Source organism: Erythrolamprus reginae, chromosome 1 (genome assembly GCF_031021105.1).
Source record: "Erythrolamprus reginae isolate rEryReg1 chromosome 1, rEryReg1.hap1, whole genome shotgun sequence".
In the NCBI taxonomy this organism is placed as follows: domain Eukaryota; kingdom Metazoa; phylum Chordata; class Lepidosauria; order Squamata; family Dipsadidae; genus Erythrolamprus; species Erythrolamprus reginae.
In genome coordinates this window covers 261,096,424-261,384,781 of record NC_091950.1, presented here as the reverse complement: position 1 = coordinate 261,384,781, position 288,358 = coordinate 261,096,424, and the positions used below count along the sequence as shown (strand labels likewise).

Sequence of the window (288,358 nt, the reverse complement as noted above, 5' to 3'; positions counted from 1 at the left end):
TAATTTCCATCAGAGGACATTTAATTCCACATCTGCTAAACAGACAATTGCACATATAACTTGTGCATAGAAGCTTCATTATTTGTTTATCCTGGTGTGCAGTACCTATTGCTTGAGCTTTGAAGAGGAAGGCTCCAGTTATCCTATGAGCATTTCAGAGTCATCTGGGAATTCATTGCTTCTCACCATGATCTGCATTAATGCCTTGTTCTGGGCATAAGTGAGAAGAATTGCCATAAGGTTGCATTGAAATAATGTTTAGTATTTTTTTTTATTTTTGATAATATACATTTTTATATTAGAAATCACTTTGTGAGGGCATGACTTCGAAACTGTTCTTTAAAAAAAACGTTCCATTATTTTATAAATACATTAATAATGTTTGAAAACTTGTTCTATCAAAATAAAAGGAATCAGGATTTCAACCTGATGGTGGAGCATGAATCTTCAATACGTGGAACAAATAAGTCTACGGAGAGGGGCGGCATACAAATCTAATTAATAATAATAATAATAATAATAATAATAATAATAATAATTTCTCTAAAACCATTTAAGGAGTCAGGAGTCATCTTATAAAGTTCTATCAACTTTTGTCTTGCAGTAAAGTCAACCCAAAACAGATTGTTTTGGAATGTAAAATATTAAAAATAGTAATCTATCTTATTCATCTACCTGTCCTGCGATAGTTTCCCCATTCTTTCTGTTCTGCCTGGGTCACTCCAGAAGCTATGACCAACCCAAAAAGATAAGCCAGACACACCGGTGCAATGCAAATGCAGTTTATAAAGTTCAAGAGAAACAAAACTAATAGAAAATGTTCTTACAAAGCAGGAAAACACTGGAACTCCAAATATATCCACGAAGGCAATAGTCCATGCAGCAATACAGGATTCTTGCTGCCAAGACGAGACTGTAGATAGCAGACATACACCTCCCACGGGTCTTCCAAACTGCTGGGCCACAAGCCAGGAACAGAGACGCCGAGAAACAAGACAGGATAACGCAACTCCAAACTGATAACACTCCACATGGCTTCAAGGGCCTACCTTATATACTCTTTCCCTGTTAATGAGGACCACACCCAAGCCCAGCTGTTCCTAATTCACTGCTGATAGTATTTCTTCAATTGCTCCTTCCTTTGATCTGAACGTCTCTGTCGCATGTCAATGACAGATTGAGCTTCATCCCCTAGTGACTCCAAGCTACTGGCTGGGGAGAGCCCCTCCCCGGGGCTCTCATGCTGTTCTTCCTCGTCACCTTCCTGACTATATTCTCCCCCGTCCGACTGTTCAGCCCCCTCCTCTTCGCTTTCATCCTCCTCTGGGCATGAAGCCAGCAAAGACGCAGCTGGACCCTGATCGGCCTCAGGCTGAACCATAACACTTTTCAGCGTAAAAAATATACTCTGAAATATACTGGGCCAAAGGAATTTTGAAAGTCATTGTTCAAAAAGAGAGTAATAAGAATTTCCATTCCTCAACTAAAAGGAACATATATAAAGTCTTTGTATATTCAGTGGTTCCCAACCAGTTTTTGGCCATGCCCCACCTAAGCATCTCTAAAATCTTGAGGCCTCCTCACCCACCCTCATGACCTATAATTCTTATTATTCATGTGGAGGAAGCCTAAAAGGCCATTAACTAGGTTTAAATAAAGTTCCAATTGCCTCCATTAAAAATGAAATTGCCCCTAGTGATGGGCGAACCGAACCCGCACAATTCGGGTCCGTACTGAATTTTGCAGTGTTCGGTATGCCGAACACGAACACAAAGTTTTTTCAAACTTCGCTGCAAGCAAAGGGCAGTCCTTTCATGTAAAAATAAACATGTTTATTTTTACGTGAAAAGACCGCCCTTTGCTTGCAGCGCCACTGTGGTGTCCTTTTTCGTAAAAATAACAATGTTTGTTTTTACGTGAAGACCTCCCTTTGAAGGAGCTGGGGAATCCCTCCCATGAAGAGATTCTGGGGGTGGAGCTTCGACCTCACCAGCAGGTTGCTAATGATGCCAAGGTGATCACTTCCTGGATTCCATGGAATCCAGGAAGTGATCACCTTGGCGTCCTTAGCAACCTGCCAGTGACGTCAAAGCTCTGCCACGGAATCTCTTCGTGGGAGGGATTCCCCATTCGGGTTCGAGTTCGGGTTTGTTTCGGGTTCGGTCGAATTTTGCGTAAAGTTCGTCCGAACTTGCCGAACCCGAACACCATTGGGTTCGCCCATCACTAATTGCCCCCTCTGTGGGGCATGGGCCCCACGGTGAGAACCAGGGATATATAGAGATATACAGTGATCCCTCGATTTTCGCGATCTCATTTTTCGCTAAACGCTATATCGCGATTTTTCCACCCGATGACGTCACTCTCTTCCTTCCTTTCTCATCTTTCTTTCTCTCTCTCTTTCTCTATCTTGCTTCTTCCTCTCTCACACTCTCTTCCTCCCTCTCTCATCTCTTTCTTTCCTTCTCTCTCTTTCTCTATCTCTCCCCCTCTTGCTGGCGGGCGGCGGGCGGGCGGGTGAGTGGGGGCATCAGCGAGGAGCCGGGGTTTCCCCTTTGCGTGGGCGGCGGGGAAACCCCGATCTTCGTCTGCTCGCTGCTGCTGCAGCAGCAGCGAGCAGACGAAGATCCGGGTTTCCCCGCCGCCCACGCAAAGGGGAAAGCCCGATTTGGCTCCTCGCTGCTGCCGCCGAGCAAATCAGCTGCTGGGCGGCTGCAGCAGCAGCGAGCAAATGAAGATCCGGGTTTCCCCGCCACCCACGCAAAGGGGAAAGCCTGATTCGGCTTCTCGCTGCTGCCGCCGAGCAGATCAGTTGCTGGGCGGCCGCAGCAGCAGCGAGCAGACGAAGATCCGGGTTTCCCCACCGCCCACGCAAAGGGGAAAGCCCGATTCGGCTCCTCGCTGCTGCCGCCAAGCAGATCAGCTGCTGGGCGGCTGCAGCAGCAGCGAGCAGATGAAGATCCGGGTTTCCCCGCCGCCCACGCAAAGGGGAAAGCCCGATTCGGCTCCTCGCTGCTGCCGCCGAGCAGATCAGCTGCTGGGCGGCCGCAGCAGCAGTGAGCAGAAAAAGATCCGGGTTTCCCCGCCGCCCACGCAAACTCCACCATCTGCGCATGCGCGTCCATGGAAAAAGGGTGCGCATGCGCAGATGGTGTTTTTACTTCCGCAACCCTACATCGCGAAAAATCGATTATCGCGAGGGGTCTTGGAACGGAACCCTCGCGATAATCGAGGGATCACTGTATGTATATATAAATAAAGTCTTTGTTTATAAAGTCTTCTTTCACCTACCTTTGAATCTCTGGAAATCCATTGCTGTTGTTTTAAACTTTAATCAGAGACAATAATTTTGTAGTTAAAAACTAAGCAAAGAATGTGATCTCAAGGATATTAGCAGGTGGGTAAATGCACATCTACAGTCATTATATTGTATTATTTTGTTGATGATATCACTATTTTAATAATCAAAATCCTTTTAGAAATGAGAACTTGGCTTCAATCAGTAACTTCATTCCCCTGGCATAATTACAAAGTTCACATGGACTATGATAATTATGAGCCAACAGCTGCTATCTAAAAGGCTGACAGACTACAAGAATTAATCAAATGTTCTACTGTCTAAACTATTGAGCAAAATTGCCATGATACCTTTCCCATTAATTTGGGGCAAATCACCCACAATACCTATTACAATTAGCTTTGTTTCATTGCTAAATTAGATACAAAGAAGGCTTCTGCTGGTCAATATTGCCAGCAAAGAACAATGCTACCATTACATTGGCTTTTCCTAAAACTAAATAAAATTTTGAGGGGGCATCAACGGATGTGACCTATAAGTCTGTCTTATTTAAAATCAATCATTCTGTAATATTTGCAATTTAACCTTTACCAGCATGAGAAAGCGTTTTTTTCTGTCTATGTCTATTTGAAATTTGCTATCCAGTAAGATTAAATCAAACCAAGGTTTCAAGAAAACATATATATGAAATGCAACTGGACATAGTCTTTAGTTACAATTGCTAGATTTTGATTCATCGAATTAACATTATCAGCACCTGTGCCAGATTGTGCTTATCATTGTTCTCCTTCTCCTTCTTCTCATCCTTTTCTTCCACACTTGTTGGTGGGTGGAAGCAATGGCAATAGCACTTAGACTTATATACCGCTCCACAGTGCTTTACAGCCCTAAGCGGTTTACAGAGTCAGCATATTGCCTCCAACAACCTGGGACCGCAAGTGGCAGAACATAAGCCCTAACAAGGTGCTAATGATGTTCCTAGCTCTTAACGGCTTGCAAGCTCTTTCATTGTTACTCTCCGCAAAGAATGTTTTCTTAAAGCCCTAACCAGGGAATAAAACAATGTGCTGAAGCTGACCAAAAAACTAAGGTGTGTCTTATACTCTGAAAAATACAGTACATGCATTTATTTTTAAAACATGGGAAAGGCCCAATGCTGCCACATAACCGAGTCAACTACTATTCAGAAATTGAAGGAGTTAAGGAGAATGTAAATGATAGAAGTTATTTGTCCAGATTGTTATAGACAGTCAACATAAATATTTCAACTCCTTTTAAATAGATGATGCATCATCGTTGAATAAGCTGAGGCACACGTTTCATTTAACAATAATTTTCTTGAAACCAGACCATTGAAAAAAGAAATACAGAAGGGAACTTTTAAAATTTGTTCAAAGGAAGAAAGTTTGGAACACAGTCCAAGTTGTAGAGTCTTAATACAATTTGCCTGTGGATTCATATGAAAGGTGTTCTATAAATCTCTAGACAATGCCAACCATGGTATCTGTAGCCCATTTAATAGAATTATAGAACATATTATCCTGAGTTAAATTCATAGACCAAAATTCTAAATGTAACTATAGATCATAGTTACATTCATAGACCCCAAAAATAATACATTTAGCTAATAAATTTAATAAACACATACAGGGACTCCAAACAACCAAAACTGATCATTTTTATACTGAACAGCAGCCCTCTATATTATATGCCTGTTCTGAAACTGGAGGAGGTTTCTAAAAGAATCCAGAACAAAATTAACAAAACAAAAATAAAACAAAAAGCAAATGCAGACCAGTGCTCAGGTTTGCTCTTTAAGAAATCAAAAACTGGTATATATAACCTAAGGCTTACATTAATTATCAACAGTTAATGTCACTGCTAAGTTAATAATAAATTGCCAAACTTCCTTTCATTCACAAATTTGTAATGCTAGCACAGACATATGTTCTCACATAAATGCACCTCTACAGACACACCGCTGAAGCTGATGACTTTAGGCATGTACAAATCCCATTATTTCAGTTAGAGTGACAAGTAATGCCTTTGAACTTCATGCCTTGAGGTTCCTTGGTGGGGAAAGATGGCCTAAGTACCTAAGTACCTTTTATATCACATTTTGCAGAAACAAGATTTTTTTTTCTACATGCGCCAAGCTAGTAGAGATTAATGCTGCCATTGTGATGAGATCAGAGCTCAAAGCACTGTGTAAGTCAATACAGATGTGCTAACATGATCCAGGCCCTTTCTGTTAACTATCTTCCCCTGGACATAATCTGTTTATTTAGGTCTGCTATAATTTTTATTATTATTTTAAGATACACAACTTCCTGAATAAATTACATTTAAGGATGCCTCAAGATGAAGCATCTCTCTTATTATGCATGCCCTTTGAGGAAATTGTATTAGTCTGGAGCCATACATGTTATAGATACATTTAGTTCAACAGCACAAGTCTGTCCTCTTGTGGCCAAAAGCAGATAAAGCAAGCTTCATCTAGGAAACAACTAGGCTGAAAAATTAGGTAGTTATGCTACAAGATTGTTTCAACATAATACTAGACCTTTGTTCAGAAATAGCCAAAGTTATAGGTCATAAATAGAGGACTTCTGTACCTTTTAAATAATAGGTGCTTAAACTTATTTAAGGCAGGCAATTGCCAATGGGAAGTGAAGTGATGTTCAGGAGAACACATACAAACAAAAATAGAGCAACATACAGTACTAGTATTAAAGAATAAAATCACATTTGTACAATATACCCCTTAGGGTTTTCTTATGGTAATTCATATTGACAGGTTAGCTATTATGGTTATATACCTTATACATTCTCCTATTTATAATTTTTTTCCGCCTTAATAGTATCTTTCCCTAAATAAGTTACCTAGGTCAAGGGTAGGCAAAGTTGGCTGTTCTATGACTTGTGGACTTCAATCATGCTAGCTCAGGAATTCTGGAAGTTGAAGTCCACATGTCCTAGAAGAGCCAACTTTGCCTACCCCTGACCTAGTACAAATATCATCTCCAATTATACACTTATATACCAAATCTATTAATAAATCAACTATTAACATCCTTATATATATTGTTAATTTGTTATTATTCTCTAATTTTTACCTTCATTCTATCCATTCATAAAACACATTCCAAATTTCATATTTTTTTGTTTTCTTTTGTATGTATTGCATGTAATATATGTAAAATTTTGTATTGTTTTTAATGTATACAATTTAATATATATATATTTTTTAAAAAGTGATGTTCAGGAGAAATTCATCAGTTTCTTTCCTTATCTTGAGAATGGTCATAATAAAATTTGCCAAGAACTGAAAGAATCCTCACAACCCAAGGCCACAGAATAATGGATTTAAGTTACATTTATAGAACAAACTTTGCAATGTTAAGGCTAATTCAACCGCCAAACTAATTACCAAGTGAGATTGGGAGAAGTCCCCCTTTTCTGGATGTTTTCAAGCAAAAAGTAAAGCATTTGATATGTTTTAATCTGGATTTATGCGTTCAACAAGGAGTTGAAGTTTGATGGCTTGAGTTTGCCAGCCAATATTTGACCATTTTTACAGTGCCAAACATATTCTACACCCGAATTTTCAAACAAATGACACTTGGGGTTTTTGTTTTTGTTTATTTTGTTTGTTTGGTGAATATGACAGGATCCCAGTGCTATGCCCCGGCCAACTTCACAGGACCTGGCAGGATTCTGGGACTTGTTACAACTCTCAATTGAAGACGTCAGTATGAAGTTTGATGAACTGCATCAGATGAAACTGAATGAATGGAAAATAATAGAATCACCCGAAAAAAAGGTAAGCACAATCTAGTTGCTTGTGGTGCACTTCTTTGACTAAAGCCTGAAATTATTTTTCTTGTTAAATCATTACTGGACAACGTTCTCCTGAAATGCAGGAAACATAGCAAGTACCATGGCAGGTATTTCTTGGCATGTTGGCATACATAATACCATAGTTAAGTCCTTCCTTCCTTCCTTCCTTCTCTAGAATGTACATGCTACTGAGACCAAAGCTTAAAGCAGCTTACAAAATAATTTTTAAAACCATATGAAAATACAACTATCAAAAACAATAGAGACAAACATGCCCTTTCAACTTAGTTGTCAAACTGTCAGTCAGAATTCAGACAAATAAACATAGAAACATAGAAACATAGAAGTCTGACGGCAGAAAAAGACCTCCTGGTCCATCTAGTCTGCCCTTATACTATTTCCTGTATTTTATCTTACAATGGATATACGTTTATCCCAGGCATGTTTAAATTCAGTTACTGTGGATTTATCTACCACGTCTGCTGGAAGTTTGTTCCAAGGATCTACTACTCTTTCAGTAAAATAATATTATCTCATGTTGCTTTTGATCTTTCCCCCAACTAACTTCAGATTGTGTCCCCTTGTTCTTGTGTTCACTTTCCTATTAAAAACACTTCCCTCCTGGACCTTATTTAACCCTTTAATATACAGTGTTCCCTCGATTTTCGCGGGTTCGAACTTCGCGGATAGCCTATACCACGGTTTTTCAAAAAATATTAATTAAAAAATACTTCGTGGTTTTTTCCTATACCACGTTTTTTCCATCTGATGATGTCATATGTCATCACCAAACTAATAATTTTTGCAAATAAATAAAAAAACATTATTCTTAATAAATAATTATGTTTATAAATATCAGGATCACTATTCAATGGTGAGTACCGGTAATAATGGTGAGTAAATGGTTGTCAAGGGAATGGGAAATGGTAATTTAGGGGTTTAAAGTGTTAAGGGATGGCTTGTGATATTGTCCATAGCCAAAAATTGTGTATTTACTTCCGCTTCTCTACTTCGCGGAAATTCGACTTTCGCGGGCGGTCTTGGAATGCATCCCCCGTGGAAATTGAGGGAACACTGTATTTAAATGTTTCGATCATGTCCCCCCTTTTCCTTCTGTCCTCCAGACTATACAGATTGAGTTCATTAAGTCTTTCCTGATACGTTTTATGCTTAAGACCTTCCACCATTCTTGTAGCCCGTCTTTGGACCCGTTCAATTTTGTCAATATCTTTTTGTAGGTGAGGTCTCCAGAACTGAACACAGTATTCCAAATGTGGTCTCACCAGCATTCTATATAGCGGGATCATAATCTCCCTCTTCCTGCTTGTTATACCTCTAGCTATGCAGCCAAGCATCCTACTTGCTTGAATAAAATTCAGAGTCCTTTTTATAAAAGTTCAAAAGTGAATTTATCAAAGTCAGAACTAGAAGTATTGAAAGAAAAGAAAAGTCCGAGAATATGGCATGATACAGACGTATATCAAACCCCTTTTTCCAACCCCCCTTGGGACCGTGCCCAATCCCCATTGTCCTTAATCATCAGGTGGGACATCTGGGCCCTCACGTCACTCTCCTCCTGGTACCTAGGAAAACGAAACCTATATCTCCTCCTGTGCACTTCCCACCGACACCCATTATCTCTAACCCACCCCGTTACTATTGACAACCAAGCGAAAGAATGCAGCAGTCTAAGCGAAGGTTGACATTAGTATTTCAAGGAACAACTTTAACAACAAAACCCACAGGCAGGTTCTTCTTATGGCTTAACTATTTCCCAAGGTAAATTAATCCCAATTTTCTGGCACTGAGATAAGACTTCACCTCAGCTCCTGTTTAGCCCAGGAACAACATATACTACTATCATCTGTATACTGATGATACTTGACCTTTTGACAGAGGATGACCTTACACAACAGCTTACCATAGATATGAAATAATTTTCAACTTTGGCCCACCATGTAATAGAGAGGTCTATTACAGGTCTCTTCCCTTCTTCTACTATTGACTGAAACGTCTCTTTCAAAAAGCACACTCAAATGACTGCACAATAATGAACCCAACTCCAAATCCCCAGATGTGGCCCTGTAAGATAACATAATTGGCAATATCAAAAGTTCCAGCTAGTGAGAGTTAGAACTAGTTCCAGCTAGGTCAGATCAGCTGTAGTCCTACTGACCCGTGGTTGCCTCTGGTTGCCCAAAGGAGTGATCAGTGATAATTGTGCTGAGGATTACTAGTTTGATTGGCAGTTTGATTCTCATTGGTTCACAGTTGACTCAGCCTTTCATCTTCTGAGGTTGGTAAACTAATGAGCCAGATTATTGGGAACAATATGCTGACTCTGTAAACTGCTTAGAGAGGGCTGTAAAGTACTGTGAAGTTGTATATAATAGTATATAAGTATACAGTAGTACCTCTAGATACGAGCTGCTCCACATGCGAGTATTCCAAGTTACGAGCCATGACGGGAGCGAAATTTCTGTTCCAGACCCGAGCTCAAATTCGGGACACGAGCCAAGCTTCCACTAGGTGGCGCAAGAATCCTTGCTTCTGGTTATCTCCACGGGGAAAAACAAAGTCTAAAGCCATTTGTTCCAGATACGAGCTGATCGACATACGAGCTCTGTTCTGGAACAAATTAAACTCGTATCTAGAGGTACTACTGTATAAGTGCTACTGCAATTGGATAGAATAATTGGATTTTCTGAGACTGAGATTAAAAATGTAATGTGAAAATTATGTACTGTACTAAGAATTAACCATATGATTGGTAAAATTACCAATTATGACCTGAAATCCCACAAAACTGCAAACGTTTCATGAGTTCTTATATTGTCATCTTGATTTCATGTTAAGATGCATATTTTGCAGAACCATCTCATAAGATCTTAGCTAATTCTTTATTGGCCAAGTGATTGGACCCACAAGGAATATGTCTTTGGTGCATATGCTCTCAGTGTTCATAAAAGAAAAATTACATTGATCAAGAATCATAAGGTACAAATAAGCAATCAGGAAACAATCAAAATTAATATAAATTGTAAAGATGCAAGCAACAGGTTACAGTCATATAGTCATAAGTGGGAGAAGATGGATGATAGGAACAATGAGAAGAATAATAGTAATAGTAATGCAGCCTTAGCAGATAGCTTGTCAGTGGTGAGGGAATTGTTTATTTAGCAAAGTGATGGCATTTGGGAAAAACTCCTCTTGGTGTGCAGTGCTCTATAGCATTGTTTTGAGGGTAGAAGTTGAATCAATTTATGTCCAGAATGCGAGGGGTCAATAAATATTTTCACCACTCTTTTTTTTGACTCATGCAGTATACATGTCCTCAGTGGAAAGCAGGTTGGCAATAATTGTTTTTTCTGAAGTTCTGATTATCCTCTGAAGTCAGTGTCTGTCTTGTTGGGTTGCAGAACCAAACTAGACAGTTATAAAAGTGCAGATGACAGACTCAATAATTCCTCTGTGGAATTGTATCAGCAGCTGCTTGGGCAGTTTGAGCTTCCTGAGTTGGCGCAGAAAGAACATTTTTTGTTGTGCTTTTTTGATGACATTTTTTATGTTAGGTGACTGTTTTATGTCTTGATAGAATCTAGAAATTTGAAGGTCTCTACTGTTGATACTGTGTTGTCTAGTATTGTGAGAGTTTGTAGGATGGGAGGGTTTCTCCTAAAGTCTACCACCATTTCTACGGTTTTGAGTGTGTTCAGTTTCAGATTTTCCGGTCACACCACAAGGCTAGTTGTTCAACCTCACATCTGTATGTGGTTTCATCGTTATCTCGAATGAGACCAATCACTGTTGTATCATCTGCAAACTTCAGTAGTTTAACAGATGGATTGTTTGAGATGCAGTCATTGGTATGTTTGATGACTTTGCAACATTTTGACCATTATTGTAATTTAATTTGAAGAACTGTCAGCTCTTCATTAGTTTAAGTTAAAGCAATCTCCCTATACTAAACAAAATGGCAGCACCCGTTTGCCTAGCTACCCAGCTTGAGGCAGAAGGACGACCCAAGAAGGAGAGCATGAGAAACATGAAGCAAATTGTCACCCCAGCGAGTGACAGTGGTAAGGTTGTAAGTCGAGGACTTAACAGTTCACTTGAACGATGATGATCGTTCAAGCCACTCTCACCTGGTCACCTGGTCACAAGCCACTCCTACCCAGTCACATGACCATTAAGCCACACCCACAAAGTAAGCCACACCCACAGTGTGGCAGTAAAAATCTTGGCTGCCCATTACTGGAGGAGATTAATAAAATTCTTTTCTGGACTTTAATTACTACCATCAATTAATTAATGTCCATTAATACCTAAGACATATGTGTATTTGGAACAGAGATAAGAGAACACACTTGATTGTTGCAAATAAGGGAGAGAATGCTCCAACCCGTAGGGCAATAAAGACCATGATGATATCAAAATTATGAAACAGAGATCATGACAGGTCTCATCATTGCACATAAATAAATACACGAGGGGCAGAACTTGTGTGGCATTGCACATTTTTGTCCCTCATCCTTATGAACCCAGCTAACATTTGTCAGTGGCTACCATGCTTGGGACAGTCTCTACTGTTATGGATGCCTCAAAGGGAGGCACCTACAGCTTCCAGGGAAAGTCCCTGAATGAGGCCTGTACTGTACCTTCTTTAGCCTCCCTTCCTTCCATGGCTTCATTGCTTTTTTTTCTTCTCTCCTGCATCTTAGGAAGAGAGAAAGGTTCCTCCGCCTGTACCAAAGAAGCCCCCTAAAGGAAAATTCCCCATCACACGAGAGAAGTCTTTGGATCTGCCCGACAGACAGCGTCAAGAAGCTCGAAGACGTCTCATGGCTGCTAAGCGGGCAGCCTCTTTCCGGCAAAGCTCCACTACGGAGCGTGCAGACAGCATTGAGATCTATATTCCAGAAGCCCAAACGAGGCTTTAAAAGACCCAGATGCTGCATCGTTGCTTCCTCTTTTTTAAACAAACGAAGGAACCAAGCAAGTGCTTGTACAGCTGGTCTCCTCTTCCTTGCTCTATTTTTCCCTCCCTGTTTCCACCACCCCTTTCCTGCCCTGTTGTTGTCTCCTTTGTGCCAGATGCACAACAGAATGCTGTTTATGTCCTCAGAGTTTGCTGAGCCCATTGCAAGAATCCCTGCTCTTTTCTTTTTTGTATTATTGGGATCGGACTACACCAGTCAGCTCCAACGCATAGGGCTTGTTGAGACCTTACTTATAAAAATTATATTCTCAGAGGACAACAGGAAACACCTCTTGAGATGGAACCCAGCTTACTTTTTTGGTTATTTATATTTTTATAAATGATGCGATAACTAGGAATAAGAAAAAAAAACAACCACAAACTTTGAATTGGGTGCATCTCTCCATTCACCAGAGGCATTAGCTAATTCAAGTAGAAGGTGCTACAAATGTAAAGTGCAAGAAAAGAAGGAATCCATTTCTCCCTTCCCTTCCCTTCCCTTCCCTTCCAGCTTCAGTTTCTTTGCCTTGAACCCAATTAGATTTTCTGCCCACGTGTTCGGCAATTTTGCTTCTCTTAGTTCCTGTAAACTCACACCAAGTCTCTCCTCACCTCTCACACTGAGTTTTTGGAGATGAACATAAACAGCCAGCCATGAAAACTCCAACATTCATCCAGAACAGAGAAGCAAAGGAATCATTTCCAATTGGGAAAAATCTGCCCCTGAAAGAAAGTGTCCTCCTGCGACGCCTATCCAGAAATCTGAAGGAAACATGCAAAGGAACTGGAAGAAAGAAAGAGGAACAAAGGAAAGCCTTAAGAATTTTGATCATCTGTAGCAAGATGTGAAAGCTCTATTTACTCTTTGAGAACATTCATTACATTTTAAAGAGTTCTTTTATGTTGTACTTCTTTCATTTGTGAACACTTTTTTTTTAATTTCAAAAGCGATGCTACGCGTAAAATTTGAAGTTTCAAAATGCTAAATCAATTGAGTTTCCAGGGTATCCTTTCAAACAAAAAACAAAACACAAAAAAAGTTTGCTTGTTTAAAATACCAGTTGTGATGTTGTAACCAGTTTAAGAAATATGAATGTGAGTGGTAAGTATATCTCAGTTTCAATGGTAATCTTAAGGTAAAAAAAAAAGGTGAACTGTGTTTTACATTTGTATTTTTTTTCCAGAATTCTTTTTTCCTATGCAGTATGAATTAAAGATAAGAAAAAGTTTCTTGATTGTTTCAGACATAAAGAACATGTTTTAAAAGACATGTGGCTTTTAACAGTAGAATGTAAGAAAGATAGCATGTTTTAAGTTCTTGATCAACATCACAGCAAAAGTTAGAAATTACACAGAAGTTTAACAAATTCTGCGAATAATGTATTATTGTTTTTGCCTTCTCAAAGGCTGTGATCCAAGTTTTTGAATCTTTTCAGGTGAAGATACAAGAAAATAAAACATATCCTGCCACTATTGAAATAAGAATTCTGAGTCATACAAAATATTAGAACAGAGTCAAGTTTCTGTTTTCAGTTTGTTGAAAAAAAATGTATTTAGCCATAGACAGAACTGCTATTTAAACTAGCCTACAGCACTTTGATTCTTCACCTTGATGAGCACTTTAAATATGTACTTTGCGAGCCCTTCAGCTTGTCACATGACTGAAAAATGCTAGACATTTTAACAGCAATCTCCAACCAGGTGCCCTCCATAGATGTTGAACTACATCTCCCATCATGCTAGTTTGCATGAACAATAGCAATGTTATATAAGAATTGTACAAACGATGGGGAAGTCTAGTCCTAAAGTATCTCAAGAGCACATGTTGGAGATTGCTGTTGGAGGATGTAAAGATGACATTAGGATTTCCATCCATCATCCCCCTTTCTTCCAATATATTTTGTTAAGCATGCATTCTGTTTTAGGACAAAGCTGATATAAGCATGTTTAGCTTCAAGATATGAATCTTTAGAATTGAATGTTTGAGAAGGAGGGAACACTGTAAATTGAGCCTGATCTCTTATGTAGAATTTACCAAATAGCCTTAAATTGCATTTGGAAGCAAAGAAAGAGAAAAAAATCCATGAGGAATGTAGGAAAGAAAGAAAGAAAGAAAGAAAGAAAGAAAGAAAGAAAGAAGACAACAACAATGATAATAATAACAATGAAATATTAATATTCCTGAACTATTAGTCTGTGATGATTAAGATATTCCCATCCACAGAGTATTCAAAGAATTTCTGCACTTGGAAATAAATTGATTTTGGAATAGTGTATAATATTAATGCTGCTTATAGTTTTGTTTTAAATGCAAGAATATCTGCAGGGATATGGCATCTTTAAAGATAACTTTATTTCAAATGGAGCTGTTAATTAGAAATAACTACATGGAAATATATGAATAAAATATGCATTTCTTTGAGACAGCAGATTTGAAATATATCTTTCTCTCCTTCTGCTACATCCCTATTATGCTGCTATGTTTTTATTTCATTTTATTTTATAAATATTGCCAAATCACATGTGTTTTTCTTCCTTCCCTTATGTAGATAAGAGACTGATGGTGATAAAATGATCTGCATTTGATTCGTAACCATAGCATACCCAGAGACAAAAAAAAGTTCCTAGCTATGAAATAGAAAGTTTAGAACAGCTAACCATATTTGCACATCAATGCCCTCCAATATTATTTGCACAAAACTTTCATTAAATTTTGAACTGTTTTTCCCGGAGCTGTAATTAGTGATTGCACAGTTAGGTGCTTCTGTATTTAATATTCGGTTTCTGCTACTTGCAACGTATGTTAGTGTACCAGCAATGACAACAACAAATATATGTATATGCTAATTAAAAAAGCATATATAAACCCCACAGCTCCAGCAAATATACTTTTTTTTTAAAAAAAAGGGGTGTATATCCAATTCACATACAATTAATATGATATATAGTTTCATCCTTTCCCTTAGAATTTAAAAGAGGTTCCCAAAGGAAAAAATCACTTCTGGGACAAAGAAAGTGTTATTTTAAATAGTCTGAAGTTCTTTTCTTTTTTTCTTTTTACATAAAATCATTTTTTTAAAAGCATATTCTCATTGAAAAGGAAGGCAAAATATACAAAGGGTAAATTTGGCTCTTTTGAAAGTTAAATTGTATGTTGCTCACATAGTGATGGGAATATGTTGAAGGAATGTCTTTGCCACTGTATGTCCTCGTTTGTTCCACTTCTGTTCCAAAGAAAAATCTTTAAAATGTAAACCAGATGCCTTCTGTCCATTCCAATGAAATGTTACCTGTTCACAAGTTGAGTTTTTAAGTGCAATATATTTAATCTCTTTTATATAGGAAAGATTAAAACAATAATGGCAAATAATAAGCCATGCTTCTTATGTATTATATTTTTAATTTGGGAGAGGGAGATAAAAATTAGTGTTTCTATTATGTGTGTCACAAGTCATTCAGCTCTGTCTCGAATGAATGTGAAAAGTAATATATTTGAGAATGACTTGCAGTGCTTTTGATTTAAAGATTCTTTCAACAGTATAAGATACAACTGTATATTGCAGGACCATTGAAAATTAATCACTTCCATTTCAAATATGACTATATTCCTGTTTCAAGACATAGCAAAGTTAAAGAGTTTGGGAAATGAAATGCTCTAATTCTAATAATAATAGACAAAACAATATTAAAACTTACAAAATAGTGTCTCACATGCGTACAGTATCTGTTTAGAAGTAAGGTCCATTAAATGCAGATGGTTTATTCTCAAGCCATGTGGGCATGGAATTGCAACCTGGTTTTGTTTTGTTTTGTTTTAATAAAAATGTACATGTAATTACTAGAATCGTGTACATTGCTTAAGAACATTGTCCTTCATATATTTATTCATAAAAAAGCACTATATTTCATGGCATTTACTTCCAAACTGTTTTCTAATCCTAAATCCATATTCAAGGTAGTGAGCCCTAATGAATTCTGTAAGCCTTAATAATAATTTTAGAGCATGATGACAAACAGCAGTCCTTATGCTGGCATATCTCGAATAACCTCATTAAAGATATTGCATCTTGTTTTCAAGTAAACATGCAAAGAATTAGCTTGAATGGAACAAAGGTCTAAATGAAAGTGGAAACTATTATGGACTTCCTTTTCCAGGAGTCCGAAGTATGGTTTATATCACTCGTCTTCCATTTTATGTCAGCCATTTATTATCACCTTTATTAATGTTCTTTATGAATTACATCCCATCATTTAAAACATCATTAGAGCCAATGATAACAAGATATTTTGTATGTGCATTGTGATTTTACTACATAATTAATCCGAAAGGACTTTCTTGGAATAATATGCAAGGATGAAAATATCATTGTGGGTGAAACCAAAATGGTATTTGGTAGCTTTTAGCTCATTATCAACAAACTAATTTTTCTCTTACTTTTTTTACTTACAGCACATAATATGTTGAATTCAGAAAAAAAAATGTTTTAATATAAAACATTCCTCAAAAACATTTTGAAAGGCAGGAATTTGCTGTTTTGTTATTATACACGAGTCACACACAAGCACTTAAGATTGGTTGTCATCAAATGCATTCCAGAAGCCATGCATCTATTCAAAGATTTCCCTCTTCTACAAATGTCAAGGAGCCTTCAAAGTGGGCATGACAGCAGTTTAGCCTAGAGCTCTGCTTCTCTGCAGGGGTTCCCCCTTAATGCTAACTAGGGTGGACCCTGCTGGGCTTCCAGGCCCAAACATGGTCAGTTTTACATTGTCATCAGCTAAAAATCCCGAAGGCCTGAAAATATGTTCCTTTCTTAGAAACAAACTGACACATGCTTACGGATGTTATTCTGACACAATTCTTCCCCTGCCAGAGCTCTCCTTCCTGCAGAATTGTTAATCCCTGCACAAATGGGTATTGACAGTGGATTTTCAAAACAAGTTGAGATAAGATCTTCCCCTTTTAGAAAATAATGGTATCTTTCCTTAATCTTTCCTTAATTTGTTAGTTTTAACAAATAATTTAATCTGGGCTGTAAAGGTGCAGATTACCACTAAATCCTTACTTGGCTGCCCTTGGATACAGGCAGCCAGTGGCCAAGCAAGCAGTAGGAAATATAGCTGTCTTTGGCAATTGTTTCCTGTACTATTAGGGCTTGCTAGTCAGCCCCCCCCCCCCCCGCCTCTGTTACATCCTTCTGGCTCATTTTCATCAGAAGATTAGTTAGGCAAAATGGGCCACTTGGTTGGATAAAGAGATTTCAATGACGTAACCAACCATGTAGGTTTAACATTCTAGAAGGCAAAATATTGTTGGTATTTCCCCAACAACAGCCTTTCCTCCTGATCCAGTTAAGATGCTAGAGTAGTGATGGTGAACCTTTTTTCCCTCATGTGTCAAAAGAGCGTGCACATGTATGATTGCAAATGCGCGAGTGCCCACACCTATAATTCAATGCCTGGGGAGGGTGAAAACAGCTACCCCTGCCCTCTTGAAGCCAGAAACGGCCTGTTTCCCAAATTCCGGTGGGCCTAGTAGGCTTGTGTTTCTCCCTCCCCAGGCTCTAAAGGCTTGGAGAAGGGAAGGTAAAAACACCCTCTCCATCCCATCGGAGGCTCTCCGGAAGCCAAAAATGCTCTCCCAGGGCCTCTTTGAGCCCAAAATCAGCTGGCTGGCACACACATGCATATTGGAGCTGGGCTAGGGCAAAGGCTCGCATGTCAGCAGATATCACTCCGTGTGCCACCTGTGGCACCCGTGCCATAGGTTCGCCATCACTGTGCTAGAGGAATAGGACTTTTGTGACTTCCATGTCTCTAAAAATTGTCCTGTACCAGTTTTGCATCTGCACAACTGCAACTGGAGCCTCTTAGCACTTAGGAGTTATAGCATCATGCAGTTTCTCTGTTTAATTAGCAGGGCCTCATGTCCTCTGCTAAAGTTTGTATCATTTATATATTAATTCCATTTCTTACATTCTGAATAAAATATGGAGTTCTGAAATGTTGATCACATTTTGCTTGCATCTTCCTGGCCCTGAATATTTATATAAAATTAAGTTCTAAACTATAGAATGGAAGCATGGGGAGGGGGACCTAATTAAGGGGAAAAGTATTGCACGGACAAAAGCCACAAAGACAAACATAGCTCCTTTTTGCTTTAATTTCTGCATCCTTTTTCTAATCATGTCTTTTTTTAAGATGGCTGGTACAATAGATGTCAGAGTAATATAAAAGCTGGAAAGCTTTTCATAATCAAATGGCTTCATACTGAGTATGAGATTTAAAAAAATAGAAATCAGCCAAGACTAGCTATGAATCTATCACAGCCAATTTTTTTTCCTTCTAGTCAAACTATAATCACAACAGGGCTGGTCTGAATATAAATTTGGATCTATAAAAACAGCTCTTTTTTTAACTGAGCATCTTCCCTGTTCTGCAAAATGTACTCAATGCTTAATGACAAATGTGGATGAAGTCCTTTTTTGAAATTTTCTATTCTCTGTCCTATCCATCTTTCTGCCCTTTCCCAATTATCTGTGAGACATACATTCATATCTGCAAATTAATTTACCACCGAGCTTTGGTTATCTATCACCCTTTCACTTTTAAAGGGCTCAAGATATATGCATTATCTAGTCTGTTATATATGCATTTATTACTTTTTTAAAAAAATGTATCACAGTGGATTGCTTTAAAAAGAACTCTCTAAAATCCATGCAAATATTACTACACTGGAAGTGTTCTTTCCTATAAAGCAAAAAGTCACTATTATAGCACAGCTGCTTCTGTGCAGGAATAAACAGGTTCACTTAGTGAGTGATGTGCCAAAATATCCAGGGTGGCTTGGCAATCAAATCAAATGAAATTCCTCTTATAGAATTTCAAGGAAACAGGAAAATAGTTATTTAATTTATTGTTAAAGATATATTTTACATATATATATATACATGTGTGTGTGTGTGTGTGTGTATATATACATACATACATACATATACATATACACACACATATATACATATACATACACACACATGCATACACAAACACACTAATTCTTGTTAACAATGGGGATAAACTGAGTGCCAAATATTTGTCATCTGTATAAATCTATACTACCAGAGAAACTATTTGATGTAATTCTATTTTCCCATGCTTTTACAGTTTTTTTGAGTAGTTCTGTTTGGTAGCATGCAGGATATCTATACAGAATATATAGTGCAATGTTTCATTACAATAATTTCTCGCTTCTTGGTAATATCTCGTTTAACAACAACAAAAAGTTGTTTATTTGAAACTTCTTTGCCAATAGTTTTATTCCTGTTTTTTTTCCCATTATCTTTTCTCTGCCTTTGGCTAATTGTAAAAAGAAGAAGAAGAAAAAAACAACAGATGTGCTTCACTATTTCCCTTTTCTCCCATGGCTCTTTTATGAAGCTGCCTCTTTTAATTGGTTCCTGTATTGTTTATGATCATATTCTGTAAATAATTCTGCAAATAAATTTTTTGACATAACTGGCTTTTCCCATTATTAACATAGCTTGAGGTCATTGAGAAGACATCCAAATCAGAAAGTCATAAGGGGTAGAGATATCCTACTGAGGCACCAGATCACCATTAGACGGCAGTTCACAGGTAGTTCTAGTGAAGGGCTACCAAAATTTATACAACTACACTGTGGGCGTGGCTTATACAGGATGTCCTGCATTTTCTTTCAACATATTTCAGTGCAAATTGGTCCCCCCTCCCCTGTCCAGGCAGCAGCCCGCCACTGGGTAGTTCTCGCCAATCACACTTGCTAAAGAATACAATAAGAGGAAACATCATATAACCAGGCCTGATCTATTTCATTATTTATTTTTATCTTGCCTTATTTACTCTTATAAACAACATCAAGTTGTTGAATATATCTAGTACTCTTCTCCCACCCCGTTATCCCCACAAAACAATCCTGTGGGGTGGGCTGGGTTGAGAAAGAGTGACTGCCCCAAACTCACACATGCCTAAGGTGAGACTAGAACTCATAGATTTATGATATCAGTTCCACTGGGGGTATTAAGCAAAACACCACTGTTCATGAATTATTATTATTACTGTTGTTGCTGTTATTGTTATTGTTGTTGTTGTTGTTGTTGTTATTATTATTATTATTATTATTTATTAGATTTGTATGCCGCCCCTCTCCAAACACCCGGAGCAGCTCATAACAGTACAAAAGGCAGCATCACATGATTATGATTTCCTGTTGGCTTTCTCATTGACTGCTTGTTGGAAGCTGGCTACGGGGGTCACAAAATGTAATCACTTGACCACAAGACACTGCAGCTGTCATAAATGCACACCTGGTTGCCAAGTGTAATTATGTGATCCAGGGGCGGGTTCCACTTGCCTTCCACTCGCAATGTTTCTCACATGTACGTGTCCCTTCCGGCAATTTCACTTCCGCACATGCTCAGAAGGTGGCTCCAGGCCGAAACAAAGCTGAGGAGCTGCTCAGTTGTGCTTTTAATGAAGAAATAAAGGTCGGTATTCATCTGCAGGTGAGTGGGTGGGCGGGCTTTTCTCACAGTAGAGGACGAGGAGAAGCCATAAAAACAACAAAAATTGCCAAAAGTTACAAAAAAAGAGATGGTGGTGCACGGACCAGCACAGACAGAAATAGATCTGTGATGCCAAAATTACATCACAAATGAGTTGCTAACGGTTCAGGCGATCTGGTCCAAACCAGGAGGAACCCACCCGGGATGTGATCATGAAGCGGCTACAGCTTTGAAGAAATGTTGTTAAGTCTCCTTTTTTCAGTTTCATCAAAACTTCAAACAGCTGTTGAATGAGCAGTCAATAAGCAAAGGCGACGTGAAATTGCCCTCTAGTGGTTATCTAGATTTTCATTGCCCAGATATGGTAGTCCGAGGAAACCCTGAGATACATAATTGCTTATCCAACAAAGCTAAAATCTATGTGGATTGTTATGTACAAGTAGTCCTCAATTTACAACAGTTCGTTTAGTAACCATTCAAAGTCACAACGGCACTGGAAAAAGTGACTTATGACCATTTTTCACACTTATGTCTGCTGCAGCACCTCTGCAGTTGTCATTCGGATGCTTGGCAACTGGTCCATAGTTATGACGGTTGCCATGTTCTGGGGTTATGTGATCACCTTTTGTGAGTTTTCTGACAAGCAAAGTCAATGGGGAAGTCCAATTCACTTAATGACCATGTTACTAACTTAACACCTGCAGTGGTTCACTTAACAAATTTTAAGCTGGAAAGTCTTAAAATGGGGCAAAACTCACTTAACAAATTTCTCACTTGGCAATATAAATTTTAGGCTCAATTATAGTCATAAGTCAAGGATATGTACCTGTACATGTATAAACTTTTGTTTGATTTACTTGTGCTTTCTGGGTTAAAAAAGACTGCTTTTACACTGGAAAATTTCCTGTAAACTAAAACTTCCTGATCTTTCTGTAACTTAAATTTAGGCTTCCTCAACTTTTGGGGCAATATTGCAAGGACTCAAAAAGCAGCTGTCAAGAGAGCTGGACATTCACAAAATGGCCACACAAGCAGTTAACCAAGAAGTGATTTTATGTAACTTTATTTGCTCAATCTCTTGAGCATCCCTAGCTCATTTCCTAGCTCATTTTCCTTTTGACAAAGTAGGACAGGACAAAGTATTTGTATTCTTGTTAAGATGCTGGAGCCTATGATTTAATATGATTGCAGATGATTTTTATAGTATAATTACATGGGAGATACAAGCATTTTATTTTTATGGTAACAGACTAAAAAACAGTTTGCAAAAGGAATTTCTGAGAAGACACACTGCTTTTCATTAGATAAGCGATGCAAGCTTTTGAAACAATTTAATATATTTATTACGTGTGCAAAGATGAATTTTGGTCACATGACCATGGGGAGGTTGCAATATTTTTCAGTGCCCTTGCAACTTTGAAAAGTCACTAAACAAATATAAGTCAAGACATAGCTGTATAACCCTACCAAAAAGAACCATCAAAGAAATTGGCGATACCTAAATGCAATTTCATTCAGTGTAGCAACAATATCTCATTAGAGCAGGGCACAAACCACTTGTATGTGTACCATGCAAAGAGCACAATCAGGCCATTTAACACACATTTTAACACAAATAGGAAACAAAGCAGAATTAGTCGCCACCATATAACACTACTAACAGTTCATCAGTTGTATGAAAAATAAATTACAATCACTCTTTTAGTAATATTTGTTCAAGATAGAGCCAAGGATTAATAGATAGATAAATAAGTAAAAAATTTTGAATCCTCTTGTAGGGGTGGTGGGGGTGACGGGGGGGGTGTTGTTAGGTGACGGGCACATGCACTGTGCACTGTTATATGTTTTATGTAAACCTATAAAACCAATAAAAATTATTTTTAAAAAAATCAGTTGTATTTGGGAAAATACAGAGAAAATTAACTGTGCAGCAGCCCACATCGGCAGACACTGCTGGAAACGGTTTCCATAGTAGCTGAATATATGTAGGGCGGGAGATGTACAGTAGCTGCTTCAACAGTTTGAAAAGAGATTCTTCACAAATGCTCCTGCACATTCACAACCCTTCTGGTGGACTGGAACACTCTTATTGTGCATACACAAATGGAGGTACGTGATTTATACAACTTGTGTGTCAAAGATGAGGGAGGGAGTCAGGACATCTGTAGTCCATTAATTATGGACATTTTTCTTTGGTCAATGGCCACGTTCATTACTATTGTTATATTTGAGGAGCACAGTATGCATTTGAGCGAAACAAGTGCCTCACCCAAACACATTTCCTGGTTTATAGTTTAGAACTGGAATGGAAGAAGGAGCTGTTCCCCATCCCCCCAGTTAAACAGCTTAAAAATCTGGAAACTTTACCCTATTAAATTGGAGAGCTGACCCACCTCTGCCAACTACCCCAAAGTTGCCAACCTTGCCATGAGATAACCTCAGGTGCACTTAGCTGCTCCTTCCAGCCTTTTAAACTCAGTGGTACATGACAAACTTTTATGGCAGCTCATTTTAGAGCAGCTTTTAGGGCTTGCTCACCTTTGCTTGCTTGCCCACCTGTCACTCAGCTCTTGCCTGTGGCTCCTAGTAGCTGCAGCATGCGCAGCAACCAACAGCTTTGACAGGTTGGCCAAACCAGGTTGAGAGTAGCCATTGGGTCATTGACCTTCAGTGAAATAGGGATGTGTCTATCCCAAGCATGTGAAGACAGACTACATTCTACCACAGTAAAGAAGGTAGGAAGGGGAAGAAAATTGCATTGGTTATATGATGTACTTTTAGTTTTGAAGCATTTTTGGTTAAACTTTTAAGGTTTGGGGTTGTTGTTTTATAAAATAAGGTTCTTGTTTGAATAGCCTTTACCCTTCAGTCAACACAACCAAACCGGTCATTCAGTTACAAATTATTGTGGTTGGCTCTGGCCCAGCTCCTGCCCCAGGGAATGTGGAGGTGGATGCAGGGGAAACTTCAACATGTCATAGGCCTGTGTTATTGCCGACAGAGTCAGTTCAAAGTTTAGTTTCCTTAGACGAAGAAGAGGGTGGGAGTGACTTGGAAGAGGGGGTGCTTGGCACACAGCCCAGGCAGTCAATCTCCATTATCTTTCATTGATTCGGATGAAGACGTCTTGGACCCACACAAGCACAGAATTATGCGTAGAAGAGACCAAGTAAGGACATATTACAGGAGATAAGAGAGGCCACCTGTATTTGGGTGGGGCTCCAGTAATTAGGGCTGCTGCTGTAAATAGCAGCATGTGGGTTTGGCCGTTGTGGAAGAGTATCTGATCGCAGTTCTTCAGGAATCCTGTGTTGCTGTTTTCTGGACTTTGTTTGTTGATTTTTCACGCCTTTGAAACCAAAGCAGAGCAACGTGTGTGTGTGTCTCACTTCGTTGGAAGAAGAAGCAGTGTGAAGTTTCTTCACAGTACTTAATGGCTGCTTAAGGGAAATTGTACAGACTAGCCGTTTATTTGGGGACAAGTGCTCTTTGCAGTACAAACAGAGTGCCTAGTTTATTTTGAATTTTGTGATAAAGAACATTGTTTTGAATTTTCAAACATGTGTGTGTCTGAAATTTGTCTGAAATTTTCGGGAGGCTCCTACCAGAGAGCCCGGCAGAACACAAATTTTCTAACATTGAGTTATTTCTGAATAGACCCAGGGCATTCCCTTTCTCTAATTCAGCACCATGGAGAGCCCTGCTTGGCTTGAAAAACAGCAGTTGTTCTGGACCGTTCTTGGGGGGGAAATACAGTCTGGTCTTATTACTTCCCCTCTCTCTACCTTTGATGGGTACAATCAGTGGTTATATACAAGGCTGTAGGTTAACAGCTGATCAGAACAAAATACGTCAAGCAATTTCTCACACAACTGCATTGGTGCCCTTCTTTAATTGGCAAACTTTAGTTTAGATCCATGCTGGTGAACCTATGGCATGGGTGCCATAGCTGGCATGCAGAGCCCTCTCTGAGGACATATGAGCCATCATCCAGCTTAGCTCCATTGCACATGTGCATGCCCCTCCCACTTGCCAGCAGATTTTTGGGATGCATAGAGGGCCAGGGGTCATAGAAATGTGTGTGCATGCGCAGGGGGTACCTTTACATGGTAAAGCCTTGACTTGCCATTGCCCTGCTTATCTATGGTTTAGTGTTTGTTGATCGAAAGTGGTGATCTCTTTAGGGAAAGGCTTTTTTATTTGGTCAAAGAGACCTCAGGAAGGAGGATCAAGGAAAGAGACACCATTACATCTGGTGTTTTCCATTACACTTTAATGTATGTCTAAAGCCTATTTGAGTTTGTTTGAGTCTGGTTCTGTCTGTGTTGGTCCGTGCACACTGCCATCTTTTTTTTTTTGAATTTTCAATGATTTTTTGGGGTGTTTGGATGCTTCTCCTGATCCTTTGCTTTGAAACAAGCCCTCCCTCCTGCACCCAGATTAATACCAATCTTTATTTATTTGCCGAAGCACAAAAGGTGCTCAGAAATCATCTTCTGAGCAGGTATGGAAGTGAATTTACATGAGGGGGATGCACGAGCAGAGCGAGTACGCATGCACAAAATATCACGATGCAAACCGGTGGTGAAGGTAAGTGGAATCTACCCCTGCACATCTCCCTAACTGGCCCAAACAAACCCCAAGAACAATAGTCATTTTTATCTAACTCAGTCTCATGAAGTTGCCTTTGTCTTTTCATCCTCAGACCAGTTGGTCTCCCCCAGTAATGGGCTGCTGCCCCCATGGGGGGGGGGCAGACACAGTGGGGGTAATAAGTATATGCACTATTTATTTAATACTTAATAGTTTTTTATTGTCCTTCCTTCTCTAGTACATTAGTATATCCTCAATTATTTTTTAAATATGAAATAATTAAATGGTATGTTTTTACCCATAAATTTAATCATTATCTAGAAATGAACTTTTATAGCAATTTTTAAAAATTGAGCTAATTGTGTAATCTGTTATCATACCGAACCTTGTGGGTTCAGTACAAAACCTTAAAATGTTACTGTGCTTCTCCATATATAATGCTATCATTTGTCCTTTTTGTGGCTATTCAAATAATGAGACTTAATCAACTGAAAAAGAGTCCAAGCAACTACAGTATATGAAAACTTATCTTGGTCGGTAAGCCACTCTCACCCAGTCAGATGACTTTTAAGCCACCCCAGTCACATGATTGTCAAGCCACTCCCACCTGATCACATGGCTGGCAAGCCACTCCTACCCATCCCATGACCATCAAGCCACGCCCACAAAATAAACCACACCAAGAGTGTGGCAGTAAAAATTTTGGCAGTCCATCACTGATCTCCCCATTTCAAAGTAATGTTTCTTCCTGATAACATTTGAGACATGGACATGATGCAGCAAACTTCACCTGCCCAATTTCTTTAAAGTGTCGCAACCATTCCTCCTTCTCCTCCTGCTATATTTATTATATAATAGGGAATATTATGAACACAGATATCTACCTTAGCAAATCCTCCCCTCCTTTTTTCTATATACGGTAAGGCAATTCAGGTAATTCCCATGGGAAATAAACAGGCTTTCCTACTGAAATTTCTTTGGTAATGCATATTTTAGCTTTGAGGCCATTTCAGAGGGCAAAACAGCTGAGTAACAAGAAAACACCATCAAACAAGAAGCGCTACTAGGACCCAAAAGGATATCAATACAATTGTTGATTGCATAATAATTAAAATGATATTTATATCATTAGAAAGTAAGCTGTGCTTGTAGTGTCTGTGTGTTTTCCAATTTGTAGCCATCTGCAGAGAGAAAGATGTGATTAATCAGCTTTTTGCCTGGAAGCCAAGCTTCAAAAAAGCAGACTCCAACCTCAAGTGTAAAGCAGCTACCACCAGAGGGAGCTCCTGAAATACAGATGGATTTTCAATTTGCTTGCTTTTCTGAAAGATCATAAAAGGTTAGGATAGTAAAATCTAGTAAATACAAAGCAGGTTATGCTGGGCAGGAGCAGCGGTGGGCTACAAGCTGGAATGCTAAATTGCGCTTGCCTCCATGGCTTGTAAGTTCTTGCGGGACCAGCATGATTTTGCTGCTGCACCTGTGAAGGTAGCAAAATTGCGCACGGAGCTGCAGGTAAAACCTTGCCAAAACACGGGCGCAATTTTGCTACCTCCACGGGTGCAGCAGCAAAATAGCACTGGTCCCACAAGAACTTACGAGCCATGGCGGTGAGCATAATTTAACGTTCCGGCTCTTAGCCCACCGCTGGGCAGGAGACACACAGACCCACAGTAGGAAAGTCTACACAGGAGTCCCCAAACCTGGCAACTTTAAGAATGGTGGACTTCAACACCCAGAATTCTCTAGCAGAGAATAGCTGGCTGGAGAATTCTGGGCATTGAAGTCCACAAGTCTAAAAGTTGCCAAGTTTGAAGACCTCTGCTATGTTTGTTGATTCAGAAAAAGCTTCCAACATAGCCACTAGATGTGAATAGAATTGTGGAATGCGGTCTATTCGTGTGGTTGAAAGAGTTGCTAAATGTGTAAATAACAGCATATAATTGAAGTAAATGATTGGTGAGGAGAGGCGACAGGATGTTTCTCAAACATTTCAACTCTGTGCAAGAAGAAATAAAGCATGTCCTTATGCCTGCTCATTGTATTTATGGCTGGATATTTGTGGTGGTGTTGTGGTGTTTCGATTGTGGACATGAATATGCATTTACAGATAGTTCTTGCTTAATAATGGTAATTAGGGCTGTAATTTCCATCATTAAGCAATGTGGTAACATATAACATATGATGTCACATTACCAGGTCACTTATCAACAGCCCTTCCAGTAGTCCCCAGTTACCATTGGTGGTGGAAGCTAGCAGGGAAGATCTCAAATGGCAATTATATGACCACAGGACAACTGATGACTGGCATTTCAAGAACCAATTGTACAGACCATTTCTTCAGTGTCATTGGAAGTTTGAATGACCACTTATAGTCATTAAATGAGGAATACCTGTTTTTTGGTGTAACACGATGCTGTGGTGTAGACTGTGAACCTGAATGATTCCACCAAACATTAGGCAGATTGCATGATGCGATGAAAAAGGGAAATGAATCCAAGACTAAGATAGAGTGAACGATTTGTAGTTATATATAAATGTCAGGCTAATAATTAAATGGCTTATTTATTTATTTATTTATTTATTTATTTATTTATTTATTTATTTATTTCCTTGTTATTTATTAGACTTATCTGCCATCTATCTCACCTCTGGTGGCTTACAAACATTAAAAGCCAATAAAACATTGCAACCAATAATATTCATATATCCCCTTAGAACAGTGGTTCTCATCTCAACCTGGGGGTCGGGACCCCTTTGGGAGTCAAACGACCATTTCACAGGGGTTGCCTAAGACCATGGGAAAAGACAAATTTCCCATGGTGTTAGGAACTAAAGCTTCTATTCTGCCACATTGGAACATATTTTTACAATCCGACCAATCAGGTGTTTATAGTGGGGGTGTCCCTCTGACCTTCCTGCCAATCAGCTTAAAGCTCTGTTGGTAGAATTGGCACTAGACTTATGGTTGGGGGTCACCAGAACATGAGGAACTGTATGAAGGGGTTACGGCATTAGAAAGGTTGAGACCCACTGCTTTAGAATGTTTGCTAAAGAGGGGGAAATGGATGGAGAAATTTTTAGACTTACAAATACTAGCAGAAAGATAGCAGTAAAAGGTCTGCAGTGATGAATGAATGCTGAACACCATGAAAATTAGTTTGGAATAACATTCTTCATTTACCAAGATGCCTCCTGTTGACTCCTCACTAGTGTTGGGCGAACCAAACTTGCAAAGTTCGGGCTCGTGCCAAACTGCAGTGTTCGGCATGCCGAAGCCGAACCCAAACTTTTTTAAAACACCGCCAAATGCCACCGCCCGGGAGGAGAGTGGGGAATCCCACCTCCTTTTGCTTGCGGCGCTGCGGCACGAGTCTACGGAGAGGGGTGGCATACAAATCTAATTAAAAATAATAATAATAATAATAATAATAATAATAATAATAATAATAATAATAATAATTTTTACAGAAAAGGATGCCACAGTGGCTTACTGCTGTTTGGGTTCGGGTTCAGCGAACTCACCCGAACTTCATGGCAAAGTTCGGGTGAGTTCGCCGAACCCAAACTTCGTTGGGTTTGCCCAACACTACTCCTGACGACTACCTGGGTCAGCTCCTTCAATTTTCTTGGTAAGACTTTGGAAGTGATTTGCTGTTGCCTACTTCCTATGGCTGAATCAGAGTGACTAGCTCAAGATCACCCAGCTGCCTTGGATGGGATTGAAACTCAGGGACTTTCAGATATGAGCCTGAGAGTTCAGCATCTCAGGAGAAGCATGAAAGTAAGTTGAATGCATTGGGGATGACTCATTTCAGACCTTGGGTGAGTTCCTCCCTGTTCAGACCGGTTTCCCTGAACTGGTAGCATCCCTCTGGTGATGTCAAGATGATGTCACCAACCCGGTTCGGTTGGTACTCATATGTGGGCACTGCCATCTCTCTTTTTTTAATAGTACTATTTTAAAAATATTTTTTATTCTTCTGAGCATGAGTAGAAGCCGAGTTTCCAGCACTGTGCATGTGGTCACCATCTTGGTTTTGGCCTTTTTTTCCCGCCACTGTGCATGTGCACATGAGCAAGGCGCAGCCAGGTGATGTGGGAGAAAGCCAACCAATAGGTGTTCTGTGCACAGTCCTTAGAGCGAACCCACCAACTCAAAAATCCATTACTTTATGATAACATCAAACTCTTTATTGAGAAAAGTATACATAACAAAAAGCAGATTTTAAATGGCAAGGAAAAAGGAGTTATTTTTCTCTTTGGAGCTAAACATAAACAACATCCAGGAAAGGCACCAAATTCGGCCTAATTAGCATTCTTTAGATAACAAGTCTATTTATCGTTTAAGCATATGAATTTACTTACCAAAGTCCTGGGCAACAAGCATCCAGCAGAGAATGTCTTTTATTGAAGCAGAAATCATGGTTTTAAAGCCTTGTCTCACATCTTTTCCATTGAACAACATTGAAATCCTAAATTTCCCAAAATCCTTTGCCATTAAACTGCCTGGAAGTGACATCACACCCCAAAGATGCTAAGGCTGTATACTAATATATTTTACTATGCAAATCCTCTCACCTTCTCAACAATCTCCTATAGTGAGGGTCTATCTACTGACTTTCCACTCTAATGTCTTCCTCATCCTCTGATTGGGACCACTCCATTGTCATGTCAGCCCCCTCTAGTGGTTCCTCAGGTTTACTCAGGTCACTTTCTCTCTCACTCTTGCTCTCTGCTTCAGCTGGCATCCCCCCTGGCCCAGGGTATCCAGAGTGGCCTAGCTCATCCTCCTCAGAATTTGACATGACCTGAGGTGGACTCACAACAGTAGCAAGGTAAGTTAGAACCTATCCCTGCTTCAGACGTAAGTATAGTCAAACAAGAGTAGAGAATGAATAGGCAAGGAATAAATACTGACTGAAGAAAAAAGTGATAGCTGAAAGGGTCATGTGTAGAGAATAAAAATCAAATTGTAAAGCAAGTAGAATATATGGAGGAAGTGTATGTAAATCGTGAGAAAGGGGAAAACCAAAAAAGTGATAAGTAGGCATTGATGAAAAAGAGGGAAGGAGAGGGGGACAGAAGAGAAGGAGGGGAGGGAGGGAGCGAGAAAACCAACAACAAAAGGCACAATCAACCTAATCATGGATAAAAACAAGAACAGTTTGTAAGCATACAAAGATAAGAGAGATGTGGGGAAATATATTGTTATAAATTAGTTTGGCTACATTTTGTTTATTTTCTTACAATTTCTTACCCTGTTCAGTATTGTGCATCATTTGGTTACTTGCAAAAGGAATCATATGACGGCTGTGCATATATTATGCAGAGCTTTTCCAGAGAGCTTCTTACTTTTTCCCTAATCGGAAATTACACCTGGTTTATTTATAAGAGAATATGAATCTTTACAATCCCACTCATTTGAAAACTTTCCCAAGTCTTAGTCATGATATATTCTGGATTAAAAAAAAAATCTAAATTCTTATATTTTTGGAGATATTGGAGAAGGAATGAGTCTATTAAAACCACATCTAATTTTAAATAATTTAAATTGCTCTTGGAGATTAATCCCACCTTTCCCCCTACTTCATTTAATGTATTTTTAGCACTTTATTTCTTTGAATTTTCATTCTATTGTGAGAAGTAATCAGTCCCAGATGGACATTAGGAACAGTGGATGCCATTATGAGTTTTATATGCCATCAGTCATGTCAAAAGAATGCCAGCCAAGGCTACTTAAAGTTCTTGTTGTACATCAAGTATACAAGATTTCATTGTGTTTTGGAGACAGATACAAATACTACAGATTGTTTATTGTTCTTGGAGAAACTTCAAGAGCTGCTTTTAGATTTTTGCTGAGACATTTGTCAGATTTTTAATTATCAATATAATTTATAGTCACAAGCATAGTAAAGAAGGTACGACATTCTGTGCTCAATTATTCTACAAATGTGAGAAATTATCAAAACAAACATTGAATTGTGTACACACATGGTTAAGCCACAATCACAATCAGCAAACTAATTAATCCAATGTTTGACAAGGAGAGTAGCAAAAGGGGATGAAATTAATCCTTATTAAGTAGAGATAATTGCTATTGTAGTGAATCAACACAATTAGTCATTTCATTAACAACAAAAAAAGTAAGCAACAGACCTATAGATAGTGTTATTACAGCAAGTTGCAGGTAGTTCTCGACTTACAAACAGTTTGTTTAGCGATGGTTCCAAGTTACAATTCTACTGAAAAAACAACAACTGCAGTACAGTGGTACCTCTACCTAAGAACGGCTCTACTTACGAACTTTTCTAGATAAGAACCGGGTGTTCAAGATTTTTTTGCCTCTTCTCAAGAACCATTTTCTACTTACAAACCCGAGCCTCTGAAACTGTAACCGGAAAAGGCAGGGAGAAGCCTCCTTGGAGTCTCTCTAGGAATCTCCTAGGAGGAAACAAGGCCAGAAAGGCAGAGAGAAGCCTCTGTGGGGCCTCTCTAGGAATCTCCTGGGAGGAAACAGAGCCGGAAAAGGTGGAGAGAAGCCTCTGTGGGGCCTCTCTAGGAATCTCCTGGAAAGAAACAGGGCCTCCACCCTCTCTGTGGTTTTCACAATCGCATACATTATTTACTTTTACATTGATTCCTATGGGAAAAATTGTTTCTTTTTACAAACTTTTCTACTTAAGAACCTGGTTGCAGAACAAATTAAGTTTGTAAGTAGAGGTACCACTGTATTTCATTTCACTGTGGCAAAAGAGGTCATAAAATGGGGCAAAATTCACTTAACAAATGTCTCACTTAATAACAGAAATTTTAGGTCTCAACTGTGATTGTAAATCAAGGACTACCTGTATAGAAGCCTCTAACCTCTAGAAGGATGTTTGCAGTATCATTTCTGCTGTGGAATTATTCTAATAAGAAAAAAGATTAAACAAATGTGAAATTCCACCCAGAATCAAATCCTCCTCTCATTTTCTTTTTTTCTTTTTTTTTGCTTTGTTGAAATTATTTTCACCCCTCTGCCCTATAATGCCAACAGTCACATCAGTGACTCCAAAATCAGCCTTTTTCAAGAGGAGAATCCAGAAGCAGTTCTAAGCATTCTATTTGGGATCCCATCCTGTTGTCCATAGACAATGATTCATAAATCATTCCCTATGGACAAGCTGGTTTGGCTAGAAAATCTTCCATTTCTGTTACCATAATAAATTCTTTGTTTTCTTGTTAACCAGGATGGTTTAAATTGGGTGGGTTTGGTATCATCACTACATCAAAGCGGAAAACAAACAAAATGTGTTTAGGGAATAATTAACACATGGATATGTTTGTTATTTGGAAAGATGAAGTATTTTAAAAAAAATGAAATATGCTTCCTTTTGGTTTCTAATGTTTATTCCCAACTGAATAAACACTCAATGCCTTCTCCTTCAAAGGCATTGGCATCACTCACAGCTCAGTCTAAGGAATTTCTTAATACTGGAAAATCATGTTATTTAGACATCCTCCTTGGTTATAACTCTTCTACCCCGCTTTGGCTTCTAAGAAGAATGACTGGCTGAATCCTTTTTTCTTTTCTTTTTTGCAGCAGAGCTTCTACCATGCTTTGAAACTCTGGTTTGACTAAAACCCTTCATCGAACCTTCAAGGAGGTCTGATTTTTGGCATTGTAAGCTGCACATTGCAAGTAACAGAAAGAGAACAATAAACATATGTTATGAGCAATGTTCCCTCTATTTTTTTCCCGGTGTGGGCGGAAAAGTATAGTGTCTGAGCGGCAGTCCCCTTGGGACTGGGCAGCATAGAAGTATAAATAAATAAACAAACAAATAAATAAATAAATAAATAAATCCCTTCTTTTTTATTAAAAGAAATTAATAATAAAACAAAACCAAACTCTATTACTATTAAAACTAAAACAACCAGCAAATCCAAAAACATAACTATTAGTAAAAACAGGTGAGGGCTGGGTTTTTTTTCTCTGTTATTATTTAAATGCTTTTACCATATGCTTTAAATCAAGAGTCACTTCTCTCTCTGTTTCTCTCTCTTTCCTGTCATTCTCTGCCTCAATCATTTTCTCATTTCTCTTTTTTCTCCCCTTTTTTCTATCATTTCTCTCTCCCTCTCTCTTCCTTCCACTCCTCTCTCTTTCTTGCTTTCTTCCTCTCTCTCACTCTCTTTCTTCTCTCTCCTCTCTCACTCTTTCTTTCTTGCTCTCTCTCACTCTCTCTCTTCCTTCCTATCTTCTCTCTCTCTCTTTCTCTGTCTCTCTCTTCCTTTCTTTCCTTCTCTCTTCCTCCCACTTTTTCTCTTTCTCTCTCTCTTTTCCTTCCTTCCCCTCTTCCCCTCTCTCTCCCTCTCTTTCTCCCTCTCTCCCTTTATATTTATCTCTTCCTCCCTTTCTCTCTCCCTCTTGTTCACTTTTCTCTCCCTTCTTTCCCTCCCTCCCTCCTTCTTTCCTCTCCTCTTTCCCTCCCTCTCTTTCCTTTCTTTCTCTCCACAAGGCTCAAGCCAGCTGCCCGGGAAAGCCAGGAAGGTCCTCCTGCCCCCCCCCATGCTGAAAACACAATGGAGGTCTGCCGCCACCAGCTTGAGCCTCCCGTTGCCCGATCCGCCCCTTCTCCTCCTCTTCCAAGAAAAGCGTGGAGGCTGCCTGCTTGAGCCTCCCGACGCCGCTTCGCCTTGCCTGTCTCCATTGTGTTTTCGGGGGGGAGTGGCAAGAAAGACCTGTGCCGGCCAGGAAAGCCGACTTTCCGGCAAAGCAGCGCGCTTTTCAAATGCGCTGCTTTCCTGCAACTCTTTCCTGGGGGGGGAGGCCACTCCCCCCCCCAGGAAAGAGGTGCAGGAAAGCAGTGTGTTTAAAAGGCGCGCTGCTTTCCTGGAAAGCCGGCTTTCCTGGCCGGCACAGGGCTTTCCCGCTGCTCCCCCCCGAAAACACAATGGAGACAGGCAGGGCAAAGTGGCATCGGGAGGCTCAAGCAGGCAGCCTCCACGCTTTTCTTGGAAGAGGAGAAGAGGGGGCGGATCAGGCGGGCGGGGGCAGCACCAAGAGGTCAGCGGCATGAGGGGGCGGGAGGCACAATGGGGAGGCAGGGGCGGCCACGGCTCCCTTTCCTTCTACTGCCGGCGCCTCTCCGCCCCCGCCCCCCATGGGCTGGCAGGGGGATGGGGAGCACGCGCCCATGGAAAAGGGTGCGTGGGGGATATTTTGGGGCGAGCGCGTGCTCACGTGCGCAGCTTACAGGGAACGGTGGTTGTGAGTTGTTGTGGTTGGCTCACAGCCAAGCCCTCTAGCAACAGTCTTTGAGCCTGATGAACTGGGGCTATCTGGGCACAGTCGGCTTGTGTGGCTGTCGGAGGACTCAGACAGCGAGTTGGAGGAGGAGGGAGAGTCTGGGTGTGAGATGCCTACAGAGGCTATAGAACCTCCAACTGGGATTTGCAGCCCCCGACTGGGGTTTTGCCACAGTCTGAGAAGTAGGAAGAGGAGATAAGGGACCCAATCCTGAATGTTTGGGTGAGAAGAATGCAGGGGCAGCAGGAGCAGTTAAGAAAGCTCAGAAGAGGAAGTGAGCTCAGCTGTTCATAGTCTGCATTCCCAGAGAATATATAAGGTGGAGGAGTTGGAAGGTGCTCTTTGCCAGAAGCCAACGTTCGTGTTTCTGGAGAAGAGCCTGTGAAGAATGTTTTATGCCTTACAAACCTGGATACAGTACTGGACATTCATAAGGTTAATAATATTGTGAGAAGACTTTTTGCTGAGAAGCAAGTCTGAATGACTTTATCTTATCAAGTTGGCCTCACGCCTGGATTTTGACAGGGGAAAATTTTAACTGTTTTTATTGTTGTTGTATTTATTCCGATTGTTAGCCGCTCAAAGTCCTTTTGGAGTGAGCGGCATATAAATACAATAAATAAATTTATTTCCTGCATGGAAGCAAAGAACCCGGCAATTTTTGCTGCTGGAAGGACATGCACAGCAGCTGGAATCTCACTGCGGCGCCTAGAGTGGGAACTGGCAAAAGTGGCCTGCCCAAGCTCTGGCCATGCACCTGTTCTCTTGCGCCACAGGAGAGAGATGCCTGCGGTGCAGGAGAGCACAGAGCAGGCTGCATTACCAGAGTTTGGGGCCACCCGGCCTGCTCCCCATGTCATGCTCTCAGCACCCCCTCGGCACCACAGTCACGCTGTGGGAGCAACTATATTAGAGTTTGTTGCAAAATCACAACCAGAAGCACACAGATATGGGTGACTGACTGACTGACCGACTGACTTATTTGTTTGTTTGTTTGTTTGTTCCATTTGTATGCTGCCCAACTCCCTAGGACTCTGGGCAGCTGATTCAGCTGGATTTATAAACTTTTTTATAAACATAGAAACAGATGAATTAACAATACCATTAGCAGAGCTGTTTTTCAAGCAGTTACAGACAGCAGAGAACGGTTAGTTTCATTTCAGCAGAGTTCAGAGTGAGAGAGTACAGAGTGGACAAAGCCATGCCCAGCCTTAACCTTAACCTTAAGCTTTCAGTTTCAATTCTCTGCACAGACTCAGATATATTTAGCTCCCATTGGATGACTTAGTTGCTATGCCCATTGATTGGCTGATCTTATTATCATTTGCTCTCCCAGTTCATGTATATCTTAACAGCATCCTGCATCTAAGAGGGTTTTCAGTGATTGGCCATTTACTGCTACAGATACCAGTTGTAGCTTATTGGTAGATCTACGAATTGGTTCAAGGCTTCTCAAGATCCTTCCTCTACTTTAACCTGTATGTCACTGCCGGTAGGTCTCAGCATGGAATTCAAATTGTTGGTGATGTATATAGTCAGCAGCCTTCAGAGGTGAAAAACTGCTCAAAGCTTCCAGGCTTCCACAGACAGAGAAGGAGTCACCCAATCTTCTGGCCAGTAGCACTCAGCAGCCACTATTTCAAACATTGTTAAATAAGAATCAGTTTGGTCTCACAAACAGGCTAGAAGTCAGGAGTCTGGGAGTTCTAGTGCTGCCTCAGGCAGGAGAACTGGCTGGGTGACTTTGGGCCAGTCACTCTCTTTCAGCCCAACCTGACGAGACGCGATCCCCGCTGGACGGGGGTCTCGACAACCCTGTGATGGTTCACTTTACGAGGCCCGATCCTGAAACCATTACTAGTGCTTACCAATGAAACACGGAGTCAATGGTCTGGGTAAAGTGACAAAGCTTTATTGTTTACAGGTGTGCTTTTTATACCCTTCATATGCAAATGAAGGGGTTTCAGCTAGTAATTTTCTATTGGCTAAATACAAGTCTAATTTCTCCTAATATACGTTTCTTATAGGCTACAAATATAAGGTTTTTCAAATCTATAGGCTAATAATAAAACTTTTGAATACGCAACTTATCATAGGCTATTTCTATATGCAAAAACAAGGCTTCTGAGCACCTAACTGTTTATTGGCTATTTCTATTAAGCTTCTAATAGGTTATAAAAGGTATCATCTACAGCTTATGATAGGCTACTAAATTCTCACTTTATGCACCTATCGGTAGCTGAGTTGCCAGCCAATCACACTGCCAGTGTCTTATCTCGTGCCAGGAGTGCTGTTGAGGGTTTTTTCTTACTGTGTGAAAAGTTCATGGCCATTGTATGACTCACTGTCTCTGGGCAAATCTTCACCATGCTTTTTCAGATAACTGTCTCTGCGTATATCCTAAAGCATAGCTAATATTTGGCTTACACAATCCCTACACCAACCCACCTCACAAAGTGGTTGTTGGGAAAATACAGAGGAGAAAGGAATACTGTCTGTGTTTGCTGCCTAGAGTTATTTATAAACATAATAAGGATGGGGTGTAATTAAATAAATATCCTCATTCTCCCCCATCTTCGCCAACTTTATTTCTATGGGAGATTGCAGAATAGAAGGAGGAGTCAAGAAAAAGGCATCCTGCCTTCTGAGCTCCAAAATAGTCACTCTCTGCTCCTAATACGTTTGCTCATAAAAGATCTTTTCCTCTTTGACGTATCTTTCCCTTTCCAGTTGACCTTGGGGTGCTTCCTCCCATTGACACTGTGCTGCGTCATCCAGAGCTTGCTGTCCGTTTATCTTGACTTGCAGAATAGCTGTGACGGAATCTACTTCACCCGTAGCCTGCTCTGTAAGTAGGGCTGATTCATTTCAAAGTGGAACTTGGGTTGCTTCATCAATGGAGTCATCTTCCTGATGGTGGTGATTTAACTGCTGAGAATCTTTACAGCAGTGGTTCTCAACCTTTCTAATGCCGTGACCCCTTAATACAGTTCATGTTGTGGTGACCCCCAACCATAAGTCTAGTGCCAATTCTCCCAACAGAGCTTTAAGCTGATTGGCAGGAAGGTCAGAGGAATATCCCCACTGTAAACGTCTGATTGGTCGGATTGTAAAAATATGTTCCAATGCACCAGAATAGAGGCGTTAGTCCCTAACATCATGGGAAATTTGTCTTTTCCCATGGTCTAAGGTGACCTCTATGAAATGGTCATTTGACTCCCAAAGGGGTCCTGACCCCCAGGTTGAGAACCACTCTTCTAAAAGGATATATGAGTATTATTTGTTGCAATATTTTATTGGCTTTTAATGTTTGTAAGCCACGAGAGATGAGATAGATGGCAAATAAGTCTAATAAGTAACAAGGAAATAAATAAATAAATAAGCTAGGTTATTTAACTAGGTTGAGAACCACTGCTGTAGAAAAAGTGCAGAGAAGAGATGATCTGATCTCTTTATGCAAATCTTTGAGTATATCATTTCGGCGCAGAATGAAGACAAAACCAGCTCTGGGGAATTCCCAGGTAATTCAGTATAATTAAAATATAGAGTGCTCCCTCTCCCCCCACCCATTCGTGTAAGTTACATTGTCCAGTTAGGTGTCCAGGTGTTGTTGTGGAAAGATATGAGCATTGGTTGAAATGTCCTTGAGACCATTTCTTGTTATCATCTGGAATACACATTCCAATCTCTCCCTCCCTTTCCCCTGGTCTTTTGGCAAGCTGCAAAGCAGTGGGGGAAAAATGAAAATAGCCTGAATACACTTTGAAGCTTGACAGCAACTGGCTGCTGTTGAACCAACTTTGGGTGAGCTTGACTTTTAGGACATAGCTCTGCTGTATCTAATACACAAATTTTTACTTTAACACACTGAGGAATTCTCTCTGGTATGGAAATTCTCTTTGTTTGTCCCAAAGGTGGTTTTTCAAAAGACAACTGGACTTTGTTTTCCTTCCAAGGAGTTTATTAAGTTCTGATTCTTTGTTGTTCTTTCTGGTATCTGCCATCTTCTCCACCTTCCACACCTGCAGAACAGCCCTTAAACTAAACTATTATTTTGCCTGCAGGCACTTACACTCAGGAGTTGTAGCTTACTCATGAGGAAGTTGGAGTTTCTTTTTGCCACGCGCCTCCACTGTAACTAAGACAGCCACAATCAACTGAAGCCACAATTGTTGGACAAACATCCAAAAGAGGGGATTCTTGTTCTACCCCATTTGCAACTATATTTATCATCAAGCCACAAGGAAATGCTAGATTATGTACACATCGGTTGGTTACAAATCCATTATAAAAAGACAAAATTTTAAATAGAAGTGACTCGCTAACTTGTAGTCGCTAAATGTGAAACCACAGCTTCAGCTGCCTCTTGTTGCCCTGCCCAACTTCCTCTTGAAGCCTAACCACAAATACAATATTGAAAATATTTTTAAGTGCCTAATTGCTTCTAGTGCTCACTAAATATTTACTGCTCTCTGCTAAAACATGTATTAATAGTCTAAAGGTTTAAATTCTTCCCTACCTATCTAAGAACACTTTGATTTCAGTATCACTAAGTGACCAGGTTCACACTGTGTTAAGCCACGGCTGACTTACCATATTTTTTGGAGTATAAGACACACTGGAGTATAAGACGCAGTTCAGTTTTGGGGGAGGAAAATAGGGAAGGAAATATAATAATAATAATAATAATAATAATAATAATAATAATAATAATAATAATTTATTAAATTTGTATGCCGCCCCTCTCCGAAGATTCGGGGTGGCTCACAACAATAATAAAAACAATATTACAGTGAAACAAATCTAATATTTAAAAAAGCATATAAAACCCTATCATATTTAAAACCAAACAACATATACATACCAAACATAAAATATAAAAAAGCCTGGGGGAAGGTGTCTCAACTCCCCCATGCCTGGCGATATAGGTCGGTCTTGAGTAGTTTACAAAAGACAAGGAGGGTGGGGGCTGCCACAGAGAAGGCTCTTCCCCTGGGGCCTTCCAAACGACATTGCTTAGCTCTAATCTCCGGGGAGAGTTGGTTCCAGAGGGCTGGGGCTTCCACAGAGAAGGCTCTTTCCCTGGGGCCTTCCAAACGACATTGTTTAGTCGACGGGACTCAGAGAAGGCCAACTCTGTGGGACCTTATCAGTCGCTGGGATTCATGCGGTAGCAGGCGGTTCCGGAGGTACTCTGGTCCAATGCCATGTAGGGCTTTAAAGGTCATAACCAACACTTTGAATTGTGACTGGGTCTACCTACCAGGTATTCATCTGGCTAGCGTCCTTAATCTGATCAGCTTTAGCACATTATTTTATCCTCTGGTTAGGGCTGAGAAAAAACTGTTTTGGAGGGAATAGCAATGAAAAGAAGCCTGCAAAGACATATGGCTGAAAAAACCCCTTCTTTAAAGGGAGTAGGAATGAAAAAACCCTGCAAACCAGGAAGATTGTTAGCACCTTATTAGGGGTGGGGGGGGGGGAAGCTTCAAAAAAGCTATATTTATAGTATAAGACACACCCAAATTTTCAGCCTTTTTTGGGGGGGGGGGTATGATTTATTCTCCGAAAAATACAGTAATTGTGGTCTGGCAGATAAATTACCTTCAGCTACATTCATGTACATTCTACTTTGTCCACAGATTATAGTTTAGCATGATGCAGGACCCCAGTCACTCAAACTTAGAAATTGTGGAGATTTCCTAACCTGGTGGTTCTCAATATTTCCAATGCCGCGATCCCTTAATACTGTTGCTCATGTTGTGGTGATATTCCACCATAAGTCTAGCACCAATTCTCCCAACAGAGCTTTAAGCTGATTGGCAGTAAGGTCAGAGGGACGCCCCCCACTGTAAACGCCTGATTGGTTGCATTGTAAAAATATATTCCAAGGCGCCAGAATAGAAGCTTTAGTTCCTAACACCATGGGAAATTTGTCTTTTTCCATAGTCTTAGGCAACCCCCTGTGAAATGGCCATTCAACTCCCAAAGGTGTCCTGACTGCCAGGTTGAGAACCACTGCCCTAGCCAGCGCATGGACAAAGACTAAGATTTCCCAATCTCAGCAACTTCAAGACCCTTGGACTTCAACTCCTAGAAATTCCCATGCTGGCTGAAAAATCCTAGGAGTTGATGTCCAGGGATTTGAAGTTTCCAAGATTGGGAATCCTGTCCTTTAAAAAAACTGCTTCACAAAGCTCCCTTGCTTCTAAGAATGAAGGTGAGTGGTCCATTGCCTTTTATAGCATTTACAAAATTTGGAAGAGGTTTCGGTGGCTACTCTTCTGGCTATCCCAAATGCTGGAAGAAAAAACTGCAAGAGCACATGGAGAGCTCCACTGAGGCAAACTGGGTCACCTTTTCCCCCTACACAAGCACACTGCTCTTCCTGCACCGCATGAAGTGCTTCAAGGTGACACATCAGAGCACTTTGCTTAGGCCCAATAAACACGGCAGAATCCAGACTTAAAGAAATTTCTCCCTAAACCCAATCCCCAATATTTTTGCAGAATGCCATCATATATGTCCCATCCTGGAATCCAGGGGAAGGGAAGAAAGAGACAAGACAGCCGAAACTGACCCGCACAATACAAACTCCTCCAGCAGTTGGTCCACAGAACCAACATCTTGAGTGAGGTTGTATTGACGGAGAAAATAACTAGCCCAACTTTACCCAACTTCACCCAGGGAGCTTTTATTACATTAATAAATAATGCATTGCAAAAGACTACTCCCTTTCTTTCTTTCTTTCTTTCTTTCTTTCTTTCTTTCTTTCTCTCTCTCTCTTCCCCTCCCTCCCTCCCTCCCTTCATCCCTCTCTCCCTCCCTTCACCTTAACAATAACAAAAAAGACTATGGATTGTTAGCAAATACTTTCTGCAGACTCACTTTAGTGAGCCATTTTAACCATTCATTCATTCCTCGTTCATTCATTCATTCATTCATTCATTCATTCATTCACTCTCCAGCCTTTATTATTTTTATAAGTAACTCAAGTCACCAAAGTTATCCAACACTCCCTTCTCCTCCTATTTTTCCTGCAATAACAACCCTCTGATGTGGGTTGGGCTGAGAGATGACCCAACGTCACCCATTCAGCTTTCATGGCTTAGGGCAGTACTAGAACTCCCAGTCTCGTGGTTTCTACCGGATTCCTTTAAAAAATGAACACCAATCCTCACCTAATTACACCCGAAAACAAACCAATATTAATGCATCTTCTGAAATATTGCTGCTATATGACAATATCAGGTTGTCTGATATATGATCATATCAGGCTGTCTTGTCTCTCTCTTCCCTTCCCCTGGATTCCAGGATGGGACATATAAGGTGGCATTCTGCAAAAATATTGGGGAATGGGGTTAGGAAGAAATCTCTTTAAGATGCATGCAGTTATGTTTATGGTTAGTTGTGATTTCTGGAGTTGTCTGGTGCACAGGTATTGTAGACAACCTGATTTACTATGCTATGCTATGCAATGGCAAGCACAAGAGTAACATAGCATTGCTTTTCACTCCAAGTTGGGGACTTTGTGACCACTGAACCTTTGAAGAATTGGGGCCACCAATTCCCAACCCTTGGAGTTGATAGTATCAAAGACTATTGTCAGAATGACAATTTGGGATTCCAACTCAAGCTGCGGTTATGCAAGAATAAAGATCAGATGCAGAAAGTTGGGAGGAAATAATATTTACTTCTTAAAGCAAACGTTTTCCTTTAGGGACAGCCTGTACAGAAATGTGGGTAAAGCATTTTTATTTTTTATTTATTTATTCTTTGTTCAATACACAATACATATTGAAGAGAATAGACGTTGAGTAATATATATAAAGATAATATGTAAAATAGAAGAGAAAATATATGAGAGGAAGAAAATATATATGATATATGAGAGAAAGGAAAGACAATTGGACAGGGGACGAAAGGCAGGCTAGTGCACTTATGTATGCCCCTTACTGGCCTCTTAGGAACTTGGAGAGGTCAATTGTGGATAGTCTAAGGGAGAAATGTTGGGGGTTGGGGGTTGACACTATTGAGTCCGGTAATGAGTTCCACACTTTGACAACTCGATTGTTAAAGTCATATTTTTTACAGTCAAGTTTAGAGCGGTTAATATTAAGTTTGAATCTGTTGCGAGCTCTTGTGTTGTTGTGGTTGAAGCTGAAGTAGTCGTTGACCAGAAGGACGTTGCAGCATATGATCTTGTGGGCAATACTTAAATTGTGTTTTAGGCGCTGAAGTTCTAAGCTTTCAAGACCCAGGATAGTTAGTCTATTTTCATAGGGTATTCTGTTTCGAGTAGAGGAGTAAAGGGCTCTTCTGGTGAAATATCTTTGGACGTTTTCGAGGGTGTTGATGTCCGAGATGTGGTATGGGTTCCAGACAGATGAGCTGTATTCGAGAATGGGTCTGGCATAAGTTTTGTAGCATCTACATGCTAATTCTAGGGTGAATCCTGAAGGTCACGTATGTATGTGTGTATAGGTATGTTTATTCTCATGAATGCACAGTTCCTCTTGGAGGCCTAATTTAATTAATTCTGTTTGTGTTTCCAGACCTTATCCTTTGATATGCAGATTACCTCCGCGTAACTTATTTGGGGGTTTGAGAAAGTTTGATAATTTTAGCTGATCTGCTTAGTTTCAGTTTGACTGTGAGTTGTCTAGTGGAGACACTGGTTCTCACACCATTGTGTATCCTGCTAATATTTTAAGGGAAGATGAAAACAGCACAGGTAGTCCTCAACTTATGTCCACATTTGAACCCAAAATTTCTGTTGTTAAGTGAGATATTTGTTAAGTGAGTTTTGCCCCATTTTACAATCTTTCTTGCACCAATTGTTAAGTGACTCACTGCAATTGAGAAGTTAGTACCACAGTTGTTAAGTGAATGTGGCTACCCCATTGACTTTGCTTGTTAGAAGCCTGCAAAAGGTGATCACATGACCCATAGGACACTACAAAGGTCATAAATATGAACCGGTTGTCAAGCATATGAGTTTTGATCGCATGAACATGGAACTGCTACAAAGGTCGTAAGTGGGAAAAATCATCATACATCTTTTTCAGTTCCATTGTAACTTTGAACAGCCACTAAATGAATTGTTGTAAATCAAAGATTATAAATATATAACTAAATAATGCAATATATATGTATACAAAACTTTTCATGCTATCAAAATAAGTAGAAGAGCAACACTTCTCCTAAGTCGGTGAGAAGGATCAGAGCAATTTCTATCTCATGACTGGAAGTGAAGCCTGACTAAAGGATCCAGATTGTCTGATCCTTCCATTTGCTGCTGCAGGCTCACTACCTCCTCAACCACTTTCCCTGGAAAAGATAAGTTAAAGACTGGGCTACAATTATCCAATAGCTTGCTGAAATTTTAAAGATTGTTGTTAGTACAGGGTACATGGTTGTTAGGGATTGCCATTGTAAACTGCATATTGTACACTTGTACCAAACTTGTACTTAAAGAGTTAATGTGCACTGAAAGGGTTAACTTGTACTTGAAGAGTTAATATTCAAGGCTGTTTCGTCACTTCCTCATTGAAGCTATAAAAGCTCATTATTTTGCTCCGTCACTTCCTTTACTTTTGCCTGAGAGATGGGGGAGTCGTGTTTAAGCTTCGCGCTTGTATAAGCTTTGTGCTTTTATCTATATTGTATAAGTTTCGTGCTTATTATCTATATTGTATTTTGCTTTGTGCTAATCTTGTAATTGCTCAGTGCGTATTATTCTGTATTTTGCTTCGTGCTTATTCTAGATTGTTTATATTTTGTTTACATGTAAATAATACTTATTTAACTAAGTCTGTGTCTTGGCTTTATCACACATCCACGCTCTGTTAAAATTCTCTGCTCGGTATTGTCGAAGGTTATATAGCCTAGCTAACCGAGACAAGCCAACAATTGTTTTATGCGATACATTAAGTCAGTGTTTTTCAACCAGTGTGCCGTGGCACACTAGTGTGCCGCGAGACATGGTCAGGTGTGCCGCGAAGAAGGAAGCTCAGGTTCCAATCTCGCAACTTTTTGCTGAGAGAGAAAGAGTGAGAGAGAGAGAAAGAAAGCAAGAGAGAGAGAAAGCAAGAGAGACAAAGAAAAGAGAAAGAGAAAGAAAGAGTGAGAGAGAGAGAGAAAGCAAGAAAGAGAGAAAGAGAGAGAGAGAGAAAAGGAGAGGAAGGGAGAGAGAGAGAGAAATGAGCAAAAAAGGGAGGAAAAAAGAAATGAGAAAATGATTGAGACAGAGAATGAGAGGAAAGAGAGAGAAACAAAAGAGAGAGAGAAGTGACTCTTGATTTAAGCATATGATAAAAAGCACCCAAAGAATAAGAGAGAGAAAAAACCCAGCCCTCACCTGTTTTTGTAAATGGTTCAAGAGTGTGTATACACACACACACACACACACACACAAGGGGGGAGGAGACAGGGATGGAAAAAGAGAGGAGAGTGTCTTAGGGTGTCATTTTGTGTCATTTTGGTTGGTGGTGTGCCCCAGGATTTTGTAAATGTAAAAAATGTGCCGTGGCTCAAAAATGGTTGAAAATCACTGCATTAAGTGTCACACATTAACGATTGTTTTATGCCATCACATGAAGTGTTAATACCATTTTGTAAGGCCTTGGTAAGGCCACACTCAGAATACTGCATTCAGTTTTGGTCGCCACGATGCAAAAAGGATATTAAGACTCTAGAGAAAGTGCAGAGAAGAGCGACAAGGATGATTAGAGGACTGGAGGCTAAAATGTATGAAGAATGATTGCATGGATAGTTTACTAAAAAGAAGGACCGGGGAGGCATGATAATAGTGTTCCAATATCTCAGGGGTTGCCACAAAGAAGAAGAAGAAGTCAACCTATTCTCCAAAGCACCTGAGAGTAGAACAAGAAGCAATGTGTGAAAACTAAACAAGGAGAGAAGCAACTTAGAACTAAGGAGGAATTTCCTGACAGTCAGATCAGTGGAACAGCTTGCATCCAGAGGTTGTGAATGCCCCAACACTGAACATTTTTAAGTAGATGTTGGATAACCATCTGTCTGAAGTAGTATAGGGTTTCCTGCCTAAGTAGGGGGTTGGACTAGAAGACCTCCAAGGTCCCTTCCAACTCTATTGTTGTTGATATTGCTATTGTTGTTGTTGTTGTTATTGTTGTTGTTGTTGTTGTTGTTGTTATTATTATTATTATTTTAACAAATTTCATTCAATTGAAAATCCAGATTATCCTCCCAATGTTTTGAGTCTTTCAAGAGAATTTAGTAAAGTAGCTTTGAAAACATTGGTAAAAAATATTGTGTACTAAATGAATTAGATATACATTAGATTTGATATGAGCTAAACATATTACAGTTAATGACTGGGCTGACTAAAAATTAGGTCAATACTTATTTCTACATCTTTTGTTTTTATAAAATCATGACAGATATACAGTACTATGGTTGAATATTAGGCAAAGGTAATAGACTACATAATTACATGCAAACGTACAATATATAAGATGTAATGTAATGTTACTACTTATACACATCAAGAGGATTTAAATGAAAATGAAAACATTGTCAAAGTATATATACTACCAGCAAAACCAGATCCCTAAACACGTTTGCCAAGTTTTCATTTTATGAGTTAAGATGAGTAGATTAGGTCACTTTCACATTATACCCAGAAGTGTGGATTGTGAAACATCATAGCTAGAAAGCTTCTAATTATGATGTTGTTAGAAATTGCATGGATTCTTACGTACGGTATATGAGCTGGTTGCACTAGTGGTAATTCATTGTGTACCAAGATTTCTGATTGGATATTATAATTGTAACAGCGGTGATTTGATCAGGGCGTGGAACAGGGAACAGCATGCTTTAATTTGGCAAGTAAGCTGAAGACATATTCTAAAAGTTCCTACAGACCATGACAACTGGAGACATGTCTTCTTTAAAAAAAAATGTGGTGGTGTTCTTGCCGTCTCTCAATCCTAAAGATTAACAAAGTACAGTGATACCTCTACTTAAGAACTTAATTCGTTCCATGACGAGGTCCTTAAGTAGAATAGTTCTTAAGTAGAAGCAATTTTTCCCATAGGAATCAATGTAAAAGCAAATAATGCGTGCAAACCCATTAGGAAAGAAATAAAAGCTTGGAATTTGGGTGGGATGAGGAGGAAGAAGAAGGGGAGGAGGAGGAGCTGCTGAAGGAAGAAGGGGAGGTGAGGGGAATAAAAAAAATCCAAAACATTAAGGCTTAAAAAAAAAAAAGAGGGACTGAGGTGGCTAGGAGGAGCATGCGCTTCCCATACACCCGGCATGAGGCAGCCTTCCATACACTGCGCCAGAGAGAGAAACCCAGGCGGGCAGGAAGGGGGAACTTTTGACTGAAATGCGGCTGCTGCTACCTGCTGCCTCTTCCTAAAGGGCTCCCCTCTCCTCTTGCTCACTTGCTTTGTAGCCGGTGCCTTTTCTTCACTGTGGTGACTCCTCGGTTTGGCTGAAGCCGAGTTGATCTAGCCAGGGTGAAGCATCCCCTTTTGCCTTTCTGTGCCCAGATGCTCCGGGAGGCAACCTCGCGCCAGGTGTATGGGAGGCAGCATGAGGGAGTCACCACAGCGAAGTGGTTTATTCCCTCTCCAAGTGCCCAGAGAAAGGAAAATGCTCCGTTCGCTCTGGCTGCCAAAGCCTCCTTAAGCGCCACCAAAAGGTTCCTCTGGCAGCCCAGAAAAGCCTGAGATGGCCGGGATTAAAGGGGGAATCACAGGAAACTGGCTGGGCCTTCGTGCTGTTCTCATATTTCCTGGGAAATTTTTCTGGGCTCAGGTTCTTAAGTAGAAAATGGTTCTTAAGTAGAGGCAAAAAAATCTTGAACACCCAGTTCTTATCTAGAAAAGTTCTTAAGTACAGGTGTTCTTAAGTGCCACATGAACCTTTCTAGATAGGAAACGTGTGTTCAAGATTTTTTTGCCTCTTCTCAAGAACCATTTTCCACTTACAAACCTGAGCCTCCGAAACTGTAACTGAAAAAGGTGGGGCAAAGCCTCCATAGAGCCTCTCTAGGAATCTCCTGGGTGGAAACAGGGCTGGAAAAGGCAGGGAGAAGCCTCTGTGGGGCCTCTCTAAGAATCTTTTGGGAGGAAACAGGGCCGGAAAAGGCAGGGAAAATCCTCCGTTGGGCCTCTCTAGGAATCTCCTGGGAAGAAACAGGGCCGGAAAAGGTGGGGAGAAGCCTCCATGGGGCCTCTTTAAGTTAGCTGCAGTGATTCACTTAACAACCGTGGCAAGAAAGGTAATAAAATGGGGCAATCATCTGTTTTGCTTAAAAATGTTGGGCTCAATGATGGTTGTAAATTGAGGACTACCTGTCACTTTGTAACTTGTTGCTGTGGTGAATGATGCATAAAACTCTTTAGAAAAATAGCTATATAGGGACCAGAATTTCAGTTTTTCAGACATTTCAGACACCGGTGTTTTCCCCTTATTTGTATAAGAACTAATATGAAAATAGTGTAGTACTAAAAATGTTTATTTTTAAGAAAAAAAACATTTTACAAATGCATGAGTTGTTTTTATCGGCAAAAATTTGAAGGAATTCTTGCTTATAATATCCAACTCTGGACTGTGTTTATGAACAATTGTGGTCGAGGAATAATTCAAATTGCCTGAGTGGAGTCAATGAATCACTTGTTAGGAATTTTATCCATGCTTCTCCTTGACAAAATCTTTTTGCTGAATAAACTTAGTACCACCCAAACCTTGGGGAAAGGAAAGTTGATAAATATTTAGAAACATTGTGATTCTGGCTTTAGGGATGTTGAAAATTCTGACTCCTGATTATTGATTTTCTGGATAGGGTTCAGGAGTCCCCAGGTCAACAACATCTGGAATGGACTTTATGATTTTATGCTCCTTTGAGACCATTCCATCTTGACCGTTCCTGGTACATTTGTGAAGTTTTTCCATCATCCTTTATTAATCAATTGTTTTTTGAAAATAAACACAGTGAAGAAATGATACCAAAAAACCCCCACACAGTTTTTAAAGGACAATGAGAAACATTTTTGTAAATAACCAAGACTGTGGCAGATTTCTTGCGCAATAAAAGCCTCATTTGTAGGCATCCATGGAAATAGAAACTGTTTATTAAGAGAATATTTTCAGACTAAAAATTTCCAGTATCTGTGGAATCACTGTGGCAATGAATCAAGCACACAAATAAACATTATTATTTCCATAGAGACAGTGAGGTGACCACTAGTATGGAAATTCCTCATCAACTAAATCACAAACTCTTTGGACAAAGTCTTGCCTCCAAAATAAACTTTCTACAACATTCTCTAACTTCAGATTGCCCTACCCCAATGGCAATTTTCGGGAATTGTGTACTAACATAGGCTTAGAGAAGCATTATAAATATAATTAAATTGTTAACTGATCTCAGAAAATTGACAACTATTTCTAGACCAAGGTGGAGTGAGAGAGAGAAAGAAAGGGGGAGAGATAGAGGGAGAAAGAGAAAGAGGGGGGAGAAAGAGAGAGAGAGAGAAAGAAAGGGGGAGAGAAAGAAAGGGGGGAGAGAGAAAGCAACAGAGAGAGAGCAACAGACAGAACAACAGACAGAGCGAGAGAGAGAGAAAAAGAGGGAGAGAGAAAGAGAAAATAGAGAGAGAGTGAGAAAGAGAGAGAGAGAAAGAGGGGGAGAGAGAAAGAGAGAGAAATAAAGCAAGAGAGAGAAAGCAAGAGAGAGAGAGAAAGAAAGCAAGAGAGAGAGAAAGTGTGTGTGTGAGAGAGAAAGAAAGCAAGAGAGAAAAAGAATGAGTGAGAGAGAGAAAGCAAGAGAGAAAGAGATAGCAAGAGAGAGAGAGAGAGCAAGAGAGAGAGAGGGAGAGAGAAAGAGAGCAAGCAAGAGAGAGAGAAAGCAAGAGAGATAGCAAGAGAGAGATAGCAAGAGAAAGAGAGAGACAGAGAGAAAGAGAAAGAAAGCAAGAGAGAGAGAGAAAGCAAGAAAGAGAAAGAAAGCAAGAAAGAAAAAGAAAGCAAGAGAGAGAGAGAGAAAAGGAGATGAAGGGAGAGAGAGAGAGAGAAAGAAATGGGAGAAAAAAGGGGAGAAAAAAGATAAATGAGAAAATGATTGAGGCAGGTAATGAGAGGAAAGAGAAAGAAAAAGAGAGAGAGAAGTGACTCTTGGTTTAAACTTAAATCATATGATAAAAAGCACCCAAAGAATAAGAGAGAAAAAAAACCCCAGCCCTCACCTGTTTTTGGAAAGAATAAGAGAGAAAACACCCCAGCCCTCACCTGTTTTTGGAAATGGTTCAAGAGTTTTTGTGATTAATCACTATGTTTAAATTATGTTGGATTTGTAGCAATGCGAATAGATAATGCAAATCAGGTACAGTATTTACATTTTGAATCATAATTGTAGCAAAATTACAGTTTTGAAATAGCCACCAAAATAATTTTTTTGGATTGTGGTGACCACAACATGGGGAACTGTATTGCGGGGTCACGGCATTAGAAAAGTTGAGAACCACTGATCTAAATCAATATTTCCTAACTTTTGGTTACCCAGGTGAGACAGATTACAGGTAGTCCTCAACTTGTGATCACAATTGGCACCAGAAGTTCCATTGCTAAGCAAGGCGGTTAAGTGAGTTGTGTCCAATTTTACAACCTATTTTGCCAGAGTTATTAAGCAAATCATTATTGTTTAGTGAATTCAGCTTCTCTCATTCACTTTGTTGGAAGCCAGCTGTGAAGGTCACAAATAGTGATCTCATGTTTCCAGAATGCTGTAACCGTCATAAATACATACTGGTTGCCAAACAATGTGATTGAGGGATATTGCAACACTTTAAATTGGGAGGAGTGGTTACAAGAGGTCACTTTTTACAGTGCAGGAGAGCTGAAAACAATAACTCAGCATATGATTGTCAGTTAAGGATAGCCTTTATTAACTTTCTGAATTCTCAATCATTTTCGCCCAGCACATAACTATTATTTTTATTGTTATGTTAGTATCCTACAGTTTCACCAAGAATGTTTGGACACATAGATATCTGATAAGTTAAACTACTGCATTGCATTTTGTAAATGCCTTAGCAAGTCTGATTACTAAATATTGTTTAAATAAGAAATATTTTTACTCAAGGCATCCCTAAATCTGAACAAAAGAACATCACAAGAAGACAAAGTATGTATTATGGGTTTCTTGGTGCTTTCTGAGCTTGATTGTTTCCTTGTTGACTTTTCATTACTAAACTAGGTAACAGCATAAGTTCTAGAAGGAATGAAATTTGCTCTCTGTTTATATACAAGTGGCTTGCCCCATCATTGTTGGTTGGAATGGTCTTGATGGTTCCTTGATTAGGCTGTTGTTGAGTGTTGAATGATTTGCTGATTCATGTAGCTCTGCTTTGCACAGAAGAATCTTACTGAATTATATAAGCAAAGCCTCAAAATATGGCCCGAAGTAATATTCTACATCATTTGGAGATATATAGTAACAATTCAGCATAATGTAAAATATAAACTTAGATGATATTAATAAAAGAATAATTTGAATATTAATATTATTAATATTAATATTATTATTATTATTAATAAAAGAATAATTTGAATATGTTACAATGGTTAAAATGCACAACTCAGCAGAGAATCATAATAATAAAGATTTTCTATGTGTCACATAGTTGTTTACAATATGCAGCATATAAGCTAATAAATTATTCCTTTCTTCTTCCCAAAAAAAGGAAAAAAGAAACAGAGAAGAAAACTACATCTAATCTAGTTAAGATTAAATTAACATATCACACTTAAACCTCAAACAATTAGTTCAGATCACTCAGTGTTACACTCTAAACCACTACTGACAAACCATAAAATTTGATTTCCCATGACACATGAATTAAAATGGTGACAAAACTAAACTGGTTGACATGTGGTAAAATTTTGTCTTCCAACTTGGGTGACCCAATATTAAAACCGAGGGACAAACTTGAATAAGAAGTTTATGTTTGCCATTGGTTTACTTATCAACAACTGAAAGAAAGATTTAAATTGAATAAAAAGTGCTATGGATTTGACTTTGTTAAAAAATGAATTCAAAATTTTATTACTAGAAACAATGAACATATTATTGCTAAGATCTATAAAATGTTACTGAAATTGAATTTGGAAAATGAACACGTAAAACATTTTATGATTCAGTGGGCAAGGAATTTTGGATATAATGTAATGTTTGAACAGCGGGAAAACATGTGGATGAAATATTTAAAATTTACATTAAATTATAATCTAAAAGAAATTTTCTATAAGATGATGTATTGTTGGTATTTAGCACCAGATAAGTTATCTAAGATGTATAATGTTGGAAGGTAAAAGTAAAGAAGGGATTTTTTAAAAATAATCTATGGTGGACATGTAATAAAGCAGAAAGAAATTTGGAGTATGATTTTATTTTAATACCAAAATTTTTGAAAATGGAGAAGATGAAACCAGATCTTTTCCTGTTGGGTCTTCAATCGTGATGCTTCACTTAAGGACTATACCACTTAACAACAAGTCTTTATTATGGGTCATAAGCTGAGAAACTGACTGTAGTAAAAGCAGAGGGAAAGATGACGGACAGAACTGAAATGCATAGTATGAAATTAAGTAGAGAACAAGAGATAGAATGTGTGTGAGGTCTACACTCTCTTTTACAACACTAGATCATGACTTTGGAATTCATATGGATATTTCACTTTCACCTATCAAAGATGCTTAAGCAAGGTTTTTTCATTATGTCACAACTATCTAGGCTTGCCTAACACAACCCATAATAGCTAGATATGCCTAATATGTGAAACAAAATTGAACAGATGATATCAAGGTTCAGGGTTATACTGGACATTCAGGAGCCATGGGAGAAATACGTCTCCTATCATAATTGTAATATGGCACAGATTGTTCTCATGTCACCCATAAAATGATATATTGGGTGATTTCATCCACACCTATTGGAAAGATCATTAACTTCCTGACAACACCTGGAAAAACAGCTGTAAAAAAGTCACACAAGTTTCTGAACAGACCCTCCGGAACATCTTGAGGTCCTGATGTTAACATCCCACCAATAACAGCTTTGGATCTGGTTTATTCATAGCTGAATATTTGCCAATGTGTGGCTTAACAACACCCATGCCAAATGGTCAATGTCCTACTCCGTCAGAAATATATTTCATCTCTGGCACATTGCATCACATTCCTGTGATCCCAGAACTGAGCAACATGATACTGCCCCACATTAGAAGATAAAAAGCTCTCGCTCAGCTAAGGTCAATCATGCTAAACAACAAAGCCTTCCATATTCATCAGAATAATACACAGTCCATCACAAGATTGAAATCCCATAGGGCAGCATGAGAAGCAGCAGTTCCCTTAGTGTTCGCCTCTACCCAGTTTAACCCTCAAGAATGCCTGGAGAGAGGAATAGTCCAAGGTACTTTCTTGCAGTCTTACCATTAAAGTGGTGAAAGTAATCACTCTGCCAAACCACTTGGTTTCAATCTGTTTTGCTCTGTCTGGACAAAACTGCGCAGAATTAGATGTGATATTGGAAGAAGTGCTTCTACTTTGTATCAATGGAGCTGGAAAGATTCCTCTTGCAGTGGTGCTGATACATAAAATATTAAGCATATTCTCTGGTTCCTTAGAAAAACTGCATGAAGCAACAGCAGAGGTGATTGCCTGGACTAGACTTAGTCTAGAACTTAGTTATGCTGTACCCTTATAGAAATTTTGTATATAATTATATGGATTGTGTGTATATGCTTACTTCTCTTTATCATATTCTCAACATATACTAAGTAATAATTCACCCCATAAATAAAACTAATAATTTTATTGGGATTAAGATTATATGAGTTTAACATTAATGTTGATCATTTTGATAAGTATAATATTATATATTTAATAAAGCAATGACAGGACAGTGTATTGCATTTATTTAAGAATAGAATAGAATAGAATTCCTTATTGGTAAAGTGTGATTAGACACATGGAATTTGTCTTGGTGCATATGCTCTCAGTGTACATAAAAGAAAAGATACATTTTGTGATCACCAGAGGTTGTGAACCAAATGGTATGGGGTCAGTTGTAGGAGGCTTGGCTGTTGTTGGTGTGTCTGAGATGGGGATTGTAGAGATAGGTGGCTGTAGTTTCCTTTCAAATGTGCAGTAAAACACATTCAGGTCACCTGCCAGTTGCTGATTTCCGTCAAGCTGGAAAGGAAATTTGCCATAACCAGTGATATTTTTGGTTCATTTGTTGAGAACTGATTCTTCAGCTTTTCAGAGTAGCTTCTTTTTGCTGCTTTGATCTCCCTTGTTAGTACATTTCTGGCCTGATTGTACAGCATTCTATCAGCTTTACTATAGCTTCTTCTTTGGAACAACGTAAATGCCTTCAGTTTAGCTGTGAACCAAGGTTTGTTGTTGCTGTGTATTTGCAAGTTCCTGGTCGGTACACACATAGGACTTCCTCTGCGTTTGTAAAGACAGGTGGGAGTGAGGTTACAGAGAGTTGCTCCTTAAAGAAATGTTCCTTAATTCTTAGCAGATGGTCTTTTGAGTATGAAATCTGTGGAGAATCACAGAGAATAATAGAAAATAAAGTCTAACAAGTCTGGCTGGTCAGAAGATTAATAGTTGCCTGCCACACCTATTCATCTCTGCCCCCTGGCTTTGATCCTCAGAGTTAGGGTGGGGCCTCACTAGCAGCAGTGGCTCTTCCTTCCCCAGGTTCGGCCCATGGCTTTCCACTGCTCTCCCCTTCTCTGCCTTACGCGCAGCCACGCCTCTGGCACTGGACCCAGATGTTCCTCTTCTTTTTCTTCAACCATTTCCAGACCTGGGACGGTTGACTCTCCATCTGAGGATTGATGGATGGCTCAGGCTCCACCTCTCTCTCTCTCCCTCTCTCTCTCTCCCTCCCTCTCCCCCCCCCTCTCTCTGCCAGCTCCATTCCCTCTTCCATCTCAGAGCTCTGCCCTGATACTGACCTTGACTCCCACATCTCATCCTCCTGATTTGGCTGCTGGAGGGGCCAGCGGCTGACAGGCCACAGCATACCGTAGTTGCTAAGCAACTGGTTGTAAATTGAGGACTGACTATATTGTAGATTTCTAGACACTGCAAAGAATATAGACACACTGTAGCATACCATGTTGACAAAGATACCAGAAGCTCAATATGCTGGTATCAACTCATGCTCCTAATTTGCTACATGATCAATAGGTGTGAATGTGCTTGATAGAAATTTCAGCTCTGACTACTTCTAGCACATTAAAATTCTGAAAATGAAATGTGAAATGTAAAAATGTGAGATTCACACTACTCCAAGTTCTTTCTCTTCCAAGAGGACCTGGCTGCAATTTGAGAACCTGATTTAATTCATACAGATATTGCTCAATGTAACACATTCTGCAAACAGTGATTTGTTTTGGGAAGAGTTCATCAGGTTCTCTCGAGTTACCACAATGGATGATCTGTTAATTAAAAAGTGAGGGACAAAATGTGAAAAGTATATGGTTACATAAACCATTGAGATGTTCCTACCATATTATGCAATTTCTGAATTAAATCTGAGTAGTCTTCTGAAGGGTGGAGGACAAACCTTATCGTGTGATAATCTAAAGCTCCTGCTGTTTTCAGGCTGAGAATGATCCTATCTTAGTACATGAGCTTTACCTAATTATTTGGCAATTATGAGGCATGGTGTACATGAATAGATACTTCAATAACAATGAATAGACCTAGATCATGACCTGTGTTTCAAAGGTGACACACCAACATTCTCCAACATCGACTATTCTTGAAAATTGAAGTTCTTGTCAATTTTCACATGCTGCAAGAGAATGGAATGTGCTCTTGCGTAGCGTCCAAGCCCTCTGAAAATTTAGTTTGTCGTACTCATATTTCATTTTTTAAATTTATTGACATTTCTTTGTATAATACATAGAATCACACACGATTGGACTGTATTTTTTAAAAATAAATATGTAAAGAATTGCTCCTCTTTTGGGTGGAAGTGACACGCCAGCTGAATCAAGTTAAGATTTTCCAAATTTTTGATACACCAAGCCCAAACGATTTACCATCACTATCCTAGATACAGTACTTTAACTTTAAGTGTGAATCAGGCTCAGCCCTTTAGCATTTGCACTACATATTATAGTGTATGACTTATAGCTATCTTGTTTCAGAGAATAAGAGCAACTTTTTCCAATGTTGGGGGGGGGGGAACCACACATTTTCCCAGTTAATATTTACACGTTTATACATGTAAATTTATAATTAAATTTTGCCTAGAGAATTTGTGAGTAAAGAGATTAGGATAAAACTACTATTGACATCTGATATAAATAGTTGCAACTACTTTTTTTTAACTGAATTATTATTAAGTTGCTGTTTCCTATCACACTTAGATCCTAAATATTTTGAAATAATCTCAGATGGCCTTTTAAATAATGCATTCTTTAAATAAATGTGTAGTGTTTTTCACACATATAATCAAGAGAGAATGCAATAAACAACATGTCAATTTTTTTTTATAATAGGTGGGTTTTTAAAAAAATTTTGGTAGAATTTAGATTACAACATGGTTTATAACATTAAGAGAGTATATTCTTTATGTGATATTTCAACCAAAGCAAATATTAGTATCTGCTACAACAGAATCACAGATACTAGCAGCAGAACCATAGTCATAACCAAGTAAGGCACTGATCTCACTAATTCTTATTATCGGTGGTGGTTTGCTGCCAGTTCGGACTGGTTCATTAGAACTGGTAGTGGAAACCGGCAGTAATGACCAGTGATCCATGCTCCCAAACCAGTCCTCTGCTCCCCGTGGCTTGCAAAAAGCGACTGCGCATGCACAAAGGGTCATTTCTGGATGTTTTACATGACATGATGGGGATCAGCAAGTGAGCAAAGAGTGAAAGTGTGCACAAAACATGCACTTTCATCACGATGCGAACCTGTAGGGAAGGTAAGTGAAACTCACCCTTGCTTATTATATACAATGGTACCTCTATCTAAGAACGCCTCTACTTACGAACTTTTCTAGATAAGTACTGGGTGTTCAATATTTTTTTTTGCCTCTTCTCAAGAACCATTTTCTACTTACAAACCTGAGCGTCTGAAACTGTAACAGAAAAAGGCAGGGCGAAGCCTCCATGTGGCCTCTCTAGGAATCTCCTGTGAGGAAACAGGGCCGGAAAACATGGGGAGAAGCCTCCATGGGGCCTCTCTAGGAATCTCCTGTGAGGAAACAGGGCCGGAAAACATGGGGAGAAGCCTCCATGGGGCCTCTCTAGGAATCTCCTGTGAGGAAACAGGGCCGGAAAACATGGGGAGAAGCCTCCATGGGGCCTCTCTAGGAATCTCCTGGGAGGAAACAGGGCCGGAAAACATGGGGAGAAGCCTCCATGGGGCCTCTCTAGGAATCTCCTGTGAGGAAACAGGGCCGGAAAAGGCAGGGAGAAGCCTCCGTGGGGCCTCTCTAGGAATCTCCTGTGAGGAAACAGAGCCTCTACCCTCCCTGTGGTTTCCCCAATTTCACACATTATTTGCTTTTACATTGATTCCTATGGGGAAAATTGCTGCTTCTTACAAAATTTTCTATTTAAGAACCTGATCATGGAATGAATTAAGTTCATAAGTAGAGATACCACTGTACAGATAAGTACATTTTAGGGTATACATTCAGATGAATCAATCTGTTTCATTTTGAGTCAGCAACATTGTGCAAAACACTGAAAAGGAATATGAAATAGCAAACCAAAGAAATGAAAGGCAGACCCGAGATTAATTATAGGAGACATTGCTAAATACAATTCCCCAAACTTGTGGGATACTCAATTTTGTATTCATTCCATAGTTGCTCTAATAGCAATAGGGGTAGCATATACATTTAATAAATATAAATGCATAAAATTCATCATTTATTTCTTTTTGTTTTTATTTATTTGTATCCCACCTTTATAATTTTAACAACCTACTCAAGGTGGTGAACACACCTAATCTTTTCCTCTTCCTATTTTCCCCACAACAACAAACCAGTGAGGTAGGTTGGGTTGAAATAGAGTGACTGGTTCAAGGTCTCCCAGCAGGTTTTCATGGGTAAGATGGGACTTGAACTCATGGTCTTCCAGTTTCTAGCCTGGTGCCTTGATTAGACCAAATTGGTTCTCTACCATATACATTTCTTAGATATCCCATTCCTATTGCATCCAATTGCTGTTTCTACTAATATTCCCAAATTGGGCAAGCATGCTGTCCTCTACTTGTTCCATTTGTTTTTCCTTTCCATATCTAGATGACTTCCAATAGTTTGTTCTATTCTTCTTCAATACATCACTTTCCATACACCTGATGTTATCGTTTTGTATATCATTCAAGTTCTCAGCCCACATCATCCATTGGAAAGAAATGTATATTCACATCCACAACCAATTCATATTTCATTTAAAAAAAAAAATATTTATTGAATTTTTCAGATCAAAAATATATACATCACAATAACCAATTCATATTTCTATCATTCTCACAAATATTTCTTACCAGACAATCCATGACCTATTGGGTCATCCTTTCAGATATATTTCCTTAACCTAAAAAAAAAACCCAACCCAAACAGAATGACGACAGGCTGGCAAAGGAGAAGTGAGAGTAAAAGTGACTTCCAACTTCATCATTTCCTGGGTTAAGAAATTTCAAATACTGACCTCAATTCCAAACCAGCCAATCACAATTTGCCCTTTGAGCCTTGCTGTCAACTAGTTGAATGCAAGGGCCGGAGCAAGGAAGGAAAGAGGGTGAGGATATATCTTTTCCATCTTCTCTTACATCAGTGATTCTCAACCTGGGATACACAAACCCTTGGGGGCCCCACAATGTTGTTACAGGGGGACTGTGAAAGCTTGAAGAAATTATATGCTTTAAATCTTGAAATTACTCTTGGGAGATGTGTGGCTATGCTCCGTAGCCACAAAAGGTATTTAAAGGGGGTCCATGGTGAAGAAACGGTTGAGAACCACTGCCTGACACCTAGAAAGTGGTTTTCTAAAAAGTGTAGTTGGAAGGTGTGGTGGTGCTGAAGCTTTGCCACAACTTGATCCAATTTCAATCCCATGGGAGTAATAAAGACAAGATTATGTCTGCCTTCTTTAAATTCATCCATTTGAAATATATTGATTCAAAACTGAATGTACCAAGATGCATTTTTTGGCCTAACTGGGGATTACAAACAACACTTGGGAGTTTCAGTAGTATATATTGGTATATACTTTGGTTGTTGTACACAATTATACAATATTTAAATCTACTGAACAAGCAAGGGGACATTACAGACATTTGCCCTATCACATAAGTATGAAAAATGGTCAACAGTGGCATTGCAACTTTGAAAGGTCACTATATGATACAGTCATAATTTGAAGACTACCTGTACTGCTTCCCAATTTGATGGCAATCCTTGACTTACGACCATCATTGCCAGCCTTCACCGATGTTGTATGTTCGTACCTAAGATGTGGGGGGGGGGGGGGCCCACAAGCAGCAGCTGAACTGCAGGATCAGGTGTGGGGTAGCGAGAGAGAATACTAGTTTATTTTATAATTTTCTTCATCTGAAAGGGCGGGCTGTTTTATCTCCCCATCCTCAAAGTTCCCATTTTCGTCCGTGAATCTTGATATCAAGATAAGCCAATTGAGGTTCCTATGGAAGACTTCGAGGGAGACAATGATGGAGACTTAAGGACCCAAAGGAAATTCCTTAGTAGTACCTCTCTTTTTTTTCCTTTCTGGGGTATTTATATTACTCTGGCTTTGATTTGCCTCCCCTTTATATTTAACAACAATAAACAAAGGCTGCATCTAAACAGTTAGAATAGCACTTCAGGAGAACTTAAGATGCCAGATTCCCACCCAGTGGCAAGAAAGATTGAAAATGGGTGAAAGCTCAGTGAACTGCTGTCTCACTTTGCAATGGAGATTTGATGTTCAATGGTGGACATACAGTAAGTCGAGGGGTACCATTACTCTTCCCTTACTTGTGTGTCAATCACTGGTAATCTGGCAGGCCTTTGCTCTTAAATTCTCAATCTGGCCCATGTCCACTATCTCTCTCTCTCCCCCTTGCTCTTCCCTTCTTATGGGGTAGCCCAAGGAAAAGGGCTCCTGGCCAAAATCCCAAGATAGCCAAAACCAAAGGATTAAGAAAGCTTTATACATTTTCCCTAAAGGAGAAGGTGGCACAATAAGAAATATCATCTAATAAACATTCTAGTAATAATTCTACAATTCGTTCTGTTGGTCTCTAGCTGTTCCTATTCCTAAGCCTTGGCTAATGAATGGCCCAGGAGTTATTGGTACAATGAAATTAAATGCCATCTTCAATGTTACATTATAACTATAAAAAATAGTTATAGAATAAATACTGTTTCTTTTCTCTTAATCACCTGTAATTGCTTGTAACTATTCTGGGTAGTTAGAAAGCTGATAAAAGTAACAAAGAGTTAGGCAACTTGCAGACCTCAGCTAAAAGTTAGGAATAGAGATGGCCTGCAGCAAATAAAATGTATATTAGATAACTCCTGGGCCATTCATTAGCCAAGGCTTAGGAATAGGGACTAAACTAAACTAAACAAATCGAAGGAACTCCACAGCCCAACTACAAACATTGTAAAGATAGCTGCTGCAAACAACTGCACATGGAAGATTGAAAAGGCTGGTGGCTTTGGTTGGTTAAGATCCTAATTATAACACTGGCAGGCATAGCCATTGTTCTCTTAATCACCTGTTGTACATTATAATGCCTTCTACTTTGCCTTTCCACCTGTAAGCAAACTACAGGGTCTCCCAGTACATGGATTGTGTTGTTGGGTGAATCTTGCAAAATTAATTCATTTTCAGAATCGCGGGGGGGGGGGGGGGGGGAGGGGAGAGAATGGTGGGTTGTTTGCTACAGTAAAGCAAATCATGGCACACAATTTAAAGTAAATCAGTAAGCCTGTAATTGTGGAATCTGTCTGGCAAAACTGCTTATTCACAAGAAATGTGCAAAGCTTGTTAACTATTTTGGGTAATTAGAAAGCTGATAAAAGTTATAAAGTTAGACAACTTGCAGCCAAAAGTTGAGATGGCCTGCAGCAAATAAAACGTGTATTAGGTAACTCTTGGGGCATTCATTAGAAATAGGGACAGCTAAAGACCGATAGAACAAATTTATTTATGTATTTATGCTTATATGCTGCCCTACTCCCAGAGGATTCTGGGCGGCTCACAGCCATTAGTAAAATATTTATTAGGTAATATTTCTTATTATCTCGCCTTGTCCTTTAGTGACAGTGTAGTGTAGTTGTATGGTATTGTTTTGTTTTGTTTATTTTTGTGTCTTTTTTGTTGTTTTTAAATGTAAATAACTTAATACTTTTTTAAAAAAAAATACAAATAAATGTAAAAAAAAAGTACAAATCTGCACGTGTCTGGCGCCCTTCATTGGCCTCGGCGCCAGGATCAGACAGGAATTCGGGACAACAATAAAACCACCCTCATTTCCCCTCAGAAATTCCCCTCACGGCGTTTCCTCTTTCCCTCCCCGCTCCGAGAGACCAAATGGTTTGCCCCACCCTAATCCGCCAGACTGGCGAAGGAAAAAAAAGGGTGGCGAGAGCTGACGCGAGGCCCAGTGCACGAGCACGCAACGCCTGCTAAGGCGGCCTCAACCGAAAGCGTCGATTTGGACCCGGCTGACCGCGAGGAGGGAGGAAGGGGGGGGGGGGGTTAAGCGCGTGACAGGAAGACGACGTTTTTTTTAAAAAAACAAACAAACCAACAACCCCAAACCAAACCAAAACTTCTACAGAGAGATAAAACAGAAGTCAGACGCAGGGCAGTTGCAGAAGAGGAAGGGAAGCCGACGAGGCCTTGGCGTCTTGGTAAGAGCACCGCTTCTAAATAGAGCCGTGAGAAGAGAAAGAGGAAAAAACGCGGCTTCCTTTTTGGCGAGCTGCAAGGTGTGTGTTCCTCTGCCTCTCTCGCTGTGGCAATTTCTGACCATGGAGACGGGGAGGAGGTTTCTGGATTTATTTTACATTATTTTAATTCGGGTTGTTGAACGTTATATGTCCTATGATCTGAAGGTGCTTCTGAAACGAATAAAGAAGGCTGTGGCAATCCATTTAAGTGTGTGCGTGTGTGAGGAGGGAGTTAAGTACAAAAGCAACTCTCCTCGGTTGCCAGCGTTTATTTTAAGGGTGAAGCTGGGACACGAGACGTAGTTCATAAACCCCGGTTTCCGTTTGCCACCCGCCCATGGACAAAGGCAGCTTGTTGCTCTCGGATGGTGGGTTTTCTTTTGTTTGTTTTACAGTTTCGGAAGACACTTTTTTAAACCAGAAGTAAAACTAATTGGGATTCCTTTTTAAAGAGCAGGAGACTTGAGGGAGAGGAGATCTGAAGGAAGCACATGTCGACTTACAACAGTTCATTTAGCGACCAAAGTTACAACAGTGACCTATGACCGTTTTTTGTGCAGATGTTTGGGTGGTTCAGGGTGGGGAATTTGAGGTGGGTGGGGCTTTTTAATATGTGTGTTGGGACTAGTCTCTGGGTGTCTTGTGACTTTCGTTGTCAAGTACAATTTTGTTGTATTGACAATGACAATAAAGTATACTGCTCAAAATAAATAAATAAATAAAGGGAACACTCAAATAACACATCCTAGATCTGAATGAATGAAATATTCTCATTGAATATTTCATTTGAACAACTATTCCATTTGCACAACAGCATGTGGAATTGACTGTCAATCAGGGTTGCTTCCTAAGTGGACAGTTTGATTTCACAGAAGTTTGATTTACTTGGAGTTATATTCTGTTGTTTAAGTGTTCCATTTATTTTTTGCAGCAGTGTATTATTATTTTTTCACACTTACAACCCTTGCAGCATCCCTGTGGTCTTGTGATCAAAATTTGAACCCTTGGCACAGTAGACTCCTATATATGACAGTTACAGTATATCAAGCTCATGTGGTTACCTTTTGTGACCTGACAAGAAAAGTCAACGGGGAGCTAGATTCCCTTAACAACCGTGTTACTAACTCAACAACTGTAGTGATTCGCTTAACAACTGTGGCAAGGAAGGTCATAAAGTAGAGCAAAATTCACTTCGCAAATGTTTCACTTGGCAATGGAAATGTTGAGTTAATTATGGTTGTATGTCAAGGAATACTTGTAACTGGAAATATAATTTTCAGGATACAGTACTGTTCCCGTCCCTTTGTTTCTTCAGAGTTGTTAGGGCAGCCACTCTTCCATAAAAACAGTTTTTCCTATTGGTTTTAAGTATTTAATGAGGGTGTCACAAAACTTTACTTATATTAAATCTGTTGCTAGGCAAGAATTAATCTGGAGAAGCCTTGGGCATTTGGGATGGCTTAGTTGTCTTCATTACCCAGAAAGATATTCTTAAGCATTGAGATGTACAGAGAAAGGACTCAGGAAGACAGGATTTTGGAAGACTCATCAGAAGAATACCTTATATGAAATTACTGACAATATATGGTGACCATCTAGTGACAATGGCTTTACTTACCTTTTTGCATTTCCAAGTTAAAAAGATCAGGCTGCAGAAATTTATTTTAAAAATATCTTAAGGTAGGACGGATAATGTTGAACTAAGTGTTGCTTCTGTCCTGTGTTGGAGTCATCCTCAGACACATGGAATTGGGAATTCAATTCTGAATTAGGCTTACCTGATTTTTGTGTAAACGCAGGACAGTCTGTCAATTGAGTGCCTGTCAACTCTAGGGGGAAAAATGTAATTCTGTCTTTGGTAATCAAACAACTACAAGCATTACTGTAGAAAGCCATCACAGAGAGAATTATGTAGTACTGTTTTAAAAATAAAGTCAGAAGTTAGGAAAAATTGCAAAAAGTATCTGGTAGGATATTAGCAAGTACGGCATATTTTTTTATGGTTGTATGTCTGTGTGCATTTATTTCCAGTTAAGTGTTAATTATTGTGATCCAGATCTGAATCATAGTGTATACTTATAATGTATAATGGCTAGGAATGAAATATGCATCTGGAACTTAGCACTTACTTAAATCCGTCTGCAGGCATAATGGAAGAAAGCTTGAAAACATCCCTTCCCTGCTAATTACTAGGCAGTCATGTGTGCATCTGTGAAATTCGCTGCAAAATACAGCAGTTACATATTATTAGGGTCTTAGTATTCCCTAAGTATGTGCAACTTCATTTTCCTAACATTGTGCATTACAACCCAGGAAGGGTAAAAACACAGTGAAAGAAGCCATAGTTGGCTATAACCACTGATTATGTTTTTATTTAGCTCATAACTCTGTCCCTGTTTACTTATGGTTTAGTTAACCATATTTATCTGAATTGACCTGAGTATTCAGAGTCACACAACATATCAAATCGTATACTGATTACATTGACTGAATTTAAATAATATATTGTCACAAATTAGTCAACCATAATTTGTCTAAGCTGTTCTGCAGTGCCATTTTATAAGTTCAGTCCTTGTGGGGGGCACCAGATCAAGGAAGGCAACGCTAGGTATTCTGTCACCCAGCTATTCCCCATTCCATCTTTAGGTTTCTCCTCAGAAAGCACTTTTCATAATTAGGTGTGTGCAACTCTAATATTTTTTAAAAAACATAACTAAATAAGTTCATTACATACAAACTTAGATAAACAAAAAGTATATATTTAAACATTTAATTGTCATCACAAAGACATGACTTGTTTATATAGGTCAGGGTTTGGATTCAGAACCACACTAATATGGCCAGTGGTAGATACTAAGAAGCAATGTGTGATTCTTTATCTCAGTGTTAATTGCAGAAGGACAGTATGTGCAAGAAACCCAAGCAACTTTTGCACTGCTACTAATAATGCATAGTTGAATTCTCATTTGATGTTTACTTAATCAGTTTGTTGAAATAATTATTATTGGGCTACACAAATTCTAAGCCATTTTGATTATACTGTACAAAAAGCTTTACCCAAACTGAAGAACTTCTTAGTGCAGTGTGTAAACTGAGTCTGTATGACTTCTTGGAACTAGGTATGTGAAATGTATGTATTTCTATACTATATACAGCATTTTTTCTTTTCTTTTTCTACAGGTGACAATGAGAATTTGGTTGCTGCTCACTGCATGGGCAAAAGTTCAAGATTTTTAAGTGGACCTGACAGGTGGATGCTCCCCAAACCACTTCAACCTAAGTAGAAGACATGAATCTTCAAAATGATGAGGCAACATCTAGATCCATATTTGCCTGGAATTATTTTCTGTGGGAAGTTCGTTTGGCACTAGTGGCCATTGGCTTCTTTCTCTACTTGGGAATATTTTGGTTTTCACACTTTTTGTCTTCATGGTTGAGTATAACTTACCGTTCATTGCCAGCGAAGGAGAAAGTCTTTTGGAATCTGGCTGCTACACGAGGCGTTTTCGGTATTCAGAGTTGTGTATCTGGCTTCTGGGCTTTACTTTTAGATCCAGTTTTTCAAGCTGACAAGGTTTATTCCCAGCAGGACTGGAGTTGGTTCAATTGCCTCATAGCCTCTGGCTTCTTTTTGCTGGAAAATGTAGCCGTTCACGTCTCTAATTTTGTCTTTAAAACATTTGATTTATTTGTAGTTGTTCACCATTTTCTTGCCTTTGGTGGTTTTTTGGGTCTCATAATCAACATAAAATCTGGACATTACATACCTTTGATGGGAATGCTACTTGAGATGAGTACACCTTTCACTTGCATGTCTTGGATGCTTTTAAAGGTGAGAAAGCAGTGAGCAAAGAAGAGCTATGGTTGCTACATAAAATTACATACCGTATCTTGTCTGGACTAGTCCCCAATGGAAGTCCATATCGCAAAACAGGCTAGAATTGCAGCAAGTCTGAGAGCGTGGTGACAGCTTGTTTCAAGTAATGAGGCATTTTATTCTGCTAGTTCAGGCTACAACTCTCACTCTTCAATTTTTTCTTGCTGACTCTTCTATGTAGAATTTAATCCTCCATCTCTTCTCTGTTATTATATCCATTTCCATTCAGGTCTCTGAGTGATCAGACTATGTCTGAATACATAGTTTCTTGGAGGTCCTCACTGCTAGTGTTCTTCATCTACTAACAGATATAACTATTACAGAATAGTGTCATAATAAATGCACACTTGAAAATATTAGCTTATTCTAGAACATTAAGTTCTAGATATAGTCTTCGGAGAGTGGCAGCATACAAATCTAATAAATAATAAAATAATAATATGTGGTAGAGCAACAGCTAGGAGTAACCCCTGATTGAATAAATCATTTTTAATAGGTTATGTACCTTGAGATAATCCAGATGAAATATTAAATCTATTAATTCAGTACTTTGTTTATTACATTTACTACTTCAAATTTAAATTTAACTTTAAATGCTACTTTGGATTTAACTTAGGAGTGTGTTTTAGAATACAAATGCATCCAAAACACTTGTTTTGGAAAAATGTTATAGAATCAATAAATCTGGTTAGGGGTAAACAACTTTCTGTACTGGAAGAGTGATGAAGCATTTGAGACACAAAATAATGCTGGTGGAAATTAGCCATGTAGTTGTCAATTCCATTCATGATCCTATCTCGGGAGTGGGGGGGGGGGGGTATGAGAGCTCTGTCTTTTCCTTTGTACGACTAGCTAATAAGAATGTTGAGTTACATGATTTATAATCTGATCTAAAACAATACATGTTGATAATTAGTGTGCATTCCAATGAAGAACTCAAGTTGTATTAAGAATTTCAATCTAGGATAGGTTGGTACATGGGGGAGACCCACCACACCAATGGAAGACTGCTGTTATCTGTGTGTTTTAAGTAGTTAAATAAGATGTGATTCTATATGAAATACATATAGTGTCCTGTTTCACAATATTTATTTATTTATATTTCCATGCAGCCCATTTCCCTAGGGACTCATATTGTGAACTACGTACGTAATTTGATTTTTTTCTCCTGTGACATGGCACCATAGGTTAAAACTACTACTTCTGCGGGTTGCTTGTTGACTGCCCTGCAATACCACCAGTCCAAGAAAATAATTATCTTGAACTTGGTTTTGAGAATGTTTACTTCTTGCAACTACATTCTGATATCAACAAAAAATCATAACTTTTGAGGAAGTTATGTAAAATTTTGTATGTGAGGTCATGACATAATCATCTTCTTTCTCTAAGACCTTAAGAGGAAGTTAACTGTATGTGTCATTAGGATAGATAAAGGAAAAGATAGCGAATGGAATCTGTGTAAACTTTTACTACCTTCATTTGGAGGTGGCAGACAAAGCAGTAAGAAGGGGAGATTTGTATATGTAACTGTTCAGAAGCTGTCCCTTAAAACTGCCTTAAAGAACTTCTTTGTCAGACCATGGTGTCTCCAAACAGATATGGGATTACTTTCAAAATTTTAAGGAACAATTAAATTCATAGGAACAACTGAGCAATTTAAATACTGTGGGTTATTATGCTTCCATATGAGTGTCAACTTCAAGTAGGTATTGTTTGCTTAGATTTTGCTAGGAGGCTTCTGGCCATCTGTTTATGTTTAGGTGAAATATCAATCAGCAGTTTTGGAACCTGGCTCAAAATTCCAATGTTTCCCTTGAGATACTACTGGAATTGAACATACTGTACTGGTATAGTTAACCGAGTTCACATAAACATGATTTATATTGCTAAGTAATGTCCTCAGTAAGTACAAGCAGGGAGAGATTATAAATTTTCAGATTTCTCCTGCCTTAGGATTCAACCTATTCTCTAGAGATATTGGGATGGATGGGAGAAGTTTATATCAGAATACTGAAGTCTCCAATTTAATATTACCTTTGTTAGAGTACTTAGAACACCATAAAGTTGTTTTAGTAAGATGGATTTAGAATACTAAAGGACAAATTCATGTATATGCTGCCTTTATTATTTTTATGAATAGAGCAAACACTTTTCTCTTATTTTCTTTGCAACCACTACCCCATGATTTGGGCTTAAAGAGTGTGTGATTGGCCCAAGGTCACCCAGCTGGCTTTCATGGCTAAGGCAGGACTAGAACTCACAGTCTCCTGCTTTCTAACATATTGCCTTAACTACTAGATTAAACTGGCTCTTTCTTCTCAATTGAATTCTACTTTCTAGTAATACAGCCTGAGATAATATTGTAGGAAACATCCTTCTTTTTATTTAAATTAAAAGGTAGACAGTACTATTTAATACGGATTTGACACACTCCATATATGAAATATAGATCTGTTGTTAAATAAGTCTGTTTTTGGAGCAGTCTTCTAAGATTTATGTGTTGGGACATTTTCTCCTGCATTTCCAGTTCTGTAACTGATGTAGGGCATGGATTATAAAGTTGCTGTCTTGGCATATGCAAAAGGTTATTTTTCCTTTGAGTGATCATTTTCAGTCATAAGATAAAAAGGCATGAATTTGCTCAATTTGGAAGAATGTACTGGTAATTTTACTTCCTAATAGTTTTTCTTGCTGACATTCCATTTTGTCCTCCAAAAGGTCATCCAGATGTTTAATCAAATTCTTACTTACAAGCTAGTTATGTTTCTTATTGCCTGCTTCTTTCATAACTTTCAACAAATTTGGAAGTAGTAAGGTTCTATAATGCTTTAACTTTGCTAATATGGTTCTTGTTTCATGTGAAATATGAGATATGTTTGGTTTTTTAACTTGGGTTTCTTTTTTTCTTTTTCTCTAGGCTGGCTGGGCTAATACTTTCATTTGGAAGGCAAGCCAATGGATAATGATCCACATGTTTCATTGTCGCATGATGCTTACCTACCATATGTGGTGGGTGTGTCTTTCCAATTGGAATGCTGTGATGGAAAATCTGGGACTCTTATACTTTACTGTTTTATTAACAGGATTGAGTGCTGTTACCTTCATACTTAATCCCTACTGGGCATACAAAAAGACTCTTCAACTTTCTTCTCCCGTTGACTGGAATTTTAGTGATAGAACAATGAAAAATGGCTCATCAGTGAAAATAAATGGAGAAACATTCCAGAAGAAGGAGCTCTGAAACTGATTTGGATTTCTACGGGTAACTGTAAAATTTGGTCAGAAATAAATAAGGGCGACAGCTGGGAATATGAAGCTGTACCAACCAAGGGATCTAAATTACTAGTTTCTAGTAATGTTATCTAATTATTAACCTCATTTAATAAGTGTTGCAAGCATGTCCTAAATGTCGGGCATTCTTAGTTACATGTGGGAATGGCCTATAAATCAGCAAAGTGTAGGAAACAGCCTTGTCTGTCAGTCTTTAGAATCTGCATTGCTGCTTCCAGGACTTGCTATTTTGAACATGTCAGCTGTAGGACAGATTACAGTCTAGAAAGGATTCTAGGTCTTGTCTCAAAGAATCTCCAGTACAGAGGTTGCTTTCCCATTGTATTAATCTAAAATTGCACTTATTGTATTCCTTTTCATGTATATGCGAATCATTTTCTATGTAAAGTTTGCTATCTTATCTAATATATGCCAAATGCCAATCCAGTTTAATATCCGATATTAATATTACATTTTTCCCTAGAAAAGCATCCAAATATTTAACACCAATGCTAGAAGATTGTGAAATGTAGTTTAATTTCAAGAGTAATTGAACATTGAAAATATGGTCATAACTTGGGTTTAACATTTTTAAAAATGTTTCTCTTTGACATGCAATATTCTATAGGGGACAGTGGAAAGGTCTATATACCGTAAAGATTATTTCCAACATGTAACAAATTCAAATTTTGATATGGCATTTCAGGAAAGCTGCTGTTTTGCAGTTTTATTAAGAGAGATAATAAAGGTGGTTGAGCTTCCAACTTTCTGCATCCCCATGTTTTAGACAGAACATTTATAAAATTCTATTAAGTTCTGTTAATCCCAGGCTCTAAAATTCAAAATCAATTTACTGTATAAATCTTAAAAATTTTCTCAAGCTAAGCATTTTAAAAGAAGCAATTTATAAATTATTCTACTGTTTAATTACTGTGTAAGGAGTACTGAAACTACCATAATCCTTAACCTAATGTACTGTATTTCAATGGAAAGTTGTTGAACACTGCCATCTAATGGCAGTTGTGACCCATCCTATTTTAAACAAGCATGCTATAAAATTATCTGGAATATACAACTACCGGTACTATAAAAGATAATGCATTGGGTTTGGTATATATTCTTTTACTATAGGTAATATAGAATGCATGAGAATCTGAGATTAATGTTATACTCAAGATCAATATGGAAATATGTAAACGAAAGACTTTGAAATATGTCTTTCTCTTCCCATGCTAGTAAAATTAGTAAAAGGCAAGTGATAAGACTGCACAAAATGTTAAAGTCTGAAGTTTTTTCCAATTTCTATTTTTCCCTGTTTAGGAAACAGTATTATAGTTGTGAAAGTTAGGCATACAAGAAGTATTAAACATTTGCTCTTAGTCATTATTTGGAAAGAATAACTGTTCAGAGAGGCAAACTTTTGCATAATCTTTGCTTGAATCTCTGTTGTTAATTTATCAATCAAACCTTAAGGGCCAACATAATAATCTAAGTTAAGGTAGTATATTAAATCATCTTCAATACTCTTTATTCTTGATATTTGAGTTATGCCATATTTCTAGCTAAAATATTATTGGTAATGATGCAACTAATGTAACTTAAATTTTCTGAATAGTAGCACAATGAGATGAAAAATTGAAAATCTGCATTCTGAAGATGATGTTGGCCATGTTTCTTTCAAAAACAGACCCCTAAAAAAGCTAAATACCATTAATATTGATGGGGTTGGGATCAAAATCCAATCAGGGACATTTTAGAATGATTAGAATCTTCTCATTGATACATCATTTCTGTAGGATAACAACCTGCCCATAGTTATTTTCTGTGAAAAATCACAGAATAATTGTATCTAATTGAATTTTCCTGGGGGCCGAGGCAAAATGACTGCTCTTCCCAATTATAATCATAGCATTTATCTAATGAATGAAGTATAAATATTTGTTTGCAATCCCTCAAAGTGATAGTAATACACTTTTGATATTAAAATTGCAATTTATTTTGTGACACTGGATCTCTAGATAGCAGAGGTTTATTAGTTGGTTTGTTTTTAATAGCAAAGTAATTGCATTTTGCACAACAAAAACTTTTTATTTGCACTTTGCAAAAATGGAAGCAATCAAATGGTAGATTGTCTATTGGCCACTGAAAAAGTTGCATACATGTAATATATATTATTTTTCTATGTTTCTGTTGGTGACAAATTGCACAATGTATGGGATTATGTCTAATGCTTGATCTATTAGGAGTAGTTAGTAAATAGTTTCAGATATATTTAATGTTTAACCCATAGCTTAGTTACATGTGCAATAGCCATTGGTTTTTTTTTAATGAGTTTCATTTTTATAGTTCACTTGCTAATATATAAGCTTTGGACCCTTGAGGTTTTATTTAACTCAATTGCCTACAATAATTCAGAGCGCAGTCTATATTTTCCCCCTGACCAAATCTGTACTGTGATTTAGATGAGAATGCTGCTGCTAATGATTAGATTTCTGCTACAATGGTTCTTTGCTGCTTATAGCAAAGAATAAGTAGGTCCAAATAATAGAAATGGGAATTTTGCTGGGACAGTTGGTCAAATTTGCAACAAAAATAAATACTCTTTTCTCTGTAAAGAGTATTTTTTTAAAAAGTAGAATTGATGGGATACAGCACCCTTTTCAAAAAATGTAGACTAGTAGAGTAGAGTATCTTTTTTTAAGAATAGTAGGTATTAGGCATTTGCAGTAGTAATAACAAAAGCACATGTTTAGATAGAATTTTATTTTTTATTCAAACGTGAGAGCTAAACTAGATGTATATGAGAAATTTGGTTGTTTGCTATGCTTTTTTCTTAATTGCAAGCTAGTTTAGGTTATTTGCATTTTGTAAATATTTCTTAGCAGCTCCAAGTTCTTTTTCATGCAAGTGATCTTCAAAATATGTTTCAGTTTGAAGAAAAATCATCATATGCACTTTGTAATGAAGAAAAGTAGTAGTAGTAGGGAAGAGAAGGAGAAGTACCTTTCTCTTTTCCTTCTTGCCCTATGAGATACTACAAAATGTGGTTTATGACTTTCCTACTTAAAAAATACTGATAAAGTTATTTATACTCTTTGCTATTTGAGTTGTCATGCTTTTATTCTCCACTACACCTGCAGTTAACAATCAAAAATTATGTGTTTCATATTGATTACCACCCCCAGTTATGTATCATGTGCAAATGGAAGATAGCTACTTCCTAAAAATAAGAACTTTATTTTTAAAGTATTTTATGCAGCAAATATATTTGCTATATTTTTTCCTTGCTCCTCCATAATTGAGTGTGATAATAAATGTATTGCTTTCTTTCCGTTTTAAAATTGATTATTTAATAAGCTTTACAATTTTTTTGCTTGCAGTTAAAATAATGGATAGTGAAATGTACTTTATCAGTAAAAAAACCTTTTTAGCATTTTTAGTTTACCGGTAATAATTTTTTCCTAATATAGTATATTAAAATCTATCTAGTCTATCTAGTTTCATTTCCTGTCAATCACAGCAGCCACTCAAATACTTCTAGATATCTATATGTGGAATAAAAAATAGGCATGGACTTCTTTGTGGTGCTACTTGAAGCTGTTGATTGGGTAATCCACTATTCCCAAATTACTGTAATAACTGTGAAATTTGGAAATTAAGTGTATCTGGAGGACACCATGATGGGAAAGTCTATATTCAATCTATAACAGTGTTCAGTACTGCCTAAATCAGTACTTAGCCATTAATAGTCTTGTTCTCTGTGATTTTAGAAATGCCTAAGCCAGTAGCAACTTTTTATAGTTTTTATAAAAAGTTGCTACTGGCTTAGTTTTATAGTTTTATAGTTTTCTTTTTATAAGAAACTACTGTATACTCTTTTTTTGTCTAATTTGAACTAGTTCCAGATGATTTCATATTACCTGAAGTCTAGGGAGCTGTTTGTTGTTTATTGTGCTTAATAAAAATCATATCTCCATTTAGTCTCTCCCTTTTTTGGTAAATTATAGAGTACAATATTTTTGCCCAATTGGTGGAAAGGAAAAACTAGAATCAATGTCATGTAATCTTCAAGTTCTACATCTTTTCTGGAATGGTATCATGCCATCCGAATTGCATCCTTCATTTCAAATGTGGTTTACTATATATTTACATCAAGATGTTAGTTGTTCAGTTTAATCTTGTTCACAATTATACAAGGAAGAAATTGTCTCATTGTTGAATGTTGTTTCTGTTTCATTATAATATATGTATCACTAACATTTTCCAAATCTACCAGTTTACTTATTCTGTGATGTGTTTATGATAGCCTTACTAACTTGCTGTGGTCTGACCTCTCTGGCCTCTTGAGTTGGTCAACTCAAGAGGCCAGAGAACAAACTGAATTTCCACATTGGACTGTTTGGGGACTACAAGCAGTAAAGTTTCCAGTTCACCATAGAAAGAGCTACAGTTCTTTTTAACTGTTTCTTTTGGCAGCTATCAAATTAAAACCATTTTTTGGGGATTTAATTGGCGCATAATAAGGATATGGCATGCAAGAATAGGATATTAAAGTGGGTGGATTGCAACCCATTTGGGGAAGGGGCTCAGACCTCGGCTGGGCAGAGAAGGTCTCCAGGTGAATCTTGCAGGTTCAAGGTGCTGGACAAAATTTGTCCCTGATCCTCCAGCGGTAAGCAAGCCTACAATCTTGGATGATCAGAGGGGGTTGCTCCAGCAACCAAAAGTGATTTTGATGGGGCCCAAGAGGATGTGGCATCTTTTCATCCTTCTGAGTCCGTTGTTGTTGTTGTTGTTGTTATTGTTGTTGTTGTTGTTGTTATTATTATTATTATTATTATTATTATTATTATTATTATTATTATTATTATTTAGACTGGGTGTAGCATGTCCTTGGACAACCCAAATCTAACCCTCTCTGACAAGGACATTTGGGATGTTCTGCCCCACACTGAGATTTCAGGAGCTCCGACTTCCCAGATGTGGCGAACCTTATTCCAATGGCCACTGGGATTGCTGCCCCATTGACAGTAGATCTAACATCTATTCCTATGTGTGTACAATGTTTCTTGTGGGACATCCTTATTTAGTCATCGTCCAGGTGTTACAAGATGTTCAGGTAACCATCAGTGAATTTGGAGAAAAGCCACATGTCCCCCTCAAATAGACTGACCCATTTGGGAGCCATTGTTGATTCTCTGGAGTGCATGGTGTGTATCTCCAGGAATGCACAGTATTTCTGAACTCTCAGCATATTCTGGGCCAAAATAGTATTCCCCAAAGCTGCCATCTCATTGCTCCCGAGATTGCGGGTTGTGAGTCCCTCCTGGTAAAGTTGGATTTAGGGGTTCAAGTGGGCTTGTTACTTATGTACCTGCCTCCCTGCTGCGTATCAACAGCCCTGCCTGCGCTGCTCGAGGAGGTGGCCAGGTTGGTGGTGGAGTTCCTCGGACTCATTGTCTTGGGGGACTTTAATTTACTGTCACTCAGCGAGTCCTCCGGGTTAGCACAGGAGTTCATGGCCACCATGACAGCCATGGACCTGACTCAAGTAGTACAGGGTCCAACTCACGAGGGGACACACACACCCGACATGGTATTTCTCTCGGAGAAATTGAATAATCTGAGATTAAGGGGTTTATATGTCTTGCCTTTGTCATGGTCAGACCATTTTCTACTACGGCTTGACTACCTGGCTCCAATCCTCCCCTGCAGGGAGGCGGAACTGATTAGGTGGTTCCGCCCCAGACGCCTGATGGACCCAGAGGGCTTTCAGAGGGCGCTTGGGGTTTTACCAAATTCACTCGTCTGCAGCTCGGCAGAGTCTCTTGCCGTGGCCTGGAATAGGGCTGCGACAGAGGCTCTTGACCGAAATGCAGAGTTGTGACCTCTCTGTGGCACCAGACCCTGGAGAGCGCCTTGGTTCACCAAGGAACTCCGGGAGTTGAATCGCCAGAAGAGACGTCTAGAGAACCATATTAAGACTTACAAAGTGGCGTTCAAGGCGGCAAGATGTGCGTATCATGCCGCCTTGATTGCATCAACGGAATCGTGCCCGGCCGCTCTGTTTAGGATGACCTGTTCCCTTCTTAACCAGGGGGGAATTGGGGAGCCCTTGCAGAGCAGTGCCAAGGAGTTCAATACATTTTTCGCTGATAAAACCACTCGGATCCGGACAGACCTTGACTCTGATTGGATAGCAGTGTTGGCTGACAACAAGTCAGTCGAGATGACTGGGGCCTGTCCTTGTCCATCTGTCTAGGAGGAGTTTGACTTGGTGACACCTTATGAAGTGGAGAAGGCCATTGGAGCTGTGAGTTCCGCCACCTGCTTACTGGATCCATGTCCTTCTTGGTTGGTTTTGGCCAGCTGAGAGGTGACACGGAGCTGGGTCCAGGAGATTGTCAATGCTTCCTTGGGGGGGGGGGGTCCTTCCCAGCTCTCTACAAGGAGGCACATGTGCAGCCACTCCTCAAGAAGTCTTCCCTGGACCCAGCCATGCTTAATAACTATCATCCAGTCTCCAACCTTCCCTTTTGGGGGAAGGTTGTCGACAAGGTGGTGTCACTACAGCTACAGCAGTCCTTGGAAGAAGCCAATTATCTAGGCCCTCAACAGTCTGGATTCAGGCCCAGCTACAGCATGGAAACTGCTTTGGATGCACTGATGGATCTCTGGTGGGCCCAGGATAGGGGCTTGTCCTCTGTCCTGGTGCTTCTTGACCTCTCAGCGGCTTTCGATACTATCGACCATGGTATCCTTCTGCGCCGGCTGGAGGGGTTGGGGGGGTAGGAGGCACTGTTTTGCAGTGGTTCTCCTCCTACCTCTCTGGTCTGTCACAGTCGGTGTTAGTGGGGGGGCAGAGGTCAACCTCTAGGTTTCTCCCTTTGGGGTGCTTCAAGGGTTGGTCCTCTCCCCCCGCTATTTAATATCTACGTGAAACCGCTGGGTGAGATCATGCAAGGGCATGGGGTGAGGTATCATCAGTATGCTGATGATACCCAGTTATACATCTCCACCCCATGTCTATGGCGCTATTTGGACAGGGAGTCATTGCTCACAGTCGCTCACGCCCTCATCACTTCGAGGTTCAACTACTGCAACGCTCTCTACATGGGGCTACCTTTGAAAAGTGTTTGGAAACTCCAGATCGTGCAAAATGCGGCCACGAGAACTATTGTGGGGCTACCTAGATTCGGTCTCTCCAACAATCCGTGGCCTGCATTGGCTGCAGATTAGTTTCTGGTCACAATTCAAAGTGTTGGTAATGACCTATAAAGCCCTACATGGCATCGGAGCAGAATACCTCCGGAACCGTCTTCTGCCGCACGAATCCCAGCGACTGATAAGGTCCCACAGAGTTGGCCTTTTCCGGGTCCCGTCAACTAAACAATGTTGTCTGGTGGGCCCCAGGGAAAGAGCCTTCTCTGTGGCGGCCCTGGCCCTCTGAAATCAACTCCCCCCAGAGATTAGAACTGCCTCCACCCTCCTTGCCTTTTGTAAATTGCTTAAGACCCACCTATGTCGCCAGGCATGGGGAATTGAAATCCCCCCGGGCTTATATAGTTTATGGTACGCTTGTGTTGTATGGTTTTAATGATGGGTTTTAGTTGCTTTTAAGTATTAGATTTGTTATATTGTTATTGTTGTTGTGAGCTGCCCCGAGCCTACGGAGAGGGACGGCATACAAATCTAATAAATAATAATAATAATAATAATAATAATAATAATAATAATTATTATTATTATTATTATCCATACCACCCCTTGGGCTCACCTGCACTCCAGAGACCTGAAATGGTTTTCTTGCCCTTTCGTAGGTTGGGACATAGCACATTGGCTTCCAGGGTCATTGTTTCATCTGCCGTCTGACACTCGTTCCATTGGTGGACCTCACCCGCCATCGCGAAAGGTTGCTGCTTTCTAGAGCCCTGCAAAGTTACCATCACCACCAATTCCAGCATGTATGGTGGGGGGTGGTATATACAGTCAGTCATAGCTCAGAGCACTTGGTCTGCATCAGATGCACAACTTAACATCAACAAGCTGGAGCTATATTCAGTTCAAAATGGGGGCTACTTTGCACACCCTGGTGGTGACTGATAATGTGTTTCAAAGGCTCATATAAATCAGCAAGGGGGCACTATGTCCTGCCATTTCAAGAATGAGGCCAGATCCCTGGGGCTGTGGGCAGAACGTAACCTGTTACTTTTGGTGGAGCACATCTCTGGGATGGCCAATGTGGATTGGCTCAGCTGCACCACTATAGACCAGGCGGAGTGGAATTTTCATCTTTCCCTCTTCCAAGCCCTGATGAGTCACTTTGGTCTTCCCATCATGGACCTCTTCGCCACCCCTAAGAATGCCAAGCCAGGTATTTTACTCAATACCAGACCCAGGGTTCAGAAGGAGGGGATACCCTCCACTGTGATTGGACAATCGGCCTACTATTTGCATTCCCTCATCTGCATCTCCTCCCCAAAGTAATCCGGAAAATTTTGGAGGAGAGGGCTGAGGTGTTGCTCCTTGGTCCCATTGGTCCAGGAGAGCCTGGTTCACAGACCTCAAAGCTTTCTCAGTCTTCCAGCCATGGAGGATCCCGCCACTGCCAAAGGTCAGATCCTGGATCCATGGTGATACCAACTGACTGCCCAGTGCTTTAGTGGGATTCTCTAAAGGTGTTGTCAGATCCTGGAGGACGTCATACGGACTCTTCTGGCCTCTAGAAGGCCGCCCACAAAAGATTTAGTAGGTCACTTGGAAAGTCACCTGCTACTGATGCTCGCAGGTGGGGTACTCCCCTATTGATTTATCCATCACTAACATATTCAAATATGCTTCGACATCAGGTGACATCTTCTGTTTTGTCCTGCAGTTCTCTGGACTTCTTGTCTCACCATTCCCTGTTACACAGGTTCTTGAAAGGGGCTGTAAATTTGTGTCTTCCCATCATCCATCAGTACCCAACATGGGGCCTCTCAAAGGTTCTCCTGTCATTGATGGATGGCCCTTGAAGACAACTTCACTTTGCCACCTTACCTGTAAGGTGGCATTCCTAGTGGCAGTCACTTCCACCCAGAGGATTTCTGAACTTGTCACCTTGTCTGTTGGGCAGAATCTCTGTATATTTCATCCTGATTGGGTAATCCTTCATATGGACCCCATGTTTGTGCCAAAAATAAACTCTTATTTTAACAGAAACCAGGAACTTGTCCTTCCCAATTTTTGCCCAAACCCTTTGCACTCTTTAGAGAGGCAGTGGGATAAACTTGTTTGGAGGGCGCTAAAGATCTATCTCAAGCACACTTCCACCTTGCGCAGAACAGAGGCATTGTTTGTCTCCTTTCAATCCACTTCCTTGGGACAAAAGGCATCCTCCTCCATCATAAGGTGCTGACTATGCAGCATAATTGCAAATGCCATGACCCACCAAGGTGATGGCATGCTCAATCCATAGTACTGCAACAATGTTTGCGTGGTCCACTCAAGCATCCATTGAGGAGGTCTGCCAGGTGGCGACTTGGGCCTCACCAGCTCTCTTCATCCACCACTACAAAATAGACGTTTTTGCATCGGCAGGGGCAGCGTTTGGTCACAGGGTTCTCTAATGCATGGTGCTACAGACTAGGGAAGCCAGCCAGACATAGTCCTCCTAACAGACAGACTGTTTTGGTATGTCCCATTCTTGGAGGTTAGTTCTATACACTATGGAGAAGAGGCGTTGTTCTTACCTGATACGTCTCTTCTCATAGGGTGGAGCTAGCCTCCAATCCCACCCAAAGTTAGTCTGGTATGGACTTTGGGACATCAAATTGTTATCTTCTCATTTGTTTGGACTTTGGAGTCTCATCATTTGTCAAAGAGGGTGAATTGTGGCAGGAGGACAAAGATATCAGTTTCTCAGACTCAGTCTTCATTGGCTGAAGGGACGGTGTCATCACATTCTTGGAGGTTAGCTCCACCCTATGAGAAGAGGTGTATCAGCTAAGACCAACACCCCTTTTGAGTGGAAGTGGAAGAACTTAAGCTGAAGTTGAAGCCCTGGTGTTGCTGTTCAGGGTGGATATGTGTGAGGAGGAAGATAGGATAGGGAAATGTTTATCTCTTATTCAGGATCTGTGTGTGACATGCCAGCAAAGTCAGGTTAGACATTTTCTGAACATTTATTTATTTATTTATTGGATTTGTATGCCGCCCCTCTCCAGAGACTCGGGGCGGCTAACAGCGACAATAAAACAGTGTACAATAGTAATTTGGTATTGATGATTAAAAATCAATTAATATAAAAACCAAACATACATACATACATACCTCACCAAGCACAAAAAGTTCTCCTTTGTTGATCTAATACTATGCCAACTCTGTCAGACCTACTGAGATGGACAAAACAGATCAGGGAGAGGTAGAAACATAGAAGATTGACAGCAGAAAAAGACCTCATGGTCCATCTAGTCTGCCCTTATACTATTTCCTGTATTTTATCTTAGGATGGATATATGTTTATCCCAGGCATGTTTAAATTCAGTTACTGTGGATTTACCAACCACGTCTGTAAGTGATGGTTCTGTAAATAATCTGGTCCCACAACATTAAAGGTTCTATAGGTGATAACATTTTTTTTAATTGAACATGATGGCCTACAAGGAGTCAAGCACCTTGCCAAGCTATGATGGAGGGTAAATTGAGCTATAAACAATTGCTTACATCACCCAAATATTCAGTTTCTGAATAATATTTAAGGGCAGCTACATTGCAGCAGTCTACTTTGAGGGGACCAAGATGTGACTCAGCAATGCTCCCAAACAAAGAAAAGGGTGCAGTTGGTGCACAAATGGACTTGTGCAAAAATACTCCTGGTCCTGTTTGCCAACTGGAGTTGTGAGTACAAGATACCCCTTCCTCCATGGTTTGTTGTACCCTGGTCCTGTCAGGTGCAGTACAATTGAAGTTTTCATCTAGGAGGGCCTAGAAGACAAAGCAATTCTGTCTTGTTAGGGTTAAGTTGAAAACTATTTTTCACTTAGATCCTTCTACAGAAAAAGTACTCCAAAAATATAACTGGGTCAGCCTGGGATAACTTAAAACTAAAATCAGAGTACCATGAGGGTGGCATACAAGTCTAAATAATAATAATAATAATAATAATAATAATAATAATAATAATAATTATAATAATTATACTGATATTCTATTTAAAAATCAGTCAGGAAAAAGTATAAAAAGCTTAAAAGTACACAGAATTGAGATACATAATTATTAGAAGTTTAAGTAAAAATATTCAAAGTAATATTTAGTATTATATCAAGATTAAAACTTACAATAATTTCTACTTCATCTAAAAAGCTCCCTATATTTAGCAAGTCAAATACAAACGTAAATGTTAAAAGCTTGTGTTTGAAGAAATGCAAATGTTGGCTGCTGTATAGGACCATATGTGGAAGTATAATCCAAGAATAGCTTCCACATAGAACTGAATTCTGTATCTGAATAGTTTTTCAAATATGCCAATTTTAACTTTCATGCAGATTCCCACAATTTAAATTTATTCTTCTTCTACAGAGGGAGTGTGTGTAATCGCCAATGAAAGGCAAAAGTATCCTAGGAGCTATACAAAATAGCATACAAAATAGCAATAGCACTTAGACTTGCATACAGCTTCATATACTTCATATACTTTATATATTGCTTTTATAGTGCTCTCTAAGTAGTTTGCAAAGTCAGCATATTTCCCCCAAGAATCTTGATCCTCATTTTATAAAACTCTGAAGGATGAAAGGCTGAGACAAACTTGAGCCAGTCAGAATCAAACTCTGGAAGTGAGCAGTAAATTTGCCTGCAATAATGCATTCTAACCAGCAGTGGGTTGCTCCCAGTTTGGCATGGTTCTCTGAACCGGTAGCGGCGGCAGGAGGAAGTTCTGCCCACCCACCCGGGATGCGCAGAAGCGTTGCATGCATGCGTGAACCAATAGCAAAAGCATTTACAGGTGAAACTTGAAAAATCTGAATATCATACAAAAGTTCATTTATTTCAGTATTTCAACATAAAAGGTGAAGTGTAATATATGAGAGAGATTACATGCAAGACAAGATAGTTCAAGCTGTGATTTGTCATAATTGTGATGATTATGGGGTACAGCTTATGAAAATCCAAATCCCCCATCTCAGAAAATTAGAATATTACCATATTTTTCAGAGTATAAGAGACACCAGAGTATAAGACACACCTAATTTTGGGGGAGGAAAATGGGGAAAGGAATCTGCTTACCAGGTACTCATCTGGCTAGCATCCTTAGTCTGGTCAGTTTCAGCACATTATCCCCTGGTTAGGGCTTTAAAAAACCCTTATTCAGAAAGAGTAACAATGAGCTTGCAAGCCTGTAAGAGCTGGGAAAATCTTAGCACCTGGTTAGGGCTGGAAAGAAACATTCGGAGCAATGAAAAAGAACTACAAAGACAGGGCTTGGAAAACATTCTTGACAGAGAGTAAGAATGAAAGAGCTTGCAAGGGGGTAAGAGCTGGGAATATCATTAGCACCTGGAAAGAAAATTTGGAGCAAGTTAGAGCAATGGAAAACCCCCTAAGACTTAGGGCTTGGAAAACATTCTTCGCAAAGAGAAGTAACAATGAAAGTACCTGCAAGATAAGAGCTGGGAAGATTGTTAGCACCTAGTTAGGGTTGGAGAAAAAGAGCTTCAAAAAAGCTACATTCAGAGTATAAAAAGTACCAGAATTTTCAGCCTGTTTTAGGGAGGAAAAAGGTGTGTCTTATACTCTGAAAAATATGGTACATGCGATCAACAAAACAAGGACTGTACATAGAAAAATATCGGACCTCTGAAAAGTATAAGCATGCATATGTATTCAGTACTTGGGTCCCTTTTGCAGCAATTACTGCCTCAATGTGATGTGGCTTAGAAACTATCAGCCTGTGGCATTGCTGAGGTGTTATGTAAGACCAAATCAACAGAGACTGTGGAAATCTTTGCAGAGTATGGAGGAAGAATGGAGAGGCACACTGCAAGATGCTGGAAGTGCAGCATGAAGTTTCCACAGTTTGTGTTGATTTGGGGAACCATGTCATCTGTTGATGTTGGTCCACTGTGCTTGATTAAGTCCAGGGTCAACGCAGCTGTCTACCAGATTTTGGAGAACTTCATGCTTTCTTCTGCAGACGAGCTTTATGGGGATGCTGACTTCAATTTTCCAGCAGGACTTGGCACCTGCCCTCACTGCCAGAAGCACCAAAAAACTTGTTCAATGACCATAGGATTACTGTGCTTGATTGGCCAGCACACTCGCCTGACCTGAGAATCTATGGGACATTGCCAAGAGAAAAATGAGATACATGAGACCAAACAGTGCAAAAGAGCTGAAGGTCGCTATTGAAGCATCCTGGTCTTCCATAACACCTCAGCAGTGCCACAGGCTGATATGCCATGCCGTATTGAGACAGTAATTGTTGCAAAAGGGCCCCAAACCAAGCACTGAGTACATATGCACGCTTATACTTTTCAGAGGTCTGATATTGTTCAATGTACAATCCTTGTTTTATTGATCACATGTAATATTCTAATTCTCTGAAATGGGTGATTTGGGGTTTTCATGAGCTGTACCCCATAATCATCACAATTATGACAAATCGCGGCTTGAATTATCTTGCCTTGCATGTAATGAGTTTCTCATATTTAACTTTTCACCTTTTAAGTTGGCATTACTGAAATAAATGAACTTTTGTATGATATTCTAATTTTTTGAGTTTCACCTGTAGAACTCACTACTGATTCTACTGATTCAATCAGGGCTCAAGAAAAGCAGCTTGTTATACCTTGTAACATTTAGTAATGTTTAACTGAAAAAAGAAGTTTGGAAAGTAAATTTAATTTTTAAAATCTCTTTCATTTTATTATAAATTATTTTCCAAAATTTGTGGGCTTTATAGCATTGCCACAAAATATTAAAAAAGTGATCCAGCCTTATTACTGCATTTCCAACGTTTAGAGAAGAAATTTTATTTTTGCAATCAGTATTAGGCTGTTATACCACCAGTAAAACATACTAGTTTTTAGCAAAATATTAACTAAGTATAACATTTTCCTTCCATTTAACTTTCTCCATCTTAATATATTTCCCTTTATATATTTCTAAGTCTGAAAATAGTTATTCATAAAGAAGTCTCTACTTTTTTTGTTAAGTAAATTCCCTGTTGTCTGATTTTTTCAGCAATAATATTAAATCCTGTTGTTGGAGATATTTCCTTTTTTATATAATCGTTTTGCTATAATGATTAAGGTATCAGGCTAGAAACCAGGAAACACTGAGTTCTAGTCCGGCCTTAGGCACGAAAAGCTGACTGGGTGACTTTGGCCCAGTCATTTTCTCTCCACCCAACTTACCTCACAGGGTTGTTGTTGTAGTAGACAAAATAAAAAGAGCATTAAGTATGTTTGTTGTCTTGAGCTATTTATGAAAATAATAAAGGGAGGATTAAAAAAATTAATCTAATTCTATATTCCAAACCATATTGCTGTATATATTCCATTAACAGTTCTAGAGTGATTTTGATGAGTATATGTTACTACAACATCATTGGCATATAATTTTCATTTATTTAGTGGCTTGCTAATTTTCTTCCTGTCAATATCCTCTTTGGAAACAGTTGTTGTTCCAATAATAACAAAATAGGAAAGAAGGGACAGCATTCCTTTATTTCCGTCATTCCTAGTAATTTGCTTTCATGCTAAACTTGTCAGTCAAAATCTTGGTGGCTGACTGAAATGACCATCCGTCCCAGCCTAAGGTGACTAAATGACTTCTAAGTTTTGTCCCCACCTCACTCCACTTGAAAAAAATGAGAACACAGCCTTGGAATCCTCTTGAACCTGTGCTCTTGATCCTGAGTTTGATATAGTGTCAAGGAAAACCTTTTCCATCTACAGATGATCAATTGCATCCCTTCTCTGGGAAAAAAAATAATACTCTGGCTACTACAGTATTTTATCCATGTTGCAATTCTTGCCCAATTAGACAACTGAAGGAAGTAAAAATTGATTATGGTCTAGAATTATATATTTATTAAACTAATCTATATAGCCACCAAAGTCACATATAGATGATGCCGGGCAGCTTATAACATTAAAAAAAAATCAACCTTATATTAAAAACCCATATGAAAAATCACCCCCCCCCCCAGGACAGCAATAAGACAAATCAACCACTTGATCAGCTCTATCTCCATCTGTAGTCCCCTGCTAACAAAACAACATTTTGGGAGGGGGGTCAGCTATGCCTCATGGAGAATGATATTCTTTAAAGAAGGGGCCACCACTCAGAAAAATGTGGCAACTAGGTTTCTGTTGGGTACTCCTTGACAGGAGCAAATGAATACTGTTTGGAAAGGTTTCAAGTTAAATTATATACTAAATAGCTTGAAACTTTTCTGTATATGAATAGGCTTATGCCCTATTTCATAAGCTGAGAATTTTGATTGTCTTTAAAATTTATTGCAGGTACAAAGGGTGAAGACTTCTCCATGGTGCCTCCAGCTGTTTCCATTTCTGATTGCCCCCTTTCATGTTTTTTAAGAAAAGGCTAAAGACCCACCTCTATATCCAACCATTCTTATCTGGTCATTTGCTTTACTCTTGTTCCTACAATATTATGTTTGAAGCTATATCCCTTGTGTTTGGAAGCATTGTAGTTTAGAGATTTAGGTTGCATTTTGATTTAAAAATAAAAACTATGTTTCTGGAATTCTGTAAATAATAATTTTGATCTCTCTTGCTAGGTTTACAGGCTGCCTTGCTGGGATAGGTGGATTAGACATATGATAGGTGGCAGTGCTGCTTATTCCTGATGCAATATGGTTTTCATCCCTCGGTGCTAATGCAAATTAATATGGAAATAATAATAAAAAGGATTTGTGTCTGAATTACTTTTGGAAAACAACTAATGGCACCTCATTGTGTATTTTAATTTTATTGCCCATAAATAAAAAAACATGGCAAAAGGGAAGAAATAGATATTTTCTTGGGAACAAAAGAAGGTTTTGTTTTAAAAAAATAGTTTTATGAGGGCCTTGTACAATTGGCCTGTGGTATAAGGAAATTCAAAATTCAAGAGCCTCAGTGGCGCAGTGGTTAGAGTGCAGTACTTCAAGCTACTTCAGCTGATCACCGGCTACCAGCAGTTTGACAGATCAAATCTCAGTAGGCTCAAGGTTGACTCAGCCTTCAAAGATCGGTAAAATACGGACCGAGATTGTTGGGGGAAATATGCTTACTCTCTGTAAACCGCTTAGAGAGGGCTGTAAACAGGGGTGGGCAGCAGACAGGACAGGGTGGAACGCAATTCCACCAGCAGAAATGAAGATGCATGCGCAGCTCCAGCTGATTGGTGGCTGTCACTTCCTGGATTACTGGTCTCAGCTCGGCTCTCCTTTTTCTCCTGCTACTGCGTCTGCACTCCTTGCTTTTTTCCTCTTTCCTCCTTCCTGGCCTCGGATGAGCTTCCCTCTCTCCTGCCCGGCTCCCCTCCAGCCTCAGATGGCCACCTCCCGCCTGAAGTGCAAGCAGAAGGTGTGGGTGGAAGCGGCTCTGGCAGCATTTATGCTTCTGGCAGCACCCGTTCGCCTAGCTACCCAGCTTGAAGCTTGAAGCGGGGTGGTGGTGGTGACACAGGAAGGAGAGCACGGGAAACGCGAAGCAAATTGTCACCCCAGTGAGCGACACTGGTAAGGTTGTACGTCGAGGACTTAACAGTTCACTTGAACGATGATGATCATTCAAGCCACTCCCACATGATCACATGGCCGGCAAGCCACACCTTCCCAGTCACACCCACAGTGTGGCAGTAAAAATTTTGGCTGCCCATTACTGGTTGTAAAGCACCATGAAGCGGTATATAAATTTAAATGCCATAATGCTTTAAATGATGCAGCTTACTTAGCTTCTAGATGCAACAATGTGGAACCATAAACTTCATATTATCAATTTTTAAAGGACCCTATTTATGAAGTGGGGGAAAAGATGACAATGCTCTTTATTTTTATTTATTAGAATTTTAACCCAGATTTATTACTGTATAAATAAATTAAGGCGGTGAACATACTAATATTTCTTCCCATTTTATTCAGAACAACAACCCTGTGAGGTGAGTTGGGCTGAGAGTGATTGGTCCAAAGTCACCAGCCGGCTCTCATATCTGGGATGGGAGGAGAATACTGTCTCATCATTTCTAACCTGATGCTTTAAATCACTAGACTAGACCAAACTCATATATTGTTATTTATATCATCATCTCAGCATAATTCCCACAAGTGCAGGGCCTGCTTTTTGGATCGGTGAATACTATTTTGCACAATCAAATACAGCATCCAAGTCATGTCTGCATTTTGGCTGCCGATCCATGGACTGCGACAAAAAACATAATTGAATAACTGGCTTGTGGCCTGAGTCTAATGTTGATTTATTTCTATAGTCCAGAGCTCATTTATTAAATTTATATACTGCCCAGCTACCTGTTGGTACTACTCTAGAATTACACAGTAAATTATCTTGATTATTGTTGAGCCTTTTACCAAATAGCAATTCTTGTAAGAAAAAACCCCCCAAAACCCCCCACACCTCCCGTTCAGCAACTTTTAAGGCACAAAACTCTTGCTTGCTTCTATTCCTCTCAGAAAAATACAGTCCCTTAAGTATCTAGGGAGACTACCCTCGCTATCTAGGACTGAAAGCATCACTGGGAAAAAATGCTGTCAGAAAACTTTTAAAGCTCTGTATAAATAACACAGTTGGGTTGTGGTCTAAGCCAACATAGCTGCTTAAACACTCAAATTTAGCGCACCACCTGTGTAAGAAGGCGGACTGAGCAGCGTCTCAGGGAAGGGATGCCCCAGGCCGCTTCCATTGGAATTAATGCTTTTCCACACAAAGTTGTGGAAAACGAGGTGAAACTGCCAAAGTTGTCGTCAGCGCCAATGGAGGGATTTGCACAGGTTTTTTGGGGGGAGGTAAGGGGAAGCAGCCTTCTTTGCTGAGAGAAAGAGAAACTAACCAGGACAACCTGGACCTGACTCAATAGTGGATAAGATAGCTGCAGCAGCCTTACTACGCGCAGCCCAGCTGTACAACAGAGAGCAATTAGGCGGGTCACGTGGGCACCGAGGAATGCAATGCATGCGTGTACGGGGGTGGAAGGGAAAGATCTGGAGCGGCGGCGGCGGCGCAAGCTCAGCTCCTCACAGCGCCCTTGCAAAAACGGGAGCGGCCGCCGGAGTGACAGTCTGGAGAACCAACCGGAGTGGGCGGATCCTCTCCGGCTTCCTCCAATCAATGCTCGAGGGCTCAGCGACATCCTCAGCTCGGCAGGGTATCCTGCGCGCTGGTGCGGGAGAAATGCTGACCGCCTGCGGGTTTCGGAGGAGGCGACCCCAGTATCGGTGAAGCCGGAGGAGCGGAGGGCGGTCGGGGACGGTGCTCGGTGGCTGCAAAAAAAAAAAAAAAAAAGGTGACCAAAGCGGTGCCGGACAGGCTTGGCTTTCGGCCGAGGGGGGTTGAGTGCTCCCTTTAGGGCATCCTTCAAAGGCGAAGGTGGGACGGAGACGGGCTTTTGCAGAGGAGAAAGTTGAAGCGCTCGTGGGGATGGGCTCCCGAGTTTGTGTGTGCTTGAACTGCCCCCCACCAGCGCCCCCTTTCCCTCCATCCACCCTTTGCAAAGCAGATGCCTAAGGAAGCTTCTGCGGGTGCTTGGCTCAGGGGCAGAGAGGGAGCTGGTGGTGGTGGTGGGAAAGAGAAGTTTGACTTGTTGTTACCTATGGGGAGCCCCACCGAGTGTGTCCCCCTCGCTTCCCTCCCCCCGATGGAGCCGTGATTCATCCCCAGCGGGTATGTGGGGTGTGTTTGTGTCTGTGTGTATAGCCTGTTGGATCCAGCAAACTGATGGTGTCACGGTGAAAAAATCTGTATACTGTATAGGCATAAGCGATGGGTGCCAAAAACTGTTAAAAGGAGTTTTTCTGTGTGGAATGGTTTTGCTCAGCAAGACACTTTGGGAAAATGAGTCGGGAGGATCTTCTCTTTAAAAAAAAAAAAGTAAATATGCAGAGAGGAGGGAGATGTTTTCATTTCCCCAGCATAAATGCTTAATGTGTTGCCTTTTAATAAATGTATCTAATTAAATCTGTGGGTTTGGGTTTCAGTTATTTGTGCTCAGCATTTTTCCCTCCTTGTGTGTGCACGGGATGATGTTGTTCCAGGGTTTGGGCATGTTTTAAGAATAAAAGAATATGACGCTATGGAATTGAGTTCTGAACCAGCTGTGATATCTGCGGCTGCCCACTTGCTTGACACTGATTGAGGTCAGCAATGAAGCTTTCCAAAGTGTAAAAGTTTCTTTGGAAAGATGGTGATGCCAAGTATACATTTCTTCTTAATCCTCCCCAGCCTCTGTTGCAAAAGAGGGAGGCTCACTAGGGGTGTGGCAAAAGTGATGGAGTCTGCACAAGAAAATGTACAGTTGATTACATGCAGAAAAGGGCCTCTTCACTGGCCAGTTTTATTCACTTGCCCAATTGTGGACTTATTAGAAGATGTTGTGTGAGACTATAGAAATGCTTTCTTGATTTTAGCGAGAGGTGGTGTGTTTCCTCCCCCCTCCCTCAGCAATAATCACCTCACATAGAAATGATTGGGAATGCAGGAGTTAGGTGACTGATTGACAGGTGTGTTCTGGTGTGGACATCTGAGCTGGTTAGTTGTGAAAATAAAGGGAAATTTCCAGATATTACCTCTTCTTCAGAAGCTCAAGATGAGTTATCAGTAATATTTTCAGTAATATTTATGCAGAAAATTCAGTTAAGATGATCCCTGCTTACCTCAGGATTACAGGGGAAAAAACCCACATTTGCTGGCATTATTGAATTATCAGCAAATTTAGACCATTCCTGCTATTTTAAGGTTGGGATTTCTTACAAAAAAAATTCTATTGAAAAAAATAAGTTACCAATAATTTGAGGCTTTACTCATGCCAACTTGAAGTAGTTTCTTGTGGTTGGACCCATCAATGTCTGTCTATTTATGGATTGTCTCTTAATATCTGTGATTTACTTTGGAACTAGTTTCTGTGTGATTCCACTAATGCTAAAAAAGTAAAAATAAGTATGTCATCAATGGGCTGGCTAATAAATTGATTAAATAAATAAATTCATGCACCTGCTAGATTTATCTTCTGGAGACTTTGGGCGTCTCAAGAATGAGTGGGTGGAGGTCACTGTTTTTCTTTATATTTTCCCCATCTATAAGGTATGAGAAGCGATGTTGAGGATTATAGCACAAAAATTAGAGTTGCTGGAGAATTATTTGAAAGAGGGACCTTTAAAAAAGTCTCTAGCTTAGAGAGACTGGGAGGAAATCTCACTGTTTTAGATAAGGTGTCTACGGCTAAATTGAGATAGATTTTACAATTAATGAATTGTTGGTCTTCTGTGCTTAGAGTGCTGGTTGGCTGCGAAGGTTTGGGAAAGGTGATTCTGTATGAAAGAACTCTTGATATCAAATGAATAATTTATATTTTGTGGCTCAGTCCTAGTTTTTCCTATGTGTCCAAATCTTGGACAAGCCATTTGCCCTAGCCTCAACAGCTTTCTAGCAATGTAATAATTATTTATGATTAATTGCGTTCTGCCACAACTAGTTATCACCTTTGATTAACATGAAAAGATTTTGAAAATGTGAGAAAGAACAAATGTTACTTTAGATTTCAGACAGTTTACTCATGAATAATTGACTGTTGACCTTGAAAATATAAAGATGCATGAAGCTCAACATGCTGTTATAGGAGATAATTGTTTGCCTTTTATTTGAAATATTAACTTTAAGAGAGGTCAGCATTATTTTTGAAATAAATGGTTTGAGGCTGAGAAAAGTGTAATGTAATCTAAGAAATAATGCTTGTAAGATACTGTGCAGTGGAAAATGTGATGTGCTCATCATGCTATTCCAATATTTCACCTTTCACAGGACACATAAATTATATTGCAGATGAACAGGGAACCAGCCTATGTATATTTAATAACTTTAAATAATTCTGTTTTCAATATTATATGGCTTTATGAAAATTCTCTTGAGTGCCACAGGTGTAGAAAGGTGAACTTTAAATATTTTAAATATAAAATTTAGAAGCATTGTTTTCAGATCAGCTCATCTTTATATATATATATATATATATATATATATATATATATATATATATATATATCTCCACTTGACAGAATTTTTGGAACTGGAATACTTCATTAAAATACTGTGTCTGGCAATTCATTGTGTATTTCAACATTCAAATGAATTAAGAAATTCCTAGAATTTTTATATAATGAACACTTGAGGGAAAGAAAAGCAGCCATTGTAGAGAAACTATCAATGGAGAGAGAATTTTTTTTATTCATGCAGAATCCTAAGGGTTTTTTTTCTTTTTTAAAACCCATCTGAGCAGAATTGCATTTGGTACAAGTAATGAGGGGAAAACCCCCTTTAGTCACACATGGCTCAGTAAGTGAGCCAGATTTCCATTTTATGTTGCAGATTAGAGCAAGAAAATCGCTGACCGTTCAAAAAGTTCCCACTTTAATTGAGTAAATGACTTGATGCACTAAAATTTATGATCTAGAATAATGTATTGGTGGAAGATAACAGTTTGGAAGCTTTCACAAGGATTAGTATTAGAAAGGCAGGATGATTGTTTTGGAGGGTTTTAAGGAATAAAAATGGTCTTAAGGCCCCTGAATAATTATAGGATCCATTGTGAAGCTACAAAAAGATTTGTTGTAGATTTCATAGGAAGATAGAGATGAGATTTGCATACTGCATTAACTCAAATTGTTTTAACTCTCATTTATTGAATGTACACAATTACGTAGCTGAGTTTACTCCCCGCATTTCAAATATTTTGGCCACCAAATGAGAAGAGAGGACTCATTGGAAAAAGAGATGGTTAAATAATTCATTGACACAATGAACATGAATTTGAGCAAACTACGAAAGGAAAAGAGGGGCTGGCGTGCTGTGGCCCATGGGGTTGGCAAGAGTCAGACACAACTTAATTATTGAACAACCTATTAAACCATAGCAATAGCAATAGAGTTTAGACTTATATACTGCTTCATAGTGCTTTTATAGCCCTCTCTAAGCAGTTTACAGAATCACCATATTGGCCCCAATAATCTGAGTCCTCATTTTACCCACATCGGACGGATGGAAGGCTGAGTCAACCATGAGCCAGTGGTGAGATTTGAATGCCGAACTACAGCTAGCAGTTAACTGAAGTAGTCTGCAGTGCTGCACTCTAACCATTGCGCCACCCCGGCTCTGTAACCTCCCCCCCCCCAAAAAAGCTAGCCACATTACATCTTAATGTGGTAGATGAATCCAAAGTTGAACAGGTGCAAATAGAGAACTAAGATTTTGCATCTGTAACAAAAGCTTGAGATTGAATTCTAAAATTGTTGCAATTTGTAGCTGACTGATGTGGATTTTTGTACATGAGAAGGCTGTAAAGTAGAAAACAACTAAATAGAACAGATTTGTGAGCGTTTATGATTCTGAACAACGTGAGTCTTAGGTGTGTAAGACTTGGATCTTTTTAACTGACACTGAATTGTAGGGAATTCTTGGTCTTACAGTCCAACCATCTCATGCTGCTGATCACATCACCAAATGCGAAAGTGTATCATGTAGGTCAGGGTTCCCAATCCCTGGTCCATGGTTCAGGACCGGTCTGCAGCATGCTAGAAACTGCAAACAAGGGAAGCCCCATCCATGGGATGCAGGTAGCACATGAAACAACACTCCCTCTGGTCTGGGAAAAAACTTCTCTGCATGGAATTGGTACCTAAAAGGTTTGGGACCGCTGATGTAGGTTTGCTTTTGCTGTACATCCCTTGGATAAAACAAATGAATGGGACAGGTTTTAAAATTATTATATAAAGCCTATTAAAATCTGCTAAGGGAAGGCATCTCCTATATATTTAGGATTACAGCTCTTATACCTTCTGATGACTATTTTCCCTATTGGTTGAAACTTTTCATGGATGAAATATCAAACATTTTGAGAAGAAAAATGCAAACAGGCAGTCAAACTACTTACACAAATCTTGTAACATAGCTTCTTTTTTAAAAGAAAAAAAGTATATTTATAATGGAACTGTCATATTATGCAAAAGTGATTTGCAGGATTAGTTCAGTACAGTATGATGAGTTATACAGTACTGTAACCAAATTTCACAGCTTAAACAGATAGAAAATTATATAAGAACTAATATCATGAATAGGCTACACGTTTTTTCCTCGCTAGGAAAAAGTGCAGATAATTTGATTTGAATCAGAACCTTAATTGTTATAAGGAAAAGTTTAACATTGTTCTGCCGGGCTCTATGGTATGAGTCTCCCGAAAATTCAAGGGTACAAATTTCAGACACACACACACACTTGAAAATTGAAAAACAATGTTCTTTATCACAAAAATTCAAAAGAAACAAAGCACCCTTTTTGTATTGCAAAGAGCACTCGTCCCAAAACAACCTGGTAGTCTGTACAATCCCCTTAATCAGTCCTTAAGTACTTAGCTAGTAGCTGTGAAGGAACGTCACAGCCCTCCTTCTTCCACGAAGTGAAACACACACACTTTGCTCTGCTTTGGTTTCAAAGTCGTGAAAAATCAACAAAGAAAGTCCAAAAACAGCAAGGCACGGTCCTGAAGAACAACGATCAGATAATCTTCCACAACGGCCAAGCCAGCACGCTGCTATTTATATCAGCAGCTCTAATTACTGGAGCACCACCCAAACACAGGTGGCCTCTCTTATCTCCTGTAATATTTCTTCAATTGGTCTCTTCGATGCATAATTCTGCTCATATGTGGGTCTAACACTTCCTCATCCGAATCGACCGAAGATAATGGAGATTGGCTTCCTGGGCTGTGTGCCAAGTCCCCCTCTTCCAAGTCACCCCCACCTTCTTCGTCCGAGGGAACTGCACTACCTGACTCTGTCGGCAATAAAACAGGCCTATGACATGTTGATGTATCCCTTGCATCCACCTCCACATTCCTTGGGGCAGGAGCTGGGGCAGAGCCAACCACAACAAACATATTGGTCCATAGTGCAGTTCCAGTTAGGGTGACTAATAAATAATTACTACTTACCACTTATTTGTTTAATAAATATTGCTTGTAGTTCAGGCAGGACCTGTATAGGCTGAAGTCAAGTAGTCAGTGGTCCAGGCTGCAAAAACTTAAGAGGGCACTAACACCCTCCCCTTCTTCTAAATCATTTTAAATATGCAAATCATGGGAGGTGACACCATCAGAAACCATCTATTAAGGGAAGTACCATACATTCAGCCCAAGAGTACCATACATTATTGAGCTGGCACTGAATTCAGGGCAGCCTGCCCCAGCCTGATCATTGTAGGTGATTGGGATTTATATTTTAAAACAGCTGGAGGGATTTATGTTTTGTGGAAAATGTGTGCTTAGGGCAGTAAACCATATATAGTTCTCAATTAATGTAATTAATAAAACTCGTGAGATTTTAATTCATACTCTTCAAAGTGATATTTCTATGGAAAACATGGTGATTGGTTCCAACTCAGAAACAGGTTCATTCAGAAACAGGCATTGAACATTTTAGACAAATGACTTAGGTATGTTAATTAAATATTAAAATATCCTCAAAATTTAAAATCATGGTTTACAAAGTAACAGATTAGTTATAGAAAGCAAGATAAAAAACTATCTATTATAGATTCAGGCATTCCAACATATTGTCCGATTGTAGCCTTGACCTTGTTCATGTCATTCAATCATATCAAATTGTGTTGCTAATATAATGATGATCCTTTTCTTTTTTTAAACTTGAACTGACAGACATTCTGTTTTCTCTATTTTGCACACACAAAAAATACTGTATTAGCACTTCTTAAAACCACAACTACAAATGCTCATTTGCTAGCCTGAATTGTGTACATGCTACCTTGCTTTACTCTTGATTTTGGGGTGCATTAAACACAATCTGGTATCAATTTACAATCTGTCCTAAATTGAATATCACATCATTCAAACTTACACTAAATGTGGCCTATCTGTGTTTGTAATTGGTAAGAAAGACTATGTTGGAAGATGCATTAGATGTAATGAAACGAGAAAAAAACCATACATACAAACACTTATTAAACCATTGCTTGCGGTGGTTTGGAAGATCTGTTTTCCAAACCTGTCTTGTTAGAACTAACAAAAAAGTGAATAAACTGGAAAATGCAACCTCAGAAATCCAAGGATATTAAATTAATACATACCTGATAGTTCTGATTCAAATTTAGGGAATAGTAATTCTAATTAACAACTAATCCTTTAGTCCATGGGTGGATAAGCAGCTAACTCATACAAGCGGCACAGAAGTTCTATGTTTAGAAAAATCTGGTTCAGTTGTTACAAAGCTTATATTTTATCTGACAAACCTCTGAATATACTATGGTAACTTTCAAGGTTAAAATTTGTCCTGCTTAGTATTCCATATTGCAGATGGGAATAATTGAATTACAATATGAAAAGTAGCTTAGAATTGTTTTCCAGAAGTTTAAAATGCTTTTCCCCCCACTGTTGAATGGTTATAATAAACATAAAACACAAGGAATTTTTTTAATTGTCTGCAATATTATTTTAGGAATATTCATGGCAACTACCATATTGAGAATCATTTGAAATAAAGTACCTCATTTTATTCTAACATATGTAGAGAAAATGTGTTGACTAGTATATAAAATAATTGAATTAGAACTCTGTACTTTATTACCACATCAGTACATATTGCTTTGTAAGTGTGGTACTTAAGTTTATTCATTTGTAAGAACATAATTAATTAATTGTTAGTTAAAATATGTATTTTGAATTATGTAGAAAATTTCTCCTACTCTGAATTTAGTTCAGTTTGTAATAATATTCCACAATCAAAATATGCTTAGGGGAAAACTAATATATTAAAAGAATCAAATTATTCATAGGTTTGCCTCCAATAACATCAAGCTCTATGTGATAATAAAAACATAGGAAGTTATTGATGCGGGCTTTTCTTTCTTAAAATAATAAGATAAGGAATAGTAAAGTGGAACATAAATAATGGAATCACAATGTATGATATAGAAAATTAATTGCTAAATTATACACATTGAAAATAGCAATAGTCATGTCTTTAAGATGACTTGATTGCATTCCTGATATTGTAGAGAGCCCAGTATTTGTAAGATGGATATCACAACATTGAAAACTATGGAAACATATTTTGCTTGCTCAGAGTATTCTTGTGGGATTCAAAACAAGTTCCTTTCCCCCCCAAGTTCATGAATATTTAATTAAAATTTCCACTGTGGGTGTCAGTTCTGCAACCCCTTAGTAAAGAATGCATTTCATATGGTAATTATCCAACAAACAATGGCCTTTTTCTCTTTGATTCATAGATAATTGAGACAAACACCCCAAATAAACAAAAACAGACCCATGATATGTTAGATCAAAGTTTTATTATATAAAATTTAAAATATTTATCTCACATAATGAAATGCTTGAATTTGTGAATTCCAGCTGTGGCGAGGGGGGCGTTTGCCCAGGTTCGCCTGGTGCACCAGTTGCGGCCCTATCTGGACCGGGAGTCACTGCTCACAGTCACTCATGCCCTCATCACCTCGAAGCTCGACTACTGTAATGCTCTCTACATGGGGCTACCTTTGAAAAGTATTCGGAAACTTCAGATCGTGCAGAATGCAGCTGCGAGAGCAATCATGGGCTTCCCCAAATATGCCCATGTCACACCAACACTCCGCAGTCTGCATTGGTTGCCGATTAGTTTCTGGTCACAATTCAAAGTGTTGGTTATGACCTATAAAGCCCTTCATGGCACCGGACCAGATTATCTCCGGGACCGCCTTCTGCCGCACGAATCCCAGTGGCCAGTTAGGTCCCACAGAGTTCGCCTTCTTCGGGTCCTGTCGACTAAACAATGTCGTTTGGCGGGACCCAGGGGAAGAGCCTTCTCTGTGGTTGCCCGGCCCTCTGGAACCAACTCCCCCCAGAGATTAGAATTGCCCCCACCCTCCTCGCCTTTCGTAAGCTCCTTAAAACCCACCTCTGCCGTCAGGCATGGGGGAACTGAGATATTCTTTCCCCCTAGGCCTCTACAATTTATGCATGGTATGTTTGTATGTATGTTTGGTTTTATAAATAAGGTTTTTTTAGTTGTTTTAGTATTGGATTGTTACATGCTGTTTTTATCACAATTGTTAGCCGCCCCGAGTCCATGGAGAGGGGCGGCATACAAATCCAATAAATAAATAACCCATTTTACTATTATGTTTATTCACTGCCCATCTCGGTGTCATGAATTCAGTAAGCTTCCTAACCTATGAGAGACAGACGAAAACTGATGAAAAAGTATTACTGTACACGTTGTAGCCTGTTCTAAGGCTGTATCATGCGACGTGGTTCCTTTCATTTGCATTTTAACATCTGGATGTGTGAGTTTCTCAACAGGAGTTTAGTAAAGCAAAAATCTGAAGCCAGCAAGAAATTTTGGCACAGTCCTAGCAAAACGTTGCTAATATCATAAGCAAATTGGAGAGAAGTACTGGCACTGTGCCTCTTCCTTATAAACTACTGGCAGGGCTAATGTACTGTGAAAGCTGTATGTACAGTCCTCACAACGTACAACCACAATTGAGCCCAAAATTTCTGTTGCTAAATAAAAAAGGTGTTAAGTAAACTTTGTCCCATTTTACGATCTTTTTTGCCAAAATTGTTAAGTGAATCTGGCCATCATAAATATGAGCCAGTTGCCAATTGTTCAAATTTTTACAATATAACAATGTGGATGCTGGAACAGTCATAAGTTTAAAAAGGGGTCACGATTCACTTTTTTTCAGTATCATAATTTTTAATGGTTACTTAAAACTGTTGAAAGTTGAGCATTATCTGTACTATAGGTCGGGTATTTTAGGTTTGTTTATGGGTTTAAAGTTTATTTATGTCATTTTTAAAACCTGTGTTTCTTGTTGCTAAACTTACAAACTCTGTCCTTAATTCCTTATTCAGGATTATGAATTAATTTGAAGTTAGGCTTATCCGGATTTAAGCATCATGCCATTTAATCATAAATCTGTCACATTATGTGTAGAAAGATTAATTTCATTACAGAGTAACCCCAGCCCATAATAAAGGCTTAGAGAAGGTTTAGGACTATCTTTGACAAGAGTTTACACTTTTGATATTGGTTAGGGCTGTTGGCCAAGTGCCTGAGTTAATTGCTGAGTTAGTATAGCATGATAACACAGGTGCAGCTATACTGCAGCAGTCATTTCTGTATCAGCATAAAAATGGGAGATGCTAGGACAAATGAAGGAGAATTTAGGTTGGTATAATAAAGATAGATTTTCTGGTACAGTATTTATTTGAGAACCACTTACTAAGTGTCTAGCACCAGTAACTTTAATGAAAGTTTCTGCTATTAGGCACAAGCAAAATAGTATTGAGTGCATTCACGATGTGATATGGCTATGGTGATCACATTTTGTTGACAGGGGGGAATAAAGGACACACCTGAAAAAAAGGAAAATCTGAAAAAAAATTCAGAAGGATCAAATGTTCAAACCTTTTACAAAAGAAAATTCAAAAACAAAACTAAGAAAAACTTTACCAAAAGGCACATCCTAATAAAAATATCTAAAATCAAACAGTATATTTAAATTCATTTTGAAAAGACTTTCCAATTTGCATGGTTTTTCACAAGAATATGAGAGAGATTATATTTTGTGGGGCTCTTTGGACAGTAAATGACCAAAATGATTTAGACAGAAATGATTTTTGAAAAATAAATAAACGTAAATCTATTTCTGAAATAAAGCACTACCTATAATAAAGAACACACTGACATTTAGGTTGGCATAACGCACTGTTGTATAATAGTTCCTGCTACTTTATTAGGTTTTTCCCACCTTTATTACTTTATAAGTAACTTGAAGCGATGAAGATACTACTTTCTAATCTTATTTTCCCCACAATAACCTTGTGAGGTAGGTTGGGCTGAGAGAATGGCTGGCCCAAGGTCACCCAGTGGCTTTCATGCCTACAGAGAACTCCCAGTCTCCTGGTTTCTAGGCCAGCGCTTTAACCACTACGTATACCAAATTGGCTCTCAATAGGCCCAAACTCTGCAAATAAATAAATAATAAAGCACCCATTCTCTGACTTCAAGAAAGTCCTGTTCTTAAACATTTAGGCAGGTTTTCTATAGTGTAGTCAGTATTATAGATGGTAGGTTCTAAAAATGTGAAAAGATGTTCAACTCTTTTAACATATTTTTTTATTACAGAATCATTTATTGTACATTGAAAAGAAAACACATTAGGGGAAGAAGAATAGAATGGAAATGGAAGGATTCCCTCCACCACCTCCTCCTGAAGGTAATATGAATTTAAAAAAGTAGGGCTGTTCAGGCTAAATTGAAAGTGCCTACATTTTAAAATATTTGAATTTACTGAATTTTTCAGAGCATAAGACACACATTTTTATCCCCCAAAAGAGGGTGGAAACTTGGGTGCGTCTTATACACCTAATGTAGCCCCACCCAGCCATCCCACCCTTTTTATTATTGTTCTAGACAATTTAACAAAATGAAGAAACTTTTAAGAATAAATGCTTGTTTTGAAGAGGCCCAGTGTTATTGTATCTTCTCTTAAATAGCAGAGAATAGTCCATACTTCCAAAAAGCCACATCAATTTTAAAGATCTGAAAAGTATAATCTGAAATGTAACAATGTCCTGTTTTAGTATTAAGATAAGGCAGCTGAGTTAAACCCTGACTTAGTAATTGGGAGGAGTTAGTGTGACTACATTTAAGAAAACTTTTTGGCATTAATGTACAGTGATACCTTGTCTTACAAACTTAATTGGTTCTGGGATGAGGTTCTTAAGGTGAAAAGTTTGTAAGACGAAACAATGTTTCTCATAGGAATCAATGGAAAAGCGAATAATGCGTGCAAGCCCAAAATTCACCCCTTTTGCCATCTGAAGCACCCGTTTTTGTGCTGCTGGGATTCCCCTGAGGCTCCCCTCCATGGGAAACCCCACCTCCGAATTCCGTTGCCAACGAAGCACCCATTTTTGCACTGTTAAGATTCCCCTACTGGGATTCCCCTGCAGCATCACAAAAACACTGAAGTCCAGAGGTGGGATTTCCCACGGAGGGGAGCCTCAGGGAAATCCCAGCAGCGCAAAAACAGGTGCTTTGCTGGCAACGGAAGTCCAGAGGCGGGGCATCCCAGCGGCGGCGGTGAGTTTGTAAGGTGAAAATAGTTTGTAAGAAGAGGCAAAAAAATCTTAAACCCCGGGTTTGTATCTCGAAAAGTTTGTATGACGAGGCGTTTGTAAAATGAGGTATCACTGTACTGCCATAATGTACATTTTTTCAATTCTTTGCTATTTCTATGGGTCAGACACACATGCACAGAAATATGCGGCAAACAGTGTATATTATCTGTACTGTTTGCTGTTTATTGGGAGGCAATTTGCTGGGTGGCAGAAGCAGAAGTTTTTTCCTTGTTCTCCTGCCCCAAAACTAAGGTGCGTCTTATACTCTGAAAAATACAGTATTTATTTTGTGCCTATTAAATCATTGTTGACTCCTGAATACTGTCTGGTCCATTTCCTGCAATTTCTTTAGCAAGAGTTTTGGAAGTAGTTTGCCACTGCCTTCTTCCTGGGGCTCAGAAAGATAAACTGACCGACAGCTGCCTTCATGCCTCAAGTAGGATTAGAATTCATAGACTCCAAGATTTTAGCCTGGTGCCTTAACCATTACATCAGGGTGGCAGTTTTTAAAATAATTTCTTAAATGTAGTTTTACTATTCTGAATTATATCATTGGTTTTTTTTACTGCGTTCTTTTTTTTCCTAAACTCATAGGGAGAAGATTCTGTGTCTAGCATGTGTTTTGGATTTCCTTAAGATTGCATTGAATGACTTCATTTGTTGGCACTGGTTATTAAAGATGAGAAGTTGTTTCTAGTATTTTCCCCCATTTGTTACGATATATATTATCTCCTATCTGGAACTGGATCTCTATTATTGTGGGATGCAACAGGCTGGTTATGCTAATGCAAGGTTGTTTACAATGAAGTTTTTATTTAGGGTTGATAAGTCAACTTATGTGATGGGACATTGCCAATGAAAACATATGTGAATGCATAATTTTCTGGAAAATGTTGACTAAATGTAATTTGTGATCTCTTTTCTGCATTAGCTATACTGTATCTGTTTGTCAGTTATAGTTAAAATGATGGAGACTCTACTCAAAAAGAGGATAAATCAGCACCTAAAAAACAATAACTTATTGAACCCAAATCAGCATGGCTTTATTGAAGGCAAATCATTTCAGACTAATCTCATTGATTTCTTTGACTATGTCACAAAGGTGTTGGATGAAGGTGGTGCCGTGGATATTGCCTATCTGGACTTCAGCAAAGCCTTTGATACGGTTCCACATAAAGAGCTGATAGATAAATTAGTGAAGATTGGACTTAATCCCTGGATAGTTCAGTGGATTTCAAGCTGGCTGAAGCGTAGACATCAGAGAGTTATTGTTAATGGCGAGTATTCTGAGCAGAGACAGGTTATAAGCGGTGTGCCACAAGGGTCTGTTCTGGGTCCTATTCTTTTTAATATGTTTGTGAGTGACATAGGGGAAGGTCTGGTAGGGAAGGTTTGCCTATTTGCTGATGACTCTAAAGTGTGCAATAGGGTTGATATTCCTGGAGGGGTCTGTAATATGGTAAATGATTTAGCGTTACTAGATAAATGGTCAAAGCAATGGAAACTGCAGTTTAATGTTTCCAAATGTAAAATAATGTACTTGGGGAAAAAGAATCCTCAATCTGAGTACTGTATTGCATTGGCAGTTCCGTGTTAGCAAAAACTTCAGAAGAGAAGGATTTAGGGGTAGTGATTTCTGACAGTCTCAAAATGGGTGAGCAGTGTGGTCGGGAGGTAGGAAAAGCAAGTAGGATTCTTGGCTGCATAGCTAGAGGTATAACAAGCAGGAAGAGGGAGATTGTGATCCCCCTATATATAGCGCTGGTGAGACCACATTTGGAGTACTGTGTTCAGTTCTGGAGACCTCACCTACAAAAAGATATTGACAAAATTGAACAGGTCCAAAGACGGGCTACAAGAATGGTGGAAGGTCTTAAGTATAAAACGTATCAGGAAAGACTTAATGAACTCAATCTGTATAGTCTAGAGCAGTGTTTTTCAACCAGTGTGCTGTGGCACACTAGTGTGCCGCGAGACATGGTCAGGTGTGCCGCGAAGCTCAGAGAAAGAAAACAAGAAAGAGAGAAAGAAAGAGAGAGAGAGAAAGAGAAAGCAAGCAAGAGAGAAAGAAAGAAAGCAAGAGAAAAAGCAAGCAAGAGAGAGAAAGAAAGCAAGCAAGAGAGAGAGCAAGAGAACAAGAGAGGAAGAAAGCAAGAGAGAGAGCAAGAGAGAGAGAGAAAGAGAGGGAGGGAAGGTGGGAGAGAGAAAGACATAGAGGGAGGTAGGGAGGGAGAGAGAAAGAGAGCAAAAAAGAAGGAAGAGAGAAAGAAAGAGGGATGGAGAGAGAGAAAAAGAGGAAGGGAGAGAAAGAGGGAGAGAGAAATAGAGCGAAAGGGAGGAAGAGAGAGAATTTTTTTGTCCAATATTTTTTTAGCCGCCCCCCCCCCTCAATGTGCCCCATGGTTTTGTAAATGTAAAAAATGTGCCGCGGCTCAAAAAAGGTTGAAAATCACTGGTCTAGAGGACAGAAGGAAAAGGGGGGACATGATCGAAACATTTAAATATGTTAAAGGGTTAAATAGGGTTCAGGAGGGAAGTGTTTTTAATAGGAAAGTGAACACAAGAACAAGGGGACACAATCTGAAGTTAGTTGGGGGAAAGATCAAAGGCAACATGAGAAAATATTATTTTACTGAAAGAGTAGTAGATCCTTGGAACAAACTTCCAGCAGACATGGTTGGTAAATCCACAGTAACTGAATTTAAACATGCCTGGGATAAACATATATCCATTGTAAGATAAAATACAGGAAATAGTATAAGGGCAGACTAGATGGACCATGAGGTCTTTTTCTGCCGTCAGTCTTCTATGTTTCTATGTTTCTATGTGTTCTGGTAGGGATTTAACTGGTTCTTTATGGAATTGTTGGGTGAAGCCATCTATTTGCTGGGGGTTCAGGAATCATCAGTAGCCCCCAGGTCAAAGAAGTGACACTGCCCAAGTCCTGGCTCAGTATCTGGAGCCTGTGCAGATGTAGATGGGGAGGCCTGATTGTGATAAGAATTATCGTATCGTTATGTTTCTGGGGATAGTCCATGTTTAATATTCAGTGAGGTTACTGTTCCCCTTGCGTGATTGATCACAGTCTGGGGGTCCTCTTGTACTGACAGCTGTTGAAAGAGAAAAAACATTGTACAAGTTCATCTGGTGTGCTTATTATACTCCCTTTTTGAACCAGGAGGCCCTTCAGGACCAAGAAGGTCAATTACATCTTGATCTCTCACAATTGGATTACTGTAATGCCATCTACATGGGGCTGCTCTTGAAGACTATCCAGTAGTTATACCTGGCTCAGATTGCGGTAGTGCAGGCAGTGATGGTTGTGTCCCCACTGCTGCACAATTTGCAGTATTATCAGTTGGTATTCGGGTGTAATTCAGTATACTGGTTATTAACTACTGGTATAAAGCCCTTCATGGCATCACCTGCCTACATTGAGGGACTGCTTCTCTCCATGTTTTTACCACTCCAATGAGGGGCTGATAAAGTGGATATATTCTGAATCTCATTAAACAAACAGTGTCATCTTGCAGCACCCAGAAAGCATGCCTTCTTGATGGCGGACCCTATCCTCTGTAGTGTTTGTTCAGAGAGTCACACTGCTTGAATTTCCACAAACTATAACAAATGTGGTTGTTTTCCTGAGCTCTGGGAAAAGATGGTGGTAATGCCCCTTTTGACTTCTTGGTGTTATTTTGTATGAAGGTTTTCTCTTCAGCTGTATTCTCTTTTTGATATATGTTGTTTTCTTTTAATAACAAGTCCCCCAGAGTTATGGAGGAGTTGGGCGGCCTCAGAATTTAATTTAATGAATAAAATATGATTTGCTCACAATTTTGATGCTTAGCCATGAGACTTTCTGGCTTTGATATTTTTTTTCTTAACTTCCAATCTCAGAAGAAGTGTCTGTTTCAGGGTTTTCTAAACTAGTATTTGTAATTTCTTATATAAAAATCCCAGCTGAGTTCATAGTGTCTTTGGTGTCCTCTATTTGTCTCTGTCTATTTATGTGTATCTCTCACTTACCTATCTGTCTGTCTGTCTCTCTTTCTCTCTCTCTTCCACTCCATCCCACATATCCCTCATAGAAGGACTCTGAGCAGTGTAAAAATGAAATGTATGCATCAATAGTGTTTCATATAATGCTGGGATGACTCTGAATTCATGAATGATGGAGTCCATAAAATACCCTGATACTCCCTGAAGGGCATCTGATGCTCACTGAAAAATTGCATTTATCTATCTATCTATCTATCTATCTATCTATCTATCTATCTATCTATCTATCTATCTATCTATCTATCTATCTATTATTTAGATTTGTATGCATTTGCAGGCTTTTGTCTTTTATGCTACACTTAATCAAGTTCTGTATGCTCACAGAATTCCATTTGCCTAAGTATTTGAAAGGGAACACTGCCTTTTAATCCAGCCATAAATAATATGCTATTTGGCTGAAAAAAAGGTAAAAATGCTGTCCAGCGGCAAACGTTACTTCCTTCCGGCATGTTTTAAGGATAGTTTAACCTCAAATGTAAAATAACATAGCTATCTCTTCTGACATTGCCACCCCTGATTTCCATTGTGCTGTCTCCATTATACAGTTTCTTGGGAGTTCCATATCATCAGGCTGGTATTTCTATGACTTCCTTGCAGTGCAAAAACACTTTTTCTTTCTTTTTATATGTGTGATAGCATATTCAGATTTTTTTGAATTATGTTTAGGATGAATCTGAGGGAATTAATAATTCCATTTTGTTATACTTTCCTGTAAAGAAAATCATTTTTATGTCCCACAATCTGGAAATAGCACACTATCCAAAGACAAATGATTTATCTTCTGGAGATTTGGGAAGGCTGGGTCCACTTTGGATGGGGAGGCATCAAAAGTTAAAACCTGCCTTTCAAAACTGTGGCTACAGCCAGAATGACTCATATAGCTTTATTTATCTTCTAAAACTTTATCTGTGTGTAGAAATGTTTAGAAACTTTGGTGAAGAATGTCCAACTTTGGGTTGAACATTTCTTCACCAAAGTTTCTGAACATTTCTACACGCAGATAAACTTTGGGTTGAACATTTATTTAATGAAAGTATATTTAGAAAAAGTAGAGTTCTACTCTGAAATACAAGAAAATGTGGTAGCCTTTTTATAATTAATGAAAAACACATGAGAGATTGCAATCTTATTTATGACATTTCAGAAATAAACTCTACATATAATAGCAAAGAAATGATTTTTAAAAATTGTGCACTGGTTATTGGTCATATTTGAATTACTAAAATTAATGTAATTTAGGGTGAGGAGTTTAACAAAGAATTTAATAGGAAGTCTGCCTGACAGAGTCTTCTTTGAGGATTGTAAGAATATTGCTTCAACTGAACTTTGTACTATATGGCATTTGTTTGTGAGAAATGGCCCATTTATGCACGCAGACAGTTACAAAAGATGGTACAAATGGAGCCAAGGTTTAAGTCAAATGAGAACAGCTTCTGAACTGTAGCCTTCAATAGTCCTTTTTGTGGAAGCTGCTGGTAGATTGTTTGGTGTCTGAATTTATGTTTTAAAAGAGAAGAGTCTTTTAAAAAGAAAGGGAAAAAACAAAGTATTTAATTTTTGAAAAAATCAGAGAAAAATAAAATTAAACAACCCAGCTTTAATTATTTACTTTTATATAACAGCTATGCTTCACATCAGAGAGATAGAAATCTTTTTCCCCACTACTATAAGCAGGGCATTGTGCATTGTTAACTTATACATGAAAGAACATAATTCCAATTAAAGATAAATCTCCCAAGTCATGCTGGGCTCCGGGTGACTTGATGGACATGCCTAGTCAGTTTCCTTGGCAAGAATACAGAAGTGGGTGTGCCCTACTGGGATTCCTTTTACTTTTTATCACTCCTGTGTGTAGTTTATAGTTCTGATATTCCTTTAAGGCCCAAAATCAGAAGTTCCTAACGTGGTGTGCCCATACCCCCAGGGGGTACAAGATGGAATTTCAGGGTGTGTGACAAAGAGTGACTTTAGGGATGAGTCATATATCACAATTACTTGCATGTGAATATTAATCAAACATTCCCTAATGGTGTGGGGCATAGGACCACAGCTCTAGATGTTTAGTCTTAAGGCATCCATTTTGATTATAAAATCAAATCACCTTATTGATTCCTATCTGGTGTTATGTGGAGGCCATGTAAAAAAGGAACTGTTTCACTTCCTATTTTAAAATCGAAGACTGCTGTCAGAGAAATGGATTTTAGTGTCCAGCCAAGCACATTGTGTAGCTATTCTTTTCACCCTTGAATAAATTATTCTTCACAAATGAAAAAAAAATAAAGGAAAAGCACAAGAAACCAACTCTCCAGACCCAAGAAAGCTTTTTTTAATAGATGTTTTGATTGTTGTGGGAAAGTGTCAGCCTTTCTGGGAAGACCAGATTGGAATCAAGACCAGATTAGCTAATTCTGTTTTAATATAAGGCTATATTAAGAGACTCTATCAAGTCTGAAAGTACAAATATTCCACTGTCTCCTTTGCAGCCCGAGCACTTTTTTTGGAGGGAGATCTTTCTCTGCTTCTTTCTACATCCATTATGCAGCTGTAGGCTATTGTCCCATAGGCAAACATCTCCCTTCCCAAATCATTCCCACATGCTAAGGAGATGTATGTCCAAAAATGTAACCTAGGCATTTACTCTTCCATAAATTTATTCTTCAATAAATTTGCTTTTACTCTTCCATAAATTTGGAACTCTTTTATGTGTTCTTTAAACGGCAAGACTTTCCATTCTTAATAGTTTTTTTAAGGTGTTGATTGAATTTAAAATGATGAGATGAAAAGCATTGAGTACCCATTTAGTTAGCCCAGTCATTACCTTGTCATGGCTATATGTCAAAAGCAGAAATTAGGCAGGGCGTTGATTCAGATAACATTAAAAACACGTGTAACTAAAGCTCTGAGATTTGACTTAAATATTTATTTTTTAAAAAAAATTAATTGCTCTGAAAGTGGTATTTCAGAAAATCCAAGTCAGAAAAGGCTAGCAACTGATAATATTAAGAGTTATTCTAGACTTTCATAGTAAGTTATAAATACTGTGGTACCTCTACCTACAAATGCCTCTACTTGCAAACTTTTCTAGATAAGAACTAGGTGTTAAAAGATTTTTTTGCCTCTTCTCAAGAACCATTTTCCACTTACAAACCCGAATCTCCGAAACTTTAACCCGAAAAGGCAGGGAGAAGCTTCCGTGAGGCCTCTCTAAGAATTTCCTGGGAGGAAACAGGGCTGGGAAAAGGCGGGGAGAAGCCTCTGTGGGCAATGTTTTTTTCGGTGTGGGCGGAAAAGTATAATGTCTGAGCGGCACATTTTCATGCCTGGGCATGGATTGGTTAGAAACCCGGTTGTTAAGTGAATCTAGCTTCTCTCCCTTCCCTCTCCCATTGTCTTTGCTTGTGAGACAGTCGCAAAAGGGGGTCATGTAACCTCAACACAAAGCAACGGTCACAAATTATGAAACGGTGGCCAAGTTTTGATCACGCGATTGTGGGCTGCTGCAAAGGTCGTAAGTGTGAAAAAGGGGCATAAGTCACTTTTTTCAGGGACGTTGCAACATTGAACAGTCAGTAAATGAACCGTTGTAAGTCGAGGACAACCTGCCTTCTCCCCTAGATGTTTTCTGTGGAGCTTCAAAATGGACTCCTGATCTGCTTCTAAAAGTGCACTGGTCAGACTGATAATCCTCGACTTCTGTTCTGACCCCAATGGAGGCCAATGTTTCTATCTCCTGAGTAAGACGGTTATTAAGTGAGTTCTGCCTCACTTTACCACCTTTCTTGCCACAGTCGTTAAGTGAATCCCTGCAGTTGCTTGTCAGAAGATCCAAAAAGATGTTCACATAACCCTGGGACATTGCCACCATCATAACTAAGTTGTCAAGTGTCCAAAGTTTGATCCAATAACCCCTTTATTTTTCTAACAAAGTCCTTCCTTCCTAGAAGGAAGAATAGAAAGAATAAAACGGAAAAGGGGATTAAAAGGGGATACAAAATAATAAAAAAGAAAAGGGTTCGGTTCAAAGTTCTGCTCAGATTAAAGAAATTGGAGTGTGAGAAGGGTTGATTAAGCTTGGAGTATTTTTTTGTTTGCTCTTTTTTTAACTTTAATTATTTTTTCTATTAAGTTCGTAAGTAGAGGTACCACTATATAGAACATATTTTATTTTTTTTGTTAATTGCCGTCAGTGGACAAAGTAAAGGAAAATAAGAATGGTGTTGACTGGGATAGGGAAAGTTTGATCTTCTTGTAAAGTGAGTCAAAATAGACTAAATGTTTAGCTAGAGGTGGGTATCAAACTTGCGCCATCATGGCACATATCGCAATGTCGGACACATTTGAAACCCCTGAAGGATCAACAGTTTCACATAGCTTCTAATATTGCTTTATTCACCAGCAGGCAAAAGCTTTGAGACCTTACTCGGAAAAACTATTAAATAACATAGCTATCCTTGACAGACTACAGTCCTCATCTGTTTTGGAACCTATCTTTATTTATTTAATATATTCCAATACTACTCCCCATAGATTCATATTTGGATAAAGGTTTCTCTAGCAACATAACATTTCTGTATTGTTCTTCTAACAATTCTTTTTAGTAAACACCCAGGTCTGACATCACTGGTTCTTTGAAATATGCCTGATATCATTTTTAATTAAAAAAGAGCTTATCTAATGTCTGTGTAAGAATCTGCTGCCTTTTAATTACCCACTTGTAATACCTGTGAATATATAAATGAACATGTTATCAAAGTGAGCGTTGTTATCAAATTAGTGTTGTAATGTACTAAATATTTTCACAGAGTTTACTCTGAACTAACATGTAACTTAATATTAAAGCATTGCATGTTCATTCTCGGGGCCGTCAAACTCCCAGGCTTCGGGGCTGGTTGCGTCACGTGTTGGCCATACCGTGCCCGGTTTAGTGAAGGGGAGAAAAAGTCCTGATATGTCACATGATGCTGCCGTGATGACGTGATTTTGGCACCCCTGTTCATATTGGAGACATGTTCTATATAATAGAAACACAAGACGGACTAATGGAGACTGTCCATTATGGTCAGACGTTTTGACAGTTGTTAAGTGCTCATGTGATTTCCTCAGCACCCTCCTACTCCAGGCCTTCCAAGCCCCACTTCTGCCTGAAGCACCCTGTATTCTCCTTCTGTCCTTGCGGTTGATTGTAAGGACAAATGACAGTATGGGCACTGCAGCAGTGAACTTAAAACCAGGTCATAAGTAGCTTTTTGGGGGGGGGGGGGCTGTCTTATGTGACTTGGACCGGTTACTAAGCAACTGGTCAAGGATTATCTATATATAGTTATAAAAGGGCAAGCTTGCGAATATTTCCTGACATAAATTTGTTTGAACCCAAGTAGTTCATTTTGGTTTTAGGAATACTCATACATGATATTGTCTATGTAAAAAATAAACTTGGTATGAAACGATTTAAATGTTGAAAAATGTATTGGAATCTATTCTTACTTGGCTTTAAACACCTTTTGATGGATGTGTACGGATGCTGATCACTAAGAGCAGATTGTTTGCATTCTTCTGTATTAGCATTGATTATTGGGAAGTTCCATATTTTTAATTTGCTTCTAAGAATGATGGATAAATTGATTGCATGGATATCAAAAGAATATACAGTATTGCTAACATTATTCTAAAACAGTAAAAACTGCCAACTAAGTACTGGCATTTTTTCTCATGTATCTCTGAATTTTTACTATATGCTTTCTATATACTTCCAACCCCAGTTTTGCAGTAATCAATATACATTATAATTTTGAAAATAGATATTCATAGGATTTTAATGTAATATTGATATGTGATGCATATGAAGTCTTCAGGTCCCAAGACCTAATGCTAAATGTTAAAAGTGTGATTGCAACTCATTTCATACCCATTGTTTGTTAAGGATTTGGTTTTCAAGGTGTCCACTTTTTTAGTTTTAGGAAATATCATACCAATCACTGCTGCTAATGAAGAAGAGGATGAAGAAGGAGAACAGTTCGACTTTGATAGTGGAGATGAGATACCAGAAGCTGACAGACAAACTATTTTGCCAATTCAAGAAGAGGCAAATTGTATAGGTATATGGTTCCAGGCAAAATAAATAATGGGAATGTTATTTTTTTGCAAATATGTATTGCCTTTGAGAGTAACTCTATAGTCCTTGCAAATTGTCACTCCTAGGAATCGTGGATTGAACTAATACGGGCTCTCATAAATTAAAAATGATCATTGCATGAAAACCTAAATGAGCTTTGTCCCAGGAAAAGCTGTATGTAAATTACTCTTAGGTATCCATGCAATTAAGCTAATGTGAGATGACACTCTCAATGTATAGATTCAGAGATTACTCCAGTGCCAAGAGTTGCAGCTTTTTGGAATTCTCTGTCCTACCTACCATAAAAATTTGCAAGAGCAGGCCAACATGACTACTGTATACATTGTCATAGTTTCTAATGCTCCAACATTGAATGGTGATACTGTAGTTGTATAATTCAGGACAAGTCACTGCTTGAGTTGTTGAAGTTTTTCTATGCATGTCAACCTGGTTCTCAGTGGAGATAAGTTTAGAAGACTTGGACTCTACGGATCAGAACAGCATCTGACACCAATTAAAGCCAACCATCTGAAGGTGGCTGAAAACTTTGGCATAAGCCAGTGGTGGGTTATAAATTATTTTGCTACTACCGTGTTTCCCCGATAGTAAGACCCCCCCGATTGTAAGACATATGGGGGGTTTCAGGGGGGTCGGCTAATATAAGCCATACCCCGAAAGTAAGACATATGTCTTACTTTCGGGGAAACACGGTACTACGTAAAAGCGAGGGAGCTGTGCGCGGTGGTGCGCTGCGCCCAGAGCTTGGGCCACCCGGCGGGCGAGGCGGCGGCCCTGGCTGAAGCGGCGCGGCTCTGGCTGTGGCACGAGCGGGAGCTCCGACTGCGCTTCCTGTGTAAGCCCAACGCCGACAAAGAGACGTCCAAAGGCGGACGCTTGAAGCTCAGCGACATCGGCACCGAGGACAAGTCCAGCTTCAAGCCTCCTCGGCTGGCGGAGGAAGCGCGGTGGCGGCGGCGGCAGGCTCCGGAGGGAGCTCGGGCGGTGGCCGCTCCGCCGCTTCGGCCAGGGCCGCCGCCTCGCCCGCCGGGTGGCCCAAGCTCGCGCCACCGCCAGCTTGGGCCACCCGGCGGGCGAGGCGGCGGTCCTGGCCGAAGCGGCGGAGCGGCCACCGCCCGAGCTCCCTCCGGAGCCTGCCGCCACCGCCACACTTCCTCCGCCGGCCGAGGAGGCTTGAAGCTGGACTTGTCCTCGGCGGGCGAGGCGGCGGCCCAAGTCCAGCTTCAAGCCTTACTCCAAACCCGGCGCGGATAAGGAGGACTCCTCGGCCGGCGGAGGAAGCGCGGCGGCGGCGGCAGGCTCCGGAGGGAGCTCAAGGCGAAGGGCGCTTCGGAGACGCCGGGTGGGCGGGCGAGGCGAGCGGCCGGAGCTGCGCCCTCCTTCGCCCGCCTCCTTTCCGGCAGCTCCGGATGGGGTGGGCAGGCGGGGATGCGGATGTGTGTCCGTGTGTGGGGGGGAGGGTGCTACTACTTTTTACGGGACACGGGTGTTGCGGGTTCGGGTAGGTGGGTTGGCCGGGTGTGTCTTATTTTTTCCAATATAAGACATACCCCGAAAGTAAGACATAGGGGGGCTTTTGGGGGTAAAAAGAAAGTAAGACACTGCCTTACTATTGGGGAAACACGGTAGTTTGTGTGCACACTTATGTGCTAGCACGATGGCCCGGGCAGGTGGGTGGTGTCTCCCACCACTGGGCTACCAGTTCCAAGAACTGGTCTGAACTGGGAGCGACCCACCACTGGTATAATAATAATAATAATAATAATAATAATAATAATAATAATAACAACAACAACAACAACAACAACAACAACAACTTATTAGATTTGTATGCCGTCCCTCTCCGAAGACTCGGGGCGGCTCACAACAGTAAGCTCAGACAGGCAACAAAGAAGACAAGACCACTGATGTCTTAGTATTATTATTATGCCTTTGCAATATGATAGTATACTTATATTAAGTGTTAAGGTAGAATTTAGGAAAATAACCAAGTTTATTACATTTATAACAGCAAAATCTTTTTAAAGATTTTCCTTTAAAACATAGGAAAGTTAAAATTGTTGGTGATTTGTACTATTTTTCAAAATATGTCCTTCCCCTTATAATTCAACAGTTACCAATCCCAGGAAAAACACCCATTAGGTTTAAGGAATTGCAGATAAGTGCCCTTATACACTCCGAAACACCCTTTTCCCTTCTTATCTGAAGCGCTCAACACCTCCATTCTGGCACAGTTTGCCTAACAGATTAAACACTCAAAGCGGTGGATTGTACTTGTATGCAAGCTAGTTTAAAATAACACAGCATTCCCTTTCACTGTTATTGGGCCTCTACTATGACACCTATTGAAATATTTGTAGCCAGTCTCCAGCTCTCTTTTCAGGCCCCAAAGGCTTCTCGGAATGTGTGTGTGTGTGTGTGTGTTGTAATGGTACAGGAGGAAACCAGAATTTCTTTCTGCTGCTTTGCAGATACTCAGTCTGTGTTGCCTGGCTGCAATTTCTCACCATTTCTGTTGGAATGGTGAACCTGCTGAGCTCTACTTCCATTTTCAGCTTGCCTCCTGTTGGTTTGCTGAAGTGCAAATGCACTCTTCCTTCCCCATCACCCACCTGTCCAGTTCACAGCTGCAAATTCTTCCTTTCTGTTCTTCCACCTGAAAACAGTCCCCCTACCCTTAGCATTTTCCTTTTATAATTGGAAACCAGGTGTTATCCAGTGCTCTCTAGATTGACTTAAAACCCCAGGGGAGAGGGGGGAAAGGGGGGGAAAGCTCTTGGTCATTGCAAGGCTTTCCTTCTCCAAGAAGTCAGCTGCATTATTCTGCAATTCTGCATTATTCATTATTCTGGAAAAGACAATTTCTTTAAGGCAGGGGTTTCCAACGTTGGCAACTTTAAGACTTGTGGACTTCAACTCCCAGAATTCCTCAGCCAGCAAAGCAAAGCTGGCTGAGGAATTCTGGGAGTTGAAGTCCACTAGTCTTAAAGTTGCCAACGTTGGAGACCCCTGCTTTAAGGGATGTCAAACGCGATTTTATTGAGGCCACATCAGAGTTGTGTTTGACCACGGGGGCCTGGGAGAGCGTAGCCAGGGTAGGCATGGCCAACTTGACGTCACTCGTATCGGGGGAGTCTGTGGTGGTTCAAGCACTCTGCCAGCAAAAACGGGCTCCCTAGACCTGTTTTTGGCTACAACAACCTCCTGCTGCCCTCTGCCAGAAAAAGCAGAGTTCAACGGGACTATGCGCGCCCCCTGAACTCTGTTTTTGCCAGTAGATGGTCCCAGGAAACTGTCACAGCTGAAAATGGAGTACCGCTATCCTCAGCTCCAATTTCACTGGAGGCCGGTCCTTTGCTGTTTCTAGGATGGCCCCGTGGGCCTTATGCAGCCTGCAGGCCTTGAGTCTGACACCCTTACTTTAAGGAGTCGAAGACCAGTATTCCATGTGGCCTCCAAGCACCTTTTTTGCTCTCAGATCTGAAGTGCAGTACATAGAAAGTAGCTTGGTTTAAAAGCCATTTTGCAGAGGGAAGAAGTTTGATTTTTTTCTTTAATTTTGAGAAGAGTTGCTTTGACAGCAATATGTATCTTTTGTATTCAAGGGAATGAAAATCTAGAAAACCTAGAAGAAACAGAGAAAATGCAGAGCTCCAAAGCCAATGCAGAGGGCATCCTACCACGGGTAAACCCATACTCTGTCATAACCATTTCGCCAATGCAGGAAAAGGAGCTGTTGCTGTCACCAGAATCAAGCACACAAGATGGAAGTATAAGTCCCACCCTCTCAAGTGGCTATTCAGTTCCGGTGCCTTGTGGCTATGCTGTGCCATCCAATTTGCCATTGATATTGCCGGCGTATTCCAGTCCTGTTATAATCCGGAACCCTTCTGTGGATGAAGAAGGTAGTATAGAGCTATGGATAATTATATTTTTTTAAAATACAGTAATTCCTCGCTACTTCACGGTTCATCTTTTGCGGATTTGCTACTTCACGGGTTTTCAAGGGGGGCTTCAATCCATCAAATCCTTTTAAATCCATTAAAAATTCCTAAAATTCTTCTACAGTACTACTGTACTCTATTAAAGAAACTGGTAGGATATCACATTTAGTTCCAGCTGAGAAACATTATAGAATGACTGTTTAATGCAAAGGGTGGGTTTTAAAAGTCCAAATACTCATTAAATACATTAAAAAATATCTTTCCTCTACTTCACGGAAATTTGTTTTTCATGGGTGGTCTTGGAACGCATCCCCTGCGAAAAACGAGGGATTACTGTATATAATTATTTTCCTGTCAATGGTCCTCTAATTTCTTGGATATTTTGAATCCTCTGTAATCCAAAACTATGCACTTTGCTCAGTGGGTTGGACGTTGAATTGTGCAACCCACCACATAGCTTAAATATCTTTGTTAATATCAATAAGATTTATGTAGATTGTTAATGATAGTTTTGTGTTTTCAATAAACAAAATAAATTCTTAATAGGACCCTCTTCCCTTCCCCTCAAATTCTCTTTACCTGGTTTGTCAATTTTTTGGTAAAACGTGGAGCGTGTGCAAAGGGATATTTGAAAATAAGAAAAAGTCTTTTTGCAGAAGCAGATATCTATTTATTCTACATTGGATTATAGAAACTCTTATCTATATTTCTCAGTTTTTTGAAATGTCTCTATATCTAAACTATAAAAGATATTTACCCAATGTATTGACATTATCCTTCTAATCTTTCCTATTACTTCTCCTATTGGTATCTATGATTTATCACTTGTTGTATATTATGATTAATGGTTGTAACTATGATCTATCACTTTGTTTGTATGTTCACAGAGAGCTTATGCAACAGACACAAACAATTTGTGTGTCTAATCACACCTGGCCAATAAAGAATTCTATTCTATCCATTGATTATAAAATGAAAGGGGTTTTTCATATATGCATGGAAGGATATAGCATGCCCTTTTTGCTTACTTAAATATTTATAATTCCATATTCAGAGGAGTTCATAAAATGCATTATTAATGGAGTCCTTTAGAAGCTGATTGAATAATATTTAAGAGCAGGAAATTCTATTTGACAAATCACTATAATGAATGTTAATTTAAAATGTTTTCCCTTTAATGTCACCTTGACTCAGAAATTGTATCATTTCTTTAGCAACAGTACATATAGTAGCCGAGGATGGTCATTCAAATTCTCAGAGTTCCGAAGAGCCTCCAAACAGGTAAGTAAAGTATTTAATGACATTTATTATGAAAGTACTTCATGTGTACTGTAGTCTCAGTACACCTGAAGTTCAGTAGAAAAGTAGGTGGCAAGGTTTTAAACTGAGGACAACAGGATTAGTACATGTTCCGGAAAAAGTGTTTTTTCATAGTCATATTCAACTTCTTTAACAATACAGATCTTTTTCTATGGAGATTCTCAATCATCCAGATCATGGTTGTTCCAATGGTGGTTTTTTTCAAGAGGCAACTTGTTTTTTTTTTAAAAGATGTTTGGCTTCTCATCCAAGAACTCTGGATGAGAAGAAAAATGTCTTCAAAGAAAAACAAAAAAGTTCAGTTTGTCTCTTGAAAAAAGCACCTTTGCAACAATATAGACCATGGTTAATAATGGCTGTCTGTTGGTGGAATGATATCCATCTGTGAAATAAATGCTCCTTATCAAGCTTGTCCAAAGTCTGTTCCAAAAGTCCACTGATGTCCGATTATGTTGTTATTGGATATAAGCTGGTACATCTATAGTGCTAAAAATGCCTTATTACTTCTTTGAAGGCAATCAGGCTGTAGCAATGTCATGCCTGCCATTTTTCTAAAACCATCTATTGGACAAAGCAAGGTGCTGCACTACATGAACTTTCTGGCTTCATATAGATTTTTAAAGTCCCTTTTTCCTTCTAGTTCCTATAGCAAATGCTTTTTCTTTTCAATATCTCTTTTGCTTCCTCATACTCCAGCCTGACTACCTGCCCCTGTGCCTAAAATCTGGGGTTTGGGTGGGTGTGGAATGAAAGGTAAACATTTGCTATGCAACATGGACCAAATCAGATTGCTAAATTTAGAGCCAGTGGGAACATACTGGCAATAATCCACATGGCCTTATTTGAAAGAAAGAAAGAGAGAAAGAAAGAAAGAAAGAAAGAAAGAGAAAGAAAGAGAAAGAAAGAAAGAAAGAAAGAAAGAAAGAAAGAAAGAAAGAAAGAAAGAAAGAAAGGCCATTGCTTTTCAAACATTTCTGGAGAAAGTCCTCCAGTAACGCCTAGAGATTTTGTTTGTTCCTACAAAGAAAACTCTAACCCTAACCCTATCTCTTCCCAATGACACTGGAAATAAAATAGCTATTATGCAGAATAGTATACAGTATTAGTTTATCTTTGGCACTTGCTTTTATGTGAAGGAGACCATATTAAAAAGAGACTGTATCATAGAGAGGAAATGGTTAAGAGGATTGCTTGTTCAGTAGCTTTTGGGCAGTCAAGGCAACCAGAGTGTGATTTTTCACACCTGCTAGTGGATAGTAAAGATAAAGTAGAAATGTAGCCCTGACCATTAATAAACAGTTTGCTTTTTATCAGGGCTCTAGAGTGCTTTGGAGTTGGTCTCCAACAAGGGCTTCAGAGGGCCCAGGTCTGCAAGCATGGAACTGATCTGGAAAACTTTACAGGAGCCCCGGTTTTTTATTCTAATCTGGAGATGAAATATAAAGCATGCATAACTAATTACATACTTGTAATGGTATCTTACGACTATCACCTATCTGTTGCTTCTATCACATGATTTATGACTGTACAGGTAGTTGCCAACTTACAGTAGTACATTTAGTGACCTTTCAAAGTGGCAACCTGGCACTTGAAAAAGTGACTTAGAACAGTTTTTCACACTAATAATAATAATAATTATTATTATTATTTTTAATTGGATTTGTATGCCGCCCCTCTCCGTAGACTCGGGGCGGCTAACAACAATAATAAACACAACATGTACAATCCAATAATAAAAACAACTAAAACCCCCTATTATAAAACCAAACATACACACAAACATACCATGCATAACTTGTAATGGGCTAGGGGGGAGAGCTATCTCAACTCCACCATGCCTGGCGGTATAAATGAGTCTTGAGTAGTTTACGAAAGACAGGGAGGGTGGGGGCAGTTCTAATCTCCGGGGGGAGTTGGTTCCAGAGGGCCAGGGCCGCCACAGAGAAGGCTCTTCCCCTGGGGCCCGCCAAACGACATTGTTTAGTCGACGGGACCCGGAGAAGGCCAACTCTGTGGGACCTTATCGGTTGCTGAGATTCGTGCGGTAGCAGGCGGTTCCGGAGGTAATCTGGTTCATTGCCATGTAGGTTGCAGCATCCTGGTGGTCACATTATCAAAATCCAGATACTTGGCAACTGATTTACCTTTATGATGGTTTCAGTGTTCTGGGATCATACGATAACTTTTGGTGACCTTCTGACAAGCAAAGTCAACGGGGGCATCAGATTTACTTAGCCGTGTTCCTAACTTAACAACTGCGATCATTCACATAACTGTGGCAATGAAGGTCGTAAAATAGGGCAAAACTCACTTAACAAATGTTTCACTTAGCCACAGAAATTTGGGGCTCAGTTGTGATTGTAATTTGAGGACTACCGGGGGGGTGTCCTCCTACCTGCGTACCAGTGCGCTGCGTGCATATCACAAAGTTTCACATGCATGCTACACTTGCTCACACGCATGTGTCCCCTCACGCAATTATTCTTCCGTGCATGCGCAGAAGCAAAAAAATCCTGAAAAATTAGTTTTTAAAAAAGCACCGGCAAAGACAGCACTGGAGCTGGTGTGTACAAATTGTGCAATCGGTGGGCCACTACCGGACTACCGCACCGGGGCGCACCCAGTAGGAACCCACCTCTGAGACTATCTGTATGTCATGTTGTATGATTTATCAGTTTGGTGCTTGTATGTACCCTGAGAGCTTCTGTAGCAGTGACAAATTCCTTGTGTGCCCTGTCACACTTGGCCAATAAAGAACGTTCTGTTCAATTTTGTACAGGCAAAGCCTTAAGATGAATTGACAATGTTCTTTTTTATTTTAGATGAATAATCATTTCAGAAAGAATAGTGATATAAATACAGAGAAGGTGAGGGAGTAGGCACTTTAAGGCTTGCTGGACTCCGTTTTTCACCCAGTCATTACCCCCTGTACTTCAGCACACCTGATCAGGTGAGGTAGAACTGTAATATCTGAAATGCAAAGCCTGGGATTGCAGCAAATAGATTCTTCTGCATCTTGTTGCCTTGCCTGTTGGTGGGCAGCCCAAAACGCAGGACCTCAGCAGAGAGGAAAGGATGGTAGAAGACGTCGGGAATTGCTGTTAGCTGCTTCCTTCCTTTTCTCACTCTCTTTCTTCCTGGTGAGTGAGTACAGCTTAAAACATTGTGGGCTGTCCCCTGATAGCACTAGACGACATCACTAGGGCTCGCTGCCTTAGAAGAGTGAGGAAAATCCTCAGGGACGAGTCACACCCTGGTCAGCACTTCTCCATTCTCCTATAGTAGCAGGTTGCTATTGACATGGACCACACCATAGCTCCGGTAGTGAAAATGGAGCTGTGCATGCAGCTCCAGGTGAACGGCAGGTGGGCGCATGTGTCTGAGCAAGATTTTGCTTCCGTACATGCACGGAAGCAAAAAATCGCTGAAATCTTGCATGTGTGCACACGTCCCCTCACATGATTTTGCTTCCTGTGCATGCTTGGATGTGCCCGCTTACCCGCCGGTCACCCGGACATGCGTGTGCATTGCACCGGTAGCGGCACAGAATGGCAGCTTCCCCTGTTCTCTTACCATCTGGAAGGATATATAGAAGCATCGGCAGCTGCACAATCAGGCCGAAGAACAGTTTTTAATCCGTGGGGCTGTCAGACTCCTGAATATAAAATAACTTTACAACAACATAGTACGATTGATTTGCAGGGGCCGGCGTGACAAGCAGTACGTTGACACGGTGCAATAGGACTGGATGTTTGTTTAGCAGGATTCACTGGGCTAGGGATTTTCTGCCTTTCACTGTGTGTTGTATTATGTTGGAGGGGGTGCACAAAGGGAGGCTCGGCCAGTCTCATTGTACGCATATTGTGCTCTGGCGAATCTTTGAATCCACCTCCGGGATAAATGAGGAGAGGGAAAAAAAGTACACCTTATTTGCTCTGCAAAAATCTGGATTGCCTCTAGACAGAGACAAGGAGTTACAAAGGCTCTTACTCTGTAGGGCTATAGAGACTCTAAGAGAAAGAGAGAGAGAGAGAGAGAGAGAGAGAGAGAGTGTGTGTGTGTGAGAGAGAGAGAGAGAGAGAGAGAGGCAGATTAATGAGAGGCTGGGAGGGAGTGCTAATGCAAATGTACCACTGTTTTCTGAACAGGAGGAGTGAAGCTGCATTCAGCATTACTTTAGGTAACTTGGGAGATCTGGGTCAGAGGTCTTGTCTGAAAAGCTTGCATTGAAGACCATGGAGCGTTACTTATGCCCCACCAAATAAGATTCTTTTGTGTGGTGTTCACTTTTTTCCTGCATAGTTTTAAGCCTATGGATTCAGGTTTCTTTGCCATTTCTCTCAGAAGCAATTTAATTTTTAAGTAACAAATAATTTTTAAGTAACAATATATACCTGCACTGTATATTGGACATTAATACAATTGAGAGAGCCCAGAAATATTTCACAAGAAGAGTTCTCCACTCCTCTACTCGCAATAATACCTTATTCCACCAGTCTTGAAATTTTGGGCTTATATAGTTTAGCGTTACATCACCTTTGTTATAATCTAAATGTAGTTCATAAAATCATCTACTACGGTGTCCTACCTGTCAATGAATACTTCAGCTTCATCTGCAACAATACAGGAGCACACAGTAGATTCAAACTCAATGTAAACCACTTGAAACTTGACTGCAGACAATACGACTTCAGCAACAGAATGATCAATGTCTGGAATGCATTACGTGATTCTATGATTTCTTTCCCAAACCCCCAAAACTTTAACCTTCGACTATCTATAGTCGATCTCACACCATTCCTAAGAGGGCATGCATAAGTGCACCATTGTGTCTACTGTCTCTGTCCTATTGTCCTATTGCCTAATTAACCTGTACCTACTTTGCTTTTGTTTATATTTATACCTTCTATCTTGTACATGTTTTAATTAATTAATTAAAATATTGTTGAGGACAACATTTCATCTCTTTAAATTCAGTATTTAATATTGTAGTAATTAATGTAATTTCATGTTCTCCTACTCTCATTAAATTTAATGGAGTTTCCAAGTCAAGATGCATATAAGATTTTATGATTCAAGTCAATTGAATACATGAGAATCATCTTTATTTTATCTCTCTGTGCTTAATTTATAGTGAAGATAATCAGGGGAGCACAGATGAGAATGCCCTGGCCAAATGGGTGGCTGATCCTGCAAATACAGAGTGGATGGAGAGTGAGTATAGATGACCCAAACTTCCTCTGCAGGAATTTGACAGTCTTGGATCAATGGCTCACATTTTTGGATTTATCAGCTTTATTTCACTCTGGACCGATATCTTCTGGATGCTTGGACTGTTTTCATTATTCGGATAATTTTTACGAATTCCAAGTAGGCAATGCAAAATTGTCTGCAAAACTTGTCAGCTTGAGTGTGTAATAAACTGTTTCAAGCAACTTGACTCTTTTAATCTCAGAACCGTCCTGTTCCAAGATTGAAAGGTTTCTAAAATGTTTGAATAGTCTGTTTGCTGCTGGGGTGGGAAATTTCATATCATTTCAAGCTTGTAACAGTTTGAAAAATTATGTTTTGCACACACAAACACACACCCCGAATTCAGAGATTGTTTCTCTGTTTGCAGAAATGTTACAGTAGTTCACAAAAATAAATATTGTATTATGTCCAATCATATCTTAGTACTCTTAAAAATGTTCGTATATGTGAGTTAGATGAAACACAGATAAATTGAAAGGCATATATTTTGTACAGGTTCAAAGGTATAAACAAAACCTGAAAAACGATATGTTGTAAAAATAGGAGTATTTCAGAATTTTAAACTTTCTGCAGATTTCTCTTAATGCAGAGCAGAAATTTGTGTAGTGCGAGAGGCTGGTTTTGAACATTTATATTTGCATCTTGTTAACTCACTTGAAGTTTTGAAGCAGTATCAAATGAATAATATGCTTCTGATTAGACAAAAATGTATGTGTTTTTATCATTATTTTGTGTGTGTCATTTATCACTATTTTAGTGTACGCTAGATGTTTGTGTTGCACGTTTTATTATTTTTTTAAAGAAATCAGACTTCTATGTTTTTATGTTTCTAAATCTCTCAATGCATTGAGGGCTATTTTTCTCTCTTTGGTTTTAGATCCTGATGAAGTAATATATGATGATGTACCAAGAGAAAATTCAGACTCTGAACCAGGTATAAGTTTAAATTCAATTTTAATTAACAGCAATAGAGGGGAAAATACAGATAAATGTTCCAAATGGAGGAAATGTTTAATTTTCCTTAGCTGTCCTACAATATTGTCATATAGAATGGTGATCCAGGCCGAAGTCTTTGTTTGACTTTAGAATAGCATTTTGGTGATTATGCACCCAAAAATGCATTAGACTGTGGCCTAATAAAAATTATATGGAAATTATATCCCATTTCCATGTAATTAAAATTAATAAAGATAATTACTCTCCAGGCATTTGATAATTCAGTAATTGTGGAGGTTTTTGAAGGCTCAACAATGATTCTGGATTATGTATCTATTTTTCAATTCTGTGATTAAAGGCATGACAAGCAAACCTTACCAAAGTAAACAAATTAGTTGATTTAGATCAGGGAAATAATTATGAATGTAGAAAACCTACTGTGCTTAAGTTGGAATGCTTTTATTGCTTGTGTGTCTCTATTGACTTCTCCAGAAATGATATCTAACAAAAGGAGTAATCATTACTCAGATGGAAGGGTTGGTTATAACATTGAAAACACTAATTACACAGCACTAGGATATGTCAGGCAATGCTTTGCCAAAATTGATTGTAGCCATGCTACCCAAATCTTGCCTGGTCACCGAAGGCGGGTCTGTTGAAGCTTGAGATTCTGCTTCAATTCCATAAACCAGTAAAAAAACATTTCATTTAAACATGCTTTTGGTCTCATCTGATTGACTGTAGACATCTATGTCTGGCTTTATTTAGGGCGTTGGTTTTTTTTTTAATGCTATTCTGAATCTAATTATTTTTTGATGTTGATGTTGTACATCACCGAGATTGGATTTGTTCATATCTGAATTTTTGGGTAATTTAGACATGATTTTCTTTTTTCCTTGATGTTGTTCCATTCTGCACATTTTTCTTGAAATCAAGTATCATACTTTTTCCAAGGTTGAGAGAGCTCTATCAAAGTTGTGCAAATACAATTCTCAGAAGCTGAGCCACCACGATAACTAGAAGACTACCAAATATTTATGTCTGCGATGTGTGATGGTGTGCCAGTACACAATCGGATATGCAAACTCCTCACTCTAAAGCACAGGTCATTGACCTGTGGTCCACAGACCACTGGTGGTCCATGAGAAAATTTTGGTGGTCTGTGGAGAAATCTTGGTCCCTGGGCCAGATATGGCCAAGTGCAGTTAATCCAATTCAGGAAGAGGAGAGGAAAGGAGAGGAGAGGAAAGGAAAGGATTACAGCTAAGGGAATATGGGACTGGCTTTCCCAACAATAGCAAATAAGCTTCAATTGTTTTGTAATAATTACATTACCTTTAATTTGGTATTATAAAATTAATTAATTAATTAAATTAAATTTAATTTATATGCCACCCAACTCTCCAAGGACTCTGGACAGTTTAAAGCAAAGAAATTAAACAACCTTTAGAGATTTTGTTATGATTAAATATACATTTACAATTTTGTTAACCATTTATAATTTTGTCATGTTAAATAGGTGCATTTCATATTAATAAAATGGAAGTTCTCTGATCATAATTTTACAAAGGTGTTTATCTTTTTTTTTTTTAAAAAATATCATATTAGGGGCCTGCAGGATTTAAAATTATGAATTAGGGTTCGTGGGAAATAAAATTATGAATGTGGTGGTCCACAGGATTAAAACTAAAATTATGACCTTGGTCCAAAAGGTTGGAGACCCATGCTCTAAAGGATTCTTCCCCTCTCTTTATCATTATCATAAATCACATTGAATATGTACCAGTATAACAGAATGTTGTAAGAAAATTTTCTTCTCTTTTCCTTGCTCATTTTATATCATCCCCCCCCCTCTCTTCTTGCATTAGGAAAGATGGGGTAATATTTTTCTAAACAAGTGAAAGGTTTTTCCAAAACTCAGTGTTATCTCAAACCTGTTGTTTTGTGCTTTTGTATATTGACTTATATACAGTTTATGTCTGCTGTGACCCATAATTTTTTTTCCTAGGGATACTACTTATCTGATGTGTTGACGTGATGTGTTGTCGAGATCTTTCTTCTGGTCCTTCATCTCTGTGTAGAATGTCTTGATCTCAGTTATATTTCATACTGTTACTCCCTACCATAGTTCTTTTTAAATGTTTATTCGCAACCTATTCATATTTTGTGCTACCCATGATAAAAATCATTGCCAAGAGAAAGATTTCTTTATTTTACATTTAAGTATAGATATATTTTTTCTGGAATTCTAATATGGCGATATTGTATGCCACTAGTGCATATTAACTGGGGGAAAATACACAATATAGATGTTATATAAATATACAGTTTGACTGAAATAAGCTGTTTCTATTTTGGTAGGGTTTTTTGTAGCATTACTTATCTTAATTCACCCAACCCCTTTTATATAAAGCCAGAACCCAGAAGAGAGCAGCTGGCCATTGCACATGTGCATGGCGCTCAGCTGTTCTTCTGGGTTTCGGCTTGCATGCAGATGACGGAACCCGGAATAGCGGCTAGCGATGGCATGCATGCCCACAGAGAGGGCTTTGCGTACCATCTCTGGCATGTGTGACGTAGGTTCACCATCAAGCCCTAGAATGTCTCTGGATTTTCCTTAACTGAGATTCGGCAGAAACCTAGGATTCCACGAGAGGTCATTAAGCAGTCCCTGGGAGATCATGATTTATTTAAAACACACAAGAATCAAACAAAAACTCTTGAAACTCCAACATTTGGTTGATCCACTGGAACGTTTGCCAGCCATGGGAGGGAATTGTGCATGCATATGCAAACAGGGTAGTAAGCAAGGTGCCAGCTGAGGAAGGAGCAGCAGCAGATGATGACAGATGCTGAGGCTTCTACACCAGGGCTCCCCCTGCTGGTGTGTCTGCCTTCCTGCAGGTTCAGTGGCCCACTATCTCAAGAGAGACCCAGGAGATAAGAGGACTAGGCTGGCCCAGACAGCAGTCAGTGATGGGCTCCTACTGGAACGGTCAGAAATGCAGTTCCGGTAGCAAAATTTGGAGCTCCACCCCAGAGCACCCAATTTGCACTGAAAGATGTTGAAACAAAATGCATGAGCCACGTCCACAGTGTGGTAGTAAAAATTTTGGTAGCCCATCACTGACAGCAGTGCAGCATGCCTATCTTTCTGCAGGTGCAGCAGCCTAAAGGCCTCTATCTCAGGGCAGGCACAAGAGATCTGAACTAGTGTCTAGTTAGTTTCCAAGTGCAGTTCCAAGTGCTAATGACTTGGCCCCAGAGTATTTTTAGGGCCAGGGGTGAAATGCTCTCAGTTTGCATGTGCCTGTCAGTCATTGGAGAGTTGGTCACAAGGGGACTACCAGGCTCTGCCTGCAATAATAATAATAATAATAATAATAATAATAATAATAATAATAATAATAATAATAATATAATACAAATATAAATAATAATAATAATAATAATAATAATTATTATTATTATTATTTAGATTTGTATGCCGCCCCTCTCCGTATACTGCCACCATTTGGGTTCTTTTACCCCCGGGGTATGAACAGAACATTTTCTGCATGTACAGAGGGTAAAAGAACGTAAACGGCGGTGTCTGGGTAGGTGGGCGGAGCCTCATGCTCCTTGTGACCGGCTCTTCAATGACTGACAGGCACGAGTGAACTGGGAGCATTTCACTCCTGCTTAGGGCCATCTTGTGCAATGTAAACTTGACCAGGAACACTTATTTCCCCAGGGAGAAACATCTGACACTCCCATTTTCCATGATTTATGGAAGCATGTCCCCCCCCTCCCCTTTTATTCCATTCAATCATATCCAATTCTAAGAGGCGGTCTGAAAACGTCCCTGAGTTGGCAATGTTTTTCAAAAGTAGTTCGCCATTGCCTCCTTCCTAGAAAAAGTGACTGGCCCAAAGTCACCCAGCTAGCTTTGAACTCATGGTCTTCCAGTTTCTGATGCCTTAACTATGTCATGGAGTATAGGGTATGCTAGTCTATGATAGCATCTGTATTTCACAATAACCTTCCACTTGAATTTAAGTCGTCTTTTACAATTTTTGTCTTCAGAAAAATTGTCCTGATGGACTAGTGCCTAGGATGTCATTTTTTTTTGAGTTTTATGATTTTATAATATCAATAATATAAATCATTAATAACCTTTGAATTGTGAAAGGAAATGGATAGATAATGAAAATGGAGTTTGTAAGAGATGAAGTCACAGAAATAAATAAACTTTTTTCTTAAACTTACACACAATAAAATATATTTTAGTTTATAACCAGATTTTTTTAAAAATAAAATAAAATTATGACTTTTTAAATTAAAGCTGCATTTCCTAGAGATTATATTTTGTAAGAAATTCTAAGCCTGATTTTAAAATTGATACATTGATAATAGATCTTTCCTTACAAATATCTCATTATTTTTCATTCCTTGACTGAAAATAGCAAAGAAATATTTCCATTTAAAGTCATAGATATTTGAAACAGATTTTTTCCATGAATAGGACTTAATTATATTTATGTTTTTAATGGATGCAGAGGAGATGATTTATGATGATGTTGAGAATGGAGACGAAGGTGGAAATAGCTCTCTAGAATATGGGTGGAGTTCCAGTGAGTTTGAAAGCTATGAAGAACAGAGCGACTCAGAGGGTAAAAATGGAATACCCACTTCTTTTCTGCGTGGCAACCACAGAAGACAAGTATGTAATTCTGGTGGCTTTTTCTAGCATATTTGTGCTTTCCAAAGTTGTAGTAGCTCAATGTTTATGCCATCCAGTTGAATTACATAATTCCAAGCCAGAACAAGTACATTAAACGTTAAGCAGTTTTGAAAGAAGAGGCAGAATATCCCATGGCACTTCATAAATGGATATGAACTTAGGAGGTATTAGATTCCACCCTAATACTCTAGGCAGCTAACACAGAGAATTAATAATTTCTTCCTCATCCTATTTTCCCCACCACAGCCCTGTGAAATGGGTTGATCTGAGAGAGAGAGAGAGAGTGATTGATCCAAGGTCATTCAGCTATCTGTCATGGCTAAGGTGGGACTTGAACTCCCAGTCACCCGGTTTCTAGCCTGCTGCTTTAACTACTAGATTAAATTGGCTCTCTACCATATGCTGTATACAGTGTTCCCTCGATTTTCGCGGGGGATGTGTTCCGAGACCGCCCGTGAAAGTCGAATTTCCGCGAAGTAGAGATGCGGAAGTAAATACACTATTTTGGGCTATGAATAGTATCACAAGCCTTCCCTTAACACTTTAAACCCCTAAAGTGCAATTTCCTATTCCCTTAGCAACCATTTAGATCATTACTCACCATGTTTATTTATTAAAGTTTATTAAAATAAATATTTATTAAAGGCAGATGAAAGTTTGGCGATGACATATGATGTCATCGGGCAGGAAAAATCATGGTATAAGGAAAAAACCGCAAAGTATTTTTTAATTAATATTTTTGAAAAACCGTGGTATAAACTTTTTGCGAAGTTCGAACCCACGAAAATCGAGGGAACACTGTACATTTCTTAAATATCCCATTCCTATTACATCCAGCTGCTATTTCTTATAGCATCCTCATAGTCACATTAGCAAAATTTCCCGATATTACTATTTCCTGATATCCCATGATGTAGTTTATATACAGTATAAATTATTCAATGTGATGGATGGTACCTACGAAGAGAGAGATGGTGTGTGATGGATTAGTGAAGTGGCTGTTTCCCAGCAAGTAGGGATCACATTCTAAAGAGAGTGTATATGTCAACAATCAACACAGCCCAGAGGTGGTTAGGAGACAGGGACAGATTGAGGATAGCCATTCCCTAAAACCTTTGGAGTTCATAAGTTAGTAAAGATTTAGTCTGGTAAGATTTAGTCTATTGGTGTGAGGAAATAAAGAATTGAATATTGGCTGGATTGTTCTATATCATTCTTGGGCTGACCTTGACACTAATATTTTACATAGTGTTTAATTCAAGTTTCAAGTTTCAAGTTTTATTGGATTTATATGCCGCCCCTCTCCGAAAACTCGGGGCGGCTAACAGCAATCATAGACAATATACAATAATAATCCAATACTAAAAGCAAATTAAAACCCCTTAATATAGAAAATCAAACACACATACAAACATACCATGCATACCATTGTAACGGCCTAGGGGGAGAAGAAATCTTAATTTCCCCATGCCTGGCGGCAGAGGTGGGTTTTAAGTAGTTTACGAAAGACAAGGAGAGTGGGGGCAATTCTAATCTCTGGGGGGAGTTGGTTCCAGAGGGCCGGGGCCGCCACAGAGAAGGCTCTTCCCCTGGGTCCCGCCAAGCAACATTGTTTAGTTGACGGGACCCAGAGAAGGCCCACTCTGTGGGACCTAACTGGTCGCTGGGATTCGTGCGGCAGAAGCCGGTCCCTGAGATAATCTGGTCCGGTGCCATGAAGGGCTTTATAGGTCATAACCAACACTTTGAATTGTGACCGGAAACTGATCGGCAACCAATGCAGACTGCAGAGTGTTGGTGTGACATGGGCATACTTAGGGAAGCCCATGATTGCTCTCGCAGCTGCATTCTGCACGATCTGAAGTTTCCGAACACTTTTCAAGGGTAGCCCCATGTAGAGAGCGTTACAGTAGTCGAGCCTCGAGGTGATGAGGGCATGAGTGACTGTGAGCAGTGACTCCCAGTCCAAATACGGTCGCAACTGGTGCACCAGGCGGACCTGGGCGAACGCCCCCCTCACCAAAGCTGAAAGATGTTTCTCTAATGTGAGCTGTGGATCGAGGAGGATGCCCAAGTTGTGAACCCTCTCTGAGGGGTCAATGATTCTCCCCCCAGGGTAATGGATGGACAGATGGAATTGTCCTTGGGAGGCAAGACCCACAGCCACTCCGTCTTGTCTGGGTTGAGTTTGAGTTTGTTGATTCATTCCTTTATAACTCTCTGCAACAACCAGACGAACCCTCATATATAAGTAATGTTCTAGCTTCACAACCCTATAGTACAAGTGGATTTCATTTTATGTTTTCAAAACTCAGTACATTTCAGGTCATTTCACTTTCAAAACTGAAAGTGATGAAAGAAATAATATTAGGGGAAATGTGAAATCAGAGACTTGGGGTGTAAATAGTTTAACAATTTAACAAGAATCATATTTAAGATGATGATTGTAGGTATGAAAAATAGTTTTTAAATTGAATGCTATATCAGGAACTAATTTTAAATAATTAGAATAGTTTATATACAACAGGTTTAAATAGTTAGAATAGTTAGTGCCCATAATTTTAAAACAGTGTCAGAGTAAAACCCGAACCGTAATTTGGCTAGGGTTATTTCAAGATTAAAGCCAGATTGACTGCAAATTGATTGCAATGTTCAAGACATATAAAAATAGTATTTGACCTCTATATGTGACTCCTTCTGGAAACGCTAATAAACTGAATAAAACGCTAATAAGAAGAAAGTATAATTATATCACACACAAAAATTATTTCAGTTCTCTAATTCTATGGCTTCAAGAATCCTAAATTAATTCATTGACATTAAAAAACAAAAGAGAAACTATACAAGTTGCTTGAATGATTTGAGAAAATGTACTTTTCAAAACTTCTCAAAACCAGGCTGAGTTCTAATCCTATCGTGCTCATGAAGTCCCATGGTGACCTTGGCCAGTCACTTTCAGCCCCAGGAAAAGGCAAGGGAAAACCACTTCTAAAAACAGAGGTCTTCAAACTTTAAGACTTGTGGACTTTAACTCCCAGAAATCGAATTCTGGGAACTGAAATTCATAAGTCTTAGCCAAGTTTGGGGACCCCTGTCTAAAAAGCTTTCTAAGAAATTTGGAGGGACTTCTCTGAGCAATGTCCAAGAGGGAAGGTTGAGAGAGAAAGAAACAAAAGAAAAGAGAGAGACATGCAGCATTCTGCTAGAGAATCAAGCAAGTTTTACAGAAGATGTCACTTGTTATGCTGTATGGTAGAGAAGCAACCAGTTGTAATCTTTATTCTTAAGTGTTCAACTTTATCCATAAAGAAAGACTTCAGTAGAGATTAAAGTATTATTCCAGGGACTGGTGATAATTCCTAATTAAAATACTTTAGGATGATCCCAGGATGAAAATCAGACGAGACAGCCAAACCCACCTGTCTCCTGGAACTTTAGGGAAAAACAAGGATCAAGCAAGGTGTATTTTAGTTTCAGTGGTTTTCATTCATTAACTCTGTAGTGAAACTTCAATGAATTAATTTGTCTGAAGTGTCTAAAGTGGTCCTTATCCACAATTTGCTTATAGCATATTGCTATAGCATACCCCCTATCTTTCATGGCAAAAGGCTAACAGAGATCTCAGTACCTGCTAATTCTATAATTAATGTTGGCTGTGCATCACATTACAGATCTTGCTTCATAATTAAGCTGAATGTTGTCTTCTTTATGAAAGAGTACCATAGCCACATACTCCATTACAGAGCAAATTAGTCCAAATTGGAACAGGTTGAAGTAACAGATAATATTGTTGCAATGTCCCTCTAAAAATTAGTCTAAGGCCATAAATAAAGACTTCATTTTTATTTATTTATTGGTATCCCATCTTTATTATTTTTGTAAATAACTCCAGGCAGCTAAAACAGCAAATTAATAATTTCTTCCTCATCCTATTTTTCCCACTACAACCCTTGTGAAAGGGGTTGGTCTGAGAGAGAGAGAAAGTGACTGATCCGAGGTCACTCAGCTGGCTGTCATGGCCTAGGTGGTACCTGGACTAGCCTGCTGCTTTAACCACTAGACTAAATTGGTTCTCTACCATAGGCCGTATACCTTTCTTAAATATCCCATTCCTATTATATCCAGCTGCTGTTTCTTACAGCATCCTCATGGTCACATTATCAAAATTTGAACGCTTGGCAACTCATGTGTTGGTCTTCTCCGGGTCCCGTCAACTAAACAATGCCGCTTGGCGGGACCCAGGGGAAGAGCCTTCTCTGTGGTGGCCCCGGCCCTCTGGGACCAACTCCCCCCAGAGATTAGAATTGCCCCCACCCTCCTTGCCTTTCGTAAGCTACTTAAAACCTACCTCTGCTGCCAGGCATGGGGGAACTGAGATACTCTTTCCCCCTAGGCCGTTACAATTTTATGCATGGTATTGTATGTCTGTTTGGTTTTTATTATAATGGGTTTTTAATTGTTTTTAGTATTGGATTATTATTATGTGCTGTTTTATTATTGCTGTTAGCCTCCCCGAGTCTTCGGAGAGGGGCGGCATACAAATCCAATAAATGAATGAATGAATGAATGTTTATGATGGTTGCAGTCTTGTGGTGTCATGTAATCACTTTTTGTGACCTTCTGACAACGAGGAAGCCAGATTCACTTATCAACTGTGGCAAAAACTGTTTTAAAATGGGGCAAAACTATTAGTGACAGAAATTTTGGGCTCAGTTGTGGTCTACCAAGGAGCAACCTGCCCCCCTCCTTTTTATATCATTATTCTTTTTCCCCCCTCTCATCTGGCCCGTAGCAGTTTGTGCACATGCAGCCCAATCGCCTTAAATTTTAAGATTGTATTTTTTTGTCTGCTGCAGTTCTCTCATGACCTATCCCGTTTAAAGGAGCACTATGAGAAAAAGATGAAAGATCTGATGACCAACACAGTAGGAGGAGTAGAGATTCAGCAACTAAAGCAAAAACATGAGCTGAAGGTAACATCATTGATTTTCTAACCAGATAAATGTTATAACGTTTGTTTCTGCAGACACAATGAACGGGCGTTTTAGTAAACAAAGCTGATGAAAAAAGAATAGTATTTATTTATTTGTTTGTTTGTTTGTTTGTTTGTTTGTTTGTTTGTTTATTTATTTATTTATTTATTTAGCGGCTAACAACAGTAGCAAACAGCATATAACAAATCTAATGTTTAAAATAATTTTAAAACCCTTATTTAAAACCAAACATACACACAAACATACCATGCATAAATTGTATAGGCCTAGGGGGAAAAGGGTAGTTCAGTTCCCCCAAGCCTGACGACAGAGGTGGGTTTTAAGGAGCTTACAAAAGGCAAGGAGGGTGGGGGCAATTCTGATCTCCGGGGGCATCTGGTTCCTGTGCTGTTTGCATCTCAGTTTAAAATAACTTTATCAGGGGTTTTATGCCAACTTTTGGGGCTGCTGTTTTAATATTTAAATAATGAAAAATACAGTTAATTTTCTTTATGGATTTTTTGGCTATGCTGTTGCAGTTTAATTCACCTAGATGAATCGTCATTACGAAGGTCTGCTTTAGTGGATATCTCTGGAAGATCATGTAGATTTTAGTTTTGGGGGGAGTTTTGAGTTTAAATAAATGTTATTTTTCTTTTTCAATAAAAGTACCCTTTAGCATTAAATAGTTAACATGGAATTGGAGATACCAGCATTACTTTATCTTGTTATGGAATCAGAGGGGAAACTAGTTTCCATAAAGGAGGAGAGAGAGTGAAACTGCAAATGCAAGTGAAAATTGAGAGCAGTCTCCTTCTTTCTCTCCAAATTTGGACATGCATGGTGAGCTATGCGAGGAAATTCTCATACTGGTTGGCCCCTTTCCCCAGTTTCCGGATATGAAGATTTGTACAATCGAAGGAGTAGGATGGTTTCTATAAATGTTAAAATGTTCCGCTTATCTTACTTCATATAAGTTCCATAAAAATAAGCATTGAAAGTTGCAGCAGTGTTTCAAGAAAATTGTAGTCCAATGTTCTGATCTCTTTATCCGCATATTAAGTTGGACATACAGTATCTTGATGTTAAAGTTATTTGGACTTCAACTCCCAGAATTGTCCAACGAATGCTGGCTGGGGAATTCTGGGAATTGAAGTCCAGATATCTTCAAGTTGCCAAGGTTGGGAAACACTGCTCTAGAGCAGTGACGACAAACCTTTTTTTGGTTCGCATGCCAAAATGGGTTGTGTGGGTGTGCTAGCATGTGTGCACATGCCCACACCTCTTCTCTCCCCCTCACACATGCACAACCCTGCCACACTGCCCCTCGCGCATGAGCATATTCCTTACTGAAGCTTTATACCTGAAAAAAAAATGCCCAAATGGGTAAACTGGAAGTTCAGGGAAACGCACTTCCGGTTTGCCGTTGTTCTATTTTTTGCCCTCTGAAGGGTTTAGGGAAGCTTCCTGAAGCCCTGGGGTGCAAAAAGCAGCACAACAAGGCAAATGGGAAGTTTGGAAAACGCACTTCCCGTTTGCCCATTGTATGTTTTTTTGCACTCTGGGGCTTCAAGAAGCTTCTCTGAGTGCTAAAAACAGTACAACGGCAAACCAGAATTGTGTTTGTCTATTGTGCATTTTTTTTTGCCTCTGGGGCTTCAGAGAAACTTCCCTGAAGCATCCAGAGGGGGGAAATGGCCTTTCCCAAGACTGAAAATCAGCTGGCCAACGTACGCGTGCACGCAAAGTCTCGTGTGCCCTCCATTATGGCTCTGTGCCATAGGTTTGCCATCACGAGTCTAGAGAGAGAAATAGAAGAGGCTGGAATAAAAATTGCAAGTGGAATAGCTTGTTTAAATTCTGTTAAGGAGGTTAAATACTGGAAAATACTCTCTGCGTGTGTGTTTTCATTGTCTCCCTGAAACAATGTATACATGTATGTATAAATATGGGAGATATGCCCTAAAAAACCCAAATAAAAGCTGGCATATTAATGACCAGGCATTAATAATTGCCGTAGGCTGTTGACTTTGGTCTCCACAACCTGACATTGTTCTTTTTACAAGCGGTGCTTGTCATGTCGTGTCTGCTATAGCGTTTGTAACACTTTGAATTCCACTCTGATTACTCAGTGAACATGCAGGATCTGTTTGTCCCTGCCTTGCAGATGCAGAAGCTCATGAGAGCTGCAAGGGAGGGCACCAAAGACGGTCTTGAAAAAACTAAAGCGGCTGTGAAGAAAGGCCGGTCATTCATCAGGACTAAGTCCTTTATTAATCAAGGTATGCACTGACCGTCCACTAATTTGATTTGGACCATTGTACTAATTACCCATTGAAAGCAAAACAGCATTGAGATGTTTAACTATTTCTCTTTCAAATCACATAGCTTCAGAAAACAGTCTTAGCTCATAGGTAGATTTTTAGGTAAGGAATTATTATCTTATTTTTTGGGGGGGGGGGCGGAAATAGAATTGATCTTAAGATTTTAAAAAGTGTGTGTATGTGTGTGCATGCAATTAAATTGAGTTTATTAACTGAATAATTGAAATTAACTGAAATTGAGGTTTCACTCTCAGAAATGGAAAAGACATTGACGATCTTGACTGGGATTGTAATGTTACTTCTATTACTTCTGCTGCTAAGCATTATATTGTTTTGGATGAACATGCTATGGTTTTTGACCGAAGATGTGAAAACAATTATAGGTCAACTCTGCGATTCAGTTCAGGCAGTTTTTTTTTTCCTAATCAAATCAAATACTGTAAATGTTGTACATATAATTGAATACTTAATTTTCATTAATGGATATCTTAGAGGAAAAAACTTTGGACTTCACACACACACAACACACCAGTTTGTCACAGATGGCAAGCAATATTATACAGAGTATCAAAAGGAGTGAGATGGTAAGGCAAAGAAATGAAAAGGATGGCACAGTGGGAAAAGACTTAGGGTGTTATAGTTTATAGAAACACCATGTACTCCCTCAAATGTTCTGTCCTTAAACAATTCTTTATTGCTTGTTCTTACCATGTTTGTTGCCACTTCCCTCACTGCTTTTAAAAAAAAATCTCTTTTAAAGAAAACTTTTAAAAGTTTCTTTCTTTCAAGATCTCATCAATGACATATTCAACTACAACTTTTTTGGGATTTCCTTTTTCTCTTAATATACTTTTTTTGGGGCACCATCTATGATTAGACTAGCTTGGTGTACTTTTTTTTATACTGATCATTCATTTTTTGTGTTGTGTCTACATTTATTTAGCATCTGTATATTCTTGAAAGATCCAGTTTAATATAGTTGTTAAGGCATCAGGTTAGAACCTTGGAGACAAGTAACTTTTGAAAAACTTTGCCAAGAAAACTGCAGAAACTTCTCCAAGCCATTTCTGACAGTCGGATGTGATTGGATAGAAGAAAAGTAATATATTCTTGATACATGGTCTTTAATTATCCTGTTCCCTCTGCACTCAGCTTATTCTCTCTCTCTCTCTCTCTCTCTCTCTCTCTCTCACTCTCTCTCTCTCTCTCTCTCTCTCTCTCTCTCTCTCTGTATATATATATATGTCACATGTTTTGTTGCTGAATTTGAAAATTAAGGGAGACTAGGATAGATCTATTTCGGCCTTATTTTGGCCTCATCAGCTAGCCATACATACCCATTGGGACTTGAACCTGCAACCTTTGCCTTGTAAGGCAGAGAATTATCCTCTAGGCTACAGTATCCAATCCCTTCAGCTCTGTACCAGGGAAGGGTTACATATTTTTGTGTCGAATCACCCTGGTGTATTGAAGGAACATCACAGCTCCTTATTTGCCTCCCAGCCCAACCCAGGGCCATTTCCAAGGCAGTTAATTTTATTGATATTGATATATATATCCAAAGCTGCCTTCCATATTACATGGTGAATTGAAGGATGAGCTCATTTTTGCTTCTTTTGTGAAACATTCCTAAAAATGAACTGCATGCTACTAACCATTACATTTATATTGGTAGTGGCATTTGCAAGTCTAAAAATATGTATGTTTCCATTTCTGCATTTTTAGTAAACATTTTAAGAGACACAAATCCTATTCTTTCCTCTTAGGTTTTTGCCCTTTATTTTATAAATGTCAGTTCTTTGCTCTGTTTCCCTGTCAAACCACTACTTCATTGCCATGCATCTCAGTTAACAATCTGAATGTCTCTACATAAAGAAAACCCATACATGGAAACTCTGAATACATTGAACATATATCATAGATCCATCTAAGTCACCCTTAATGTTAAATATTCCATTTTCTTCCACATGTTCTATTTCCGCCTTATACTTCTATTAATCACATTCAGAACAACCTTCAATTCTTAATTCAACATTTTTCATGTTGTCATCACTATCCCTAAACCAACAAATGTACAATCAACCTTTTTTCTCATTCATATATCAGTGACTTGATGAGGAACAAATAGGTGGTTTAGAAAGCCCCTGCCTGCATAAAGCTGCACTGGCACATGTCAGCTTTCTGTGTATTGTAAATTCATGGACAGAGTATAAAGGGTTCTTACTTTAGATAATTAATTATTCAATATTCATAGTGCTATATAAAAATCATTGGTAAATGATAGGTCAACTATCATTTCTTAGAACAATGAATTCAAAATTTTTACTCAATAGTGGTGGAACAAATTATTATTATTATTATTATTATTATTATTAATATTATTATTATTATTATTATTATTTATTAGATTTGTATGCTGCCCCTTTCCGTAGACTCGGGGCGGCTCACAACACAATAAAAACAGTTCATAACAAATCTAATAATTTACAATTTAAAATATTAAAAAGCCCCATTATTAAACAGACATACATACAAGCATACCATACATAAATTGTATAGGCTCAGGGGAGATATTTCAGTTCCCCCATGTCTGACGACAAAGGTGGGTTTTAAGGAGTTTACGAAAGGCGAGGAGGGTAGGGGCAGTTCTAATCTCTGGGGGGAGCTGGTTCCAGAGAATCGGGGCCGCCACAGAGAAGGCTCTTCCCCTGGGGCCCGCCAACGGACATAGTTTAGTTGACGGGACCCGGACAAGGCCCACTCTGTGGGACCTAATCGGTCGCTAATCCTAGCTGAGAAATAAATTCTTTTAGGTCCGATTATATATATTAAGTTCTAATATCATTTATTTCTAGAACACAGAGCTACATGTCTGGAGGAAGAGGAGCTATTTATTGATGTAGACTGCATGCACACAGAAGCAATCATGACTCCGATGCCAGATGGATTATCCCAACAACAGGTTTGTGCATTGGATGCTGTTGAAATCTAATCCCCAGTCTTTTTGTACATACCTTAATTTCCAACAGTAACTTTACTTTGCTACATCTTATGTCTAATTTATGTACATTTGTCTCACAAAATTGAAATTCAAATGAAATTAATTGTCTTGATTGTTGAGACAAACCCTGACGTGGTAAATCCCTTAAGTAGAGTTTTTGAAGAGCAACTAAAATACGACTTAATTGCACCAACCTCAGTGACTTGTATTTTGACATGTTCTTTCCTGATGGTGATTTTCTTCAAATCTTGCAATTAGTAACAGACAAGTCAATATAGGAAGGAAAAAGATTTAATTCTGAACATGCTGCTGCTTACCACCAGGTGGCATAGTTAATCCCTTGTACTGTATACAGTATGTCTTTTGCTCCTTTCCTAGGTAGATAAGAAATGCTTGGACTAAACTTGGACTAAAATTTAGTCCATGTATCAGTTGACTAAAGGCCTGGGCTCAATTTAGCACAATAGAAAATAGCTTAACTTTTATTGGGGGATGATTTCAAAGTGAAACCATCTTCTTTAGCTGGTATGAGAATTCATGAAGGCCTTACTGTTTTCTAAGATTTTTAAAAACAGAATAATAAAATAAAATAAAACCTGCAGGCTCTCTGTACAGAAAGAATTAATCCAGTTTCATAGAGAACATAAAATACTGACTTAAAGAGAATAGAGTGAGATTATATCTCCTGCAAAGGACTGCCCCAAAACAGTGTGTGATTGGAGAATTATGATAAATGATTAAGTCAATAGAGAGGACAGATTCACTTGACAGTTGTGTTATTCATTCAACAACTGCAGTGATTCACTTTAAAAAATGTGGCAAGGAAAGTTGTACGAAACCCAGCGACCAGTTAGGTCCCACAGAGTGGGTCTTCTCCGGGTCCTGTCAACTAAACAATGTCGCTTGGCGGGACCCAGGGGAAGAGCCTTCTCTGTGGCAGCCCCGGCCTTCTGGAACCAACTCCCCCCAGAGATTAGAATTGCCCCCACCCTCCTTGCCTTTCGTAAGCTGCTTAAAACCCACCTCTGTCGCCAGGCATGGGGGAATTGAGATAGTCTTTCCCCCTAGGCCTTTACAATTTTATGCATGGTATGTCTGTATGTATGTTTGGTTTTTATAATAATGGGTTTTTAACTGTTTTTAGTATTGGATTATTATTATATGCTGTTTTATTATTGCTGTTAGCCACGCCGAGTCTCCGGAGAGGGGCGGCATACAAATCCAATAAATAAATAAAATAAATAAATAAATAAATAAAATAAAATGAGACAAAACTCAGTTGACACTTTTCTCATTTATCAACATAAATTCTGGGCTCAATTGTTGTAAGTCAAGAACTACCTGTATATGAACACAGTTATTGTTTAGAAACATCCTGGCAGATGCATATACATATGCTTCCTGTAAACCTAATTTAGTTCAAGTTCTGCTATAGGAATCTGCTGTACCTACAGAGTGACAAAATCGGCCACATTTCTATATATTTTGCAGGATTTTACTGCACTCTTTTTTTTTTTAGTTCAGAAATATTTCTTTTTGTTAACTACTATTTTTAACACTTCTTGATAGATCTTATATTGCTTACTTATATTGTATGCAGTTGTTTGATCAAAATACTGCTTTCTGGTATTTACAATTGTGGAGACAACGAATGAAGGCTCTTCCCCCAACCTATTACTCTTGCTTCTTGTGTGCAAATGTATATTTCTTCTATTTAAAAGTATAAAAACTCCAAACATGTAAATATATGTTGTCATTTTGCGGCTCTAGCTGAGAGTACTTTAAAACCCACAGGGGCTCTCCATCTTCTTGCAGATAGGATTAAAATAGTACTGGCACTTTTTCTGGAGTTGCAATTTATCCATCTGTTTTCATCTTTGTGGAGAGAATGGTGTGTAATTAAGCAAAGCAGCAGGTTTAGTTGTCTGTGAATGTGGGGCTGCAGGAAAAAGTTTTTTATTCAGTGCAGTGCGAACCAAAAGGTAATTCTGGGTATTGAGTGACTGGAGGGAAGTTAAATAATATGGCTTACTTCGTTTTGCTCTTACCAGTGCAACTTTAAAAAAGACTGGATGTAAGCATCATTTATTTATTTATTATTTGGATTTGTATGCCGCCCCTCTCCGAAGACTCCGAAGATCAATCATGTTCGAATAACTAAAGTGTATTTAACAGTGGAAATGGGTTTTATAAAATTTGCACTTCACTGTGACATAGCCAGGCATTAAATCATTTTAAATGACAGTGACATCTTTAAATTGTTAAATTGCAAGCAAATCTAAAGGGAGATAAACCTTACTCCCTATTACCGTGATGGCAAACCTACAGTACTTATGCCACAGGTGGCATGCAGAGCCCTGTCTGCGGGCATACCAGTTGTCACCCCAGCCCAGCTCCACTGCCCATGCATGTGTGCCTCCTACCGACTGGCTGGTCTTCGGGGCTTTGCCATACATGCGCAGAGGCGGGGCCTCTGCAGATTCCTCCCCAGCGCGCTCTACCTTTCTACTCCACTTCTGCCACCCACACCAACCTGAAAGCCAAAACAGGGCACTGGGACGCCACACAAGCACCAACCTGGAAGCCAAAATGGGGCGTTGGGGGGAGTTATGCATGGGGGACAAGGGTTGCATGCATGGGAGCCACTCACATTGCATTTGGGGGATTGGGACACGTGCGCGTGCATTCGTACCCACGCGCTTTGGGCACTCGGCACCAGAAAGGTTAACCATCACTGCCCTATTACATTTAACATGAGTTGCTTTCCACAGTATACTTTTTAAGATGTCTGTTTGCTAGATAAGTATGTTTTTAGCTTCTCACCCGTTTTTCCCCCTCATAATTGAGCTTACCTTTTTGTTTCTCTCCATTTCTCTGTTCTTTTTTTTCTGGACGTTTTCTTTTTAAATCGTGTACTTTTTCATGAATTAGATGTCTAATATAGATGTTTATAGTAGGAATGATATAGAGGTGGTCCTTGATTTACAGCCATTCATATAGTAGTTACAGTGGCATTAAAAAAAGTGACTTATTAATCAATCCTTGAACTTACAACTGTCATAGTATCCCAATGGTCACTTGATCAAAATTCAGGTGCTTAGCAATCAGCATACATTTACAATGTGATAATCATTTATGACTTTCCCAGCTAGCTTTGGACAAGGAACGTCAATGGGGAAAGTCCCCGTTTCAGCCGGTCAGGAAGGATGTCTCAGTGACGTCAAAGCTCCGCCCTTGGAATCTCCTTGTGGGATTCCCCACCTTCTTTTGCGCCTCCCGACCAGCCGACAGCTCCCCGGCTGTTCTGGGAAGCGCCGTTGCCGGGGTGCTTCTCGGCGCTCTCCCGAATGCCGAACCCACAGGTTCGGCAAAAGTTCGGGTTCAGGAGAGCGCCGGGAAGCATCCCGAATGTTCCGGAAGGGGACAGCTGGGCGGCGGTGCTTCCTGGTGCTCTCCTGAACCCGAACTTTTGCAAAGGTTCGGGTTCGGTATACCGAACTGCGCAAAGTTTGGTATGAACCCGAACTTTGCAGATTCGGTTCGCCCAACACTAACTATGACCAAAAAGGCCATAAAATTGGGAGTAAATGCCTTGCTTATCAATGGAAATTCTGTTTCAGATTGTGATTGTAAGTCGAGGCCTACCTGCGCATGAAGTTGAAAGATAAGGAATAAGTCTCTGAAATAATGGATATGGTTTTTCATTCATGAAATGAACTTTCTAGTTTCACTGAGTTATAATTGAGCAGATTCCCCATTTTATCAGACAAAGGTGACAAAGACTATTTGAGAGAGCATAAAGTTAATCTTTGCCCAGAGATGTCCTTGAATAGCAAATTAAGGTGATGATTGTGCCATATTATATTTTAACAGGTTGTGCGAAGATATATTTTAGGCGCTGTGGTTGACAGTGAGAAAAACTATGTGGATGCTCTGAAAAGAATATTAGAGGTAAGTAATTGTCATTTTGAAGCCGAATAAATACAATGACAAATGAATCTCACTTGTGTTTTTGTTTGTAGTCATGAAGATAATTCATTTGATTATAGCTTTTGATAATTGTTTGATGTCCTTCTTTAAATTTTTAGCAATACGAAAAACCTCTTTCGGAGATGGAGCCCAAATTACTGAGTGAGAGAAAACTGAAGATGGTCTTCTACCGAATTAAAGAAATTCTTCAGTGCCATTCAATGTTTCAGATGGCCCTGGCAAGCCGTGTCTCGGAGTGGGATTCTGTCGAAATGATCGGGGATGTCTTTGTTGCCTCAGTACGTGCATGATCATAGCTTTGGGGTCAGTCATTTAGGTCTGTTTAATTCATAAATGGACTGAACAAGTGAAATTCCAAAGAAGAAGAAAGACCTCTGTCCCAAGGTCAGATCAGATCAGATTCCTTTGCCCTCCTAAAGACAAATGGTGGCAACATTTTGCTTATTGTGTTCCATTTTGGTTTTAATTTTATATAGTCAGGCAAACAGGAGCATTGTGAGGTAAATCACAGAGCACACACAAGAAAAAGGAGGGGGGAAGGGAAACTCCCACTCCCCACCCATAGCAACCAATCACAGTGCAGATTGCCTCACGCAGTTAGCAGTCTGATAACAATCCACCACAACTGTATGTTCTGGCTCATTTCACAACACCACTGCTCCAGCTACTAAATTTAAATATTTTAACAATATCATTCCCAGTTGCTATCACTATCACTTGGTTTGAGAAAGTTTAAATTTAGCTAAGTGTTATAAGTGTGTACTTGCAGTATTTAGGACACTATAAAATCCTTACAGTGAAATCATGAATTTACTGAGCCTATTTTTAAATTGACTCAGTTTGGCGTTTGTGCTAATAGTTTCCTAGCAACAAGAAGCATTCAATTTTAAGATCTTAATAAAAGTTACATTTCTTAAACTTTTCTGGTTATTTAAATCTCTAATAATGTGGATAACAATTTCAAATTAAAGGTAAATAAACTCAGAAGCCGCCTCACTCTTAATTTGAGACATATTTGTATACCTTTGAAAATATTTTTCCATTGCTAATTGGTTCAGAAATTTGGGCTTTTTATTTTAATTTTAACTGCAGGTTGGAAAAACTAATTGTGAATCCTAAAACAAAACCCTCCATATCCATCTTATTTTCTTGGAAAGGATATGGAAGTTATTCACCTCTGCTGCCTTCTGATGTATTGTTTGAACAACCCAATCTAATTAACAATTAAAAGGAATACAATTTCTTCTTCCCTTTAATTTTCTATCCATGTATCATAGTTAAAAGTGACAAAGGTATAAAACAGGTTTCAGAATTAGATTTCTCAGACCTATTGTATCATGTTTTAAGACTAGCATTCTTTATGAACTGCGGCTCACTTCATCAGATGGACAGGCTCATTTATATGCTACAGGATTGAATCAGACATTTCTTGATTTATTGCTATCATGGTCTATCCAGCCTATCTTTAACAACACAGTATCATAGTATCAGTGACACTGAAATTATGAGTTATGATCTTTGAAAGCAAATGCCAAAACAATATTATTTTATAGAAGTAGCATTTCTGAGATTTCTCGGCAAAATCTCAGCCTTTTGTAGAGATCCTTAAAAAGTGACAAATGGTTTAAAATAAAAGTTACAGGTTTTGACTACATGCTGGGTAGGTTGAATATGTGTTCTATATTGTAACTAACTGATAGTGCATTAATTTTATTGTGTCATTTAGTTCTCTAAATCCATGGTACTAGATGCCTACAGTGAGTATGTAATCAATTTTAGCACAGCTGTGGGGATTCTCAAGAAAACATGTGCTACAAAACCTGCCTTCCTTGAGTTTTTAAAGGTGAGCATTTTGGATTTTGGTTGCTTTGTGATTGTTTGTAACCATCAGAGTAACCATGATTATCTGGGACATTTGACAAATATTGAACATCCAGTGTTTAGCTCGGCCTTAAGATTATTCATGAATATGTGTATATGTTTATATAGTTGTTGTTGTTCAGTTATGTCAGATTCTTTGCAACTCGATGGACCACAGCACACCAAACCACCAGTCCTCCACTGTCTGCTGGAATTTGCCCAAATTAATGTCGTGTCAATGACACTGTCTGACCCTCTCATCCTCTGCTGTCCCCTTCTCCTTTCCCCTTCAACCTTTCCTATCTTCAAGGTCTTTTCCAATAAGTCCGCCCTTCTTATTATGTAGCCAAATATGGGACATACAGTGGTATCTCATCATACGAACTTAATTGGTTCCAGGAGGAGGTTCGTAAGGTGAAAAGTTCGTAAGATGAAACAATGTTTCCTATAGGAATCAATGTAAAAGCAAATAATGCGTGCAAATCCTTCACGAAAATCCCAAACTTTAGAAGGGAGGCGAACAGAGGGCAGGGAGGAGCAGCTAAAGGGGGCGGGTGGAAGAAGCAAGGCTAGGCTAAAGGGTGAGTGGGAAGGAAGAAAGGCAAGGGGGGGCGCCCCTCCCTTTTCTTTCTTAAACAGACACCCTTTCAATTCCTTTGCAAGCACCTTGTTCTGGGCAAAATTTTCCTACTCCAAGCAGCCCCTCCCTCCTCCCTTTTCTTTCTTCAAAAGACACCGTTTCAGTGCCTCTGCAAGCACCTTGTTCTCTGCGAAATTTTCCTACTCCAAGCAGCCCCTCCCTCCTCCCGTTTCTTTCTTAAAAAGACACCCTTTCAATTCCTTTGCAAGCACCTAGTTCTCGGCAAAATTTTCCTACTCCAAGCAGCCCCTCCCTTTTCTTTCTTCAAAAAAGGGTGAAAAAAGAAACCCCTTCATCCCAGCAGCAGCTGCTTGGGTTCGTAAGGTGAAAATAGTTCGGAAGAAGAGGCAAAAAAATCTTAAACACCGGGTTCGTATCTTGAAAAGTTTGTTAGAAGAGGCGTTCGTAAGATGAGGTACCACTGTACATGTTATCTGTGCTTCTCTTGAGAAAATCTCTAGTGGCTAATAATAAAAACCACTTTTTTATTACAGCAGTGTCAAGAATCTAGTCCTGATAGAATCACTCTTTATGGCTTAATGATGAAGCCCATACAACGTTTTCCTCAGTTCATCCTTTTATTACAGGCAAGTCATGTATCAATTCTTAAAATTGCTTGAGTTTGCCATCTTCCTTGCTAAATAGTAATGGCTAAAACACTAAAATGGTAATATGATCTGATTGTTAGTTTTTTTGTTACTGAAAATTAATTCTGTGACTAATTTCTAAGTTGTACCAGAAAGTGCAGAATTTATCCTTTAGTCCAGGGGTATCAAACTCGCATTGTCACAGTGGCATCACATGAGGTATTGGGACTTCCCCCCCTTCGCTAAATTGGCCATGGGCATGACCAGCATGTGACGCGTCTGGCCCGTGGGCCTCAAGTTTGGCAGTCCTGTGTTAGTGCATAGGATTATTACTTGTTTTTAGAGTCACCCATGTTGTTCTTTCTATATTACAATCACAACTTCTTAGACATTAATTTCCTGGATATTATGTAGTTTCTAGTGTCCTTATAAAACATTGAAAGGAACTTTAGGATTTCTTTAAAAACAATATCACTTTGAGTTTAGTATAGGGATACAGTGTGGAGGCAATTCTTTTTGTTGTCAGTGATGGCCCATTCTGTTATTGTTAGATCTATTGGCCAATTTTGATATTGTTCATCAAGGATTATTTCTGAGGAAGCTAGTTTGGATTCCCCTGTTTGGAAAACTGGACTCTGTATGTAATGATGAGCATAACATTTTTAGCTCCTTGGCCTCTCTTTGTGGTATTCTACAAGAGTCCACCAACTGACATTTGCACTTAGAAGACCACGAGCCACCTGAAACTCATCACTGACAACTCTGGTGTTAAATAGAGGGAAAGAGCTGAGAAAATGGACACAAGCAACTTGTCATTTCTTAGCAAGCAAGATTCGAATTTTGTCCTAGTTGAAGACTTGAGTTTTAGCTTAGACCCTTACCATGTCATTGTAGATAAGAGTCTTGATCCAGATTGCTTCACTCAGTTGAAGCAATTCTGTTAGATCTACTCTGCTCTTCCACCCACTAATCTCATCATACCATGTATGTGCAGTTATCATATTAAACTACCTCAATTTATGTTAAGTTTCCCAATAATTTTTTAGTAACTTCAGGCAGTAAAGAATATAGCAGGTTGATTACTGCTTCTGTTCTATTGTCCCGTCATGCACAATTGTTCAAAAATTCACTTCACAGTTCTATTAATTGTGTATAAAAGTTTTAATGACTCAAAGCAACCTTCAATTGTTTGTTTGTGGGCGTGAACTAGAACTTTCTGATATAAAGGCCTAAGCAGTAGAAGTATTTTCTTATCAGATAGGAGGCTTCAACTTTAGATTATTTTAAACAGCTTTGGAAAGCTTTTAAAATTTAAATTTTTAATGTTTTCATTCATATATTTATTCATTCATTCATTTTTTATGTTGCCCATCTCCCCTATAAGGTGACTCTGGATGCTTACAAGTTATAAAATCAAGTACAAAAATAATTAAAACATTAAAACTACACAGGTCTAGATTTTCAAACCAGAACTGAGAGATTGATGAGATGGGGATGAGATTTCTTACCTTGTCAGCTACCTCCAGTAGTGATCGTCCCCCTGGGGCCCCAATAATCTATAATTATTATGTTCACCTGTTTTATGATCCTAGTTAAATGATATTGATGCAATTGAATGCTATAGGTGTTTTAGAAAATCACTTATCATGCCAAATACTATGCCCTGTAGCCCTGTATGCATGAAAATTATAGTTATTTTTGTAAATTGTAAGAAAAGAAGAGTGGGATGCAAGAACATTCCTGATCCAGTAGCTACAATGAAAGCAGTGACAATACAGATAGTTATACTGGTCATGTTAAATTACAGTACCATAATATGTACTTGCCAGATTAGACCAATGACGGACTCCGTTGAGCAAAAAATATAAAATCTCAGTTCTTTTGTCTTCTACTTTTTCTGGTCCCTGGAATGACATCCTATTGATGAAGCATATCTCTAGTGTAACTATGAAGATTGCTAGTACTAGGTTGATTATTGTTGTTATTAAATGAGCACTAAAATCTTGCATTTCTTGACAGTTACACCAAAGTGCCAGCTTTGCACATGGTGAAAAATTCAGTTGGAGAAATGGAAGTTGCATGAAAGTAGATTTTCATGTTGTCAGAAAAGAGAAGAGTAGGATGCTATAGAAAGAGAATCCCTGCCTCCCCCCAAAAAGGAACTCAATAAGGGTGGGGATTTCTTTTTAAAAATGAGACACTAGAAACATAATTACAATAATTTCCAATGAGGAGGAAAAATCCTCAAGAATAGCAATAGACGCCCCAAGAAGCTTAAATGAAGATCTGAAAGCAAAGGAACACAAAGAATGGAAATAAGATCAGGTCACGAAGAGAGAACGTGGACATATGGTTTGGAGCTGGTATGAGGGAAATGTGGGCTAATGTTAGCAAAGGATTCAAAATATAAGGCTTCTTAAGCATGTGCAAAAGAAAAAAACCCTTGAATTATTTTATTTCAGTCTCTTCTGTATGTCTCATCAGGAAATGGTGAAGGGCAGATTGAAGACGTAGAGCTGAATCCTTAGAATAATAGAAATAAGGCCAAGGGATATGTTACAAATGAGTTCAAAACTACAGAATTAGTTAGAGTGCATTCTTTGGTAATGAATGAGAGTGAACTAGTTGTTTACTCTGGCCAAACCCCTAGATACCATCTTTGAAAAATATACAACTGATGAAGTGGCAAATTATGGGACAAGGGCAAATTTTTGTCCATGTCATTCGAAAATGAGGGGTAGTGGGGAAACATAGAAGACTGATGGCAGAAAAAGACCTCATGGTCCATCTAGTCTGCCCTTATACTATTTCCTGTATTTTATCTTAGGATGGATATGTGTTTATCCCAGGCATGTTTAAATTCAGTTACTGTGGATTTACCAACCACGTCTGCTGGAAGTTTGTTCCAAGGATCTACTACTCTTTCAGTAAAATAATATTTTCTCATGTTGCTTTTGATCTTTCCCCCAACTAACCTCAGACTGTGTCCCCTTGTTCTTGTGTTCACTTTCCTATTAAAAACACTTCCCTCCTGAACCTTATTTAACCCTTTAACATATTTAAATGTTTCGATCTGATGCTAATATCTGGGAAGATCTTAAGAGAGATAATGAACATATGGATTTTCCTTGAAATGAATATGGAATAAGACATGGATATGCCAAGATTAAAGCTTGTAAGGCTATTCTTTTCTTGTGATTTGACTGGGCAATTTCTTAATAGACTGTTGTAAACATAATGTACCTTAATTGCAGTGAATCATTTTACAAAGTATTCCATAACATGTTGATCATCAAGCTAATTAGGCATGGCTGGCATGATACATAATTAAGTGAATATATGTAAGCCAGTAGTGTAATGTGGCTGCAAAAAAAGACAACGAAGCATTAGGCTGCATCAACCTTGGTTAAATTCAAATTATGGAAAACATTTATTCTTGTTAGGTTGGAAGAAGGTGATGGGGAACATTGGGAAACTAAATCATTCAAAGAAAGATTGAAAGAAGTAGATATCTGAGTGCTCCCTGAGCTTGGTTGTTTTCTTGCAGATGTTCTTGGTTGATTGTTTTCTTGCAGATGTTCTTGGTTGATTGCTTTCTTGCAGATGTTCTTGGTTGATTGTTTTCTTGCAGATGTTCTTGGTTGATTGTTTTCTTGCAGATGTTCTTGGTTGATTGTTTTCTTGCAGATGTTCTTGGTCGATTGTTTTCTTGCAGATGTTCTTGGTTGATTGCTTTCTTGCAGATGTTCTTGGTTGATTGTTTTCTTGCAGACATTTCATTACCCAAAATAGGTAACATCATTATTTCTGTGATGTTACCTAGTTTAGGTAATGAAGCATCTGCAAGAAAGCAACCAAACCAGATCGCACTAGAGACCCCTCATGTCAGTCCTGAGCTACAAATTGTTCTGACCCAGCTTCCCAAACATGACAAATCCCAGCGACCGGTTAGGTCCCACAGAGTTGGCCTTCTCCGGGTCCCGTTGACTAAGCAATGTCGTCTGGCGGGACCCAGGAGAAGAGCCTTCTCTGTGGCGGCCCCGACCCTCTGGAACCAGCTCCCCCCAGATATCAGAGTTGCCCCCACCCTCCTTGCCTTTCGCAAGCTCCTTAAAACCCACCTCTGTCATCAGGCATGGGGGAATTGAAATTTTCCCTTCCCCCTAGGCTTATAGAATTTATACATGGTATGCTTGTATGTATGAGTGGTTATTTAAATTGGGGTTTCTAAGATTATTTTTAATATTAGATTTGTTTATATTGTCCTTTTATATTGTTGTTAGCCACCCCGAGTCTTCAGAGAGGGGCGGCATACAAATCTAATAAATACAAATACAAATACAAACCCTCTGAAGTTAACTCAAAGATTCCTTTATTAGGAGTGCCAGCAGTCCCAGCAAAAAGTTTCTCTCTTACCACAGGTTAACAAGTCCATCCATCTGGAAGATGAATAGTTGTCTGCCACATCTATTCATCTCTGCCTCCTGCCTTTTATCACCAGAGCTAGGGCAGGGCTTTCCTAGCAGCGGTGGCTTTTCCTTCCCAAGGATCATCAATAGATTTCCATTCCTCTGTCTTCTGTGCATCTGCGCATCAGGCACTGGACGCAGCTGATCCTCCTCTTCCTCATCAGCTACCTCCAGACCTGGGGGCTGTTGACTCTCACTTTGAGGGCTGACAGATGGCTCCCCCTTTGTCTCTCTGGCAGTCCCACTCCCTCTTCCCTCTCAGGTGGCCTTGATGCTTACCCTGACTCCCATGCTGCCGCCTCCTCTCACTCAGCTGCTGGTGGGGCCGGCGGCCTACAGGCCACAATAGAAATATTCTCCATTATTAGCTAGATATCTTTAAGCTTGTGGGAAAAGAGATCATATTCTTCAAATGATTTGAAAGAATTCCATACAGGTAGTCTTCAACCTATGACCACAATTGAGCCCAACATTTCTGTTGCTAAGCAAGAAATTAAGTGAATCTGGCTTCCCCATTGACTTTACCTGTCAGAAGGTCACAAAAGGGGGTTACATGTCTCCAGGACAATGTAATTGTCAGAAGTATATGCCAGTTGCCAAGCGTACAAATTTTGATCATATGACTTTGGGGATGCTGCAACGGTCATAAGGGTGAAAAATGGTCATAAGTCATTTTTTAGCTGTTGTAACTTTGAATAGACACTGAATGAAAGGTGAATTGAGGACTACTTATATAAAAAAAGATGAAGACTTGTTCTTTCTTATTGCTTTGGAATGACTAAGTTACAAGCGGGCAAGTTTCATGTGACCATTAGAAAAAAAATATTTTAAATTTCTTATGAGCAGTTTGATGTTGGAAACAATTGTCCAGAGAGTTCGTAATATGGATAGTATGGTGTTTTCTTGAATTCGGCAAGTGTTTCTCACTTGACATAGCGGACAAACCCTAAAAAGATTGCATCTGAAGCTTTGTGAGACAGATATGTTTATTTTTTATTTTTTAAATATTTTTATTGATTTTTCTTTAAGAGAAACAATACAAACAACATTTAACATTTAAAGGAGCTACCATTGCTCCGCTAAGCATAGAAGTCTTACTAATACAAAAAAAAAGTCTAACTGTGATATAGATCAATTCAGAAAAAAACAATTCATGATGTACTGCTATATTATAACATCTACTTCATTTTGACATTCATTTAGACAGATATGTTTAAATTACTTCATTTTTCTAGTCAAGAAAAATAATCTGAATTAGAGCATGGCAAAACGTATTTCCCCCTTTTGTTCTGTCCAGGATATGTTGAAGAACACGACTAAAGGCCACCCAGATAGACTGCCTCTACAGATGGCGCTCACAGAACTCGAAACACTGGCAGAGAAATTAAATGAAAGGAAAAGGGATGCAGATCAGCGCTGTGAAATAAAACAAATAGCCAAAGCCATGGATGAGCGTTATCTGAACAAGGTTTGTGACACATGCTGGGGTTGAAAATCCATTCCCTTCCAGTCAGTAAACAAAACAATCAGAGAAAGGGGCTGGGCCCACCTTGGGGCCCAAATGTCTGTGTAAGCATCCGGGTCTTTAATGTCTTGTGAAAGGCCAGTAGGATCAGAGCCAACCAGTTCTCTGAGGGAATCTTCTTCTCTGCTACAGATATGGCGGACAATAGAAGATCCCACTGAATGACTGTGTGTAATTGAAATACAGTGTTCCCTCAATTTTCGCGGGGGATGCGTTCCCAGTCCGCCCGCGAAAGTCAAATTTCCGCGAAGTAGAGATGCGGAAGTAAATACACTATTTTTGACTATGAACAGTATCACAAGTCTTCGCTTAACACTTTAAACCCCTAAACTGCAATTTCTCATTCCCTTAGCAACCATTTAGATTATTACTCACCATGTTTATTTATTAAAGTTTATTTAAAAAAATATTTATTAAAGGCGGACGAAAGTTTGGCGATGACGTATGACGTCATCGGGCGGGAAAAACCATGGTATAGGGGGGAAAACAGCAAAGTATTTTTTAATTAATATTTTTGAAAAACCGTGGTATAGCCGTTTCGCGAAGTTTGAACCCGCGAAAATCGAGGGACCACTGTACTTGGAACAGGGCAACCCTGTCAGTTCTGATAGATTTTAAAATGTTTAAGCTTTCTTTAATAATTATTCCCAATATGCATTATTTATACAAATAATCCCATTTGTTTTGTGGACATTAATTGCAGCCATGTTTGTTGATAGTATTGAATTTGATTTCCTACCCCAAGTGGATAAAAGTGGTGATGGTGGGGGGAGAGTTTAAAATAGGAGCATGAGATAAAGGTGAAAGAGTGGCTTTTCTCAGTTGATAAGTATACAAGGTTCTGAGCATCCTTCTTACACCATCTTTGTTGACATTCTGAAGACTAACCAATTCATTAACTCAGGTTTTCTTGAATCATAACCAATTTATTGAATGAAGAGAGTAAACTTTATGCCAGGTTTCTTCCCATCAGAAGTCATCCCATTAGTTCTGATTGACCAGTTACATTTTTGGGGGCAACAAACAAGCTTTACTCTGTGGTTTGACCCTCCTCAGTTCTTAATAAGAGATTTAAACCCATGGTGGATCATTGGTTAAAATGCAGTGTTGCATGCAAACTCTGCCTTTTGCCAGGAGTTTGATCCTAATCTGCTCTGTCTGTCCTTCCAAGGTCAATAATGCTGACTCTATGTTAGTACAAGGTACATGGTTGTTAGGGTTTGCCATTGTAAACTACCTATTGTAGTTTCTTGTACTATCACTTTAAATATTTTGGGCTGGTTCGCCATAAGAGAGCGCCAGTACTCCTTCCCTCAATGATGCTTTATCGCTCATTCACTTTTGCTTTGCCTTGAGGGGGAGTGTACTTGCTTAGTGCTTGTGTTTGCTTAGTGCTTATTATGGATTGTTTCTATTCTGCATATATGAAAAAAGTACTTATTAAGCATAACTAAGTCTGTGTCTTTTTTCTTTGGCTTTACCACACATCCACACTCTGTTAAAATTCTCTGCTCAGTGTATGTCAAAGGTCTCATAGCCTAGCTATACCCAGACATACCAACACTCTATAAACTGCTTAGGGTGCTGTAGAGAATTATGAGGCAGTATATAAGTCTAAGTGCTATTGCTATTAATCAGAGGCCCTATATTTATCTGAACTTGCCCATGTAGCACAAAGGCTATTGTGCTTTTATAGTGCCTGTTATGTATGTAGTTAAGAAACTTTAATTTTTTCTTTATTGTTATAGGTCATTATGAAGGTTTCTTTTTGATTTTATCTTCTCAAATAAGGAACCACTGATTACATAAAACGTTTGCCTGATTTTGCCTGGTGGCAATTAAAATTTGCATACAAATAATTAATGGTACAGAGTATGGGTAAACCTACTGAGAATTCCTCTTTTTTAATATTCATGTTTTGATATCTTTTTGTGAGGGCCTTCAAAGCCCCCCCCCCTCCAGTCCTACTCTTAACATTAAGAATTTATCTAGACAGATTTCACAGTTATAATATTATAGCATGCCATTAGCAATCAGTCTTTTACTTAACTTTTATCTCTTCTAAATGTCAATTATTATTGAAATGGGTGGATTTTTTTTTTCTTTGATTGTATTTTATGTTGATCCCTGACTGAAATGAAGGATTGATTGATTGATATCTGATTATCATGATGCTATAGATACAAAATTGTAAATAATTTTATTTCATAACAAAACTAAGAAAGTTCTATGGACTCAGGAAGCTGGTTCATATATTTTTAAAGCAGAAATGTGTTCAGGTGTAAAAATGCTATGTTATGTAATCTTTTTCATATTATTCAGTTACTCAGCAGTGGCAACCGGTACCTGATACGAAGTGATGATATGCTAGAAACTGTCTATACAGACAAAGGGGAAATCATGAAAACCAAAGAACGGCGTCTGTTCATGTTAAATGATGTTCTCATGTGTGCTACCGTGCATGTTCGGTAAGATTCTAGCCAACTGTAAAGTAATTGCTAAAGCATAAGAGATAAGACACATGAACTAGGAAAGTTTTTTTCTGTGTGTTTCTGAGTATTTTTATTAATTTTTTAACCTCAGGAAAAGTAAGGAAAAATGTCAATTTCCTAGTTGTCTACACAAATGAAATTTCACTAAAATTTCACAGGACAGTGTTTCAGTACTTATTGCTGGCAAAATTTTGTATTTCAGAAAATAATCTGGAATATCTGAATTTAGAGGGGAGTGAAGCCATACTTCTTAAAAACTGGTACCTCCAAAAAGCAAAGGTGTTTGTATCTAGTCTTTTAGTTAAATCTTTTTTTCATTTAAAAGTCTTTTTCTAAACAATAAACTCTTCCAACTCTGGAATTGTGAGATTAATGACAATCAAATATTTTATAGGTCATATTGCTACTTTTTGCATTGTAGCAATATGTATGCATCTTTACAGACTTCTTTCCCTTTTTTTCCAAGAAGGGAAATGCACAATGTATGCTTGTAAGGAAGGAAGTAAAGGAGCAAAAGCAAAACCCAAAATCTGTTATATCACATCCCTTATTATTCAACTACAGTGGTACCTCTACTTGCGAACTTAATTTGTTCCATGACCAGGTTATTAAGTAGAAAAGTTTGTAAATAGAAGCAATTTTTCCCATAAGAATCAAGGTAAAAGCAAATAATGCGTGCAAAATCATTAGGAAAGAAATAAAAGCTCGGAATTTGGGTGGGAGGAGGAAGAGGAAGAAGAGGAGGAGGACAGTCGATGCCGCAGGAAGAAGGTGAGGTGAGGGGACTCAAAAAAAATCCAAAACTTTAAGGCTTAAAAAAAAAAGAGGGACTCTGAAACGTCAAGGAGGAGCACACTCCTCCAATACACCTGGTGCGAGGCTGCCTCCCATACACTGCGCCAGAGAGAGAAACCCAGGGGGAATGGCAAGAAACTGGCCGGGCCCTTGTGCCGCTCTCAAATTTCCTGGGAAATTTTTCCGGGCTCGGGTTCTTAAGTAGAAAACGGTTCTTAAGAAGAGGCAAAAAAATCTTGAACACTCAATCGTTATCTAGAAAAGTTCTTAAGTAGAGGCATTATTAAGTAGACGGACCACTGTATTTGTTTTGCACACAAATATAAATACCACTTTATTTAAAGTATTAAAATGAGCTGTGGTGACAAATTGGTTACAATGCAGTATTGCAGGTTTACTCTGTCCATATCCTGGAGTTCAACTCAAACCAGTTCAAGGTTGACTCAGCCTTCCATCCTTACAAAGTGAGTAAAATGTGGACCCAGATTGTTGCTGTTTCTCGTTTTGCTTTGGAAATCAGTGCATAAATGAAACATCTCTCTGATGAAATTATTGCCTACTCTAATGCCACTGACCCTTAGTATCCACTGTGACAGGTTTGAAAGAGATCTTACAACAGTCCTACATATCTGCTGCATTTTGAATCCCTCCAGTGAAATGCCTTGTTCTTTCATTGTCTCATGTAATTATGTGGGTGGGATATGTAGGCTGAGTAGATCTCTTGCTACACAGAAGCTCTTATGCAGCAGCATTCCTATGGCAACTGAATATGTGCTTTTGCTCCACTGCCTTCAAGTAAACAGGCCTTGCCAGGATAAAATTTCTCCAGAATAGCTTATCTATTTTTCAGCATCCATTGGAGTGTTGGATTCTTTATAACCAATGATAGATTAGACATTTGGGGTTTGGGGCTCACAATTTTTTTGTGAACAAAAGCCATGTTGCTCAGTGGTTAAAATGCAGTATTGCAATATTAACTCTGCATTCTCACAGCCAGGAGTTTGATCTTGATTGGCTCGAGGTTGACTCGGCCTTCCATTGTTCTGTGGTCGTAAAATGAAGACCCAAATTGTTGGGGACAATAGGCTGACTCTGTAAACTGCTTAGAAAAAGCACTGTAAAGCACTGTGAAACGGTATATAAATCAAGCGCTTTTGCTATTTTTCGTTTTCTTTTTTTCCATTATTAGTGTTGGATGTTTGTTTTTCTATTTTGTATTTTATTCTTGTTGATAAATGAAAATAAATATGTTTTTTTGCTTCTGTTTTTAACCCACTCAGTTAACACTCTCCTCTCATTTCCTTGCATGCGTTGTGTGATCCGGGAATATTACACACATACATTGATGTTTTTGTGCTTTGCATAGCACATCTGTGTTCAAGATCAATGTGTTTCCTCAAAATGCAGTGTCCTGTGGAACAATGGGAACTAAATGTGTCCTTTTCCTTTTTGATGATAACATTTTGTACTTCATTTTAGAACTAAATCCCCAATTTTCCCCCTTGGAAATTTTTGCTCATTAACAAGAAAATAATGTAGAACATTTAGAGGAAGTTTACTTTGGTTTTAAAAAATGAGAAAAATCTTCATGACGTCTGCAATTTACCTTGTAGCTTTTGTTAATGCCAAAAAATAATAATAAGATAGCAACATCTCTAAATCCAAGTACATTCAGTGGGGCTTTTTCTTTGGGAAGTACTTGCAGAATTAAAGCAAACAATTATACCAGATTTGTGTATGAGAAGATTTTTTTAAATGTCTGAAAATACAAGGAAAATAATGACCTAATTTCATAATTTCTGTGGCCTTTTTTCAGCTCTTCCCATGAAAGTAGTGGTGTTGTGAGTGGCCAAAGGTATTTATTAAAATGGAGTGTGCCACTTGGGCATGTCGACGTCATAGAGTATGGAAGTAATGATGGTCAAGGTGAGAACTGCAGATTCCCTTTGCAGCCATCTTCTGAGATCATGGTTACCAATGCCAAGCCAAGTAAGTTGCAGCCAGTTATGAATGTTTATTATTCTTTATTGTAGAAGGGCTTGCTTGCCTTGCTTACAAAGATCTTTACACTAGTTTTTTTAAAGTAGTCCTTGACTTACAGCAGTTCATTTAATAACCGTCCAAATTTAACAGTGGCACTGAAAAAAGTAACTTATGACCGTTTTTCACACGACCATTGCATCATCTCCAGGGTCACCTGATCAAAACTCAGGCATTAGGCAACTGACTCACATTTATGACTCTTGTAGTGTCCCGGGGTCACATGATCCCCTTTTGCGACCTTCTGACAACCAAAGTCAATGGGAAAGCCAGATTCACTTAACAACTGTGCTACTAACTTAACACCTGCAGCAATTCAACGAAGCAGTGGAAGTGATGTGCTGATGCCTGGAGGCTGTTGGGGCCTGGATGGGTGTCAACAAACTCAAACTCAACCCAGACAAGATGGAGTGGCTGTGGGTCTTGCCTCCCAAGGACAATTCCATCTGTCCGTCCATTACCCTGGGGGGAGGAATCATTGACCCCCTCAGAGAGGGTTCGCAACTTGGGCGCCCTCCTCGATCCACAGCTCACATTAGAGAATCACCTTTCAGCTGTGGCGAGGGGGGCGTTCGCCCTGGTTCGCCTGGTGTACCAGTTGCGACCCTATTTGGACCGGGAGTCACTGCTCACAGTCACTCATGCCCTCATCACCTCGAGGCTCGACTACTGTAACGCTCTCTACATGGGGCTACCTTTGAAAAGTGTTCGGAAACTTCAGATAATGCAGAATGCAGCTGCAAGAGCAATCATGAGCTTTCCCAAACATGCCCATGTTACACCAACACTCCACAGTTTGCATTGGTTGCTGATCAGTTTCCAGTCACAATTCAAAGTGTTGGTTATGACCTATAAAGCCCTTCATGGCACCGGACCAGATTATGTCAGGGACCACCTTCTGCTGCACGAATCCCAGCGACTGGTTAGGTCCCACAGAGTGGGTCTTCTCCGGGTCCCATCAACTAAACAATGCTGCTTGGCGGGACCCAGGGGAAGAGCTTTCTCTATGGCGGCCCCAGCCCTCTGGAACCAACTCCCCCCAGAGATTAGAATTGCCCCCACCCTCCTTGCCTTTCGTAAGCTACTTAAAACCCACCTCTGTCGCCAGGCATGGGGGAATTGAGATGGTCTTTGCCCCTGGGACTTTACAATTTCATGTATGGTATGTCTGTATGTATGTTTGGTTTTTTATATTAATGGGTTTTTAATCATTTTTAGTATTTATTAGATTATTATTGTACATTGTTTTATTATTGCTGTTAGCCGCCCCGAGTCTCCGGAGAGGGGCGGCATACAAATCCAATAAATAAATAAATAAATAAATTTACTTAACCACTTTGGCAAGAAAGGTGATAAAATGGGGCAAGATTCACTTAACAAATGTCTCACTTAGCAACAGAAATTTTGGGCTCAATTGTGGTCCTATGTTAAGGACTATTTGTATTCAGAAAGCATCTGAAGCATTTCTTATGAGACTGGCATGAATATATTTTATATCAGTATGGGTAGTCGTCAACTTATGACTACAATTGAGCCCAAAATTTCCAAGACCCTTAAGTCAGTTTTGTTCCATTTTATGGACCTTTCTTGCCAGAGTTGTTAAGTGAATCACTACGGTTGTTAGGTTAGTACGGTTGTTAAGTGAATCTGGATTCCCCATTCATTTTTCTTGTCAAAAGCTTGCAATAGTTGATCACATGACCCTGAAACACTGCAACCGTCATAAGTACATGCCAGTTGCCAAGCATCTAAATTTTGATCACGTGAACATGGGGATGTTGCAACGGTCATAGTTGTGAAAAAGGTCACTTATTCTCAGCACTGTTATTACTTCAAACAGCCTAAATTTTTTTTTTTTTTAATTTATTCAATTTATATGCTGCCCAACTCCTTAGGGACTCTATATTGTACTGGGCATGGTGTTTAGTGATTTTTCTTTTGTGTTTGAGCTTCATGGGCATTAATTCACACAAGAAGCTTACAACTAGAACAGGTCTCTTAAAGCTTCTGCTTCCAGTAGCCATTGTTTTATTAATCAGGATTATGTGGTCTGAATTTGGAGAATTTCCCATATTGAAATGAATTCACTTAGTCTGCATCCTTTGTATCCCCAAATATCTCTAGTTGTTTTCCCATTTTTAATTTTTTAAACAGGAAATCTATAAATAATACAGGTAGGTGAAGATCACCTGATAGGCATAGTCTATTTCCCGCAATAAAAAGAAATTTCTACTTTGGTTGCAAAATTGCTTTTACTGTATAGCTAAAGGATAATCCATCCTGATCCTAGTTAAAAAGCTGCCAGAATCAAAAACCAACAATCCAAGAAGCTGTTTAGCCTGGGTTGGTTTTTGGTTAAAGGGTTAATGAAATAGTTATTTGTTGAAGTAGCAAGCTTAATTTGGTCAAACTTACATTAATGTTTCAGCAGGTGGCAGCACTTGGTTTTTACCCAGTCTATACTCAGAAGCTAATCAGGATTGCTGTACTTAGATGGGAAATTTTCAGAATTGTAAATTGCACTAGAAAATAAACAATCTCAGAAGAAGCCAGTAGCTAATCATTTCCATAGTGTTGGCAAGAAAACTACATGCCTGTAGTATCTTTCAATAGTAGATCTCAACTTGAAGGCAATTTTTTTTTGCATCGCATACCTTTATCAGTGGTACTCCCAAAGCAGCATAAATAATACAAAAAGCATGCACATTTTTTTTTTAAAGAATCTCCCTAGAAACAATATAGTCCTGTCAGTCTTTTCCATTTCAGTCTAGAATTGAGCACAGCTTTGTCTACATTGTTTATTCCAGCTTTTCCATCCTGGTAATCTCTGGATACTAAGACTAGGAAAATTCCCAGCTATTGTAACCAAGCTATCTAAGAATGGTTTAATTGTATTAGTAGCAGGCACTATTTTCAATAAACATATTGTTTGAATTCTTGTTCATTATCTCTTTTTTGTGTAGCTGCTACAGTATTGTTGTTGTTGTTGTTGTTGTTGTTATTATTTCATAGTGGTGACAAAAATAGATATTTTTAGAATGGAATTGTGGACTACAGAGAAAGGAGAGAAAAGAGTAAAGCAACTCAATGGTTAAATAAACACAAGATAAAGATTTAAAAAAATAAAAATCTTGTCTGAACAGTATCAAAATTGAATGAACATGGTAGTCAGGGCATGCTGTACAATTTAGCTATTGTTGAAATTGTGCAATTCTGTGAGTTGCAATTTTATATGATACTCTGTGACATTGCAGTGAAGGAAAAGATGTGAAAAGTGCCTTAGCATCTATACAATTTGCTAATAACTTTATGATGCTATTTGGACTACCTTAGAAGCAGTGGTGGCCTCCTATGGGTATTATCAGGTACGCCGTACTGGTAGCAAAATTTTGATTGCCCCCCCCCTTTCCCCCCCCCCCCCCCTTCTGGGCTCTGGGTATGTTTTTCCTATCGCAGTAAATGAGGTTGAATGTGTATAATTTTAGAAGAGCTGTGTGTGCGTGTGTACATACACTTTATATAGTAGATAATCAGGGGTGGGCTACTGCCCAGTTGGGGGGAACGCAGTGGGGTAGTGAAAATGGAACTCCACCCCAGAACACCCAATTTGCACTGAAAGATGTTGAAACAAAATGCATAAGCCACACCCACAGTGTGGTAGTAAAAACTTTGGTAGCCCATCACTGCTTAGAAATATGCTGTTCTGCAAAGCCATTTGGAACTGGAATACTAAACTCTTCTTTAGAACCCAGCAAGGTGAAATGTTGGAGCAATATTTCTCAAACTTTTTAAGATCTGTGGACTTCAGCAGAATGGCCCAGCCAGGGTCATTGCTTTCCCTTGACCTGCCATATGAATGAAGTCTTGTATGGGGGGGCGGGGGGCTCATTCCAAAAAAACAGAAGAGGAAGTTCTAGGTGCTGAAGCAACAGCAAGTTAATACACCCAGAAGGCAATTGGCATGGAACCCACATGACTCAGGACCTGCAACAATAACAGTCAGAAGAAATCCCATCAGCCCTTTGATATTTGAATGAGCATTCATTGTTACGTGCACACAGTAGCTGGGTTTACACATTGCACTAAGCCTAAGATATGACTTACTTGTAAATGATGGATTCTAGCTTATTTACATTGAGTTGAAGCCAATTTTGATCTATGCTCATTGTTAAACAAATAGCTTACTGTGAACCAAATCAGTAAGTATTTAACTTTTTTATATGCCATTTGCAAGCTCTAGTTTCTTGGAGAAAAGACAGCTAGGTGCTCTGTTCTTCTTTTTAAAGAGATGGTTAGATTTTCTAAGAAACGTGAAAGGTTGGGTATTTAATTTATTGTTAGGAAGTTTAAAAAAAAAGGTATACTGGTATGCGTCTACTATTTATTTCACAATGTACTGTATGTTAAATTCCATGGGTGCCTTCACAGCTCCCAGGCTGGTTATGTTTCCTTTAACTGATCCTTCCACCCACCTGTATTTAGCATAGTTGCTTCCTCCCTTGAGACTTGTGCTGTTGCTGTGCAACTTGTGAAAACTTAGGAAGCTCTTGTTATTGTTAAAGAGCCCATGGAGAGTGCACACTTAGAGCAGTAGGATGAGCTTTAATAAAGACAGCGTCTTTAAGAGCAACAGAAGGTCCCACATTATTATTCTCACTATCTATAACAGTGATGGCAGAGCTTTTTGGCATCAAGTGACCAAACTGGAGCGTACACCTGTGTATGCTGGCCAGCTGGTCTTTGAGTTCATGGCGCTTCAGCGCATGCAAAGACGGAAACCCAAAGACCAGGTGGCATATGCGCATCAGAAACTAGAAGAGCAGCTGGTACATTGAGATATGTCTCCCCCCCCCCCCCAAAAAAAAAAGTTTTTACATGAAAGATATATCTTGAGATCAGATATCCTACAGCAGGACTGTCAAACTCCCAGCCCTTGGGCTGGATGCATCATGCGCTGGCCACGCCCAGTTTAGCGAAGGGAAGAAAAAGTCCCTTTACATTACGTGACACCATCATGACGATGTGAGTTTGACATTTCTGCCCTATACTGATTGAAAAGCTGTAAATGATGTAAATTAACAAACTGGGTGATTTTAAATAGATGAGCTATTGCTACAGTTGTTAAGTGAATCACGGCACTTGTTAAATTAATAACACAGCTATTAATCTGGCTTCGTCTTTGAATTTGCTTGTCAGAAGGTTGCAAAAGGGAATCATGAGTCTTCGGAGAGGGGCGGCATACAAATCTAATTAATTATAATTATTTATTATTATTATCCCATGACATTGCAGCCTTCATAAATATGAGCCAGTTGCCAAGTGTCTGAATTTGATTATGGGATCATGGAGATGCTGCATTGGCCATCAGTGGGAAATAGGTCATAAGTCTCTTTTGAGTGCCGCTGTAACTTCAAATGGTAACTGAATAGTTGTTAATCAAGGATACTTGTACAATAATCTTCATGTTTTTAAAAGGAAGTCATTTAGAGGAGTGGGTGAACTGTTATCTGTTGCTCTATAGGGTAGGAGAACCCTATGTTGGCTCTTCAGAAAATAGATTTAAATTAGATATTACGAAAAAAAATACTGACAGGAAAAGCTCTCAAGCAGTGGAACACGTTTCCTTATGAAATGGTTTCTTTCCCCTCATTGTAGATCTTCAAATAGAGGCTGTTTTAATGGATTTTGCATTAAGCAAAGGATCAGGCTAGGTGACCTCTGAGGTATCTTCGCACTACATGGTTCTATGTACTGCTTTAACATCATTAGGTTAGGTTAGGTTTATTGGATTTATATGCCGCCCCTCTCCGCAAACTCGGGGCGGCTCACAACAATAATAAAAAACAGTACTGTACAGTACATAATACCAAATCCAATGCCCACCCATCTAGTTACAATTTAAAATTAATAATCTCATAAAAAACAGTATATATATAAAAAAAACAGGCACACAGTCAATCAATCAACAAAACAACATGGGCAAGGGGGATTTAGATTCACTTTTTGGGACTGCATGAGTTTTATATAATAGATTAATTGAGAAGATTAAAGGTTATGCTGTTATATCTGTATTAATTCCCCAAATCACTGTGTAAAATTAAACATGATTTGATCAAATTTCAGGGTCACTTTTAATTCCCATCATCCTCAATTGTGAGCCTGTTTAATACATAATCACCATGTTTTATTCCAACTGAGAATGCAGGTTTTTTGTGATTCTGTTTTGTAAATTTAATGGGATTTATCATGCCAAGCAAATATCAGAATCTCCTCTTTTATTCAGGGTGTTCAATTACTGGACATGACAACCAGGAGTGGGTGGCAATTTTGAAGGTAACCAAGGAAAAACGCAGGCTAATGGCAACTATTGTTACGTTAAAGAGCTTATGTAACACACACACACACACATAAAAGAGATGCAGGGAGTTTATACAGCAAGAAAATATAAAATGACATACCGGTAGTTCCTTGATCCCCAACTTTAATAACAATAAGGGATATTTTATATCAGTCTGTTGGAAATCAACATCCTAAATCATTAATGAAAGCTTTTCTTTATTTGAACTCTTTCTGTAGGATTCTCGGTGTGGTTTCTTTTTTGTAATTAAAAGATTGCTTCTGAATGTTTGATAAGGTGAAAAATATAACCTCATGTTGCTTTGTAGCTCTTCTCTTGCATCATCATCATTATTATTATTATTATTATTATTATTTTTATTAATTGGATTTGTATGCCGCCCCTCTCCGCAGACTCGGGGCAGCTAACAACAGTAATAAAACAGCATATAACAATAATTCAATACTAAAAACAGTTAAAAACCCATTATTATAAAAACCAATCATACATACAGACATACCATGCATAAAATTGTAAAGGCCTAGAGGGAAAGCGTATCTCAATTCCCCCATGCCTGGCGACAGAGGTGGGTTTTAAGCAGCTTACGAAAGGCAAGGAGGGTGGGGGCAATTCTAATCTCTGGGGGGAGTTGGTTCCAGAGGGCCAGGGCCGCCACAGAGAAGGCTCTTCCCCTGCGTCCCACCAAGCGACATTGTTTAGTTGACAGGACCCGGAGAAGACCCACTCTGTGGGACCTAACTGGTCGCTGGGATTCGTGCAGCAGAAGGTGGTCCTTATAGGTAGATCACATCTACCCAATAGTTGGATCACTAACAACCACAATTATTTTCATATTATTTAGATCCCAGATAGTTTAATACTAGGACAGGTTGCATTGTTTCTTCAATCATATGTTTTTGATCTGTCTGTGATTCTCATGCTAGTGATGCCTATTTTCACAGAGTGGAAATAGCTAGGTTGAAATATGGCTGGAAACGAGAAAATCCCAACCTGCCCTATTTCTACCATTTTAATTGGGACAAAGTCATGAACAAAATAGTCTTAGTATATGGCTTCTTACCAAGGAAAGCCTTATCGGATAGGATTTTTCAATTTGTATCATTTCAGAAGAGAGGTACACCAAATCACATGCCTAAAATGTTCCTAAGTTTGTGTATATACAAAAATTATATATAGACTGCTTAATCATTTGTGTTGAATCAGTCTATAACTAAATATGCAGTGCATAGACCAATGATGGGGAACCTATGGCATGGGTGCCACAGGTGGCACGCGAAGCCATAGAGCCAGGGTGGTGCAGCAGGTAGAGTGCTGTACTGCTGGCCACTGAAGCTGACTATAGATGTGGAGGTCAGCGGTTCAAATCTCACCACCGGCTCAAGGTTGACTCAGCCTTCCATCCTTCTGAGGTGGCTAAATGAGGACCCGGATTGTGGGGGCAATAGGCTCGCTCTGCTAAAAAGCGCTATTGCTAACATGTAAGCCGCCCTGAGTCTAAGGGGAAGGGCGGCATAAAAATCAAATAAGTAAGTAAGTAAGTAAGTAAGTAAGTAAGTAAGTAAGTAAGTAAGTAAGTAAATATCTGCTGGCACGCAAGCTATTGCCCTAGCTCAGCTCCAGCGAGCAGGTGTGTGTTGGCCAGCTGATTTTTGGCTCACACAGAGGCTCTGGGAGGGCATTTTTGGCTTCCAAAGACCCACCGGGGGAATGTGTTTCTACCCTCCCCCGGTTCTAGGGAAGCCTTTAGAGTCTGGGGAGGGCAAAACACGAGCCTACTGGGCCAACCAGAAGTTGGGAAACAGGCCATTTCCGGCCTCCAGGGGGCCTTTGGGGCCCAGGGAAATATGTTTTCACTCTCTCCAGGCATTGAATTGTGGGTTTGGGCATTCACGCATGTGTGGTAACGCGTGCACATGCTCTTTCGGCACATACTGATATGCCATCAAGTTGTTTTCAATTCCTGTTCTTTGGTATATCCAATGCCTTTGGGGGGGAAATTGCATCCTTCTCCTGTCTGATACTTTCCAATGACATCTTTGTAGGCTGTGGCTTTTGCTGTAAGAGACAACTGAGTAAACATCAGAAAAAAACTTCCAACAGTTGAACTTTATATGGCTTCATCAAAGTCACTGTACTTGGTGGCAGGTATATAGGGGCTACTATTTAACATCAGTTTGAATGTGATTGATTATAAGGAATGTGTACACTTATGCAGTCACATTGTTTACATTATTTTATTGTTATTTTCCCCCTACAAAATCTCAGTTTGCTTTTCAATTCAATTGTATAGCTTATAAGTTGTATTAAAAGGTGGAAAAATTCAGGAAAAATTCTGAAGTGGTTTATCTTGGTCTGACTTTTTTTTTCCTTTTGCATCTCAAAAACCTGGCATTTCAACAGGAGTTTATAGACTTTTATATCCACTTTAGGTACTATTCTCATAACTTTGTTTGCAATAATACCTGTTTTACTTTATGCACACCTTTAATGACATATTTTTGTGTTTCAGATAAACTTTATATGGGACCAGGGCAACTGTACAATGATTTGCAGAACCTCTTACATGACTTGAATGTAGTTGGTCAAATCAGTCAACTAATATGCAACCTGAAGGGAAATTACCAGGTAACAAGTAATGGATGTAGAATTAAGTTTCCAGATTAAGGAAACACCTATTTTCTTCTATGTGATGCTAATACGATTATTTTTAAATGGTAAACTGTAGAGTTGCAAGCAGATTAGCGATGCCTTGGTGAGTTTGTATATGCAATCTAAGCATAGGGTATTCAATAAGGTATTTTTACTCATTGATGTTAAAAAAAATGTCAGACACTTGTATCATGAGTTAATAGCAGTGTTTCTTTAGCATAGAGCATTATGTCCTCAAGTCTGTTTAAGCATTATTTAATCCTATTGACATGGGATTCCCCCCCCCCCTCTTATCCATGCTGTACAATATGTCTGTGCCTATGTTCCTTTCAAGTAAAAATTACATAGAATGGCAGTAGTATTTTGTTATCTAAGGGGCGTGCATAAGTGCACCAATGTGCCTTCCGTCCCCTGTCCAATTGTCTCTCCTTATCTCATTTATCTTTTCTTCCTTTCAAATATGTTCACCTATACTATTATATCTTATCTTCTATTCTTTTCTTTACTTATATTATTACATATCTTTCTCTTCAATGTGTATTGGACAAAATAAATAAATAAAATAAATAAATAAATTTAATGTAGGCATTTCCAGATTGCATCTGTAAAATAAATTTTAGCTTAAATTCTGATGGTATGTCTGAAAATGGTTTGTAGTTTTTCACAGGTTTTTGATAATGACTGAAAAAATAAACTTAATTTTAACATGATAAGAGCTTCAATATTTGTCGTTGTTGTTTCACCAGAATTTAAATCAGTCAGTGGCTCATGATTGGACCTCAGGTTTACAGAGACTCATTTTGAAGAAAGAAGATGAAATTAGAGCTGCAGACCGCTGTCGAATTCAACTTCAGCTTCCAGGAAAACAGGACAAGTTAGTAGCAACCTTGAACTACAGAAGACATTCTGGAAAGCCCTTGGGGAGAAGTTGTCATGAAAGCCAATACAGTAAAATGTAGCTTCTGGGTAGGAGGAAGGAAGATCATGTTTAGTGTTGCAAAATAAAGATGATAGCCATGTGCTCAGAAGCAGATCTTGATAGGATCTGTCGTTATGTGTGAGACATTTTTCTGGCAGCAATTTTCCAGCTCTCCCTTGCTGCATAATAAGCTCCAGGCAATCGTACCTCATAATTTATACCATGTTTAAGATCTGAGTAGACAGTATGCATGCACCTCATAACCGCAGAAGTAGGAAGCAGTTTATGTGTCCAAGGGAACTGAAATAAAATCCCACTAGCTAACTAATGCTGTGTTTATTTAGTTCCGGTGTTTTTTCTGTATATGTGCATGCAGATAGTTCTTGACCTACAACAGTTCATTTAGTGACCATGTTTTTTATATTGGGGTTCCTTGCTTTTAGATTTTAAATGTACAAGTGTTATTTTGGATTTTGAATTATTAGATTTGTCAATGTATATTGTTTTTGTCACTGCTGTGAGCCGCCCCGAGTCTACGGAGAGGGGCGGTATACTAATAAACAAACAAACAAACAAACAAACAAACAAAGTAAGTAAGTAAGTAAGTAAGTAAGTAAGTAAGTAAGTAAGTAAGTAAGTAAGTAAGTAAGTAAGTAAGAAAGATACAATGGCACTGAGAAAGTGACTTAGGACAATTTTTCACGCTTAAAACTGTTATGGCACCCCCTGATCAAAATAGAGATGCCTGGCAACTGATTTGTGTTTATCACAGTTGTAGTGTCCTGCGGTCATGTGATCACTTTTGTGACCTGACAAGCAAAGTCAATGGGGAAGCCATTAACAACCATGTTGCTAACTTAACAACTGCAGTGATTCACTTAACAAACATGGCAAGTAAGGTTGTAAAATGAGGCAAAACTCATTTAACAAATGTCTCAGCAACAAAAGTTCCGTATTCAATTATGGTCGTAAGTCGAGGACTACTTGTCTTCTCTAGAGATTTGATACAGTTTTTAACAAGCAGAACTTCATAAGGAATTAAAACTTCCTTTCCTTGTATGAGAATGAACGGTTGTGCCCACCCTGAGCCTGACTGATTATTTTCCTATTTCCTAATGTATTTCAGAAGTTATAAGAAATCCTAATCTAGTCAATTTCTGTAAGCCTGTTGCATTATGCCAATGCTTTACCAATTTGCCAGCTTTGATTTTAAACCAGCAGCAACCCACAGGTAAAAGAGATAGTAACACTAGTCTGACCCAACTTGTATTTCTCAGTGCAAGGAGATCACAATTGCCTGAAAGGCTATACAAGGTTATCAATATAGGACATCGATCATTTATGCCAGGGGTAGACAAAGTTGGCTCTGTTCTGTGACATGTGGAGCTAGTATGATTGGCTCAGGAATTCTGGGAGTTGAAGTCCACAAGTCATAGAAGAGCCAACTTTGCCCACCCCCTGTTTTATGCTATGAGCGGAGTCAGAATAATGGGATACAATGATTATGAATGTCAATAATAATAATAATAATAATAATAATGTAATAGTAATAATAATAATAATAATAATAATAATAACAATAACAATAATAATAATAATAATAATAATAATAATTTATTAGATTTGTATGTCACCCCTCTTGTCTCAAACCTTTCCCAACTCTGGGACAGTTGATACATCTGTACTTAGATAGGCATTAAATAAAACCTATTTGCAAGTTATGAAAGTGTTCCTCTCAACGTTGAAATAAAAGCTAACGCTGTTTAATGGAATGTATACTAATTTATTTGGTCTAACAATTGCAGCTAATGCATCTTTGTTTTCTTTCTGCCAAAAGAGTATATGGCATACTTTTATGATATTGTGTAGCAAAAATATGCACTGTGACTTATTTTCTTTAATTTCAATAGATCAGGACGGCCTACTTTCTTTACGGCTGTGTTCAATACATTTACACCTGCCATCAAACAGTCATGGATCAGAAGTTTACAAATGGCTAAGCTTGCTTTAGGTAAGGTTTTCTTTTGCTGGGCTTAAAATTACATAAACTGAAGGAGAGTTAACTGTGCCTTCTGAATAATTGCTACAAAGGAGAGGAGCACTAACAGGAAATGAACAAATAAATGATTTATCCTAGATAGTGACAGGAGTTTGGCAAAGCTTAGAAAACTCAAAGTCTAAGAAATCAATTGTGAGAAGAGAGATTTTAGTTATATTTGCAGGGAAAATCTCCATGGCTGGCTTCTGCTGCTACGGACCATTCAATCCTGGAAAAGGGTCAGAAACCCTGAAGAAATTAGTCATCCAATGAGAATATGAAACTAGATGTAGTTAGGTATCTTTTGATAATTTATATCATTCTGCTTTGTATATTCTTTTGCTATTTTATTCTATGTGTATGCTGAGGTTCTTTTTGCTGGCAAAAATCTCTCTTATCTTTCCCCACCTCTCCCTTTTTCTTTTAATGCTAAATTTCTTCCCCAAACACTAACATATAGTAAATACAGTGGTACCTCATCTTACGAACGCCTCTTCTAACTAACTTTTCGAGATATGAACCCGGTGTTTAAGGTTTTTTTCCCTCTTCTTCCGAACTATTTTTACCTTACGAACACAAGCCGCTGCTGCTGGGATGAAGGGATTTCTTTTTTTTTTCTTTTTTGAAGAAAGAAAAGGGAGGGGCGGCTTGGAGACGGAGAGTTTGCATTAACAAAGCTAGGAGAATGGAGTGCTTGCAGAGGCACTGAAAGGGTGTCCTTTGAAGAAAGAAAAGGGAGGGGCGCCCCCCTTGCCTTTCTTCCTTCCCACTCACCCTTTAGCCTTGCCTTGCTTCTTCCACCCGCCCCCTTTCGCTGCTCCTCCCTGCCCTCTGTTCACCTCCCTTCTAAAGTTTGGGATTTTCCTGAATGATTTGCACACATTATTTGCTTTTACATTGATTCCTATGGGAAACATTGTTTCGTCTTACGAACTTTTCACCTTACGAATCTTGTCCTGGAACCAATTAAATTCGTAAGACAAGGTATCACTGTACTACATATACTGCTCAAAAATAAATAAATAAAGGGAACATTCAAATAAAACATCCTAGATCTGAATGAATGAAATATTCTCATTGAATACTTTATTTCGTACAAAGTTGAATGTGCACAACAGAATGTGAAATTTTCAATCAGTGTTGCTTTCTAAGTGCACAATTTGATTTCACAGAAGTTTGATTTACTTGGAGTTATATTGTATTGTTTAAATATTCCCTTTATTTTTTGAGCAGTGTATTTTTATTATACTGATGCATTTATTCTACTTTGTAGGTGGCCTAATCCTCTTTGCAGTTAAGATCTGAAGAAGGACCAAACCACCACACCTCTTTAGTACATGCAAACGCTCCTTTACACTACTCTTCAATATTAATATATTTTTGGAAGATCATTTATAAATAGATATTTGTATGTGGGATTATCTCTAGAGAGATTTTATAAATATTGGTTATGTTTTAAAATATTATCTTTTAAAACTTTTGAATGCATAAACATTGCCTTCTATAATAAGTAGCATAAGGCTGCAAAGTTTCTCTAGAACTTCCCATTATTAACCTTTATGCCTTTATAAAACACCTTTGTGAACCTTTAAAAGAAGACATTTGATTACTTGGTTATTCTACACCAGCGATGGCAAACCTTTTTTGGCTCGGGTGCCAAAAGAGTGCACATACACATGATAGCAATACCCTCCTCCCACACAACTCCCCTGGTGCCACCCCCGGACTTCCGGTAGGCCCATTTTGCCGTTTTTCACCCTTTCAGGCTTCAGGAGGATTTCCTGAACCCTGGGATAGTGAAAAACAACCAAAAAGAAGCCCAAAAATCAGCTGGCCAACGCGCCCATCCGTGCTCAAGCTAACCTAGGGCAATGTCTCAAGTGCCCTCAGCTATTGCTCCACGTGCAATCTGTGGCATGCGTGCCATAGGTTCACCATCACTGTTCTATGCAAACAGTTACTCGAAAATGCATGTCTGTTTATATTGAATTGGTAACATAAAAACATAGTAATGACATTGAAAACAAATACATTTTCTTTCCCCTTTTGTCCTTACAGCTGATGAAAATCTGCTGGGTTGGTTCTGTATAGATGATGATGGGAATCAGATTAAAAAAGAGAAGCACCCACTTCTTGTGAAACACATGCCTGTGATGATGGCCAAGCAGCAGGAATTTAAGGTAAATGGCATTATTTTTGTTTGCTAAATAGCTAATGAATAGATTGAAACAGGAATGGGCTAAGTTACTTTACCCGAAATTAAGTTTATTTCCTCTTTATCAGTTATTTGGACTGGAAGCATTTTTTACTAACTTAATGTCAAAATCCAAATTTGACATAGAACATAAAACTGCAAAATAGAAATCTTTTTTATTTTACTCCTTGGCTTCAGTTTTACTAGCAGTGGGTCAAAAATCATTCGTCCATCCATCCATCCATCCATCCATCCATCGCCATGGCAAAATCTATGAGATTTTTGCTAACAATTTTTATTTTGTATGTTAAGGTTGAATGTGCTGCTTATAATCCTGAACCTTGTTTATGTGAAGAAAGTGACCCTGATTCTCTTTCTACGGAATATGGTTTTCTGTGGGTAAGAATTGATTTTTTTTCAAAGTTCACATAATAGCCTTTACAGAGAATGGAATAATAGTCTAGAAATAAATTCACTTTTGCAAATTCAGTTTCACAATCATAGAAACAGATATTATAGGATATAGATACATATATATACATATATAGCATGGTGGCCTAGATATGAATATGCTCACCTCCCTCTCAGAAGATTGAGAGTTCAATCCTAGGTAGTGAGACAGATGTTTGTCTATCAGGAAAAGAAAAAAAAATCTACTGTGAACTCCACATAGGCATCAGAAAGAGCATCCAGCCAGTAAATGCTCAGCACTATTTGCCTTGACTCCACCCTAATAAAAAGGGATTATAGGGTCGTAAAAGATATGTTTGTTTGTGTGTGTGTGTGTTTACACACACACACATATAGATAGATACAAATACACCAAGCTGGATAATGTAATGATAACTCTCTATTCTTTAAAAAAAAAGTCTGCTCATTTGGTTTTAGCTTTTTAAAATGAAAATTTTAAATGAAAATTTAATAAAAAATGGGTAATTATTATTTATTATTTATTTATTTATTATTTATTTATTTATTTAGTCCAATGCATAATACACATTGAAGAGAATAGATATGTAGTAATATAACTAAAGAAACGAATAGAAGAAAAGATATAAAAGTATAGGTGAACAAATTTGAAAGGTAGAAAAGATAAATGAGATAAGGAAAGACAATTGGACAGGGGACGGAAGGCACACAGGTGCACTTATGCACGTCCCTTACTGACCTCTAAGGAACCTGGAGAGGTCAATCGTGGATAGTCTAAGGGAAAAATGTTGGGGGTTAGGGGTTGACACTACTGAGTCAGGTAATGAGTTCCATGCTTCGACAATTCGGTTGTAATGCCTAATGCATGAAATACTTAATGCATGAAAGCAGCAGGATAGTTTTCTCATTATAAGCCTTTTTTGAGACTTCTTTTCTTAGTAATTGTTAGAATGGTAGGCATAGCCAGTTTAGGAAAGATTTAAGCATCCATTTTAGATTAACAAGAAAGTACAGACATGAGTGGATCCTTTAGCATTATGCAACAGTGTATTTTGTGGCCTGAAGTTGATTTCTCTGTTCAATATTCACCTATACGAATTTTTGCAAATCATCACAGTCTCAATTTCCTCTTAACCCTTTAAAATGTTGAGACTTTTGTTCCTGAGAATGACTGGGGAGCATTCAGGAAATAATTTGACAAATCAGAAATAGTTGTGGGCCTGCGACCTTCTTGCATGCTCTTTTTGTACAGGTAGACTGAGAAGTTTTTAACCTTAGCAGAAGTATGAAATATATTTAACAGAAATCATGCAAGTTCCTAAAACCATCATCATTGCTTCCAAAAGGTCATTGTACTGGATCTCATTGGCAATATGATCCGATATAGAATTATGTCTATATTGTAGGATTAAAAATAAAAGCTGAAAGTGTCACTATTTCTTGCACATTAAACATTTATGTATCTTAAGTATTTGTAGTACATAATGCTGCTAAAGAAATAAAGAATGTTTCTTTTGAAGAACAAAATTCTGTGGTTAGCAAGTGAAATAATTTTGGTTAACTATTTAAAACAATGATTTTTAGTAACTAACTTTATCATGAATGTTATTAGTTAAAGAATGTTAATGTTTTTCTCTATAATACAGATTGGCAGTTGTACTAATCAAATGGGCCAAATTGCCATTGTATCATTTCAAAACTCCAGTCCAAAGCTTATTGAATGCTTCAATGTGGAGTCAAGAATTCTCTGTATCGTCTATATTCCAGAAGATGAAAAATCCAAAGAATCAAATAATATGTTTCCTGAATCTGGAGACATGACTGCAAAACCCCTCAGTGTGCCTACTGTTTGTCTAGGCATGGAAGAAGGAAGGTATCTTTCATATTTGTATCTCATTTCTGTAGATTACTCTATATGAGACAGAGAGAGGGAGAGCGCTAAAAATACATTGTTTGACTAAATCAATTATATCTAGCAAACAGCTAAATCTAATCCTAATTATTTTGAAAAATCTAATTTATTTAAAGCTCTGCACATCCCTATAGAAAATGTTATGTTGCATTTAAACAAATGAGGACGATTTTCCATTCTTTGCAAGCAGCGGGATGTGCTCAGAAATAAAATAAATAGTTAAATTTTGGTAATTTGCCACCAGTAAATTAAGGCAAACATATCAATCATTTTATAGTAATATGGCCTTAAACAACAAAATGTTTTAGTTATTGATGGTAAATCTTTCAGTCTTTCATTCTTGTTTTTCACTAATTCCAGTTGTTCTATAGGACAACAAAAAAAGAAGTAACATACAAAAGCCTCAGATATATGATTTGTAGCTCTAGATACTGAAAAATTCTACATAATAAAGAAAATATTGTATTCTAAGTGGAGAGCATTTTTTTTTCTGCATTAGAAGAAATGTACAGTATTGTCCTTCTGGTTTTTCCCAGTCTATTCTTTCAGAATTTATGCATTGTATTTTGTAGCTGACAAATTCCCTCCTTGTAAATAGAGTTTGTAGATTGACTTAAGTATTACTTTATTTTGGTTTGGATTTAAATTCTTCAATAGTTATTTTTGAGATTGTGGACATATGTAGAATCATAAATTGATAGGAAAATTATTTTATGAATGTAATCCCAAAAGTTATTTTTCAAGAGACATTTGGACTCTGGTTTTTCTTTGAAGAAGTTTTGCTTCCGATCCAAAAAAGGTCCAAAGCTGAAGAAGCTGGATCTTGGATGAGAAGCGAAATGTCTTCAAAGAAAAACTGGTAAGTTCAGTTGCATCTTGAAAAAGCATCTTTGGAAGAACGATGACCGAGAATCACTATATACTTTTGTATGTAATGAATTGGGGGTTTTTTGGTTTTCTTTTTATATCATGATTTTTAAGGTATTTCCTGTTCTTCTTAAATAGCATCTCTGTTTACAAAAGTAGCCAAGGCTCCAAGAAAATCCGTCTGCAACACTTCTTCGCTCCCGAGAAGTCTACTGTGATGAGCTTAGCATACAAGGCCCACCATTTATTTGCTGGCCTAGTCAATGGGAACATTGCAATCTACACCAAATTGGAAGGTACTGGAATGTTAAGTGATATCCAGAATGGCTTCTGAACTTCTGTATTTATAGACACAGATTTCATTGTTGTGTTTCTGTTCCTTAATTCATATTCACATACTCACTTTGGATTGCTGTCGGCACCAGCGGCCATCAGAAATTGCATATATTTTTTAAAGATATGCTTAGTCTGCAATTTCATAAGCAATGCATGCCTCAATTTTTCCATGCAGATTGGGAACAGGAACTCTTACTTAGAAACAGGATCTTGGGCCACAAACATATGTATATGTAACATTTGTATGTACATTCCTAATGGCAGTTTTCACAGGAGTTTTAACAGTTCACATAGTCTTTTCTAATTGAAGAGAATTGAGGTGGGCTGGCCATTTCTTATAAGTCTTTTGCTCATCTAGACTGAATTAGGAGAACTGCTGCCCTTTCACAGCTGGAGAGCAGTAGGATGAGGACGTTTAGTTCATAAATAATTCCAAATCATTCTAAGATGTGGCATGAATATATCTATTTTAAGCTGTAACATAAAATGGCTTTAAGACTATATTTTGTGTTTGCATGCACACACTGTCTTTAAAGTATCTATTATATTTTAATTGAAAAATAATGTACAGTTAAATATTTAAGCCAGTGGTTTGTACTGTTCCATGTGTTGATCTCCTCAAAATGGGTGTCAAACTCAAGGCCCCTGGGCCAGATTCGGCCCACTGGATGCATAGATCTGGCCTGTGGAGCTGCCGTAGAAAAAGTGAAGGGCCAGCCTGCAGTGCCTCTGCCTACGAAAACAGAGTTTGGGAGGGCTGTGTGCAACTACCCTGAGTTCTGTTTTCACTGGCAGAATGTTCGGGCCACAATAGGTGTCCTCGACACGAGTGATGTCAATCTGGCCATGCCCACCCTGCCCATGCCCACCCAGCACCGTGAGGTCAAACACAACCCTGATGCATCCCTCAATGAAATCGAGACCCCTGGTCTAGTATATACTTGTTAAAAATTAGGCTTCATCAATGTGAATCCAATGTCTAATCAAATGTCTCCAAAGCAAACAACCACATCAAAGACCACCAAGAACTCCACAATTCAATCATGAGCTATTGTTTCCTACTGCAGTAATGATCTTAAGTTTAGTGTGAAATTATAAAATACAGTATCTTGGTTGTTTATGGAGAAATGTTTAGAGGAGAAATTTTGACTGCCTTGGCCTTGCATCTACCAAACACATGTTGCGATTGTAGTTTTTTTATGTCTAAACAAAGCACATGCAGTGGTCTCCATGTTCCCTTCTTCCCAGATAAGCATTTGCTGCCTCCGACTTTGTAACATTTTGAAATAAATTTTCTTGAAAGTTTTACAAGAACATTACAAACTAATTTTATTTATTGAAAACATTTGTACAGCCACTTGTCTGCTAACCAATTTGGGGCTGCTCCCAGTCAAAAATTAAGATATCATAAAAGAAACAGTCATTATAACGGAAGGAGAGGAGGGGGGAGGGAGGGAGGGAAGGAAGGAAGGAAGGAAGGAAGGAAGGAAGGAAGGAAGGAAGGAAGGAAGGAAGGAAAAAAAAACTAACATGAAATAAAAAGATGCTTCCAATTTTCTTACTCTAGATCAGTGATTTTCAACCTTTTTTGAGCCGCGGCACATTTTTTACATTTACAAAATCCTGGGGCACGTCACCAACCAAAATGATACAAAATGACACTCTAAGACACTCTCCTCTCTTTTTCCATCCCTGTCTCCTCCCCCCTTGTGTGTGTGTCTGTGTGTGTGTATACACACTCTTGAAACAGGTGAGGGCTGGGGGGGGTTTCTCTTATTCTTTGAGTTCTTTTTATCATATGCTTTAAATCAAGTCACTTCTCTCTCTTTTGTTTCTCTCTCTTTCCTCTCATTCTATGTCTCAATCATTTTCTCATTTCTCTTTTTTCCTCCCCTTTTTTCTCTCATTTCTCTCTCTCTCTCCCTTCCTCTCCTTTTCTCTCTCTCTCTCTCTTGCTTTCTTTCTCTTTTTCTTTCTTTCTCTCTTTTTCTCTCCCTCTTGCTTTCTTTCTCCCTCTTGCTTTCTCTCTCTTCCTCTCTTTTCTTTCTTTCTCTTGCTTTCTCTCTCTCTCTCTCTTGCTTTCTTTCTCTCTCTCTCTCACACTCACTCTCTCAGCAAAAAGTTGCGAGACCGGAACCTGAGCTTCCTTCTTCGCGGCACACCTGACCATGTCTCGCGGCACACTAGTGTGCCACGGCACACTGGTTGAAAAACACTGCTCTAGATTACAAAGGAAATTTCACTGTTTCTCCCAGTTTTGTAACTATAATCTTTTGTCAGCTCAAGCTGCTTTTCCAATCATACTGAAGAGGCAGCTTAATGAAATGCTGACCTATTTTATCAGATGTGCAATAAAGGCTGGGACAGAGGATTTGACCCAATAATAATTGGTACAAGTTTTCATTGGGGAATCCAAGTTGCACTACTTAAATTCTGCAGGTCATAATATTTTTCATCCAATTTTGCCAACAATTCCTGGCATTACCAGCTTTTAAGTATCAGCAGAAGAAGAAAAAAGAAATACTGATATATTTCTCTCAGCTTCTAATGCTGCTTAGCATTTACATTCAGAGAGCTCATGTGTTATATTTCAGTTATTCCCATAGCACAAGAAAAAATAAATTGGTCAGCATTTAATGTCCTCTCCAGAAAGCCCTTTTATTTGATTCAGATAGTAATTGCATGTTTGGTGATATCACCAATATCATTTATTGATTTGATGATCTGACATAATTTATAAATATCATTATTGATTTGACATAATGTATAAATCATATTTTCAATGGCATTAGGGGAAATATACAATATCTAGGTATTTTATACCATTTAAATTTATACCAATTAAAATAAAATTAACAGATTCTTACACCGTAAAGATGGAAGGGAGAGAGCATCTGTCATCATGAAACCAGAGAAGAACTTTAAAGACCAGTAGAATTTAAATTTGACCATGCAGCATTGGTCATCTTGATTACAAAGTTGAAGTAGGCTAATTTGATACGCCGTTGGAAAAGTTGAGGACTCAGGGTGTTTCTGTCAAAAAGTCTCTGTCACTTTTAGAGTTCATCAAGCTCATTTGTCTAGGTAGAGATAATGATTTTAGAAGTTATTTTGTATGTTTGGGCAGGTTTGTCTATCTCAATTTCTTCAGACCTTAATAGATTAATATTGGCATTTTGAACTGGGTAGTATGCACTAGTGTATTTAGAATTCAGTAAAATTGTCTGGTTAAAAGACCTAATATTTCAGAGAGAACTATAATGGTGAATGGAGCAAATACAATTGAATTTTTATTGGATTTTATGTGTCTGGTTTTTGTTTATTCTTTTAAAAAATTTTATTGTATTTTAATTATATGACTAGAGTCACCTTGATGAAATAGGCAGCATAGAGGCTTAATAATAAATAAAATAAATACAGCTCTGTTGTTCTTGGTGATTCTTACCCAACTACCTACTGTATTTTTAGGAGTATAAGATGCACCTTTTTACACACACACCCCAAAAGAGGATGAAAACTTGGGTGTGTAATTTACCTCCTTGCAGCAAAACAGCAGCAGAGCCTGATTAGCACAAGCCACTGATTATCTGCCTCCTGACACACAGCTGATTTATTTAATTACTTATTTATTTAATTATTTATTTAATTATTTAATTAATTGATTAATTGATTAATTGGATTTGTATGCTGCCCCTCTCCAAGAACTCGGGGCGACTCACAGCATATACAAAAAAATAGAACAATAATATGATTGATTGAAGTTGCCAGCAAACCTACATGTTAAAATGAAAGTGAAACTAAAGCTGCATGGAGGCAAATTGCTGGAGGGAGAGGCAAAAACAGAATTTTATTTTCTTGTGCTAATCAGACTGTGCTGAAACTGGCTATTTGTTGTTAGCTGCAAGGAGGTAAGTCAGTAACTATAAATGGCTATAGAATGTTCAAATTATTAGACTTATTTTTTAAAGATTCCTTTATTATTGTTCTAGACAACCTAACAATATGAAGAAGCTTTTTAAAATAAATTCTTGATCTGAAGAGGCCCAGTGCTATTGTATCTTCTTTTAAATAGCAGAGAATACTTCCAGAAAGCCACATCAATTTTAAAGATCTGTAAAAGTATAATCTTAAATGTCCCATTTTAATATTAAGTATTAGTATTAAGATAAGGTAGCTGAATTAAACCCTGACTTAGTCATGATTGGAGCAGATCTATTTAAATAATTGGGAGGAGTTAGTGTGATTACATTTAAGAAAGTTTCTGGGATTAATATACTGCTATAATGTATATTTCTCCAATTCTTTGCTATTTCTATGGGTCAGACACTTATGCACAAAAATACATAGCAAACAGTGTATATCATCTGTGATGTTTGCTGTTTTGTAAATTGTTGGGAGGCAGAGACCTTTTTTCCTTGTTTTCCTCCCCCAAAACTAAGGTGCGTCTTATACACCAAAAATATGGTATGTCAGTTAAAGAATTAAAACACTGAATAGGGCTCTGACTTTCTCTGAGGAGGCATTGATAAAATGATAATATCATGAAAAGTTTTTGTTTTGCTCTTAGTATATGGATCCCTTCAATTGTTGGTGAAAGCTGTAGTTCTGAATAATCACAGAAGTAAACATTAATTTCAAAAGTGTTAAAACTGAAATCCTTTTAATTACTGCTGTGTATTTTAGTCTTGCTCTGCTGAGATAAAAAGCCAGTATGTAATCATTTATCTTATTGTTCATGCACCATTGCACTACTCAATTAACAATCTCTGTTCACAGAGCCAATTTAGCAGCTCTGTTGAAATGCCAGTGGTGCTACACAATAGAGAAAATAAGGAAGCTATTGAACAGTAAGATGAATACTAGATAAATCAAACAGAAGAGAACTCTTCTCCATTGCTGGAGGGCAGAGAGAGGGATATTATATTTAATTAAATGTAATTCATGACAAATCCTGAGTTATTATCCAGAATTAGCTTTATATTACTTTGAATTCTTATTTTCTCATTGTGTTGTATAAAGAGAACTGTCAAATGTTGATAGGAAAATTAGTGGAATATTTCCAATTATTAAATGAAACATTTGGGGTTAAAATGCTAATGCATGGCAACAACTTAAAGTTTGTTTTTAACAATCCAATTCACTTTCTCTTATAATATTTGGAAAACAGCTTTTCCCCTGACATGCAGGGGTGGCCAATACCTCTGTAAGGTTTTAAACACTCATTCATTCATTCATTCATTCATTCATTCATTCATTCATTCATTCATTCATTCATTCAATTTCTGTAGCTGCCCATCTCAGTCAATGACTCTGGGCAGCTTACAGTTCAAAACGATATCACAATAAAAACAGTAAAACATTTTAAAAGAAAGAAAACCTAAATAAAAAGCATCCAAAATAAACATACAATAATTTTAAATACCCACCTCTGAACATAAGGTAGAAAAAAATCCATTTGAGGCAAGAATATTTTATCATTAATAAGTATATCAAGGTAATTATTATATAAATAAAGTGATTGTTTAAAAAATAAATATTTCATTTATTTTTGCAAAAGATGGGACCTGGAACTCAGAACCACAGAAAATAGTGAAATTGGGAGTTCTTCCTGTCAGAGGTCTTCTTGTGATGGAAGAAACCATCTGGGCTGCTTCTGGTGGTCAGATATTTATAATTAATACAGAAAGTCATGCTGTAGAGGTAAGCATAATTCCCTTTCCAAACATAAGCACTTCATTTTGTGGCTTTTAATGTAATTTTCTATATAAGATGTGTGTTCTTGAATCAAACTTGCACATGAAAATAAACTTAAGGTAAAGATGTCTCTGGGTTTTACCCCACTAGTTATGACTAACTCTAGGAGGCAGTGCTCATCTCTATTTCTTAAACCAGTGTTGCCTATAATGAGGCCAGCATGACATTGTGGTGTGACACAGAGCATACGGCGAAACACAAAATGCTGTTACTTTCCTGCATGCTTATATGTAGTAAATATTTACCTATTTACATTTGCATTTTTTCAAACTGTAAATTCCTATGATATCAACTTAAAGAAAACCAGAATATCAGTTTAGAGATGTGGAAAGGAGCAGGCTGGTTATATTTCTATATGAATAATCTGAAATCCAAGCTTATGCTTTTAGTGAATAGCTTTTTTATTGTTGAATATTTGTCTCTGGTGTTTCATGTCTTTCCAACTCTGTCAAACTCAATTTCATGGAGGGCCACATCATTGTTGTGTTTGACCTTGGAGGGACAGGGTGGACATAGCCAGCTCAACATCGCTTGTGTGAGGGGGTGCCTGTGGAGGCCCGAGCACTCTGCCAGCAAAAATAGGCTCCTGAGCTCTGTTTTCAGCTGTAATGGCTTCCTGTAACCCTTTCCTAGTGTAAATAGAACTCGGGAAGGCTGCCCACATCCCTTGCAAGTTCCGTTTTTGGCTGTGACAGGATCCAGCAACCCTTTACCAGCCCCCACAAGCTCCATTTTCGCTGGCAGGGGCACCACAGATTGGTCCTTCACTGTTTCCAGGGCAGCCCCATGTGGCAAATCTAAGCCCCGCACAGGCTATATCCAGCCTCTGTACCTTGAGTTTGACATCTCTGCAGTGGAACCATATTTTAGGGGGGCTGTATTTCCCCCCCGATCAGATTGTCACAGGATGTCAAAATTGTATGTACGAGGGACATGAGATACTTTTTTTTTTCCAAAGAAACTCAGTGGAAATTCCTCCTATGTATGTTCTTCTGACTTTTGCTTTATGGAGATGTCTCCCTATATGATTGTTGCAGTTTTCATCTTAACTTTTTTTTAAAAAGAGTTTCTTTAGTGAGTTTTTGACATGGCTAGTAAAATGTAAGGGTTGACTTTAATTTCACTGAATATTAATTGCAGCATTTAATCATTCAGAAGTGATGATCTATGATATGCATTAGAGCATTTTATTCATATAAAATGAATTGGCTATTACATCCACATTTTTTTGCTTTAGGAGTCCCCCTGGTATCTGCTTGCCTGAAGCTAGATACGGTAGAAAATGAAATAACTTGCAAACATCACAATTTTAATTAATTTATTTATTTTTGTATCCTTTCTTTCCTCATTATCAATTCTATAATCTTGGACAATTGTAATCCTGGAGCGTGTCAAAACAGAATTGATCTTGTCCATGGCTATATAGTAGTGGGAGCTAACATGAAAGGAAAAGTATGGTATACGGGTGCTTTTATTATTTATTTATTTGTATCCCACCTTTATTATTATTACAAATAACTCAAGGTAGAGAACATATCCAGCACACCTTTCTCCTCATGTTTTCCCCAAAACAATCACCTTGCGAGGCTAGTTGGACTGAGAGAGTGACTGGTCCAAAGTCACTCAGCTGGCTTTCACGGATAAGGTGGGACTTTAGAATTTAACAGTCTCCCAGTTTCTAGCCTGGTACCTTAACCTCTGGACCAGTGATGGCGAACCTATGGCACGGGCGCCACAGGTGGCACGCAAAGCCATATCTGCTGGCACGCAAGCTGTTGCCCTAGCTCAGATCCAGTGTGCATGTGTGTGCCAGCTTGCACAGAGGCTCTGGGAGAGTGTTTCTGGCTTCCAGAGAGCCTCTGAGGAATGGGGGAGGGCATTTTTATCCTCCCCCAGCTCCAGGGAAGCCTTTGGAGCCCGGGGAGGGCGAAGCACGTACCTACTGGGCCCAATCAGAAGTTGGGAAACAGACCATTTCCAGCCTCCAGGGAGTGGGGGAAGCTATTTTTGTCCTCCCCAGGCATTGAATTATGGGTGTGGGCACTCGTGCATGCGCAGTAGCTTAAGCCCATGCTCTTTCGGCACCTGAGGAAGAAAAGGTTCTCCATCACTGTTCTAGACCAAACTAAGTATCCAAAAACTTTATTTTAAATAAGAGCAGATTCCATTATGGTCAGGTTTGTTATTCATAGTTAAGTAAAGTTAGTACAGTTCAGTAGAGTTAAATTTTGTCTCCATTTGGTTGTACAAAGAACGCAGAAGAGCATACGGTAAACAATCTTAGAGGTGTTTTTTTAGAGGCATGTATGGATATCTGTGTAAGCATGCAAAGAAGATCCACATTGCAGTCCTCCCATAGGCATGAAAGCTGTTTGGGTTTGGGCTAATTCTTCTCTCTAATTTCTGGACTGGGAAGTGGAAAAAAATATCTACCAACTCACATAATGGATCACGATGGGTTACAACATTGAATGACTGCAATGACGTTATTTGTATGTAAATAAATAAAATATACAAGAAAGGAGTGCAAGTGTATGATCACTTCAGCCTTCCTGGGTGAGAATGGTGTAAGGCACAAGCTAACACAGACTGATGAATACTTTTCTTGTGAGCTGCTCGTTGTTCTCTATTGCATGATCAGTTTGAATCCCAGGGATCGCTACCTTAGATAAAAGCACTGATTGCAGGAGATGTTAATTGTCCTTAAGACTACTGTGTTTCCTCCAAAATAAGCCTTATATTTTCTTGAACCCTGAAATAAGCGCTTGGCCTTATTGTCAAGTACTCAAAAGCCCAATTGGGCCTGTTATCAAAGGATGTCTTATTTTGGGGAAAACTGGATAGTTCCCTTTTCTCTGAAAACCTGAGGAAAACAATACTCATCCAAAGATATGAGGGAGGGAGGGAGGGAGGGGGAGAGAGAGAGAGAGAGAGAGAATGAATATGAGCCATTTTGGTAGGTCTTCCTTTGGTGATTCTGCTAGCCAGCAAGCAGGAGAATCAGGTACTGTATTTGAGGTAGATTAATTGGGTCCATGTAGCTTAGCTTTTGATTTGATCAAGCTTCATTATTTATGCAGCCTTAAAGTGGAGCAAAGAAAAAAAACAGCTTCTTAAATCCTGTTCCAAGTGGCAGTTTTCTCAATTCTATGATGCATCCAGCTGAGATCCCAAAAATTTATTGCAACGTTCATAGACTATCCTCAATCACCAGATTCTGTTGATTTGTAATCAGTAAGAACAAATAGTCCCATAAAACCCTGCCATTCTAGTAAACTTCATAAAAGGTAAAACACACTGACTATCAAATGAAAAAAAACTGCCCAACAAATACCTGCTTATGCCCCATAGGACCAGCAAAATGGAGCTACCTGACATTTTCCAAAAAAGAGAGAGAAAAATATGAGGTCCATCCTGATTACTCAAGTCTAACTGTTCCATATTGGTGGGGCAGCCACTAAGGTGACCTACCGCTAGATTCATGCTGGCACCATCCTCCCCCCCCCCCCTATTATACCCTCCCCACCTTTCTAACATAATTGCAGCCACGTTGCTCTTTAAATTTGGTGGTATTTTGCTAACAAGCACAAAATGAAGTCTTTATGCACAATTGAGCCTCTTTCACATATTCAATATTTTCAAGGCACAAGAACAAATTATTTGGCACATTGTATTGCATTGCTGTTGCTTCCTACCCACTGTTCCTTCCTTGCTGTTTATGTTTTTGATGCTTGGACTCTTCCTGGAATCCCAGATTCATGCTGAGTTCAGCTCCACTTGAAAATATTTTTGTTCTAAGCTTTATGCCAACCACAGTGATACTCCTCATTTCAGTGGTTATACTGGGTACGTGTTTAGCTAGAAACAATGTTACATTTTAGGAATGATCAAAATATATTGCAGCTTTTATAAACACCATATTTGACTGGAAGGGAAATTTTCTGAAGGCCTGGCTTCAAACGTTGAGGCTGGGTCCTGTGTGGTATTCTGCAGAATAAATTCTCTTTTCTGTAACTAGTATAAGAACTCCCAGGGTAAATCCAAAAGGTTTGGTAATGCATTAGTATCAGGTTTGCAATGCTAATTCCTAAAGGGGTCTATGCAAGCAAAACAGGATATAAGAGTTGGTGTAGTGGTGAATGTCCTGGCCTAGAAACTAAGAGTCTGTGAATTCCAGTTTTCTGTTAAGCAAGAAAGTTGGATGGGCGATTGTTGTGGGGAAAATAGGCAGGAATGTTAAGTATATTTGCTACCTTGATTTGGCAATAGATGCATACATAAAAATGTATTATTATTATTATTATTATTATTATTATTATTATTATTATTATTATTATTATAAGACATAAAGTGAAATCACAACTGCCAGTTGACTTTTATTTGCATTGACTTATTCTCAAAAACTTAGGATGTCGTAATGTATCAGTGTAATATATGTGCAGATTAAGCAGTGTGGCCTTTTGTTACTGGCAAATGGAAATTTTGGCAATGCAGAGGTTTCCTAAATGCTATTTAAGGTTTTTTTAAAAATTATTATTATTATTATTATTATTATTACTGTTGTTGTTATTGTTGTTATTATTATTAATAATAATAATTAGATTTGTATGCCGCCCCTCTGCAGACACCAGTTAATTATTATTAGATCTTTTATTCATTAAACATGAGACTCAGTCAACTGAACATTTAAAAAAGTGTCACAAATACCACTGACTGGTGCTAATGGTTGATACGGGTTGCTGCCAGCATCCTAAGTAATTGTTGTTGTTGATGTTATTCATTATCTTTTTTACAATTCATTATAATGTTTCTTTTTACATTGTTCAAAATGAGAGTTTATAATAGTCCTGGATTCAAGGCACCTGTTTCACTATCTGGGCTTTCCTGCCTATCATTCACGTTGTAGCCTTTATATGGTCTGACTAGCTTTCCCTCTTAACAATAATTATATATTTCCCCCTTCAATAATTACATATAATTATAACAATGAAAGATTATAATTTGTAATCGAAATTTTCCAAAAACAAAGCCTGAAACATGCCAGATAAATGAAAATATCCCCATTTTTCCTTAATAGCATATATAAACACGGCCCACATAGTAAAATCCCTTCACATTCTGTGAACAATGAGCCCCATTATACAGAATGTGCTATGCTTGAGAAAGCATTCGGTAGTCATTGGCAGAGCTCTTCAGGCTGAGAATCACAAAGGATTTTGTGCTGCGTATAAATAGTGGGGAAGCGAAAGATGCAAACTATGCAACGTCTTCTTGTATTAAAAAAAAGTGGTTTGTTCTTTCAGGCGCCACTGGGATGAAAGAGTTGGCTGTAGCCATGAAAATGTGTGCTGGCACTCTCAAGGTTGCCATAGTGCTTGAGGAAAAGGCTCTTTGGTTCTGAAGGAAGGGGAAGGCTTTAGCATGGAATTATGGACCAAGCTAGCTTAATGCTAGGGCTGCTTCGTTTTGCAGAGAAATGCCTTGGGAGCATCTACGGAGAGGGGCGGCATACAAATCTAATAATTAATAAATAATAATAATAATAATAATAATTATTATTATTATTATTGCCGCACGAATCCCAGCGACCAGTTAGGTCCCACAGAGTTGGCCTTCTCTGGGTCCTGTCGACTAAACAATGTCATTTGGCGGGACCCAGGGGAAGAGCCTTCTCTGTGGCGGCCCCGACCCTCTGGAACCAACTCCCTCCAGAGATCAGAATTGCCCGCACCTTCTTTGCCTTTTGCAAGCTCCTTAAAACCCACCTCTGTCGTCAGGCATCAGGGAATTGAGATATTCCTTTCCCCCCAGGCCTATACAATTTATGCATCGTATGTTTGTGTGTATGTTTGGTTTTTTAAAAATTAGGGTTTTTAAAATTATTTTAAATATTAGATTTGTTATATGTTGTTTCACTATTGTTGTTAGGCGCCCCGAGTCTGCGGAGAGGGGCGGCATACAAATAAATGAATGAATGAATGAATGAATGAATGAATGAATAAATAAATAATTAATAAAAAGAGGCCCTCACCCAACCATCAGCAAACAAAGCAGTTATGTTTCCTTTGCATGAGAAACAGGGTGGTTCTAGATCAGTGATGGCTAACCTTTTGCCACTGAGTTCCGAAACTGGAGCGCGAAACTGGCCAGCTGCTCTTCTGGATTCCGTCATGCGCATGCCCACCAAACAGCTGCTCTCTTCCAGGTTCTGGCATGCCATAGGTTCGCCATCATGGTTCTAGATGTTCTGTCTGATAAAGAATGAGAACAGTTGCATGGTATAAAAATGATAAATTGGAGGATGAATGAAAAGCTAAACTAAAGGATGAATGAAAAGGCTTCACAGTCATACACTAATTTGTGAGAAAGAGATTCATTTATTATTGTGCAGAATGCTTCTTTTTTAAAAAAAAAAATCCATTCTAGGCTTCTTCAGTGTTGTGAGGTAATTTCTGCCAGTTTCAATTCAATTAATGATCTAATTCTTGCAAGACGTAAGTGTAAGGCACAGTATGAGAGAGCTGTGATAGAAAGAGCTGTGTTAAATTATAGCAGATCCCCATGCTCTGGGTTAGGAGAGGTCACAGATTCCTTTAGAGCATTTCGTGGATGTGGATGTTGTTTTCTGAGATCATTGTGTGTGTATGTATTCACAAATGACTAAAAGCCAAGCTAAAGAATCTTTTATCTGAAGAGTGATGCACATAAAATGTTGATTTTACTACTTGGGTAAATAATTTACCCATCTTTCAGCAGAGCATGAAAAGTGACACTAGGGATTGCAGCAACAAGGAAGAATTGGAGTAACTGATTCATGATCTTTTCAACGAGCTCTTCCACTTGCAGACATTAGATGAGAAATTATCCTCTTAGAAATCTCAAAAATTTAAAGTGTTTGGCTAATAATCTCACCTATGGAAGAAGTAATGCCAACATACTGTATTAATCTCCACAAAAATACAAGTGCATTTGTGTGGATGACATACTTACTGTAACCCTAAAATAAACATTGTAAAAGTGATGATAAAGATAATTTCAGAGCCTGTGGTTAAGAAGAATATTATACTGTTGGTTGTTCCCTAGAGACAGAGAAAAAAAAATAGTCCAGCTTTTGAATTGGATTTAGAAAGAGACTTAATTGTGACAAGAGAAATATGAACATTTTTCCATCTGTACTTATGTTATGCTGATTTGCAAAAAGCATACCCTTGGGCACGCAAGGAGACTCTGATGGTAGAATAGTATTGCTGTGCTGTATTTTTATTTATGTTTTATTGTAAATGTTTTTCCAAATAGATATATTGTTTGTGTATTGTACGAATCTGTAGGCAAGATGACGTATCGCTTTTTTAAAGATAATCTTGGATCTATTTAATTTCTGCCTTCACAATTACTATAATTGGGAAATATTTATGACTTGTACAGTTATCAGACATACATTTACAGGGGCCTTTAAATGAACTGATTAGGGAATATATATGCATGGACACATCTGCCCTCGCTCAACTTGAAGTTTTGCAATGCACAAGTGAATTCATGGACCTAATATATAAAATCACCTTAATATGGGAATTTTTTGCTTTATATGATACAGAGTTTAAGACAGTTGTCTTAAATTTAAAGTTCTAAGCTCCATGTTTAAAGCAGACATGTAAATTGCAAGCATTTTAAACTAAACATTGTTGTTCTTGGTGTTATTTACTCAGATAGGAACTCTTGTTTTTCTTTCTACTTTTTTATTGTAAAGGTGGCTGCTGCTTCCTGTCATGTTTGGCTTTCAACCACTTTTTAACTACTACTGACACTTCAGTTAGCTTTCCTTGTGAGAACGTCTGCACTTCCACATATATTATTTGTTGTGAAAATAATGTCGCAATTGCAATAAGAAGGCAGGGAACAAGATAGGGCACTAGTTGTGCAACTAATATCTGATAGGCCATGCCAGCAGCAACAGAAATTGACAAAAGGGCTGATTTTAAAAGGCCATGCTTATGAGCAAAGGACAAGGAAAGTGACTAAATGGATGTAAGACCAAAATGAAGGTGGTCGATCAACAGAGCTGATGTCTAGATAAGCGTTATGACCTAAAGGTCAATTTCCTTACTACATACTTATATTTATTCCTCAAGTTAAGACCATAATTGAGCCCAAAATATATGTTGCTAAATGAAACATTTATTATTATTATTATTATTATTATTATTGTTATTATTGTTATTATTGTTATTATTGTTATTATTATTAATAATAATAATAATAATAATAATAATAATAATAATAATAATAATAATTTATTAGATTTGTATGCCACCCCTCTCCGAGGACTCTAGCTGAAATCAGCATGTTGGTTGGCACAGAGCTTCTTTTTATGAAAAGGTACTTGCCTCCAGATAATTTAAATTATCCAAATGATATTTAAATTATCTTTAAAATTTTCACTACTTACCTAAGTGGCAGATTTGGGAAGCTTTCCCAAAAGGGTAAGTTTTGCTAATTGTAAACTTCTGTAAAGTTTTGTAAAGATTGTAAAGTTTTGTAACTTGGAAACAACCTAACAATTGTATTGGTAGGTGAAAAATCATTGCCTTCATAAATTGGTTTATAAGGCAGAAAGAGGATTCTGTATTTTTCACAAAATAGAACAAATAGTCAAGCTTTTGAGACAGTTCTTTAAGGCTTTAATCCTTTTTTAGTTTAGAATAAACATTTTGAGGGCCCCAAGAAACACTTTGAAATGTCTTAATATTAATGTTCTCTAACCTGTCATATTGCAGCCATTAAGAACACAGTAAAATCGCACACTACCACAGGATATGTCTCACAGCAATCACTCATCTAGAAATAACTCACTTCTTAGCAGCAACCTTTTCCCCGTATGCACCTTATTTTGACTTTATTTTTACTTACCTTAAATAGTTTAACATAGGGTCTCCAATAAAGAAACAGGTTAATTAATTATCTTTTATGATATAGAATAGAACAGAATAGAATAGAATTTTATTGGCCAAGTGTGATTGGACACACAAGGAATATGCATTCAGTGTACATAAAATAAAAGATACATTTGTCAAGTTCCAGCAATTAATAATTGTCATCAGGGACAAATAAGCAATCAGGAAACAATATTAATATAAATCATAAGGATACAAGCAACAAGTTACAATAATACAGTCATAAGTGAGAGGAGATGGGTGATAGGAACAATGAGAAGACTAATAGTAATAATAATGCAGACTTAGTGAATAGTTTGATAGTGGTGAGGGAAAAATTTGTTTAGCAGAGTGATGGCGTTAAGGAAAAAACTATTGTGGCTAATTATCTTGGTGTGCAGTGTTCTATAGCATCATTTTGAGGGTAGGAGTTGAAACAATTTATGTCCAGGATGCAAGGGGTCGGTAAATATATTCATGGCCTTCTTTTTGACTGGTGCAGTATACAGGTCCTCAATGGCAGCAGGTTGGCAGTAATTGTTTTTTTCTGCAGTTCTTAGGTTTTTAAAATGACTTAATAATGAATGTTAATGGTTTGATAAGATTAATGTAGCTTTTCTTGGCCGTCTCCCAACTTGTCTTGTTACTTGGGTGGTACCATCTGTTTCCATAGATTTGAAGCAGAGGAATCACAACTGTTTTGTTTTTATTTTTTTCTCAGAAAATTACTGGAAGTTTTATGGTGTGTATTTTATCATTCACTGGACTATTTTATTACTCCCTTTAATGATAAGTTCACTATCTTCTCAGATAAGCATAAGCCACATAGATAAATGAGATTTACTCTGGGGTTACTCAAGGATTTATTGGCTCCATTGTCGTAAAAAGTTGAAAAAAAATCCATATTTCTGCCTGTTAGAATAATAGTGTTTATGCATGACTTCTACTCAGTATTGCTACCACCATTGCAAATGGAGATACTTAAAGATGCTTTTAATTTTTGCAACATTTTGAAGGCAGATAGCTGTCTCTGAAGGACTTCCACCACTGGAGGATTTTAAGAAGAGATTGGACAACCACTTGTCTGAAATGGTTTAGAGCCCTGGTTCCCAACATGGGGCCCACACCCCACAGGGGGGCAATTTCATTTTTAATGGGGGCAATTGGAACCTTGTTTAAACCTAGTTAATGGCCTTTTAGGCTTCCTCTGCGTGAGTAGTTCACTTTTTGAATAATAGGAATTATATGTCATGGGGGAGGGGGGAGGCCTCAGGATTTTAGAGATGCTTAAGTGGGGCATGGCCAAAAAAAGGTTGGGAACCACTGGTTTAGAATCTCCTGCTTGAGCAGAGGGTTTCTAAGGTCCCTTCCAATTGTGTTAAATTAGTGGAGCTTGGGTCTCAATTATAATATTATGTTCTGTAGGCCAGTGTTTCCCAACCTTGGCAACTTGAAGATATTTGGACTTCAACTCCCAGAATTCCCCAGCCAGTGAATGCTGGCTGGGGAATTCTGGGAGTTGAAGTCCAGATATCTTCAAGTTGCCAAGGTTGGGAAACACTGCTGTAGGCCATTTGTGAAAATTGTTATCACTTCCTTCCTTCAGCAGGAGACTACTATTATATATTACTGTCTTTGGCCGAGAGATCCTAGCTCTGAGGTATATCTGAATGTCTGCATCATGGTTCTTTTGTATTAAGTGCTACTGCATGATAAGCACCTGTGTCCATCTCTCTTTTTCAATTCTTGTTAGGAGGCAAGATAATGCTTCGTTCATGGTGCCCTTCACAACAGGTCCACAGTTATTTGTATGAAAATAAATAAATATGGGTTGTTGTTATTATTACTGTTCCTACTGGATGCTTTTTAATGGCCTCTGTCTGTTATCCAGTGCCATTTCGAAGCTCATCAAGAGGAAGGGATGGTGATCTCTCATATGGCTGTTGCAGGAGTGGGCATCTGGATTGCCTTCACATCAGGATCTACTCTCCGCCTTTTCCATACTGAAACCCTTAAACATCTCCAAGATGTTAATGTGGCCACTCTTGCTCACAATATGTTATCAGGTACTATTATTTATTTATTACCATTTTTTAAAATTTAAATAACTCTTGCCTTGTGCGCATGATATTAAATCTGAAGATTTAAACCTGAGGTTGGCACTTAATATCCAAAACCTATGGAAGTCACCTAATAATCCAGTTTTGCTATCATTCCCAAATGTGACTTGTCTTTTACTCATGACAGTGATCTGAATGGAAACCTTAAAAGACCTGATTTCTGCAAGGCAAGTGTTAACATAATTCTAAAAAACTGCTGGATGAAGAAAATAGTGAGATAGAAAATCAGAGGGAACCAGTTTGGCTTAATGGTTTAGGCATCAGGCTAAAAAAAAACCCCTGAAAGACTTTTGAGTTCTAATCCCACTTTGTGACGGCTGTAAAAGTGAAGCAGCATGTAAGTCTAAGTGCTATTGCTAGGGTGATCTTAGCTCAGTCATTCTTTCTCAGCACTAGGAAAAAGGCAAAGGCAGATCATTTCTGAAAATCTTTCCAAGAAAATTGGAGAGGTTTCTCCAGGCAGTCTCCAAATTAAATCTGCATGTTTATAAAGCCCCGCCTCCCCAGCAAGTCAGGCTGAGGAACCCTTGTGACTGCAGGGCAAGTTAGCTGCTCTCTCTTAAAGAACCTATTGTCAGTTCTTCAAAATCGTAATAGTAATTTTATTAACTGCACGTTTTCTCCTCTTCTCTTCCGGTACTTTTAAAAGCCCTTAACTTTGGAACTGCCCAATAAACACACAAATCAGCCACTTGTTTCTGTATTCTCAAGAGAGTATTTTTTCCCCCAATCTCTTGTCACTGTGCTAGAGGCATAGTTCCCTCTAAGCTGAGCAGTGAGCAATGGCTCACTTAAAAATCACCATCAACTCAGAGTTTTTCAAACCTGCCCAGAAGCCGAGAGGGAAAGAGTGAGAGGGAAAGAGTGCCGCCCAGTCCCAAAGGGACTGCCACTCAGACACTATACTTTTCTGCCCACCCCCCAAAAAGATTAGAGGGAACACTGGCTAGAGGGTTGAGTATTTTTCTTGTAAAAGAGGTAAACTCTGCCTGTGTGTGTGGTTTACAAATAGATATTCCTGTGTGTATTTTTTTTTTAAAGGCTATTTGGAAAATATCTAATCTTAGCTATTACTGCCACGGAAAGACAATAAGATAAATGTAAACTACGTTTTCCTGCTGAAGAACTTGAGATAAACATACACACACCATTACAAATTATGCTTCAGCTGCTTCTATTTCATCTCAAATGTCCCTCCCATATTTCTTGTAACAGTTGCAGTAGAAATTTTTGTTTGTACAGAGTAGCAAAGATTATGTTGTCACTAAAATGGATTTAATGCGGAACTAAGAAAAAGGGTGATTTGTTTAAATGTTCTTGTGTCATAGTAAAAGCTGGAAAAAGTTGAAAACAAAACAACAAATGCATTGATCCGTAGGTAATAGACTTCTGAAAAGCAGAAAGTAATAAAATAAAAGTAGTTTGCTTTTTAATGCATCAATGGTGTTGCTGTATATTTTACTTGCCCATTTCTTCAGGTTAAAACTATTCTGGTATGGAAACGTTTCCTTCATAAAGAGTAGAACGTAGCACACAAGTGTCTGTTTACAAAATTAAAAAGCAAGTCTACATTCTGTAACTATATTGAACTTGCAGAAGGCAAGCTGTTGCTACATAGGTATTGCTAGAAGTAGATACTGTACATTTAAAATCATTGGGCAAGAAGAAGGCTTAAAATATATTGTAAGTAACTGCTTAGTATTTAAATGTTATGTCTGAAGACATATTTTTGTAGTCCCTTTCTATATATGAACAGGTAGGCATGAAGGTTTAGATTTCATGAATTCTTGATTGCTATTGTTGGGTCCAAAAGCCACAGTAAGTTCTTTTTCACTTTCAGAACATCTGGAACTAGAGATGTAATCTGTAGTTAAATCTTAATTTTAGAATTAAATTTCTTAATTCTATAATTCTCACCAACTACAGATTATGTGTGTTCTTGACTTACTGTGGTAATTGGGACTGGAATTTATATAGTTTGTTTGTTTGTTTGTTTGTTTGTTTGTTTAGTTAGTTAGTCCAATACTCAATGAGGGTTTTAGTGGGTATTTATATATATACACATAGTAAAATACATGATGAAGGTTATAGAGGAGATACTCATAGTAAAATATACCTAAGAAAGAATAGAAAAGAAGATATAGTAATAGAACATATCAATGAAAGAATAGAAGAAAAGATATAGGAATAGAAGAAAGGTATAGGAGATATAGGAGAGCAATAGGACATGGGACGGAAGGCACTCTAATGCACTTGTAATCGCCCCTTACTGACTTCTTAGGAATCTGGATAGGTCAACCATAGATAATCTAAAGGTAAATTGTTGGGGGTTTGGGATGACACTATGGAGTCCGGTAATGAGTTCCACACTTCGACAACTCGGTTACTGAAGTCATATTTTTTACAGTCAAGTTTGGAGCGGTTAATATTAAGTTTAAATCTGTTGTGTGCTCTTGTGTTGTTGTGGTTGAAGCTGAAGTCGTCACCGACAGGCAGGACGTTGCACCATATGATCTTGTGGGCAATACTTAGATCTTGTTTAAGGCGTCTTAGTTCTAGGCTTTCTAGGCCCAGGATTGAAAGTCTAGTCTCGTAGGGTATTCTGTTTCGAGTGGAGGAGGGAAGGGCTCTTCTGGTGAAGTATCTTTGGACATTTTCAAGGGTGTTGATGTAAAGAGTGAATGCAGCAACGGCAATCCCTGTAGTCCTACTTGCCATTATTAACCAAACCATATAGTCATACAACAAGGCAACATCCTTCAAGTCATTGGGGAAGCTGGCAGGAAGCCTCTGGTAGTGTGCAAACAAGCCAGCAGATAGGTACCTGGCTACTGCCAGGTATGAGAGTGGGAGGAAGATACGGCAAGGATGGGAGATACAGGAGGATGCATGGGGATATGTGAGGATGTGTGAAAAGCACAGCAATATTTGGGGAGGGTGAAAGAAGATGCACAAGGATGCAAGGGAGGCAGAGCAAGGCTCAGGGAGAGTGCAAGAGGCGCAAGAGAGATGTGAAAAGAGACAGCAAGGATGTAGTGAAGGTATGAGGCTTGGGTGCATAAGAATGTGCTGGGGTGCAGGGGAGGCCTGACAAGGTTTGGGAGGATGTGAAGGGATGCAAGGGAAGTGCAGCAAGGCTTGATAGGATGCAAGGGAGGCATAGGAGAGTGTGTGAAAGTATGGGCCTGTGAGAGATGTGTGGGAAGACTTGGGGATGGTTCATGGGGGTGCATGAATGGCTAGAATGGCATGAGCCCAGAGAAGCTGAGGGAGGATGTATGGGTAGAGAAGACTTATCCTGCTGACTTGTAAGCTTCCAAGCCAACTACCTTATTCACCTTTTTGGGAAGGCAGCGGACAAGGTCACAAACAGCAATCACATAACCAGTGCTACAACCAGTTGTAAGTACGAGCCAGTTGCCAAGCCTAAACAAATAATTTCCTCACCACTGTCAAACTATTCCTTAAGGCTGCATTGCTATTACTCTTTGTCTTCTAATCCAGTGTTTCCCAACCTTGGAAACTTGAAGATATTTGGACTTCAACTCCCAGAATTACCCAGCCAGCGAATGCTAGCTGGGGAATTCTGGGAGTTGAAGTCCAGATATTTTCAAGTTGCCAAGGTTGGGAAACACTGTTCTAATCATTCCTATCACCCATCTCCTCCCACTTATGACTCTATGACTGTAATTTGTTGCTTGTATTCTTATGATTTATATTAATATTGATTGTTTCCTGATTGCTTATTTACACCCTAGGACAATCCTTAAGTGTTGTACCTCATGATTCTTGACAAATGTATCTTTTTTCTTATATGCACTGAGAGCATATACACCAATGACAAATTCCTTGTGTGTCCAACCACACGTGGCCAATAAAGAATTCTATTCTATTCCGATTGTGATCACGTGACTGCAAGGATGCTGGACTGGCCAGAACTTCAAAGGCCGGCCCTCATAATTCTGAATGGTCACTAAATGAATTGTCATAAGAGGAGGTCTATACTATATCATTGAGCTTTGTTTTCATCGTACTATAAAGAAAAAATACTTCATGGTAGGCCCTGATAAAGGCACTTTTGATTATTGATTATGATTGATTATATGCCATTAATTCATTGCTGTCCTTTAGTGACCAGACAGATTTTATTTATGACAATCTGACTCTAACTGGTCTTCAGGACTTCAAATGGTTACTTTATTGCCACTGCAACTGAATCCATCCAACTTACTACTAATTATCCTCTTATATTTTAAAAACTAGGAATATGTAAATATAACTCAGATTCGTTAATTTACCAAGGCACAGCAGGATACAGTAAAACATCTGCCTAACATCATCTCAAGATATGCTAAGAAAAATCACCCTTAAATAATAACATGCAATTTGAACACCTTTAAATAAAACATGCTTTCAAATCATGCCTGTTACTTTTTATGAAAGCGTGAAAGAAGGGAACATACTGTGCATTCATCTAAAGCACACATTCAGTTTGTATATCACACCCACAACTTTCTCATCTTGTAAATAATTATATGTCAACTTACTGGGAAAAATCTGAAATGCTTTCTCATCCAGAAAATTTCACAACAGGTGCCAATGGTGGCATCTTTTAAATGCCGTGCGCTCTCTGTGCTTATGTATCTGGAGTGTGAGCCAACGGTGATGTTTTAACTTTTAATTTTTCAAATGGTAAAATGATTTGTTGGTATTTTAATTGCTTGTGTATTGCTTTGAGATGGCAATTCAAGAGTTTTTCCATACCAGAAAGTATAATATTGATACACCTACATGTTTCACAAATAATGATTTCAGACATCCAAAACATATGGCTATAATCTCATGATATGTGGATTCTTATGCAAGAATGCTTTTATCTTGACAGATATACCTTGATAATCTGTATGTTTCAAATAGATTTATTTTTAATTTGGAGTGGAGTTGCCTATATTGCATAATGGGACTACAAGTTCTTTTTTGGGGGTGGGGGTATATCTGTCATAACTTTGAAAAGTCACTAAGCAACCAGTTGTCTTTAAAGGACAAAACTACCACCTTAAGTTGAATCCAGAAGTAGACTGCATATTTTAAGCCTTTTTAACATTCTAGCAAGTGGTCCAGCTTGTTCAGCTTGTAAATATTTATAGCCACTGGGAAAAAAACCTTAAAGCCCAATAAATAACTAAAACAATGGGAGCTCTTCAGTTTTGTAAACATCCTATGTCCAGTCCTATGAGAAAGAGGTGACTGCAGTAAACTTAGATTAGTTTCAATAAAAACTTACATGTTGTGGAAGATTCTCTTCTTCAGACAAAGAAGCTGTGTAATTCCTTGTGATGAAGCAATTCGGCCAATGTGCGGCTGGTTGTGCGGATGAGCCCTTTGGCCTGGCAGGAACTGCTTCAGGCCTGTGTTGCAAGACCAGGTTCCTCCTCAGCCTTTGTTCTCTAGGTAGTTCTCTGAAACTATCTGGCATAAAAGACTTTAAATATAGGTTAAGAATGCTCCAGGCTGGCCAGCTTCAGCATGCACCTGCAACATTTGTTGAAGACACAAAACATTTTGCTTTGCTCACAGACCCAATATCAATGGTACTTAGACTTATAAACTGCTTCATAGTGCTTTACAGCTCTAAGCCGTTACAAATATCGGCATATTGCCCCCACAATCTGGGTTCTCATTTTACCAACCTCAGAGGGGTGGAAGGCTGAGTCAACCTTGAGCCAGTCAGGATCGAACTCCTGGCAGTGAGCAGAGTTAGCCTGCAATACTGCATTTTAACCACTGCACCATCAGGACTCAAAGTGGTCGTGCTATGTGATGGAGCAGTTTCAAGAGACTGCATTACTTGAGCCTTCATCAAAGTGAAACATCCCTTTGAAGATTTTCACAGCAGTACGCTACGATGGCCACGACAAACTTATTAGTTTGATGTAACCTCCTCAGATGTAGCTGTACAATAACAATTAATGTCCATGTTACAATTTGAATTAAACTGGAATTTTATTCTAAATTCCATTTCTTCTTCTTTTTATATGTGAAATTTATGAAAAACAAAATTTGCTCTGTTGAGTTCTGCTAAATCTAAAGATGTTAATTTGTTCCACTGGTATCAGCTCACCTGTGTGATTTCATTTTTTAAATTTAGCAGTATGATACATGTATTTCTTGATGGCAAATGGAAAAACAACCCTTCCTATCATTAAATACGTCATTAAACTCCCTGAAATAGCAATGATCTTACTGCAACTGGACTTGCATATTTATAATAAATATGGCATAGGGAAGTATGAATTCAGGAAGTCTATGCTCAAATTTCAGTTTTGCCAGTTTCTCTGAATCATCTTAAATCTTGTTTCTGTTTTATGTTATAATGATTGAGAAGATAGTGTAGTTGTAGTATATAAATTACTTGGAATATGTTGTTGAAAGTGTGATAGCCAAGGTCAGCTTGGAATTCATTTTAAATAGTTGTTCAGTATCACAATTACTTATTTTTTCAGAGATGTGAAAAATTCAGTTGGATTTTTGGACTAAAGCCATCTTTTTATTAACAGACCTATAGAGTCAAAGATCATCTCATTGTGGTACAGATTTTAAACGATAATCAATGGTCATGACTTTTTCACTATTTATGGCCAATAACTACATTTTATAAATTGTTTCTATTTTACTTTTTGTTGAATTTTACATTCCATTAAAATATAGTACTTAACTTACAACAATTCATTTAGTGACCATTCAAAGTTACAGCAGCACTAAAAAAGTGACTTATCATTTTTCATACTTAAAACTGTTGCAGCATTCCTATGGGCATGTGATCAAAATTCAGGTTCACATTTATGATCATTGCTGTGACCCGAGGTCATATGATCAATATTTGCAACTTTCTGACAAGCAAAGTCAATGGGAAAGCCAGATTCTCTTAGCTTACCAACTATGGGAAGAAAAGTCATAAAATGGAGCAAAACTCAATAAATGTCTCACTTAGCAGCCTACATTTTGGGCTCAATTGTGGTCATAAGTCGAAGACTACCTATACACTACCCCATGAAGATACTTTGCATTACAGGAATACTAAACAAAGCTGTCGCACTATTTAGATTTAACCCAATTTAATACCTTACATGTTTTAGTCCAAATTGTATATATTTAAGATCAAAGTGGGATTAATTTATTCCAAAAATATTCACTGGAAGCATCGAAAAAGTGAAATGATTTGCTGTCATTCTTGAGAACTAAAACTATTGGTAAAGCACAAAGCTGCAGCCATTCCACCCTTCTGTACTTAATATGGAACGGTGCACACAAATAAACTTAATGCATTTGCTATCTTATATTAATTATGTGTTTCCGAACTTCATGTTCTCAAACAGGTGCTTCCCAACTGTTCCATCACTTTAAAAGCAGGGGATTTCCGTTTGACTGCATTTTGAATTGTTTGTTCCAAAGTCGGTCTTCTGCCTTTCAAAATGTGAGCATGCAGGATAATTGTTAGCAGTTTTCACATGTGGAAACAATGTTGTTTAACTTGCATGAGCCGCCAGTTAGACATTTTTGTAGATCCTGGGGTCAGAACAGGCCTTGAGCTTTTCTCCCTCTGTCCCCTTGATGTTAATGTCATCAAACTACTGCAGATTAGAATTACTGTACATAACAGGAATTACAGGTATTTTCAGTCATTTTGAAGTTAAAATGTTCTGTAAAATACATAGTATTGTGTCTAAAATTGTCTAGTATTAGGCAATGCATTTAGAATCAATATACAGTAATATACAGTATGTGTATATCTTCCATGGGAAGAGAAAATTAAAATCCCTCTCCCTAATCTTATTGTTCTCTAAATGTGAAAAAAAGAAACAAATAGTAGACACGTTTATATTTTACACTGAACTGGTGTACATGTATACAATCCCCGAAATATGCAGATTTAAGAAGAAGAAAATTCTCATTCTGTTTATTTAAATAATCTAAACTTGCTTTTTGTCTGATTCTTTCTTTTCTACTTCGTTTGTACACTTTAAAAAAAACTTAAATAAAAATGTTTAAATCATCCAAACATTGAAATTAAGGACACGAGCATGATTGATACCATATGACTTGTAGTAAATTTTTGGGTATAACTTTGGAATGAGATTTGAGTATGAGACATAAAGAACGATACATGGCCATGCCTAATTATCTGGAAGGAGATTGAGGCTGTTGATCTTAAGGAAATCTTGAAGAAATCATTTTACTAGTCCTGCTTTTGGTCACTCAGCCTTTGGTCATTTCATATTTTGGACTTTAGCAAGTTGCTCTACATAGGGCTGCCTTTTAAGACCATTAGAAATTGCAGCTAGTCCAGGATACAGCCACATAGATATTTATGGGTTTGCCTCAGGTCATCTCTACTTTGCAACCAATTGCACTAGCTCTGATTGGACTTCCTGATATATATTCATGGTGTTAGCTATCATTTATAAAGCTCTTCATGGTATGGGGCCCAATTAGTTGCGTGCGTCTCTGCCTGTCTCCCATTATTTCTGCTGATCTCACAGGTTTGGACAGGGTAGAAATTCTCCAGGTCCCCTCTATAATTCAGTGCCATCTAATAGGGCCTAGGAGGTGGACCTCTTCTCTCACAGTGCATATCATATGGAACAACATTTCCCCCCTGAAGAGTTTGATGGCTCTGACTTCATTAGTTTTTTTCCTAAGACCTGGTTATTCCTGAGCATTGGGCCAAGGAATTGGGTGAATCCGTTTTGTTGTGTTACTTGGGTAGGATCTGCTCTGTATGGGTTTATTTTAATCATTATGTTTATTTTACATTTAAATCTAAATTAAATTAAAATTTTAATTTAATTTAAATTTAAAACTTATTTATTGTTCGCTATCCAGAATCTTGTGTTGATTGATAACCATGTCTACCTATCTGTCAACTATCTGCCTTCCTTTCTATCTACCTACCGAATAAGATTATTCATTTGAACTGCTTAGCTCTTTTTCAAACTAAAATTAGGAAGGAAAAGGCTACCCCTCCCTCAGATTCAAACTGTCTAGAATCATATACTGGTAACTTTCTCAGTCTATCGGCAATGTATCATTGTGCTTGGATTATTTGTATGCAGATATTCATGCCCTCTACTTCAAATATTGGATAAAACAGTTGCCAACTGACCATTATGAAGGCATTTTCATAGGCTGTGTTTGATTATTGTCACTGACTGTCTGTAGAGGTTGCACAATACCAGGTTTATACATTCTTTCTATGAATAAAAATAGGGCTGGATCATTTGATATACTTTCTGGAGCTGTGATCATTTAGTGCTATTTATTCACCTTCTGGCATCGTTCATGTTTCATTCAAAGCTGCCCTCTGCCCAGTTCTGATGGAATGCCCTGGAATTCCACTTCCTAAACACGTGACTTTCCTTTTTATGAATATTTGATAGTTAATTTTAGCATCAGTCCTTAGGGCCATCAGCAACTTCCTTTAAACACAGAACAAAATGTCTAGTTCATATTTCAGGTCATGAATTAGTTTTCTCCAGCCCTGAGCCACCCAAATGTGTCCAGTGAATTCACTGTTTGTTTTCAGAAACTGAAATAATAGAATAGGTTATTGCTTGGCTAAGTGGCCCTTGTGTTATAGTGATTTATTGTATGCTTGGAAAATGAATAAAACCACAGCAACATTTTTAGATATGGAGGAGCTCATGATTTCATTAATGTCTTTACAAGTACAACTATAAACAGCAAAAAACAAACAAACCCTGGTTTGGAAGTAATGTAATATTCTCTGCATCTTGCAGGACAGCAACGTGTTTCAGTGACTAGCCTCTTAGTTTGCCATGGCCTATTACTGGTTGGAACAAACGTTGGGGTTATAGTTGCCCTCCCAGTTCCTCGCTTGCAGGGAATCCCCAAAGTTACCGGTGAGTATAATATTCACAGTGTAAGTAAAAAGAAAACTCTTATTATCAAAAGTGCTACGGTCAGATAAAGGAAGGCTCATATCAAAAATGTTGGCAAAAGAGCCTGTGCTGTAATCTTAGCATCTTGTTTCCTATTTTTTTGTTTTATTTAAATGACATTTGAAAACTTTAACTCTTACCTTCCTTTTTTGATTCTCTTGTTAAAAGACCAAATCACTGAGAGTTCACCTACCTATGTAGTAAACGTGATCTACTAATGGGCAGCTCTACATTGGCACTTTTCTGCCCTCCCAAAGCCATTCCACTGAAGGGAAAACTCTCTTGTATGGGAGATATATGTATATACAAACTAATTTAATGCTCTTGATGCTTTTATAAAAAGGCCAAGGAGTGTTTAAATGTCTGGGATAAAATTAAAACACATTGTTGATCTATTAGCCATGATAGATGCATTTGTAACCAGGAATTATCAGTCTCCTGAGGATTTTAAAAATTTTTTTATTTATTTATTTATTTATTTATTTATTTATTTATTTATTTATTTATTTATTTATTTATTTATTTATTTATTTATTTATTTATTAGATTTGTATGTTTATAAAACAAATGTATTAATAAGGTTTTACCTTGCTTCCACAAAGTCAGTTTGTATTTGCTAAATATGTCGCTATACTGATAATTATTTTCAACAATCCATAGATCAATAGGTAAAGAGATTGTTTGCCAAATGTCTTATCGAACACATTTCAGATACCATAGCAATGAATACTGTGAATCATGACAGAAATTTTGCACAGTTGGGATCCTAAATTTTTCATGCGTTAATAATAATAATAATAATAATAATAATAATAATAATAATAATAATAATAAAATTATTGTCATTGTCAAAACAACGAATTGTCATTGGCAACGAAAGTCGTGTGACACCCAGAGACCAGTCCCACCATACATAAAATCAGAATAGATAAATTTAAAAATAGAATAAAAAATAGAATAAAAAATAGAATAAAATGTCCCACCCACTACAAATTCCCCACCCTGAACCATTCAACCATCTACACGACAAACCGAGTAATATTGTTCAACAGTTCACTGATGATAACCCTTTAGTTCATTGTTAAGTGCGAGTATAGCTCTGGGATAAAAACTATTCAGGAAACGTGTGGTCTGAGTTCTAGTTGTTATGTATCTTCTGCCAGAAGGCAACAGTTCAAAAAGAGGACTGTAAACAGGATGAGAAAAGTCTTTGAGAATGGTGTGCACCTTCCTAAAACAGCGAGATGTGAAGATGTCATCCAGGGCGGGTAGCTGGAGCCCAATGATGTTCTGGGCAGTTTTAATAATTCTCTGTAGAGCTTTTTTGTTCACTACAGAGCTGGTCCCATACCAAGCTAGAATGCCGTATGTCAGGACACTCTCAATGGTGCTGCGATAGTAGGACAACAGTAGATACTGAGATAAATTTATCTTCCTGAGCATTCTCAGGAAGTACAGCCTCTTTTGTGCCTTCTTCACAAGCATATTAACATAATCTGATATGCTTAGTTTAAAAAGTGAGAACTACACTCTTTCACTGTTGCCAGCACTTACATGATTACGTATTGTAAGTGTAGAGTTAATTTTTATTGAAAACAAAGTCTTCATGGATGATGGGAAAAGCAAAATTAAGATAAAAGCAGTCAGCTGATTCTCTGACTCCTGCTGCTTTAAAAACAAGAGAACAAGGCATGAACTGAATAACAATTTCAGCTTTGCCTCTTTGAAAAACAAACTGTAACTTCCAGAGGATGTATGTTTCCACTGGACTATATGATACTTAACACTAAGCTGTGGATTTTATAATTAAATATTATAAGCCATGTTTATAAGGTTTACATACTGCATTTTCATTGTTTTTAAAGTGAAAAAAGCATCTGATTACAATTTTAAAAATCTTTACCAATTTAAACATACACAATTAAAATAGTTACAAAATTAATAATTCAGTTTGACATATCAAAATATGATTTATAACACCCTTAAAATGTGTAAGACAACACATTTAATGTGTGAACATCATCCAAAAAGAAATGATGCAGTATCAAGAACGTCCTCTCTTGGAGTATATACGGCAATCAAGAGAGCCTCACTAATACATTAAGCTGATGAGCCAGTACATAATGATGTAGGTTCTGACATACATCTGGCTGAAGACATTCTTGTAAAACACCAGATGTAAGTACTCCTGGCTCTGCTCTTCTATTGTAGGGGGAATAAAATTCAGCTAATATATTGATAAACAAACCATAAAAATAATTGAAGACTTGAACTTAATTCACTCATAACTGATTAGTGTTTATTTTATAATACGTTCCTTCTTTAGGCATTAAGGGGGGGGGGGACTAGGAATTTGTTAAATGACAGTTTTGATTTTCTTCTTCCTGGTGGGGAGGATAACTGTGGGGTAGGTGATGGGCATTTTTTTGTTAACTCATAACACTGGACTAAGACCCGTCTGTGTTAAATCTGTTTGCATGCATAAATCCTGAACAAGAATCAGGAAGAAAGGGTCAGAATGTGATTTGAGAGTCATTGGTCTATTGATATAATAGGGTGAGGTCATAGAAATAAATCCTTGCAGAATTAGGCACTTTTTTCCAATTGCAAGGTCATTTTGCAGTTCTAAAACTGCTTGCTTTGCAGAGAAAAACAAACACAGAAGGATGCGCTTTGGCTATTATAAGCTAGATTTTCTGCTTGTTGAGAATTTTTCCCCATGGAAAATTCTGTTTCACAACTGAAGTCTGAAGTGAATATTGATCTAAGAACATTTGAAAGGCATATTACAAGTTATGCACCATTTATTCAATGCTATATATAGGTCCAGCAGCTGATGAAATGTAAGCTACATGAAAATGAGTGTGTCTGAGGGTGTGCTTTTTCTTTTGACTGCAGGAAGAGGCATGGTATCTTATCATGCCCATAATGGCCCTATCAAGTTCCTGGTAACGGCCTCTGTGACAAGCAAGCAGAACAAAAGCAAGTCAAAATCCAGGCTGAATTGTCCTCATGCAGGCCTGAAAGAGGATGACCAAAAGGGTGTTGGACCTGAGAGGCCCAGTTCTTCCCTGAGCAACCCCAGTGACAATGCCATTTGGTTGGGGGGCTCAGTCGGATCCATTGCTCAAAAAAGTGACTTGTCTTCATCATCGGGGTCACTCACATTGTCTCACGGATCCAACACAACTGAACCTCGGCCGGAAGAGAGTGCTGTGTATGAGCTTATGAAAGAAGTCTCCCCTGACCAGAGTAAAAGACACAGATCCAGAGAGGGGAAAGCAGTGTCCATCTTAGTCATCTCTGGAGGACAAGGACATAGAAGGGTGAATAAGAAATGCAAGCAGCAGCGACCAGACGAACTGGTGTCTTCGATAATGGTTTGGCAGATTCCACTGTTAAAAATCTGACAACAGGATACAACGAGATTTGTTCAATGAATGGCAAAGTTTGCTTTGGTGTTAATAACATCATGATGAATTTACCTTTTTATCTCAAAGCAAATTAAATATCAATGTTTGCAAAGGCCTCTTTACAGGGTTTCTTTGTCCTGAATTTATGTGGGTTACCTTGTTAGAACAAGTATCTTAGATATATTCTAAGAAGCCCATTTCAGAGCTACAGCTAAACATATATTTGAGTCTTCAAAAGCTCTTTAGTTGAAAAAAAAAGTATGATTCATTTCAAGCATTTTTTTTCATTTTGCTACTATTTATATTCAAATATTGAATCCTAAAAATAATCAGTGAAGGATCAATAGTATTTCTCTGATGAGCCTTGCTTAAATAATTATTTCTTGCAAGGCAATATCATGCACTTGTGTTTCATTTCCACAAACATTTTTTGAAGCAGTCATTATTCCAAGCTAGTTTACTACCTTAATTCCAGAGACTATAAATAAACCTGTAATATACTTTCTCAAGTGTCAGACACAGTAAAAGTTTGTGTTTTTTTGTTACATAGTACAGATTTATACTTGGGAGGAAAAGAGGTAAGACTAACTTTTAATGATTAATACTTAAAAATGAATATTATAAAATAATGTTAAACATTCAGAATGAAATGTGTTTGACTTACTAAGTGATGTAGTTTTTTTTTTTTTTAAACTTTCCATTACTCCCAGTAAGTAGAAGGGAAAATAAAACCACTGTGAAATTTAGTAGATTCAGGCAGTTGCTTGCATTTTGGTGCTCCATTTAATTATAGTACATTCTGTCGCTGGCGGTGGAATGTGTGCCATTTATCCATATTGCTGCTTATATATTTCGATTAGCATTAGATAATAGTGAGGAAATGAAATATAAACATAAAATAAAGAGACCCTAACATTAAAGTACTGTATATTGTTTTCATAAGATTATTATGGTTGGTCAGCCAGATGGATAGTCTGGATTTGGCATTTTGGTCCAGTTATTGACTCCTTCCCAAGGACCCAAGATAGGCTGATGTTGTTTGATAGTGTTAAGGATATCATCCACAGGATGTAAGTTGTTCCAAGTAAAGTTGCCTTTTGCAATTGATGGTAATAATTTTGTCAATGCCAATGGTGTTCTTAGTGGTGCTCCAGATGTTTTAGGATTGCAACCAGGACTCCTATTATTGTTGGTATGACTTTTGCTTTCTTTTGTGGTGGTTCTATTTCTATTTGTAGGTCTTTGTATGTTGTGTTTTTTCCAGTTCTCCTTCTATTCTGCTGTCTCTACTACTGCAGCATCCATTATCCAGACTTCTTTGTTTTTCTTATCAACATTTGATACCTCTGCAGCGTTATATAGCAGATGCATATTTGTTTTAATTCTAAAGTCCCAGAACACTTTAGCTTCTTCATTTTTCTATTACCTTGCCTATGTTCCCACCAGTATTTGCTTTCAAATGGTATGTTTTTCAGATCTTCCAATTATACCATTGGAACATCTATTTTGTTATCAATCAGCTAATTTGGTGGTCCACTGTAATGAAACTCCTTTGCTGGGACCACATTTGCTATCTTCTCAATTCTGGCTTTATGTGCGTTTGTTCTTCAAGTTTGGCCTTGTGCAGGCAGAATTAACTCTTCAGTCTGTTTCTTTAACTTTCCTGCTCTTATCCATTGGCAGGTCTTGTTATCTGCTTAGCCTGCTATATTTTTAAATGTTCTCACTCATTGCCATGTCTCTCTTCTATGTTTCATTTGGTCTTTCTTGTAAGCCAGTTTGCCCTTTCCAATATTCAATAAGCCTTTATGATGTACTTGCTTCATAGTATCTTCCTCATTGTTCTTCAGGAATTCTTCTAGTACCCTTTTTTCTTTCATCAACTTTCTGGTGTACATGCAACATTCCATATTCACAAGTTTTCCTTGGTAAGTAAAGTCTATGGCTTCATGAATGAAGAGAATGATCCATTGTTATTATTTTTCTGATCATCCTATCCAGGGCTTTTGGTTCTGCTCGAATCTAGTCCACTGTTCCAGCTCTGTATCTAATGACTTGTGAAGTTGTTAATTGCCTTATTGGTATTTCCATTACTGGGTCTGGACTTTAAGCTCTTCTTCACTGCCATGATTGGTTCACTTCTAACGTTCTCCTTGACTTCATTGTTCTTAATGTCAGCTTGAAGGATGCCAGGAATTTGTAATGAACCTATTCATCTAGGCTCTTGATGGCATTTCCATTTATATTTCACTATTTTTGCCTTTTTGATGGTAAGGGTGGCACATTTGTCCAGTCCAAATTCCATAATAATATCTTGGGAGAGTGTGGAGTAGCAATTCTATTTCAGATGGTCCTTTTCCATACAGCTTCCTATTGTCCATGCAAAAGAGATGGGATAACTTGGCAGATTTTGTTGATATTTGGTAGCCATGCCCTGACCTATTCAATATTATTCACAGAGGAATCAATGTAGCAACAAACTGTAGTGGTGATAAACTCCTTGAAAAATTCCCGTCTTCGTATTTAACCTCTCCTTGCCTTTCACCATTGACTAGCATCTTTGTCTTCCATTATGCCATGATCTTTGCTCAAAGCTTCTGAGGTTTCTACTGATTCCTGTTATTTGTAGACACTTGATTTTCCAATAATGTAGCAGAGTCAAGTGCCTTATTGTAATAAATCCAAGCTATATTCAACTTGGTCTTCCTTCTCTTGTAGTTTTCCAGAATCATTCATTAGGAGTTAATCTTTGTTCCTCTCCTGTTTCAATGGTTTTCTTTCTGCTCAGGTCGAAAGAGCTTGTATTCAATAAGATGCTATTGGGTTACATCAGCTAGTACACAAGTTAGCAAATTGTTGGTAAGAAGGTATTGGCCTGTAGTTGCCTGGTGTTTTTCCTTTTTTTGGAACTTTCATTACCAGGTAGGTTTTGCTAGATGCTAATGACTCTTCAATTTCACCTCCTTACAGTATGTTATTAAATTGCTTGGCAGCAAGTCAGATGTTTCAACCAAAAACCATACAGTTCATCTTCACTTGGTGCTGACCAATTCTTGATCTTCCTTGCCCTTTTCTCCACCATTTCTGCTGTTATTGCAAGTTCTGTTGTATTCTTATCCACCTCCTTTAGCCAAGGTGTGTTCTTGTATTTCTTTGGGTTATCCCATGGCTCCACCCAATACTGCACTGTGTTTTCTTTGCCAGATGTAGCAGTCACAGTGGATTGATGGAAACATTTCTGATTTGACTGAAATTGAAGATTCTGCCTGTCGTGTGCAATTTGAGCTTTGTATCTGCTGCTTTTCTTGGCTGCAACTGTTGTTTGTTGATATTTCTTGATCAGGTGTTCTTTGATTGTCTTGTCTTTCATCTGTTCTAGCTTGCTTGCATCTGATCTTAACATGCTGTTATTATTTTCTAGCCTGACTTTCCATTTTGGTGTTGCACTGTTTGGGTTTTTTTTTTCTTGTTTGTTGATTTTGCATCCAACACTTTCAGTTAAAACTGAACCCATGCTGTAAATTAATTGGTTTGCCCAGGATGGTTAAAGCTCTGGCATAGCTCTCCTCCTCCTCAGAGCATGCAAGGCCCACAACCCTGGCAAGGTAGCGACTCATTATAACTTCATTGCTCTCCAGACACATCACTGATTGTTACCAATGCATATTATTAATCCAGGCTTTGATCTGAAGTCAATAAATGTGCATTTGTCATGTGAATATTGGCACAACCCCCACCCACCCACTCACCTCAGTCCTACATCTATAGAAAGAAGATGCCATGATGGCTATTTCCAAGCAATAAAGAAAGGAATTTGTATAATCAAAGCAAATTAACATATTTTCTTTTAATAAAATGGAAGACTACATACCTACCTGGTGTTCTGTCGGGCTCTCTGGTAGACTCCTCCCAAAAATTCACAGGTACAAATTTCAGACACACACACGTTTGAAAATTCAAAACAATGTTCTTTATAATGAAAATTCACTTAAACTAAGCCCTCTTTTGGTGGTATAGCAAAGAGCACTTGTCTCCAAACAAACTGGTAATTTGTACAAGTCCCTTATCAGTTCTGTGATACTTAGCTTGCAGCTGTGAGGTAATTCACAGTCCTTCTTCTTTCACAAAGTGAAACACACTTTGCCCTGGTTTAGTTTCAAAGCAGGGGAAAATCAGCACACAAAAGGTCAAAGTCAGTAAAGCAGTCATGAAACACAACGATCAGATAATCCTCCACAATGGCCAAACCCACAGGCTGCTATTTATAGCAGCCTCACTAATTACCACAGCCCCACCCAACCACAGGTGGCCTCATTTTCTTTGATAATAATCTCTCAGTTGTTGTTGCCTATGCATCCCTCTCCGCATGCATGGCTGTATCATTAACTCTTGTTCTGAATCCAAGGAGGAGCTAGATAATTGCTCTCCTTCTGAGCTGTCTGCCACACTCTCCTCCTCCTCCCTGTTACTTATGTCTTCTTGGTCAGAGGAGCCTTCATCAGCAGATTCCACCGGGGGGGGGGCAAAACAGGCCTGCAGCATGTGGATGTCTCCCCCACATCCACAGTCCTTGGGGCAGGAGCTGGGCCAGAGCTAACCACAACACCTGGATGCAAAGACAGGTGCTATCACTGCTGTGAAAAACTGAATTGCTTGTGACCAATAGCTACAACTTCAGAAACCATCAGAATGACTCTGGATAATGGTAATTAAGCATCATTTTAGTTTGTAGAACTATGTGATGTCTTAAAATCTGGGTGTACCTGAGTCTTGCCAGAGCTTAGCTGCAGGATGAGATCATTTATCTGAAGCTTCCCATTTGAATTTCTTGAGGTTTGTATATGTAATACCAGTAGTTCTTCCCGAAGGGGGAATTCTAGTAGGAAACCTATATTACAAAGCTCGCTTATGGCCATTTCAAGTGCAATAGACCGAATTCATTGCGCTTAGGGAAGATTCAATTAGATCAATGGATATTAAATGTTTCTTTTATCTGTGAAAAAAAATTAATATAATTATACAATAATGAAGACATAAAATTGTGTATCATAAAGCTAGAGAGGGGGAGGCTTCCTCTCTTTTCCTGAAGATGGAAAAAGTGTAGGCAGAAAACTGTTTGGCATCGACCAGCAAATTATTGGTTTGCAATAAATTAAAAGGCACTTTTAATATGAGCAATAGATTTCTCCCTCAATTAGAGCATTAAAAACCTTACTATGTGCAAACGTAGATTCATATTTGTGGAGTCACAAATTTACAGTGGTAAATTCAGAGGAGGAAATTGAAATTAGCAGGAATCAAGAGTAATCACTGCTCTTCTATATATGGTTCCAGCTGATGGTGGTCTTGAGAGTCAAACACTCAGTAGTTCTCAAAGGTATGTGTTCTTTGCTGGATGTGAGACCTTGTCATATCTTTAGGTCAACTGTAATGAAACACTTGAATTTCTGGCTCCTTAGTGCAGACATGGATACTCCCAGAATTCATTTCTAAATGAGAATTTACCATAATGAAGATACAACCATAAGTTCTTTAAGCCATAATTTTACAGAAAAGGTGTTCAGAGTTGCAAATGCATTATCAAGTAACAGCTTCCAAATAAGTCCACTACAGAAGTAAGCAGAGGTCAAAAATGGGAACTGATAATGTCTTATCAGTTGGAAAATATTTTTAACTTTTAGCACTTAACCATCCCAGTTTTCACCCCTCAAACACTTGCGCTTTAGATTTTGGTTAAATACTGATTTGCCATTGGCTGATAAAATGTGAAACGAGTTCCCCAATTTCACGATTTCTTTGAACCTGCCTGTCTCAGATATTATTTCCTACACTCTAACTCAACTTGCTTTGGAAACTGAAAGGGCTTTGAAGAACAGTTTGTGATAGAGTTTTCTAAGAAAAATTCCATTAAGCTGTTTGGATCCTAGTTATTGAGGGCTTCTGAGGAAGTTTCCCAACAAGACTGTTTATAAAATATGTGTGCTATATTACAAAACTTTTTCAAACTCCAATAAAATTGTATATATGTATAGATTAAAATGCTAGCCAGTAATCGAAGTACTGCTTTAATATTGGATACAAGCCACATTTATAGTCCACACAGAAACAAATATGTGTTACTAGGCAGATTTTTGTGTCTGATCCCATGTGAGAATAATGATATTTAGGAGGGAGATGGCCACGATGTTTCATCAAATGTTTTCTAATATCTAACAGTACATTTGTTATAACCTGAGCCATGCAAATATGTATTTATGTCTAAAATAAACTCAATAAACAAGACCTCAGAATTGTATTAGTAGCTTATTATGTTATTTGCTCAAACAGCTAAAAGGCGGAGTGAAGGCAAGCAGCCCTCCCCCAGTGGGTCGACCTCTAGGGAGGCACAGAATGCCATGATTGCCACATCAGAATGAAGCAACGAAGATAATTTTCTCAATGAGACGACCTCGATTGAATCAAGATCTCTCCTTTTATTGTATTTCACTTTTCCTGACATGTGGTACAGAATAACCAATTCGCGAACGCCACATACATTAAGCCATCCCCCAACTACCATTCACTCATGCACTGTATAAGGCAATCTTCTCATGACTTCCCTGTAGATAATTAACGGAAGCTCCATTCTTTGCCTTTTCCTGGATTGTGTGTTTACTGGTGATTGGCAAAGGAATGAGAGTAAGGCATATATTTCCTTATATGGAAGTTACCTATAGGTTTTCTTCATGTTGTATATCAAGTTAATTATTTTCCACGTGGTCATGGATTCTGCAGCTTGCTTATTCAGCCTGGACTTTGCTTCCTTTCATAGAGGAAGAATAAGGTTTTATTCAGCACCCAATTAGGCTAAAACATCACTCTCCAGTAATATTCCATTCCTAAAGTTCAGTGCCTATAAACCTATGATTACAACAGCGGAGCATGAAAGGGGAAAGTGTTCGATGAAATATAACCTGGAACAAAATTTTTTTTTTTAAAGTACCATGATGCCCGTTAGTGTCAATTCTTATAATGACCCAAAAAACATGGGTTGCTATCCACTGGTTCACACACAATGCCAAGTGTGTAAATAAGTGAAGAGTTAACTTCGCCAAGTACCAAGGCTGAGCAGTTAGAATTTAGTTTCAGTATAGCAGACTCCTGATTTATATACATCAAGAATCTGCTATACTGAATCTATTGTCCGGGTCATTATAAGAATTGACAGGAACAGGCATCACAGAACGTTTTTTTTAAAAAAACCTTATAATCCACTTTCTCCGAAATACTGTTACTGGAGAGAGGATGATAATTGTCCAATACAATGGTATCCATCGTGGGGTGAGTTCAAGAAGACCACAGATTCCTTCAAGGTTGCAGGAATCACCTTCTTCGTAGTAAAATAGGTGGTTATTTTTTAAAAATAGCATAAACCAAAAATTACAGAGAAATAAACATGCAAGAAAGCAAAGAATAAAACAACAAACATACTGTGAGGAGGAACATTCAGTAACACATTCTTTGTGTCCCCTTTTCCCCCAACCGCTAACTACTACTAAAATATTTGTGCTGTGTTTTGAACACTGGGGATTATTGCTCATATCTGCTTAAGTTTTCATCTGTTGTTTTTAATTAGCCTCAACTCTTTTCCCCAAAAGCATATTCCAAATGTCTAAATCTGCCTTGCTGTGTAGTGTGTGTGTGTGTGTTTAGATAAATTGATTTAAATTTCTGTGATAAGCATGTACAGTATTATCGGTTTTGTCATTGCTGCATATTCTCCAATTTTAGTTCTCCCATTTTTATATCATTGTCAAATTTTACTTTTCCAAATTTATGCTAAATTTTGCCTTTGCAACATTTATTATTATGGTTTGTCCCTCTTGGTCTTATACTTCACCTTTAAACATAATTTCCCCAAATTATACCTTAGAATACTGTACATTTCATTCTTTTTTTTCCCCTCCAGATGTCTTCCCATTATTTTCCATTATTTCTTTGAGATTATATATCCATTTGACCATGCAATATTTCTCTCTGTCTGCCATATTTCACTGTCAATCATTAATGCATCCTAATACATGATCTTCAGAACTATAGAAAAAACAATTACTGCCAACCTATCTTCCATTGAGGACCTGTTTATTGCATGAGTCAAAAAGAGGCCTGTGAAAATATTTACTGATCCATCGCATCCTGGACATAAATTGTTTCTGTTGGGTTTCCCCACTCTAATACATGCTTACACTGTCTTGTGGGCACATTTCTATGGTCAGGTCGCCTGGTGCACCAGTTGCGGCCCTATTTGGACCAGGAGTCACTGTTCACAGTCACTCATGCCCTCGAGGCTCAACTACTGTAACGCTCTCTATATGGGGCTACCTTTGAAAAGTGTTCGGAAACTTCAGATTGTGCAGAATGCAGCTGCGAGAGCAATCATGGGCTTCCCTAAATATGCCCATGTCCCACCAACACTCCGCAGTCTGCATTGGTTGCCGATCAGTTTTCGGTCACAATTCAAAGTGTTGGTTATGACCTATAAAGCCCTTCATGGCACCGGACCAGATTATCTCAGGGACCGCCTTCTGCCGCACGAATCCCAGCGACCAGTTAGGTCCCACAGAGTGGGTCTTCTCCAGATCCCGTCAACTAAACAATGCCACTTGGCGGGACCCAGGGGAAGAGCCTTCTCTGTGGCGGCCCCGGCCCTCTGGAACCAACTCCCCCCAGAGATTAGAATTGCCCCCACCCTCCTCGCCTTTCGTAAGCTCCTTAAAACACACATCTGCCGTCAGGCATGGGGGAACTGAGATTTTATTTATTTATTTATTATTTAGATTTGTATGCCGCCCCTCTTCGCGGACTCGGGGCGGCTCACAACAAGGCATAAACAAATCGTAACAAATCCAAATAAATTTAAATATTTAAAAAAGTTTTAAAAGAACCCCAATATACTAACAAGCACACACACAAACATACCATACATAAATTGTACATGCCCGGGGGAGATGTTTCAGTTCCCCCATGCCTGACGACAGAGGTGGGTTTTAAGAACTTTACGGAAGGCAGGGAGTGTAGGGGCAGTTCTAATCTCCGGGGGGAGTTGGTTCCAGAGAGTCGGGGCCGCCACAGAGAAGGCTCTTCCCCTGGGGCCCGCCAACCGACATTGTTTAGTTGACGGGACCCGGAGAAGGCCCACTCTGTGGGACCTAATCGGTCGCTGGGATTCGTGCGGCAGGAGGCGGTCTCGGAGGTATTCTGGTCCAATGCCATGAAGGGCTTTAAAGGTCATAACCAACACTTTGAATTGTGACCGGAAATTGATCGGCAACCAATGCAGACTGCGGAGTGATGGCAAAACATGGGCATACCTAGGTAAGCCCATGACTGCTCTCGCAGCTGCATTCTGCACGATCTGAAGTTTCCGAACACTTTTCAAAGGTAGCCCCATGTAGAGAGCGTTACAGTAGTCGAACCTCGAGGTGATGAGGGCATGAGTGACTGTGAGCAATGAGTCCCGGTCCAGATAGGGCCGCAACTGGTGCACCAGGCGAACCTGGGCAAACGCCCCCCTCGCCACAGCTGAAAGATGGTTCTCTAATGTGAGCTGTGGATCGAGGAGGATGCCCAAGTTGTGGACCCTCTCCGAGGGGGTCAATAATTCCCCCCCCAGGGTAATGGACGGACAGATGGAATTGTCCTTGGGAGGCAGGACCCACAGCCACTCCGTCTTATCCGGGTTGAGTTTGAGTCTGTTGACACCCATCCAGGCCCCAACAGCCTCCAGACACCGGCACATCACTTCCGCTGCTTCGTTGACTGGACATGGGGTGGAGATGTAAAGCTGGGTATCATCAGCGTACTGATAATACCTCACCCCATGCCCTTGGATGATCTCACCCAGCGGTTTCATGTAGATATTAAATAACGGGGGAGAGGACCAACCCCTGAGGCACCCCACAAGGGAGAGACCTCGGAGTCGACCTCTGACCCCCCACTAACACTGACTGCGACCGGCCAGAGAGGTAGGAGGAGAACCACTGAAGAACAGTGCCCCCCACTCCCAACCCCTCCAGCCGGTGCAGAAGGATACCATGGTCGATGGTATTGAAAGCCGCTGAGAGGTCAAGGAGCACCAGGAAAGAGGATAAACCCCTGTCCCGGGCCCACCAGAGATCATCCATCAACGCGACCAAAGCAGTTTCCGTGCTGTAACCGGGTCTAAAACCCGACTGCTGGGGACCTAGATAATCGGCTTCTTCCAAGGACCGTTGGAGCTGGAGCGCCACCACCTTCTCAACAACCTTCCCCATAAAGGGAAGGTTGGAGACTGGGCGATAGTTATTAAGTATGGCTGGGTCCAGGGAGGGCTTCTTGAGGAGGGGGCGCACAAGCGCTTCTTTATAGAGAGTTGGAAAAACTCCCCTCCCCAAGGAAGCATTGGTAATCTCCTGGACCCAGCTCCGTGTCACTTCCCTGCTGGCCGAGACCAACCAGGAGGGACACGGATCCAGTAAGCAGGTGGCGGAACTCACAGATCCAATGGCCTTGTCCACTTCATCAGATACTCTTTCCCCCTAGGCTTTTACAATTTTATGCATGGTATGTCTGAATGTATGTTTGGTTTTTACTTTAATGGGTTTTTAATTGTTTTTACTATTGGATTATTGTGTATACTGTTCTATTATTGCTGTTAGCCGCCCTGAGTCTCCAGAGAGGGGCGGCATACAAATCCAATAAATCAAATCAAATCAAATCAAATTAATTGACTAGTGTGTCACCTTTTGATGACAAAAAGGGGCATGTACTCTGCAGACTATATATAAACACAGCAGAGTAGATGACTCCTCTTTTTTCCCCTTTTGGCCCTGCTTAGGACACATGTGTGAGATCAATCCGAAGGCAACCTCACACAACGAAGCATCCAGAAGATATTAATATGTACTGAAATATAAGCATTTATGCATGCATTATGTAAATGCATGAATCAACAGAATTGTAAGTAAAGATTGCAGTTTATTTTTCATCTTTATGAAGGAGTGATCATTCATTGCTAATAAATGGGATCCTAAGCCACACCATTGATTTCTTGCCATGCTGAATCCGCTGCAAATTAAGCCAGCTGAACTCTGCTAATATTAATAATATTAATAGTAATCAAAATACCCAACAGTTTCAACTCCTACCCTCAAAACGGTACTAGAGTACTGCACATCGGAACTAGACACAAGAACAATTTTTCCCCAAACGCCATCACTCTGCTAAACAAATAATTTCCTCACCACTGTCAAACTATTCACTAAGTCTGCATTATTATTACTATTCGCCTTCTCGTTGTTCCTATCACCCATCTCTTCCCACTTATGATTATATAACTTCTCCCAAGACAACTTGAAAGTGGACCCTTTTACATTCCAGAATTAAAAAGTTCTTAGGGGAGAATGATCCATTTGTGAGCCAGAAAAGTTCATCCTTTTAGGAAAGAGTGGAAAGATGTTGGATGTATCTGAGCAGAGATGGAGAGGGAAGTTGCCTGAACTTCTGACTCCCATCCCCTTCTGGTCCCTGATTTTGCAGCAAGGTCATGGGGTGAATGACACACAACAGGTTTTGGTGAAGGGAATGAAATGTAACATTGTCCTTGCAAAGTCTTGGTCTACTTTCAAAATGGGCAGGAGAATCTCGCCCATAGCCTGTGATAAAATGAAGGTTACACCTCAGGGATAGGGCTGAAAGCTGCTCAACCCTATTGACAATCTTTGAAGTATGATTAGGTACTGTGCTGAAGGTCTTGTGGAGCTTGCAATGCTGGGATGCAGAATAAAATAGAGTAGAGTAGATAGAGTACAATAGAAATAGGACTAGAATAGAACAGAATAGAATTCTTTATTGGCCAAGTGTGATTGGACACACAAGGAATTTGTCCTGATTCATATACTCTCATTGTACATAAAAGAAATGATACGTTTGTCAAGAATCATGAAGTACAACACTTAATTATTGTCTGGGTACAAATAAGCAACCCAAACATATTAGGAACCAGTCAATATAAATTGTAATGATACAAGCAACAAAATTACAGTCATACAGTAGTTTGTGGGAGGAGATGGGTGATGGGACCAGTGAGAAGATTAATTGTAGTGCAGATTTAGTAAATAGTTTAACAGTGTTGAGGAAATTATTTGTTTAGCAGAGTGATGTGTTGTGGGGAGAAACTGTTCTTGTGTCTACAGTTGTCTTGGTATGCAGTGCTCTAAAGCAGTGATTTTCAACTTTTTTTGAGCCGCGGCACATTTTTTACATTTACAAAATCCTGGGGCACACCACCAAGCAAAATCGTTTTCTAATTTATCTTTTTTTCTCCCCTTCTTGCTCTATTTCTCTCTTTCCCCCCTTCCTCTCCTTTTCTCTCTCTCTTGCTTTCTTTCTCTTTCTTTCTTTCTCTTTTACTCTCTTTCTCTCTTGCTTTCTCTCTCTCCCTTCCTCTCCTTTTCTCTCTCTCTTGCTTTCTTTCGCTTTCTCTCTCTCTCTTGCTTCCTTTCTCTCTTTCTCTTTCTCTTGCTTTCGTCTCTCTCTTTCTTTCTCTCTCTTGCTTTCTCTCTCTTCCTTCCTTTCTCTCTCTTGCTTTCTTTCTCTCTCTCTTGCTTTCTTTCTCGCTTTCTCTCCCCTCTCTCTCTTTCTCTCTCTCTCACTTTCTCTATCTCTCTCTTACCATTAGAATGGGGCTAAAAGGTTGTGCTTTCACACAGGAGCAGCCACAGCTGTTCACTATTCGTTTTGTGGTTTTTTCCCAGAAAAAAACCCACTTTTTCTCTGAAGACCAGAGCTCCAAACAGGGTGCTGCACATCAGGAGATGGCTTTTTAAAGTCCATTAAAGACAACTAGACTACCACCAAAACCTACAATACTGATAAAACAAGAATATTTGTAGCTCAGGGTTGAAATTAAGGATTGTGGCTGCTCTCTGAAGCTGGTTGTTTTCTTGCAGACGTTTTATTACTCAACTTAGGTAACATCAACTACAATTCTATAGTAATCTCAAGGGGGGGGGGGGGGGAGCCAGTGACTCTACAGGTTAGGATTGAGTCGCGCAAGCTACTCTTGCCAGGGCGGCGCCAAGGCGTGGTCCAGCCTGAGGATAAACAAAAGGCTCAAGGGCGGGCGGCCAGGACGATGCTCGGGCGCCGACGGCGGCAGGGAAGAAGCAGCTAGTTCTCCCAACAAAGGACTTTCTTCTCTGAGGGCAGCTTGGTAGGAGGCGAGCTCCTTCACACACCCCGCCTAAGCCTCCATCGAGTCTCCACCCGCACGCGCGGCTCGCCTCCTTTCGTGGGGCGTGCGCGCGCTGCGGCCCCCGCTCCTGCATCATTCACACACAGGCGCGGCGGCGCGCGGGAGCCACCAGCCCGCGGATTTTCTCCGGGAGATCCGGGCGAGCCGGAGACGGCGCGGCAACTCTCCTCTCCTCCCCCGAAGCGTGGCCGGGGGGGTGGGAACTCAAGAGAGGCCGGCTGAACGTTTAAACCGGGGAGGTTTTCCCCTCAGCGGCGGCGAAGCTGCGTCGCCATGGGCGGTCAGGCGGCGCATCTCTCCCCGCGCTGCCTTGAAGGCGGCAACGGCGCGGTTTTGCGCTCAAGCGGAGGGGGCGGCGGCGGCGCCTCAGTCTGGCGTTGACTAGAGAGGGTTGCAGCCGGACGGGAGGGCCGTCTTCTGCGAGTGGAGGAAGGGACGCCCGCCTGACAGGCCGGACCAAGGTGAGGAGGCGCTCTCCGCAACTTCTCCCGCGGCGGGCGGACAGAGACCGAGCTACGGTTCCGTATTCTGCGCGCCGGGGTTTGGCTCGAGACCGAGCCATAACGCTGCGGTTCCGTACCTCGAGCTAGGTACAGAACCGCAGCGTTATGGCTTGTGCTTTTACGCAGCTTCCCCGCAGGGCCCCGCGACCGTATCCCAAACCAAAGCAAGCGGGGAAGCTTCGGAGCTTTGCCGGCTTGCTTCTTCCCCGGCACCCGTTGCGTTGGGATCGATCCTGGACTTTTAGCTGGAAGGGTCTTGCTTACTGGGGCTTGCGGAGAGACTGGCGCTTTGCACGAACTGGATCCTCCTGAGGAGGAACCCCTAAGCCTTGTCTCGTCCCTGGCAAATGCGCCGTTCGGAATTGCTGCCTGGAAGCCGGGCAGGTGAGAGCTAGCGAGTTAGCCAGCCAGTCAGCCAGGGACGGCCGGGGGAAATCTCTTTTTTAATCGAGCCACATCCCCCTTGATTCCTGACTTCCCCACCCCCTTGCACTAATCCATTTCGCCGCCTGGACGGTAAGATCGCAGCTGCACTGAGCATGCTCTCAGTCACCCGCACTGGGCATTCATCCTCCTCTCCGCTTCTCGCTCTCCCTTCCCCTCTCTCCCTTCCCCCCCCCCCCTCTCCAAACCCTTCAAATAGGCAGAGAACTTTCCTGTCATTTTCCTTGGGATGCTTGAATTTCCATTTCCTTTTAGATTTTGCTTGGTGGTCTGTGTTAGACTGCTGCGTAAAAGCACCTACTGTCATAAGATTTGTCTTAATTCCCCCCCCCATAACAATTGTTTTAACCCTTCACTCTTTGTCCCCACCCACTCACCAAACCTTACACAACCACCACTGCTTTGAATCATGGCACTTAGCAATTCTTACCAAAGGCCAAAACATTGCTGGATGAAAACAGCTGTTTTACAATCTCCCATCTCTTCTTTCCAATTTGAATTCTGTTACTTTGGCCATATCAAAATAAATGGTACAATTGAATTCAGGGGAACTAAAGATAGGCTTGGAAGGCAGGTTGGTTTGGTAAAGCTTCACTACTCGAGATGTAGATGCAGCTGCCCTCCAAATTAAGACCTATTCCTGCTCCTCACTGAGCAATTACAACCCTTAAACTCAGGCGAAACCCTAAGGGTCCATTAACAAACAACAGCAAACATGCCTAATTTCTAAATTTTAGGATAACCTATGGGTCCCAGCATCTCAGTCTCCTTCTAAAATGGGGGGAGGGAAGAGTAGATGAATTGGTGTTTGACAAAAATAGGTTACCATCTGGCCAAGCTGAAGCATTTATAATTATATGATCATCCTGATATCTACTCAGAAGTAACACTAATTATATTTAGGAGATTTTTCCCTCCCAAGAATAAGATTCTAAGCTTCCAATTTATCTGTATATACATTTCTGCAAATGGCTGGCTGAAGATGCTCAACTTAGTCCTTACCAACAGTTGGTTAAATCTTTGAAGATGACGTCTCCTAGAATTTTAAAGAGGAATTCTGGGATTCATCATTGCAGCACATCTGGATCGAAGACACCAGACTCAAAAAGGCTAGTAAAACTGATGTTCACACATTTGCTGCAGTGTGAAGGCATTAGATTATCTCTGAATCAATGGACCATTCTAAAACATACTTATTTTAGGGAACAGTTGTTCCCATCTCTAACTCCCCTGCACAATTCTCCTTTGAGATTTTACATTGGGATTATTTTTCTTGAGAAACCCTGCCCATGATATGCTTTATGAGTTATTTGCTGTGTCACATAGAATAAAGATGCTTTCTCCTTAAAGAACCTCCTTAAAGAACTGAAGGAGAAATCCAGAAAGTTAACCAGCATGGAAAAATTCTCTTTCAACATTTCTTTGCTTCCTTTTTCCCACCAAGAGCAGGAATGGCTCTAATCTTTCTGATAGCAAACATAGTTTTTAGTTTGACTTTCCCCCTCTAATTGTCTCTGGCTTCACATTAACCTTTCATTTGAACTAGCTGTGTGGTGTCTCCAGGGCAAGCTGAACTGTCAGGAGATATATTAATGTACCATAGGAAATGTTGCATAGATCCAATCTAGCATAAGTACAACATGACCTTAGAGAATTTTATTTAGCAACCCTCTGCTTCCTTCTACCTTCTTACTAAGAAACTTGCAAGATGGAAATAGGCCGCAATCACATACAGGAGATTATTTTCCATTTTCGAGATACACTGAAGGAACTGAGATTGTCATGTATTTTGGGGTTGTTGGGGTTGGGTGGGAGAGAAACGTATCTCCATCTGTCATGAGTGATGGGTCTCTTGAAGCCCTCATAAGTAGCATCTTCAAAAAATTACTTGGTGCTTTTTTTAATATGCAAAATAAGAGGGAAAATAAATACTTTAGGCTTATTGTGCTGATTTTACATATAGAATAGAATGGAATAGCATTTTATTAGCCAAGTGTGGACACAAAAGGAATTCATCTTGGTGCACATGCTCTCAGTGTACATAAAGAAAAGATACGTTGGTCAAGAATCATAAGGTACAACACTTAATGATAGTCCAGGTGAAAATAAGCAATCAAATCATATTAGGAACCAGTCAATATAAATTGTAAGGATACTAGCAAAAACGTTACAGCCTTAAGCCATTTGTGGGAGGAGATGGGTGATAGGATCCCTGAGAAGATTAAAAAGCAAGCCTCAAAATTAGAAATTGACCCAACCTCTTGGTGATTTTACTGTCATATCTCCTCTGAGAGGCTAATTTGAGCACAAAACACTTTCAGGATCCTCAAAATGATCCATTTCATACACCACACAAAATGTTATGCCTGAAATGTTTTGAAGCAAAATTCTGTAGTTTTTGCACACACCTTAAACACAAATATTTCATGATGGGGTTTTTTCGTGCTGTAGCTCAATGATCTAGTTATGATTACCTTATCGTGGGCTGCTAAATTTAACAAGGAGTACAGGTTATCTTCAACTTACAACAGTTCACTTAATGAATGTTTGAAGTTGCAAGGCACTGAAAAAAGTGACTTATGACCATTTTTAAACATGACAATTCCAGCATCTCCATGGTCATGTGATCAAAATTCAGTCAGTTGGCAATCGACTCATATTTATGACCATTGCAGGGTCCCAGAGGTCATGTAATCATCTTTTGCCACTTTATATATCAAGCAAAGTCAATGGGGAGGCAAGGTTCATTTAATAACCCGTTACTAACTTAATAACTGATAATAGAATTGAATAGCATAGTATAGAATAGAATAGAATAGAATAGAATTATGTATTGGACAAGTGTGATTGTACACCCAAGGAATTTGTCTTGGTGCATATGCTCTCACTGCACATAAAAGAAAAAGATACATTTGTCAAGAATCATGTGGTACAACACTTAATGATTGTCATAGGGGTCAAATAAGCAATGAAGAAACAGTCAATATGAATACAAATCTTAGGATACAAGCAACATATTGCCGTCAGACAGTCATAAGTGGGAGGAATGATGAGAAAAAAATAGTAGAAATAAAAGTGCAGACTTAGTAAAAAGTTTGACAGTGTTGAGGGAATTATTTGTTTAGTAGAGTGAGGGCATTCGGGAAAAAACTGTTCTTGTGTCTAGTTGTCTTGGTGTGCAGTGCTCTGTAGCGACGCTTTGAGGGTAGGAGTTGAAACAATTTGTGTCCAGGATGTGAGGGGTCAGTAAATATTTTCACCACCCTCTTTTTGACTCGTGCAGTATATAGGTCCTCAATGGAAGGCAGGTTGGCAGCAATTGCTTTTTCCGCAGTTCTGATTATCCTCTGAGATTTACTTAACAACAGTAGCAAGAAAGGTCGTAAAATGGGGCAAAACTCATTTAACAACTGTCTTACTTAGCAATTGAAATATTTAGCTTAATTGTGGTCGTAGGTTGAAGCCTACCTGTATCATACTAAAGTGTGCTAAAGAGCATGCCTATCTCAGATTGCAGATAACAATGTTAACATGAGCTGGTACTACTAAAGCCAAATTCAGACTCCCATTGTTCTATTCACATTTTTTTCACTCTGAACAAAAGAATGAGTTCTTGTGCTAAATGCTTAGGTGGCAGTTCTTGCCCTGTTTAATCACAGGGGAGACTCCTTAAAGTCAACATGAACATAATTCTGAGCATGGAATTACTTTGGATGCAAAACTTTTGGGATGGACTGGGGGAGGGGATTGGGGGTGCATCAGTCCAGCATCTTGGAAAGAGTCAAAGATCCATCCTGCTGTCCCTTACTGCCCCAAATTACCACACAAAGACATGCAGAGACTTTGATTATGTTGGCCATGGGGATACCTCCAGACGGAGCAATCCCAGCAACACAAAATCAAAATACATTTTGCAGCTATTCCAGAGGTTCTTTTTTTTTATGGAATAGAAAAAGATAAGCACTGGGAAAACATGGGAGGGTTACAAATGGAAAAATGAACTCATGATCTCCTGTAAAAGGTTAAGTGACTGCACAGCATAAGCATAGCAACCTCATCCTGAAGGACCCAGGGCAGGGAACAGATGGCTCCCTGCCCAGTCCCATAATCTCCTGTGCTCTCTTCTGGTCCTGCAGTTAAATTGCAAAGCTAAACAATATCCTTTGTAGACAGGACTTCTACAGCGCTGGTTGCATCATGCAAATTAGCGGCAAATTAGAAACACAAGACTATTTAAAAATGACTCACACTAACCAGGAACTCCATTACCAAAGTAATAATCCAATCTCCTACAAGAGGAGCTATGTAAAAACATTATTTAGAAGAGCATAAATATGGCAACCCACCAGAAAAAAAGAAACAGATCACCTTATACAACATCTTCCAATAAAATCAATACCTTTGCAAGTTTACCAAAAGGTGCCTGACTACTCAGCTCATGACAGCACAATCAGTTCAAACTATGAAAAGGATAACACTGCCATATGTCAGAAACAATTCAGAAAAAAAGAATAACAGACTATATTATATATATATGTATATTGCCCACAAGATTATATGCTGCAACATCCTGCCTGTCAATGACTACTTCAGCTTCAACCACAACAACACAAGAGCACTTAATAGTTTCAAGCTCAATATTAACCGCTTCAAACTTGTCTGTAAAAAATACGCCTTTAGTAATCGAGTTGTTGAAGTGTGGAACTCATTATCGGACTCCGTAGTATCATCCCCTAACCCCCAACATTTTACCCTTAGACTGTCCATGGTTGACCTCTCCAGATTCCTAAGAGGTCAGTAAGGGGCGTGTATAAATGTACTAGAGTGCCTTCCAACTCCTGTCCTATTGTCTCTCCTATATCCCATATATCTTCTCTTCTATTCCTATATCTTTCTTCTATTCTCTCATTGATTTATTTTATCCTACATTCTCTCTTCTATTCTTTCTCTAATTCTATTTCCTTGAAGGTGTCCTCTATTACCTTCATTGTGTATTATCGTGTATTGGACTAAATAAATGAATGAATGAATGAATGAATGAATGAATGAATGAATGAATGAATGAATGAATGAATGAATGAATAAAGCAAACAAGCAAGCAAGCAAATAAACAAACAAACAAGCAAGCAAGCAAACAAACAAACAAACAAACAAACAAATAAATAAATAAACTATTACAATATTATGGCATCACCAGGGGATGGATAAATTCCTCAGGTAGTTTCTTTTTATTAACATCCCTGCATTGGGTAGTCCTTGAACTACAAAAATTGCAGTGACACTGAAAAAGTGACTGATGACCATTTTTCACACTTATGAAAAATCCCCATGGTCATGTGATCAAAATTGAGATTATTGACAATTGATTCATAGTTATGATGGTTGCATTGTTCTGGGAGTTAAGTGATCGGATCACCTTTTATGATCTTCTGACAAGCAAAGTTAATGAGGAACCAGATTCACTTAACAATTCTATTACTAATGTAACAACTGCAGTGACTTACTTAACAATTGTGGCAAGAGAGGTTGTAAAATGGGGCAAAATTCACTTAATAACCATCTCACTTAGCAACAAAAATGTTGGGCTCAGTTGTAAATTAATAAAAAGAAAAACTGACCAGAGCCCTCAAAAAAGTACACCAGAAGTTCCAGTAGCCTAAAAAGGAAACAACAAACCAGGACTCACTTGTTTTGAGAATGAGAATTCTTAATAATCTGTAGACAGACAGGCAGAAGAATTCATCCATGAACACCAATTAACAGTCAGAGAATTTAGTGTAAATTAATTCATCTCGCAACACATGGGCCTACCGTTTTAACTGGGAAACTTTGAGCCCCCTAGACCAAGCTAAATCCAAAAATGCTAGGGAATTGTTGTGAGCCGCTCTGAGTCCTCAGAGATGGGTGGCATAGAAATCCAATTAATAAATAATAATAAATAAATTCTTAGAAGCTTGGCAGTCACACAAAGTAAGCACATAGAGAACATACTATTCCAAAGTTACTATAAAAAAGCGACAAAGGAAAGAAAATGACTAAAATATCTCCTTATCAACAATCAGATAAGCATGGATTAACACCAGAATTAACACCAGACAAACAAGCAGTAAACAACAGCTTAATGAGAAAACAACAGTCCCACCAACTCTGATTGGCAAGCTAGTGTACATAAAGACAGAGAGGTTGAGGTTATTAGTCAACTAACCCCAATTGACCACATATTAATAAATTTCTGCTATCTAATTTAGACCACCTTTCTATTGTCCCATCAGTAACTTTCCTTTGAATTCACCCAAATAAATTACAAAATTCTTTGCTCCAACCTGGAATTGAACTAGTGGATTTTTCCCCTTGCGGTGTTATTTTGCAGTTGGGCAATTTTTCAGTATAGATCATATGGGTGAAGGCTATTACTGCTTACTTGTTTCTGATAGGTTTGTGCCCAAAGGTTAAGAATTATTTTTCTTATGGTTTTGTGTTTTGTCAAGCTCTCTGTTAGAATCCTCCCAAAAATGCACAGATACAATTTCACACACACACACACACGTTTGAAAATTCAAATCAATGTTCTTTATACCGAAAAATGCAAATAAACGAAGCACTCTTTTTGTATAGCAAAGAGCACTTGTCTCCAAACAAATTGGTAATTTGTACAAGTCCCTTATCAGTTCTGTGATACGTACTTAGCTTGCAGCTGTGAGGCAATTCACAGTCCTTATTCTTTCACAAAGTGAAACACACTTTGCTCTGGTTTAGTTTCAAAGCGGGGGAAAATCAGCACACAAAGATCAAAGTCAGCAAAGCAGGCATGAAACACAAGGATCAGATAATCCTCCACAATGGCCAAACCCACAGGCTGCTATTTATAGCAGCCTCACTAATTACCACAACCCCACCCAACTACAGGTGGCCTCATTTTCTTTGATAATAATCTCTCAGTTGTTGCTGCTTATGCATCGCTCTACGCATGCGTGGCTGTATCATTAACTCTTGTTCTGAATCCAAGGAGGAGCTAGATAATTGATCTCCTTCTGATCTGTCTGCCACACTCTCCTCCTCTCCTTCACTCATGTCTTCTTGGTCAGAGGAGCCTTCATCAGCAGACTCCACGGGGGTGGGGGGGGGGACAGGCCTGCAGCATGTGGATGTCTCCCCCACATCCACAGTCCTTGGGGCAGGAGCAGGGCCAGAGCCAACCACAACAGTTTTGTGTATGTTTTTTTGTAGTCCATGCTGATCCAAGATCTTGCTTAAGAAGTATGCTCCTTTGCATATCTATAATTATAAGCAATTCTAAGGAGTAGGCATAGGCGTTTAACTTGAATTATTGAGGCTAAATCCACGACGTTTTAATCTTTTGTCCTTGAAAAGTAAATGAAAAAAAAAGGCATGTAGAGAGAGAATTAGATAGAATCCTCATTCAATCATGATTATCTCTGTACTTCTCATTTTATACTGGAGGACGCCTGATAAAAATTTCCTTATGTGCATTCTGGTGCAACTCAGTAAGAAATCTGTCTCCTCACATGGTTTTAATATGGTAATATTACAAAATAACCAGGAGATTAGTACTGCATTCACAAAAGTTTCACCAATTGGCTGGTCAGTAAGAGGTTGTCACCTGAGTGGTGGTGAGTTGGTTGGAGAAGAGACCTACTTTGCATTGTGTTTGTTAGGAAGAAGAAAGGCACACTTGTGTGTTATTGCTGTTCCCGGTATTGATGGGTCCAAACTATATCTTGGACCAAGATAGCTGGGCTCAACAGCTTTATCTCTGAATGCATACTAAAACAGAAGTGGGTTATGATGGTTGGCCCCTTTATGACTTCTGGACTTGTGGCTGGCTCAGGAATTCTGGGAGTTGAAGCCCACAAGACATAAAAAGGCCATTGTTCCCTACCTGTGATCTAAAAAAAAAAAATCACTAACTGATTGCCCTGATCCAGATTCCTGGTTCCTTTTTAAAAAGCTGTAGAAGGGGATGACCTTTCCATTGAGTACCATTTTTCCCTTTTTACGTGTAGATTTTCTCTCTCTCTAGCCAGATCTACCTAAACTCTTCTATGTTTGAAGATGTACAATTATGAAGAGTCTTAGCAAAAAATAAAAATAAATTTCTTTATTCCTCTTGTTCTCATTGTCAGACCTGCTCATTCTGTTGCCCCAGGCAGAATTGTAGAGTTGAAAGGGACAAATTTTCCACCAGTCTTATTTTGACAACTGGTAGACTTCAAGCAATGAAGAGTTTTATTCTGCTATATTTAACCCTTTGTAATGTGGGAGGAAATATGTTCAGCTTTAGGCTAGTGCTAGTTGTCTATTGTTAGCAAACCAGATTGCCTATTGTACTGACCAGTCACAAATGATCCATCCATCTAGGTTTGGGAGACAGCTTGGAATGGGAGAATAATGTAGCTGAGTATAGATATAGCAACAGTTGTATTAAATTCCAATCTCATAAAACAATTGATATAGTGACATTATGGTCATGTATAAAAGACTTGATAAGACAACAGTTTGAGTCAAGAAGCTTTTAACCAGACATTGGCTTTGCATTAAATATCATAATTACACTGTACAGTGATACCTCTATCTAAGAACACCCCTACTTACAAACTTTTCTAGATAAGAACCGGGTGTTCAAGATTTTTTTGCCCCTTCTCAAGAACCATTTTCCACTTACAAACCCGAGCCTCCAAGACTGTAACCGGAAAAGGCAGGGAGAAGCCTCCGTGGGGCCTCTCCCTCTTCCTGGGAGGAAACAGGGCTGGAGGAGGTGGGGAGAAGCCTCTGTGGGGCCTCTCTAGGAATCTCCTGGGAGGAAACAGGGCCTCCACCCTCCCTGTGGTTCCCCCAATAGCATGCATTATTTGCTTTTACATTGATTCCTATGGGAAAACTCTTACAAACTTTTCTACTTAAGAACCTGGTCACAGAACGAAATAGGTTTGTAAGTAGAGGTACCACTGTGCTTCCTTTTTTCTAAAGAAACATTAATCTTATTAAAAAAAGAAACTGAAAACAATTCAAATACAAACTAAAGATGCAAATTAAGAAGGAAAAATGTACCCTATATTTTATACTTATTGATACTGACTAGGTTACCAATGAATTCACTACTATGCAGATACGATAAAATTTCACCCAACCTCTGTTGTAATAACATATACTGTATTTTATTGATAGAAAATATTGCTTTTTTACAACAAATCACACATTTCTAACAGGCTTTCCTTGGTATTTGGTATACTGTAATATCATTTTTTCCAATTTTTATTACTGTAATTCTTTTTGCCAAACTCATGCTCAATACAACTATAATTGCTGATAAACAATTCAAATTCCAAAGATTTGATATTTTATTAAAGCTTATGTTAACCTCTTTAATATTTAAAGATTTTGCCATAAATCTACTAACATATATTAATATACAATGCCAAAACATTTTTAAATGATCACATGACTATATTGTGTGGGTCAGTAAGCATCAAATTTCTTACATCTTCAGCAGAAATAAAACTTATTTCCATCCTTAAAAATGCATTCTTTAGTGATGCCAATATACCCTAAATATACTTTTTTAACAAATCAACCTTAACCTCAAATCTGTAGGTTCCATTATAGCATCATTTTTAAGGTCCTGAACCCATTGCTAATGTTATAGTTACAGTGTAAACTTATTCTTGTATATTTAAAAAAAAACAATGTACTTACACATGTGTGGTCCTAATCGGTGAAATGTGTGGTTGGAAGCTTTTGTTATTGTTGCTGTGGTTGTAGCGATTGTCAAAAAAAATTCCTTACCAGCTAAAGTAATTATACTTATTTTACGCACTCTGGGAGTATGCTATGACTAATGATGGATCATGAGAAAGTTTTAATAAGCACTTTGAGAATAGCTATAATAATATAATCTAAGATGAATTCTGTGGTTGAGGCAAAATTGCTGTAAAATTGAGTTTTTGACAGAAGTTAAACTACCATGTTTTTGGGAGTATATGATGCACCTTTTTACTCCCAAAAAGAGGGTCAAAAAACTGGGTGCATCTTATACTTTGAGTGTAGCCCCCCCTCCCGTTCCATGCATTTCATTTTTTGGGTGGTTCCAGACAGTGGGGATCCTCATTTCCACATGGAGACTGATTTTCAGGTGTTTTCTTCCCCAATTCCCTGATGCAATTCACAGAGCCATGCACCCCCATGAAAACTAACTGCTACCACCACTTATCTCCCAGCGTGTGGAGACCGAAAAGGTGAAGCTCGTTCTGGGCTTTATGCTGCCCTCTTCCTCCTCCTTCAGCAAACGAGAGGTACCTCAGAGACAAGGCTGAGAAAGATGGTATAGATTACTGAGATTACTGGGAGGAGGATCAGGGTGCAGCCCGAAGAACCAAACTCTTTGGGATAGTCGGGGGAGGGAATCTGCCCAGCGGCTTCAGTGAAAAAGCAACGTGAGGAGCTACCGCCACTGCCTAAGCCCTCTCTGTGTCCGGGAGCCAAGCTGAGCGGGAGCCCTGAAAGCAAAACGTCCTTCCTTTCCAGCCACCACTGCCTATTGGCCCATTGCCTACTGGCAATTTGCATAGCCTCATGAAAATGCAGGGCAGTGGTTTTCTGCTGGTTCCAAGTGCTGCTGAGACCCAAAACATGAAGCTTGTTTTCACCAATCCCTGTCCACTGGAACAGCGTGATTTAGGCGGTGGATTTGGCCAGGTGGAAAGAGAAGTCTGCGGAGGAGGAGGAGGTCATGCTGTTCTGCAATATGTGGGAAACTAGAAGGCAAGCATTTTCAGGTGGCAGCGCTGGCTGAAACTGGCTGCTGTCTGAAATACGATGCACTTTTTTGGCCTCTGTATGCACATTTTTGTAATGGGGAGGAAAGCATTTTTAGGCAGCAGACCTACAATCTCCTTCCCAATTTCAAAAATGTGGTGTGCAGAGGTCAAAAATAGTGCATTGCATTCCAGGCAGTGGCTGGTTCTAGCCAGTGCTGCCATCTGAAAATGCTTTCCTCCCCGGTCCCTGTTGCACATTCAGAACTGCGCGCCCTCCTCCTACGCAGACTCACCTTCTCTTTCCTCTTGGGCTAGGAGCAGAAGCCGGCCAGCCTCAGAGCGGCTAACTGTCTTACCTTACACCTCCTGCACAGTGCCTGCTTCGCCACCGAGTCACAACCTCCATACTTCCCTGGGCTGCTCACTGTGTTTATGAGATGGCAGGCTTTCAACGCCTATGGCTATAGGTAGGAAGACAGGTCATCGCAAGAGTGGAGCCTTCAGTGCAAAGTCCCTCTTCTGTCCCCATGAAAATTATCCCCGACCCACTCACTCCAGTTAATATAGGGCAAAAAGGTTTGTTTCAAGTAGATACTTGTTGCTTGTTATCAAAATCCGAGTGGAAGTGAAGACACCACTGATCCTGATGGTGGTAGGCAAAGGCAGAATTCCTTTATTCTTGCTTCCCCCCACCCCCAAACTAAGGTGCGTCTTATATTCCAGTGCATCTTATACTCTGAAAAATGCAGTAACTACCCTTTCCATATTTAAATATTACATTTCACAGGGAAGAAAATCCTTGCTTTGATATAGGATTTCATTTTGTTTTAAAAGAAATCTATTTTTCACTTTATGCTAATTTGGTGAAAATATTTTAGGACTAATGTAGTCAAATAATAGTATTTTAAAGTACATTCATTTCAGTTAGATACTTAAGCATTTATGTTTGGGTTGGTATCAGAACTGTAAGATGTTTAATTCTAGAATGTGCTCCCAATTATGTAGAGATCTCTTGAAATGAACTTTTAACATAATGGCTTTGTTTGCATCACTTAATTGGGCCGTGGAATATGTGAGTTGTGTAAACTCTAACATTGAATTAACTGACCAAGGGAATTAACCCAGAGATTAGATTTAGCACCACACAGATCCAATTTAACTACCCTCTTGAGTCAATTAAGACATCCCTGGCGTCTTGTAAGTAATTTTATGGAATGCTAACTGTTTCCTTTGATATCCTAGACAGGTTCTACAAAATGAGGGCTTTTCTAGGCATTCCATTTCTGTAGACATTTAGGTTCTTCCTCCCTCCCTCCCTCCCTCTCCCCCCCCCTCACTCACACAACCACAGAGAAAGAGTGTCATTATATGAGACAATGAAAAACATTAATAAATGGGTAAGGAGGATGGCTTCTCTGAAGTCTGTAAAGATTCTGTCATCTAGGTCAGGGTTGTCCCAAGGGTGCTTTTACAGGAGGCACCTGGACTTTCTTGTTTTTTGTTTTGAAGAGGTTTGGTTTCTTGGATGAGAATGAGGGCCCTGCTTTTGGCTGTAACGACCTTATGCAGTCTTCTGCCAGTGAAAATGTAGTGGGAAAGTTGCATGCACCCCACTGAGTTCCATTTTTGCTGGCAAAGGGCTGCAGGAGCCTGTCACGGCCAAAAACAGAGCTTTGTTTTCACTGGCAGAGGTACCACGGGCCATTCCTTCACTGTTTTCAGGGCAGCCTCATGGGCCAGATCTAACCTTAACCCCGCTTTGAGTTTGACACTCCTGTGATAGATAATAAAGATGGATAGATGGATGGATGGGTAGACAGATGATGAAAATAGATAGATAGATAGATAGATAGATAGATAGATAGATAGATAGATATGCACACAGATGTAGCTAAAAGTTATCCAGATAAACTAAAGCCCAATTACAACTGATTAAGAAGAAATACTGTATATCAGATAAAGTGGTGATTATGTTATAATTTGTATCTCCTCAACTTCCCTTGGTAATCCCCCAAGCAACTGGGTGTTAAAACAGTTTTATTTCTGGAAAAAAAGACTTTTGAACTTATGTGATAATCAGAAGCATGTAGTCAATAAAAATAATGTCTGAGGCTAACAGTATGCTAGGGATATGTATGTATATATTTATGCATGCATGCATTCGAGAAATTTAATGTCATTTGTGAAGGCTGCCAAGAGAAATTTTATTTAATATATGGGTATTATGATGGACACGATAAGGTAGAGACAAGTTTAGTCTTTAGTAATCTTGGTTGTTTGTTTGTATCCCACCTTTATTATTTTTACAAAAAACTCAAGGCAGCTAACATATCCACTGCACCTTCCTCCACCTTTTCACAACGTTTTCCCTTATGTGCAATCTATTTTCAAATCTATTTTCAAGGCTTTTAGAAGTTAAAAAAGAAACTTGTACAATAATGTGAAATATCATGCTGCATGTTTTGCACCATTTCTAAGAAACTTTTGTGAGGAAATTTAAATCACAAATGAAATTGGTGATTGTAACTATAAAGTTATTAGGTTACTCTAGTAAAAGGAGTTCATGATTGGAAGACTTGAAGGATAGGGTTGAAGTAGAGTGTCCTGGAAAAATCTATCTGGTTAATAAGCATCAGCACTAACTTGATGTTCAAGGAAGTAATTAGAATTAAGTGTTAACTATCACACTTTGAAATATTCAGAAATGTAATCCATTATGGCAAAAAATGCCAATATATGCGCTTGGAATACCATTGATAGTTTAGCACCAGCTTTTAAAATTTACTTTTAGATAATATCTTAATATCAAAATAATTGCAGTTTCGGAGACAAGATATCTTGCACCACATGATTAGGTTATGGGGGGCGGTGGTAAATACAATTAGCTGGAAATTATAAGATCTATACCACAATATGGGGGAGAAGAATGCTGATATGGTCACTGGTTAATAAACCTGATTTAGGGCAAGCTTCTTAACTATTACTTTTCTCAATATTCTTTAGAAGGACAGATATTGAAGCTGAAGCTCAAATACTTTGGCCACCTAATGAGGTCAGAAAACTCCTTGGGAAAGATCCTGATGTTGGGAAAGATTTAAGGCAAAAGGAGAAGGGGATGGCAGAGGAAGACAGTGTGTGTGTGTGTGCATGGTGTTGCAAAGAATCAGACTTGACTTAGTGATTGATCAACAGCAATGTATGTTGGGGTGAACTTTTTCTCAAGCTACTTTTGTCAGATTAGTTTTAGCAAGTCAGGTAATTTGCCAGTTATGTGTATTGAGTCTTGTAATTTTATCCTGAGATCCAGGGAGTGATTTTCATTTCAGATACTCTGCATAGTGAACTTGTTTTTCATCTTCATTACATTAAATGGGCTGGATACATCTTTTGATGTGGGTAAATACTTAAATTTGCACCCTGGATCATTATTTCCTGCACTAATTTAATTGTATGTTGTTATACCTAGGTGGATTTTCCTAATTAGTGGACAGAAATGTTATAATCTCTCATTCCGGTAAAAAAAAAACCAGGATAATGAACTGCCATTTGGGGACTTACATCAGGTCAAAGGAACTCTGGAGAGAGAGAAAAAAATCTGTTTAGTTTATGGTATTCAAACCCCACTATTAAAAGGAATATAACTATAATAAAAACTTCCCCTATGGGAATTATTCCAGACAAAACTTGTATTGCAGTACTTGTTTCATTCTGAAAATAATGATCATTAAAACTTTCTTTTTTAATTATATAGGTGGTGAAGATAGCCAATGGCCTCCTAATAAACAGAAGACCTCTTTGAAGCTGAATGAAGTATTCAGTCACAGTCACAACAAAAAGTTCTGAAAAAATATACAATATTGCAGCTAATTTATTCCACTGAAATAATTTTGGAATGCTTATATCTGAAACCACTGACAGTCAAATAAAACCATCATAACAAAAAAGATCAGATTCTCAAACCCTTTGAAGAAGGAATACAAAGGATGCCATCCATCACAAGAAATTCAGGTAATATAAGCAAAAATACTGTAAGAAAACCCTATCATTTGAACTGCCATTGATTGACAAATTTAAGTGGCCGAAGGCAGCAACCTATGCCCATTAGTGAGCAAGCTGTGTTAAAAGCAGTGGGATTTTAAGTGTGAATAGGTTTTTGTGGGATTAACCTCAAAGTAAATCCTTTTAAATAAATATGCTATTGCCAAGTCTCACTAAATTATTTTTCTATTTGCAATTCCTATAATTTCATTGGTAAAACATAGGTGTTGTATCTTTAGAAGTCTTCCCTGAGGAGGAATATTTAATCAGGGTCTTAAAATCATAGAGTGCGAAGGAAACTTGGGTATCTTTCTTGCTCACTCCTTTGCTCAGTATAGGAGTCCTCATACATCTTGAATAAATGATAGTTGAGTCTTTTTTTGTGTGTGAAAAATTCTAGTAATGGAGTACCCATAACTTCAGGAGATAGGTTGTTTCATAAGTTAATTGTTATCACATTCAGAAAATTTATCCTCAGGAATCTTTCGCTATAAAGAACTCATTGGATTTTTGCAGTTGAGATCTTTTACTTTAAAGAACCCATTGATTCTTGGCCTACCTTTATGTTCTCTGGAGAATAAATCCACAACTTTCCATATATAGAAAAACAACTATCGTATCTTCCTTTAGCCTTCTCCTCTTTAGGCTAAAGGCACAAACCTGATACCAGGTTGACGGATCTTCAGTATTATAATATTGCAGAGCAAGTTACCATAATGCTGAAAATCTGTATATGACTTGATGCTAAATTTGATGCTTTGATGATGTTTGACTTTTTGGAAAACAGTTACATAATTGTTTTTTTACAAACTCAACCTCTGTTTAATGTTCAAAAATTACTGTGATTGGGTTTTTGAAATCTTTTAAAAGTTGCTGTTAGATCCTTTTCTCTCCACATTTATAAAAGGAATGAGAATCTCCTTTTTCTAAATCATTTGAACTACACTGAACTTTAAGCAGTTCATGGATGGAACAGTAGAAAATAAATTGAAATAATAAATACAATTACCACACCGTGTTAAAAGACCATCCGTATATAGCTGATTTGGTTTAGCGTTTAAGCACACACTCATAGCACCCTTTCATTCACCAAGCTATCACATAGAATTCACTTCTGATTTTGTGATCAGATATGCTTTTTAAACCACATATCTAAAAAGGATGGATTTGTCATTTCCTGAATCAACCTTTCCTTGTTTTAAAAATATAGATTTGCTACCAAAACTTAACAGAGTTTAGCCAAGCCTTTGTTGTCAAAGGGCATTGCCCAGGTTTCAAGAGAAGAATTGAATTTGTTCCATAACTTAGAACAGTTAAAAGAGGTCTTTTTTTTACGAGCAGTTGTGCTTTGTTGTTATCAGTAAACTTGATCCATTGTCACAAGAAAAATCTTCTTTTTGAGGAAAAATATTGAAGTAAGGCTGTCATAATATATTTTGTTTTCAGAAGTAATGCCTTGCAATGATGTTGGCAGATTACAGCATGGCAAATGCAAAGCCAAATAATTGAAATTCCCTTCTTTTTTTGTTATAAGATCTTGAAATTTCCAGATGTATTTTTAAACTTTTTTTTTCAAAACCCAAAATGTTATGGTATCTAGATCATTGATATGTTATGTTCTATGGAGTAGAGGCCATTCACTCACTTCTCTCACTCCCTTATTTATTTTAATATCTTCTGCAAAGCAGGTTTTTTTTAAATGACACATTTTGATGAACAGGTGTGTCCCAAAAAGGGCAACGAGTATGAATTTACCTGCCTAGGATATATATATCCTAGGCAGGTAATATATATATATTTATTTATTTAGGCTTGCAAAAGCCAATGGCTGATAAATATATAGAGGCTAGAACAAATCTCAACTGGTTTATAACGGATCAAACAAAAAAGCATAGCACTTAAACTTTTTTGAATAAATTATTTAAAATTTTACAAGCACATAATATTCAACGAAGCATAATAATATTATATGTCCCTTTGAAGATTGCCTAGATTTGCATGATCTCTAGAGGTTAGAGCTATATCATTTCTGTAGGGCCGGGGTTTCCAAACTTGGGAACTTTAAGACTTGTGGGACTTCAACTCCCATAATTCCCTCAGCCTGCCAGCTGGCTGGGGGACTTCTGGGAATTGAAGTTCACAAGTCTTATTCTAAATTGACACATTTGGAGACCCTTGCTCTAGGCTGGGGCAGAGTTAAACTTACCATGGCCAGGGTATATCTGGTGCTTACTATGGAGATGTAATCATGGGCAAAGAGTTGGATTTAAGGCCAAGCGTTTGCTTAGCAGAAACTTTCTTTTTTTGTTATCTCCCTTTGATTTGGATACCTGAGCAAACACATGGATAAAAATGAAAAGGGTAAAGAAAATATGAGAAAATCAGAAGGGGAAAGGGAGGGGGCGGAGAGAGAGAGAGGCAGGCCCAGCACCGTTCAGGCCCGCCTTTCTTGGCACGGAGAGTCGCGCCTGAACTTTAATCTCGACGCTGCCACCCAGGGAAGCCCCGCCTGGTCAAACAGCGGCACCGGGCAGCCCGAAGACTTGGGTGCCTTTGACAGTTCAAAAGTTCAGCGGGGAGCGACGGGGCAACCTACCCCTCGCCTCCCGATCGGTCCACCAGGCGGGGAACTGGAGCGCAAAGGGCAGGCGTGGAGATGTGCTGAGCCGCGGGGCTGCGGCGGGAGGGTCGATAGATCGCTCAGCCCTGTCTTGTGTCCTCTCCCCAGGTGAGAACGGGAGCGTCGGCGAGATGAAGAAGCGCTGCGGGGAGACGGAGCAGACGCAGGCGGGAGAGGCTGCGGAGGACGGCGGCGAGAGGTCCCAGACGATGGAGCCGAGCGGGGTCCCCGAGGAAGGGCCGAACGTGCCACTTCCCCTGCAGGCGCCCTGCAGCTTCAGCTCGGCGCTCTGCTTCAGCTCCCCCGGCAGCGATGGCCAGGCTCCGCATCCGGAGCTCGACGCCGCCTCGCCTTCCTCTTCCTCGTCCGGCAGCTGCAGTAGCCGCCGCGTGGTGAAGCACCAGTGGGACATTAACAACGCGACGCCCGAGTCGGAGGAAGAGGAAGAGGGCGGCAGCCGCGGCAAACCCTCGCCGGTCTCAGTGGGTAGTCCCGATCCGATCGGCGAGTCGCCCCTTCAGCCTTTCCCTCCGCAGGCGCTGGCAGAAGAGCCGGATTTGGTGATCGAAGTGTCCGGGCATCGGATCCGGGCGCACAAAGCGGTGCTGGCGGCCAAGAGCGACTATTTCCGCGCCCGCTCCTCGCGGGACATCCTGCGCCTCAAGGGGGTGAGCTACGGGGCGTTGCGCCTGCTGCTGGAGTACGTCTATACGGCGCGCATGGGCGAGGTGCGCCACGACAACCTGGCCGAAGTGGTGAGCGGCGCCCGCGTGCTCCAGATGCCCTGCGCCCTGCACTGCGCCGCCGAGGCCATGCGGGCCCAGCTCAGCCTCGACAACTGCTACCAGCTGCTCTGCCTGGCCAAGAAGCAGCGGCTGGCCGAGCTGCGCGAAGCCGCCTTCCGCTTCATGAGCGACCACTACCTACAGGTGCTGCGCGAGCCCGCCGTCTACGGCCGTCTCAGCGGAGCCGAGCGGGACCTTATTTTGCGGCGCCGCCTGGAGGCCGGCAAGTCCTGCCTGCTGGTGGCCGAGGTGAGCGACGCCTTCGAGCGGCTCGGCAGCCGCCCGCAGAGCCGTGAGAGCAGCCGCCCGCAGAGCCCGTCTTCGGTGGTGTCCCTGGAGGACGGCAGCGCCCTGCTCTACAGCTACCAGGAGGCGTCGCAGGAGTGGAGCGTCCTCACCCGGCTGCCCGAGGAGGCGAACGCCAAGGGATGCGCCATGTGCGTCCTCTACAACTACCTTTTCTTAGCAGGCGGGATCTCCACCGGGCCTGGAGACCAGAGGCCTAAGCTGTCGGACAAGGTGTTTTGTTACAACCCCTTAACTGATACCTGGAGCCAGGTGAAGCCCATGGGGCAGGCGCGCTCTCAGCTGAAGCTCCTGGCCCTGGACGGGTATATCTATGCTGTGGGTGGGGAGTGCCTCTTCACCGTGGAGAAATACGACCCCAGGTCTGATCGGTGGAGCCCCGTGGCCCCTCTGCCCAAGGGGGCTTTTGCTGTGGCTCACGAGGCAACCACTTGCAACGGGGAGATCTATGTGTCTGGAGGCTCCCTCTTCTACCGGCTTCTCAAATACGACCCCAAGCGGGACGAATGGCAGGAGTGTCCTTACAACAGCAGCCGGCGCCGCTCGGCTGACATGGTGGCCTACAAGAGCTTCATTTACCGCTTCGACGTGACCAGCAGCCGTGGGGAACAAGGGCAGGGCGCTGGAGTGGAAGTCTTCCAGTACAATACGGTGGCCAAGCACTGGCGTCAGTGCGCTTCCTTTCGCCCTGCTGGCAGCCCAGTCCAACCTTTCCGCTGTGCCGCATTGGGCAGCACCATCTATTGTGTCAACCGGACTGGGATGTTGAGCTTCAACTTGGCTAAGAATGGCGAGGTGGAAGTGGACGGGGGACTAAAAGGCACCTTTGACACAGAACTGCTCAAAACTCCCTTCGATGCTAAAGGTTTCCTCCTCCCATTTGTGCTAATCCTCCCCGAGAAGGAGAAAATTGGGGAGCCAGAGAGTCCACTGTCATTGTGAGAGCTGACCTAGTGTTTGGGTTGCTGCTTAGCATGCAGTTTGTCCCCTTTATCTGTGATGCCAACAACGTAGGGCTTTTACTGAAGCATGAATGGGGGCTGGCACAAGCTCTTCAGTCTTGGGTGGTGGTGATGGTTGGGCTCCAAAGGCAGTAGAAGTAGCAGAAGATAATATGAGGTGAAAAGGCAGCAGTGTGTAACAGTTCCTTTGGGGGTATAGAAGCAAAGAGGAGATCATTGTCAGAAATGTCTTTAGTTCATGCATGCACATACCACCGTGGGGGATTATTGTGTTCCACCTAAAAGTGTTGACTAGCTGTTCAAAGGCTTCCTTACTGCACTTCATGTAGGAAAGAATCCATCTCTTGGCATTCATGTAAACCAGCCAGTGAAAAGCTACTGAAACAAATTTAATTGTTGTACCGTATCTGCATCCCTTTCCAATCTAGAAGTATGTTGGGTCTATGTATAAAAACCAGGAAACAACCCATTTTTATAAAGTAATTTCAGCTATGGCAGTGTTCTCTTTCTACACAGACATCTTTGAAAGGAGATTCTTCTAGGCAATTTCGGCTTGATCTTCTTGCTCTTGGATGCAAGAAAAGAGCCACAGGAGAACTAGGAACATATAATGTGGGAAGTGATCAATATGCCATTTTGGAAGTTTTAACAGGCAGGAAAAAAAGTTTTTGTATGAAAAACAGTAGCCGATCATCCACCTCATAATCTTTTCTTGTTTGCATTCTTAAGTTTAATGGAATCTTTATGGCATTGTGCAGCCTTAGGAAGTTAAAACAATTGTGGGTGATTTAATAGAAGCGAAACGTTAAGTTTTGAAACAAGTAACATTTGTCCCATTTGTATATGTTGGAAAAAGAAGGAAGGTGAGGGAAAAAAGAGCACCAATACAGTAATATCTATTCAGTTCTGGTTTTGCTTTTTTTTTAATGTGCAACTTTTTTTTAGGCAAGATCATCTATATGACCCTTCATTTTCATTATCAGCAAAAATATGTTTTTTTAATATATAAACAAGGCCGAAATGGTGCCATCCTAGTCTCCCTTAATTTCAAAATATATATGAAAATCAGTTTCAGTCTTAACATGCATTTGCACTGTAATTTACATATTTAAATCTTTACAAATTGTCAGGAATGAACATACCCACAAAATTTCAATAAGAGAGATTTCTATTTGCATCAGATTACTATCTTCTGCAGATCAATGCACATCAAGGTAAACCAGCTGTGGCTCATTCGAAATGTATTGAAAAACTTCACCTTTTTTATCCAGAATCTTTTAAGAAGAATCTAGTCTTCTGTTACTCAGATAAGAAAATGGATAGTTTTTAAGCCAACTGATTTCCATTATGCACTGGTACCGTACTGGATTGTAAATGAGAAGGGTTTTATGTTAGTTAATAATTTACTTGTCAAGTTCATTATATGGAGAGGGCATATCCCTTTCCTTCTTAAATCTTTTGTTGAGTCATTGCTTACTAAGCCTATTAAAAAGAAAACATCAACTTTCATACATCTAGATATCTGGAACAGAAATATTTACAATTAATTTAGCTTTATTTAATTCTATCAGTTGCCTTCCAAAATGCTGCTAACAGTGAATTTTTCAGGTTATCAGTAGCACAGCTGACACTTCATATCCAATCATTGGACTTGCATGCCATGCTGAGCCAAAAGTTGACTAATTATGGTCAGTTGACTTAAGTAAAGCATGGGATGGTTCACAGATCACACTAAGACTGTACAGATTGTGATAAACCAGAACCAAGGGATTCATGTCATAAGCTAGTACATTCTGTTTTTATCTTTTTATAATAAAAGAAAAAACATAACCGAAACATAAAATTATACAAACCCACACGTAAGGAAGTAACTTAGTTATTAAATTGAACTTTAATCACACAGAGAAGCATTAAATCTGATTTATGTCAATACTGGTAGTCGCTGACTTGTGATCACAATTGAACTCAGTATTTCTGTTGCTAAGCAAGACAGTTATGTTAATTTTGCCCCATTTTACGACTTTCATTACCTCAGTTGTTAAGTGAATCACTGCAGTTGTTAAGTTAGGAACATGGTTGTTAAGTAAATCAAGATTCCCCATTGACTTTGCTTATTAGAAGGTCTCAAAAGGCAGATCACGTGACTCTGGAATCCTGTGACCATCACAAATACATTCCAATGACCACTTAACAGGTATAAGTGTGAAAAAAGGTCAGAAGTAACTTTTTCAGTGGCCATTGTAACTTTGAAGCGTCACTAAACAAATGGATGTAAATCGAGGATCAGCTGTATAGGACAAATAAATGTGCTTCTTCAATCCAGGTTTAAAACTGGCTTGATGGTGTCTTTCCACAGGAAGAAAACCATTTATTTTTGCAGAAGTCCATGTCTGATAAATTTAGTTTTTCATACATTGTTGAATCTCATATTTTGGATAATTGGAAAAACATCTTAAAAGCTTTGAACCTTACTTTTCTTTCTAATGCTCTATTAAAATATTTATTAATGCCAAACCGAAAAGGGGCCACTATGTAGCAGGTCCATTAAACATGTGCCAGTATTTCTTCTGTGAGTTTAAGACATAACCTACAGAAGATGAAATCCAGCTGTTTCCTAACATGACTGAGTATGTCTTCAACCACAGCTGATTTTGAAAGCCCCTTCTGGTTCATAAGCAGCTCTGAGTTTGGAGGAAGAATCTTGCTGGCTCGGGAGCAAAAAAAACAAAACAAAAAAACCCACTTACAAGGAAGTAATTATATATATTGCATTGTTGCAATACAAACTCTGCTCAGATATTTTGTAAGTGCTGTTTCATACAAGCTTGAAAAGACAGAGCTTGCCTTGTGATACTATTAACTGTGGACCACTGTTAGGATCATTGTGATTAGGAATCTGTGTTCATTCTCCCATATTGATAAGGAATTTTGTGGACTTCATTGTGTAGGTGCTTATCAACAAACATGTTTCCAAAAGAGTCTTACAGAAACTAGTTCATCTCATTTTTTTTTTTTAAAGTGAAAAGTTCAGTTCCTAAATTTGTTTTTTAGTCTATCTTCCTTGAGATGGGATGGGGGGGAAAACAGATGTAAGAATTTCATATCTCTTTTTATCTTTACCCAGGTGCAGTTTGGAGGAGCTCGGCCCTAGAGGGTGATTTTGAACCAATATTCTTTCCTCTCAGCTCGTGCTAAATATTCAAACATATTTTAAATCTTTCAATATTAATTCTGCTATTCAAGCCCTCAAATAAAAGTTTGCTAAAATAATTTATTTCAGCGATAGGTTTTTCTACAAAACTGTTTTACGTAGCATGCTAACTGGAAAAAAATGATTTTAGGGTTGGAGTGTTGCATCTGCAGTATTGATGTATGGATTTGTGTGTGTGTGTGTGGGTGTGGGTGGGTATTATAATAATAACAGATTTGGATGGGACTTTGGAAGTCTTCTAGTCCAACGCCCTGCTCAGGCAGGAGACACTACACTACTTCAGACAAATGGTTATCCAACATCTTCTTAAAAACTTGCAGTGTTGGAGCATTCACAAATTCTGGAGGCAAGCTGTTCCACTATCAGTTGTTCTAACTGTCAGGAAATTTCTCCTTAGTTCTAAGTTGCTTCTCTCCTTGTCTAGTTTCCACCCATGGCTTCTTGTTCTATGCCCTCAGGTGCTCCTTTGTCTTGTAGTCCCTGAGGCGTTCACTAACAGGCCTGCAGTGCAATAGAACATTAGAGGTGTGAGAAATATGTCTACACTTCTCACATTCTTGTTTTCTAGTCCTCAGGATGGAAGTTTTATATAGGTAGTCCTTTAAAGGTAGTCCTTTAAAGTTATAACTGAAAAAAGTGACATGAGAATTTTTCACCATTGTGGCATCCCCATGGTCACATGATTGACATCTCCCAGCTTTACATCTCCACCCCATGTCCAATCAACGAAGCAGTGGAAGTGATGTGCCGGTGTCTGGAGGCTGTTGGGGCCTGGATGGGTGCCAACAGACTCAAACTCAACCCTGATAAGACGGAGTGGCTGTGGGTTTTGCCTCCCAAGGACAATCCCACCTGTCCGTCCATCACCCTGGGGGGAGAATTATTGACCCCCTTGGAGAGGGTCCGCAACTTGGGCGTCCTCCTCGATCCATAGCTCACATTAGAGAACCATCTTTCGGCTGTGGCGAGGGGGGCATTTGCCTAGGTTCGCCTGGTGCACCAGTTGCGGCCCTATTTGGACCGGGACTCACTGCTCACAGTCACTCATGCCCTTATCACCTCGAGGTTCGACTACTGTAATGCTCTCTACATGGGGCTACCTTTGAAAAGTGTTCGGAAACTTCAGATCATGCAGAATGCAGCTGCGAGAGCAGTCATGGGCTTCCCCAGGTATGCCCATGTTACACCAACACTCCGCAGTCTGCATTGGTTGCCGATCAATTTCCGGACACAATTCAAAGTGTTGGTTATGACCTTTAAAGCCCTTCATGGCATCGGACCAGAATATCTCTGAGATCGCCTTCTGCCGCACAAATCCCAGCGACCGATTAGGTCCCACAGAGTGGGCCTTCTCTGGGTCTCGTCAACTAAGCAATGTCGGTTGGTGGGCCCCAGGGGAAGAGCCTTCTCTGTGGCAGCCCCGACTCTCTGGAACCAGCTCCCCCCAGAGATTAGAACTGCCCCTACCCTCCTTGCCTTCCGTAAACTCCTTAAAATCCACCTTTGTCGTCAGGCATGGGGGAACTGAGATATCTCCCCTGAGCCTATACAATTTATGTATGGTATGCTTGTATGTATGTCTGCTTAATAATGGGGTTTTTAAAAATATTTTAAATTGTAAATTATTAGATTTGTCATAAACTGTTTTATTGTGCTGTGAGCTGCCCCGAGTCTACGGAAAGGGGCGGCATACAAATCTAAATAATAATAATAATAATAATAATAATAATAATAATAATAATGATGATGATGATGATGATGATGATGATGATGATGATGATTTACATTCAGAAGCTTGCCAGCTGGTTCATCTTCATGATGGTTACAATGTGTCCCTGGGTCATGTGATCCCCTTTTGTGATCTTCTGAACAGCAAAGTCAATGGGGGAAAGCCAGATTCACTTAACAACAGTGTTACTAATTTAACAACTTCACCGATTCACTTAATTAAGTGATTCACTTAATAAATGTGGGAAGAAAAGTCATAAAATGGGGTAAAACTCAACAAATTTCTCACATAGCAATATAAATTATGTGCTCAATTGTGGCTGTAAGTTGAGGACCACCTATAGAAGGAAGGAGAGAGCGGGGAGACTGGATGAAAATCTTACCCTAATTTCAGCCTATGAAGATGGGGGAAATCTACAGTGCAGGAAAAGTGTTAGGTCTAAGATCTTTACTGGTAGTAATTTGGTACAGATTTGACCATGAGACCGGAAGGAGCTACTTAAAGCACATAATTTAATTTCAGAGAAGGGCTGTAGAAAATTCCTGATTAAAATACTTTTTACAAGACACCAAGTTTACAATTTATTATTTCCAAAGGAAGCCAGTACAGTACAGTAATTCCTGTAATGAGATATACCAGGAGTGAAAATCAAAATACTAATTTATATCAGCCTTGGGGGTTTTTTTAGGAAAAAAAAACAATGGCAGAATATCTATTAAAACTGGCAAATGAAATTTAAAACTTCAAGATTTTTATTACTTATATTTTTCTCTGTATACTCATGAGTTTAGGGCCAGGCCATGACAAGCATTGAGTAATAAGTTTGCTTGTTTTACTCATGGGAAAAATAAGGTTTTACTCACAATCTATCTCCATAAATAAACAAACAAGCAAACAAATAAATAAATAATGCATGTTAGACTATAGTGAAACTTATCAATATTTACTGTGATAGTTTAGTTATACTGTAGTTCTCTGTTTTTAAAAAAAATCAACATCCAGCCTTCCAGCTCTGCTTCTTTCTGTCACCTTGGTAGTTCTTTCTGGTTTTAACATGATAAGGAGACGGGAAGCTGAATTTTATGCCCAACTAAGTTAAAATGATTGCCTGGAAAATGCCCACAAATACATCAAGAATAGCTTTCATTACATCTGTCAGAGAAATAGGCTAGCTGTGTATTTATAGAGGCATCTCTTAATTCGATTTAAAATGCTCTGAATTAATTCAGATACTTCTCCATACACACAAATGAAATAAATAAGTCCAGATAAACTAAAATCTGCTTTGCTGTACATTTCAAGGAACAAATGATGAAATACAGTTTCCTGTATTTCAACATTTTGTTTGAGACAGCAATTTTATAAACATTTTACCATGAACAAGCTAAGCCTTCCACTTCTATTTTACTCATTGAACTGGACTGTAGTTCTGGATGCTGCAGAAAGTCACTACAACAATTTCATTTTATTATTATCCTAATTGTCTCGTGAGAGATCCTTAATATATCTTCCCTCTGCCTGCTAATTGTCTTGCTGTATTTCTTTTCAAAGAGTTTGGGAGTAATTTGATGCAGAGAATGCTGGCTTTCATCCTATTAAGCAAGGACACTTCTATTACTGCAGTTAAAATTTACTGTTTTTTCCCTCTGGTATTATATGTTCCGGATTTGCTCATTTGCCCTTCAAAACCAACACCAGAACAAATTTGAGAGTGAAGAGAGGGAGGTAGAGTGAAGGTGCAGAAAGTCCTCGACTTATGACAACAATTGAACTCCAAAATTCTGTTGCTAAGTGGGACAGAATTTTGCCCCATTTTCCAACCTTACTCGCAGTAGTGGTTAATTGCAGTTCTTAAATCAGTAACTCCAGGATACTGCAATTGTCATAAATACAGTTGCAAAGCATCCAAATTTAGATCACATGACTATGAGGGATGCTGCTGTGGCCCTAAGCATGGAAAACTATTTTTTTTAAAAGGCATTTTAACTTCAAACAGTCACTGGAAATGGTTGTAAGTCAAGGACCACCTGTATTAGAATTGTGTAAAAACATGCTACTGAATCAAATGTATTAAGCAGATTGGATGAAAACATTGACAAGTCTTCTATTCCACATAGTACAGTAATATATAAAATTGTGTTCTCTTTGAATTCAAAGTTAGGCACAGTTGAGTATTTCCAGGACCATAATCTGTACTTAATTACTAGCCATTTCACTTCATTTCCTTTATGTGAGGCCTACATAATCATAGCCAGATGATTGATTCTTTGGGCAACATATGGGATACTTCTGAATTGATTTCCTGCTCAGGGTCTTTCATAATTTTTTTTTCATACAAAGAATCCAGATCAAGCCTGTGGCATCATTAATTTTTCAACACTAAGTTGGTAAAATGAATAGTCGGCAAGTTTTTACGCCATGCGTTACAAGTACATGGAAAATGAACTGAACAATTACACTGAAAGCATTTTGTTTTATACAGATCCTGTTTGTTCCAAGAAGCCTTTCAAACAAGCAGCTGGGAAAGGATTTGACCCACTAATCTGAAGTACAAAAGTCTGCATTCGTAAAATGAGATTGATGCTGACCATACCTGTCCAATGAATCAGACTAAGTATTTTATGCCCCATGAGTTTGCTTGTAAATGAACACCTGATACCATTTCAACTGCTTGAAAAGAATAAATGATTCCCATGAAAGCAGAGTCTCTTTTGTACTTTTGATTAGCAGACAGAAGAGGTGCTTTTAGGACTTTTTTTTTTAGCTTTCCGTTCAAGTGGCTTATAATTCCCCTTAGAACTTTGTCCCCTCGTAATGTTAAGTTTGATACAACTATAAAAAGCAAACAAAGCACTGCCTGGGACATCTTGTGCCTACTTACCTGTAAGCGCTGTTGTACCAAAGTAACATGTGTTGGCATTATTATGTGTTGGCATATTAGGAAGATACAGAGTCAACCACTATTTCATTCGGACTAGTTGGGTGTTCAGGCACAACATAGTTGGCCCTGGCTCTATGGGCTGTTCCTTATCAACCTCTTGGGAGTGCTAGATGAGAGTGGCGTAAAAGATACAGGTACAGCAGGATTGTATGATGAAGCCATAGAAAAACAAACTTTAATATGCCATTGTATGATGCAAAAGTGCCTGGCCTGCAGGTAGTCTTTTAAGTTATGATCATTTGTTCTGAGACCTTTCAAAGTTGGAGCAGTGCTGAACAAATGGTGCTTACGCACAGTCCCTGAAGTTACACTTGTTGCCATGTGATCAGAATTCACATTTAGGACCATAGAGTATTTCATCTCCCTCCCCCCCACACACTATCTGCACTTTTGACCATCCTGCACAGTGAGGCTACTAAAAACTGGAATAGACTTCTGCTGCACTGTGGGGTACGTATGTAGCTGTCATAGGTGTTGCATAGGTGTCCCTTTTAATATGTCAATGAACTGTAACGTTTCCCACTTGAATTTGCCTTGCCTTCCCCTACCTCCCAGCCAGAAGATGGAGCCAATCAGCATGCAGACCAGGAATCTATTCAATGCGCAGTTAGAATTCCAGAGGCACTTGCATTGGTCTATCAGCAGCCCTTTGCAATCCTTTTGCAGTGTAGGTAGGCAGTAATGGCTATGGGCAATTGTGGGCAACCCTAAAATAGCCTTTAGTGGTGATAGTGAGAGCATTGGGTTGGAGTAGAAGCCCAGAACTTTAGCAGCCTTAGCCAACTACCACCACTCCTGGGCCTCTCCTTCAGTCCCAGCATTGTTGCTGCCAAGGAATTCTGCCTAAGCCTCACACCGTCACCAGTGCAAAAGCCCCAGATACCCTCACTTGCCTGGGCTCTGCTCACCCTGCCATCCCTCCTACCTGCAACTGATCTTCCACTGCTAACAAACTATGCCCATCCTGGCCCCATGCTGCTCATGCTAGTCACCAAATAGTGCGGGCCCTTTCTTAATGATGTTTCAGAAGTCCAGCAAATGCAAGGCGGAGGGAGCAAAGGGCAGGGCCAACAAGGTGTTAGGATGGGTGGAGTACAAGACAGCAAGGCCAGGAGGAAGTGGCAGAGTGCAAGGGAGGGTCAAAAGCATCAAGGGGGTCAGGGAAAGTGAAGGAGAGACAGTCCCTTAAGAGGGCTCCAGGCTGGGAGGATCCAAACCAGAGCAATTTGAATCAGAGTGAGTCCTTGCCTAAAAAATGGGATTTGGTTAACAATAGCAATAGGGAGTATCAAGATCGCCACTGCTAAATGCTGCAGTCAAGTGACCTCACACTAAATACAACTGCATCATTTAACAACAGAAATTCCAGTCCCAATCAGTGTTCCCTCTAATTTTTTGGGGGGGCTGGGCGGAAAAGTATAGTGTCTGAGCGGCAGTCCCTTTGGGACTGGGCGGCACAGAAATAATTAATAAATAAATAAATAAACAAACAAACAAACAAACAAAAAACAAATAAAAAACCCACCCTGTTTTGCCTCAGAGAATTTCAAAATAAAATACTGTACTGTGTGTCTATAACAGTGAGCTCATAATAGGGCAACTCTATCAATATCAAAATGCCACTTAAATAGTTGAGCTAGTTTCAAACTAGATTTTGATTTTCTTTCACTCTTCCTTACTCCCATTCTTTTTCTTTCTCTTTTCCTTCCTCTCTTTTTTCTATCTGTTTCTCTCTCTTCCTCTCTTCCTCTCTCTCTCCTTCCCTCTCACTCTTTCCCTCTCGGCTTCTGGGCAGGTTTGGAAAACTCTGAGTTGATGATGATTTTTAAGTGAGCGATTGCTCACTGCTCAGCTTAGAGGGAACTATGGTCCCAATTACTGTTGTAAATTGAAGGCTACGTGTACTTGTGTTCTGAATAATGTAATAATGTTTGTAGCATTTGATTTTTTTTTAAATAGTTGGAGTTTCTCCTAAGTGTTTTTTGTAATTTTATTTGTTTTTGTTTGCTTTCTGTGAATAATCCTCTTTGAACCCGTGAAACTTCTAACTATAGATGCTTTTTATTTCCACTATTTTATTCCAACAGCAGAATGATTTACAAAGATTTTTTACCAGTTTAATTTCTGTGCTAGAATGTCGTAGAGTTCTACTTTGCATCTTAGGAGTTTTCTCATTTGTTCTGTGTCTCATTGTGTTCTCAACTGCAGAATGCTGTGATTTTTGCACTGTCAGATTTTTTTCTTTTTCTTTTTTTTAAAGAAGCAAAACAGAGTAAGAGAAGCTGTCATTCTATCTGTATCTTTTCAAGGTGACATCCCACTGACTTCAGTGGAGTTCATCCCAGGTTAAATTTGCAAAGTCTGCAGTCCCAAAGGGGTTGATTCTCATAGCTCTTTTCAGAACTAAGAAATTACTGTATCATGGTTGGTAAAGCCAAGATGTAATTACAAAAAGAATTGTATTCCTACTCCCATGGTTGTGAATTAAAACAATTTGGAGGAGTTGTAATCTTGCATAAATTGGAGCCTAAACTTGTGGAAGGCAAAATTGAATGATATGAAGATGACCAATGCACTAGAGGGATATTTTATGTTAAAAAAATGACAACATCATAGATCGTATGGGGTGCACTTAACTTCCTTTTGACAATCAAACAACCCTTTCAACCATTCATTCAGAGGTGCATTTCACAACGCGTTGTTGTACATTTCGTCAAAATGCAAAAAAGAAAAGAATGGCCATTTATATCCCTTCCCCCATCAGCACAGTCCTTAGGGACTATTAACATAGAGGCTGTTGAACACAAATTATGGACGTAGGACTGCTGCCAAATTATATCCTCACGAGTCTCATTTCATTCCCATCAGCTTTGAATACTGGACTTGTTTCCAATATATTCAAGTTCAACCTTCAACACATGACCAAGGTAATTAAAATAATCATGACTGTTAAATTGTTCCCTCCCTGCTACTTCAATCTACAGTTTCCATGTTTTAAAAAAAATGCATCACAGACATTATGTATTGTTTCAGTAAGCTGCCTTGGTGTTGCTCTGTAAGATCTGAATGAATTTCTTCTGTGATTGTGTTGATGCTCCCAGTTCTTGCTGATTAACGCAAATGCTTTGGATGCTGCACAATTCAAGTGAATTCCATGCAGAGCAAGCGTGATTCGTTAGCAGTTTGTTTTTTTAAAAGCCCAGGCAGACATTTCTGCAAAGCTCTTTTATGTATTTTTGGAACATGCTGTATTGGAATAAAATATAAGCAGCAAGCAAATGCTCCATGATGGAGAACAATTAGCTAGTGTGTTTTCATTTTTAATGTGTCCTTGTTTTTCTGTATCTTAACGTGGCTAAGAGAATTGGTTCTTACGCTGGATATGGTAAAGGGTTAAATAAGGTTCAGGAGGGAAGGGTTTTTAATAGGAAAGTGAACACAAGAACAAGGGGACACAATCTGAAGTTAGTTGGGGGAAAGATCAAAAGCAACGTGAGAAAATATTATTTCACTGAAAGAGTAGTAGATCCTTGGAACAAACTTCCACCAGACGTGGTTGGTAAATCCACAGTAACTGAATTTAAACATGCCTGGGATAAACATATATCCATTGTAAGATAAAATACAGGAAATAGTATAAGGGCAGACTAGATGGACCATGAGGTCTTTTTCTGCCATCAGTCTTCTATGTTTCTATGTTTCTACCGGTATGATATTGGTATTTCTATAAATCGTATCCATCAATCATGTGGAAGGTAATATTAATTATGCCAGAATATGATATTTTGAATGTATACAGTGCCATTGTTTGTGTCATTTCCTCTAACGTATAGATAGAGCTGCAGGTAAATGTGATCACCATAATCTTTTAACAATCCCATAATCCCTTGCGGGTGGAGTCTGGCCAACTGAATGGAGCTAGCAAAGTATTTTAATGACTGGATGCCCTTCCTGCCACTGATGTGGAGTTTTATTCAGCAGATATATTCTCAGTGTGCCCAGAGAGAGAAATGTCTGCCTCTACCAAGGATCAAACTCACAGCCTCCCGATAGTGAGGGAGAGCTCCACCTCTAGGCTACCATATCACTCCCCTGCAGGTAAATGTGATGATGGGGAAAAAAAAGATTTATCTGCAGGTATGTCATGATGGAAACCTTGTGACTTTTGTGCTTGTTTCCTGATGCGATGAGATTTGCGTTGGGACAATAGAACACTAACTTTGTCACTTGCCCCCATCCCCAGACACCTAATAGTGAATTCATGTAGATAATGTCAACCTACGAAGACAAGAGGCTAATACAACCAGGAAAATGTTGATTCCCTGAGCATGATTATCGAGGTAACTGCAAAAGATCTAAAGGACAATCTTCCGGGCAAAAACTTAATAAAATTTTGTATATTTTAGACACTATGGAATGTGGTGTATCAACTGGAAAAGAAAAGGGATATAATGCCATGTTTCCCTGAAAATAATACCCTGCCTTATATTTTTTTAAAACCCTGAAATAAGTGCATGGCCTTATTGCCATGCACTCAAAAGCCTGATTGGGCTTATTATCAGAGGATGTCTTATTTTGGGGAAAACAGGATACTTAGAGTCAGACATGAGCAGAAGGCTACAGATTCCATAGCCTTCTGCTCATCTCTGACTGTATCTATTGTTATAGTACAGAACTATGATGATGAACCTATGGCATGTGTGCCCTCTCTGTGGACACGTGTGCTGTCGCCAGCTGTTCTTCTGGGTTCCGTCATGCACATGCGCACCAGCAGCTGTTCTTTTCTGGGTTCTGGCGGTCTGGTGTCTTGCGCGCATACGCTCCAATTTCGGCACCTGGTGCCAAAAAGATTGACCATCACTAGTATAGAAGGTTGATAAGACTCAAGCTCAACCCGGATAAGACGGAGTGGCTGTGGGTTTTGCCTCCCAAGGACAACTCCATCTGTCCGTCCATTACCCTGGGGGGGGAATCATTGACCCCCTCAGAGAGGGTCCGCAACTTGGGCGTCCTCCTCGATCCACAGCTCACATTAGAACAACATCTTTCAGCTGTGGCGAGGGGGGCGTTTGCCCAGGTTCGCCTGGTGCACCAGTTGCGGCCCTATCTGGACCGGGACTCATTGCTCACAGTCACTCATGCCCTCATCACCTCGAGGTTCGACTACTGTAATGCTCTCTACATCTCAGATCGTGCAAAATGCAGCTGCGAGAGCAGTCATGGGCCTACCTAGGTATGCCCATGTTTCACCATCACTCCGCAGTCTGCATTGGCTGCCGATCAATTTCCGGTCACAATTCAAAGTGTTGGTTATGACCTTTAAAGCCCTTCATGGCATCGGACCAGAATATCTCCGAGACCGCCTCCTGCCGCACGAATCCCAGCGACCGATTAGGTCCCACAGAGTTGGCCTTCTCCGGGTCCCGTCAACTAAACAATGTCGGTTGGCGGGCCCCAGGGGAAGAGCCTTCTCTGTGGCGGCACCGGCCCTCTGGAACCAACTCCCCCCGGAGATTAGAACTGCCCCTACTCTTCCTGCCTTCCGTAAACTCCTTAAAACCCACCTTTGCCGTCAGGCATGGGGGAATTGAAACATCTCCCCCCTGGGCACGTTTAATTTATGCATGGTATGTCTGTGTGTGTGTCTGTTAGCATATGGGGTTTTTTAAATATTTAAATATTTTAAATTTGTCTGATTGCTTATGATTTGTTTCTACATGTTGTGAGCCGCCCCGAGTCTTCGGAGAGGGGCGGCATACAAATCTAAGTAATAAATAATAAAATAAAATAAATAAGATTCAGTAATCTAGTTGCAAATCTTTCTTGTTCAGTTAACAGAGTATATGTCCACTTACATGATACATCAATAGATTTAGATATTTATAACAGAGAAGTAGAATCTGCTTGGAAACACTGGAAGAATTTTCCAGTGAAAAAAAAGTGCGGTCATAGGAGTCTGAAAAGGAGCTGCAAATAATTATGTAACTTTAATCTGTGCAACTTTTGCCTAGTGAATAGGCCTAACACTAACTGCTTTGACTTCAATCTCCCTTCGGGCTAGAATTTGGCATGGCTTTTTATTGGTCGCTGTATGTATCTCTTACCCAGTAAGATTGTTTTACTCTCTCTTGGCAATTCCTTCAGTAGGGAAGATACTAAATACACGAGATAATACAGACAAGTCATTGGTATGCTATCGGAGCTTTTGAAGATGGGGAAAAATAATCTTTTTGTATCTTTTTTATTTTGTAGGAAATAAAGAGGAAGGAGCTGAGCTCCGTGGGATGTAATCTTTAAACAAGTCTTTGCTTTTTAAAGAAGAGGGTAAAAGGGAAAAAAACTACTGCAGGACTTGGACTTAGATAAAATCAGATGTATAAAACAAATACAGGCAGTCCTTGACTTATGTCCATAATTAAGCCCTGATGTCTGTTGCTAAGTGAGACATTTATCAAGTGAGTTTTGCCCCATTTTACAACCTTTCTTGCCACAATGGTAAGTGAATCATTGCAGCAATTAAATCAGTTACACAGTTGTTAAGTGAATCTGGCTTCCCCATTGACTTCGCTTGTCAAGAGGTCACAAAAGGGGATCACATGATCCCAGGAAGCTGCAACCATCATAAATAGGAACCGGTTGTAAAGCATCCACATTTTGACAATGTGAATGTGGGGATGCTGCCATGGTTTAAAGTGTGGAAAGTGGTCATAAATCACTTTTTTCTGTGCTTATTGAAACTTCAAACGGCCACTAAATGAATAGTTGTAAGTTGAGGACTATATGTACTGTAGCGCAGTGTTTCCCAACCTTGGCAACTTGAAGATATCTGGACTACAACTCCCAGAATTCCCCAGCCAGCATTTGCTGGCTGGGGAATTCTGGGAGTTGAAGTCCAAATATCTTCAAGTTGCCAAGGTTGGGAAACACTGCTGTAGCGTATTCACAGATGCAAGCATGCCAGCTGTATTTGAAAGATGTGATAAATTCAGCTGAAAAGGATTCTAGTCATTTCTCTTGCTATAAACTGCAGTGAGAGAAACTCTATGATCCACGTCCACGATGAAGTTGTTATTCCAGCATTTTATTCACTGCAAATAAGCTTGCAGTGTGCTTCAGCATTATATGCAGAGGTGAAATGCTCCCATTTTGCTTGTGCCATTAGGTCATCGGAGAGCTGATCACGAAGGCAGTGCAATGCTCCGCCCACCCACCCAGACACCGCCTTTTGGGTTTTTTTAACCCCCTGCACATTCACAGAATGCTTTGCACATTAAAATGACCCAATTGGTGGTGTCTGGGTGGGTGGGCGGAGCCTTGTGCTGCCTTCCGACTGGTTCTCTGATGACTTACAGGCACGAGTGAAATGGGAGCATTTCACCCCTGGTTATATGTTAATTTCTTCTCCGGATAAATTATAGAAATAAATAGATGCAGCCAGAATGCCAACAGACATTTTTGACCCAGTTCACACAACCAATGCCTAATATATTTGAATAAGCTATAATTAAATGGGTTTACTTTTCATGCTAATGTATACTTTATGATTTACAATCAGGGATTACTACGTTTATATCATATGTTAACTCACAACAATAGAGAACATTAAGAATAAATATATAGTGCTAATGTGGTTTCCCAAGTTTCTCCCTTTATTTCCATTCTGTTTTATTATATTCATTCATTCATTGGTTCATTCATGTATATGTTAATTCAGTTTTAGAAGCTATCCAAATGCACAAGACCGGACAGCTTGCAACATTAAAAACAAGGAAGGCAATAAAGCAAGGAGAACAAAGATCATGTGTCTTGAAAAAAGAATACTTAATTGGATAAAATTCCAGAGGAGCTGGATACCTCACTGTTCTCAGGCCTGGGGAACAAACAAGTTTTTTATCACTTTTTAAAACATTGTCAGGGTGGCAAGCGCATGAATTAAATTTACTATCCCAGATTGAAGAGTTGTTTCCCATTCCCCCCCCCTAAAAAAATTCCTTTTCCCCCCTGGAATCTGCCCAATCAAAATCTAAAGGCATTCCCTTTGATGTTTAATAAAAAGAATTATTTTTCTGTTTTTCTGAAAAACTTACTATATATCAACAAAGTGTTAGACTTTGCAGAAATCCTAAATTCTTCATCTTATAAACAAATGAGGAATATACAGTAGTATGGTGATGCTAGAGTTCAAGTTGGCATTTGTGCATGGAACTACTTTGAGCTTCTCAAATATTTTACGAAACAAATTTGAACGAGAAAAAATTATTGAAGCAGATTAATTCAGTGAACCCAGAGTCTGGGAATTTGAATTTGAATATCCCTGGATCTTAATCTCAGGTGATTTGGAGCTGTGGTGGCGCAGTGGTTAGAATGCAGTATTGCAAACTAATTCTACCAACTGCTAGGAGTTTGATGCTCACCAGCTCAAGGTTGACTCAGCATTACATCTTTCCGAGGTTGGTAAAATGACCAAGATTGTTGAGGGCAATATATTGACTCTGTAAACTGCTATGAAGCATTATATATCGCTAAGTGATATTGCTATTATCGTAGTGCAAAGTGTTCTTTCAGATGACTTCATGGCTAGTGTGACATCAGGCCGATGGATCCCACACCATTGGGAGGGAGGCAGAAATAAGACCCAGTTCACTGATTGAATACAAATCAAATTTAGCCTGAGACATTTTGGCTGCTGGAGATGGAAGACAATATACTTTCTTCTTCCAGACAGAAAATGACTGGCTTTGAATCATTGCCCGTTTGCCAGTAGGGCAGAATCTTCTACATCAGAGGCCAAGGTCTCCTTTTAAGACTTTCTGGATAAGACAGATCAGCTATTTTAATTGCAACCTAATTAAGAGGAATTTCATATTGGCTTTGTGAACTGTCACTGCAGTTCTCCTTCCTCATTGATTGCTTAATTGGGAAAACTGATTCAGCAAATACATGCTGCATGGAATTCAAGCTTGAAAGGTTTGGCTCAGTTCTCCGTCTATGATTTCCTAACAAAGTTCTGCTAGTCTCCCCCACCCCCACTGATGATATAATAATGTTGATCATAAATAAAAGTTTCTTTATTATGTCCATATGATCTCACCTCTTGTAAAGAGTTGCTTTAAATGGAATTCTTTGTAGAATAGAATTCTTTATTGGCCAAGCGTGATTGGACACACAAGGAATTTGGTGCATATGCTCTCAGTGTACATAAAAGAAAATATACATTTGTCAAGAATCATGCGGTACAACACTTAATGATTTCAATAGGGGTCAAATAAGCAATGAAGAAACAATATTAATAAAATGTTAAGGATATAAGCCACAAGTTATACAGCCATAAGTGGGAGGAAATGGGTGACAGGAATGATGAGAAAAAACTAGTAGTAATAATAGTACATGATGACAAACTACAGCTCAATCACAAAGGATTTTCTGTTCCTTCGTGATAGAGGTCTAATTGGTGCTGATGATGGATTTCTCTGTTCTGACCTACCGCTACTTTTATTTAGGCTTTATATGAAGGAGAAAAAATGGCAGATGAGGCCTAGGTGTGTTCTATCTCACCAACTGAGGTAAAAAAAATGGTTTGGAAGTCTGCTATCTTTGTCTCAAATGTGCTTTTTCCAAAATGCAACTGGACTTTCTTGGATTCCCCCCCTTCTTTAAAAGTGTTTCACGTCTCATCCAAAAATCTTCTTCAGTTCTAGCTAAATGATTGTAAATCTCCATAGACATCTGCTATCTTAGACTGAGATGTAATGGTCACCTACATGAGCCCCACTGAGCCCAAAGGAAGATGTATTTGAAGAAGCAGCTGTTATAGCATAACTGTCAGAGGTGAAATTCAGCAGGTTCTGACAGGTTCTGGAGAACCGGGAGCAGCAACTTTGAGGAGTACAGAGAACCGGCAAATGCCACCTATGGTTGGTCCCAGAGTGAGGTGGGAATGGAGATTTTGCAATGCCCTTCCCCCAGGAGTGGGGAGGAAAATGGGAATTTTTCATTATCCTTCTCTTGGAGTGGGGTGGGAATAGATATTTTGCAATATCCATCCCTTGCCACGGCCACCAAGCCATGCCCACCAAGTCACACCCACAGAACCAGAAGTAAACAAATAATGGATTTCACCACTGATAACTGGAAATAAGAAGATAGAACCTAGCCTATTGTTGTTGAGGGTCATTTTTAGTACAGGGATGGCCATTTTACGATCTGTGGACGTCAACCCTCATAATTTCTGAGCTAGCAGGGGAGGAATTGTGGGATACATGGCTGGCTCAGGAATCCTGGGAGTTGAAGTCCAGAGGTTATAAAATGGCCATAGTTGCTCTTCCTTGCTTTAGTATATGCATATAATAATAAGAAAAAAAGAGCAGAGAATGAAAACACACAAACATTCTAGAATAATTCAATGTCTCTAATGCTTCATGAGTAGGGTAGAATTTTGGGAGCACGGGGCAGGAAAGGTTTCATTTTCCTCGTCATCTAATCAATTTGCTCCCAAAACAATTATCTGTTTCTGTCACACACCCACATGGCAAAATCTAGAGTCATCTGCTCTGATCTAGATACACCCAAAGCTGCCATGCTCTTCATTCCTGCTGAAGAAGGGGTTTAAAAGTGTTTTTTTTTAAAGGCACCGATTGTCCAAACCAAAACAAACCACTGTTCCTATTATTACATTATAATTCATGAAGGTTCCACGTATGGCTTATCTCTTCTTTAAAATATAGCCTCTGCCATGTGCTTTGACAAAGCCCTGGGACCGTTCACTAGACCTATGAGGCCTTGAAAAGGTCCCTTAGCAACGGTTTTATCATCTGCTAAGAGGGAGGCAGGTTGGCAGGGCAAATCAGAGGAAAAGGGGAGGTTCAGAATGGGCCAGAACAAGGAGCTGAAACAATTTTCCTCGCTAAGCTGCAGCTATTTAAGTGCTTGTTACACCCACACAAGGCTTGACGCTACAGTAATTAAGAAGCAGCAATAAAAGATGCCTGTGGAAAAATTGTGGCGCATCCTGGTTCTCTTTAGACACTGTGCACTAATTTCTTGTTATGTTGGCCACTTCTGTTTTACACTGTGACGTTCCCACTCCTTGTGGGCTCCATTTTGTTGTAAGCCGCCCAGAGTCCTCTGGGAGTTAGGCAGCATATAAATTAAATTAATAAATAATAAATGAATAAATTTATAAGGAAGGACAATGATGGTAAATCCTGGCATTACAGGTAGTCCTTGACCAGTGAAGGGCTACCAAAAATTTTACTACCACACTGTGGGCGTGGCTTATGCAGGATGCCCTGCATTTTCTTTCATCTTTCAGTGCAAATTGGGTGCTCTGGGGTGGAGCTCCATTTTTGCTACCCCACTGCATTCCCCTCCATCCGGACAGCAGCCCACCCCTGTCCTTGACTTAGGGCCATCACTGAACCAAAAATTTCCATTGTTCAGTGTTAGATCCTTGCAGGAATGAAGGACTACAGTCTTGTAATAAGTAACTGTTCTTTATTAACAGAAGTAACGGCTACAGAACTGGAAACGAGACAAACATGGCCGTGCCTGGCAGCTATATATATGCCGGGCTGCCAGGCTGAGCCAACCAATCACCTTGCAGTATTTTCCCACCCAAGGAATGTGGGGCGGGTACAAGGTCTAACTGTCCTCTGGACACAACACCCAGCTACACAGTTGTTAAGTGAATTTTGCCCCATTTTACAACCTTTCTTGCCACAGTTATTAAACAAATTTCTTAGACAAAAGCCAGCCCTTAACATATCTTTGGAAAGGGTGTTCGGCTGAGGTTGAAAGCTGGTTCATTATCTTTTGATCCCCATGAAGAGAGATGGGCATTTCATAGACTGCATGGAGCCCAGCCTCATTTTGAAAGAATGCGATAGGTGTTACTAAATTTTTCAGGAAATTATGGATTTACAGCAAGGCAATTTCTAACTTTCTCCAATCAAAATATTTGTAGCATATCTAGTTTAGGCCTATGACATTTGAACTGCAGACAATTAGATAATCAGAATGACAGTAGTAAAGGATAATCAGTAAAGGACAGCAAAGATGTGTAGAAAGTCTGTATATAGTGAGTTATAGCTTTAGTAAGCTATTTTACTAAAATAATAATAACAACAACAATAACCATAACCATAATCCACCAGCTTTCTCAAATGACTGAAAACTGTCTTTTCACTGCACAGATATTTTTAAAAATATGAATATTTATGAATATGAATATTTTTTAAAACATGTACTGTCTGAAAAATATTGCCCTCTGACTGTATGGATAAAAAATCACCAGTACTTCTCCACATTCACTGAATCCACAAAATGCCATCTGCTTAAAGTGCCAATAGTCTGAGAACTGTAGGAAGAATTACTTTTCTTCAGCTGCTTGTGACATGGTCGACAAAAATTTAAGACAGAAATTGTTCGCATTCACTTGGACTCCACCTCCACATTAGCAGGAACAAGTGAGCTCACTAGCATGACTCATTTTGTAAAGTTTTCTGAAATCTTTTTTCAGAAAGTAGACAGAGTTCTTGGCAACTACAGCACTTCACTTCAAAGCACAAATGACCAATATAATTCCCCCACCTCAAAATTTTATTTAATTTGGCATTTTAGGCATCATTCTAGGACGATTATATCTATTTGTACCTGTCTACATGGCTTCTTCAGACAGCTGGGGGTTGGGCAGTTGTGTAGGGTTGAATTTCAGAGGTGTTAAATGGTTTTCAGGGATTGTGCTTTCTGTCTTGTAGGTGTGGTATACAACCCTACTCAAATATTATGTTTTAGTCCAACCAGGTTGAATAATTTCTGACCTCTAATCTTTTTTTTTTTTAATTTAAGGAAATGTGGAAGAGCCGCAACCCTAATTCTGAGGGAAGCAGATTACTTAGATCCTGTTGTGCTGTGTTTCAGGTGTGGAGCTGGTAGATAAAATTCAGTGCTGTGTTTGAACACATACACATTTGTTTTAAAAAAAGAAAAGAAAAAGTAAATTATTTTAAATGTCTTGATGGCATGCTTTTGAAGTTCCCAACTGGCCAACAGCTGGAAAGATTTCATACTATACCCAGTATACCAGCTCAAATTGCTAGTGACTCAACTTTTTCCTTAATGTGTATTTTCTATCAAAAAAGACAATAACTGACCACATGTTTCTATTAGGTAGATGTGCACCTAGTTTTTGCTGACTGCATTTTAAAAAGAATAATGAATAATATTAATTAATTTGCACTGGGCAAATTAATTAGTTGAATGCAATACCTACTTGCCAAAGTTTAGAACATGTGTCACAAAGGGGAAACATATTAAAAGCAATATCATATGCAGATATGATGTTGCCTGCTTCTAAACAAATACCATGTTTTATTAGTAGCACATTGACAACTGCCCTCCTTAGCTGTATATTTAGAGCAATTTAAGAAGGCAGAATCCAGAAATCTTTTTACTTCTGGGTTTCTAGTGTACTTTGTTATTAATTTAAACTGGCATTATGGTATATGTGTTTGGGTATGTGTATGCTTTAATTTTTATATAAATTAAGTTTAAAAATCTCTTTGAAGTCAAGCTTACTCCTGGTGGCTTCATGGACTCATATGTGTAGTTTTCATAGGAACAGCTGAAAGTGATTTGCCACTGTATTTTTCTGGGAATCCCCCCCCTCCTCCTCGCTCCAAATTTCACAATCTAACATTCAGCCCTGGAGCTTTCTGGTACTTTCCTGCTGAAACGCTAATCAGATGCAACTCTGTTTAGCTTTTTGAGATCAGCCAAGGATCTCTTGTGAAGGAAGAATATTGTGGTAAACATGGAGGGATAATTAAAAATATTCCTGATTTCTTGTCTGATGTTTCTTATCTTCAAATGAGATATTAATTGGATAGACCTTAATTAGAAGATCTCCTGCAAACCTGGCAACTTGAAAACATGCCAGTGTGAGCAGATAAATAGGTGCCACTTTTGGTGGGGAGAAATCAGCGCTGTGTGCATCTTTGGTGAGCCATAGTGGCGCAGCAGGTAGAGTGCTGTACTGCAAGCCACTGAAGCTGACTTGTAGATCTGAAGGTCAGCGGTTCAAATCTATTCACCGGCTCAAGGTTGACTCAGCCTTCCATCCTTCCAAGGTAGGTAAAATGAGGACCCGGATTGTGGGGGCAATAGCCTGGCTCTGTTAAAAAAGTGCTATTGCTAACATGTAAGCCGCCCTGAGTCTAAGGAGAAGGGCGGCATAAAAATCAAATAAACAAACAAACAAACAAACAAACAAACAAACAAACAAACAAACAAATAAAGTCACGCCAGCCATATGACCACAGAAGCATCTTCAGACCACATTGGCTCCCTCCTCTCTAGGAAATGGAGATGAATACCTAAAGTCAGACACAATTGGGCAGGGGGAAATTCAAGGAGCAGAATTTGAGAGCACACAGGAAACAGGGAATCTGTGCCCTCTCTGTTCCACTCTTTATGCTTTACACATTAAATCACAATTTAGAAATACAGTGATCCCTCGAGTATCGCGAGGGTTACGTTCCAAGACCCCTCGAGATACTCGATTTTTCACAATATAGTGGTGCGGAAGTAAAAACACCATCTGCGCATGCGCACCCTTTTTTTCCAAGGCCGCGCATGCGCAGATGGTGTTTTTACTTCCGCACCTGGCCCAGGGAAGGTTCCTTCCGCCGCCCAGCAGCTGATCTGCTCGGCAGCGCCGCAAAGGGGAAACCCCGATTTTCGGCTCCTCGCTGCTGCCATGCCCGCTGCTTGTCCGCCGCTTGTCCACCGGCCGCTTGTCCGCCGGCCGCTTGTCCGCCCGCCGCCTGTCCGCCGGCCGCTTGTCCGCCCGCCGCTTGTCCGCCACTTGTCCGCCCACCACTTGTCCGCCGCTTGTCCGCCCGCCGCTTGTCCGCCCGCCGCTTGTCCGCCCGCCGCTTGTCCGCCCGCCGCTTGTCCGCCCGCCGCTTGTCCGCCCGCCGCTTGTCCGCCCGCCGCTTGTCCGCCCGCCGCTTGTCCGCCCGCCGCTTGTCCGCCCGCCGCTTGTCCGCCCGCCGCTTGTCCGCCCGCCGCTTGTCCGACCGCCGAACTTCCGCGTTTGGCTTCAGGACTCAGCTGTGAAGCGGCGCGGCTGTTTTAAAAGGTCGCAGCCGGCCTGGGGGGCTTCCCAGCACCCCCCGAACCCGGGTTGGGGGTTCGGGGGGGTGCTGGGAAGCCCCCCAGGCTGGCTGTGACCTTTTAAAACAGCCGCGCCGCTTCCCAGCTGACTCCCGAAGCCAAACCCGGAAGTGGTTTTTTAAAAAATTAATATTTTTTTTAAAATCGCGATATAGCGTTTCGCGAAGGTCGAGATTGCGAAACTTGAGGGATCACTGATATGCTTTCACAAGACCCGGGATGGGTTCCAACTTACCTCTCTGCTGGCTTGCCCCCTCCTGTGCCATGTGGGTGCAACTTGTAGGCACACTCATGCTTCGCATGCACGTGTGCAATAACAAAACATCCGAAAAAACCCCAAAACCAAAAAAAAGATAGCGACCGCATGCACAGTGCTGGAAACCTGGCTTCTGCACATGCTCAGAAGAAAAATAAATTTATAAAATTAAAAATAAATAACGCTGAAAATAAGATGATGACTGCATGCACAGTGCCAGAACTTGGCTGCTGAGCATGCTCAGAAGGAAAATATATATGACATTGTGACATCACCAGCAGGTCACTTCTGGTTTGGGCAAACCAGTCCGAACCGGGAGGAACCTATCCCTGCACATGACAAAGTGTATTAAAAATTATCTTATAGGTTGTTCATGCTACCATATCCTACATCCAATCATGTTCTGTATTTTAAGTTTTTAGTCTCATCATATTGTTTAAAAAACATTATGGATGAGATAACACAATAATTAATTTATTAGACTTGTATGCTGCCCCTCTCTGGAGACTCGGGGCGGCTCACAACAATCCAGCTGTAAATCAAAACCAAGCAAATTACATTACAGCCACAGATAAGTGAGCAAACTCTATGGATTAGTCCTGTTCCATATTTTTAAATTGGATGAAACCAGAAATTGTGTAAAACAGCCAACCGGAAGGAAGTGTTGTGGCCCGCCAGCAGCCAGTGTAACTGATAGCGGATCCCATTCAAGAAGAGACTGACTTGGTGATGCGTCAGTGGCCTGTGCAGCTGGCACCTGAATCGGACAGTGAGGAGGCTGGCAAGGCAGAAGTTCAGCCAGGGCCTTCAAAACCTCCAGGACCTCATAACAGTGATGAGGAAGAAGAGGAGGAGCCTCTCCTTAAGGCACGAGCACACAAAACTTCCAAAAGGCAGGAAGTGGTTACTCCAAAGGAGGTCTCCTTGGGAGTAAGACTTGGGGTTAATTGGCCACTGCCCTAGTCTACTTAAGAAAAGCAGAGGCAGCCGAATCTCTGCAGGAAACAACATTTGAAATTTGTGTTTTCGTAGTGTTGACTCCTGCCTGGAAAATCTTTGCTCTGCTTATCTACTTCAGTTTGTTTATTGAAGACACCTTCTAGGCATCTTGCCAAACTTTGTGAGCTATCAAACACTAATTGCTATTCTATGATTTAAGACTTTCTGAATGTATGCCAACTGTTAATGACAATTAAGTAACAGTTGGGCTTTTGCAAGAAAAGGATGCCTTTAAGTTTGTGTGTTTGTGTGATACCTCTACTAAGACAGTTATTAGTGGTCGGTTATTGATTAAAATAAGTTTGAACAAACTATGTGTTTTACTACATTCTTAGCTGGGGCAGAACAGGAAGATAGAGTGCATGGGGCTGAGAAACTAACATATAAAGCCCTTCTGCAACTCATTTTTGGCCAGCAGATTGCTGCAGGAGGCCATGGGGGCAGAAAACAGGCTGAGAAGGGCGTGTGTATCCCCCATGGTCTGTTTTGCCTGGCAGAGGAAATGCAGACTGGCCCTTTGATATTTCCAGGCTGGACCTTATTCCAACCTTTGTGAAACTAGCATACCCTCTGTTGAGATCAGCTTCCACTTCCTTTCCAATAAATTGTTTAATTGTTGTCTTCTCAAGAACCTTCTATTAAAATAATTATTGATGGATATTTTAGTAATATAATTCCATGTCATTAAATTTGAAATCTTATGTGGAGGCAAGGGCCAGAACAATCCATCAATAAATCTATGATCATTTTTCCCCTCTGTATCTTTCTTTATTTTCTTCCTTGTTCTAATTCCAGTGCTATTGCTGGGTGTGTGGGTTGTTGGGGTGGGGTGGGTTTTTTTTTGTGGTTAATGGAGAAGAAATCTTTTTTCAGAATTCTCTTTTTTTAATATAATATTTTTTATTAAATTGCAAAGACAGACAAAACATACATTACATGTAACATTTAGTGGAGCAACAATCACTCCTCTCAAAGTAGAAGTCATCTTTATATTTTTAATAAGTAAAAAAGAAAAAAAACCTAACTTTATCATTAATTTTAAAACACTTGAATATATCAATTGTAAGATAATAAGTAAAAAACACATCTAAAACATTTAAAAATATATAGAAATTTTAAAATTATAACTTGAAATAAACTATGAAGAAAGAAAAAAAAGAGAAATGGTAGAAGAGGAAAGAAGTTTATCTTTATATTGTTAATAATCACTATCTAATACAATATAACTACTTTTTGCCAAACCTCATAAAATTCTGATTCTTCTTGATTTTTCAACCTTCTTGTCATCATGTCAAGCTCAGCACATTCTAAGACTTTCTTAAATAAATCAGTTTCTTTTGGGGTCTCGAGGTCTTTCCATTTTTGAGCAAAAGCTATCCTAGCTGCTACTAGAATGTGGATTATTAAATAATATATGTCTTTTTTGTATTTCTTATTTGAAATGCCTAACAAAAAGAATTCTGGTGTTTTCTTAATTTCTTGCTGGGTTATTTCTTTGGCTAAAAGAAATAACCCTTTTTTCAGAATTCTCATTTGGATAACTTCTGTGCCACTCATATAAAAGTTTAGGCTTCCTCTTGCACTAGAAAAATAATGCTTCTTTTGTAAAATTGGGGTGATTGGATTCCTTGAAGAAACAGAGAACATCTATTTGTTTTAACATTCACCGACGAGCTTGAAAAAGATCCAGCTGTTTTAGTCTGCTCAAACAAAGTCCAAACATTTGACCTGCTACTTAATTTCCATCAAGTTGCTTAGTATAGATCTCCATTATAGAATGAGTAGTAAAGTGACATGACATACATGCATGTGTATAGGAAGGAAGTATGCATTCATTTCTTACAATTGTGTTCTAAGAATATGAACGATTTTGCAAGCTATTCAAAAGCAGTGGAAAACATCTCTTTGTTCAAAATCGGGAGGCTTCCTACCTTTAATTTTAGCAACACTACCAACTGCTGTTTTGCAAATTGTTAGTCCTATTTTTGCCAATAAGTCTAAGTAAAGAAAACAATGTGAGCAATCTGATAGACTTGAGGAAGATCGCTTTAAGATATATTTCCAAGCATTATGAAACGCTTCACATCTGAAGACAAAACACCATGTTTGGAATCATGCTAATGGGCAGTCTTCCTTGGCTGTGTCCCTCTTAAAAGCTTTGTCTTAATTGCATGCTGTGGTTTCAGTTATTTTGTTGAGAAATAATGCATCTTTAAACAGCATTTATAAGCTTTCTGAAATTCTTCCAAAACCACTGATGTTGGCTGGGTAAAAACAAAGCCCAAAGCTGGAAATCTTAGAAACCACTGCAACCATTGACCTGAATAAACTGGCTTATGTCAGCAAGCTTGGGAGGGTTCCCCCCTCTCTGCCCCATAGAAATCATGAGATATTTCAGCTTTATTAGTTGAACAACTTTAATGTAACTTTGGAAGGAGTCCTTAGGCTGTTACATAGGATATTCTTTAATTAATGGCATGTTTAAAACATTCACCTTACTTGCAAGGTGAATGACACTTTGCACATAAGACAGACAGGTTTCATCCTCAAGCCACCCAGAATTTCCAGGCCTATCAAAAACAACTCCTGCATTCTTAACTCTTTTACTTTAGCAGAATCTAAAACACAGAGTTACGTAATGACAAGAGACAGATCATAAAGCCACAACCTGTCTACATCACAAAGGATTTTGTGATCCAGACCAGGCATCACCATAACTGGTGGAGCCAGCATAGAAATACAGTGGTACCTCTACTTAAGAACTTTTCTAGATAGGAATTGGGTGTTCAATATTTTTTTGCCTCTTCTTAAGAATCATTTTCTACTAAAGAACCCGAGCCCGGAAAAATTTCCCAGGAAATTTGAGAGTGGCATGAAGGCCTGGCCAGTTTCCTGCCATTCCCCCTTTAATCCCGGCCATCTTGGGCTTTCCTAAGCTGCCAGAGGAGCCTTTCAGTGGCACTTAATGGGCAGCCCAGAGCGAACAGAGTATTTTCCTTTATCTGGGCGCCACCGCAGAGTCCCTTTTTAAAAAATTAAGCCTTAAAGTATTGGATTTTTTTGATTCCCCTCACCCCACCTTCTTCCTTTGGTAGCGACTCTTCTCCTCTTCTTCTTCCTCCCACCCAAATTCTGAACTTTTATGTCTTTCCTAATGGGTTTTCACGCATAATTTGCTTTTACATTGATTCCAATGGGAAAAATTGTTCCTACTTACAAACTTTTCTACTTAAGAACCTGGTCACAGAATGAATTAAGTTCTTAAGTAGAGGTACCATTATAATACAATTAGATCAGCATCCCATGTTATTGAATGGCAAATGTTATGTACTGAGGTATGTCTCTAAATTTGCATACCGCTTGCTGATTATATTTTTTATTTATTACCATCCTGTGGTTATCCAGATTTTTGTAGTTCAGGTAAGACAGGTCTCGATTCAGAAGTCATCTTAGATTTCTGTTTGCATAATAAATAATCTGAGCAGGAAAAGGCCACATTTGGCTGGGGAGTTCTGGAAGTTGAAATCTACCTATCTCCAAGTTGCTAAGGTTAAGAAACACTTCATTAAACCATTACATTTCCTCTTATCAAATGTCCTTGCTCCATACTGCAAATGACTGTTTACCTGTGTCACATACCTTGAAGACTGCCAATTCTGAATAGAGAGGAATGAACTGCAATTTCTCTGTTAAGACACCTTTTGATCCGAGAGCAACAGAAAGCTGGCATTTTTCTGAGAAAGCAGGGAGTTCTACATTTATAGTAATTCTGCATTAAAGCCATTTTTTGGCGATCTCTCTTCCTGTATTGTTTGTTTTCTTTCTTTCTTTATTAGATTTGTATGCTGCCCCTCTCCGTAGACTCGGGGCGGTTCACAGCAATAATAAACAATATATAACAAATCTAATAATTTAAGAGAAACACTAAAAACCCCATTATTAAAAGCAGAGTTTTATACAACTCAGAGGTGGATGACTTTTTTGTGACAGAGATCTTACTGGTCTTATTTTCCCTGGCTTCTGAGGTTATGGCAGGGTGACATCACCAGCAGGGCTGAGTAATGTTTGGCCTCCTGCTATTTTTTATTTTTGTGGAGTTGCATTTTTAAAAATAATAATGGGGACAGATTATTTCTCCACACGATTCGGAAAAAAGATGAACGGATATTCAGATAAGTAAATCTTACAAATTCCAGAGTCAATAGATTAGGGAAAAAAACAGACAAATCGTTGTTAAAACTAAACTTTATTAATTTTAAAAAGTAAAAGATCAAATAATGTACTAATTACATAGTTAAAGGAAAGTCTATAAGGATTTAGGATAGTAATATGTTATATGTAGGCTGTTTGAAATAATAGTCAACAGGGTAGTTGACATTTGTGTTAATCTTTTCACTTGTGCTTCGATACAGATTTGTACATATTTTAATCTAATGTGTGTATAATAACGGGGAGGCTAAACAGATTGGGATGATTTAGTGTTACCTTGAGGAAGTGTGGTGGTAGTGGGCAGGTTGTCTCATGATTAGAAGGCAGGTAAGATTCCCTAAATGAAGCTCTCCTTTAGCTCACCAGATACAAAATAAGAAAGGACTTAACAAGGAGAAAATGTTCCCGTTTGCCCTTGGACTCCTATGAGCCATTTGGAGCTAGGTCCCATCGAAAGCTCTGACATCCATTATGACTCACTCCTAGTGATCAGTTCCTATGGTAATTCATTAAAAAAACAAAGACTTTGGCAGTTCCACCTCCATTACATATTTCTTCTGCACTGACTCACTGTGGTTTTGAGAATTGCTAAACTAAAAAGCAATTACGTTTATTTACTCAGGGAGGGAGAGCAAGAGAGGTTCTCCCACCCAAAACATTACGTTCTCTTCATGTAATTGACTCTTATTGACTACTGTAGATGCCAAAATTTGGAGGCATAATTCAAATGTCTCCTTCTCCACATGAAAGAAAGATATGGGTAGCAACAAGTCAAGGACTATGGTACTTATAGTCTCCTATTGTGGGTTTTGCATAAATTATCCTTACTCTACCTGCTTTTATTTAGGACAAATGTTGAATTTCAGACCCTGGAAATGGAGGAAAGGCATGCTTGTGAGCCTTACGTAAAATCTTTCTGATTCAGCCTGACAGTTGACTCTTTCTTTTTGTTTATCCTTGTAGCACATTATTTTGCTTTCCCCTTAATATTCTGCCATAAGTCTTGTCTCAAAAAAAAAAAAAGTCTCCCTCTGAGGAAACTACTGTAGGAAATTATGAAGACAATATATTTACTTTTATTTCTCTTCCCTAGATGTTAATCAAGGAGACGATTTCCAATTTTACTCTTATCCTGGAATGCATCAGGGAACTTGGCAGGTGGGACAAATGACATTGGTTCATGATGCAAGTCTCAATGAATTGATTCGGGCAAATTTCAACAAGCCAACTGATTAAACAGCTGAACATAAGCAAGAAGCTATCGGTCTAATTTTTTGGCATCTCCATGGATAGCTGGATGACAAAAACAACAGTAGCTATCTGATAAGCTATGGATGTCCAATGCCACATTAGAAGGATTTGACGCAGCATAAGATGTACACAACTGATGGACCAGAAAATCAAAGTGTTGACATTACTTACTGTTGCAGGATGGTACTCAGTTAGTACTGAATGCTCATAATTTTGTTTATGCTGCCCTTCTCTCTCTCTCTCTCTTCCATAAAGATTCCACATATTTCTAATATTATGAGTGACAACTTCTTTGCAGCTGCCCATAACATCACTAGGAATTTGCTCAAAAAGAAAGATCAAGTGAGATAGGGGAGAACTTATATTCCTCTGTCTCTGGCAATTTAAAAGGAAAACATCTTCAAATTCTCAGGTTCACTTTATGTTTGTCTGTCTGTTTCTCTCTCTCTTTCTCTCTCTCTCACAGTAGTTAGACTGCAGTATTGCAGGTTATTTCTGCTGACTGCTGTCTGTCTGCAATTTGGCAGTTCGAATCTCACGAGGCTCAAGGTTGACTCAGCCTTCCATCCTTCTGAGGTGAGTAAAACGAAGAGCCAAATTGTTGGGGGCAATTGTTACTGACTCTGTGAAATGCTTAGAGAGGGCTGTAAAGCACTGCGATGACGTTTATAAGTCTAAGTGCTATTGCTATCATTATTTATCATCTCTCTCTCCCTCTCCCTCCCTCCCCACTCTCCATTCTTGTATCCTGTCATAATCAGAGAATATCCACAGCTTACAGTTTAAGAAATACAATGGAGCATTTCTACCCTGCTCTTCTCTGAAAGCAAAATACTGTTTTCAAATGCTCAAAGAGATGGTTTCCTCTGTTTGCCCTGATTTCTACACTGGCAGCCAAGTCAGGAAAGCATTACCCAAGATCCTCCTTTCAGCTCCTGAGAAAGGAATTGAGGGTGATCTGTTCTGATTCTGGCACCAGGTGTGTTGGGGTTGGCACCAGGTATGAGGCCAGTTTGCTGCTCAAAGCAAAGAAGTCAAAGCCCTTAATAAATAGAAGACTACATGAGGAATAGGCCAGTCAATGAAGTTATTACAAGGGTTGAATCAACACCTTCCTTGCTGAGTTCCCACAAAGCCTCCTCCACACCACATCTTTCGGCTGGTTTAGGCCAGTTAAATATTTCCCTTTTATTAAAGCACCTTTGGCCGGTGCTTGTTTTCTTTGGTGCAGAAGGAAACAAAGCAGCCCTCAGTATATGAGCCCAGGATCCCCTTGCAGTTACAGGGCTGAGTCCCAGCCTGCAGGGTGGCTCACAGGATCGAACTTGTAATTCTTGGATCAGCTTGGCCTGTCAGTCAGTCATCGTGTGAAATCAACACCGTACTTACTTTGACCTTTCCTTTATATTCCCTTTATATTCTCTCTCCCTCCCTGCTTCCCTCCCTCCCACTCTCTCTTTTGTCAAGGCAAAATAAGGCTGCTCTTTTTGACATGTAAATAAAAGCACAGTTATTAGCTGCAGAGTGGAGTCCATATCTATAGATCTTGCCAGAAACACTGTGGCCTGGGAATACAATAGTCCAAAGCAGACCTATACACAATGAAGGGCTACCAATTTTTTTATTTCCGCACTATGGGCGTGGCTTATGCAGGACACCCTGCATTTTCTTTCAATAGCTTTCAGTGAAAATTGGGTGCTCTGGGGTGGAGCTCCATTTTTGTTACCCCACTGCATCCCCTCCCAATCCGGGCAGCAGCCTATACATATGTCTGACATGCCCTGGAATTATCCACTAATTTAGATCCAATACTGGCTTATTTCCTGGTTTGGCATTGACTCAAAGCCAGAAGACTGAGTTTTAGTCCTGTATCAGGCATGAAAGCTGGCTAGGTGGCTTTTGGCCAATCACCAAAAACAAACAAATAACGAGGTTGCAATTGTTGCATTTTGATTGGGAACTATCTTCATAGCATATATGATACACACTAGGCATTGAACCTGTATACCAGAGGTACAGAGGTGGAGAATGATGGTCCTTTTATGACTTGTGGACTTCAACTCCCAAAATTCCTGAGCCCTGCAATGTATACCTTCATAAAAATGTTCTCATAGCTCATTCTTGTAACCAGATGTAGGAAGAAAAATCCAGTCTGGTTCCAAGACGGGAGAAAGGTGATGGAAATAAAATGAAGGCTGATTGGAAAGAAGGACTCTGTTCATTGATGAGCAGACACAACAACAGCATGTAGTTCTGGGACAGCTGACAAATTGGTTTGATGAGCACATCGATTTTTGTAGGGTTCTGAGATGCTCTAGGGCAGTGGTCCCCAACGTTTTTTCCACCAGGGACCAGTTTCAGCAAGACAATTTTTCTATGGCCCGGTGGGGGTGGAAAGGGGTGTGGTTGGGGGGCGGGATTAAGCATGGTGGTCCTCCCTGCCCCTCTTTCCCGCCATTGCCTTGTGGCCAGCAGAACCTGCCTCCCAAGCCCTCTTGCCCGGTGGGAGGCGAAGCGCTGGAGGGAGGGGGTCAGGCTGGCCCTCCTGCCTCCCCCCCAGCCAAAAACGCAAAGGCATGCCACGGCAGAAGCTAAAAGAGGCTTGAGCCTCCCGGTCCTTCTTGCCCCTCTGTCCCATCCATCACCCTGCCTCCTGAGGCCTCTTGCCCAGCGGGAGGTGAAGCACTGGAGGTAGGGGGCGGCAGCAGGAGGGCCGGCAGCTGCTGACTCCGCGGACCGGTGCAACATGCCCCGCGGCCCGGTACTGGTCCGCGGCCCGGTGGTTGGGGACCCCTGCTCTAGGGGGTTGTGCAATGTACTGAGCCTGGTGTCCTTTGCTATTCTACTGGTGATGGTTAATCCTATTATGTCCTAAAGGCCGTGTCCTGTTCTTAAAATTTTGGGGAGGGGGGAGAGAAACAGACCTGGTCTGTTGCTCAGTGGTCCAAAGTCCTCTTTTCTATGAAAGCAACTTTTGCATCTCATTTGGAAACCAAGGACCAAGAGTATGGAGGAAGAATGGAGAGGCACACACTGCAAGATGCTTGAAGTCCAGTGTGAGGTTTCCACAGTCTGTGTTGATTTGGGGAGCCATGCCATCTGCTGGTGTTGGTCCACTATACTTCATTAAGTCCAGGGTCAACACAGCTGTCTACCAGGAGATTTTGGGGCACTTCATGCTTCCTTCCGCAGTCGAGCTTTATGGGGATGTTGACTTCATTTTCCAGAAGGACTTGGCACCTGCCCACACTGCCAAAAGCACCTGATTCAATGACCGTGGGATTACTGTGCTTGATTAGCCAGCAAACTGGCCTGACCTGGACCCCATAGGGAATCTATGGGGCATTGCCAAGAGAAAGATTAGAGACATGAGACCAAACAACGCAGAAGAGCTGAAGGGCGCTATTGAAGCATCCTGGTCTCCCATAACACCTCAGCAGTGCCACAGGCTGATAATGTCCATGCCACACCACATTGAGGCAGTAATTGCTGCAAAAGAGGCCCAAACCAAGTGCTGAGTATATATGCATAGTTATACTTTTCACAGGTTCAATATTGTTCTATGTACAATCCTTGTTTTAATGATCGCATATAATATTCTAATTTTCTGAGATTGTGGATTTGGGGGTTTTATGAGCTGTACCTGATAATCATCACAATTATGACAAATCATGGCTTGAACTATCTTGCTTTATATGTAACGAGTCTTCTATATAGCATTAATTTCACCTTTTAAGTTGCATTACTGAAATAATGAACTTTTGCACGATATTCTAATTTTTTGAGTTTCAGATCTGCAGGAACACTTTAGATACATCATTAGTCTGCATTATACAATACCTTGCTTTAAAAAGAGAGCATTGACATTTCTGCAAATAGTTATGCCACATAGCTTAATCATTGGATGGCACTGACCTTGGTTATGTACAGTAACTTTTAATCAGAACTATGCCTTTGCTGAAGTGCAACTAAGCTGCTTGCTTAGGTTTGTTTGTTTGTTTGTTTGTTTGACAAAGTGTCCTGTAAATCTTCTATGATGCTGCTATGAGAACAGATTCTCTTCTGCCTTTGTAGTTCCTTTCAAATGCCATTGGGAAAGTAATTCTAGGGGAAAAGCATCCAACAATGGAGATTTGCATAGCTGTTACCCCTGAACACTGCTGCCTGTTCTTCTGATGTTGCCAAATTATGGCCAACCTCAATAGCAGCTGTTGGTTTGCACATGAAGAAAAGCAAATTGACACTTCTCTAGGCAAGCGGGGAAAGGTCTGCTGCTGGGAGCTTAGAACAAACAGGGAGAGTATTTTCCCCCCTACAAATTGTGCCTCAAAAATCCTCTTTTAACCAATCAATCAAAGTTGAAAAACATGCACAAGAACAAGAATGTATCATGAATGGCAGCTTGATCCTAAGTGGGAAACATGCTTGAAAGGGACTTAGAACCAGGTCTTGTGGTTACTTTCCAAGGTTCAGGAAACAGCAGGAAGAAGCATTTATGAGATGACAGAAACCATTCTAAACCTCTGGCCAGGCTCCCACCATCTCATATGCTGGTAAGTGTTGTGGTTAGCTCTGGCCCAGCTCCTACCCCAAGGACTGTGGATGTGGGGGAGACATCCACATGCTGCAGGCCTGTTTTGCCTCCGGTGGAATCTGATGATGAAGGCTTCTCTGACCAAGAAGACATGAGTGACAGGGAGGAGGAGAGTGTGGCAGACAGCTCAGAAGGAGATCAATTATCTAGCTCCTCCTTGGATTCAGAACAAGAGTTAATGATAAGCCACGCAACAACTGAGAGATTATTATCAAAGAAAATGAGGCCACCTATGGTTGGGTGGGGCTGTGGTAATTAGTGAGGCTGCTATAAATAGCAGCCTGTGGGTTTGGGCATTGTGGAGGATTATCTGATCGTTTGTTGTGTTTCATGACTGCTTTACTGACTTGGACTTTTTGTGTGCTGATTTTTCCCTGCTTTGAAATTAAACCAGAGCAAAGTGTGTTTCACTTTGTGAAAGAAGAAGGACTGTGAATTGCCTCACAGCTGCAAGCTAAGTATCACAGGACTGATAAGGGACTTGTACAAATTACCAGTTTGTTTGGAGACGAGTGCTCTTTGCTATACCAAGAGAGGGCTTAGTTTAAGTGAATTTTCATTATAAAGAACATTGTTTTGAATTTTCAAACGTGTGTGTGTCTGAAATTTGTACCTGTGAATTTTTGGGAGGATTCTACCAGAGAGCCCGACAGAACAGTAAGGAGGAAAGTTCAGTGGCAAAACAGATGCGTTGCTTGTATCAATCTCTGAGATCTGCAGGTAGAACTCATGGCTGAAATCTGCTCCTTCCAGTGCATGCAAACTTTATTGTTTAGATTTTTATCCTGCCTTTATTACTTTATAAGTATCTCAAGGTGTCAGGCTGAAAGCCATCATGTGAAGTTAGAGGCTTTGGCCTGGCACAGTAACACAGCATAAGGGAATTGGGAGGGGTAGGATAGAAGTTAATAGCCACAACAAATTCCTTTCTCAGAGTCAAAGGTCAACTTTTGTTCTGTGTCAACTGTACAAAAGAGGAAGTCAGTGAATCCCTGCACTGGACTGGTGCTCGTGATTGCACTTGTGGTTGTGGGCAGGGGTGGGCTACTGCCTGGATGGGGTGGAACACAATGGGGTGGGAAAAATGGAGCGCCACCCCAGATAACCCAATTTGCACTGAAAGATGTTGAAAGAAAATGCATAAGCCACACCCACAATGTGGTGGTAAAAATTTTGGTAGCCCTTCACTGGGTGTGGGGATGTGAGATGAACTTTAACCTGGAGAGAAGTTAGTATCGGAATGGCCGAAACGTAACCAACATGGCTCTGCTAATAAATCAAACCTTTTGTGTGAGAATTGGAGTGGATTCTGATTTATTTCTCAGATGCTATTTGGACCATTGACATTAAATTCCGATATTCTCTTCTCTCCAGTACTCCACACAAGTTAAGGTTCATCTCACGTCCCCACACCCACAAGTGCAGCAATCATGCCTAATATTTATTTATTTATTCATTTGTCCAATATACAATACATATGGAAGAGAATAGACATGAAGTAATATATATAAAGATAAAATGTAAAAATAGAAGAGAAGATATATGAAAGGAAGAAAATATATATGATATATGAGATAAAGGAAAGACAATTGGACAGGGGACGAAAGGCACAGTAGTGCACTTATGTACGCCCCTTACTGACCTCTTAGGAACCTGGAGAGGTCAATCGTGGATAGTCTAAGGGAGAAATGTTGGGGGTTAGGGGTTGACACTATTGAGTCCGGTAATGAGTTCCAGGCTTCGACAACTCGATTGTTAATGTCATATTTTTTACAGTCAAGTTTGGAGCGGTTAATATTAAGTTTGAATCTGTTGCTTGCTCTTGCGTTGTTGCGGTTGAAGCTGAAGTAGTCATTGACCGGTAGGACGTTGCAGCATATGATCTTGTGGGCAATACGTAAATCGTGTTTTAGGCGCCGTAGTTCTAAGCTTTCTATACCTAGGATTGTTAGTCTATTTTTGTAGGGTATTCTGTTACTCCTCCCTCCTATTTTGTCAACAACAACCACCCTGTGAGGTGGGTTGGCTTGAAAGAGAGTGATTGGTCTAAAGTCATCCAAAAGGCTTTTGTGTCAAAAGCAGCACTAGAACTCAGAGTCTTCTGGTGATTGTCCCAAAGTCACCCACACAGTTTTTATGCCTAAGGAAAGACTAGAAATCACTGTCTCTCGGTTTCCAGTATAATAAAAATAGGAGGCTTGAACAAGAAAGCCTAGATACTAAGGCACTTTTAATATAGTATAAGATACTTTTCCTCTGGCGATATAGGAAAGAGAAAATATAGCAAAGCCCACATTCAATATCTTCCAATAGTTTCTGGCAAGCATACCTGTCCTTTACCTTGATGGTGAGGGTCTGGTTTATGTTGAGGAAAGACTTCTACTGTAGCTGGGTTTGGGGGCTTTTTCTAGACCAGTGTTTCAATAAACAAGAATATTTGTAGCTCAGGGTTGAAACGAGGAGTCCTTGATGCTCTTTGAGCTTGATTGCAGATGTTTCATTACCCATACAAGGTGCTCTATCCCGGGCCTCCGCAGATTGAAAACAAAGGAGGAGTCCACTCACTGATATTTCAGCCTTTTTATATAGAAAGCATTATTTATACAAGCCAAATTCATGTAGGTGAGTTCATCTTAGCAGTTTCTCAGTGAGAGGAGTTAAGAGATAACAGTCCAGCGGCTAGGCTGCTGCCGAAGATCAAAGCTAATTGCACGTTCCTTTATGAGATAAAGAGTCTTTAGTTTCACTGACTTACAGTTACAGCTTTTCAGACTCTCTGCAGACAGGATTTTAGCAGAGAAATAACAGTTGGCTAGTGTAAAATGGCTGGAACCCCAAACCTCAACTGACTCCATTACAAAACGTTGAAATTCTACCCCAAGTTTTCCATGACATCTATGGGAAATGGTCAACAATTCCCTAGAGTTAAAAAAACTACAGACTACTTCCTTTTCCCATACAAGTATTCTTGTCTTTTTCTTAATCTTCTAAAGCGAGCATCTAACAAAGGCTTCCTCCTCCTCCTCCTCCTCCAAGTCAGCCCCTACTGTCATTGGCATATCTTCCACCTCTGGTGGTCCTCAGGTTCATCCAAGTTCATCTCTCCCTCACTCTCACTCTCTGAATCAGCTGGCAAAACCACTGGCCTAGGGTACAAAGATAGCCCTTATTCACCGTCCTCAGAATCTGCCATTATCAGAGTTGGTTGCGGACCACTCACAAAACTAGGTAACATCATTAGTGCTGATCATCACTCTAAATCAGTGTTTCTCAACCGTGGGAACTCTATGATACACGGACTTCAACTCCCAGAATTCCCCAGTCAGCCATGAAGTTTCTGCACCTTAAAGTTGCCAAGGTTGAGGAACTCTGGTCTAGAAGCTGTTTGGAATTGAAATGATTCTGTCATTTCTGATCAGCTGATCTCCTTGCACACAATAATCGAGATGTTAACAACAGGGCTGCTTGCAGGAAGGCTCAGATTTATGTTTGCACTGCATTGTCTCACTATATAACTGGGAGAAAGGGCATCTGAAAGAGTGGAGGAGCAATCAAGAAGGTAAGCTTAAATACACTGTAGGATGGATTTATTGGCAAGGCTGCTGGGGTGAGGGCTGGCTAAGACTTGAATTGTGGGAAGGCAAACTCAACAATGTCAAACATGACTTATGTGAAAACACCAATCTTCCCAATGCAAAGCACGGACTATTTAAAGCAATGCCATTGAAAGAAGGGTGCACTGGCCAAGTATTAAACGGTGAGTGGGTAGGGAAGACACATAACTCTAGAAGCCTATAATGGGGATTCTTTTCTCCCCGGTCTCCAAGGGCTTCTTTGAAAAGTGAAAGAAACACATTCATTTGGGGGTGCATGCTTATGCATGGGTTACCAAGTCTTCCTTCACAATTGATTCCTAGAGTTTGGAGCCCGGTGGAAATGTTCCTTTCCTTGTCTCAAAGAGCAGGGAAGATTTTAACTTTGCTGCTTGCCCTGTTCCTATGGATAGTTGACATGTAAGTGTGCAAAGACATGCCTGAGTTGTAATTCAAGTGTGGAGAAGCTCAGTGGTGGGCAATCGATGGACCAGAAGCTAGTCTTGAACACCCTAGGTCAAATCTGATCAGTTTATTTTCCCCACTTCTTAAACTCTAGAATAGGGGTGGGGAATGAGGGCCCTTTTATGACTTGTGGACTTTAATCCCTAGAATTCTGGGAGTTGCACACCGCTGCTCTAGAAGGTGGTTGGGGATTTTGCCTGTGTCTCTGTTTTAAATGGTTCCTGAATAATTCTAAATATGTGGGCTTTCCATTATGCCATTTGTTTCATAGCAATTCCCAGAAATGTTGCATGATCCTGTGGTCATTTCAAGAAAGCCCCATGCTGTTATGAATTTTTCAGGTATTATTATAATAGAAGAAGAAAAACCCTGCTTTCTAATGCGTCTTAACTATAAGCCAAAATTCTTTCAGGGAAATGCTAGCTGGAATTTATTCCTGTTAAATGTTCACTCTACCATTCACCTGATAGGTATGGATGCCCAAATTCATTCCCAAAAGTTTTATTAATTTATGGAACCGTCTCCTGCAGCATACCTCTCAGAGACCTATAAGGTCACACAGGCTTGGCCTTCTCGGGGTCCCGTTGACTAAGCAATGCAGGTTGAAGGGACCACAGGGGAGGGCCTTCTCTGTGGCTGCTCCAGCTCTATGGAACCAACTCCCCCCCCCAATGTTTGTATTGCTCCCATCCTATTGGTCTTTCAAAAGACTGTGAAGACCTGGCTTTGCCAGCAGGCCATGGGGGCCGTGAATGCTACCATCTTGTCATGGCCAAATTATGATTGTTTTGGTATTTATGTTTGTTTGATTGGACAGTTTTATTGGGTTTTATTATGGAGTTTTACTGTTTTTTAGCATTTAATATTTGACTTTTTATTATGGTATTGTATTTTATATTGTTGTAAGCTGCCCTGAGTCCCATGGGATTGGGCGGCATAGAAGTCAAATAAATTAAATTAAATTAGATAGTTATCCTTCCCTTATAATTTTTATAAATCACTCAAAGTGGCAAACAGACACAATACTCCATCCTCCTCCTATTTTCCCCACAATAACAACTCTGTGAGGTCAGTTGGGCTGAGAGACTGGCCCAAAGTCACCCAGCTAGCTTTCATGTCTAAGGGGAGGACTAGAACTCCCAGTCTCCCTGGTGATTTGTCCAAAGTCCCCCAGCCAAAGAAAGGGAAGAAAAAGTGGAGGGAAAGAGAAGGAGTAAGGAGGTAGAAGGAGGAAGTGGAGATAGAAGGAGGGGAGTGTAAAATGGAATGAAGGAAAACAGATTGATGAGCAGGATAAAAATAGGTGCGAAACAGGATATTGCCTGTTGATTGATTGAATAAAAATGTATAAACATGTATGTTATTGACATTTTAAGGGATATGTGTTGACATAAAAATGGAAATTGTGGAGGAAAGAAATTACAAAAACCACACACACAAAAAAACAAAAAGCACCAAAGTTATCTAGCCAGCTCTCATGCTAAATTGGCACTAGAACTGACCATTTTCACAATCTATGATGAAATTCTCAATTTCTATCCAAAACATAAAGTGAATATGTGCCATAAATAAAGTGACCAGATTTTAAGATTGGGAAAGAGGGACACCATTGAGGGGGTGGGGGTGGGGGGCGTCAAAATTTTTTGCAAATTTTTTTTTACAAAAAACCCCTTTCTCTCTCTCTCTCTTGCTATCTCTCTCTCTCTCTCTCTTGGTCTCAGGTATACCACATACAGGGGTTGACGTAGAAGTGGGAGGGCGCCAACTTTTATGGCGTCTAGCAACACGTCCAGCCACCACTATCGGTGCCTCCGCCCTGGAGCTCCCACTCGCAGTTGACCGCCCCGCCACCACCCTGCGGCTACTGCCCGGTGCTGCTGCTGCTGGCGCCCTCCTGCTCCTACTTCATCCCCTACTTGGTGGCGCTGCCTTTGCTGGCCGGCCTGCTGCCCCGTGCCCGCCAGAGCTGCCCGGCCCCGCTTCTCCTGCAGGCTCATCTTGGGCCCAAGCCCTTCATGCTGCCCGAGAGCTGCAAAGCTCACCTCCCGCCACTGCCAGGGAAGCCGGCCGGGGCGCTGCAGCTGCGGGAGAGGCCGCCTCCATTGCTGAAAGGTGCCTCCCTGGAAGGACTGTGCATGCATTTGCTCCAAAAGTTTTGCAAACTTTGAAATGCTTTGGGAGTGAGGAACCAGCTCCAAAATCGGGACATTTTTGAACCGCCCTGGGACGCAGGAAAAATCATTCAAAATCGGGACTGTCCCGCTGAAGGCGGGATATCTGGTCACTTCAGCCATAAGCTGTTTTTAAAAATTCAAACATGGGAAAGTCAAGGGTGCATTCACACCTAAAATAACCCAAAATAAAATTAAATTCAAAATGACTCATACTTAATCCCTATTGTGCTTCCTAAGCTTCGAATGTTCAACCAAGAAGCAAGAAGAGCTTAAAAACAAAGGAAGAACAGAGCATAACTTGCTATATTTGCACTTGGTAAAGAAACACATAAAGCACAGAGCAAAAGTTATAAGTTTTTTAAACAGGAACTTGAATTAAATTAATTTCATCAGATTTTCTTTTTTCTTTACTTCTTCTTCTTTTCCTAAGTGAACAGCTTGTATATAATTTTAAAGTGCTTCCATGATTGAGAAGGGAAAATGCTGAATTTTTCAGTCACTCAAATTGCCTTTGCCTGTTTCCACTTCGGAGATATTTTTCCTCCTTCTGCACAAAATAGAGCAAACTGTCATGTTTGTACAGCTGTGCCTTAATGATAGAAAACTCTATTTAGAACACTGATTTTCCTTGCAGATTTTTGTCCTTGCAGTAGCTGTCAGTCTTGATAACAGGATGACACATTTCCCAGTACAGTACCCAGGTTATTTTTGTCTTGTGTTTAGCAGGAAATTTAATTTTTCATATTTTGTGGCACCATCTAGTGGATGTATAGTAGAATAAAAAACGGAGATGCTCCTGATAAATATAGATTGCAGATATTTTTCCTTTCTTAGAAGATAAAAATTTGAAATAATTATTTCTTCAATGAAATAAAGTACTTTTATGGGGCAAAGCTACTGCAGTTCTTTATGTAGTAAACTTAAATGAAGCAGCATTCAATTCAGCAGAATGTATTTATTCAAAAGGTATGTTTTGGGATTCTTTTGCATGGAAATGCAAAGGATGTGACTAGATATTCCAGGAAATACATTTATTATTTCCTATAATCTTAATAATGAGCTATTTTAAAGCTTACAATGGCTGCATGCACACCTCACCACAGTCACATTAGTGCATCTGTGGGTGCTTGGCAACAATTTGTGGCCATTTGCAGTGTCCCATGACCATGGGATTGCAATTTGGGACACAGGGCAGTATTTAGTTTCAGTTTCTGGCAAAACAACAACTACTCATTAGGGAAAATTGATTGCAGAGTCTGCAGTGTTCACTTAATGAAGTGAGGTTTCAATTTACGACCAGAATGATTTACAACCATATTTTCAGACTCAAGTCTAGTTGTAAGTACTACCTGTATGGTTTGAATTATTCCAATCAAACTTGTTGCAATGATCCTATCATTTTCAATTAGATTCTTAACAGTTCTATACATTTCATTCTTTTAGCCCAGGTGTAATAGATATCAGCCCTCTCTAATCTTCCAGGCAAAAAACCTTCCTTTTTCTGCTGATGGATAGATTTCTTAGATTCTGGAAAGCTTTTGGATTGGAAGAATTCAACATATAGCATGACATGCACAATTCCTTTTCCACCTGGAATTAATGCAACTACAAGTAACTTTAAAGTAACCTTTGATATACAGCCAGTATGATATCCTATTTAGAAGAAAACTATGCTTGGACCATACTCACCCATAAGCAAAATTGGCAGCTGAATATTTAGACCAACTCTCTGCCTCTGAAACTTATCGACTTATGAAATGTCTTTGAATATTACTGATCAAGTTATCGCCATTAACACTTAGTAATCAAATTACTAATCTAATTACAAATTAGTTTAGTGAGAAGTTTATAAAAAAATCTTCAGCAGTAAATCACAGATCAGTTACTGCCCTAGAGCCCACATGCAATTCATCCTATTAAGGTGATAATCCTTAATTAGGAAAATATCATGAGTTGAAGTCAGAAATGCCCCATGTACTGGACAAGAAGGAACACAAGCACACAACTGTTGTTCTCTTGTGTCAGTAGGATTGTTTTTCAGGCACATGCATGTGGTATTGCAGTCTCATCTGCCATGCTTAATATGACTTTAGCAATCGAGTTGTCAAAGCGTGGAACTCATTACCGGACTCAGTAGTGTCAACCCCTAACCCCCAACGTTTCTCCCTTAGACTATCCATGATTGACCTCTCCAGGTTCCTAAGAGGTCAGTAAGGGGCGTGCATAAGTGCACTAGCCTGCCTTTCATCCCCTGACCAATTGTCTCTCCTTATCTCATATCTCATATATCTTTTCTTCCTTCATATATCTTCTCTATTTTTTATATCTTCTCTTTATATGTAATACTTCATGTCTATTCTCTTCAACATGTATTGTATATTGGACAAAATAAATAAATAAAATTAATTAATTAATTTGAGGAAGACTGCCTGAAATATTTCATTCTTCAGGCTTTCTCTTTTTAAAGTCCAAAGAAATGCATTTTTCTTACTTATCTCTTGGTACATATACCATCAGGATTTATCTATTGAATAGCAATAGCAATAGGACTTAGACTTATATACCACTTCATAGTGTTTTACAACATACATTAAGTGGTTTACTAGTAGTGGAATATTGCCCCCAACAATCTGGGCTCCTCATTTAACTGACATTGGAAGGATGGAAGGCTGAGTCAGGGGTAAAATTCAATTTTTTCCCCCTACTGGTTCTGTGGGTGTGGCTTGGTGGGCATAGCAGCGGAAGAATACTGCAAAAGCCCCATTCCCTCCCCACTCCTGAGGAAAAGATATTGCAAAATCTCCATTCCCACCACACTCTGGGGCCAGCCAGAGTGGTATTTGCCAGTTATCCGAACTACTCAAAATTTCCGCTACCGGTTCTCCAGAACCTGTCAAAACCTGCTGATTTTCATCCCTGGGCTGAGTCACTCTTTGGCCAGCGAGAAATGCCCGGCCAACGGCTTAAACTGCCGGCCGAAATTACCTCCGGGGCTGGGGAGACGCTGCCAGCAGCTCTTTCGAGCCCCGGGCTTCTGGGTTCCTCTGGAACACAGAAGTTCAGCTTTTGGCAGCGCGCCAAGGTAGTGCGCTGCCTGCTGGTCGGGGAAGGTCTCGAGTCGCCCTATTTAAGGGCAATTCAGGCAGGACCTCCCCCTTGCCCTCGGCTTTCCTGAAGCGAACACCTGCCCACCCTCCGCTATCAACAGTGTGTCCTGAGGAGGTCGCCTCAGGGCCGAATAGGAATTTTTTGCGGCCTCCCCTTTAGAGGCGGCCGTTTTTTCACCTATTCCACACTGATGGCGCAGACTGGATTGGTTAGGGGGTGCGGTGCACTTAGGCCTCCCTCTGGTCATTGGGGTTTGGCAGGTTAGGGGTGGAAATGGGCATTTAGAAACAACTGCGCATGCTCCTTTGGGCATCCTTCAAAGGGTGATGGACCGCCTCTCTCCAGGAACTAGAGGTTGGAGCAAAGTCGGGGATTGGAGAGAGGATGTCCATGGGAATCACCGGATCCAATTTCCCACGGGGATTGGAGGGTGAACTCCTCGCACATGACGAAGGGGCGTGGCTTGGATCCAGGTGAAGGTGACTACCTTTACCTGGTTCAGCAAGGAGTTTTTGCCCAATGTTGCCAAGGAATTTTCCGGTAGGAATTTCCGCCCCATTAGTTTTGGCCTCTGTTTTGTCCTTAGTTCGTTCTGAATTTAAATATTTAAATTGGCATATTTAAATTTATATAAATTTATATTAATTCAATAAATGACCCGTATTTAATCTACAACATGTCTCAGCATCGTTACTCCGCCTCCGGGGGTAATCAAATTCCTGGCAGTCAGCAGAATTAGTCTGCAATACTGAGTTCTAACCATTGTGTCACTATGCCAACCATGCTACCACTGCTCTTAGAACAGTATTAAGTGAATAACCCAAGCACATATAACAGTAGCTCTGTATTTTCTCTACTCACATTTACTTTTATAAACATTTGTTGTCTTGATGGGATGATGGGACAGTATATACAGGCCCTCAAAACCAAGGCTTACAGAACTTACATACTATTTGAGTAACTATGCAATGCATGATCTCATACCCTTCGAATGTAGAAAAGTATCTTTGGAGAAGCCAATGTTTTAAAGCTGTTTTCTTTACAGTAGCTGTGGATTTCTGAAGTTCTCACACTATGCTCAGCCATGCAATATTAATACGTGTGGCACTTGTGGCAGGCTGCCAGCAAATGTAATTACCGAGCAGAGGGGGGCAGAGCAGCTGTCTTCAGCCTTCAAAATTGTGCATTCTGGATGACCACAGCTTCTAGTCATTTGTTACGTTGGAAGGAAGCCCTCTTTGGCCTTCTTAATAGTTCAGCTCGGTTGGGTCAAAAATCTTTATGTGGATGAAGACGTATTTTACAGATTGTGTGCACAGCCTGCTCTGTTTTCCAACAGAGGTTGGAAAGACAGCAAGCTGTGGTATATCAGAGCTGTATCCAAAGGCTGGTTTGTGAGTTTTCAACATGAGAAGCCACACGTATCCTAGGTAAATGAAATATTTAGAGGAATATTGAAAAAGGAAGGTTATTATATTTCTGAAGGGAGAAATGGAGAAATGTGGTTTTTTTAGAGGCAGAAAGCAACCCTCACTTTACTTAATAGCTCACAGCTGATGTCAGCACTTCAGAGATAAATAGCTTATTGAAAAAAGACAAGTACAGTAGTACCCCTAGATACGAGCATAATTCGTTCCATAAGGGAGCTTGTATCTTGAGGCAACTCATATCTGGAACAAGTTGTTTTTCCCCTCCGAGATAACCAAAAGCAAAGATTCTTGCGCCACCTAGTGGACGCTCGGCTCGTATCCCGAATTTGAGCTTGGAACTAGAACAGAAATGTCTCTCCTCTTGTGGCTCGTATCTTGAAATACTCGCATGTAGAGCAGCTCGTATCTAGAGGTACTACTGTATCTAGATAGTTCTATTCATAAGCAAATACTCTCATCCAAAACCCAAAACAGGACAGAAGTCATTAAGCCACAATAGGAATTACCCAACACTTTTTCAGAACACAAGCCCCTTCATTTCATCACCTTCAGAGCAGTCCAAACTTCAACCAAACTTAGCTCGGACAAACACCTAGGACAGTGATGGAGAACCTATGGCACGGGTGCCACAGGCAGCACATGGAGCCATATCTGCTGGCATGCAAACCGTTGCCCTAGCTCAGCTCCAACGTACATGTGTGTGGTGGCCAACTGATTTTTGCCTCACACAGAGGCTTGGGAGGGTGTTTTTGGCTTCCAGAGAGCCTCCTTGGGGGATGGGAGAGGGCATTTTTACCCTCCCCTGGTTCCAGGGAAGCTTTTGGAGCTTGGGAAGGGCAAAACACAAGCCTACTGGACCCACCAGAAGTTGGGAAACAGGCCATTTCCAGCTTCCAGAGGGCCTCTGGTGGGTGGGGGACGCTTTTTTTGCCCTTCCCAGGCATTGAATAATGAGTCTGGGCATTCGTGCATATGCGATAGCATGTGTGCATGTTCTTTTGGCGCCAGAGGAAAAAAAGGTTCGCCATCACTGAGCTAGGATTTGTACTTTGCCTGTAGAGTCAACTATGACCCCTACATAACCCCTATATGGCCCCATCTGACAACAGCCAATAGAATACATGTTCTTGCACAGGAACAGGAAACTCAAATACAAACCTCAAGAGAAGTTATAATCCACCCCCCTCGCTTTCAACTCCATTTTGTCAGCTGCACCAGAACCATAAACATTGGTCGTTCTGTTCATCGTTAAACCATGTTTCCAACCAGCCTCCATATTTCCAGAGTCTTTCTCCCAACTTGGAACTGAACCAGATGGATATTTCTTCCCACAGCAGTAACAATTTGCATAGAAAAGGATGAAGGAACAGCTGTTTGCGCACCTGACCATATTGCCCAGCAGCACGCTTCTGTTTTGGTTTCTAAACAAAACTTGCAGGTCGGCAATTGGTGCTTCACAAACGAGAACCAATCGAGAACATTATTGCGCAATGGGCCAGTGTCACTCTTGCCGAGAGGTGTGCCATTTGCTAGGAAATATTTGGCAGCTAGGCAGCATGCAGTTTGAAATCAATTGCAAACCCTACTGATTTAATTACACCTGTGTACCTACTCTTTTAAATATGGCTAAGGCCTAAGTGATAGTTACCAGCTGGAAATTTGCTATGTATGTTCTGGCTGTGTCCTAAAGTAATAAGGAAAAAAAACATAAATGGAAAGGATTAGACCCCTCCTATGGTGACACATTGCCTTGTAAGCCAAACATTAGCTTGCATGATGATTTTGTGTTAATTTACACCACAATTTGAAACGCCAGTCATTTCATCTTTAATGTGATCTCAATGCTGTAAATACATGCAGCCCCATTTGCCTGTTCTTTTTCTCTGGCTGTATAGGGGTCATCATTTCAGAGATCAGACTTTCCCCCCATCTCCCCCATAGTTTTAGGCTATAGCATCCTTGGTGCTCTCTCTCAGCTTGATCGTTTTCTTGAAGACATTTCATTACCCAGCTAATTAACATCATCAGTACTAGTGATCAGTGAGATGTTACCTAGAAGGCAGTGGTGGGTTGTAAATACCATTGCTACCAGTTCAGGCTTGTGCTCATGTGTTCACATGTGCAGAAGCATCCAGGGTGGGTAAGCGGAGCCTTCCACCACCTTTCCTACAGGTTCATAGAAATGTATTGTACCGGTCAGGGGCAGATTGCACTTATGACCACTGCTAGTGCACTTTCCATGGAGCTTCGTGATCCCGGCACCCACCCGCATGCATCGGCACAAGATTCAGCTTCTGCGCATGCGCCGGAAGCCAAATCTTGTGTGAGGTCATGCTTGAGTGTGAGATTTTGGCAATTTCTGGCAATTTTTTTACTTCCGTAAAACCGAATCACACACCAATATGTGCCCCCGCATTCCCCTGTTTTGATAGCAATCTAATACTGGTACCGGTAGCAACCTACCGCTACTAGTAGGGTAATGCAACATCTGCAAGAAAACAAACAAGATCAAAGAGCACCAAGGATGCCACACGTCAACCCTGAGCTACAAATATTCTCTTCTATCTATTTTATGCTAGACTGATGGACAGCTCTTTCCTCCATCTTCTTTCTGGACATCTCCCTCCTGAAGTCAGCATTAATATTCACCCAGCCTATGGATGAAAGGAGCATCCATTCTAAATCCAGAATCTTTACGACTTACATCACATTGGTTCTTAAATGGTCAATTCTAGGTTATTTGATTTTTGAAATGGAAGTCACATTTGAATCAGATCAATACGGTATTAACATTGTAAACCATAGGGTTTTTTCTATAAGGAGTTTGCCTACTTTTTTATGACAGCATTATTTTTATAAATACAAATATGGAGGAGCCCATTAGTTAGTGGAGGTTCCCATTTTCATTTTGTGGGTTGCAGAAAGCCTTGTCTTTCCTAATGGCTTGTTCAGCAGATGGCTAGGAGTAGATAGCACTCACTCGCCCTCGATTACAATAGATGTTCATGTAGAAAATAATAATATGGATATACTTTCTAACTACCCTTAACAATTTCCATGGAATCATTTTGGAAGCAGCGTGGGTTGGAATCCCCTAGCTCATTCACCAAGTTTCATATTTAGCAGACAAAAGGGTGTGAATGGAACTTAGCCACTTAATTCTCAGAGAAAGATGCTTGAGGTCCCAAAGGACAATATCATTAAGGAAGCTACATGCTTGAATTGCTCAAAAGCAACTTTGAAATTTCTGTGATTTTGGTGAGATGTGGAAAGTAGGAGTAGGTGTAGGAGTAGGAATAGGAGGAGGAGGAAAAGAAGAAGAAGAGGAGAAAGAAGAGGAAGGAAGGAAGGAGGAAGAGGAGGAGTTGGGGCTCTTGGGAGTTGAAGTCCACAGGTCTTAAAATTGCCAAGGTTGTATACCCCAGCTTAAAGTATAAGTAAATGTTGATTTCATTTTCCTTGAGGTTGCCAACTAGACTAATTCTTGGCTAGTCTCTCCTGGAATCTATCATTGCTAAGAAACAACATTTTTTAAAAAAATCTCATTGAAATTTTCTCACACTTGGGGTGATCCTAAAAGATACCCAGAGTTTTATTGGTGCTACATTCATGTGGTTATCTTCTCTTCGTAGCATAAAATGAATAAAAAATTGAATAAAATTACATGTTTTTCTCATACTGCAGGAAAGGGCACTTTTCCACTGTATAGGCTTGTTAAGTCTGCAATTCTATATCTGTTGACTTTCAACAACTCAGTATGTATCACTTGCGACTGCTGCATCAGAGTCATGTGATCGAAATTCAGGTGCTCGGCAATTTGAATTTTAAATATGAGGGATGCAACATCCTAGAGATGTGTGATCGCCAAGGTCCAGCCTCCCAGTAAGCTTCCAACAAGAAAAGTCGATAGGAGAAGCCTGATTTGCTTAATGATTGTGGGATTCATTTAAGAGCTGCAATATTCATTTGACAACATTTCATAAAATTGGGGACAACACCCTTAACAATGGAAATGGACCAAGAGGTTCTACACACCGTCGCTCAGGACCTCATCACCTCCCGTCTTGATTATTGCAATGCACTCTATATCGGGCTACCCTTGAAGAGTGTTCGGAGATTCCAAATTGTCCAGATGGCAACCGCGCGAGTTGTCATGGGTGCGTCTCTGTACACCCATATAACACCTATACTCCACGAGCTGCACTGACTGCCTATTAGTCTCCAGGCACAATTTAAGGTGTTGGTTATTACCTATAAAGCCCTATATGGCTTATGGTCAGATTATTTATGGGAACATCTCTTGCCACTTACCTCCGAGAGACCAATTAGAGCACACAGAGTTGGCCTCCTCCAGGTCCTGTCAGCTAAGCAATGCAGATTGGCGGGACCGCGGGAGAGGGCCTTCTCTGTTGCCGGCTATATGGAATCAACTCCTCCCCGATGTCCACACTGCCCCCACCCTGCTGGCTTCTCGTAAGGCCATGAAGACCTGGCTATGCTGGCAGGCCTGGGGGCCCTAAATCAACAAATAGCTTGACCATGTGCATGAATCTGTATGAATGGTATGTTTGCATGTTGTTGAGTTGTTATACTATGAGTTTTAATTAGGGTTTTAGTACTTAGATTGTTTCCTTCTTGACTTCTTTTTATTGCTGTTGTAATTTTATATTGTTGTAAACCACCCTGAGTCCTTTGGGATTGGGTGGCATAGAAGTCTAAATAAATAAATGAATGAATGAATGAATGAATGAATGAATGAATGAATGGATAAAAAAATAAAAAAATAAAAAAATTCTGATCCAAATGGGACTTTATGTTTTTACTGAAAGCTGCATAGTAGGTTGAGATTTCCATCAATTTCTCCAACGCAGCTCTAATATCCCTTTCTTCATCAGCTGTATTTATTTATTTATTTATTTATTTATTTATTTATTTATTTATTTATTTATTTATTTATTTATTTATTTATTCGTTTGTTTATTTGTTTGTTTGTTACTTCAATTCATGGCGGCATACAAGAATAAAACAAAAATACAAAATTTAAAAATATTAAAAAATGTTAAAATATAGTGGTACCTCGAGTCTAATTCGTTCCAGACCCGAGCTCGTATGTCGATCAACTCGCATCTCGAACGAATGCTTTTAGACTTTGTTTTTCACGCCGAGATAACTTGAAGCAAGGAATTCTTGCGCCACCTAGTGGAAGCTCGGCTCGTATCCCGAATTTGAGCTCGGGTGTTGAACAGAAATTTTGCTCGCGTCTTGGCTTGTAACTTGGAATACTCGCATGTGGAGCAGCTCGTATCTAGAGGTACTACTTTATTTAAAAAAAACCACATTCATCTATTCATTACTACTGGCTGGAGCAGAATGTTGACGCTCAACGGCCCCAGGTTGCCAGTTTAGATCCCATGGTTAAAGGTGATCCTTGGACTACTTGCATCAATAAGCATTATTTTATACTTCCTATCCTCAAATGCCTTTTGACATTTTGAAATCCGTTGATCCACTTTTGGGAAGATCCATCTGGAGTACATCACAAATGTCTTTTGATTTTTAGCATCCTGAACAGTTGGGTATTGTGAGTAAACAGGTGGTTCATTGGTGAACCCTAGCTGGTGATCATTTATATACAGATTAAGAATTGGTCCCTAGGGGTTGGCATTTTGTGCAAGTTGCTGATGTATGAATTACCTACTTATTTCTACTCTGCATGCCAATATTAAACAAAATTCCAGTTTTTAATGAAAATATCAGCAATTTCAAACTTCTTGAAAAACTCTTGGGGGTAATACTAAAAGAGGGTCCCAGCGCTCTTTTGAGTTTGTCAGATTGGCTTAAAACCTCACCTCTCATTACCTCTGTCTCAGCAACATACCAAGGGAGTTGCATTCCACTTTGGGTGCATGAAATAAAGGAGAGTGTGGAGCCCGGATCCACTGCTGCCAGCATGCCAATCAGCTGTTTGGCAGCTGGTAGCAGCTCAGCAGAGACGGAAGGGGGAGAAAATCTGTAACACATCCTAAAGTTCTGTTCCCAGGTCTATTTGACCAGGACCACAAATTGTTTATTTTAGGTACTTATATTTGGTCTTTTTGAAAGTTTTTTTCACTTGGAAACTAGTTTGAACATTTCTGCACACAATGAAATGAAAATTGAACTGAACAAAATTAATGCTTATTGGTTTATTTTGCACATAAAAGCCCCCCCCTGTTTTTGTGATATTTGTTTCAATTTATAGATAGTTTTGCCTCCAAAATGCATTCTATTTTACTAAGGTTGGTGTGGGATTGGTAGCTTGAACATTTCTGAACATAATGATATGAAGATTGAACTGAAAAAATAGATGCTTATTTGTTTATTTTGCTCATGAAAGGGCCACCCCCCCGGTTTTTCAAGTATGTCACTTTATACATTTTTCTAGGCCCCTAATTCCAAATATTTTCAATAAATATGGCATTTAATTACCAGTTTGAACATTTCTGAACATAATGAAATGAAAATTGAAGTGAGAACATTGAGGCTTATTTGTTTATTATGCACATAAATGTCCCCCCCGCTGTGTTCAATTATTTCAATTTATAAACAAATTATGCTGTTAATTTCAAAATTACAGACTTGTTTTTAGTAAAATGGATTTATTTAATAGAATTAGTTGTCTGGCTATCATGTGCTTGCTTTTCAAAAGGATATTCCCAATATTTCTATATAAACAGTGAAAACAGGAAGGTTTGCCTATTTGCCGATAACTCTAAAGTGTGCAATAGGGTTGATATTCCTGGAGGGGTCTGTAATATGGTAAATGATTTAGCTTTACTAGATAAATGGTCAAAGCAATGGAAACTGCAGTTTAATGTTTCCAAATGTAAAATAATGCACTTGGGGAAAAGGAATCCTCAATCTGAGTATTGCATTGGCAGTTCTGTGTTAGCAAAAACTTCAGAAGAGAAGGATTTAGGGGTAGTGATTTCTGACAGTCTCAAAATGGGTGAGCAGTGTGGTCGGGCGGTAGGAAAAGCAAGTAGGATGCTTGGCTGCATAGCTAGAGGTATAACAAGCAGAAAGAGGGAGATTGTGATCCCCTTATATAGAGCGCTGGTGAGACCACATTTGGAGTACTGTGTTCAGTTCTGGAGACCTCACCTACAAAAAGATATTGACAAAATTGAACGGGTCCAAAGACGGGCTACAAGAATGGTGGAAGGTCTTAAGTATAAAACGTATCAGGAAAGACTTAATGAACTCAATCTGTATAGTCTGGAAGACAGAAGGAAAAGGGGGGACATGATTGAAACATTTAAATATGTTAAAGGGCTAAATAGGGTTCAGGAGGGAAGTGTTTTTAATAGGAAAGTGAACACAAGAACAAGGGGACAAAATCTGAAGTTAGTTGGGGGAAAGATCAGAGGCAACATGAGAAAATATTATTTTACTGAAAGAGTAGTAGATCCTTGGAACAAACTTCCAGCAGAC

General features: G+C 39.4%; 4 protein-coding genes across 8 annotated transcripts in view; all 4 read left to right on the top strand.

Moving 5' to 3' along the window:
• The window catches only part of DLGAP2 (DLG associated protein 2), a 219,917-nt gene extending 204,094 nt beyond the window's left edge, over window positions 1-15,823 (top strand). For both annotated transcript variants that reach the window (XM_070732902.1, XM_070732901.1), the window contains 2 exons: window positions 6,969-7,121; window positions 11,860-15,823. In XM_070732902.1, coding sequence (XP_070589003.1) covers window positions 6,969-7,121; window positions 11,860-12,078 — 372 coding nt within the window. In that variant the 3' untranslated portion in view covers window positions 12,079-15,823. The remainder of the gene's footprint in view (window positions 1-6,968; window positions 7,122-11,859) is intronic.
• A 45,438-nt stretch (window positions 15,824-61,261) lies between these two features.
• On the top strand, window positions 61,262-84,718 carry CLN8 (CLN8 transmembrane ER and ERGIC protein). 2 transcript variants are annotated; one of them, XM_070732900.1, is made up of 4 exons: window positions 61,285-61,590; window positions 64,732-65,383; window positions 68,346-68,690; window positions 84,208-84,718. In XM_070732900.1, the coding sequence occupies exons 2-3, from the start codon at window positions 64,841-64,843 to the stop codon at window positions 68,667-68,669; spliced, it is 867 nt and encodes a 288-aa protein (XP_070589001.1). In that variant the 5' UTR covers window positions 61,285-61,590; window positions 64,732-64,840; the 3' UTR covers window positions 68,670-68,690; window positions 84,208-84,718. The 2 variants fall into 2 exon arrangements, with proteins under 2 accessions (XP_070589000.1, XP_070589001.1); XM_070732899.1 differs by lacking the exon at window positions 84,208-84,718 and having other exon boundaries at window positions 61,262-61,512; window positions 68,346-71,799.
• Window positions 84,719-87,077: 2,359 nt separating this feature from the next.
• ARHGEF10 (Rho guanine nucleotide exchange factor 10) lies at window positions 87,078-202,160 on the top strand. Of its 3 annotated transcripts, none has more exons than XM_070732897.1 (29): window positions 87,080-87,208; window positions 98,109-98,199; window positions 109,117-109,260; window positions 112,901-113,200; window positions 114,454-114,520; window positions 119,694-119,773; window positions 120,690-120,746; window positions 125,287-125,450; window positions 130,328-130,444; window positions 132,612-132,726; window positions 135,624-135,730; window positions 139,643-139,720; window positions 139,858-140,037; window positions 141,486-141,602; window positions 142,754-142,846; window positions 148,613-148,783; window positions 151,163-151,308; window positions 153,944-154,116; window positions 163,035-163,150; window positions 163,921-164,048; window positions 166,004-166,104; window positions 168,190-168,311; window positions 168,638-168,724; window positions 170,401-170,627; window positions 171,672-171,829; window positions 177,427-177,569; window positions 188,445-188,619; window positions 198,471-198,593; window positions 201,531-202,160. In XM_070732897.1, exons 2-29 carry the CDS (start codon window positions 98,160-98,162, stop codon window positions 202,040-202,042), a joined length of 4,041 nt encoding a protein of 1,346 aa, XP_070588998.1. In that variant the 5' UTR covers window positions 87,080-87,208; window positions 98,109-98,159; the 3' UTR covers window positions 202,043-202,160. The 3 variants fall into 3 exon arrangements, with proteins under 3 accessions (XP_070588999.1, XP_070588998.1, XP_070588995.1); XM_070732894.1 differs by having other exon boundaries at window positions 132,588-132,726; XM_070732898.1 differs by lacking the exon at window positions 130,328-130,444 and having other exon boundaries at window positions 87,078-87,208.
• Window positions 202,161-215,655: 13,495 nt separating this feature from the next.
• On the top strand, window positions 215,656-239,021 carry KBTBD11 (kelch repeat and BTB domain containing 11). The gene is made up of 4 exons (XM_070732893.1): window positions 215,656-215,779; window positions 230,792-231,048; window positions 233,807-235,727; window positions 238,876-239,021. The coding sequence occupies exons 2-4, from the start codon at window positions 231,024-231,026 to the stop codon at window positions 238,907-238,909; spliced, it is 1,980 nt and encodes a 659-aa protein (XP_070588994.1). The 5' UTR covers window positions 215,656-215,779; window positions 230,792-231,023; the 3' UTR covers window positions 238,910-239,021.
• Window positions 239,022-288,358: the final 49,337 nt, after the last annotated feature.

Excerpts from the sequence above, each read along its gene's own strand:
- ARHGEF10 (XM_070732894.1), top strand. The coding sequence starts at position 98,160 with ATGGAAATGGAAGGATTCCCTCCACCACCTCCTCCTGAAG. Across the intron at positions 163,151-163,920 it reads ACCTGAAGGGAAATTACCAG|AATTTAAATCAGTCAGTGGC; the intron begins GTAACAAGTAAT and ends TTGTTTCACCAG. Across the intron at positions 198,594-201,530 it reads GGGAATCCCCAAAGTTACCG|GAAGAGGCATGGTATCTTAT; the intron begins GTGAGTATAATA and ends TTTTGACTGCAG.
- CLN8 (XM_070732900.1), top strand. The coding sequence starts at position 64,841 with ATGAATCTTCAAAATGATGAGGCAACATCTAGATCCATATTTGCCTGG. Across the intron at positions 65,384-68,345 it reads TGTCTTGGATGCTTTTAAAG|GCTGGCTGGGCTAATACTTT; the intron begins GTGAGAAAGCAG and ends CTTTTTCTCTAG.
- KBTBD11 (XM_070732893.1), top strand. The coding sequence starts at position 231,024 with ATGCCATCCATCACAAGAAATTCAG. Across the intron at positions 231,049-233,806 it reads ATCCATCACAAGAAATTCAG|GTGAGAACGGGAGCGTCGGC; the intron begins GTAATATAAGCA and ends TCCTCTCCCCAG. Across the intron at positions 235,728-238,875 it reads CCAGAGAGTCCACTGTCATT|GTGCAGTTTGGAGGAGCTCG; the intron begins GTGAGAGCTGAC and ends ATCTTTACCCAG.